General features: G+C 39.5%; 1 protein-coding gene across 13 annotated transcripts; it reads left to right on the top strand.

The window, feature by feature from the left end:
• The first annotated feature begins 70,940 nt into the window (after nucleotides 1–70,940).
• SEMA6D (semaphorin 6D) lies at nucleotides 70,941–285,032 on the top strand. Of its 13 annotated transcripts, XM_061347380.1 has the most exons (21): nucleotides 70,962–71,040; nucleotides 90,048–90,147; nucleotides 154,512–154,592; nucleotides 272,440–272,596; nucleotides 272,962–273,073; nucleotides 273,671–273,731; nucleotides 273,834–273,896; nucleotides 273,982–274,083; nucleotides 274,304–274,394; nucleotides 274,672–274,791; nucleotides 275,236–275,324; nucleotides 276,059–276,276; nucleotides 276,385–276,516; nucleotides 276,713–276,868; nucleotides 276,950–277,123; nucleotides 277,895–278,035; nucleotides 278,137–278,214; nucleotides 279,021–279,112; nucleotides 279,446–279,502; nucleotides 281,313–281,480; nucleotides 283,520–285,032. In XM_061347380.1, exons 4-21 carry the CDS (start codon nucleotides 272,488–272,490, stop codon nucleotides 284,821–284,823), a joined length of 3,267 nt encoding a protein of 1,088 aa, XP_061203364.1. In that variant the 5' UTR covers nucleotides 70,962–71,040; nucleotides 90,048–90,147; nucleotides 154,512–154,592; nucleotides 272,440–272,487; the 3' UTR covers nucleotides 284,824–285,032. The 13 variants fall into 13 exon arrangements, with proteins under 13 accessions (XP_061203369.1, XP_061203363.1, XP_061203371.1 ...); XM_061347385.1 differs by lacking the exon at nucleotides 90,048–90,147 and having other exon boundaries at nucleotides 70,941–71,040; nucleotides 279,051–279,112; XM_061347379.1 differs by lacking the exon at nucleotides 90,048–90,147 and having other exon boundaries at nucleotides 70,941–71,040.
• The last annotated feature ends 3,326 nt before the right edge of the window (nucleotides 285,033–288,358 follow it).

Raw genomic sequence — 288,358 nt, 5'->3', positions numbered from 1 at the left:
AGCTTCAGGAGGGTTAGATGATCTTTCTGTCAATGAAGCACTCTTTGACTGCTTTAATTTATATTAATAAAGTGGTTTGAGGTCCACTGACAAACTTTGTGTAAGAAACCATGTCTCAAAATAATTTGGAATTATTTTTAAACTGTGAAAAGTTTTTAAGGGTAGCATTTTTGACTGGTTGATAATAGCATTATACCCATATCAAATGTTCCCTGCTTCTTGTATTTATGAGTAGAAATTCTGTTTTAGAATAAGATATCCCATTCTGTGCATTTCCACAGGATTACTGCACTTCTCAGGTGGTGAAGTACTCTGGCCTCCAGCTTCACACTACATAACAACACCTGGATAGTACAATAATCAGTCATTCACCATTGCCTGGTGCAGCTTGTTGCTTAAATGTGGAGTATAGATTTAGAAGAATGGGGGAAACAAAAAAAAAAGACTTGCTGGGTCCAAAAACATAATGCAGTTTGCTGGTTGAAATTGATTGAACACACTCAGATGATGGCACTTGAAAGGCAGCAGAAAGAGCCTGGCAGAACAAGGAAAGCAAGCAAAAATGGCAGTCTCTGAACTTGTGCTCTCCTGTAGGTGAGCACAGCGATGCAATGAGCTCTGGGTAACTGTCCTGGGACACTTGGGCACCTCTGAAGTGCTGCAGAGCCCCATGTACTGAACTCTGGAGGTAAAGTGCAAGTCTTGTAACAATCCTGGTTCTTTTTATTACATTTGAAGAAGTGTACATTGTTTTTTTTTCATTTCTTTACATGACATCAAATCCACGTGGGGTCACACATCGCTCTTTGAAACCTGTTTCTCTTTGTGCAGTTTGCTCACATTTTCAGGTTTTTACAATATTGTGGGCTTTAGAGACTCCTGGGTTTTGCAAATGCATACTCCTAGCTGCTGCAAGACAAGAGGGTTGCTCAGAAAGGGTTTGCTTTCACTGAAATTTCAAGTGAACCCAAGTTCGCATTTATTGGTCTGGGTGGACCTTCAAACTATGACAAGGTCTTTGGTTTGGGTTGAAACTAAGCCAGACTTCAATTTTTACTGTGCAGTAACTCTGACCATCAGAAAAAATATGCATAGAGACAAACCTCCCATTGTGAGGCCACACAGACCCCAACCCCCCCCATCCCCAGAAAAGAGAAAAGCTGTATTTGGCAGGAACATGACTTGCCATAATTACTCCTTTCCCCCAGCCCATTTCTGTGGCCATAGCATTTAGGCCTGTTACGAGCTTTGCTCTCTCTGTCTTGACACTGCCCGCTGTTAGTAGCCAGCCTTCAAGGAGGTGGCCACGTTAGTTCAGGCCCAAGCCACAGCCACCTATGAAGTACTTCCAGCAGTTCTGCTACTCTCACCACCAGTGGAGGAACTGTAAGTTTGAAGGAAATGTCACAGACCAACATCCTGTTCATTATTATATAGCTCCAGTCAGGCTCCAGGGAGCACGCACTGATTCATGCCCGTTGGAGGCTGAAAAGGGCTTGGGATGGACATAGAGTTGTGCTGACTTTGGGCATGAATCAAATTTCCCTACCTGTGAGGTCAGGCTTTGCAATTTTGGTACAGGTTTTTTATTCTGCACATTTTATTATTACAGCAGAAGTCTGGGTGTGTAGTTGTATTTTTTGCTGGATCTGGGTATGGGATCCCAAAACCCTGGTAATCAGTGCAACATGGATTTGGGAATGCAGACCATCAGAACTACCAAACATGCCATGGAAGAGAGAATTGCCATTGTATTGTTACATGTATTGCTTTTCTCTTTTTTCTTTTTTTTTTGCAAACTGCCCTTTTTGCTCAGCTATACAGTACTTGATCAAATTAAGGGCAAAAGGTGAAACATTGATCACACATTACCGATCATGCCATCTGCTGATGTTTCCTGAGAGTTCAATTCCAGGTACTAATAAAGCCCACTTGCTATTTGCATGCTTCAAGGATGTGAGAAAAAGATCAGTACATTCATGTTTGGAAAGAATAATGAAATGTTTTATTGTCAGGAAAGCCCGAGTCAGAGAATGCTGCATTTGCTATGCTGGATGCATAATAAATAGCAGGTTAGATATGTTCCAGCTAAAATGTGAAGTGTCAGGTTTTATTAGTGAAAGCCGTAGTGCAACAGGAGTGATGAATACTGACTGTGGACTGTGGGTGCTGCTTTTAGAACAAGTGTGATCCAATCAAGGGATGTGCAGAATTTGTGATCTGGGGAAAAACGCAGATTTAAACCTTGTGATAAAGAAAGGGAAGAACATAAAAAGAGCTCTTAAGTCGGAAATAAAGGATATCATTCACAGCCTGTTGAAATCAGTAGACATTATCTCACCTCAGTAGGCACTGGATTAGGCCTCAAAAGGGTTGAAGCAACATAGTGTTATTCAAGCAAGTTTCCGTTAGTACCAGAGCATGAGAGCTGCGGTGCTCAAAATGAGAGTGCTTTGAAGTGAGCCAAAGTACAAGCACAGCCATGTGATCTTGGTCAGAGTCTCCTTCAGTTCATCTCTGCTTTCTCAGACTTCAGAATACAGCATGCCAGTTTGGACAGGGCCCAGCATGGCTAGAGCACGGAGGTGGTCCTTCCCCACTGTTTATTGGAACTGAGAAGATCCAAAAGGATTCTCAAGTCTTTAAATCTGCATTTTATTAGAAAACAAAAGTGATACATGGCAAAAGGGGAATTCTTTAAATGGAGAAAACTCAGATGTGCTTGGTGAGAAATAGCAAATAGAAGGCTTGCAGGTATACTTACCCTTAGCCAGCTCTGTCCTTGCTGAGGACAAAAGAGTGAACCCTTTCCTTCATCTTTGTTTTTTAGTCTATCAAGTTTCATTTTGTTGGTTCTTACATGTTGGCTCTTACCCTTTCACAGCCTAGCTTAGCCTCTACTCCAGAAGGATCTGCAAAGGCATGTATTCTTAACTGCTCTTCAGTAAGGTTTACTGTCATCCCTTCCTCCAGACAGATCCTCTTGAGCCAGGCTGCAACAGGGAGGAAAAATGTAAGCAGTCTGATCTTTTTCTTCCTGACCAGTCTTTTTAGCAGAATATACTTTGTGCAGTGTCAAACTGTAATTTGTGAACAAACAAATCATAGGCCTCAGACTAAGCTTTCCAGTAGATACATGTGTGAAGCGGATGTTAGGTGACATGTCATATGTGTGACAGGCAATGGAGAAGTAGAATTTTGTGTTTCTCTTTGCCCCTTGACATGACATACCTTATCAGCATAGGCATGTGTGTGAAGAGCTGTTTGTTGGTAGAACCCAGTAGTGTGGTTTTCCTGTATTACGAATTTCCTCAGTATTATGATAGGAAGCATAGAGCCATTCCCAGCTTAGTGATAATCCCCTTCATGGTTTCATTTCTGCATTGCAAGTGCTAATAGATTCCACACCCAGCTGTGTCGTTACTGAGGTGTCATTCAGATGGAAGTGTCTTGCCACAGGTGATAGATGCTGTTGATCCTAATGTCTTTCAAATGTTGAAGCTAAGAAAATGGAATATCTATGAGAAATGAGCTGTGGTGAAATTTCATTTGTTCCAAGCTAGTTTGTTTCCTTTTCAGCTCTGGGTAGGTTTATGATGGTTGCCATGTGTCTTTTATGTATACTGTATGTGCAAGCATATAGGCAGTATTGTTACTGACCTACAGATTATCGCTAAGAGCAATAAAAAAACTAGTTTTTCTTAGATCTGTTAAGTAATATGTAGGCCTGATCTGTCTGCATGAAGTTTCCTGCTGCCAAATGCCATCTCAAAGTAATGTGGGCACCACCATGTACCCTTTCCCTTGGATTTAGCAGAGCAGTCTTAGACTTACTTCTCACTGGTCTCATTTCAAGAACAGTATTTCTGCAACTGGTGCTGAGGTAACAGAAACAGAATTGCTTTCTGATCTCAAGACAGCATTCTTAGAACTGCCATGATGAGACAGCAATCTGAAGACAGATGGTGTCAATGTGTTTGTTGGATCAAAGACCAGGCCAGGTCGTGTAGTAATATTCTAATCCTAATCACAGTCTATGTCACTTTTTGAAGGGCTACAAAGTTATCTATTTTTTACATTGACATCATATAGGGTATGTGTGGCCCACAGCTAAGATACTAGCTATGGTGCACTTACAGAGGTGGTACTGAAAGCTGAGGGTGCACTTTGTTTATGTGAATTTGTAGATTTTCTTCCGGATCAGATAAAAACAAATGAGCAATGATCTAAGGATGTGGCGAGTGAGAAATGAGTATCACTAGGCTGCATCACTTTCTAAGGGAAAGGAAATAATGAACTTAAACTGAAATATATTATTTTTACAACTATCCTGGAGTACGCAGAGGGAGTGCACAGACTTAGACCTGCCAGCACTGTCAGTGCTCTGACAGCTGATATGACTAAAAATGCTCAGCTCCCACCTATGAGAGCATAAGGAAGGGTTCGTAAGTTGCTTAACATAAAACAATTGGCAAATAAATGAAGTACAAGAGCTTTCTTATTTTGAGGTACAGCAGGCACACAAATCACATTATTTTTCTAACATCATTTTACACACACCTCTCTCTCACCACTTTGAAACTCATTTGAGCAGCTCATTCAGTTTGGAAGATGCCCTCTATGGTTGTCTGGGGTGAGATGTCCATCTGATTTACTCAGCTGCATTAGTCAAAAGAATTGGGACAAATGGTTCTTGGCATTTTCAGCAGATATTTGGTTTCTTCTCTGTACCTGATTTTATATATAAATACATATGTATATATTTAAAGGGGAGAGTTTTGGGGTGTTTTTTTTAAGTTTCAGGTCTGAAAGTCTGAGAAGAGAATCCACAGGTTCCTCTCTCTTTAATCATTCAGTGTGCTCATAAATAATTCAGTGAAAAATAGAGATAAATTATTGTTTTACAGATGGGTTCAAGCATGTGTTAAGTATTCAAGGCATTTCAAATGAGTTCTAATACATTTAAATGCAATTTTATCCATGTCTTTCTGGTCTGTACTGCACGCTGTTCTTCATATGGCCTTGTAGGTAAATTAGCAACCATAGGATAAAATCTATATGAAAGGCTGAAATTACTAAATCGTATGCAAATATTATGATTTACATTTCAGTAAGTTTCACAGGTTGCCTCACACATAGAAACTTCCAGTTGTGAGTCTCAATGTATTTTTAGTCCTTGAAAATCCTTTGGTTACAGCTCAGTTTTCTCTAAGTAGCAAAATGAGTGCCATACATTTTAGTTGCCTCTGTAATCTCCTTTCTTGGAGGGCACATCCTTGTCCTATAACTCTGTTTGCCACACTTAGACAGGATGGCTCTGCTGAAAAGCCGTCACTATAAATTGTCATTGACTTCAGCAGAGGGATGATTTTCTATCCCCTTTTCATTTCCATAATGGGATTACAAAGATTTACAGAGTTGCATTGTTCTGAGACCTGATAGCTGGACTAGTATCAGGTCCCTCCATGGATATGCTGTGAGCTTTGTCACAATTTTAATAATTGCCATAGTGCTTTAAATTAGGATAGAGCACTGTATTCCTGTGAAACCACAGAAAACATCTTGAGGATGTAATAAGTTTCAGCCGGTGCCTGCTGATTATTTCTATTCAAATCCTTCCAGATTGGGAAGGAAAATTTGCAGAGGATTGGAGTATCAGCCAGTTTCACACAGCTGGAGGATCTCTGGGCAAGAAATTAACGGTTTGTGCTAACAAGGGTTACTTACATCAATTTATTTTAATTTTTCTTTCGGTAAGGAAAAGTGTAAGTGGTCTACAGAGCCAACTTTAGGCACTTGTTTCTGGACTATTTTGACCTCACTTAATTGAGTATGGGTGAGAACAGAAATGTGTGGAGATAGCTCCACACATTTGTCCAGTGTTTGGTTTGTTCTGCTGCTTCTTTTAGGACTCTGTGTTTTGCTGTGTCTTGCTAACAAAACAAAAGGTGTCTTGCTAACAAAACAAATCTAGCCGCCAGAAAAGCTTGGCATAGGAACTGATGGAATCTGATCCTCTGAGCTGCCTGGGACCCCCAAGAGCAATGCTTTAAGTCACCCTTCTTCCCCTGGAGTCACATCCTGACAACAGGACATGGTATGTGGCTTCAGTGCCTTGCATTGTGCAAGCCTTTTCCCCGTTACTCCCTCTCTACAGCACAGCATAAGGCCCACACCTGTCTGGGGAAAATGAACTTTTTTCTTTCAGTAGCGCTGCTTTGATTGCTGAGCCTCTTTCCAAAACTCTCCTAATCTCTGAGCACTTTAACACTGCCTGGTTTGGGACACAGTGCAGAAATTGTGTGGTTTCAGTAGTAACTTGAATGAGTACAGTCACAGAGATGTGAGGTCTGTCTGACTTAGGGGTGTGAGGGTGATACAATGAGCTTTTAAGGGAAAAGCAGCCAATATAGTGCATATCTGACATACTTGGACTGTCTAGGCCTACTGTGTACTGCCAGCTACATGATAAAATGGTGTATTTAGGATAGAAAACCTACACCTAGAGGGCACCTCTCCACTTACAAGACAGAAAATCAGAACCCAGTGGCTGAGATCACTACAAGTATTATCCCCATTTAGCAGAAAAAGACACTGTTTCCTGTCTATCTGAAAGCAATGTAAAGGCACCCCTTGTCCCACAGCACACACAAACATGTTCCATTTCAAATCAGGGGATGAATTACCTCAGTGAAAAAGAGGAACATAGACATCACCAGCTCAAAGCCAGAAGTCTTACTGAAATGCCTTGTTATTATCTCTAGCCATTGCCACTTGGTCCGAACGTGAATAGAACTGCCAAAAGCAACAGAGGAACTCTATCAGCATCCTACTGGCGCTGTCTCAGGATTTAAGTGCTATTTGTTTTGATTAACACAACATCTTCTGCATTTGTTTCCCTAAATGATTTACTACCAAAGTAATAAGCACAGATAGATGTTCTGGACTCTCTTGTCAAGAGCAAAAAAATCTGTACAGTAGAAGTCCACATTTTAAAGAGGGAATCTGTAGAATAGCTCTACTTCCCAAGTATTGTTTAATGGTAATGAAGGGAGCATAAGATGAGCTATATTGGAAAAGCAATAACGGCCAAGTTGCTGAACATGACATCTAATTTCTGTGTCAATTGATTTACCTGCTACTGATATACTACAGTATTTATGTACCCAGCCCCAAAAATGAAACATTAGGTATGGCAGACTGCTCCTCCTTGCTGAACACCAATGCAGACCCTGGGTTCTTTATTACTTACCTAGCTAATAGGGTAGTCTAAGCAGCATTTTTCCCCCTTAATCTGGAAATACCTATGAACAATTAGGGCTGTCCACAAGCATATGGCAGTAAATTTCCAGAGAAGCTGTGACAAACCCTGTAATGTGTGAGGGGACTGCATTTCAATTTGTGTGTGCATTTCAGGCAGGGTCCTCAAAAGCACTTGTTCTTGGCCTTGCCCTCATTGAGGTTGCTGGAAGTTGTTAGGATACCACTAAAACCAGCTACAAAGCATCTTTCATCCTTGCTCTGTAAATAGCAAGGAACTGCATGGATAGGGGAGTTTTGGTCCTGGGTCACTGATAGAAATATGATTCAGATCCTTCTGAACTGACAACTCATTGCTGTGCAACAGCTCTCCAGCAGGTTTCAGTCTCATTCTGGTATCTAATGGTTAGCAAAAGTTGACAAGAAATCTTGATAAGTTCTACCAGACAGGCTCTCCTCTTGGTCATCACAGAAAAGAAGCAGAGGTTGAAAAGCAGCAAGAAAGCATGAAGCTTAAATCTTTCTCTCTGCGAGGTTATCATGAAGGTGAAGCTAAGGCGTATTACTAGGCAGCATGAGGGCAGCTTGGCTTACTGATGAATCTGCTTTGCAAGTAGACAGTGACATCTGCTTATCACACTGTCCCACTGATATCCCTCCCAGGTACCAGAGTCAATTGCTTTCTAAATGTAAGAAACCTTTTTTCTTTTTTAACTCTCAAATATTCCCACTTCTGTTACAACAGCATTTAAAGTATTTTTTTTTTCTCCAAGTCAAAGCTGTATGCCCACAGCAAAAGAAGATGCAGTTCTGGTTTAAAAGAGTAGCATGTCCAGTTGGAGAACTTTGACCATATCACATAGCACTGTGTGTACTTCTCTACCAACTGCTGTGGTGAGGAGGGGTAACTAAACATCCTCGGACTGTTGCAGCATGTCCAGCCTATTCCCCAAATCCATATCAGGGCATATAGTGATGTTGTTCTGCTTGAAATGAAAATAGTCATGGTTATAGCAAATGCAGTGGTTGGTTTGATATAGACCAAACATTAAGCATTTCAAAATAGCAGTATTTAATTTGTCACCATTAATTTCAAAATCCATGTTCTAAAATGATTCAAGCAGGAGGCTCATGTCTCCTGAAGCCAGGATGCCACTGGACCAAGTTCACTTTAAAACTTCCACAATGGCTTTATAAACCGGCCTGTGAAACAGCTTATTAGCCACTATTACACCAGATCACATCCCTGTCACATGACTGTAAATTTCAGAAACTTACTTTTGGCTAATCAAGAACTTAAGGCTGTAGTAATGAGACCCTCATTACAGAAGCAGGGGTAGATTTTAGCACTGCCTACACTGTTCAGCATCTGGCACTCACTGAGAAATTACAGGCTGTGTGTTTAGAGGTGTAGATGCTGTGCAGTGTTTCATAGCTTACTAAGGATTATATTTTTTTTTTCAGTTCAGGAGAGCAAACAGCTTATACAGGTTTGTTCTGTCAAATTCAAGCTGACATGGTGACTCTATAAAGAATATCCATGTTTCTGATATATTTATGACTGAATGTTTCAAATGCCATGATCAGAAAATGTAAAATAATTCACTTAAAAGACAACACAATTCGGAAGTGTTCCAGCTCTATGCTGGCAGAGGTTACTGGAGATTATGTATGGACATGCACAGCTAGAAGCGCTGCTGTTCTAATGAAAAGATAAGAAAGGGCCTTTAAATAGCCTGCAATACTTGGATGACCTAAAACCAAACAAAAACATTTTGGAAAAACAATGGATTGAAAATATCAAAGTAAAATGTCACTGGGCCTGTGCAGAAGCCAAGACTTGGCACAAGGAACAAAAGGCAGCTTTCAGGGTGGTATTCAACTTTTCTGATGCAGATTTTTTCATTATCTGGTGTAAAAACTGCAGACTTTCTCTGCTGTCCTCATGCATCCTTCATTTCCTTGCCAGGTACCAGGCATCTCACCATGCCTTTACATACATCTTTCTACATCAGTTCTGTGCTGAATTCCTGAATTCCTGCCCCTGTACCTTCATTAGGTATGTTGAGAAACAGCACTAATTTACAATTTTTTTTTTAAGAAGGCTATACTCAAAGCTGATCTGGACAACTTGAAATCATTCAAATTGCCTTTAATTAGGGCTGTATTTTCTATAGAATAGAAATAGTAATAATAAGCAAATAATAAAGATTAAATAATAAATAATTAAATAATGATAAAAATACATACTTAAATAAATAATAAAGATTAAATAATAAAGATTAAAGTTACGCTAATACAACTGTATACTACGATATATTCCTACAGGAATAAGTAGCATTTATATATATATATATATATATATATATATACATAAATGTACCAATAGAGGGAGATATATAGCTCTGGCTATAGGGATGTATTGAGGCAGCACAGCATATGTGCATACATAAGGCTGATATCCACAAAGGCAATTAAATATGGTTGATTTCAATAGAAGCCCAGTGCCTAAACACTGGTAGCATCTAAATCGACGACTATAATTTTTCTCATCTTGTTACAGCACCTGAAAAGTTGTGGACATTACCACAAATGAGAAACAATGAATTTTCTGCTGGTTTCAGGAAGTTGTTACAAAGACAGTTTACTTATCCTTTTGCTATCAACAGCACACATGCTTTGTGCTCTACAGCATGTCATCAAATGCTTCGGTTAATTACTCACTAATTATAACTCTGTTGAATGGCTACACTGTGGCAACCATATAATTATGGAGCATAAAATACTGAGCAGTTGCAAGGCTGAGCATATTGACTGATTACAATAAATCCCCTGCTTATTGTTGATATTTTTCACCTGCTTAACAATTCTAATGTTTGCCTATCATGTGCTCAAACTCAGAGCAATATATGGTGTGTTAGTAGCAGAGTTAACTGAAGTTAAAAGCAGGTAAACTGTATTGAAATGGTAGTGTATGATGACAGATGTATGTTGAAACACAAAACCTGGAGATGGCCCTTCACAGCTGCCAGGGCACAGCATTCCGCTCACACCCACAGTATAACACCCTCACTGAATCAGGGAAAAGGAGAAAAGAGGTCACTAATGTTTTACAAATACAGTGCGGTTAGTCAAAATCTCAGGGCAGCTCAGAGGTGGGGAGGGAGTTCAGCCTGTGTGTGCTTCCAGCCTTCCAATATCACCAGGGGGGAGAAGCCATTGAAAGAGCTGCTGGAAACATTGCCAGTTAATGAGCCCTACAGGGACTCTCCTGGCACATTGGGTCTGGCTGGAACACCAGGTGCCCCCACTTCACCAGTGGGTTACCCATCTCTGGCTGGCAGGAAGCAGATGATGCACAGCTGGCTCAGGTTATACTTCCCAAACAGTTGCTTACATCACAGGAAATGTCAAATAACCATCTTAGGACAGTTGCCCAGGCTGCTTTATGCTTGCTGGTACAAAGAACACATAAGGACCTTCATCTACCCTTTCTATGTTTAAAGAAAAAAAATCCAGCACTAGAACAAGATATTTTTCTCCTGGTGCTTCTCACAAAACATTTTCTTCTGGCCCCTCAAATATTCTTTCAGGATCTGGGAAAGTGTATACTAAGCTGTCACTGCCATTCATATCTTACACTGTAGCCAAGAACAAGATACAAAGCTGTTCAGCAAAACACGCTAATTCATTAAAACTCACTGAAAGCATTTCTTGCTCATGCTGCTACAAGTAGTTCTTACTTTGTTCTCAGAAGGGAATGGCAAAGCAGGAAATGTCTGATCAAAGAGTTTTCAACTTCACATTTAGGAAAGTGAGTCACACCACTTGTGTGGTTCTTCATTCACTGACAATGCCACCTGCTGTATAAATATGCACTCGGAGGAAAGCTCAGCAATTGTCATGTGCAGAATATCTAAGTGGTACATACTCAACTTTTCACTTCCAAGTAAACGTGAAGTTCTTTCTGCAAAGATAAACCTTTCTTGTACTGTACTCCTTCCCTGTGAATAGAGGGTGACTCTCGGAGTGGCCTTGCCTTTTCTCTATACTTAAGAGTTCTGAAAGTTGACAGGAAGCCTATAGTGACTGTGTGAGCTATTAGAGTAAGAGGACTGACCGTACATGTTGAAGCTTCTGTCTTTATTGTTGGTGTTCATTATCAAAAAGAATAAAATATTTTAGCAAGATGCGATAAATTAATGCCATATGGAAGACCGAAACAATTGGTGGGTCTGGATTTGGACTACAGCAGGAAAAGATAATTGCTGGTGTAATTACATACAGCTCCAGACAGTGGTGTGTATGACCCATGGTAATTTTTATGCCTGTACTAAAATGACAGTAATAACCCAGCCACGGAATGTCATGCTGTTTTTCTCTCTGAATCCTCTTAGTACTGTTACAGCTCATAATGCATCTACAGTATGTACATTTTTCTCAGTGTTCACTTTGTTTTGGAAATGTTCCACTCCTCAACCATCATATAAACTTCAGCGTAAGTGATAGCCTGAACCTGGAAGAGTTTCAGGACACCACAAGGGAGGGCATTTACTGCTTCTCAGTGCCCATTGAGAATGATAGGCTGTAGAGTCTTCTGTTTATTCAGTATATTTAAAAAAGCAGCTTACTAAAAAGAGGGCTCTAGAGACAGCCAGACTCTTCACTCTTTCTGCTTTAACCTACCATAGCTCTGGTCCCTCCATTTTTGTCGTTGCTGTTTTTGGTGTGTGTGTGTGTGTGTGTGTGTGTGTGTGTGTGTGTGTCTGAATTCAGTCACATCTTCTGCATTGTTGTAACTGGGCCAAATTCTGACAAACCTGCTATGAATTCTCTGAGATATTTGTACATCTTTCAGCTTTTTTCCTCATTCAAGGCAGTATTTCCCTTGGAATTTCAAAGTGATTTGTCCTTGGGATAATTTTCTTGCCTTAATTTCCTTGATATCTACAGAGTAGCACCAGGGAAAAGTTTGACCCCTTTCTTTTCAGTGTATCTCTTAGAAAAATATGACTCATGGATTTTAAAACTCCTTTAGCTTTGTGAAGATGTGACCTTCAGAACCTTGTCAAGATGAAGCCAGGTTATCAGCTGGGAGCAAGGAAGGACAAACAGGTCTCCCTTTATCATTCTTGTGCCTTCAGTTTTCCATCCTTTTTTGAAAGGCTAATATGAATCTTGTTTCCCCTCCTTCCAAACTTTTTTGGATCCTTAGGAGCTCTTACAAAGTCCTGGGCAGTTTCTCTAGTTTTGGGAGCAGGAATTAATATGCAGAAAAACATTCAGGCTTTGATTTTGTAGAATGAGGTGCAGGGAAATGTGTTTGAGATCATGGGACACAAGGAAAGTTGCTGCGTTGCCACCCTGCACTGACCCATGTGGAGTACTGGAGATAGTGGCTCCATTTAGCATGAGGTCAAGTCACAGTTGTCAAGCACCACATAATACTGTGGGGTCAATCCAGTACTGCTGAAAAAAAATGGGAGCTTTGTAGTTTATTCCCATGTCTTAGCCTCACAACATGCAGAAGCAGTAAGAACATTAGACCAAAACACAGCTTTTGATTCCTATTCCATGAAATGCTGATATCAGTCAAGTGCTGTTATGAGCTCTGAAAAGTTCAGTAGTCTGAACTTTTACTAATTGTACAATTCAAAGAAGGCTGTTCTTGTTAAGAAAGGAGCCAGGGGCATACATGATATAAATCTGCAGTTCCATTGATTTCAGCAGCACCAAACAGGCTTGTAATACATCAAGAACTATGATGGGAAATGACCAATAAATAATGGAAAATGAATCACTTTAACCCCTAAAAAGCCATTTCAGCATGCAAAAATCTCAGTGAAACATATGTGAACCACAGGCACATAGAGTTGAGCGCATGGCTGAGGGTACCCATGACATAGTTTAGACTCTAAATTATCTAGGAGAATGAATTCATAAGTGTTAGAAAGGTGACGGGTAGTTGTGCTGTGGGTGCTGGAATTTCACTAGGGCCCCACTCAGGTCCTTTTCACACTGAAGATGCAGTTCTACGGACTGAGAGGAGCTAGAACAGAGGAATGTGGCTCTTTTCAGGTCACGGAGAAGGCCGATTTTCTTTGTAAAGATTTTTTCCTTTAACTGTACCAAGGATCATTTGCTGATTTAAAAGAACATTTCCCTCTTTGAAAGCGAACAAACAGCAGCTCTGTTTCATCTATATCAAGAGGTACAGCAGTGTGCAAGGGTAGCCAGGTGACAAATAGGCAGCCTGTGCCTGAGCACTCCCATTGTTAAATGTGCACATGGAGCTGAAGCCATGTCAGGAGCTGCAGAAAGCAAATGTTTGTTGCACATGCTCTGTTAGTCCCATTATCAGCTTTGTAATGAACAAGCGAAAAGGAGCTGGTTTGTGACATAGCTACTAACACTAACACACAGTGTCATTCATGAAGGAAATTTAATCTTGTGCTTGCAATTTAATTCAGAATTATCTGTTAATCACTTTTTCCTCCCCAGATACTGCCATTGCACTGCATGCAGCTATACACATCAGGCTCAGCTGGGCACATGGGCACACATAGTGAGCACAGGCAGTGGCCGAACCAAAGGGATGGTGCTGACCTTCCTGCACAAAAGGCTCATTGCTGCCCAGAGTTCTGCTGGCAGTTTCAGTAGCCAGCTTCTGTTATTCTTAACACACTCATCTATCAAACAAGCTGATAATGTTGCAGGGAACCATAGCTCTCCCAGTGCTAGAGCTGTGGTTTAACAAATGTGAATTACCTCATAGCCTTTTGCCCGTCCATCCCTCCCTGGACACTGTACAGCATCCAGCAGGGGATGCACGCATCCAAGCAAGGGCACAAGGTTAGTGAGAGCAGAGGTATCAGCAGAGGTGGTTACTTCAGGGTTCTTCATCTCATAGATAAAGATGGTACTGAAAGAAAAAGCAGTTTTATTACCTTCTGTATCCCAGGCGGCAACATATGGGTTGATTTACCCCTGACCTAACATACACCCAAGCACTGGCACAGGGGCAGACTTGCCTCCAAACTTGCAAAAGCTGTCTGGGGTACGGGGAACCTCACCAGGAGTGAAGTAGGTCCTGTGCAGAAATTCAAAGCCCACCAGCTGCTGAGAGCTGTGTGCAGCCCAGATTTCAGCCTGAAGGGTTTGACCAGCTTTTGCCCACTTGGAAATGGCTAAGGGGGTATAATGTTACAGAGGGTGAATTTTCTTTTATTTCAGCAAGTAACAGAGTTTCTGAGGAATAGAAGTAAAACTGGGGACAAGGTGAGGAATTCTTAAAAGACCCAAAGTCCCACCCCCCACAAAAGGAAAACAACAAAGCAAAACAAACAAAACCCCAAAATGACACCACCACCAAAACCCCACAAAACACCAAAACTTTTCAACTTTCTTCTTTGATTAAATACTTCTTGTGAGAACAAAAATGTATGTTTACAAAAGAATAAGTAGGCTGGCTCAGTTAGATTAAATCAATCATTTTTTTCTTGCCTCAAACCAAGTGGTTTTTGATTTGTCTGGAGTCTTACAATGTATCATAGAAGAAATGGCCTAAAAGGAAATCTTGTTGTTTTAGTTTGATCTGGTCACATTTTTTTCAGCTTTTCCTTTCTTTTTTTTCTGTTTCTTTTTTTGTTCACAAGCTTTCTTCTCCAGTGACTCTTCTCTTTCCTCAGACGCAGTATGTGTTTGTTTTAGGCTTATGTCTGGAGTTGGCACAGAGCGAGCAGAGCTGGTTCTTTGACCTGCATAGAGACTTTTGATGCCAAGGGTATTCTTTAATGAGACTTATGTCTGCCCAGTGACCCATCTGTGCTCTGACTGAGCTGGTACTACAGGGCCTTAGGGCAATGATGGAATAGGCATAGTGTGCTAATCCACATCCTCAGCTACATTTCACCATGTGCATGTCAGAGAAAATACAAAATCAGCTCCTCCCTGCCCTGAAATTCAGACAGCAGAGCTACATTGCAATCACGTAATTCTCATTTTCCTTCCTAACAAAGCAGGAATGGGAGACAAACTTCCCTCTAACCTGTCTGCAGTTTGACACTATTTGCTGATTTATGATAAATGCTTTGGGTTTGCTCATGCCAGGAGGATCTAGGCTGGCTAACACCAAAAGAGACACGAGAGAAATTGATGCCATTCAGTGCAGTTTTCCTTTTGTTCTCTGAATTTGCAAAATTATTTTTCACATTTCTACCAATGAAAACAATCTCAAACTGGTTGAGACACAACTGTGTAAAGAACAGAGCCTTTTGCAATGGGAAAGGGGGGAAAAACGTAATAGATGACTGGGCTGCCTTCTTTCATTTTTTGACCTTTAATTGAAAGATTGAAGATAAGTAGTTCCTAGGAGAAAGCAAAAGGCTGATTCACTTACCCTGTAGCTTTGAGTGAAAATGCTTCCTGGAAGCCTTACTGTATATTATGAATCATCCTCTTGTCATTCCAAGAAGTTCATAGCCAAGTAAAATGTTAGAAATGGATTGATAGCAGAGTGACGGGCAGTAGGACCTAAGTGAGAGGTTAAAGGTCACAAGATAATACATTCAGGCATCCCTCAGGACATTTTTGTAAAGCTGATGTTTCTGACCTCAGGAATCCTTGTCTCACTGTATTAGGATTCACTGCTCTCTTAGAATAATGTCATTTTGAAAAGTTCACTTTCTGCATATGAAGTTTTAAAAATGCAGACTGTCTCAGTTTTCTTTCAAGGAAATCAGATGGAGCTGTCGTTGCTTTATGCTTATGGGATTGTAGAGCATGTGGGCTTGAGTGATGATCAGTGTGCCATTTCAAACCCTGTAACAAATGAGAGTAGCTATGAAACAGGTGTGATCACAGTAAGCACAAAGGAGTCGATTATTAAATCCTTGAGGGTGGTACAGTGTACTATAGGTGGAAGAGAACAAGCTTTTGCATCTTTTGAGGAGACAGAACAGAGGTAAGAAAAGTAACAGTTCCTCTCCTTGTGATGGAGGTCAAGCGTTTTGCAAGAATTTAATTGACCTTGAAAGTATGTCATCCCTTTACCCTTTTTCAGACCCAACCTCCCAAGGTGCTCATTAGAATGTGTAATCCTTACTGTCGACGCAAGTTTGCTATATATTCTCTCTAAAATGCATCTGCTTCTCTTTTTTAAGATGCATTTTTAATCAAGGTTATAACTTAGTGGCTGTTTCTTAAGCTGACTACCAAAATGCTGAGTGCCATGGAACCAGGAACAATGTTCCTATATACAATACTTGTATGGGCTCATGTAAGTGAAGATTGAGGAGTGGTGCATTTTCTATAGTTCACTTTTAACCAAAAGAGAGGACAGGGAATTAACACACCCTTTGTTCTGCTTTTATCATTTCCATCAGAAACATTTGACCATTATACAGCGCTTCCAGATCTCCACATGGGCAGTCACACTAGCCCTAGCTCTCTGCGTAAGAGATGAGGAAGAACTAGTGCGTTGTTACTAGTTTATTCAAAGGGCAAAAATACCCAGATGTTTTAATGCCTTTCTTAAAGGCTTGGTACTTCACACTGGCATAATGCTACCACTTTTGCCATATTCCATTTACATGAGAGCTGAAAGAGACTGTGAGGTGTTTCTTAGATGGAGCAGTAGCATTTAGAATTACTGTAGCTTGGCTCTGAAACGAGCGCTTCACTGGGGTGAATATGGATACTAAAGAGTGAAGGATTCTATGCCTTTTTCTGCTGATATTGTTTATCTGGAGACAGCTTTCTGCAAGACTGGATTACTAGGGCAAGAGTGCATTGATTTACATTCTGAAGGTTATCTTTCCAGTGGAAAAAGGCATGACAGTGTGTGTGTGGTTTTCTAAACTGAAGATTTTGAGGGAAAATATATGCTGAAATAAAACAGGAGTCGAGTAGGAATAGTACTGTGTGGATTTCTAAACAGTGAACTTTAATACTGGAGGAGTGAGGGTTTTCTATTTTGGTTGGCTTTTCGTTGTTCCTACTTGTATGCTTGTATGCATCAGAATAATGTATTCTCACCCTTGCTTTTTGCTTTAACCATTGACTCATTGACTTGTTTGTTGATAAAAGGCAGTCAGCTGAATGAATCCCAGGAGGGGATGACCAGAATTTTGATCATTAATGGCATGGTACCTCAGACCCCTCTACAGGGAATGTCATTTGATTTGATTTATACAGTGAAGAGTTAATATAATATTATCTAAAGTGCTTTTTAGGATTGATTTATATGCTCCTACTTTAACATTAATTGGAAAGTATCTCTTGTTATCTCTCTAAAGGTCAGTTTCTCCTCTGCTTACTCAAATGAGTAATGTAATCACTTGCAGTGCATCTGCTCATGAGAATAAGGAGAGCTGATTTGATGCCATGTTGAATGGGAATAGCTCCAGTAAGTCTGCATGTACATGTTGAACAGTGCTACTTCAGAGCAATATACCTTATCTCTTTCATGTATTAGTGTTGCTTCCTTTCTCATTTTGTTTGGCTATAACACTATAAAGTTCAAATTTGGACCCCAATTTTACTTGTAAAGAGATAATCTTGGTCAGCCTCAAACCCTTCACCAAATGTTCTGCTGCTTGGTCACCATCTGCTTAAAGCTGGACTGGATAAGTAGCTGGTTGGGTTTTTTTTTTTCAGCTCTGGGTACTTCATTTCCTGTGCCAGTTGTTCTGTCACAGTAAGGTAACTTGGAAATGGCATTCTCCATCACTCAGCATTATGCATGTTGTCAAGCCTTGAAATTTCAGCACAATAAAGAAGGAAAATCGAGTTTGAAATTTCAAATATAGATACATAAAGAAGAATGGAAAAATATTGTTTATTAGAACTAGGTCTTTACCTGTATCTGCGCTTTTGAAAATCACTCCTATAATTCTGCCAACCTGTCATTCTTTTGAAGTGAATGATGTCCATATGCTTGCTTCTGTTCAATTATTTTTGACAGTGTGTATTTCTGACACATTAACGAATTGCATGTAGTTACAATTACCTCAAAGATCTGGAATTAACATTTTAATAACATATAATCTGCTTCCATTCATAACTTTTGAGTTTTAAATTATAACACATATAATACTTTAGTGCTGAATCATTTGAGTGTCTCTACAAAATATAGAGATAATTGAAATGAGTATTTAAACTGGGATTATTGAAAGGAGGATTAAATTCAATCTGTGAACAGCTGGAAATGTTATGTGAATAAAAACACAAAAATTCTGACAGATTTAGAGCATAGAGTTTACTGTTAATTGGGAAACAAGAGATCTATTTGCCTTCTAGATTTGAAATGTGTTAGAACTGTAAAGGGGGAAAAGAAGATTTTATTCACAGATGTGGAACTGTCAAATGAATTACATGTAAGGGTTTAGGAAATCTTGTGCTAATGAATAGCATTCCTTGTAGAAAATTAAGGCTAAAAGGTGCCTCAATGCATCTTTAGTCCATCTTCCTCCTTCAGAGCAGGATGTGCAGGATGCTTCTGCCAGTCCTGAAAGATGCTTATCTAACTTCATGTTATGGACTTCCAGTAGAAAGGCCTTTGCAGTCTCCCTAGACAAGCAATTCCCAAACTTTACTGTCTTTCATATTAGGAAAACATCTTCCTTCCTAGAATTGCCCACAAATATATGCCCTGTTCATCTTTATTTTGTTCCTTCCAGAAACTGTTGTCCGGAAACTTGTTGTTCTGGAAACTACAGTCCTTCAAGACTGTAGTATTCCTCAAGCACCCTCTCCCCATCATTTCTGTCCCTGGGCTAGCCTACCCAAATTCCTTGTCATAGGTTATGTTCCCTGCCAGGGTTTCTGGTATAATCCAGGTAGTTGCTGCTGGGTTGTTTTATTTTGGCCGCATGATACAGTCAACTCACACTCATTTTGTAATCTGTTATCCGCCTGTTTACTCTCCTCAGTCTTGCATTTCTGCCTCTGACTGTTCCTGCATGAGCAAGAACAAGTACTAACCTTTGGTCTTAATCATAATAATTTTACTACCTTTTTTTTCCACATCACTGCTTCAGTTAGTCAATTTTGATTTCTGTTCCTGTTCTATGATATACCTGCAAGCCCTCCCTCTTTGGTATCACCTGCGAACTTAGGAAGCATCTGTCCTTGATAAACCCTTGAACAGAAGCAGACCCAGGGTAGAGTTCAGCTTCTTCCTTATGTGGTTGCCTTCTTACCCTGCCATTGAAGGCAATGAGATTTACTTTATTCTTTTTTACACTATTTTTTCTTGCAAAGGCCATGTCAGCCATTACCTTCTTGTCATCTTCCAAGTGATTACAAATAATTTTATTACTTCCCTTTTTTCCCCAAGGATTCAAGGTAATCTATCTATCTATCTGATAAAATTTTCCAGCTACTCTTTCCACCTGTTTTTTAATATTAGGGCTGGATTTATCATTCTAGTAAACTCTGCTCTCTCCAGGTTCCAATAGATAATCACTTCTGAGATTTCTCCAGCTTGTTCTCTGAATACTTTATGATGAAAATCCTCAGGCCTAGACTGTTTGAAATCACCTTAATTACCTAAATATTCTCTAACCTATTCACGCCTCTTTCTCCTCTGAGATCTTACTGTGGTTTTTGGTATTTAAAGCAACTGACTCCTACTCATAGTTGATTTTTCTATTAGTTAAGGTGTAGACCCCTCTGCCAGGTCTGTGAACATGATACACTCGATGCAGTTTTGCTAGAACAGAATTGAAGAGGTTATAAAGATTGTGCAGCAGAAATTTTATATGCCCTATGATAGGTCTCTAAAGAATCTCCAAGTTTCAGAGCAGAAGAGTGTAACCCAGCTCCATTGCAGCTTCAGCTACACATATCTGCCAGGCCATGGACTGGCAGCCTAGACCTCACGCTGGTGCCACTGAGTCTTGGAAGACAGATCTGGTGACAAGACTTCCCTGAAGGTCTGCTCTGCTTTTACAGGCAATGCAGTCCTGGCAATTCTGCTGCCTTTGAGGGACTTTCATGTGCTTCAGTATAAAAGCAGAATTTTAACTTGGTTATGTTGCATTATTGCAGTTTCTTCCTGTAAGACACCTAGTTAGCATGTGATCTGTTTATTAATCATAGAATCATGGCCAGCAGGCACATGGAGGGGCATCCTAGCCAAATCCCTGGGCAGGGGCTAAAATAAAAATGGAAGTGTTTCTGGCAGATGTTTGCCTTATCTGTTCTTAAAAGCTCTGCAACCCTTCTAAGTAGTTCTTTCAATGTATAACTGTCCTAATAGCCAGGAAGTGTTTGCTTGTGTGGTCTGAATAATTCTTGATGCATTGTAAGGCTTTTATTTTCTATCCTGTCCTATCCTAGTGGAAAAGCAGAGAAGTTCATTATCGTTCTCTCTAGCAGTCGTGTATGTACTAGCAAATAGCTGTCTCATGTCCAGGCAAGGTGGTTCTTCAATATTTACACCATTTCCCTTGAAATATATTTTAAACAAGTTGGGAACAGAGAACAGCTTGTTCAGTTTCAGAGCTGGCAGAATGTGAAATCATGAATTGATTCTGTTATTAACCTAATATATGTTTGATCAGCTTTTCTTACTTTTCACTCCCCAATCCCCTGTAATGCCATATTTCATTTTTTATTAAATTTTTATATTGTCACAGTTACAGGTTTAAACAGGATAAAAACAGAACCTATGGAATAATGACACATCAAAGCAAATATTTGATTTTTGTATAGTTTCCAGAAACAGAAAATTATCCCTAGTGTGAGCAGATGCAATTCTTTGGACTTAATGGGGATATGTGGGATTATCATGAGTCTGAACTGGCTTTCACTGCAATATTGGTTATTGTGTATGTGCAGGAGGCACGAAACTCCTGCCAGTAATGTTCAGTAAAAATATAAAGCATATATAAAGGATACATATATATGATTCCATGTTAATGTTGTTAGAAACTAAAACTAAGGTGGTTAGAATAGTAATAGGTACTAAATTTCTGTTTACATAAATAATGCAAGAAACTGTATTCATAAACCAGTTTGTAGGGCATTGGCTTTGCAGGATTTTCCAGACTGTGGGTCAGATAAACTGTTTCATGTTTAACAAGACATATGTGAAAACTTCAAGCTGTGACTGCAACACGCAAGGTCAACCCCTTGTGGAACCAAAAGGAAGAAATATTAGGATAAACAGAGTTATTTATAAATAGATGGAGTGACTTTGGGGAAGGAAGAGAGGAAGAATAATATCAAACAACAAGAATATTATCATCAGAAGCAGTAAAAAATAATTATATTGGGAAACCAGGATTAATATGTCCTTATTAAGGATCAGATATTGATCCTTCACCTTGTAAAGGGTGATACTTGAGTCTAGACGGCTCAGTCAGAGGATCTGAGGACATGTAGAGTGATATTTCCATATGGTTTCATCATCCCCCAGTTACAAAACTGAGCATTCTCAATGGTATCAGTGCCTTGCAGAAGACATCATGACTTTGAGAAAGAAAGAGAAGGGACAGATAACGAAGGAGGTGATGGTGGAATAGGCTACATCAGAATCAAATTTGCAGAGGTGTTGCTTTTCACTTGGCATGAATCATACACTAAGCCCAAATCCACTCTGAGAGCAAGTTCCTTCTCTGAAACAAAAGGCAGAGTGGAGCAATGCACAACTACTATTTGCATTTTCATAATATCCATGCAAATATAGTTTTTATTATATTTGACTTCCTCTAACTGCATGACAATCTGGATATGTGAGTGCACACCCATGTGCAGAGCACCTTCTCAGTTACTGCCTCTGCACAGCATTTGAGGTGGCTTCTAATCAAAATCCATAACTCAGCATCATGCTGTGTGAAATCTCACACTATCCAAGGTCTTGAGGCTTAGCAGTAACGTTGGAATTAAAAATGAAAGGTATAAAAAATTTATTTCTCGTGTATAATTAAAGTGAAACTGGAACTCATGTAAAGACTTTTGTCAAGAGTCAGTGGTTGCTTTTTTACAGGATACACATCTTCATGGAATGACCAGAATATCTGTACCTTCTGTTTCTTCCGCATTCAGAGTTTTCTTACTTTTGTTTTCTCTCTGAGTAATATCAGTCAGACTACACAGCATGAATTGGATGTTGCTCTTAAAATATGGCATCTCAGTCAGATGCAAGAGGTGGTACAAAAGATCTTGGCAATAACTAGCATGTGTAAACTCTGCTGGGCCTGAAGAGCAGCAGAAACTTAAAAGATCCTTTTCGTGATACTACGCATATGAGAGCATTCCCAAACTTGTACGTGGGAGAAAAGCTTTGTGGCAAAAAGGATGTAGCCACTGGCATATTTAAGATGATTGAAACCAATGACCAAATGCTTGTTCAAAGATAGTTATTAATATTTATGCTGAGATTTTCAAAGGAGCCTAAGGGAAATGTGTGCTCCTGACTCATTGAAATTCAGAAGAAGCTGAGTGCCTAACTCCCTTAGCTTCTGCTGAAAATCCCAGCCTTAATCTCTGTGTGACAATCTGATTTTGATGTTTTACAAACCGTACTCCCAGTAATAAGGATATGCTCAGGAAGCTGGAAAAGTGCTCCAAGTGCTTACATTTAGTGCCTTTATTTTGACATAATTGTTTAAAGGACTTTAGATGAAAATTTGTAAAGTGAAGCAATTTCCAGCTGAAAGTCTCATAACACAGTCTGTATTACTGATGTAAACATATGCATTAAACTTTACAATGGAATTTATGAAACTTAATGAGTACAATTTTATTGTGCTGCAATACTATGTTGAAGCTGTTCTTCTTTGATTTTCTTTGCCTACAGCTACAGATAAATTTGACATGCCATATTATTATGTTGTCCTAGTTCACCGTAAGTTGATAATGCTACCTAAAACCAGAGCCTTTATTCAAAATTGCTGGCAGGAGTGATTTTGCATCATGCCTTTTACTCAGAATGATATCCCAAATGCACCCCGTCATTTAAAAAATAAGTTGATAGCATATTTTTTATCATATTTATTGCTAATGTTATTGCAACTGTGAATCTTCAACTAACCAAGACAGCCCAGTCAGCTTATTTCTTCAAAAACTCACTGTAGCATTGTGAACAGGTAACTATAGTTTAACTGCCAAATGACTGTAGCTGTTCAAAGACATCAAGATCTGTGTGACTTTGCAAATTCAGTCCTTGGTTATACTCCTGCAATCCTACTATCATCAAACTAATTTCAGAAGTGTAATCCAAGGAAAAAGTTTCACTCGTATGTCTGTGAGCCTGACTCTGTAATCCTAAACTATTTTATGGTATCCAAGTGTGGAAATAATCTAATATTTCAGCATGTTCCAGCTAACTGCCTTCCCAAAAATGAAGTAACCCACAAAGTCCAGTTCTTTCCGCAGAACTGGAAATTTTGCGTAAGTCCTTACTATTGGAACAGGTGGAGGATTCCTAGCTGCACCAGCAACCTCCACTGCTAGTAGCTCAGCTTCTTCCACATTATTGTTAGTGTAACCTGTTGCCTAAAACCACAGGTCAAGTGTGCTTATAGACTCATAGGAATATACTGTAAAAACTAAAATGGTTGCTAATCAGTGAACTATTGTAGTTAACCTACACTGAATACTGTATTGGAATAGGATAATTTCAGTCTTTCAAATTATAGGAAGTATTTTCATAATATTTCTTTGAGCTGAAAGCTGTATTTTGAACCCCAAGAGGTGCAGGAAAGCAGAAGCGAACTACATACAGTTTAACACTCTGTTAATGTTTAGAGGTGTAAATGGTAAGCTGACCATCTAAATGTAAACACTACATGCTCTGAGAGATGAATCACTTCATCACTCTTCTCATGTGTGCTGAACAATGGGCCCTAACTCAGGCCCACTGACACATGGACTGTTTGCCATGTATACGATAATATTGGTAATACTCAGCAGTATCATGCTTCACTGTCCAATGGAAAAAAGAGGATTCCTTACTTGCTTAAAGAAAGATTTACTGGAACAGACCTTAAAATTAATCTTACTGTGTGGTTGAAGGGCTCAATGCCCTACAGTACGTTCACTGAAGACAGTATGTTACTAGCATGAGCTAAGGGTCCATTTGGCCCAGACTTCACAGGCATCTCAACCAAGGCTTTGTTTTACTGAGAAAGAATGCTGTGTTCTGGGGCTTAGAGCACAATCAGCTGTGGATTTTAATATTCTTATACCTGATTAGGAGTACAGGTAAGAAGCAGAGCTGGTAGAACTTATTTCCATATGAAAATGTAGGAAGAAAATAATTAAACTGATGAGAAATTACAACTTTTTTTGTCCATGCTTCTCCCCCATCCTCTTTGGTTACTTATGAAGCTCTTCTTTTTCAAATTTGGAAGATCAAAAAAGAAGAAAAGATATTTATTCCACTGTTTCATAGTTCTTCCATCTTCGTTTTAAACAACTCTAGAAATGAACCTTTTTCTTCCTACTGTGATTTAAATTTCTCTGCCCGAGGCATGAGAACACAGGATTTCATAGTGACCATGAACGATAACACTGGTTAACTTGGTTTCAGGAGCTTCTTTCAGCTTCTCCTGTTAAAAGAAAATTTCTGGTACTCAGAGATCACATAGTGAAATTCTAGCCCCACCAAAGGCTCCAGGAAACTCAGCTGCATTTATTGATAACAGAGTTTAGCATCTATTTTTATGATAAATATGCCTCAAACCTATATTTGTGCAGGTTTTCTTTATAAACTTTTTGAAATCTAATTATTCAACAAGACATTATCCAAGTTGTAAGGAACCTGTTCAGCATTGCCAATCCTGTTAACATCATTGTGATGAGCACAAGTGCAGTAGGAGTCATCTGACAACAGACAACAGGGTAACCTTTGTCTTTCGAAGCAGTTCACAAAAGTGTAAAACAATCTTTTCATCTTTTTTTTTATGCAAGTGGAATGACACCTTTTGTCTTCAGAAACGTGTAAACTGTCACTGACTGAAACATCAAGCTGAGCCTTGTTATGCCTGTTTATAGGAGACCAATTGTGTACTACTAATCTACAGGCTTTGAAAGTGCTTTACTTGCTAAATCCAGTTGAAGACTGAAAAGTGCTTGATAAATCCTCTGAGTTCTTTAACTTTGAAGAATTCTTTTGCACCCGGGACAAACAGGATTAGTATATGTGGCCTCCCGTAAGGGAGCTCTGGATCTCCCTTTCACTGATAGAGCATCCTTGCCACTTTTCCTCCCGTTGGCACCCCTTGATGAGAAAGGTAAAGAGATCAGTAGGTTTGTAACAACATCTTTTTAGCCTAGCCCTAATAAAATGTCCATTGAGCTCTGTGTGTAACAAGACTGTGTTTCAGAGCTTTCTAATATAGCTGTAAAGCATGTTCTGGGCAACATTTTCTGATAGGAAAATGTGCTGAAGGCAGTGGAATGCTTCCTAATAAATTCCAGAAGCTCTGGATCAGGTCATAAAATTTTATCCTGTTGTTTTTTGTTCTTTCCCTCCTACCCCCCTTCATTTTTCTTTGCTGTTGAGGTTACAGCTCCATCACTGAGTATGTCCTTCTATTAAAAAATACAGAGAAACCAAAGCTTACATGAGCGCTGTAATTAAGGGTTTAGAGATTGATTGGCTCTCATAAGTACTTTAAATGACTTTTAAAATGAAACCTTACAAGCTGCTAAAGGCTAAGCAATCTGTAGTCCCTTTGTAGGTGCTTTTACCTATGTTCACAAATGGCTTTTGCTTTCCATTTACTGAGAGTCCTGGCAATCACCTACCCTTGTATTCAGAGGAGAAGCGGACTCTGCTCTGGCAGCTAGGGAGGTGTGAGCAGGGTTGAAAAGCAAGGCCTTTTACCCACCACTCTTTCCAATGTATATGTCCTTGTGACCCAGTTTGTAAAAGCAATGGAGAGCCATCCTGTATCCTGAACATTGTCTGCAGAGCTGAGAGGGATTTTGCTGCCAGGGAAAATGCCTGGCAGGTTAAAGTGCCTGGAAATTTAGCTCATTCATTTTGGAAGCATTTTAAGTCCATCAAAAAGAATTCTGTCCTAGGACATGGAAATACAAGTGACTGAATTGCACAAAAGCCCTGCTCAGCCCCTTCAATGCCTAAGGAGCTTGGCACCTTTTGAAAGGCAATCTGCCATTTTGGCTGAGCTTCCCCCTGCAGACATTCTGGGACAACATACAAGGTGTTTGTGCACTTGAGTGTCCAAAATGTAGACCTCTGCAGAGCACAGGAGCACACACCTTCAATGCTGAGTTCAAAAGTGATAGCCACTGGTTTAAAAAGCTCTGGTATTAGAATGGCTGCTCCCAGCCTCTATAGGACATTTGAGCAGCTAAGAGCATTGCTCTGGGAAGTGTATTATTCCCTATGCCCTTTTCAGGCTGAGGAAGATTGAAGACCCGTTGTCAAAGAAAACACTACCAGCATCCACACTGCGGGCTCTTTCCAAAGTGGAGGTGCTCTTCACCCTCAACTGTATAGAAAGGTTGCACAAGGATTAGGCCCAGAGAAGCCAGGGGGAAAATGAAGTGGGTATATTTGGGCAAAACACTAACCATGCCAAGAATAGCTCAGCTACCAAAAGTAGCACAGCGATGTTGCTTCTCAGCAGAATAGCTTGATGCAGATGAACCAATGCATGGAAGACTCACAGCTTTTCCTGGTATCCTACTGTATGGAATAGGTAACAGACAAAAGCAGCACATCAGAAACAGTTCTCTGTTCATCATTCCCTATTCCTTTACTTAGGTGTCTTGCACCTCACTTAGTCTCTCTCTCCAGTGTATTCCCTTCATAACCATGGTTAGTGAATCCTGCTGCCAGGGCTGAGTGCATTTGTATGTGGGCCTTACTTTTCTGCTTGCCTGTCTGGTTTTTAGCATACGGTTCCTTGCAAATAACAGCAAATGCTTTGGCTCGCAATGTTTTTCAAATCGTATTTAACACAGAGGAAAAGCATCTTTGACAGCTCTGCAAACTTAATCTTGAGATACAATAGACTGTAGTTTAAAAAGTTAATAGTATGCAGTTTAAAAACTGCATGCTTAGATAGTAACATGACAGGTTTGAAGCAGCTTTAAGCCTCTCTAAAGTAAACAGTGCTAATGTTAAAAATTTGTTATTTCAAGCTCTTTCCCTTTTTCTTTTTTTCTTTTTTTCTTTTTTTTTTTTTGTAAGGAGAAACCCTGCAAAGATGGGAAATGTGCATCATTCCTGTCACTTCGTAGGAAAGCAGCAAAACATACAGAAGAAAAGCCTTTCTCTCTGGCTGATTTCCCAAATGTACTTTGAGTTACCAACCACATTTAAGAAGCTGCTGGAGCTTCTTTGTACAGGGAGAAAGTACTGAAACAGAAAAAGCATTGAGCAGAATATGCAATGACTTTGTCACAATTATGGGCATCAAACACAGGGTTTTCAGACACAATCCTTTATCCTGCAGATGTTTCAGTTCAGTGTGTTGATCAGCACATTCCCCCAGGAAATTGCCTTGCTGATCAAAAGGTGTCTGTGTGTGCTCCCCTTGCACATATCCAGCATAGTCTTTTCAGGATAACTACTAGTTTGAATATACAGGAGCTAGCAAAATTGTAGACAAGCAGTTGAAAAACTCCACTGGTGCACCTTGATTCATTAGAAATGCTGCATCTATAGTAAACAAAAATATTTCCTTCACATGTAACGTTCAGCACTTACGATGTATGTAGGAACTTAACCTTTGCCTCTTTGTTTAATGCTCTCATTTGGGAAACAAGTGCCTTTTGAGATATCAGGAAATGCAAGCTCAGTCATGGTTACATTTAGTTTTCCTTTCAACATGCTATATAAAATCTGCCAGTGCGTGAGAATTTTGTTGGTACTATGGTCAGGAGGCCAAATCCTTTCCTGTTACTATCTTGTTCACTTAGTTGAAGTGATGTCAGAAGAAAACTTAGTTTTACCTCTGCATTGTCTTTCTTGCTAGAATTGTGGTCACTATATAAAGCTGGCTACATGTCACTTGTTTCTGTGCCAGGAAATAGCTTTCCTTCTTCACTCAGGTGAGAGTGAATTTGTGCCTTTTCTTTGTCAGATGCCCACCTTGTGCCATTTTGCATGTGAGTTTTGAAGATACCAGGGACCAGCTGCTTTTTTGAACTTCACTTGACAACTGGAAGGACTTGACAGTGAGATTCCACATTATGGGTGAGCACTCAGAAATGGAGCTTCCGTTATGTCTTGCTGGTGATGAAACTTCAAACCACACTCTGCCTCCCCCACCAGTCTAATGATTAAGGGCTCAACATTTGGATCTGGGTTCAGCCACTTAGGTCTCTGAATATTTACCCAAGACATCAGGTTGTTTGTCAATGCCCAGAAAACTACTGCTATAGGGAAGGTTACTTAGTGGCAGGCAGAATTGCCTATCAGAAGCAGCTCTCTTCTATTTCCTACCCTCCTCCATGTTGGCATCTCAGACTAGGGCCCAATACTATTAAGAAGACTCTATTTCAACAGTGTGTCAGGGCAAACAGATTTATGGCAAGGAGACTCAAGGAGGTACATTGGTTAAACAACCGCCTGTGGACAGGGGAACAGTGTGTCTGTACTTGCCTCTTAAAAGGCAAAGGAAAAAAAGGAAGGATTGGGTTCTTCTCCCCAGTGTCCTCACCTAATTTTCTTCCAACCCAGCTAATCCAAACCAGAGGAAAAAATAAGGAAGCAGAATATTTCTGTGCTTTGCAAAAGGGAAGAACGAAGTGTGATTGTTCAATCTGCTGTTTCATAGAGAAGCAACATGTGGCCATAATTCAAGCAAGTGTTCAGTCATTAGTTCTACAAAGCATTTGCACTTTTATTTAGAAATTGGATTTGGTAAATCTGACATGTTGTACCATGGACCATGAAGAAAGTTCATTAGAGAAATTACAAGGCTAAAGGCCTTTTTAACCTCAGAACAGGCCTTTGGATTTTGTTAATCAGGTACATTTGTCATTTACACTGATGATAAATGTTTGACAAGTAATCAGCTTTGGGAGGAACATGATTTACTGCTGCAATCTGCGTTTGTGCTGTTAATAACAATAATAATGTTTGACACCAGTATAGCCAGTGTAAGCAAAGGATAGAACAGATTTCCCAAGCTCTAGCTGGCTTAATGTGGTTTTCCATGTCCTGCTGAGAAGGGTTTGCCAAGGGCAGGCCTGTTGGGATCAAAAGAACATGGGAAAACAAGAACAGAGGCTTGGTGCAAGTTGCCATTGTGTTTGAGGATGGATTACTGGGTTTGCTGAGATTTCTCTCATTTTATTTCTCTCAGACGGTTTTAATTTAAGACTGATCTTTTCAACATAGTGCTGCAAAAGGATTTAATTTTGTGAAGAGAAATTTGAGTAGAATTCTGAATAAACTGTTGAAAATCTTATCTTCAGCTTTTTCTTGCAGATTAAGCATTTGTTGAGGCAGTGATTGTTTTTTGTTTTGTTTGATTTTTTCCTGTCCCAGGTGTTTGTTTCCCTTCAAAAGTAAAGGAGATGTGTTTTCATTGAAAGAATGAAAGCCTGCAAGCATAAAACATTTGTTTTCATTGTGAAATGCCATCCTCCCCCCAGTAATCCAAGTTTAGTCATTCAAACATCTAGTATTTTCCGGGAAGTGGGAAGGAAGATCCAAGAAAGGAATTTCCAGAGACATGGCATCTGTGTATGTTTACAGAACATCACCCTGCCCTGAATCTGTACACGTTTTCCTCTGTTGCAAAACTGTCTTTTGTCCAGACATATAACTATTTGGAGTGAAAATAATTCTTTCCAGGCCCATTTCTGCATTTCTGGGTAGCTGTTAAGATCTGCTGCAGTTAGGATACAAAGAATCAGCGCAGTTTCCTTTTTGCCTTAGTTATTATGCAAAGGGTCCAGACAAGATTAAGAGCTGTTTGACTGACAGAAGAGCAACTTGGCCATTAAACAGAAGTGAAACACTCACATACATGAGAGCCCTTATCCTCCTGAACAGGAGCAGGTATTCACTAACTTGTGCACTGGTGCAGTGTTTCTTTTTTATGGCTGATTGCATAAATAGTGCAGCTGAGCCCCACGTGGCCCTGCTGGTGCAACGTGATAGGTCTCAGAGGGCAGCAAAGGTTACATGCCACTTTGATGATTTTATTCAGCTTGATTCCTGGCTTTCTGAAGCTGCAATCCAGCCCTTTTCTGAAATCTTCCTGATAGCTGTGTCATCTCAGAGGGCTGTCGCCCACACTCTATTCATATATTACTTCTTTATTGAAGAACTGTTTTCTTTCAGATATTCCTGTTTTGAGTGAAAATACGATTTTTGTAACACACTTGTGTGGGTTTTGTTTTGTGTGAATACAAAGTTTGGACTCTCATTTCATCCTTTCTATTGCAACTTCTGCAATATATTTGATTGATAGATTTTATTGCTATGGTTGCTCCAATTTTATACAGCAGATTTTATGTGTGAGAGTAGTGTCATGCTCTGCCCTCATTCAGCCTGCTTTGTTTATTAGTGTTTATTGTGGAGTTTTTTTCCACTGCTTTCCTTGAAAACAAGCTTTCTACAAAATAAGGAGCTTCCACGAAGTTCTGCACTGCTATCTTATAGAGAGAAGAATCTCATGTGCTGATCGACCAAGAAATTCTGCTATCTGCAGGAGTTCAGAAATCAGAACTGTACAAAAAGCTTCCATCTTATTACATGGTGCTCTTTTTATTTTTTTTTCCCTTAATTTTTATTTGAAGAAAACATTTTGCAGGGCAAGTCACAGTGATTTACTTGCATGCTGCGGGCTGATTTAGGATGCTTATTCGATCACTCTGCTAATGACACTAGAAATACCGTAATGGATGGAACATTCCTGGCCTGCTCTAAATTGGATTAGATGGTTTACTAATGTAATACCAGCAAGGCAAATCAGCCTGTGATGCCATGAGGATTAATCTATAGGGAATATTTGATCTCTAATGCCCAAGTGCTAGTTGAAGTGCAGTCATATCTTTTGATTTAATAAACCATTTTTGTATTTCCCAACAGTATCTCTGTGTTTCAGCAGAATGAGCTAATTGGTAAAATTACCCTTTTTAAATGAAACTTCATAACTTGCTGCTAAATGGAAGAATACCAAGTACTTCAGTCTTAAAAGATTTGACTGTTGTTTATGCAGTTTCTTCTTGGTAGCTTAAATGCTAAGGACCACACAAGGATTTGGTGGTCTCTGTTAAGAGACAAAGCTTACAATCCTGATATGTACTGTAAAGTACTCGTTTGTTACTGAACAAAAGATATATATCCCAGTAAGTCCAGTATATTAGATCAGGTTTTATTCTGGTCATCACATACTTCTTCTAAAAATTAAACCTTGTGTTACACAGACAATTACAAATTACTCAAATTATTAGGAATTAGGTTTAGAAATAAACAATAATTACATAATGCCACTTTTTTGGGTGTCAGTTTTTGGCGCTGTGGTGTTTGTTGAGATGTTCACTGCAGATCTGTCTAACCTTTCACTGGCAGATGGCTTGTGCAGGTAGCAAAGAGAGGCAGGGGAAAGAATAAGAGAACTGCAGAATTACAAAGCCAAAATTTGTTTTTTGTTTAGGTGTGTGCATCTTAGTGCACTTGTACTAATAGATAGCTTTTACTAAAGTGAATGTAAAATGTCTGCATTATGCCCAAGTAACTTTGCTGTTAAAGAACTCATCCTATACCAACTGAAATTTACTGTAGCTTTGTAATTGATTTTGATAGCAGCAGAGCAAATCTTTTGGTGAAATTAATGAATTAATACATATATATGTGTGTTTATACATATATATGTTTCCTGGTATAATTGCCTTAATTCAAATAGATATAATGTACAGAGACCTGAAGTAAAATCTATCCTCTTCACTTTGCCATCTGATTAACTGCTTCTATGGCTAATATTTCAGGCTTCCATATGGATGATGTAAACATTAAACAACACTTACTGCAATATGAAAATACATGTTTTTCCCCACCAAATTTTGCATGCCACACATCCAAGGCAGATATGTCTTTCCCTTTCCTGGAACTGTGACAGATCCTAATTGAATATCCTAACACCTGCGTTTGACACACTTAACTAAATTTTTTATCACAACTGGGATTATAGGATTTCCAGTGATATGTTTTGAACTATGTACCACACAGAAGCATATGTTTCTAACCTTGGCCCTTCACAAAATATTAGACCATAAAATAATTACATGCTAGTATATAGGAACAAAATTTTAGATGCTTGTAAGAGTATAAATAATTTATTGTTACTAATATTTCTGTCATACCAGGTATTTTTCACAGTAAATGAGTAAATCTATTTGAAAATTGTTTTGAGAAATAGTACTATAAAAACAATAGGTTCCTACATTTCTGTCTGAAATCTTTTTCCATGAGGCAGCATAAACAGAAATCAGGATAGGATTTGCTAGTCTGTATCAGTCTGTTTTCCTGGTAATTAAAGTGGATTTTCAGGTATTTGCTTCAAATGATAATCTATCAAATATATCAAAGAATCAGACTATACGTTTAGCTTCCCATCTGTTTTATGTGGCAAAAGATGTTTGATCTTTTGGTTGCTGTTGAAAATTGTTCTTCCAAAGAAATCTCCAAATATTACCATATGAGCTGAATTATATTTGCTTGCTGGAGTTGTCTTATCCTTCATTAGACCAGTTCTCTAGCTGACATTTTTAAAACAGAATGTTTTTCACTGGTAGTGAGTCATCATGAGTTGAATACCTCATGCCTTTAGGTTTCTGTGAAAGTCTTGTCTCACTATAATGTTCTGTATCTCTCTCACTTTGTCTTGGTATGTGGGCCAGAATCTCACTATATGATAGTCTGGGTGTATGAGGAGACATAACGTTAAGGAAACAATTGCAGAAATTAGTTCCTGTGGCTAGGTTGGTCAATCGTTACTTTTTTCCAGCAGGGAGCTTTCTGGCAGATGTGGACAGCTGTTCTTTGAATTACACTACTAGCTATAAAATTGCCAGCAATGGTAAGACACTTGTAGTAATAAATCAAGTCTGGGAGAACCAGCATGCCTTATCTGTTGTGTTTGCGCTACTGACATGAAGGGACACCTTTCCAAACACAATTGCTTGAATTGTGCCTAAGTATTTCTGTGAAAGAACAGAGATTGAGTTTTGCATTTGACCAGAGCTTTGCATTTGTTTGTGCATGAGCACATGCTGTCTGTTCTGTCTTGAGGAAGTACATCTGAGATGTTGATATACTTGGAAATTTTACACTGGAAGATATATACCGTATCTGACATGTGACTGTTGCTGTTATGCTGTAAATTTCAGTAGAGTTAGTCAATTTAGAAGTTGACTACAGTTAGAAATAAAATTATAGAATCGTAGAATCACAGAATAGTTAGGGTTGGAAAGGACCTTAAGATCATCAAGTTCCAATCCCCCTGCCATGGGCAGGGACACCTCCCACTAAACCATATCACCCAAGGCTTTGTCCAACCTGGCCTTGAACACTGCCAGGGATGGAGCATTCACAGCTTCCCTGGGCAACCTATTCCAGTGCCTCACCACCCTAACAGGAAAGAATTTCCTCCTTATATCCAATCTAAACTTCCCCTGTTTAAGATTTAACCCATTACCCCTTGAACCCATTACCCCTTATTAACTAACATTTAGAAAACATGCCAGATGTGATCATGAAATAAAAGTGTATGACTTTTGAATAATGAAGGATAACCTAAGTAATAGAAATGAAGTCACGTTATGCCTTGGAGTATCTAAATATGCTTCTGCCTGCTGGCATTCCTCTGCATAGTGCAAACATTCCTGATACTGTGACAGAGTAGAGGGTACACAGGCTTTGTATCATAACTATGTGGATCCCAGGAGTCTGACTTGTTCTTGATACTTAAAATCTGCTGAAGAAAATTTAGAAATGCAGCTATATAAGTATTTATCCAATGTATGGTGTTTATAAACGTTCCATGAATGTATTTATTCAGCTTGTCATGCAGTGAGTTGCAGATAACAATGATTTCGAATGGAGATGGAAATAAGAGGCAGAAGAAGTGCTAGAGTAGTTCCAAATGTCTCAACAATACTGAGATCCTGTGCAGTCGATTCAGTGACTAGGACACACTGTATCTAATAACTCCAAAAACCTGTTATTTCAAGGGCATGTCTTACAACAGTTTTAACTTTTGATCATCTGGCTTATGTCCAGCTCAAAATGAAAGTTCACTATGATCTGGACAGTGATAGAGACTTCTTACACTTCTGGTAAAAATATATATGTAAAGATGTAGCCATTACACAGCTCTAAGTATGTAAAAGATACTTACTTTGAATTTGGGATTCATTTCCCTGTGTATTATCCAAGAAACTTCAAACATTTTAAAGACTCTGCCATAAATGCATCCCCACTCTTTTCCACAACTGTGGAAAGTTGTGAAAAAACAGGCTTTGAAACCTTTGCTCACCAGTGCACACATATAAGCCGTCTGAAATCTTTTAACTTTTCTCACTGTCGGGCCATATAACTGCTTCCAAAGACACCTGACTTTACTAAAGAAGAGCTATAATAAATTGTTCCTATACACATTTCCAGAAATGTTCTGATGACACTCAGATCCACAGAAAGGTAGAGTCAGTAAAGAGCAACAAACAAGCAGTATTTTACCATTCCTGTAATGCCAGCAAGAAAAGCACACTGCTCCTGAGAACTTTATAGTATATGTTATGAAGCATACCCTGCCTTGTGCAAGACAAGAAAAACTGTAGGATGATGATGATAATGACTTGAAACAGCACAAGAATAATGTTCTGGTTTTGTATTCCACCACTTTGCACTCCTTGACTTTCAGAAGCGACCATTTCATAAAAGTTGTATTTGCTTTCCTTTGATTTACAATTATTGAAATTTTAATAAGGATTGTGCAGCGACACCAGACATCACATATTGTCAGTGAGAAATTATAACTTTATTGCGGCACACACTGACAGCCAACTCATAAAAATGAATGACATTCTATATCATAACATCTCGTAGGCTGTTCAGCATGTTAATAGCTCACTTCATCTTTCTTTAGCATAATGAGGCAGACAGTGTACCAATATTCAACGTGAAAATGAAGATTAAGAAAATTTGAATTGAAGCAAGAAAGTAGCATTTAGCAGAGGTTCAGGCAACATTCAGATAAAAAGTTTCAATTAAAGTACTGTTAGGGAACCTTTTATCACTGGAGCAAGGCTTTGCTACCAAAGACCAACACTTACAAAATGTCATTACAAAATGGCTTTTGAAATACTACTTTTGAAAAGATCTGTAGTCTTTCTCTTACTCCATATAGTACTTTTTTTCTGTAGACTCAATTGTATAAGGTTAGATTGATTTATAGTAAGCTATTTTTTCATAGTAGATCAAACAGAAAAATTGAAGCAATACTTAGGAAAGCGAGTAGGCATTTTTAGGACTTAGATGATACTTTTCTTTATGCTGTTCTACAAACTAAAAATATTTAGTAGCCAACCTACAAACTACTGATATATAAAGTACTGATTACAACATATGAGTGTCTCTGAAAAAGGCATTCATAGATCTACTTCAAGAGATGCAGTTACAGCAACAATATTTATGATACAGAAGTAGTACTTAAAAATATGCTTAAAGAAATGTAAAGCAAAACATAATGGTTGATAATCTGTCGGGTTGTATTAGAGATTTTTTGCTTCTTTCATTAGCAGTTCCCAGTGTATTGACATAAACTTGGATGAAACTGTCCTTTTACTTCCCTAATGTGGGGGTGTTATTAATCAAAAACTCCATAGTCATTGAGAGCCCTGCTTAAAACACCCCTGCAGACTCACTGCAGTCAACTATGAACATATTTCTTCACAGTATGAACCTGAATCAACTAGCTGTAACTACTTACATGAGTAAAATTATCAAGTAAAATTAGGCAGCTGAAGTTGCTGCTTCTGGCTTTAATTTTGCTGGTGATCAATGACAAACACTTGCCTTAGCCTTGTAAAGCTTCTACTTCATCTCTAAATGTGTAAAAATTAGAGAAATGTAAAATCCTGGAAAATTCCTAAAACAAAATATTTGCTGTTTCTTTTAAAAATGCATGCACTTTTGAAAGTTTTACAGATTTGCATTATCTGATGCAGCATCTGAGCTAAATTTAACTTTCTTGATGTGGAAATCTCTGTTGTAGCTGTTGGAAGTGAATGCATCCCATCATCTGGCTAGAGTACAGTAGATGGATATTTGTTCTTGGAACAGGATGGCAGATTTGATCCTTTATCATTCTAGAGGGGTCTTTCAGTGGGTTCCCTATGAGAAAACTGTCAGGTCAGTACAATGTTTCATCCATCGCAGAAGTATCTGTGATCAACCATCTTATTTTGGGATCTCCAGTCACCAGTGGTGAAGGTCATTGGTGTTCCAGGGCACTGAGCCCCACCAGACTGCCTGCCACTGAGAGCCCTCTGCTGCTGGAACTGGCCACGGGTCCAGAACCAAGTGATTGATATTTTATTGTTTTCACATCCCAATTGTAAAAGGGCTGACTTAATCCTCAGGCTTGTTTTTTACCATTATTTCAACCAAAAAGTGATTTCTTCTGAGCATTCCCGTAACATCTGACACCTGCATTGTTGTCAGCTGAGGTACATGAAATAACGGTAACATCCTGGAAGCACTACTAAGGACACATCAATTTTTCAGCCAATTCAATTGAATTTTCTATCCTTGTTCCAAGTACAAAGAAATTAGCGCTGTATGTTCCAGCTATAAAAGACACTCCTAGTGATGTATGCTCTCTGTGGAGACCCGTCTACCCAAATTTAATGGTCCTTCTCTGTTTTTCTGAACTGCTTTGGCTACTGCTTTTTTCAGCCTTTTGATTTTAAACTGTTATTTCTTCAGCATGCTTTTCAGTTCATGCCATTTGGGTTTTCTATCACCAACCAACTATTCATTCTGATTTGTTAGTTAATGGCCTAAGCTGATTAGATTGATTTGATTCTTCACTCATTAAGACTTTTCATTATGGGTGATTTTAAAATTTATGCTGATGCTTTGGAACCTCCACTTACAAAGGTTTAATGATTTGTTGAGTCTCCTCAGTTTATCACATTGTGTTAATTTTCCTTCTTGCAAAATAGACCATACGTTAGATTGGGTATGTTACTTAATCTTCATCACAGTAATATACTATTCTTTATTTTGCATTTGCATTTGTTTCCTCATTGTGGACTAGCTGAAGATTTCTCTCCCTTTCCTTGCTTTTCCTGTTGTATTCACCAGCTGCCTGGAGCTCAATCAATGACTTGCATGAAGACAGTTCTCAGAGCCAGCCAAAGCCCCTTCCCAGATCCTTCTGTCTCCCTTTCGGTTGACCCCTCTATGTCTTCCCCTTCCCTCAGCAGTACAGGATGCTGGCTTGCAACTCCTTTCCCTTCATTCATTTGGTTCCATGTACTGTCAAGCACACAGTGGTCATATTGATATTTATTGCTTTTTTCCCCCATGAAATTAAGAATCACATTTCTGCAAACAAAAAAAGATTAGACTACTTCATTCTCTTTTGCTAGTTTGCCTTAACTACACTGTATCTATTCCTAAGGCTAATCCATCTTCTGCTGAGTATTTCTTTTCACTCAAGGTCAGCTCCTAGCTTGCTAGAATAAACCTGCAATTACTTTTAGAATTAAGAAACCTTAGGTAATCTGACTAAATATAGTGAGTTTTAATCTAAACTATACCATTCCTTTTATTTCACTGACAGCTGAGAAGGTGGTAGTGAAATAGGTTTTGCAGCAGCTTCATATATTTGATTTTATCAGCAAGTCTTAGTTCACAGATCTGATTGCTCATTGGAAAAACTCAGAAGTAGTTCTCTGAAGCTAGTGAGTTTAATTTATCCCTATGTCATAAGTGAGTTCAGCTTAGGATGGGAGGTCTGATGCAGATAAGTACTACTTTAAAGGTTATCTGGCTTTCTCTAGGGTTTAGGAAGTATAGCTGCAGTGAAGAGAAACCGGAATGCAGCCACTGTCTGGCAATATCATGGGCACCAACAGATTTCTTGACGAAGTGCAGAGCCAGCCATATACATCAGCTGATGACATGTAAAGATTGTCTCCCAGGTTGATGGAATCACTTCTCACACCTGCAATATGAATGTGCCATATACTTCAGCCTATGACAGGTAGGGACCATCTCCTTGGTTGATGAAGTCAGCTCTTGCTCTCATAATAAAAATATGGCTTAAAACAGACATTATCTGGGCAAATCTAATACATGGGAGGGCTTCCTGTGCCATGTTACTTCATATGAAGACAATTGCCTTGAATTCATGAGAGTTCAGCAATGTAAATCTGGGCAATCTTGCTAAAATTATATGTACTGTTTTGTTTTGCACCAAGTCATAGAGTTCAAACTTCTCAACTGATACTGTGCAGCCAAATAATTGCTCTACCTGATATCTCTGTTTTCCCATTTATCAAACTTCTTTTTTCAAGATCCAGGTATCTGTGATCTTTTTCTTTTCACTTCATATATGGACTGGTTTATAAAATGTCTTCTGTTATTATTTAGCTAATGCCATTTGTCTGAAGAATTATTACTGCAACTGCTGAATGCCTTTTGTGGTCAAAACACAAGGGTAACATTATTCATGTACATTGTTTGTGGTGTCACTGGCATGCAGAAAATGATGTTTTGCATAATTTTCTGAGGCATGCTTATAGATAGATAGCTTCATATTCATTTAAATCTACTGCATAAAGTCAAGCTGCTGTTGAGTTTCTGGTTTCCCAAAGTACATTCAAGGTAAAAACAGCAGCTTTTTGCACTTGATTTTTTTTTCCCTATTTAATATATCTGTACCTAATACTAAAATTATTTGCGGGTGATACAAGCTTTTTAGTTTCGTCTTACATTTCAGTGTGCAAATATCTTATTTATTGTTTTTATGATATCTTTGCTGAAGAAAATCCTCCCGCTTACATATGTACATATATATATATATATATATGTATGACTTCCCAAGGAAATGCCTGAGTTCTTATACAGTTCCTGTAGTCTATTCACAGTTACTTGCTTTTAGTGCTATACTGTTTCCAGATTGGTTTTTTTGATCCGACTTCTCAGAGGAATAGAGATTGATGAAGAATAGGTAAAATTAAACACTCTTGTTTATTCACAAGGCTTTTTAAGCACAGAGCCTGCTCTCTGCAGCTCAGCTCAACATGCAGAGGCAGAGAGTAAGAGCCAATACTCTACAGAGACTCCTTATGCATCTTGTAAAGAACCAGTGCCCTGAACAAACTTTTGAAAATCCATCTGCAAAACAGTAGAAATTCAGTCACATCCTCAGCAGTATCCTTCTGTAGCATCAGCTTTGAGAATGTACATCACGATGGGGAGGGAGCAGTTGAGCCACCTGGGATCAGGTCTGCTACTGGTAGCTGGATTAGAGAACTTCCGTAGCAATTAATTGTCAAACACTGACATATAGTAGTGAACCTTTTTTTTTTTTTTTTTAATTTTATTTTTGGCAAGAAATAACAAGATGACTTTACTGTGCCAATACCTGGAATAATTGCTAGTGATCCATGTATGAAATGTATTCACCACTAGAGTAGATGGACCTGTGTGTGAAATCTCCAGCACTGGAGCTTCCAGCTACATGCTAGACAAGAATTTGTCAGCAGTACTTTAGGTCTAATCATCTTGCCTTCCAGAAGCAGTTGGATTAATTGACCTCAGAAGGTAATTTCTAGCACCATTTTGTGTATTTCCATGGTTGCGTTCATTAAATTATGGAACTAACTTTCAGGATTAGTAAGGATTGTCTTTACTTTTCCTATCAGTTAGTGATACTGTAGTTTTCAGTTAGGGGAGCACTTCTTCATCCAAAACTTAATGATATCACTTGCTACATAGGTTATAAAATCTGATATTCCACATCCACCTTTTAGCACAGTGAAAGCACCTCCTGTATGAGACAGGCTGAGAAAGTTGGGGCTGTTCAGCCTGGAGAAGAGAAGGCTGCGTGGAGACCTCATAGCAGCCTTCCAGTATATGAAGGAGGCCTATAAAGACGCTGGGGAGGGACTCTACATTAGGGACTGTAGTGATAGGACAAGGGGTAACAGGTTAAAACTTAAACAGGGGAAGTTTAGATTGGATATAAGGAGGAAATTCTTTCCTGTTAGGGTGGTGAGGCACTGGAATGGGTTGCCCAAGGAAGCTGTAAAAGCTCCATCCCTGGCGGTGTTCATGGCCAGGCTGGACAGAGACTTGGGTGACATGGTTTAGTGGGAGGTGTCCCTGCCCATGGCAGAGGGGTTGGAACTGAATGATCTTAAGGTCCTTTCCAACCCTAGCTATTTTATGATTCTATGAAAGATTTTTGAAGCTACATGGCACAGCATATAGGAATATCTCAAATTAGCCAGCCCCTTACATTCTAATTATTCTTAGTGAACTTCCAGCTTATTGCATTCATGGTTGAAGTGTGTATAAAGGCAGTGAATGATTTATACTACTTAGAGTAATAACATTGAAACATTAGCAAGGATAATCTAATACAGCTATTTTACAAACTCTCCTTCCTTGAGTCTGTAACCCTCTTTCCATCCATTCAAAGTGTATTTGGTCTGGCTGAGATGGCGTCAATTTCCCCCCAGCAGCCCTCATAGTTCTGTGCTTTGTATTGGTATCTAGAAGGGATAGTCCATATCATACGACATCTGCTCAGCAATAAAAGCTATGGAGGAATTCATTGTTTACCATGTTTGTCTTCTGGAGCAACTGTTAAGCATATTGAAGCCCTGCTTCCCAGGCAATGGCTGGATGTCATCTACTGATGAGGAGTTGAGAATGAATTCTTCTGTTTTCCTTTGCTTTCACATACAACTTCTACTTTATTAAACTACTTTTATCTTTACCTACAAGGGGAATTTTTCTGTTTTATTTGCTCTCCCCCATCCTGCTGACAAGGAGAGTTACGGAGCAGCTTGGTGGGTACCTGGCATCCAGCCAAGGTCAACCCACCACAGAAGGGTATATTTCTAACTCTTATTTTAGATACTTCAAATTGTGCTGTTATCCTCAAAAGCATTGGATAAAACTTCAACTGTGTGCTTTACCCATTGCCTTGTCTCTTTACTCCTCTGTTCTGTCAAGATCAAAGCTCTTCCTGTTCCCATGTAAAGGATGATTTAAATACAGAGCAAAGAGGATCTTCTCTTTGTTTTGAAGATACGATTTTATGTATTAAAAAAAAAATCACAAAAACATTTGATTGGGCATGTGCTGATCAAATATGTCTGTGCATTTATACAACATCCAACAACAAAAAGGGAGGTGCTGGATAGTTGCATAAAATCAGTAATAGATGTCCAAATGGAATGTATTTCCTGGAAGAACTTGAGGCTAATTTTTCTGATTTTGAAACTGCTGGAATGGAATTGAGACCCTCTCAATGAATGTCCTTGTCTGTCCATGTCTGTTTCCTCATGTGTAAAACAGAAATAATAACATTTCCCTCTCCAATATGGTGTTACAGATCTCAATTAACATGCTTTCATTGCCTCAGCACCAAAATGTTTTGTTCTGTTGGTCTAAATCCAGTATAAAAGCTACACATGGGCAACTGCAGAATTTGACTCGATGGTATTACTAGAGTCCTAATAATCATAACTCCAATCATAGCTAATTCCACTTAGGGATTTAAATTTAGAAAATAGAAATATGAAGCTACTGTTGTCCACAATCTGAGAAGGGACAATAGGAGAAGTGTGAGATTAAACACTTGCTAAATTATCAATTTACAAGTGCAAACTTCATCACGTTGACAAAGCATTAGAGTAGCCTGGAACTATTAAATTATAGACATCAAAATGTTTGCTAGGTAGACAAAAAAAAAAAAAAAAGGCTTTTGTGGGTTACTGCAAGGGGATCAAAATTATCCCAGCCTTTCTAAGACAGACGCAGTGAGCACAGGGAGACAATATACTCATCTTAAGTTTGCAGATAGGAAAGCACAATTACTTTCAATTGGAAGGACATACTCATTATCCAGCTGGAATTATCCTATCTTTAATGTTCATAAGAAAGCAAAATCTAAAAGCTGTATAATTTCTCTTGAAAAATACTGTTTATTGTATCAGAAATGCTCTTCTGACTCTGCTTTTGTTACTTCCACTGTTGTCAACTATCTGATGGTAGATGCTGTCTTTCCATTATGGCTTAAATAATGTTACAGACTCAGTTAAAATAGTTGTGCACAGTAAGCTATTCTGATAATTCTGTTACAGATTTTCTAGAGGTGACATCATATTTTCTAATTTTCTGATACCAAAATATTACCTTGATTTTCTATTTTTTTCTCTCTTCATTTAAAACCTTACAGATCATATGGAACTTGCATTACCCCAGTAATGAAAGTGCTAATCTTTTTCTTTCTTCTTTTTTTAAAGCAAGTTTTCATATGGGATGTTTTCAAAACTTGCTAGACTAGTTCTTTTTATTTATTAAATTCCTACTTGGCATAGCACACAGAATAGCAAAGAAAAGCATCAGCCAGCATTACAGTTCCTCACATGCCAACTTGTCTGTAGCCATAAGTAGGACAAATCATTCAGACCTAACTTACAGTAATAGAATTAGACTGCTAGCCTGTGTGGAGGCTTATCAGCCCCTACAACTGCTGGTTTCTGTCTTTTTCAGTGTATGTCCATTTGCAGACAGTGAATTCAACTATCCCAGCTTTGTCCCTGGTTGATTTTCTGACTGTCTCTGTGCTGCGATACATAGGGGATTCAAACAAGACCAAGTGTTATGACCATTCTGTATATTTCTTGGCACAGTTGAATACATTCATATTTTAGTTTTGCTCCAGTTCAGGTTAATTTTTGGCTGAGGCAGTTCTATTTCAACATCACAGTTGACATTTAGTCCTGATTGGAGAAAAATAAAATGTCTGAGGCCAGGTTTTGTCTGGAGTTTGATTTGATTCCCAGACTCGCTTCTGCTCTAACCACCACACTATTGTGTCCATCCTTCTTTCTCTGAACTAGTAAATATTTCTAAAGTAAAAGATTGGCAGCTGTCCCATGTGCTTGGACTGGATACTTACCTGGATTATTATCCCCGTTCTACGTAATCCAAAGCAGAGGCATAGTCTGGGTCTCATCTGAGTACTCAGCCACTCAGCTATTCACTATGTGGGTCTTTCCTACTTTTTTTTCCAGGACATATATTCCATACCCAACTCCAGAAATCATTCTAGTGAAAATATAACCTAGCAAATATCCTTAGCCAGGTTTAACCTTCAGCCACAACAGTGACTGAGTATTCAGAAACCCCTCTGCCTTTGCAAACTGCTGAGGACAGGCAGCCTCACATGATACCCTTGATAAATCCCTCCAGAAGTGCTTTCCTTAAAATCATTATTTCTGCCCTACCTTGAGCAGGCCTGAGGCTGTGACCTTCTGTTCAGAATCTTTTCTGGAAGAAATCAGAGTCTGAAGAATCTAGGTTTGATTAAAAGATGTAGAGCTGAGTCATTTCAGCGAACTGGTAACACTCAGGCTTAACAGTCATCTCCTTTGGCATCATATCAGCTTTAGTCAAGTTGGTGTGGGGAGAGTGGGAAGAGCCCTTTGGATGAGTTTTTTAGTTCTGTGAACCAGCAGCTGTACTTCTGATATCTTAGATCTCAGTTTTCAGCTTAGTGGAGCTGAAAGTTTTTATTTTTACAGCTTTCCACTCTGCTGAGCTTCTTGCTAAGTCATAAAATCTAAGGTACTGCAATATTTAGTCTATTAATGTGCATATAGAGAGCTTATATCTGCCATATCCCATATAAAGGTGGCTTTGCATGACTCCTACTTTAGCAGACACTTGGGGATCCCGGCAAAACACTCCCCACAAGGGAGTATAAGAAGACTCATCCTTTGGTTAACTGCTTGAAAAGGTGTAGTGCATCTCTTTCTGACATTCAGGCATCTTTAAATGCTGATTATTCCTGACTGTCAGCATGGCCTGTTGTAGCCACAGGTGTTGTCTATAATTGAGAACATCCATCAGACATCTAGGAATTCTAGCACAGTACTATGCCTGATCAAAATTAAAACTGGTAAAAAAAGAAAAAATGTGATGGAAAATGCATTTCCCATTGGAAAATGCAGATTTACCAGAGTATTTCAGAGTAATCTATTTGCTTTATCAATTTTTTTTTTTTACTGGCAGGAGCAAAATTCAGCCTAAAAAAATAGCAAGACATTTAACTTATAGTTTGTGTAATAGAATATAATGAACTTCAAGTAACAACAAACCAATAATGAAATGAAAAGCATCACTGGGATGTACTGTTTTTATTCTAGACAGACATTTAGTAGCTCTGAAGGACTGATATAAGGTTAGCCACAGGAATCACAAGACTTAAGGCCAGAGGCAAAAGCAGGATCCAGGAGTTGGGGGCTGAACAGGCAGGAGGGAGAATGCAAGATGAATGCAAGAACTAATGCATTACTGAATTGCAGCTTGAGCAAAAGGCAAGAACAGTGGTAGATTTGAAAGTTTTGTTCCTGTGTGGTGTCAAGAGGTGGGCACTGTAGGAGGTTCCATGGCAAGAGCCATTATTCTAGCTTCTGCAATCACAACATCCGGCAACAGCATGAGACAGTCCCTGAGTGAACCTGTGTTGATTCATTGCCTGTCACCTACTGCTGACTCCCAGTACATCATCACAGGAGAAGTGTCCCTTCTTAGCAAATGTCCTTGTATTAAAGGCTACTATGATATACATTAAATAAATAGGAGTTAAGAGGCAGAGTTCCTAGACTGGGCTACTCTTGAGCTCTGAAAGGGAAGGGACCAGTTCCTATCCCATTAGTAGCAGAATGCACTGGAAATAAATTTTAAATAATACCACTAATAGCAGCTAAAAGCTAACAAAAAAACAAAACCAGTCATATAAGGTCACCTACACTAATAAACACCATCATTACAGACCCACACATCTGTGAATAGTGAATCTGCTAAAAGCTTTGTTTTGCTGTTCAGAAAAAGTAAGCAACGATGAAAAGAATGGTTCGAAATAACTGCATCTTTACAATTACCTGCAAAAGGGGAAGAGATAATCTCAAGACTATTCATTTTGATGATTTTGCCTCTTTGCTAGATCCAGGTGGTTTAAATAAGGGCAGGAGAGGCTGTGGGACAGGACCTGATTCCTCAGGGACAGTGCAGAGAGGGACTTCTTCAGGGGCTGTGGCAATCCTCTCGTTGAAAAACAACAAACCCGCCATTGCTGCATTTCAGTTTCTGTAAAGCAGAAGACTTTTTTTCAAAGTAGTTGCTGAAACTTTAATCTTGATTTGATTGCGTATGGGTTTCTTTTATTTGTGAATATTCCAACATCCAGCCTTTGATGTTACCTTTGAGCGGAGCGTTATCAGGTCCTGAAAACAGCTTCACAGATGTAGATTTTTTTTTCTCTATTGTATTAGCCTGTTTGAAAATAACCTAATTGACCTGCTCTAATAATAGGTGTGACTTTAAAGTTTGATCCCAGCTTACAAGAGTTTGCATCTCTTGGTTCTGTCTTTTGAACACTTATCAAGAGACATTTTTCAGCTTCTAAAAGGCTTTTAGCTAGTCCACATGTATGGACAGTACCTAATGGACACTATCCATTTATTCACTGGTCTCCACAACTGTGAAATGTGATTCTTTTCTGGTTTACAACATCAAAACATTTTCTATTTTTAAACCAAAATGAAAAATCCATTTGTCTTATTTAGCTTTTTAAATATTTATTTTATGGTATTTCACATTCTTTGTGCTTTTGCCATGAGGCATTTATACATAACATGCTTTAAAATGTGCACATGATTGATTTGATTTTTGAGGCTGGCAACAGGAATCAGGTTTCACTCCTTCTGAAACTGCAGGAAAGTGATGGGATCCTATTAGAGAAAGGGACTCTTACATTTATCTTGCAAAGAAGAAGGAAAGTTATATTGAAAAGAATGACCATGATGAGACTTTAAAAGGAATGGGCTGGATTCTTTTCTGGATCTCTACTTGCTCTGCCAGGTGAGAATCTGACTCAATAATTTTTCTGTTTTCTGTAACTTCAGAGAATCATGAAAATACAAGCCCACAACATTTTATTGTCCCTACATTTTACTCCCTCAATGGAGAAATACAATGATTTATCACTGAGAGGCAGAAATAGATTCTGTATTTGCAATGTCTCCCATTTCCACTCCATAGGCCCGCTTAATCAGACATGTCAGTTCAAAGGATGCAAAACTTCCTCCCGGAGGAAGGCACTGATTGAACTGTTGAAGCCTGATTCTGCAGGTTGCACTCAGGTGCAGTGGTTCCTGCTTACTTAAACAGGCCTATTGATGAGAACTGGAGCTCCACATTCTACAGACACTGGGCTGGATCTAAACATCCTGATTCCATGTTTATGCAGTCAAAATTCTTACATCAGTTAATGGGAATTGTGTGAGAACAAGAATTTAGTAAAAAGTGAGGATGGTGGGATTTGGATCTGTACCAAACGCCTAGGAGAAGGCTGCGCTTCCTGCCCTCTCAGTTAGAAGCTGGGTGTTGTGAAACTGCCAGCAATGCCAAGACAGTTGGCAAGGAGCAAGACAAAAATAATAGAATTAAAGGGGAGAAGAACTTTTTGCAATTATAATTGCATGTACTGGCATTTCTAGTACGTGGCAGAGATCCTGCACATTTTACTCCTGAGTAACAAAGAAGAGAGCTGTGTATGTCACCATGGAAATGTAAATGGAGCTCCTTTGACAAACAGAGAAATGTATGCCATTCCTTTATGCTCAAATGAACTGTTAGTAGTGGGATGCAAGAGAAGAAAGGGACGTCTGTTACAGAAAAGACATGAAAATTCAATTGTAGTACCTTGTTCTCTGTTCTGTTATATTTTTATTAGGAGTTTAAAAAATTGGGGGGGGGGGGGAAAGAGTGATTTTTCTAAGTAATTCATTAACACAGTATTTTTAGCAGGCAGTATAAAATAGCAGTGATCAAACACGTAGCAAAGAACACAGGAAAAAATAGTGCTGTATGCTACACTGCTTCTACCTGGACTGTATATCTGCTCACTTAAAATAAAGAAATGAAAAAAATGGCTATTTATGAATGTAAGGAAATTTACAAAGGAGTGGGCAGTTGTATTCCAACATTACCAAGTTATTTGGAGAGATTGTTTTTGTTTAATTTTTATGGTCAACAGATGTTTGGTAATTTCTGTTCTAATTCTGACTGTGTCATTCCTTTCTTTCTTAGGGCATGAGCATGTGTGGAGTACCAGGCAAAAATGATGAACAGCAATCTGTATTGGGAGCTCAAGAACTCCTAACTTTTCTGATATTCTGAAGATACCTGCTTAGATTTTTGCTATGTGCATTTGGAACAGAGAGCTAAGCAAATAGCATCAAATATTTTCTGGCTTCTATGCTGCTGCTCTAATATATGTTTCTGCTTGATTCCTCCAAATACATCTGAGTTCAACTCCCACAGTGACTGGGTGTCTAGTTCATATGTTTGGGTATTTGAACTAAAAATGTTTTAGGAGATAAGCAAGGGAGATGGAGTTGCCAAGCCAGTTTCTTTAGACTCAAAAACTTAAAGGCAAAGGAAACAGAGAAGGATTTAAATCCAAACACTTTATTTGCCTTTTAACTCCTCTTGGAGTTATGCTTTATGACTGTCATAAGATGAAGTAACTTTAAACTCTATAGCAAGCCAATAAACTTTATAGTATCCTGTTTTCCTCTTAGGAATAAGGCCTTGGATGAGGCTTCTGCAGCTCAGAAAGGAAAAGCTTTAATGGTATCATTGTTCACCTAATTTTGCTTACTTTTATTGCTTTCTAACAGAAACCCAGTACCTTCTTTAACCCATCTTGCTGATTTAAATTCATTCAGAGTAGCAATGATGCTCCACCCAGCTCATGTTTTGAAGATGGAATTTGAATGTACTCCGGGAAGTTTGTCATCAAGGTACAGGGCACTTTTTGTAAGTCACAGAAAAGATTTTTGTGTAAAATTAATTGACAAATTAATGGAAATCTTGAGCAATATGAAAATTTTCTAGGAACAGAAATGGCCAGTAAATTACTAATCACCTCTGAAATAGAACCATAAAGATTGTCTTGTGACTAAATTGGCTTGTTAAAATATTCTCAGGAGTGACCATTACCATATTCTTTATATATTATGAATTAAGTCTCAGTTTTTTAGTTTGGGAGAAATTTATGTTTAAAGAAATTAGGGAAAATGCAGTGCGTTCAAAGATAATAGTTTTCACATTATTTTTATAGACTTTTTTCTCCCCCAGGTAATCTAAGATGATGCTTTTTGTTTCCTCGGTACTAAAATGCAACTGATTTTGAAATGGAAGTGATACCAGGCAGCCACATTTCACAGCAGTCTGGGACAGAAAGTGCACAGCTAACAATGCCGGATCACTTTAGGGAGACAGACTATTGTATGGCCAGAGTGAAAACAGTGCTGGGGAAAGGATCATGGTAGATTGTGTCAGCACTTTTCTCAAGGTATCTGATTTTCCTTTAAAAGTTAGTGCTTCCTTTAAAAGTTGGTACTCCACACCTAGGATAATAGTCCTCTAGGAGAACTTCAAGGTGTTTGGTTCACATGTACCTTATGAAGGGTCTAGTACTACCTTTTCCTCTCTGACCTCAGTGTCTCACAGCCTGGCTTTTGTCATGGTTCCTGCTGAGTAACAGGATTTTCTATAGCATCATGTGCCAAGAGACTGCAGCTTCCTCTTCCCCCACCATATCTATACACTACTTCATACGCCTTATTGTTGTCCTTTGGGCTCATCTTGATGGAGAACTTACATGAGGTTGGCTTGTTTCTTTTTCACACAGTGTTTAACTGTACAGAAACTGTAGTACCATTCTGTCTTCATACTTCAGTAAAAAGGCTTCAGTAGCTTGCCTGTCAGCCAGTGCAAACTTCTGTACTGGCTGGCAAGAACCAGTGGGACATGAGAACTTTATGTTCTGGGAAATGTCTCATGCAACTTTTCCTGGTCTGCTCCATATTCTGTTTTTCAGGGATGATACTGCTGTTTTCTTTCACCATAAGCATATTGTGACATGCTTATGGGGAAGAATAGAAATTCTGGAATGAGACAGAATCAAACTAACAAGTGATTCCTCTCGCAAAATCCAGTAGTAGTTGTGAGGTGGGTTTTGAGCTGCTATCTGATAGCTGAGAGAAGCACTGTGACCATGGCAATTCCTGTGTGAACAGCACTTGGAGTCTCATGACCAGCTGCAATTTCGTGTTGCAGCTTTGTGGGATGAGGATACTGCGGGGGTAGCAAGAGCAGGAAGAGCAAGTAAATTTGGAGAGATTTGCAGGCCTTTATATGGAGCAGTTACAATCAGCTGCTTTTAAAGTACACCCCAGTTATACCGACATTCTAAGGGAGCTGCTTTGCCTTGCATTGTGCATGCCAAAATGAATGCTCTTCATCTCAAGTTCTTTTTTACGACACCTACAGTTCAGCATAAAGCACACTGCAAAATTAATAGCATTCTGAAGTAGTTGTTCTCAACCAAAGGGGTTCAAGCATCCCTGGATGCATATTAACACCTTAAAATCTCTGTGCTGCTTGAAATGTCTCTGTAGCCTAATTTGGGCTACTCAGGTCATAAAACCTCATCTTAACACAAAATTGAATGAATAACTGAAACTGATAGTTTTAATATCACTTTTCCTGTATCTGTTTGTTTTGCAGTATAGTTGAATTTTGCACCCATCTTCCCCCATCTTGTGCTGTTTTGCAATAGGAAGATGAGAGCTGGCAAGCATTTGGGAACAGAGAAACAGGTTGGGGAAGCAGCTCAACAAGAGGGACTTTAAGCAAAAAGTGTGCCTCCTGCGTTAGAATTTGTTATTGCAGGGACATAAAACAGCATTAGGTTTATGGCACTTTCATGCGTTAGTGAGGGACTTGGGAATGAGAGGATTAAAAGACAACAGGCAGAAGGAGAGCTGTAGCTTCTAACTCTTCCCAAAATGGTAATGAAGAGCTGGATACAGAAAAATGAGATTTAAATTCCTCCCTGTGCAGTTTGTAAGATAATACAGTTCATTATATTTAATAATAGATGTCCTTCTGTTGTATAGATTTGTACACAAGGACTGGGTGAGCTGTGTGAATGCACACAGCTTGTAAAGCACACAGCTTGACACTGTCTGCAGGCTGCAAGAGCTGTGCAGGGCTGTGGGTGCTGGCCCAGCAATGGCAGGGAACCTGTGGGAGCAGGTAGGGAACAGTCATGTACAGCACTCTGTTCATTCCTAGCGGTGTACAGTAGAAGTTTCCAGTGCCTTTTGCTGTGGCCTGCTGAAGAAGAGTTTTAGCGCAGTTCCTCTTCCCTTTGGCTCTTTTTTTTTCTTTTTTCTTTTTTTTTACACCAAAGTTTTTCTGCTTTGGCTCACTACTGAGGTCAGATTTGGATGTCTGATTTTCATTTATTTGTACTGAATCTCATAGGTGCCTTCAGTCTTTAGATAGGACTGGTTGTGCAATTTACCACAGAGAGAAATGAAATCTAGGGCTTCTAGCGCACACAGGAACACTTGCAAAACAACAGTTTTAAAGGGGATGTGACAGTGGTTATATGAACTCAGTTCTGCCTAGGGGTCTAAAAAGAACTTCTGTCTGTCTAACGGCCTTGGAGGAGAGACAAGAAAATGAATCCATATGAGCCCAGAATTGCTGTGAGTGCGTGACACACAGATTTGTGATATAATACAGTGAGAGGATAATCAGAATAGAGTAGAACATGGTTTTTGTTTGCCTAGAACAAAGAGGTGTATATAGTATTACTCCTGTTCCAGAAAGATTACTCACATAGAAATAATATGCCAGTGATAGGGCTTAGATTGAAAGTATTTTAGTGATAACAAAGAAAAATTGACCCCCCAGCTGCATGGGAAATAAACTGGTAGTTTGAATATAGTTCCTGGGATCTTGATGCCATACCACAAAAATTAATGGAATTTATACCAGTTGCATTTTAGCTTCCAGATTCACCAGGGGAAGTCACTCACAAACTTAACCACTGCCTGATCCAAAGTAGGGAGCTCTACTGAACCAGCATGGGCATGGTGTGCGGGTCGCTATGGGCAATCTCACACTACAAACTCTGACTGTGAATTTGCTTTCTATATAAAGAAAAATTGAGCTTTCAAGGCTGTCAGTCAGGCACCATTCAAAAGGAAAGACTTAATTTCAGAAAAGGAGAAAGGAACCTGTTCAGAAAAGGCTGGTTTGGAGAGACAAAAAGAGCAGCCAGTTTTGTGTGTTGTCTGCTAAGCAAGAATATAGTAAATGAATCAATGATATTGTTTTCTGTTAACTGGGGGGAAGGCAGCATTATGACATGAGTCTTAGGAAATTTTGTGTTGATTCTTTTTTAAAAACTTAATTCTGATAATGATGGTATTCAAAAGAAATAGCAAGATCATTCCCTATATTTCAAAACACCGTTTTCAGCTAAATCTTCTAGTCATAGTAGGAAAAGGACAGAGGAAATTACAGGAATGGAAGAACTCAAGCTATCTCAAAAACTTTATATAGTATGAATCAAACTATGAAAGCTGTCTGTATCAATTTTGATAACATGGCTCTCGTGGACCTGTGAAATCTCACAGCAGAAAACAGTACCAGGAAACATATGAAAGTCCAGAACTGTTACATCCAGGAGAAAAACTGTACAGTGGATTTCTCTGGGAAGAACTAAAGAAAAATTCTAACATAATCTTTCTAATTTTCTAAAGATTATAGTTTTTGCCATCTTGGGAATCTGGACAGCTGTGCTTGCAAGAGACCTGCTGTGTGTAAAATTCATAATGATAATAGCAATAACAATTATAATAATAATACCAGAATATCAGGTATAGATGTGAACAGATAGTGCTGCTGAAGCTAGACAGAAAAATTATGCTACAATGAATAACATTTTGGCTGATATTTTCTAGAAAGCTTGTGAATCAGATAAAGATTTTACTTTTCAAAAATCATGTAACTTCAAAAATAAAGCACAAGCAATTTTCTCTTTGTTCTGTTCTCTGAATGGGAATTCCCTACATATGTTGTCTGCCCATCAGCAGGATAAGGTGCAGTATGCAGCACACAGCTCATTTCCAGCTCCTTCTTTCTCAATATCAGAAAGGCAATGTTAGGCACTAAGTTTAGAGGTGTAGACACATCTGTGAATGACCACATATTCTACATTCAGAAAGACAGAAAATTCTCTGTGAAGTAGACAGCTCGAGAGCTTTTCACAGAATTATTATGTGAAAAGGCTCCAATTCACTGAATCTTTTTTCCCATATGCTTGAACATCTGGAATACAGAAGAGTTTTCTATATGTGTACATATGTAGCTAGACAAAATGTTATGCTAACTTCTACCTACTATCAATTGGTATCTCATTTGTTCTATTTAAATGCCCAAGGGAAACACTACTGTCAGGAGCTGACAGATACCGAAGATCTACAAAGATCTGTAGAGAAGAGATGAGCAAATGCTTGAAAATAATGAAACGAAAAAGAAAGAGAGATTTAAGAACAAACTTGAACAGTTATAGTGTTCACATGAAGAAAGGTTGAGACATGGCATCGGTAATATCGTGTTAGGCTGGCGAGACACACTAAAACCATTCTGTTCTGATTTACGTATGTGTACATCTGAGATAATTTACGGCAATCATAAAAGAATTCTAGATTTGTATTTTGAGTTGTTAGATCAACGTATGCTGCACCAATCACACTATAAAGTTCTAAACCTTAGCTATTACAAGTTATTAAAAAACAGTATTTCTATAGTGTTATTCACAAATAGATGCTAAAGTGGCTACCTTCTACAGGTTTTTTAACCAGTTTTCCAGTATAAAAAGGCCAGTGTATTCATTCACAGAGAATCATTAATAAGATGAAAAATACAGCACAGTATTCTTTTTTGGTGCCAGAACTGCATAGCAGTGCTCTTCACAAGAGGGTATTTCTATCTGATAAAAGATTCCACAACTAAATTCATTCATAAAATTAAGATTGAACAATTTTCTTGTATCTCTTCTTCTTTCTGGAGGGTCATGACAGCACTAATGAAGGTTAAGTAGACTGAGGAATGACTTGTAGAATATCTGTGAGAGATTTCAGATGCTTGTAGCTTATAGAAAAAGCACTGTAGCACCTACCACAGCATGTGCCATGTCAGGTGAAAAAAATCTTTCTCCAGCTCCCCAGCCATTTCAAACATAGTTACTGTAAATACAATGGGTGAAGAACCTTGTGCAAGAGTTCAAGCTCATTCTTTTCTCTTCTGTTTCACTATATTTGGCTGGTTTTTTTCACTATCCCTTTTTAAAGTACAGTCGTATTGAGCCCTTAATAATTGAAACTGAAGCTATAGGAACATATGAGGCATGCAGTGCCCCAGGTCAGTTGGTTATGCATGAGCAGGACAGCAGGCAAGGAGCCTGCTAGATGCGTGATCCAGGCTCAATCTGCATCCTTTGGTGTTAAGGTCAAAGCAGTGCTAAGACTCTCTTAGGTGACAAAGGAAAAGAAAAAGCTTTGACTTGCCCCTCCATCCACTTGGCCAAAGTGAGGAAGGACATGTTGTGGATTGCAAAAGCATTTCAAAAAATATGGAGTAATCCTGTGAGAATTTATGAGGCTGGGCATGTTATATCTCTACTGTATAGAGAGTACAGTTACCTTAGTAATGAAATGTCTGCAATACCCACAGGAAGGAAAAGAACAGCTTGAGATAGCCATCTCTTTGCAAAGACTTGAGTTAAAGGGTTACACCCAAACTATTAACTTTGCTATTTTTGCTATGGCTGTGAACCTCCAAATTTGCTTTGTCCCACAATGGAAAAGGCCCATGACAGAGATTAACAAAAACTTGACTGCGGCTGAAGGGAATTAATTAATTTATTGCAGAAAAATGGCTATCAAGGAACCAAACTAAAATACATGTTATTTGAAAGTGCATGAAGAAATTAGCCTTGCCTATGTTGCCATCAAGCTGGCAAGGTGTAAGTACACTAGGCAAGCACATATAATGCTGCTAATCTCAGGAACCTGTGATTATATGCTTTATTTCTACTTCTAATGTATATGGTGTTTTGTTGTTTAAATGGATTTTCTGACCAATATACACATCTCTCAAATGGGATAACACCACCAGTGCTTGAATTCAGGTGACGAGAGTGCATATAGTTGTATGTAGGGTATGGCAGTTTCTCAGCAGTTTCTTCCTATGACAAAAGGTGTGACAGCTGAGGTGAATGCAATCTGAAAACTCAGAAAGGAAGCACGTCCAGCTAATTGCATAGCCACAATAGATGTGTCTATTTTATGAGCTCTCTGTAGCGTGTGTTCAGACCCCATCCTGAGTGCCTATCTCCAAGCTCTAAATGGAGGAGGCAGGGTCTGTTCTGTTATACATGAGGTTCTCATTAAATTAAAGACAATGTTTCTTTTGCCCAGAGCAGGAGTATTTCAACCCTAGAAATTGTGGGCCCAAACTTATAAAAGACTGATGTCTATTCTTTTCACTGTTGTAAGGAAAGTCATAGACACTATACCATTATCAATCATTAGATCGATTTCTGAAGGAAGACACACAAAAAAACGGTCAAAAAGGGCAGTCAGCAGATTAAAATCACTGATGCCAAAACAAAATCTTTCAAGGTCAGATGCCAGGCAAAATAGTTACATTGGAAAGCAAAATACTATAGCACTCCTAATAGCTAACAGAGAATTCAAGAGGAATCATATGAAAAATAGGAAAGATGTTTGTAGCAGAAAATAGAAATGTAGCAAAATATGTAAAAATGAAAGCCATGTAGCACTACAACAAGAGTGAGAGTTTTAAACTCAAGTGCAGGCTCGGTGTTAACATATGGCAGTGAGAGCTAGAGCTACCCAAAGTGTAAAATCAGACACCCTAAAAAGTAGAATTATATAAAATATTCTGATTCCAGATAAATATACTTTTAACCAACATGGAGAGACGGGAAATCAAAATCACCAACCACCAGCTTATCCCCATCAGTATGAAGAGTACACTCCATAGATGCAGTGTATACTTCAGATATCAGGACACAGACACTCATCCAGAGCTGCCAAATGCAAAACAACCAGTGTCACGAAGGAGCTGTGCAAGAAAAGCCCTTGTAAAGCCCATTATCAAATAGAATGCATCAGCAATGCAGTCACAGCTCAGTAGCACACTTGGAAATGGCAGCAAATGGCAGAAGTAGAGAAGACTGGTTTCTGACCCATTCACTCACAATGGCAAGGAGTTATTAAGCCAAAAACACAATCATTAAAAGTGACCACAACCTTAGGTCAAAATAGCCCATTTCTTGATTAATTCAAGTTAACAGAATCTTCTACTATAACCTGGAATTCTCTAGCACTTGCAGATAATCAAAGCTATCTAACGGCAACTGCATCATTTGTACAACTATTTTCTACTGAGAACAGAACTTGTCAGAAACCACAAGATGTTTCAGTAGTCTGTGGGAGAGTAGGAAACGGCCATGGGTTCAGTGTATCCCTGTATACTTGCTACGTGTATTGTGAAACGCATTCCTTCTCATGGCTTTGAGAGACCAGCAATTTATGTCAAAAATAGAAAATGTGACCTTCCCTTTTCACTTTTTTGAAAATTGGTGTATTACAAGGACTGTGCTTAGTCCCTGTGTGTTGAGGAAGATAAAATCTTCCTGTCCTCCACTTGAAGAGCTCTGCTGTAGTATGTCTTCCGCAGAGCAGGCAATTGGGGAAGCTGCGGCAAGAGGATGGTGTATAGGGAAGACTTCAGCAGGATGGATGGTATATACCTACTACAGGTTTGGACATCTGGTCTGTGGTTACAAAGCAAATACCTAGGCTGTAATCACAAAAGAAAGCACTTTCTTTGAATTTGAGTGCCTTTGATCTCTGTGGTCCAATGTATTTTCAATTTCTTAATTAGATGTACTTAAAGGTATCAGTACAAGACTCTGTTGCCTTTAGAAGCTATGCTAAGTAATTCTGCTTTGGAAAGATTTATTCTGTGAAGTAAATAAATAAATAAACCTGACAAACACGTTTTTCAAAACTCTGAGGAACTGCACATTGCCTGCTGGCACTTCTGAATTTAGTGTGCTGCATATCAGATTGTTTCTGCTCTCCTCTCTTTGCTTCCCTTTCAAAAGCTTTTTCTATTGCAATTGGTAAAACATCTTGTGGGCCTTGCCTGTCACATTGCTTTCCCTTCACTAATAGCATAAAGAAATAGAGGATTCCTGTATGGGATGATATAGAATAGAATCATAGAATCAACTAGGTTGGAAAAGACCTTGAAGATGATCAAACCTTTACCCCAGGACTGCCAAGTCCACCAGTAAGCCATGACACTAAGGGTGTCATCTACACAGTTTTTTAACACTTACAGGGATGGTGATTCCACCACTGCTCTGGGCAGCCTGTTCCAATGCCTGAACACCCTCTCTGTGAAGAAACTTTTCCTAATATCCAATCTAAACCTCCCCTGGCACAGCCTGAGGCTGTTACCTCTTGTCCTATTGCTTGTTACTTGGGAGAAAAGCCTGACCTCCACCTCAATACAGCCTCCTTTCAGGTAGTTGTGGAGAGTGAAATATAGAGGTTCTTTTGTTGCTGTTGCATATGGCCAGACTTGTGCTGTCAACTGGTTGCCACCTGTTTTCTTCTGAAAATGGAAAAGGAATTTTCCTCTTTCTTGTAAAATACATGAAATGTCTAATTAATTTTGCTCATATCTACTCATTTACATAATAAATCCTTGTAGGACCACATGCTGAAATCTTAGTAAAATTTCACAGTAATCCATTAAGACTTTGTGTGTGTCTAATAGTAATGTTTTCATGTTTGGAAAGGGATGGGGAGGGGGGGATAGTGTCACATTGTGATACTAAATCCAAGAAATCCTGCAAAGTATTCACACTCAGTGACAGCTCTGTTGCATTGCTGTGTATGTTCTCAGATCAAGTCTTTCAGAATGTCTGCTTCTCAACACTTAGGACTTGAATATTTGGTACCATTGTGTTGTTCCTCTTGCAGATGGGTTGGGCAGCATTGCTTCCAGCTGTCTGGCTGGGTTTAAACCATGACATGTTTCTTCTGGGGAATTTGGAGTTTGATTGAATTGTAGAGACCAGGAGTGAGCACTAAGCCCCAGTTTTGCAAACTCAATGAGATCTCTTTTAGAGGCACTGAAGACTTGTTGATAACTTTTGAAATCTGAAGTTTTTTACTCTTCAGTCTCTCACTTTTAATCTCTCAACAATGCACAAAACATGAGTAAACAGATTTGCTGCCTTCTGCTGCATCAGAATGTTACAAACTGGTTTTGCACTGTCTCAATTAATTATTTATCATATTGAGAGCTGTTAGATATTTGTGCCAGAAACACTGTTCTGACTGCTTTTATTCTTTGATCAGGGAAGTATCAAGACAACAGCATTCATATTTTGTTTCCAGTGGGACAGTGAACATAATGGCACTGGTGAGCCATTTAGCCCCAAAAGAATTTAGGACTTAATTATAACTAAATTCAAACATTTCAAACTTTCTGTCCTTTCTAAAATCCTTGGGTTTTCATTTAGATCCATCAGTCAGTACTTCCTTAGGTATGTTCTATCTCTCAGCAGCTTGTCATTTATGATAATAAAATACATGGCTATGAATCTGCCTAAAGGAGGTTTTAAATAATTTGTGTACATTTTTAAATTCAGGTGAACATACAATTCTTAATGTCCTGCATATTTACATGCTAAATAATTGTCATTGACTTCCTTCATTTTTAATTTCAGTGACAAAAGACTTGTTGCCATACATCTGAATAGCAGAATAACAAGGCACAGCAGAAGACAGGAGAATAAAATATCAAGTTGGATATTTTAAAATTAACTGTAATATGTAAAATGTGACATTTAGTTATTCTCTTTAGTCAGTGGCATACTGGGAATATGGGTCTGAGGGATGCCAGCCAGATAGTGCAGCCTTGAGAAAAGCTTTGAATGGGTGCATTTTTTCATGTCCAAGGAAACTGATGTTGGGAGCAGAGAGGACTGGTTCTGTCATCACTTGCCTGGGGCTGATAATGCAGGGAAGTGAGCACCCTCTGGGCGGTGGTCTCTGGTGCAGGTGATTTGCATTTCAAACAGAACTGGAAGTGCTTAGCACCTTGAGAGACCAAACAGTGGCTTATGAACTGGACAAATAGACAGTTTAGTTAATAATTGGTCTCAAACAAATCAAAAAAAGCTGGAAGAAAAGCTGTGTGGCAGTGAAGGCTGAGCACAGCTAGATGGAGTTTAACCATTTATAGGAGCCTCCCTCAGGACTGTGATGGATTTTAGAGGAGACCATTTGTGACCATTAAATTGGCTTCAACAAATCAAAATTATCTGTAGCAAAATTTGATTTTTCATTGAAGATCTTTTTTTTTATCTAAAGCATGCATTTTTTTTTCCAGAGAAGTGGAAAACAAACTGTCAGTTTAGGGCAGAAAGCTGATTTTTTTCCACAGAAAGTAACTGCCTCTTACATTTTTTTTCCCCTGAAACTATTATTTGCCAATTAAAAAGACTGTCAATAATGAAACGTAAACCAGCAATTATGCCTAATTCTCTTGTTCATTCAAATTCTGAGGGGGTGAGCATTGTATTGACTGGGTGTGAGTCTTACACCTCTTCAAAGAACTGCTTTGAAAGAGCAGATAAGATGAATTTGGTTCTTGTTAAGTGACTTGTTTTCAAGTTTTATGCATTCTTGGAGATAAAAGACCTGTGCTATTTAGCTTTTTTCACTATAGTGTCTAATTCTCTGAGTTTTCCAGCCCCCCTACTCTCTGACCCCCATGAGATTCCACATCTCAACATTTATTGCAGTGAATTGATATTATTAGTACTCTAACAATACAGACTAAGAAACAGGGCTTTGTTGTGGCAGCTACTAAGACAGCATATGTATCAGAGCCAGTATGGTATAAACAGACTATCTCTATCTATAGGCAGGGAAACAGGCACATGTGTGAGAGTAGTTCAATCACAGAGATGCTTGGTAGATCATCCTGGCTTCACTCTGGAACAAATCAGTCTTGCTCACTAAGTCACTCCATTTCCCCGCAAGAGAATCAGCACAGACTGTGACTTTAGCAGCCATCTTCTGAATTGCCAAGAAGATTATTAAGTAGGTGCTCTCTGAGTGCAAGTAAATATCCTTTACTATCCCATATTATGTAGCTACCCAGTTCTGGCCAGTTCTGTTTAATAACTTTATCAATGTTCTGGATGAGTGCATCAAGTTCACCCTCAGCAAGTTTGCAGACAACACCAAGTTGGGCAGGAGTGTTGTTCTGCTTGGGAGTCAGAAAGGATTGCCCTCCTGTACTCAGCACTGCTGAGGCTGTACCACAAATGCTGTGTTCAGTTTTGGGTCTCTCACTCCAAGAAAGACAGAGAGGTGCTGGGGTCTGTCCAAAGAAGGGCGAACAACCTTGTGAGGGGTCTAGAGCATATGTCTTGAGGAGTAGCTTAGGGAATTGGGGTTGTTTAGCCTGGAGAAAAGGAGGCTCAGAGGTGACCTTCTCACTCTCTACAACTACCTGAAAGGGGTCTGTAGCAAGGGGAGTGTTGGTCTTTTCTCCCAAGTAACACGTGATAGGACAAGAGGAAATGGCCTCAAGTTGTTCCAGGGGAGGTTTAGACTGGATATCAGGAAAAATTTCTCTATAGAAAGGAACAGGCTGCCCAGGTGGAGTCACTGTCCTTGGAGGTATTTAGAAGACACATAGGTATGGTACTGTGACATCTTTAGTGGTGGACTTGGCAGTGCTACATTAATGGTTGGACTCAGTGATCTTAAAGGTCTTTTCCAACATAAACAATTCTGTGATTCTACCCTAAAGTAATTCCAACAAGGTAACCAGTTAGTTACGTGTTTCTAACTAAGCAGTTGTGTAATTTTAAAGTATTTTTCCCAAGCTGGGAATAAATCGCAAAGATAGATAACATTAGACAATTAACATTTTGACGTGTAGATGTCACCATTAAAAGTGGGCACTTAGGACATATAATAGTGTCACATTTGTGACAACATCTAAGAGATGGGATGCTTAAATGCAATGTGAAGGCTATTAATGCAGAAATGTTTTGAAATTTCCATCAGATCTCCTGTAGTCGATACTGGTGCTTCACATAAAAATTGCTTGCACTGATGATAAGGTAACTAGATTGAGTTCAGATCATTGGAAAACAATCAAATATGAACGATCGTTGCCAGCTGCTGCCATTTTCAAAGTGGAGACACAAACTTAAGCTGAAACAATTCAAAGAAACTTTAAGGGGGTGACCCCTCTAAGTATTGTACGATTCCTGACACTCAGTCAATGTAAACGATACCTGATTTGTAGAGGCAATAACAGAGTTAGTTTCAATACATCCAAATAATCTATCTATATGCAGCACATACAACCTATACTGAAAACCAGCATTATGTATCTAACTTATCCATGATTAAGAATAGCTACACTCATTACAGACTCCCATAAAATATTGTCAGACTATCTGTACTGAGTAATTGCAGTTGCTGTTAAATTTGCTCATGGTCAAGTGTGCACTGCTGCAAATGATGCCCAAGTGAAGTTCAAATTCAATGCAAAAGTGAAGTATAATTTTGGCTTTCTAATACTAAATTGTTATGAATATTGTATACTTTTCTGTTCAGGAAATTTCCATGAGCGCCATGGAACAGGGTGAAAATATACCCAATTCTTTCAGAAAGAAAGGAAACACCTGTTTGGGGACCAATTATGAACTTCATAAAACTATCAGTCCTAATTACTAAATAGCTACAGGATTCTCATTTAAGCAAAATTAACCATACTTGAAAACTAAACTTAGAATGTAAATGATGCAATCATTCATAATTCATTCTGCCACAGTACAAAAAAGCAGAGCCTACTCTAGGCTGTTTTCAAATCTTTTGTGCAAATTTATACAGCGAATACTAGATATTAGAAAGCTATTAAGGAGAAGTAGATATTTTTAAGAGCATTATTTTTTATCCAGCATTTTAAAACCAATCTTAAACTTGAATGCATCTCCTTTTACAGAAAGATTTAGCAGAAAACACAATGTTATAAGCAGTCTGTCTTTAAGGAGAATGATCTACAATTGCTGCTCATCAGAAATATTAGCTGCTCATTAAAGAATCTTGTATTACCATTTGCAACACCTATACTTATTTGTAACTGCTAACTTAAATCTTAAATCTGGCAGTAGATAATATCTACTGCCCATACATTAGTGGAATCAATGATCCAAGGTAATCCAAGGATAATTTCTCAGGCAAGATAACTGAGGGCAAGACCTCAAGATCTCAAATACAGCTACAGCTCTCCTGGGGAAGAAGAGAAGGCCCTCAATATCTTGATTTGCAGGTCTCAGACTATTTGCAGGCTAGAATGACCACACAAATTAGTTGTTCAGGCCGAGGCTGAGGTTTACTGCTGTTACCCTTATCAATGGAAACTCATTATGACAACTGAACATCAATTCGTTACATGTCATCCTTATGTGAAATTGCTTTTGCACTCAAATAAATACCACCCTATGAATGCATAAATACTAACCACACAGAAAGTTGGTTAGGTAATACAATACATTCCAAAGCAGCAATTCTATAGTTTATAGTGTTATTCACTTATCATATGTAAAGTTGAGCTGGAGCTGAGAAGTTTAATGCCTATAGTATTTCTGTGTACCAGTACTAAGTACTGTGTAAGCCACTAGGAATCCTATGAGTAGCTTAGTTTGCAGTAAAATTTGTCAATCTTACAAACTTAATTTGCAGTAAAAAATGTCAATCAAATTTAGTCCTTCTTTATGTTTGCAAATTGCTTGAACAGATTGCGAGATCTTATTTGTTTGCCATCAGTTATTCTTTATCAAATATTATGGTGAGGAAAACTGAGCATACTGATTGATCAAGAATTGTTTGCTGATGCTGTAAATATATATATAAATATAATGTACTCCTGTACATGTAATAATTTCATATGCCATCTGTGTGATCCATCACTTCAGAAAATGTTATTAAATTCCCTGTGCTTTAACCTTTTTTCAACACAAAATATTACATTTCTCCAAAATCACTTTTCACAGACATTCTTAGCAATAAAACTGGGTTTTGTGTGGATCCTACACTCTCTAACCACCTGGAGTCTGTCTGTTTATCTCACAGTGACAGTGTCCAACGCAGTGCTGATCACATCCATGGTGGGCATGGATGGATCAGTAGTCCATATGTATATACCACTCACAATGATGACTAGATACATAGTAGTCCATATGTATATACCACTCACAATGACTAGATGCATAGTATCCTGAAAAATTTCTTAGTCATTAAAGCTTATCTAGGACCTTCTGTTTACTCGTTTTCTCCTGAGTTAAGTCTGCTAATATCAAGTATTGCTTCATCTTTTTATTCACATTGGTAAATCATTAAACAGGGCCTTCTTGTCCCTGTATGAGTACATCTTTGGTTGAAGACAGATGGTAAAGGAAGCTCCAGATTGCAGTAAACTATGGATTCTTGTCCCTCCTGTCATATTGAATACCTATATATCCACCCATGCTTTTAATGAAAGTAAGGTTTGGGAAGAGTTGAACTCCCTGAAGGCTGTGCTGAGATTTTTGATTTAACTCTGATTACTTCAGTGAACACAATGCATTTACATTTTCAGGGCAGAAAAAGCAATGCTTAAATGAAACTTAATCTCATATTTTGAAAATCTGCAAACGATTTGAACCCTGTTACTGGACACTTTAATTTTCATTAAAGAATAATGGCATGAAAAAACAGCAAGCCACAGTATTCCTTCATAACTTGAAAATATAACATTACAGATAATCGAATGTAATTGTCCAGAGGTTCAAGGAAGTGTTTCCACAGACAATAATTTATATAACAAGAAAGAAAACCCTATTGTCCACTTAGAGGGGTTAAAGGTGAGGAAGTGGGAATATAAAGTATGCTATGCAACCAAATTCTTGTCATAATTGCATTTGGTTTTGTGTTTTGTGTGCAAAAGCCACATAAAATCATGTGTTCCAAGACAAGCATTTAAAGTGATCTTCCTGCACGTGTATTAGAAAACATCAAAAACTATCTAAAACTTCAAGCATTCAGCATGTTTAACCGTTTATGAGTTTATTAATATTTTATTTACTATTGCTTTAAAGAGCAGGAAAAATGCCAATTCAGAGACAATAAATGATCTTTGTTCAGCGATTTCACATATAAGCCTCATAAAATTATAAAACATGCTGGTTGCTGTGGTACACATGGTAGAGATGGGAAAGTAACCACACACATTGCATTCTCTTGCATGAAGAATATTGTTCCTTCTGGATCCTTTTGAGTTCATCCAACTTCTTTCTTCTACAGACTTAATTCCCTATCTTTACTCTGTCTTACTCAGTAGCATTCTGTGCATCCAGCAATTGAATCACTCCATTTTTGAACGTGGACAACTTTGTAATGCACTTTTTAAATTATCTGTTGCGTTTACAGCAGTTGAACTGTGACATATTCTGTAAGATTGTGAAAAAATAGTGCTATTTCTGCCAGCAGGAATTGTTTCATGAATACAAAAGCTGTACAGAAAATAGAGCTCAAATTCATGTTGTACCGGGTATTTTTACCACCTCGTATATAGCATACTATACATCATAATTGCTCCCTAATTTTTGTCTTACTCTACAGGATATATACACTTTTGTGAACCATTCATAATAATAATAATAACTAAACCAAATAGTGGTTGTTATTTTGACTGTGAGTGGTCTAAAATGTCAGATAAGTTGAAGAGACTGTGCTGTTTGTGTAGCCTCTGAAACAAATTCTCAGTAAAGGGGGTACAGCTGAAGTTTCTGAAAATTATCAATTCATTTGTGTGACTGGAACACTAAAATCTGATGGTAGTCTAAGAGATATAAAATTGGCAGGAAAAAATCAAAGAGGATGGCATGAAATAGTAAGGACATTTAAATGCATAGACAACTCAGAAGAGAAGAACCTGGGAATATTACAGATAAATGAATTAGCTAGGAACATCCAAAGGCAAAGCTTTGGCAATGTGCACGGATCATCAAATCCAACCAAGGAAGAAATGAACACAGCACAGAACTGAAGAATAAAACTGAGGGTTGTGTGAGTGAATCAGTTTGGGAGAAAAATTCTGGAAGTAACATGCAAACAGTTACAAGAGTTATTACTAAAGTTCCTGATAGTTTTCTATTAAAAAGACAGTTTGCCCAAATTTGAGAATTTCTTTTTTACCTGAAACTTTTAGTGTGTACAAGTAGAAGAATCCAAACATTTCTGTTTCAAAAAGGGAAAATGTGTCACTGGTGGAAAATCTGATCAGGACCAAAAAAAAGAAAATACAGTATGTGAATGAAAATTCATCATCAGATGAGGATACTGGCAGTGAGTTCTGGTAGGGTTGGTGGGGAAGCCTAATTCTTTTCTATAAATGTGTAGATATATGTATAAAATACCTAGCACTAAAATTCATGGATGAGCTGAAGACTGGGAGAACAGCAACAATGAAGACAGGATTAGAACCGCAGAATCACAGAAGGGTTCACATAAAAATAAATAGCCTGCAGAACTTCTTCAAAGAAGTGCTTTGAGACAGTCAGATGCAAAATTACTCATCCTGAGATGCAGAAAGCTGGCTGAAATACATACAAGACCTAATCCTTAGAAGACAACAAACATATATCATTCAGGCCAAAGCGTGCCTTGGAGATACCCAAACAGGCTGCAAACAAGCCAGCTCTCACTGCGTATGCTAGAACTATGGCCAAAGAGTCCTAAACAGTCTTAATTTATCCTGCCAAGAAGTTTGGTAAAAGCTAGCTGGAGTACCTTTTTGAAGCACTGTGGTTTGTGATACTGATGTACTCATGTATTTGTAGATATGACTAGAAGAGATATTTTTTTAATGATGGTTTGGTTGTTTACTAGGCTTTCTTAAAGTTCTATACTTAGTCTTCTCTTCCTCCAGGCAAGAAGATTGACATTGATAATTTTCATCTTCAGAAATCTACTCCAGTTTTCTGCTTCTGCCGAGACTTTGTACAAGGCCTAGAATCTGTACCAGCATTGTGGGTAACTATTGTTTTCTCTGTGCATTTATCCCTTTGCTTTGTACATATAAAGTAGTCCACATGCAGACAGAGAAAAAGCTAACTTTTAGCAATGTAGCCTAAAATATAGTTGCTCCTATTTTCTCTGGTCTGTGTGTATGCTCAGAGTAGGACTGTTGGCCTCCAGTTACAGTGCTAGCACCCAAGTTCTAATTCAGGGCTTCTGTCATCTAACTTGTCCATGTATTGCACCTAACACAGTAGATATCTTTGTTCTGAGCTCTTTGCTGCCACTTCTTTCATGGTTTCTATCAGATAATATTAATGTTTGATGTCTGTATTTAGATCACATGAATCAGCTCATGTCTGTGCTCATTTGAGTTTGCAGTAACAACTGTAGAACAAAACATGTTTGTAGGCTCATTTGCCTTTCAAATATCTCTCAGTTCTTACATGTATCAAATTCTTTTTTTTTTATTTGCCTCTTGAGAGATGCTTTTTCTTAGTGTCTAGTTCAGCAGTGCAGCTGATTTGTCCACTCTAATGGAGTGTTCTCCTTTAAAAATGTGGAGAGAGAATTTTCCAGTGTTCTCTATCTTGTGGAGTTCTGGCAAGAATCTTTTAAACTACCTTCATGTCTAGTCAGGTTTTATTCTAAAACTGGTCATATATCATCATTTACTATTTGGATTATTATGAAGTGGCACTGTCTTTTAAAACAAGACAGAATAGTTAGTTGCCCTTTTACTAGTATTTTATACCCTGAATATGAAATATATTTTGGCTTCCACTTTTGTACCCTTTTTAAATCTGAACTATTATCACAATAACAAGCCATTGTGTGTCATTATCTGCTTGGAAACAATTCTACTATTAATGTCTAGTTGAATTCTGCAATCTGAAGCAGAAGTTTCATGTGTATTCACTGAGCCTGATTCTCTAGGACTCTGAGTTTGGTATAATCACAATAATATGTCATGACAACTTTGCTTAAGGGTATTTTTAAGGGTATATTATGGTAGTTACAAGTAAATAAAATACATTAGGAAAGAATCAGACCTTCCAACTCTCTTTGAAAAACTTTCTTGTATTCCATTTTTTTACAGATATTCTGTCTTCTGCTTACTTTACATACTTGGGTCAATGTTTCAACTTTAAGAGCTACACAGTTCACATTTTTTAAATTAAAGATGAAACTTGCAAGCATTATTCTGTAAAAAAATATAAAAATAAAAATCCATTCTATCAAAGCACATCAAGGTTCACTTATATGTTGCCTATTCTAAGATGGAATTTTGAAAATGTAAATATTTTCCTATTGTGACAAGGGGTGACATTTGAGACACTGAAATGGCCACTGTCACTAGAAGGTTCAAGATCAGTTATTTCCTGATGCCAACAAGGAGAAGTAATGAGGGACCAGATATTTAAATTGCAGACCTATAATTCTGCCATCCTCACTTAAAAGTATGGGGATACTAAAATTCTCTACTTAGAGATAAGATTGCCTGTGGTGCACCTGTTTCCTGGTTAAAGTAGAGGAGGTTTGTATGGCTTTGGGTTACTATGAAGACAAAATGAGTTCTAAAGCCATACAAACCCAAGGTCAGCTAATTTTTTCAGGTAAAAGATCACATCAAGCACAACAATCAATTAATTGCAAAGAAATGTGGGTAGCAGAACAGAGACACAAAGCCTAAACCAGTGTATCTGCAGTAGAGAGAAAGAAAAAAATTTGCTTACAGGTGAAGAGGCATGGGCAAAACCAAGGACTTCATATTCCACTGCAATAACTATCCAAAAAAAAAAAAAAAAAGAAAGGGAAAATGAGCAGCACCTACAGTGTTTAAGAATATTGAGAATTCCAGGGACCAAGAGGATATCTGCCATATGACCTGAACTGTTTCGCAGCCCCTTGATTCAAGTGCTGTGCAGGAAAACAGGCTGCTATATTTGCAATTGAGCTATTAGATCATAAACCAATTCAACTGCAGCTGAATCAAGGGACCAGCTGCAACATGAGCCCCAGAAATATTGATAATATTACAAATGTTACAGTAGAGAAATGTAGCTGAGAGCTGGTGATATTCAGTATATGTACTCTGAGTCTTGTAAGCAAAACCAAGCTGTTAATAAGAAATCTGTGAAACAAGCAACAGTATCTCCTGGAGTCTGTAGCAGCTGACAGGAAGAAATACCGTGCTGAGCAACAGTGTAGCATGAAAAAGAGCAATTTGCTCACCAAGTGCCATCAAAGATACTCCAAACTGAAAGAGGGAGGACAACAGCATCCTGATATGATGGGGATCATCCATTTTTTCCAGCAGCCCTAACAAAACGACTGAAGAAGGAACAGGCATAGCTTCAAAGGAAAGGTGTTACATCTTCTCAAACAAGCACAGTGTGGATCTGCCTCCAGCCAGCAGTGACAACGTTTTTTGGTAAATCAGAGATGGGCATTGGCTCAGAAACACTTCACAGTGAAGAATAACTTTGCTAACATTCAGGAGTGTCTATTTTGTGTTACGTTATCCAGGTTCCTGTCACCTCACAAAGTTTTCTTTGTCCTGTGGTAAGTACCTCTGAAAACGAGTAACTATGGGTGCTTCCAGGAAGCATTACAGTTTACACTGAGCTTAGTATAAGCCAAATGAGGCATTTCCAGTTGCTAAAATCAAAGCCAGATAATAGTTTTATTTTAGAAAATGGAAATGTCAAAGGGAAAGTTATGCAGTGCTATGACATCAAGTTACAGTGACTTCTAAGAAAAGAAAGAACATAAGGCTGAGTGGAGAAAATGTGGTAAGTTTCTCTGCTTTGGACAGCCAATTTCTACGTCCATCCAAATCCTAAAAAAGCTGCCAATAGCAGTATCACCACAAGGCTTAAAAACACCTTAACACTCTGGGCTCAGATCACTTTTCTTTTTAGCGATTTGCATCCACATTCCTGTATCCAGGGTGAGTGTCATCCATGAGGCTGCAAAGCAGCGCTCCTCCAGCTTCTCTTGCTGGATCCCTGGTGAGCTCCATGGGGAAATAAATGCTGATTGAGAAGTATGAGCAGGACTTTAAGTCTCCTGGTTCTCACCTGAGAGAAGGCTGATTTAATTCTCACTCCAGTTTATGTTGTTTGTACATATTGAAATAGTATTGACAGGAAAATAATCTCCTCTTCCCTATTCTTACACCCCAAAATAACTTACAGTTTAGTAGATCAAAAATGAGGATTCAAATTCATTCAGGCAGAGAATGGAACTAGACATGGATCTCCTACATGCTTCAAAATTTACCCAGCCTTTAAGATATTGGAAGAGGAAAGCTTGATGAAAACTGCTCTGGCCCATTTGTGAATCTTATTCTGAAAATACCAAAAAACTATTCAGCAAAGACAAACCAAATCTGTAACTACGTGAGGGAACCAAGTGAAACTGCATCTTTGTTGAATTTAGTGCATGGAAAAGTAATTCACCAAGCATTTATCTAGATTTTTGTTTAAAGGGGACTAAGCATAAATTCTAGACAATTTAATCACTGATATTATAAGGCAGACACATGCTCATAACTTGAAACAGCAATATATTCTCAAGAAGAAGCGAGAGGAGTGTGTTCTATTTTCCAGTAATGAATGTTAATTGAGATCATTTATGGGACAGTAAGGGAAGTGCAAAGAGTATAGTGATTGACAGTAAAAGCCCCATCCAGCCCCAGCACCCACAAAAGCACTGCCACCATGTCAAGCACAGCCCTGCTACTCCTTGCTGGGTCTGGTTCATGACAGCAATGATAAAGACATCAAACGCAATTGCAATATAATGGTCAACAGTGACTCTATTCCCAAAACCAAAGACAGGACAGGGAGCCTTAGTGCTTCAGCTCCTTGTTTGGAGCCACCAAGCAAGATGCCACCAAGAAGAATTAAAGCAGCAACAGCACTGAGGTAAATCCCCCCCCCCCCCCCAAGTACTAACACAGTGACAGACTGGACCAGCACATGTGTTTTCACAGGAGAGAGTGCCCAACAGCGTGAGGGTTGTGGGAAGGTCTGTCCCTCAAGTGGGCTCCAGGCTATGGGTGACACTCAGCAGAACACAGTGGCAGAGGCTGCGTTGCTGGATCTGCTGCACAGGCTGCTGGTGGGCAAGGAGAGAGAGAAGATCTGGGAGGAGATCTCAGTCAGCCCCCCCTGCTTATGGCTGGAAGCCAAGCTGCTGATGCAGGAGCTGAGAAACACGGTTATCGCTTGACAACTTCCAGTGGGGAAAAAATACAGTATGTACTAGCTCCCTCGTCCCGGCACAAGCGTCAGTGTCCTCTGCAGCAATCCCCTTCCTCCTTTGTAGAGGAGCCCATAGCTGGAGAAGGTGTGATTTTATTTCAATAGATTGTACTTGAAGACATGTTGCAAAATTATTTCTCTTGTATGTTTCAGCTTCCATCTATTTCCAAAGGGACTATCTAGATTCTGAACCCAGAACTACCCAAATCATCAATTTAGTGGCTTTTCTTGTTTGTTTGTTCTTCAGTGAAAATGATAGCAGAACAAAGAGGTTCAGACTAGACATTATGTTGCAACTCCCCAAATATGAGATTTTAATAAACAGCAGCAAAACAAAGCAAAACAAAAACAAAAACCACCAAACCAAACCTAAATTTATCTTTAAGTTTCAAATTTAAAGCCAACTTTTTCTAATGTTGGTTGAGAAAGAGTATTCTGAAAAGGCGTCGTTGCAAAATCTGCAAGGACACCAGACCAGACGATTTCTGCTCCGTGCCAACTGAGGCTTTTGTCGATGATCTCGGACCCGTGGGAACGAACCCGGGCTCTGCTCTGACTCTTGCAGGTACAGACGGGAGCAGCGGCGCGCTCGGGAGCCGGGTGAGCAGAAGGAAGCAATCCCCCCCACACACCTAACGGGAAGTTCGCCGGGGTGCGAAGCAGCAAAAGTAAATCGGTTTACTTTTCAGAGAGAAATCTGTGCTTGGCGCCTTTCCCCGCAGCTAAGCGGAGCGGCTCCGTTACGGGTTGCTGAGGAGCAGCGTTTGCGGGGCCGGGCGGGAGGCGTCTCTGGCGGCTGCGGGCTCCAGGCCGACCCGCTCCTCAGGGCGCCCCGTTACCGCCGCTGCCCCCCAGCCGCGGGCGAGCAGCACCGGGACTGCGCTAGCGGGGGGAGCAGGGGACAAAGGCGCGAGGAGGAGGCGAGAGGGGCCCGGCGGGGAGCGGGGATGCGGCAACAGGCCCGAGCGGGGACCAGCGCGAGCAGGTGCGCGGGGCCGGGCGGGGCCGCCGGCGGACAATGGTGCGCGCGGGGCAGGGGCGGGCGCAGGTGCGGGGCGGGGCCGCGGGCGGGGTGTGAGGCGGGGCGGGCCCCGCCGCCAGCCGGGCATCACCGCACCCGCGCCGCGGAGTTGGCCGCGCCGGCAGCCGCGCCCGGAGCCGCTCCCCTGCGGCCTGCGCAGACCCCGTAAGTCCGCCCGTCCTTCGTCCCTCCGTGCGCCGCGGAGCTGGCTCCAGCCGCCCGCTCCCGCGGTGTCATTGCCCGGCGCGCAGCCGGGGCGCCGGGCGGGTCTCGTATCCCGCCCATTGTTCGCGGAGCCCCGGGGCTGGGGGGGGGGGCCGCGGTGGGGCTGAGGTGGGGCGGTCGCGAGCGGCTCCGCGGGCGCTCCCCCGGTGCTCTGGCGGCGGTAAGTGTGTCTCCTCGGGCGCCGGGAGCTCGGTGCCGCTCGGCTGCTGTCGCTGCTAATTCCTCTCCGATGTCCCTACTTTCCGATTATTCTCCCCGCTGGAGGCTCAGCCCTTTCTGCTCAGCGCACTGGCGGAATATTTATTTAATTGTTTTAAATAATGGTATCCCCTCCTCGGTTGTCTCGCAGCAGAAATGGGCATGCTGTGAAAGGTCTCTCTCTGCAGCATTCATGAACCACCTTTGCCAACGAAGGCATGTGCATTCAGAAGAGGGTAAATCGGGGAGGGAGATGGGGCAAATGTGTGCTGACAGCCTGTAGGTGACACAGGATCTTGCGAGCACTCTTTCTTCTTACAAGTCTATGTCCTGGTCACTTTGTTTGCCGCACCTTCCACAGAGGAGTATTTCTTCAGCTGTGGAAAGCAGCAACAATTTAAAATCTTCCCGGTAAAACCTGGTACAGCTGCTAACCCTGAAAGGCTGCTGTGCATCGTGTGGTGCTGGGTGTTAATCTCAGCGGACCCAGCACACCTGACTGCCTCGAATGCTTTTTGTTTGATGGTCCTTGATGGACTTGCTAAGTGCATCAGTCTGCTGAGGCTTAGAGTTTGCTAGCTCCCGGGAGCAATACATTTCGTGAACACCCCTGTCTAATGTGGAGTTTGATTTCAAAGGGAAAATCCATGATACAGAACTGGTGTTGTGATTATGAAAAGTGAAATATAATTTCTTTGAAGAAAGAAGAAATCTTGAAGCAATTCATAAAATGAAATACAAGGTTTTTGCAGGAATAGAATATTTTTGTTATCCATTATCAATTTACCTATTTAATTTCTCTCTGCTATAGTAGCAGTTTGTTTTCATTTTCTGGTTTTATTGCCCTTTCCATAATGATTTTCTATTTATTGAATTCCTTTTCTTTCCTATCACTGTGAATGCTGCCCCTAATCCAATTCTTAACAACATTTGTAACTACAGTTCAGTCTGTGCTCTCATCTTAAGGAAAATAAAAATAGTGTAGGCAGTGTCCTTGCTCCTTTCACAACTTTGAATTTACAGGATTCACGCAGTATTGATCCCTTTATTGTTTGTTGGTGTTCTCTTTCAAATGTTAATGAAACTTGGCCTATTTCTGGCAGGTCTTGATTGAGAACATGAAATAAAAATGCATTGGTTGCCTTTAATGATGATTTTGGCTACTCCCATTGTGTGTTTTCCAATAACAACATGATGCAAGTTGTGTGTACATCTTATCGGGGGGGGGGGCCCCCCCTTCCCCTCCGGTATTTTTAGTCTTCATCAAAATGTTTGGTCATCAGCAAGCCCATTTTTTTTACATAACTCAAATTTGGTTAAATATGGTGCTAAAACACACACAATTACTATGGTTTAATTTTTTTTCCTGCCCTAAGAAAATAAAAGAGGAGTCTTAACTCCTTTTGTGTATAAGGAAAGGTTTAATAGACAGTGGAGAACCAGAGATTTCTTTCTTTTGGAAAAGAACCCTTACCAATGTTTATTGAATTTGCTCATCTGCATAAAGAAAAGAACTCTTGTTTTGTTATCTAGCAGCTGTAGGAAGATTGACAGCTACAAATTGCAAATCTATGAAGGATCTGTCCATGGCACAATTTTTAGTTCATTTAGATCGTTATCTTGCACATCTTGTCATTTGCAAAATTATATAAACAAGATCAGTAAGTTTGTGGGGAAGATACAAATGCAGTGAATATACTGCATAGATTCTGAAGCTGTTTGAGATAATTAGCGGAGCATAGTCTTGCCTCAAATATGACATTAATACAGTTAATTTAAATTTGGATATGAACACAATTGTAAACATTGTGCTCTAGAGAAGAAATACATATTTTGAAACATGCTAGCTCTGTCAGGAGAACATTAAGTGTAATAGTCTTTTTGTTAAGATAAAGAGAGCATCACTGATGTCGTGGTGTGCTTTGCATTTTTAAACAGAACCTAATGAATTACAAACATTCATTACACTACAAGCAATCGCTGAAAATTCTCAGTACCCCAAAAGAGGGAGTTACTTGTATACTCATACTTGCATGTTTTCCCATTATTCTTTCACTGTGAAAAACAGAAATAAAAACCCAAGCTATTGTTCTGAAATGAATTTTCGGTGAGTTCCAAATGGTTTTTTGCTCTGCTTCTATCTTGTAAATTTATGTTTAAATACCTCAGTGTGTTCAGGTTATGGAACTTTTTGGGAAGTGTGGGAAAGCTGCAGGAGGTGCTGGGAGCAGCCTTTGTTGGGTCTTGGAAGTCTTAAGGGCATATAATCTGCTGTGGAAAGTCATGCTTACTGAGTGGCAAAGAAAGAAGGTAGCTGAAGTTTACAAAGGTCAAAAAGAGTGATGTGCTAATTTTAAAGGCCGTCTTGTATAATTATTGCTTATGTTAACATGTCAGGATGTAAAAAAATAAATATTTCTTGGTGTGTGGTTTTATCTAGATTTTTAACAATTAACTTTCTTAAACATGATATTTGTAACACAGTTACTGTTCTTCTAATGCTGTTTTGTTCTCCGTGCCAGTGGAAATGGGCTGTACGAACAGGCCTATGCCAACTTACAACTCTTGAATGCCTCAGTTCATGACTGGTCTTGGCACTGTGCATTGTGCGCTGTTGCTTTCCAGAAACTGATTTCTTTTAAGCATGTGGGTTTCTGGAGCTCAGTTTTGTTTTACCTCCTATCTGTTTCCCATGTGTGCATGGCAGAGGTGATGGTCATGGTCAGCAGACAGGTGATGTGAAGCTCATCCTTCCTGTTTGTGTTGACCACCAGCACTGTAGGTTGGCTTGGGTCAGTATGGAAAAAGCTGGGTAGTTCCTTGCGGTGAGGTGGGTGAATGAGGAGGCTGACGTCCTTTGCTGTTCACCAAGGGTAGGTGCTGAGAGTTTACTACTGAACTCTGCTGCTATTTACAGGTGGTTTAAAGTTATTCTGAATACTGTCTCTTAAGTGTTTATCTTGTGAATTAATTCCTGCTATGGCACTGTATTTTTAAATTAACTCAAACCTAAATGGGTTCAAAATGCAAGAGACCAGTTTTATAAATGGCAGTGTTAATGGCAGATGACAAAATACAGGGGCTGAAGAATACACACCATTTTATCTGTTGGTTACTCGTAATTCCCATACCATACTACAACAACATTGGTTATCCCTGATGCTCCAGGTGATTGTCCTTGAATAAATTGCAGTGGAACTGAAATGGAAATTGCATCAGTGTGCATCTGCAGGAACTCCAGGTCATAAAACAAGTCCTAGGTTTGATCTGAAGTAATCAAGTATTGTTGATTCCCAAGGAAGTGCTTAATGCTCATCTCTTTCTTTCCAGGCAAGAAAGCAGTCAATAAGGATGCCTATTACATGGGGAGTAAAGTTTTAGTGGAGAAAGTCTGTGTCTCAAACTAGGTGGTGGTATGAATGATTTAATTGTGAACTAATGTAAATGGTGTACAGAAAACCAGACAAATCTTCAAAATGTACTTGCAATTCAAAATAAGAGAAAAGAAAGATGCAGTATTTTCAAAGGCTGGTACTTGGTAATGTTTCATGGCTAGAAACAAATATTCTAAAATAGAACTAGGGATTTCTTTTTTTCTGATGGTATAAAACACCTGTTTTTTCCATTGTAAGCTGAAGATCACTTGACTTTATCATGCAATTCAGATGCTTAAGACAAGCTTTCTCTGGTGAGGAAGAGTCATTGTATTTCTTGGTGTATTCTACTCCCGTGGCAGGCCTGCAAACACAGCATGTGCTTGCAATGCTGTTAGCAAAGGAACTGTTCTTTTAGCTCAAGTAGTAAAGATCTCCATTTGGAAGAAAGGTTTTTTTGAGTCCTTTGTTCCAGAGTAGGAGGAGTTCCTACCAGTTTTACAGTAGTATTTTTAAGCAGCTTCAATTATGTATTCTTAACTTTGGTTCACTAATGGGAGCTCACCTTTCAGTCTCTCTGACCTTTTTCAGTGAGGTTAGCTTCTGCTGAATCCACCCTGTCTGTTCTGTTAGGTTGTAATTCCCTTTACAAAGTCAACTTTTGCCTTTCTTTATTCTGTCACTTCTGATTTTGATCATCTTCCCTCAGTTCTCCGAAGTATTTTGTATTCATTAATCCTTACCTTTCCCACTGATATACCACTTCTGTCTCCCTTAGTCTAGCCAAAGAACCCAATTCCTTTTACTCCAACTGCTTCATTTGCTCACTAGCTCGAAGATCTCTTTACACTTACAACTTTTTCTCCCACTTCAAAGCTAGTCATGACAATGTGACAGCACACATTTTCTTTCTCCAGCTGTAGCGTGTATCTGTAAGTCTAGTATTATGTTTCTGAACTTGAATTTTTTTTTATGCCGCTAACACTGTACACGAAGTTGTCCCTGTGAAGGGAGTTCATCTTTGCAAGTAGTTTTACGCTGGAAATTGGTGATCTGTCCATGGTTTTGAAAGCCAGCAGAATCGATGCTTAAGGGCATGCATTGTGTGTGTGAGAGAGATGATCGGCACAATGGTTCTGCTCTGAGACGTACGTGATTGTAATTTTCTTGGTTAAAAAGTTAACTGACAAACTAGGATAGATTCTATTTTTTCCCAGAACAAAAAAGAAGCAGTCTTCTTGAGTCAACGGCCTGTGCCTCTTTCCTTTGCTAGTCTCCCAAGGTTCAGAATTCTCTCTTGAGATCTATTCCCTTCTACAGAGTTACGATTTTTCTACGAACTGTATTAGACGGTTCTTTGTGAGATTACAGAATTCTGCTTCATTGCAGCTGCTCTATAAAGGAGTAGTTTAGCCCTGCACTTTCTTCATGGGTGGTAGCTTCTTGCTAGCCCTTCATGGAAAATATTATTGTAATTCAAATACTAGCCAAATTTACAAAATCTACTTTAAAAATGTTTTAACCTCATTTATTTGTGAGACATGGAAGAGATTGAGTTCTTTCATTTAATGGAAATGCCCAGTACTGAGTCAGGTACAGTCAACCTGAAAATGTCAGATCATAAAGTTCAGCATTTTCAAATTGGGGTTGAAGTGAGGGAGACCCACTTATACTTTGCCATTTCAAGCAAGTATTACTTTTTTCACTTCCCCATAATTGAAAGAACAGGTGAACGGCCCTGTCTAAGGCTGTAAAATTAAAAAGAAAAATCACCTTCAGAAGGAAGGAAACCAAGCATTTCACAAAGCAAAAGATCAAGATGGGACATTTCAGCTATAAATGAGAAAATGCACAAACGCAATTAGCATGAGAATGTGGGTTTACAGTGCAAAGTCTAATGAAGTAATTAGGTTCCTCTGTTTCATACATAGGAAGTGAAAAATCCAAGACATGAACAATCATGAAACCAAGTATCTAAAATTTTCCTGAACTAGAACGTAGGTTTCCTAGACAGTCTCCAATTAGGTCGCACAATTGCATCATGACATTTAAAAGAAAAAATTAATCTTTGAAGTGTCCAGATCGAGAGATCTTTGCATTATCCAATATCCATCCTATTCTGCATGTCCTTTCCCCATTTACTGATTAATGTGACCCAGCTATGAGACCAGAGGTTTTAATAGTAAAATCTATTTTCTTAGTGTGCTTCACAGCTTTCTAATGATTATTTTTTTTTTCAGAGTAGCAGTACCACTGGGGTTTCTGTTGATACCTTGTACCAGATGTAACTATTAAAGCTTCTGCAGGTTGGATCTTGGCTGTCATGCTGGTCACTGAAGAAATAAGGAGCATGCAATTGCTAATATAACTATTAAGGCTGGTTTTGCATTTCTATTGTAGAGACAGGAATAGAATTCAGTTCTCTGGAGCAGCTTACAATTGCATTTATCAGTGAAATCTTCTTTTACTCTTCTGTCTCATTCACTGCAAACCTCTCAGCTTTTACTACTAAAAAAGAGTTGGGGATTGTATATAAACTTTCGTCCTCCCCAGTAAGTTGCTGTCTAAGTCTTCATTACATTTAGACAAGATTAATCAGGCTGAAACTACCAGCAGGCTTGTTACTCCCACATTGTAAATGCACAGCACCACAGTATTTATTTATTTTTTTAAAACACTGCTTTTATGTTGCTCTGTGTGTTAATACCATCCTATGCTGCTAAGATGTAAAGGCATTGTGTCTGCTTCCATGGTCTGTGAGCAATGTTTGAACCTTTGTTTCACCAGGCACCTGAACTAATGAAGTGTTAAGGAAAGTAGCTGGTTCTGCTTGAACTATGTTAATGGAGAACATGATACATACTTTGCCAGATCTACCATTATTTTGTCATTTTCCCTAGCAATCTTGGATCTTACTCAGATCTGGAAGAGTATTCTAATTCAGTCATCTAAACTCATATCCTGATAACTGGACATCTCTTTGCTCTAGTGTCCCACATAAGTCTGACCTGTTTTCTTGTTTCTTTTTTTCCACTGCTTACCTTCATCCCACTTTTGTTTTCCATTCCCAAGCTCCTTCTCCAGACATCTTGCCCTTGCATCAGTGACTTAACAGCCCTATTCCCCTTCCTATACAGGTTTACCGATCTTGACTTTTCTTTGTTCCTCTCATTTTCCCTTACCACACAGTCTCACTTGTCTGCTCTGTAGTTTCCTTACTCCTATTCTATTCTGGTAGTGAGTCAACTATGTTTTCCCATTGAAAAATGACAAAACCTCATTCTTTCTCCAAATTGCTTGAGGTTGTGAGGAGAGAAGCTTTACCTGCTGGTTGCCTTGGTAGCCAAAGCTGTGCTGGCTCCACCAAATAATAAAAAGAAAACTCTGGGGGGAGTTTTGCCAGGTCCCTGCGCATGTAAGGTAAAACATGTTGAACACATGCTGAAGTTCCAGAGAGCACAGCTGTTAAACTCTAAACCCCTACAGAGAATTCCACACACTTATAAAGTAGACAAGCTTCTCTTCTTCCATGTGAAGAATGTCATTAGGACACGGTAGGAATGTTTTGATCAAATGCGAAGTCTTTCCACCAGTGCAGGAAAGCCTTTGGACTTTCTCAGGAAAACATGGGCTTGTTCATGTTAAGGCATTCCCATTTTCTCCTCACAAACTATACATATGGCAAACTATGTAATTCTAATGAAGCATTATTGAAAAACCATAAGAAAACATTTCCCCCTGCCCTGTAAAGTGTAATCATAATGACATTTGTGCAAAACTGCACCTACCCCTACTTGTAACAGCATCCTATATCAGGACATGTTGGGCAGCCTTAGGTAGGCAAACAGCTCCTATCCCACCTTTGACTCTGCACTGGTAGTCTAGAATATTTGTGTGTGTGCAGATCCCAGGCCTGCTGGGATGTGCCTGTGCTTGCACTGTGCAGTACTGTGCTGAAATGAAAGCCAGTTAAGTAGGAAAAACAACGTGAATTAGCGCAAAGCAGAGTGCTTTGCTACGAGGTCTCCTGCATACAGAGTAGTTCAAGAATTCCCACAAAATACCACTGTACACAGTATAGCTGTGAGTGCTTTGGAGGATGGAGCTACACACTGAAAAGCCATTACATCTGTGGGAATACAGCTGGCATGTCTGCAAGTGTATGGGTGGGAGGGAGGAAATACGTGATAAAGTTGGCATTGGAGATTTCAGTAGCAATCCAACTTAAGATGACTGTGTTACTCACAATTGAAAGAGACATATATGTTGATGGATAGATGCAGAGAGTACGAGATCGGTGTCTATGTTGGTATGTATCTGCTTGAAAATAAGATGAAGTGAAGATAAAACGCAGTTAAATCTTAAAGCACTGCAATCTGAGAAGTAACACTGTTCTGTAACCATTTTGCCCTGTAGAAATGTTCACATGTATGGCTCAGCTCATTATCTGTGAGTATGGAGATGGCAATTAATTGCCAAATGGGGATTTACCTTGTTAGGCTATCAACTGCTTAAAGAAAAAAAAAAAGTTCTACAATTTAATTTTATATGTGATGAGGAAATACAGAATTTTCATGGGGCTTTTTGCTTTATTTAAACTGTAAAATTCAAACTCTTCTTACCCATGCATTATTTCAGTGTGCTGTGAGCATCTAGCAGACATACTCGTTGAGAAATTGTCAGGAATGTTGTTACCACTTTGCTTTCTGGCAGACAGTCTATAATCCAGTTTGTCAAATGAATTTTCTTGATTGCCTTGCAGCATATGCAAAGTACTTAAAAATGTCATAATTACCTCTCTGAAGAGTTGGGTTGGGGGAGAAGAGCAAGATACAAAAGAAAACAGGCAAAAATTCAGCTTTTTATTCTTTTGCAAGTATAAAGAAAATGGTACTGTATAAAGGCAGTACAAAAGATGTAACAGAAATGTTGTAATGAGTGCAATCAAGTCATTCAAAATGCTGGGTAGTGATTGTATTGTGGTGGGGTGGGAAACAGATTGCTGTGTAAAACATTTAATATTTGTTTGTTTTAATTCAGCAAGCTAAACGTAAAGTATCAAATCCACCTGACTTTCATCTGAATATAAGGATTTGAAATGTCAGTTCTGCAGGACTTTTAAATGGCGGGTGCTTGCTGTAGTCAGTGGGTGTCCCTCTGCCTCTGAGTCCACTGTTCAAAATTGCAATAAGATCAAAAATCATTTCTTTCACTTCTACTACTCTGATATTTCGTGTGTTTCAGAATGCATGGAACAGCTGTCATTGCTGGCTTTTTACAGAATTTACAACTTACACTGACTTTGTTACCTACACTGAAGCGCGGAGAAATGCTTTTCCTAAATGTTATGATGTTTGCATTATGCATAGGCTTAAGCTATTGTTTCTTCTATGCTAACTTATATTCTTCTTACCAAAATCATGCTCACAATATTTGCATGGAATCTGTGAAGGGCAAAGATACAAACCCTTAGCAAACAGACAGGGTTTCACAGAGAAGTGAGAAAACACTTTGCAAGATTCATGGTATGAATTAAGCTGCTAGTTGATCAGCTTTTGCAGCTATTTTTCCTACCACTTGAGAAAGGCCAGTGTGTGGTACAGTGAATCTGGAGATCTTAGTGGCCGATATTCCTGTATCTCAGCCTCTCGATTTCTAAAATGTCAATAGTGCTTATAAATCAGAAGAGTCTGTTTGGTATTCTGGGCAGTGCGCTTGCGAAGCCAGGCTAGAGGGAGCACCATGATTGTTGCCTTTTCGCTCAAACCCCAAGAATTGTTGGGAGAAAAAGATTCTCTTATGTGGAAAAAGACCTTCTCGGTCTGTTGCCAGGAGGTGTCACTACAGCTCAGGAGTAACTGTATTGTCCCCTGAGACACAAATAGTTTCAAGGTCTCATTTAAGTGATGATGTTACCTGGTGAATTAATGCACTGCCCTTTATATAGGGGCCTTATATATGCCTGAAGAATGAACAATGAAATTGTGCAGTGTACTAATTAATATATAGAAAAGTAAAAAAAAAAAAAATAATGCTAATGTATGCTGAGTGTATTGTCCCTCAGAAATCCCCTTACTGCATTGATACGGAAATATGCATGTGATGAGAGCTGTGTGCATCCTTCCTTTGGGGAATTGGTGCTTACACAGAGCTGACTGATGCAGTCGTTTGTACTCCCTTGGTCCCGTTCACCTCTCAGGGTTGTAGCAAAATCTCGGCAATCACTGATCAAATGTATTACGCTAGAATTAGCATGGCAGGATATCTGTGAAAACCATGAGGGTAAAAGTGTAAATCTGAAGGAGATAGAGCCATGAATTGGTCTGGGAGATATATCCTTAAATGCTACTAATACCGCTCTTCCAAAACAATTTAAATCACTTATTTTAATGCATGAGATTAATGCATGAGAAGCTTTTTATACTCAATCAGTTTTGTACAGCATATTATATGTATTTTATACAGCCTGCTAATGAGCTGAAGACTTGTTAATTATATGTTGCTAATATGTGTGTGGAATGGCATAGCTGCTGAATTATGCACATTATTTTTCTTTACAGCGAAGCCTTCCTCTTAACTGTGTCTGTCCTGGTTGAAAATGTGCACCTCAGGTTGCCACTGCTAACTTACCTCTGTCACTTCGTTGTCATCAATCTCAGGGTTTTGGTGGTATGAAGAGTCAGCCTGAAAGCTGGAAGACTTGGCTAGGCAATAAAAAAAAATATACTGCTTAAAAACAGCTGTTGTGAATTTTATATCCCCTGAAATAAAAGAAAAAGTTTAATAAAGGAGTGTAAAATCTGTAATGGTTCATTTCATTTCCTTCCCTCTGCTGTCTGGTTTGTAATTCATTACAGTTTTCCTATTTAATATTGTCCTCTTGATGTAGAAAAACCAATCACCACCCTCCACACCCCCCCCCCAAACAACAGCCAAACCTGAAGTTATACATGTTATTTGCAGCAAGATGTTCTATTACACGAGATCAGTGTTGTGAGAATCGGAATCTCGGTATAGATAGGTCCTGAATCTATCACCCTTAAAAGAGTATAAAATGTAATGGTAAAGCTGATCAGCTGCTTCTTGCCTTGGAAAATTCCAGAAAGCTATAAAAATTTACAATGCTGGTGATACAAGTTACTTACTAAACAGTGTGCTTTTATGTAAACTTGGTGTCTAGCATAGAATTTAAATCATTACGTGGAAATAAGATTTTCAAAATCTGTGTCTTTTACTATGAATTATTCATGTAAATGAATACTGATATCTAGCTCAGTAAGTGTTGAATGGGGATGATGTTTAATTTACATGTATTGGAGGTCATTTTCATAGATCTAGGGGAAACATGGATGATGAAAGCAAACTGGTATACCTTCGCTTTTATGGAGAGCTCTAACCTCCATTCATATGTACACTGTGAGGTCGCTGTTCAAGTGGCCATGTAGTGCTCTTAGTGTGTGTGTGTGATCTGAACAGTGTGAATGCACCTCCTAAGCCTTCACTGGTGAAAGATATGCAAAAAAAAAGAAGTGAAAACCTGTATGGAAAACTTGCAAAATTATGTCACTTGGGTGTTCAGTCTCTCTGTTACTTCTTAATCTTCCTTTGGTGGTTTCAAGTTTTGTTCTGACATTTAAAGTGGTGATTTTGATTTAGGAGCCTTAAGTGGATGGAGATCAGCTTATGTTAGCAGTTTTCTCAAGTCAGTATCGCTACCCATTTTGCCATTTTGGAAGCTTCAAATGTTCTGGGAATTGCTGCTCGATTACTTGTCCTTTAAAGAACACTTTGATTTCTCATGCTCTGTCCCGTGGGCTATGGGGTCTGCCCCAGGCTGATCAAACATTCCTGTGTTGTTCAGGTGCTGTTGGAAAGCAGAGGTAGTTTAAACAGGGATATCTGTCACCTGGAAAACTGTGAACTTAAACAATGTCATGATTGCAGCAGGCCTGGTAGGCTGAAAGTCTGAATTGCTTTTCAGTGGCAAATTCAGTGTTGATTCTTTCAAAAACAAAACAAACAAAAACCCCAGCAAAAACCAAACACCCACAAACCCACCAAACAAACAAAAGCAAACCAAAAAACCACCCCAACAGAAATCTCTCAGTTTTTAGTTTAGAAAATTTGAGCTTGTTTCTATTCCTGACTGTAATTGTCTTGGTTAAAGGTTTATGGAAAGTAGAAATGGATACGGCAAAGTCATTTTGCTGAACATTTCTGAAACTCTGTGGGGGAGGTAGTAGAAATATTCTACTTGTAATAAAAGGAGCCACAGCTTTATTTTATATCTCATATTTCTGAGTTTGTCAGTCTAGATGAGGGACTTGTATATGGCTAATATAAGCAGAAGAAAGTCATTGGCCCATCTTGATCACAGGCCCTGGTTGCATTAACTGGGCATTCCCACAAAGAAATGAAGTATTTCTAATACCGTCACTTGAAAACCTGATCAGCTGTTGCGTGTGTTCATGCTCAGAGCTGTGTTATTGAACTTCAGACTAAGGGTCTTCCATGTTTTTCTCTAGTCATTGGGTATTTTTTGTGGTTCATAAGCAACTTACATAAAAAGAAAAGAGCCAGTGTGTCAGAGTATGTGCATCTTGGACACAGAGTCATGGCGAGGGAACAGGTCCAAAGAAGAAAAGGAAAATCCTAAATAAGCTTGAAGGCTTATTCTATCTCTGTTGTTGCTCTTTATGCAGAACGCAAGAGGTTTTATTTGTTGTGCTAACATCAGCTTGTTTCAAATAAGCCATGAAATGACTATTAGACAGATTATCAGCCTTAAAGGATTATATGCATCTTTCATCTTAGTTCCTCTGCAATATATACACAATAACAATAATCAGCTTAGTTAAGTTCCAGCAGGTGGTCTAAAGGGAAAAGTGTGTTTTCCCTCCATCTTCAACAGCAGAGCATGTGATTATGTAGACAATAATTAAGGGAAATTGCTTAGAGGCATTTTGAAGTCTTATGTTCTAAGTGACCAGGTTTGGTTTGTTTTTCTGGGTATTCTTTTAGCCTACTGGTTTCATGACATGACACGGACATGAAGAACTTCTGTTTTTCTTATCTGCCTTGCAAAGGGTGGTGATGATCCTAGCTAGCTGATGCCCTTGCAGTCATCCAAGTTTGATTAATATAAAAACAAACTCTTTTTTGTTTTTTTCCTCTTTTCCATACACATCGTTTTTTTCTCTTCCTGCTTTTGAAACATAGTACCTTTGCAAATAGAGACTCGGATCACTTCCTTTCATGGCATGGAAAGTGGCGGTGGAAGTAGAGCTGAGCTGGTGGTTCTTGGTGGCTTTTTCGTATTCTCCCTTGGGTTGGCTTAACTGCATCTTTGTAGTTAAGACTGAGGGTTGGGTCCAAAATAGCTTTAACCACTTGACATTTCCCAGTAACTTGGGATTTGCCCTTCCATAACAGACACCTTCTGTTTTACTCTAGTTGTTAAACGTAAATTAGTTTATTTTTTTGAAATAAATTATTGCCTATTTGTAGTAGTAAATGTATATGCCAAGTTCTTAAAGTGATATCGATACTATACCAAATATTTTTATACCTGGAAATAACTGCAAAACCAAAAAAGGAACATGGAGCTGTACACTTACTTGTTGGGATTCAGGGACTGAATTAATTCTTTTAAGTGTTTCATTGCAGAGCTTAATTAACTGCTTGCCAAACTTTGTAGCTTAAAGTCAATTGTACATAAACCATTTGGAGTACAATTTATTGTACTGTCTTGAAGAAAATTCATGTGGCCAAGACAGTGTTTGAGGTAAGCAATCATTTCTGTTGTCATTTAAAAACATTTTTTTCCTTTCTGCAGAATTCCTTTAGCTGTTTTCTATGACTGGTATAAAACCATGATAGCTTTAATTTTGTCAAAAGATATCGTAGCTACTAAGAACACCCATGGCAAAATACAGTAATTTATGGCTACGGAAGTAAGCATGTGAAAGAGGCACAGTTTTAAGACTTTGAAATAAAGCCATAGAAGCTATGGTTAACTGGAGACTTTCAAAAGCCTTTTTGTGGTTCTGTATTTTTAATAATGTTTTAAGCCTAGCTTAGAAAATGGCATGGAAATCCCTTGACATACAGATCAAAAACTAAGTGCAATGAGGTGCTGTAGTAGTAATTGCTACAATTGACCAGATCAGTGCTGTGGGGCAGAGAACAGGGGAAGGAATTGGAGGGAGAAGGCAGCCTAAAAGGCTGTTGCACAGTCTCTAATGAAGGTGGTCTTTCCTGCGTATGCCTAAAAATTCCTTTTTTACCCCATATGTTCAGAGAAAAGCTTCCTAATTTATTTCCAGTTTGTTTCCACATTATGTGGTTTTGTTTAGGACACCTGAAAGACTATTCAAGTCTGAATATTAAACTCCCCACAAAGTAAGTTTCAAAGTAGGAACCCAGAAAGAATAAATAGTATGTTATAAAAAGCCCCTTCATATGCCTTTGTGTATGGCAACAAGATTATTTACTACAATATCATGAGCTAATTGATTGATTTCATCTGGCTGAGATGAAAGTACGTTTAGGACAGTGCACTTGCAGAGTTTTTGCCATGACCTTGGTTTTGATTCTTCTTTATGGATTGTCCAGATAGAAGTGTCAGTGTGGTGTTATACTGCAGAGAGCACCAATATTTAAGAAATGCAGGAGAAAAAAAAAATCTTTATTTTTTCTCCATTGTGTGCCACAAATAAATTGCAAGCAGAATGAACAAGAGACTGATTCCACTTGAATTGTGGTTGAAGGAGGGCATTTCATCCTTCTGTCTTATGTAAATCCAATTTGATATTTTTGGAAGTGAGATGCTATTTACCCTCATAAAAAATCTGTACCAGCTTTCCTCATTGCAATAGGTTTTGTTTATAATAATGCACAGCATCCTGTATATTTTGCCACAGATTGATCTGATGGGAATGGAGTGGAAACACACATTAGTGAGACAATGTAAAGATTTCACACTTCTGCTGCTTCTGTAGTGCTTGTGTTTGAGATAAATGACAGACTCCAGGACACCAGTTCTCCTTCTCATTTGCACTTTCTCTAGGCTCCAAGGAAAAGATTCAGAAGCCTAGACATCTAATGCCATTTTAGATGCTCTGGGTACCTGAGACATCTGTCAGGGCTAGCAGGTGTGACAGATGACTTAATGCCTTCTTTAGCAGCAGTTGAAAGCCATGGTGGGATGCCCTTAGGCATCTAAAATAGCACTAATGTCTATGTTTAGGTATCTACATTTCTCCTTAACCCTCTGTTGTAAAATGAAATAAATTGGATAAAGATGACTTAATCAATTTTATAGTATATTTGTATGTGTTTAAGAAATTACCTGGGGTAATTTTATAGTGGAAGTAATAAAAATGAGATTTAAGCTGCATTTGCTTTTGTATCAGTTTAAATAGCTTTAAAAATTCCTTGTAGTAAAACCTCTATGCAAATTGCAATTGTACAACAAGTGAGGTGGGGGCTTTGTTTTTTAAATGATCACTTACAAAGCTCTAGATAATAATTCATATTAAACTTGGTATATATTGAGCTACTGAACTTTCTGGTTGTAAGATAACTTGTGTCAATTTGACATCACTAGATTCAGGGAGATTTTCAGTACTTTGGTTATAAAATGACTGTTTCCATCTAATAGGTGCCATTGTGGAGATCAGACTGTAGTTTCTTCAGTGCAGCACTGTAATTGGGCAGAGCCTTTGATCAGGGGTACATGTGGCAGTGAAGCTGTACCACTAGCAGCGGTTTTGCTTTGGTTTTAGAGTGCCTTTGCACATCCAGACTGGTACCTGTGTGTTCCTGTGATCCTTCTGCTTTTATCACAGACAAAAATTCAGGGATTGGGAGAACTGAGGTTCAAATTCTCTTTTGCAGCAGACTAGAAATAAGGAACCTATCTGCACCTCAAAGACTATGCTGTGGATGTGCAGTTAGCGTCTTTTATTTTGAGTCATGGTAGTCAGGTACTGTGAATACTGAACTAAACTCAATAAATTCTAAATAGCAGTGTTCTGGAAGTGGTAGTTACTCATTGAGCTCTATGATCAAAACGAAATTCTGAGCACTCCAGTATTATATTATGTATTTATGTTCTCTGTAGTCAATGTACAGTTAAACAATAAGGCACAACAGGCATTAATCCTTTTGAAATATACTCCTGATGTCAGTGGTATTGTTTGGAATGAGCTGAAGGGTGTGTTGCTTTAACTACTTGAGTGGTACAGTAATCTTTCATGAATTCATTACCCCGGGCATCTCATTACTGTTATGAAATAAATAAATAAAAACCCCAAGGAGCTGCTCCTCAATTTAGAGGGGATTTTAACAGAAATTTAACCTTAATGGTAGCTAGTAAGGAAAATGGTATTTACGTCCTGTGTTCTGAAGATGTTGGCTTCATTCACATCAAGTCTAGCACGTGACATGGTCATAGCTACCAAAACCAGCAAAACTGAAAGTATATACGCAATTGCAGTCAGTAGTCCAAGTAACTTTTCTTATACATGCTATCCATAATTTATTCTAAGTAAAGCCAGAAATAATTTGTGCCTGGAACAGCAGCTGGAGTGGTGAGAACCATACTGCCGTGCAAGGCAGGTTTTTTTCTAAGAAAGATGAAAAACAAATTGCATGAATGACTTCTTTTTTTTTTTTTCTTTTTAATAATGCTTCATGCTTTCCAGTACGGAACATCTAGTTAAACAGAACATTATCACAGAGCACAGGAGGAGCAAACAAAAGTAGGAGCAGAATCCTTGTTTCTTTCTTCCTGTAATATTGCAATCACAGTTAGTACAAGATGCTTTTATTTTAAAACACGCAAGTGTATACATTCATAGGTTTTAACATCTGTTCTTTCTCCATTGTTTTCTTACCAGCTATTCTTAAATGTTTCAGAGAAAACCCAGGGGCTTATTAAAATTTTAGTAAGAAAGCTTTTTTTTTTTTTTTGTTAGGGCACACAAGATGTTACCTCTAAAGAAATATTAGTGAATTATTTCTTTCCTTTGACTGTAACGATTTTATAATTATACTCTGTCATAAAGGAAATCTACACAGGTTTGTTGTTTCTCATCTTTACTGGGTAAAAGCTTATCTTGCTCTGGAATGTGGACAGATGGGTATAACCATCGCAAGCATTAATTGTGATGATTTCTGTGCAAAAATTAGTTTAGCTTTTTTATCTTGATTTTATTTGGGGGGGCGGGGAACCAAACAAAATCCATACACATCCCACCATGTTTTGCTAAGTCTCTGTACAGAGATAAACTGGAGAACAATGACATAGAGTACTTGCATAGCCTGGAAATAGTGACTGCAAATTGACATGGAAAAGGTATGCTGTATTATGTGATTTCACAGTAAGGAGGAGGCAATAATGTATTCACTTATTACACATTCACTTTCTTATGGAGTAATATCTTGCAAGATACGGACTTGGGAAGGGCCTTTTCTGTTAGGACCACTGGGATCTTAATCTTGTCATCTTTATTGTGGGGTATGGTCTGTTTCCTAGAGCTTTTCGGAATATTTCTTTCAATTGGTTATTTGCATGTGAACATAAAATACAGGCAAAGCCTTTGGTTTATTCCATGTAGTGTTGTTTCTGACATTGTGGCTTTTACTGCTAAAAAAATCATTTTTTTTCTTAGGATTGAGTAATCGTGTTTTGAGGTAGGCAAAAGAGGCTGGGGAAGGGGGCCCCTTGTAGAGCTGGCTTGAAAATGTCTGTTACAAGCTATGTGTGATCCTATGAATTCAGTTATTTCTCATCCTACTTTTGTACTCCAGTGCTCCAGCATTTCATAAACGTGATTTGAAAACACCAAAAGCAAAATAACCTGCAGTACTGTGACTCTGCTTAGTGTGAAGAATGCAAGACAGATTTTCTAATAACAAACAAATGTCTAAAAAATTGCAATATTTTCTAATAGATGGCTAATCAAAAATAATTAAAATGGGACAAAATGCATTCCTTACCCCTGTCAGTAAACAATTGACTGAAGTGTAAGGACTTATATGCAATCCTCTCTGTCCAACTAAGCTCCTGGCTGTAAGTTTTTCCTGTAGCAACCTCCTCAAGGTAGTCATGCACTGTGTAAAAACACTGTCTTTACTCAGTTTTGCATTTTTGCTTTCCAGTTTTGTGGTATCTCTTCTTTGCCCTGTGAGAGACGTCTGACTTGGCTTCTGTCTACAATTTATTCTTCTGCATAGCTTTATTTTGTCAAATCTTGCGTGTTTGTCTCTTACAGAAATGAAATATTCCTAGTTTCTGAAGCCTTCTTCCATGCCTCTAATCATTTTCATTGCCCATCCCTGGACCTCCTGAATGTTTTCTAGTGTTGACTCTTGTAATTGCATTATTGTATTTTCAATGTTTATTCTGTTTCTCTATGTACTAATACTTTTTCCCTGCATGTTTGCAGTTCAGATTGAAGCAAAGCAAGATTATGCAGGAGATTGTTCTAGTATATGGCGCAGAACCTCCTTTAAAAATGTGTTTAAAACATAGATGTAGCAAGCTATGTTGCCTTTTAGATCTTCCTTGCTCCCTCTTTCTTCTGACTTGAGTGAGGACCCAAAAGCACTTAACTCCAGTGCAGAAGGAGGGAACTAATTCTTGATTCCAGACTCTTAGACCGTGGTGGTGTCACTGACAAGTCTGTCCAGTGCACTACAGCAGGTAAACTGGTGTACTGCCTAGGAGCTGTCACAAGGAATTCTCTTAATCTGTCTTCTCTGCTTTATGGACTTTATGGAAAACTGGCACATGGAAAGAAAAAAAGAGGGTTTTTTCCTTTGTTCATATCCCTGAACTGAATTAACTGCAGAGGTCATGCCAGGGGAGGGCTGAATAACCTTACTGATAACAGCTACTTGTTAGAGCTTGCTTGTATTGTCCAGCTGTACCCAAAGAAAAGTCTGTATTGTTCCTTCTGGAGTGCCCTGCCTTGTGTTTGAGCTTATTAATTTGCTGTACTGGTTTGCATTGCAACTTACCATGTCTTCTATAGAGGCAGTTCATTATGTCACTCTGCCTCTTTTTTTGCCTTGATAACCACACTGGGTGGAAGGGAAAGACCTAGTAGCACATTTCCTGAAAGTCTGGACAGTAAACCAGGAAACCAGTTAGATCGTTAGCTGGCGATCATTCATGTCTGTGTGCTTTTGCCCCCTGACTCCAGTCACTGGTGGGTTGGGATATTTTTTTAATTTTGTTTTGGTTTTCCTTCATTCTTTCAAGAACAAAAATGTCCTTTGGTGTAGTTTAAGACCTTTCAGATCCTTTCTGAGCTGCCTGTGTAGCAGAATTAATGCTTGTAAAACTTAAAATAGTTAGACTTTCAGGATGACAGAAACCAGGTAAGTGGCAGAATTTTACTACAGACTCTACCTGAGACCTGATTAAAGCCATCCAAATCTGTGGCTGCAGGCACTCTTTGAGAGGGTAAGCAGCAAATCAGCTTTATAGAAACCTTAAGACCCATATTTCAGTAAACCAGAAATGCTTTTTTGTAGCTGTTGTGTGCAAAGTGCATTCCAAATAATTACAAAAAGGCCACTGTAACGTATATACTGACGCATGTCAAATGAATCCTTTAAAGTGGTTGAGCGCTGTGAAAATTGTTCCATCTCAGACATTTATTTCAGGAAGAAAAAACATAAAGGGCTGAAACTTATTGAATGTAATTAGCCATAGCTTGCAGTGCTAGCTACTTGCTTTTCTTCAGCAAGCTCTAATTCATTTACCCCACACCTGATGATACTACAGATGCTGAAGGAATTTATGAGGAACTTGTATATTATTAAGTGCTTGAGTGGGGAGAGGTTTTGAAGCATTTAAAAAAGAGAAACTGTAAGAGGAAAAGAATTTCCTGAGCATTTTTGCAAATACATTGGTAAAAGCATCCTACACAATCCATCCTGTAGTGTTCTGCTGTTGTTTAACTGCACAATGAATAACACCGCATGCTTCCCAAGAGACATGAGAATTTGTGAGAAATCCTTCTTACGGCATGATGCTGCCCATTCTAAAATTGATTTTAAGATGCAAGGTACTATACATTATTCCTGCTGTAAATGTAAAATTACTAACTGTTGGATCTTTATATTTTGGCAGATGTACTGTTATTCAGCAGTTTCTTTATATTATTTGTGTAAATGTGCATAGAACAGGAAAAATCTGAATAATAATTGTGAATAATATGCTAAAGGCTTTCTGAGCCTGTCATTGCAATACTTATTGAAGTAGGAGACGTGCAGAAGTGATTTTAGCCTTTGACTATGAATCTTCCATATTTTAAGTCTGTCTGAACTGTGTTTTGTTTTGCATGTATACATAAAGCAGTCTCATGGAGAAAAGGGTGAAGGCCTTATTTAAAGCACAAAATAATACTCTTCCATATGGCAAGAATGGATCTTAAGGGGAAAAAGGAGCTATGTTTGGAGTAGGGGAATAAATATTCTGTTCTTCTAACTTAGTACACCAAACTGACCTCTCTCATGACTACTTGACTCACTGCAGAAATGGCTTCTGTTGTGCACTGGGTCTATGTAGCACACATGCTCTAGTAACTGAGGGTGAAAATTCAACAATCAGCAGGCAATGCCATGGACCACTTAGAAATGTAATAATTTTTTGATTTGCAGGTGTTGAATATTTTTTCAATCAGACTTGCATACTACTTCTGATTGATCTGCTAAAAAACTAATAAAAAGAATTTGGATCCTAGACTAAAGTATGGAAATTGCAGTCATACACTTTGCATGCAATCAATAGGTGTCTTTCAACATTTGCTGAAAGCAAGTGTGCTGTGTAACACAGTTGTAACTCCTCTGCATAGAGATTGCATTCAGTACAAGCTAGTAAGGAAGCACATTTATAGAGGAAGGGAGCTGAATATAAAGAGGTTACAGGTGTGTTATGAGGTCAGTGGTGATCTGTGCAAGGCACTGCATAGCATCTAGATTACTATGTGCTTCTTGTCCTCCTTTGGGAGGAAATTAGACAGTAAGCACTTAAGTAATACCTGAAGACAGCAGATCAAAGTCATTATTTGCGTAAACAGATACAGTCCCACTGACAGGTCTATTGTGATCTGTAGTTCTGAGGCTTGGTATTACCTTTAAAAGGAGATAACAAAGCCAGATGAGCAGAAACCAGGGTGGCACATAAAATTGATTTTTGACAAGTGAAAAACTGCTCATACTGGAAGAACTTCATGTCCACATTGCTTCTCTCTCTTCAACATCACGTACAGCAATGCTCAACCATCAGCTTTCTTTCAGGTGATAAATCATTTTGAGGTCTCATCTACTTACTGACTTCTGGTGTATGTGGAATAAGATAGCAGAATCTATCCCTGGTAAACCTAATTATATCTCTCTGTGACTATGAGAAATCATCTCTTTGTCTCAGAAAAGATTGCCTGTATCTTAGACAACCCTATAAAACCACAGAAAACCCGTGGTGGGGGAGGAGGGAAGGAAACAAGTTTGCATGCAGGAGCATAATGCTGCCATTTTAAGGAATTTACCGTCCACTTAAGGAAGGAGAGAGGCACTGGCAAGTCTCAATATTTGTGTCTCCTCCTTTTTCTCACAGTAACTCGGAAACATCCAGATACTGTCAGAAATCTATGACCAAATGTGTCCTATTCTAAAGACCAGTTCAGCAAATGTGAACTTCAGGAAACTTTAGATCTTCATTGAAAAAATAGTTCACATGCCATGAATCACTTTGATTGTATTTGCTAAATAAATTCCATTCTATAGGATAGGATAGCATAGATGATAAAAATCAGAGTTGAGATCTTACCTGTAAGGAGAGTGGCAAAATTTACTTCAGTTGGGTCATTTTTCACACTGAATCTCTGGGGTGCTGGAAAGGGAGAAAAATGGTTCCAGGGAAAAAAGCCTATACCCAAAAAGCAGTACTGAATTTGGAGCTGATGGTGATCCAGTCTTAGTGTTACAACAATTGATAGAGTTCTCTGATACTTTTCTTTCCTCTGTTTTCTAGAGAAGCTTTTCCTTTTTTTTCATTTGCCTTTGGCCCCATTAGTGCATTTTATTGATTCTAGACTGGTGGAATTGTGTAACTTACATTGTTGTTTATTGAAAATTTAAGTTAAAATACACCTGCACAGTGTAAAATACAGATTCTTTAATTATTAGAATGGAAATTCTAATAATTCTATATAATTTTATATATATGTATATGTGTTATATTTTTTAATCAAGAGGTAGCTTAATCTTATGCCTCTCTCCTATCAGTTGTCCTCATGCTCCTACTGTCAGTCGTCACATGTGTGATCTTTGGTCTATTATGGAAGGAAATCGTTACATTCAAGGGGCAAAATGAACTGGTTTATATTGTCTAAACATTAGTCAATTTTTCACATTAGGTGCAAATTAAAAGAAGTGTTTTGCTAAGCAGAGCTACTAATAGCAGCTATACTAATAATGAAAGATAATTTAATAGCATGGCTGCACAAGCAGAACAAGCCTTTGAAAATGTCCGAACTTTTGACTGTGACTGAATAAACCCATTAATTCCCTACACATTTCCATTCTCATTCCAGGTAACTGTAATGAAAATATGCAACTCTTTATTATAGAAAGGGAAGAAGTGCTGTATTTAGAATATCACAGTACATATATGGTTGCTTATAAAATGTCATGCAGATTAGGAATAGTGTAATTTTAGATCATAAAAAAGGCATGTATTCTGTGGTGTTTTGCTTACAGAACTCCCCTTACCTATCACGGTTCGGGTGCATCATACTGAAAACCTGTAAATTGGAGTAAATAATTAAAGAAGAAGAAACCCATACCATCTTGATTTCTGATGTGCAGTGGGAAAAGAAATAAAGGTACTCAAGCATTAAAGCTTTTGTTCTACTGTTGATCAAACTACTCTTGCATGTTTTTAAATATGCCAGTGTGATGTTGGAGGAGTCACTCAAATGCATTAATATATAATTGAGAGGTGCTGCTGTGATATGTTGATTTGTCACTTTTCTGAAAAGCCTTTTTAGAGTTCTGTCATTAGGTAGTAGACCAGAAAGAATGGATCTTGCTTAAAAACAAAAGGTCTGATGAACGGCTAAGGCAATGAAAGAGTAGGGGTAGATAAAGAGACCTATAACTAGTTCCTTAATCCTTTGTTGTCTGTTTCTGACCTGCTTTAACTGAACCAAGGTCCTAAATGGTAAAGCATAAGGGCTGTGTTGCTATTCTCTCTCAGTGTAATGTAGGAGGAAAAGTCTAGTACAGCTTTTCCTTATTGTTAAGTCACAGCAACTTTACAAATGAATGGGAATTCTTCCCTTGAGCTCCCTGGCCAGAGAAGTACTGAAATATCTGATAGAAGAATTTGCCTGAATAGTTGGTAGACGTGAATAATTTTGATATGATGGGGAAATAGGGGGAAAGAAAACAGAGAACAAGAAGAATTATTTTAAGGGAAGAAATGAGGTATAGGGGAGCAAATGAGATGTAAGGAAAAGAATTGTACAATGGAGTTAGGGAAGATAAGGCGGTAATGATAGGAGATACACTTTTGCAAGAGCTGTAGGAAGAATTCTACATTGAAACCTGTAAAATGAAGGGAGGCAACAAAAACCAGAAATTGAAAGAGGATGGTCATTTTACCCTCTTAAACTAATAACTTCTCAACCTCTTCCTTTAAAGCCTCCTTTTAATGTCAAGGAAATAAGAGAACACATCAAAAAGACTTGCTGTGAAAGTGACTGAAGGCAATCAGGAAAGTCAGTGTTAAAGCTAACGCTATCTGTGCTAGCTGCTATTGTATTGCTTTTTTACTGGGGTGGCTTCCACTTGTTGTCCTAATCTTTAATACAAAATGTATTGTGCTTCCTGTCAGAAATAGGACATGGTATTGAAATTTATACACCAATTACTTCTCTTATCATTCCCGTTTAGACTTTGCTTCAGGTACTTTTAAATGAGAATTTTTGAAATCTTGAAATTAAACCTCTAGTTATTAGACATGATCCTTCAGACCTTGTGTAGGGAGAACTCCTTTTTATTCCGCATTCGATAGGCACTTCCCTGCATATATAATAGGATGGCCCTGAATGAATTCATATAGGCTTTTGCCTCAGGGAGAACAAGCTTAGGTGGGTGACTCTGAGTATGAACCTTTGCCTGTTGATATTCCTTTTAAACTTTTCCCCAGGGTGTAGTAATGTGTACTAAATAAATGATAAACATCACACCTAACAAAGCACATGCTAGCCATTTGAACTACAGAGGGTGCTTTCCAGGTAGTTGGGAGGTGTGTGTGTGAATTATTTACTGGGGGGAGAGGGGCCTGATGGTGTTATCCTGTCACCAATTTTCCCAAAATAATGGTATTCAGGTACTTGGCAGTGGGGATGTATCATTTCTGGGATATTTAAAAAAATAAACAAAAATCACTGCAATTCACTATTGCACCGTCTGAGCCATCCAGCTAGTGTAATGATCCAAAAATGGGAGGAATTGCTGATTGTCCAAGTACCTGTATTGCTAGTCCTTAAGTAATCTGTCCTGGGAAAACATCGAATAGGTAATGGCAAAAGTGCTAATTTCTTCTCTGATCAAACAGGTATACTAACTGATGAAATACTCAGAACCGATGAAAGATGTTTGCAAAGGCCAGTTTTATTGCTTGCTTCCAGTAAACGTAATATAAATATTCAGGGACATAGCCACATATAGAAAACAACTTTTGTGTAAGAAATAAAGTGGCCTGACTCCAGTTTAAACTGTAAAGAGAATATTATGTGTATGCAGGATGTGGGTGTTCTTATTGTATGGCTGCCAAAGCAGTTAATATAATTTGCTCACTTGCTGCTTTTAGAGCAAAAGAGAAGTTTCAGATGAAACAGTGGTAACTCTGTTGTCCTCATTCTGAAGCTGACCCATTAAACTGAGAGAAAGCCTGTCTGAAGGGTCACTTGGAGAAAGGAAGCACATTGACCAGTTTAGGTTTATGCTACTGGGAGAACCAGTTATGAAGATGGAGCTGAAATGACTTCTGAGTCCAAGAGTATTGATTATTCCACAGTCTCTGCCTTCCATGTTTTATGTTTTGTGCTGTAAATATTTATTATTATTTTGATTGTTATTTCTAACCATAATGAGGTTTTGTAGCATAAGCAACCTCCCTGCTCTGCCAGCCCAGAAAGAGACAGTGAGAGCAAGGGAGTGTCAGGAGAAACCCAGCTTTCCTATGATGTGACACTTTGACTAATACATTGCCATGTTATTCCTGCAGAAGTTTGCTAATTAGTCATTAAACTCAAGCTACCCCTACAATCTTGTCCAAAATGTCACATGAATCACATTCATTCAGAACCAACAGACAAAGTTGATAATTTGTTTTTTCAAGCTGTCTGCATAATGTCGCATTATTTTATGTGGTGCCTTTCAATCTTTGCGCGTAGTATGTGCCCTTTTTAGCAAGTGGCATGAACTAGATTTGGAAACAGTCCTAGGACTTGAGTGCTACAGTAAGAGACCAGCATGTGTCCAGGGTTCCGGTGTATGTATCCTTCGAGTGCTGATATATTTTACAGTCTTCCATAGATCGAGTGCAAGGTCTGTATGGGGAGGTGACTGGGACAATACTCTGGGTGTGCTTAGGTTAGAGAGAGATGGCATACGTCTCACACTGTCTTCTGCTGTACCTTTGAAAAGTGTTGCTAAATTATTTTATATGGTATGGTAAACAAGTACTGCTTAGGAGGAAGGGGGAGCTATGCATGAGCCTTGTGACCTAGCTGCAGAGGGGCTGAGGATGTGTAGAGATTCAGTAGCAGACACATGATGTTTACCCTTAGTAGAACTCTGGTTCAAGTGCTATTTTTAACTGAATTAATAGCCAGTTAAGTTGCTGCAAGCTACAAACATTTGTGGTCTGCCCTAGGGCACAGACATTTGGACAGTGTCCAGGATAACCTTTAGAGAGATGTTAACTATTCTTAATTATTTGTTTGTAACATGGAAATGTAAGACTCACTAGACCCCTGAGAACCAGTGGGCACCTCTGTCTGACTGAGCATGCAGGGGTTCTTGTGGCCAGCCAGGAGGTTCTTCTCCCCACAGACTTGTGACCAAACCTCCTTCAGTTTCAGGGCCATTGTCAGAGAGCAGTGAACTTCCCCAGTCGTCTCAACAAAGTCTCACATTTGGCACAACTTTGTACATTTTTCTTTTTTTTTTCTGTGAGAAATCACATTTTAAATTCTTGTCTCCAAGTGCAAAGTTAAACCGTTCCCTCAAGTGTGCCTTTACAGTGCTTGGCTGGATGACTACATTTTATGGGTTGAGTATGGAATAGCTACTGGATTCTTTTGTTTGTTTGTTGTTTTGTTAAGACAAAACCAAAACGCGTCTCCATCCTCCCACCCCCAAGAAAAAAAACCTCTACAAACCATCCCTCTCAGCTGTCATCGGTTGAGGTTATTCTTAATGAGGGCTCTGTACCACAGAGCAGCAAGCAGGTATTGAATGTATAACCATTTTTTGCTTTCCAAAAATGAAAGTTGTAAAATGTTAAATGGAGTATCAGAGACCCATAGACTTATTTGAGGAGTGGAGAAAATACCTGCAGTGAGAGATTTGATGAACGAAGCCATCACATTTTATCATCAGTTTATTAGGCGATAACTAGATTAAGATGTCTACATTTGTAGGCAGGAAAACAATATACAGAAAGGGTACCTCAGTTCAGTGTAAAAGTTCACATCTGAAAGAGGACTCTTTGTGTGTGTTTGCTGAAGTAGTGGATCTGATTGACTACTGAAACAAGATACTGACAGATGCAGTGAACTTTGTAGCTTGTGATGATGCTGATTTGGAAGCAATGCTTGTGAAAGTTCCCGAACTTTAAAGTGAGTTGGCTGCTGTCAATACTTCTAATTCTTAGGGATGACCCTTTCCCCAAACTTGTAATTGGAAATATAGAAAGGATGTTATAATTAAAAAGAAAATACTAGGCTTTGTATATTACCTAAGATTTGCTTTTTCATGACCTTGTAGATCACAGCATTGTGTTACTCATAATTAAGATCTGGCTTAATCGGAAAGCAGCTATTTTGATTATTAGACTTATAATTGGATTAAATGAAGGTCAGGTTTAAATAGCTAGTGGTCTTCCTGACTTTAAACTCTTGTAAGATGAGTAGTGGTGGTCTCTCTCAAATAAAAAAGAAGTAATGAGAATGTGCAAGTCCTAAAATCTAGGAAGATCTAAGTGGAATGACTGTATAAACTATTTAATGTTCTCTGGCCTTAGTTATCAAGCAGTTGAGAAACATATCGGTAGCAGCCAGGAACTCTTACAGTGAACCAGATGTGACTGAGAGATTGAAACAGATCATCACACGGGCAAAGATGGAAAATTAGGCACTGTTGAGAATACATGGAAGTGATCAGGTTTATATGGGAAATGTTCATGTGAATGTATCTTTCTTTTTATAGATTTTAAGGATTCCTCAGAAGTTAGAGAGTAACATCCTTGTCTTCTCAGTCTTTCATCAAGAGCAAGCAGAATATTAATGTCTTAATTGATTGACAAGTGTTCAGATAGACTTAAAATTCACAGGCAATCTTTCGACAAAAGCATTTCACCTGACTCCATGTTGGTGGTTTACAATCCAGCAATGCAGTTGGTGCAATTAGTTTTGACAACTTGCTTGGGCAGCCAGTCGGTTGCCAGTTATCTGCTTTCTTGGCTTGTGCCTTTTAGCAGTAGCTCATGGGTATGGCTGTGTCAATATTTCACCATTTCATCTCCTGAAATAGCTGTTTGCTGCTGGTGTTTCCATTGTGAATCCCTGGGTGTGGTAATGTTCCTGTCAGGCTGTGGTCTCTTGCACATTGTGTCTTTCATCCAGTGGTAGGGCCATACTGGACAAATGCTCCCTTATCTGCCTTTCACTTCTGGGAAAGCACTGGTCCAGCAATTCTGCTCATGAAAGGAAAACTTTGGCAGCTGAATTATTTTTATTTTAAGAGACCCTCTCTGGTAATAGTATTTCATTAAGAAAATTGAAACTGAAATTTTGTTTTTAAACCTATTTTATTTCATTTCATTTTTGTTTGACCTGTATTCAAGTGAGATACTGACTCTTCATTGGATTTGGCGTAAGAGAAAAAGCTGAGGGCAGTTGTAACTCACATTTTAAGGCAAGTTGGATCCTAAAAACTATTTATGTGAGTGATTGGCTGTTGTGGTAGGCAGGATCTTTACAGAAATTTTGAGATCTGCTATTGCAGAAAAATTGTGCATTTAATGTGTAGTAATATATGATAAAGTCAATATCTCTTATTGCTCTCTGTATGCTAAATTTAGTGTTTGGTAGATAGACATTAGGCTCTATGGTTTGCTCTTTTAGAGTTTCAGCATCACTTTCAGCAAGAACAGGAGTAGGTCCTTTGTGCATCATCATTTCACTATTTATCAAAAGGCTTGAGTAGTCATTTGGGCGTCTGACTTCAGCAGATGGTTATGGAATGCGAAACTTGCAATGCATTTCCAGTATTTCTTTCAAAATCAGAGTCAATTTATCGTTAAGTGACATACTATGCTCTTTACACAATTACTTCTGGGCCTCGACCAACAGCCATTAAGTATGTGGAAAAGCTCCCATTGACTTTAATTACGGCTGGCTAAGTTGCACACTGAAGAAGACTTAATTGCTGTCTGAACTTAAGACGTAAGTGAGAGGTGCTTTATAACTACTAGAGATAATCGGATATTATTAGAATAATTTTATTTGCATGCAAGTAGGAAGTACAGTTGTCTGTATAAGTCATCTTACTATTTTTATTATCTGTATTTACTAATAAATAAAATAAACTCGCATTTAAACTGTTGAATAACTACACCATGGCTGTAGTTTAGTTTAACATGAGGGTGATGCTGTCATAGCACCTGGTCTTAATTTTTAGAGAAGGAACTCCAAGGCATTCTTTTATTTTGTTTTTGACTATGCATTAAATTTTTAAAGGGTACAATGTGTGTAGCTCCAGATACTGCTAAACTTGACCTTTTCATTGCTTGCATTATTGCTTTCAATGACTTTTTTTTATTAGAAATACTAAAGAAGGGCAATAATTTGTAGCACAGTGGAAAAGACTGGTAATTCAGAGTTCTCCAAGTACTCTGAAGGAAGTCTGGGACATACCTTTGGATAGCATAAGGCCTTCCTCAATTAAATTCTGTGAGGAGGAGACTTCTCCCACAGCATATGACAGCTGAACAGACTGTGGGGTCTTATGAGTGTTAAATTCCTGTTAACATTAATCAGAATTACATGTGCACATTCTGAAATTAATAAACTCGCTGATGTTGCCTCAGATAGCTTTGGTTTATTTCCACGTTTTATACTCTTCCAGAAATGTCTCAAACTTCTGCAGACAGTACTCATTTCTCCAAAGTGTGTGTTGACATAGAACTGGATGTGGCCAAGAAAGGAAAAGTAGGTAGTGAATGCAAAGAATAGAGTAAAATCGCCTAAGCAAAAAGCAAGCAAAGTTATTATTGCTGGAGTTTTTAATGACTAAATTCAGAGATGGCATATATCTATCAGGAGGAGAAATTATGCAAAATGGAAGTCCAGGGACAAATTTTTAGATTAGTGGATAAGAAACAGCATGTACTGGATATTGCATTAAACTTTAATGTGACTTGGTTTAGGAAGAGGTTTTGGTTGGTAATAATGGTTAGATTTTGTAATTTGAGTCTTGGTGAGGAAAAATTTTCTGTCTTCTTGGTTGAAAGACTCTGGAGCAGGATAGTTTATCTGTGACTCACTGGAGCAGGTATGGTCACCTCCCCCCCCAGGTGCAGAGGTAACTGTTCAAAGACAAGATGTAGAAGGAGGAGATCCAAAGGTTGAACTGTGAGGCTCCTGTGAACAATTTATTGAATAGAATTAGAGAGCTAGAGAGAGAATTGGGAGAAAACAGGGCCTACGCAGGGAAAGATACTGAACAGTCCATGATCACTGCTTTTAAGCCAGTTCTGAGGGTGAAACAGGAGTCTGGAATGTTGACTGTCACTAAGCTTTTTGCTAGGAATTGTGTTAAACTCCAAGAGCTGCGTGTATTAGAAGACAGATGTGACATTGGGGAAAATGGTATAGGGATGACAGTGAGATTAAGGAGGAGGAGTTAGCAGAGCAAATGGTGGATAAAGTATGAAGAGTGATGGAAAAACTTATGTATTGTTCATAGCAAAGAAGTGGAAAATAGCTATGAAATAAGGAAAATCGGCTTATCTTTTGCATATATTCTGTGAAGACGTCATTAGACGCAAAGAAAAAGAAAGAGAAAAGGTTACAAAAGAAAGAGAAAAGGTTTCAAAACAATAAAGGCAAAAAATAGCATGATGAAGCCTAGGATTACAAGCATAGCATTCTGCTAGGGCAGAGAACTGAAGTATTTTAACTAGGAAGATGTCAGAGCTGAAGGGCAAAAACATTTATAGAAAAAGATGTCAAATTGGTCAGTTCTTTCCTGCCAGGAATGCCCACAGCAACACATAACAGTAAAGAAATGAGATGTTCTGAGTGAACTGGGTCTGTAGGTTGGCAAACCAGGCATTGCTTTTGTAGGGAAGGAAGCGAGAGTGGTGGTTAGGAGTATGGCCTGGAGGAAATCAGACGTTTGCAGAAATAGACCTGAAGAAATGGAGAAAAGTGAATTTTTGGATCAGAAGAGAGGACAGCTTTGTGCGTAAGCTGGAAGCCATTGAGCAGATATGTATGAAAGGGGGGCAACTCAAAAATATTTTGGGTATTAAGCAAGACTTGGTAATTTTGTCAGAGCCCTTCCAATCTGAGGACGTTGTGTGTTAACATACACACACAAAAAGAAATGCAGAATTGGAGCCACTTTTATGGGACAAAAAAGAGTAGTTGTCTGTTACAGTGAAGGTATATTTATTTAGTACCTTTTGGCTATATAAAATTGCTTTTGGACTGTTTTTAGGATTCTTCATAAAACAAAGACTTATTAAATTTACTTGGCAGCTGTGGGGTAAGGTAAAAATGAAATAAGTTGTGCTTGGTTGGTTTTTTGTTGTTGTTGTTGGTTTTGTGTTGATTTTTTTTCTTTTTTCCTTTTAAACAGCCTTTGGCAGTTCTCCAGCATTTATTTTAAGCAGATTAGACTCAAAACCAGCGATTACATTTAACGTCTTTGGAAACTTGTGATCATATTTGGCTATCACAAATTGTATTGGTCACTGTTCTGGAGTCCAGTTTGTGACCTAATTCAATGTAGGGTTACTGAATGAGGTCTGCTGTCGGGGTTAGATGTGGCTGCAGTGGTAATTAAGGCACTAAGAGGTGGCACAGTTTCTCTTTTATTGTGTGCCATGGAGAGCGTGCCATACTGAGGAGTGTTAATGAGACAGGAACTGTGCTGACTGAATTACTGCTGTTGAGCCTTGTGAAGTAAAATAGAGTTCTAAGCAATAGTTAAGTTTTTGAAATGTCACTCTACAGGGATTTTAAAAATGAATGGTGCATTGACAGGACAAAATATTGATCTTTATTGTTTAGGGGGTTTTAATTTTTTTCTTTTTTTAACTTTTTTATTTTACTGTGATATCTCAGGATGTTTTTGTTCAGCCCCAAGGGAGTCTCATCGAATTTCCCTTTTTCTTCCTTTGTCCCATTTCAGGTCATTGCAGATTTTTTTTCTCTACTGAAAGCAGTCAGCAAGACTATAAACCAGGGTTTATGCACAGGGAACGGGCCAGTCCTTTTTTATTTTGTTGGGAAAAATAATTGATTTCCTTTCACTTGTTTCAGCAGTTCCTTAATTCTATTTATCTTTATTTGCTGACAGTAGTTTTCCTCTCTCTGCTCCTGAATGTGATATAGCTGTTTGGTTAAACTTTTCCATGTTGATGACTGTAGTTGCTGGTTTCTGCACCCATTTTGGGGGCAGCATCACTCAGAAATAAGCGTAGGCAGCCTCATCCAGCAATACTTGCCTAAACGGTGTGTGCATATTCCTGTTCATTCTCCTCTCTTTTCATGTCTAAAACCACATCTTCTGGTTCCTTGTCATTTGTAATAACTTCATGTATTATGAATTTGTTTGGACTGTGCTTTATTTTTCTCCTTGAGACTGCTGTCCATTTGTCATAATGTAATACATTAGATAAAATATCGTCTGGCTGCCAGTTCCAGACATTTTTTTTTTTAGAGTAATAGCCAGAGTAGTCACTATAACATCTAAAAGTATTGTGCAACCAATGGAGGTTTTTTTTTCCCAAGCTGTTTTTTAGGTCTAATTAATAATTTCCACCCATTATTTTAATGAAGAGGTTAAGATTTAAAGAGCTTTTGTTCAATTCCTGTGACTGACAAAGCAGTTTTGTATATGCAGTATTTGAAATAATGTTACCATTTCCAGTAGGTATAGTTTCTAATAAATAATATCCTTGATGTTAAAACTGGAAAAATAAATCAAATACTGTACTATAAATATGGACCAGTATTTTCAGAGGAATAAAAGTAGTAGGTAAAGTATGCACTAATGAGGAATTATCTGAAACAAGGTGCTTGGTGGCAATTCTCAGTACTGCTACTCATGTAAAAATATCTTTTTCTGTAAAGTTTTAGATTCCTTATTGGGTTTTGAATGTTGAAATATTGTCCATCCTCAGCAACTTTATTCCAGAGCTATGACTTCTTTTTCTGGCAAACTTTGACTATTTCAGCATAGCTTAGTTTTGGATACTTACGAGATTCTCCTGAAAATTTCAAATTCATTCTCTCCCTTTATTGGAGTCTTAGCTCAGACCTCAGAAGTTACACATTCTTCTGTTCCATTTGTCATCTTTGTTGTTTGGATTTTGGTTCGGTTTTGTGGGTTTTCTTTTCCCCCATTGTATGCTAGATTCTGATTTTTGTACCAAATTTACCCTGTTCTACCTGTGTTTACCAAAGGCTACGTGCTGCTGTAGCTGCCTGCTCTGCAGACCTGACTGCTGTCAGCTTGTTACCTGAATGCTTCCTTTAAATACAAAGCAACCTAGTACCTTCTTTGATGTTAAAAGTGAAACTTCTGGCAAAGTGCATAAATGAAGAAGTCACTGTTAATCTGGAACTACATGAATGCTTTGTGATCATAAACGTAGTATATGGAGTTACTGGTTTTCTTTGGGTTGTTCTGGAGTCACTTTCCAAATGCTCTAAGGGCCGGCTTAAGCGTTACTGTTCGCTGCTTCAATGCAAATGCTCGTCTCGCACTGGTGAGATTAAGCAGGGTCAGTAGTTAGAATCATTGTCAGAATGCAGCAAATCAGACTTTTAGTTTACTGTGGATTTAATTTATATTAAATCTAAGTATTCTTGCCTCATTTCTTCTCATCTACCTTAGCATTCAATTGTCTTTCAGCAGGCTTTAAAATTATTCTGTACTCTCCTCTTTGCCCCTCAGGTCTGCCCATTGTAGCTTGATGTGAATTTTATTATTGTTTTCAAACCCTCTTTAACAAAGTTCCTGTAGATTGTTTTACTCATAGGTATGTTCTCATGTTGCACTTTTCAAGGGGAATCTATTTCTCTTCAAATAGAAATATAGCCTTTGATTTGTTTACAAAAGAGAGGAAAATACACCGAACACTTGAGATGTACTTACAAATGGACAGTTCTAAAGAGATTTTTTGTTAAAGTTGATTTGGTCTGTGCTTAAAAAAATGTTTGTTTGTTGCTTATGTATTAGAAATTCTAAAACATGAGACAGGCAAATTGAAATCCTGTCTGAAAGAAGGAACTAGGGAAAATTGAACTTAACAGAGAATTCTGCATTGCTACATTTAAATAATTTGCATTGAGCCTGTTATGTTCTGTTCATTATGGCCTGAACCTTTAAAGGTTTGTGCCTAGGAGTAAATATTTATTTCAGTAAGGGCTCCCACTGGTAAGAAAAGATTGCTGGATATCACAAGATCTTTGCAGAACTGTGGTGCAGCTCTCTGCTCATAATGTATTATGTGGCCTTTCTTGACATGTGCTAGTTGTTTTGGATTCTTGCGTTTTTAAGGATTAATCTTTTCCAGTTAAAAGTGAGCATCCCTCACCCTGGAGATGATTCATCAAAGGACAAGTTGAAAACTTTGCAACTTGATTTTCTTTACATTTGGCTATTTTGTTCTAAACGCATAAAATGCAAGGAGCAAATGTAAAGACGGGCTAACTGAATAATGGCCTCCAGCTCCTGAAGGAAATAATTCTGGGGGCTATGTTATTAAAACAAGAATGGGATTTTAGGACTGAGTGAACACCTCAGACAGCATATAATTCAGAAAAGGTGCCTGTGAGGGAGGAACAGATGTCATGAAAGGGAGGCAGGAAAAAACCCAACAAGTGCGAGGATGCCACTGAGGAGCTGGGAGAGTGATGAGGTACTTGTTTATACCAAAACATTTGAAAATAGAGCTGTAGTATACCTTAGTAGCATAATGTCTCTATATGTATGCAGCCTTCATACTAAAAATTATGTATGACCTATTAAAAATGAGAGAGCTGATAGAATGCCCAGCGGAAATCTATCTAGAAATTCCGGCAGTGAAGAAACAATCATCTGGAAATTGCCTGATCTAAGGGAGATTAAAGAAAAATGTTTTTTCAAAGGAATCGGGATTTGTTTTTCTCTCCACATAGGCCCATTAGGTACAAAAAGAGGTGAACCTTAGTTCCAATAAAGAGTAATAGTCAAGAAAGCTCACAATGGGCTCTTTCTCCTCATCCATTTATCAGCTGGCTGTAACCAACAGAGAAGTGAGCACACAACCAACACAAAATGTTATCAGCCCAGGACTGTGAGCGTTCAGAAAGACTGGCACATTTATTTAAGAATGGAGAAAAGCACTGTCCTTACAAGCATGCCAGGCACTTCTGGCCTTTAGAGTTTAAAAGGATGAAACTTTGACAGTTGCCTCACATTGTACTTTAAATGCAGAAATCTGAAAGACTGAGTCAGCTGTATCAGTCAATACACTGTTCTGCCAATGCGTTCCTTAAACTGAAGAAGGAATATGTGCAAACAAAAGATTTCTATTCAGCAAATCTCCCCTCCTATAGATGTATTTTTCACTCCTCTGCTTTGGTAGGTTAGGCAGAGGGAGACTGCTGTGTATAGCTGCTATTATGCCAGGTGATTCTGGGCATGTAAAACAGACTTACAGATTCTGTGTCCCTGAGAATAGTTATTGTTAGCTGCTTTGCCTTTCCAGGATCACCTGTAAAGCCATTTCTTAGTTCATGCCTTTAGTGGCATTGGCAACTGTGGGGCTTTAATTGTGTCATTTGTGGATATGAAGCAGCAGCTCAGAGTAACTGAGGGTCTGAAAGATCTGAAATTGATGAGAGTTGAAGAAACCAAATAGTCTTCCCTGGTTTAGTTTAATTTTGAGACCTACTAATTAATGGATGGGGAAAGGAAGTTGGGGAGCAGTGTACGGACAGGGAGAAATCACCTCCTTCCTGGTTACATCTGAACATTTTTGAGGGACAGCAGGCATGGAACCATATGTGGCTGTTCTTAAACAAGTATTTTTCTACATGGAGCAATACTTCAGGGGTATTCAGCATTGAAATTACTGTCTGGATGTGTAAGCCTGGATTTCTAGAGAGGCTCTGCTCTATTTTATACCACATTTAAAATTTGTTATATTTTTATTATATAAATGATAATAAACTAAACTAGAAGTAATGGCAAAAATGAATGGTAAGCAATATAATACGGTAGCAACAGGGAAAGGTAACATTACTTCTGGTATTTACCCTCCTAAGATTTTGATGCTTTAAATGTGCAGCTTTATCATTGCATTAACAATAGTTCTCTTACTTAACTCTAAAAAGACTAGGGAAAAGTTGCCTGTGCATATAAATGCAAATTAGTTTAAATATTAAATGTTCCTTATTGGATATAGCACGTTCTACTGAATTCCAGCCATTCTTTTCCATGGAAACTATCAGATTATACTGGGGGCCAAGGGTGGTGGTAGCATCTGTTTAAGAAACAGCATTTTGTTATTTCACATGATCGATGTAGGTAACTGAAATAAGATGAACTTGAAAAACATGTATGTAAACACATCACTGTTGTATTCCTTTCCCCTCACAAGACTGTGTGTGCCAAACTCGCATCAGTGGATTTTGGATGCTTAAAGTATACAGGGTCAAATCCCCTTTTCAAAGTACAGCTAAATATGAAAGTATCAGTTATATATAGAAAGTTGGGGCTGTTCAGCCTGGAGAAGCCTGCGTGGAGACCTCATAGCAGCCCTCCAGTATCTGAAGGGGGGCTGTAGTGATGCTGAAGATGGACTATTCATTAGAGACTGTAGTGACAGAACAAGGGATAACGGGTTAGAACTTAAACAGAGGAAGTTTAGATTGAATATAAGGAAGAAATTCTTTCCTGTTAGGGTGGTGAGGCACTGGAATGGGTTGCTCAGGGAGGTTGTGAATGCTCCCTCCCTGGGAGTGTTCAAGGCCAGGTTGGAGGAAGCCTTGGGTGACATGGTTTAGTGGAAGGTGTCCCTGCCCATGGCAGGGGGGTTGGAACTTGATCTTATGGTCCTTTCCAACCCTAAGTATTCTATGATTCTGTGGTTAACAACCGTTACACTAATGGGTGCAAAACCATAACAGAAAGCAAATTTTCCTTTAGTCTTTTTTTTTCTAATTATTTTAAATCCCATGACTTGAAATTAAGTTACTAAAATATTGATAATGATGGTCAGCATCTGTCACCTCTTGACCCCTGTAAACAAGACCAGTTTGCAATAGCTTACATTATGGATTAGACGTTAGAAATAGAAATATTTGTCAGACATGAATGGGGTCTTCCACTTTCTGGAAAAGTTCTATGAGCAGAAAATTAAATGTGCATAGACTTTTGGCTGTACATTAAGACCAAGAGGGATTCCAAACAAATTTTGTACTTTTTATAGCAGAGAAAGCCTGGTAGCTGCACAGCCACATAGTACCTAAGTGTAATTCACTGAAACTTGAGTAGGTGAATAGAAAAGGAAGTGAAACAAAAATGTTAATTGAAAAACAATTTCTGTATCTCTACATAGTTTATAGCAACAAATCCAAAGCTGCATGCAATATTTTAATGAGTATATTCTTTTAGAACAAAATAATATATTGCTGTGGTAGTATTTTATCAAAATGCAAGACTTGTGAGAGGAAATAATGGCTTTTATTTAACAGATGAGTAAATAGTGCAGTAAATACCTTCACAAACTGTCATCAAGTGTTACTTAGAAATGTATGGCAGACAATTATTCTTACAGGGTTTTTTTAGCACCCTCCTTTTTCTATTAACATGCATGAACCTAGTAAATTATAAAGAAGTTGAACTATGAGGAAGGGGGAGGAAGCTGAAAATACTGAAATACATTTTCTTTTTTTGCCCTAAGTACTAATGAGAAATCTAATAACTAGTAAAAACCAGGAGACACTGTAGTCATGTAATCAAGCTTTATAAGTCATGAGTAATAATCTCAAACACCTTGATAGAAACCTTTATTATTCTGAGTTCTCCTAGACCTCTCACTCTACCCAGCCTTCAAGATGTTAAGGCATTGCTGACTATTACACTGCACATCTGTGCAGGGCTAGGAGGGGATCGGGAGCACTCTCCCCTGTAGTCTTGTGGCAATTACTTAACCAAAGTTACTCTAGCCACCAGAAGTGAGCATGCAGGGGGTGAGACATGACCAGTGAGGAGTCTTGCATAACAGGAGCTCCTTCACAAGGTGATGTCACCCTGTCAGAGCTGCCTGTAATCTGCAGGGGACACTAGGTGATGTCCTGCCCAGTCAAGCGCTCTGTGGTGGGTGTGTAACAGGTACCCAGGCTGGGATCTGAGTCAGGACTGCATGTGGCATCCAGATCCTAACTTTCCAAACCACCTGTGTTACATGTAACCATAAAAGTAAAACTTGGCCATGGCTGGGGTACAAACATTCTGGTTTGTACCCTCATTTGTGCAGTGAGAGATTCACTGCAACGTGTCCTACGTTAACATTTCCAAGAAAATAACGTTCATAGGTACTGTTGGAATTGGTTCAGGGGCAGAATTGGTTGAGCAGTCAACAGTGAAAGGAGAGCCCTGTGCCTTGAACCATGAGGGATAAAACTAAATGAAAGCGGTCCCTTGGATCCCCAGCATATGAACAGAATTACAGAATCTGCAGAACAATGTTTTTCAATGTAAATATTTTATTTACTTCCAGAGCACAGATTTTGAGGCAGAACTGAATGTAGACAAAAAAAATAATCTTTCTCTGGAAGGAGAGCTGTATTTTAATTACTAAAAAAGGCAGATACATACTGGCATTGTGGAAACTTAAAGGCTACTTTTATAAAACTACCACTAACATGAGTATGTAATCTTCGAAGGCTGCATTTACTCAAATTAAGGAACAAATGATGCACATCCAGAAATTTATTCAGTGAAGTTTTGATTGCTTTGGGATATTTAGCTTTGGCAATAAGAATAAAGTTGATCAGCACAGCCAAAAACAAGAGGTTTTTCTGTTTTATCAGCAGGAGAGCTTTGTTATGGGCAACAGCTTTAAAAATTATCTCAGGAGGTGGGATTAATCTGGGGAAATGAAACTGGTTAAACTGAGCTTTAATGAGGTTCAGGTAAATCAAAGTCAGGAAATGATTTTATTCTTCCAGACTATGTAGCAGTTTTGTTCTTGTAATATGGAACTGGAAAGAAACACAGCTACTTGCATTGTCTAAAAAGGTCTGCTTATATTTTGTGACGTGTTAGTTAACAAAAGTAATCATGCAGAAATAGAGTGTGTTAATGCCAGCCAGATAACTTCTTGTTGTGTACAGCTGTATGGGAAACAAATACAAAGTTAATGTTTGAATTTATCAGATATTTTCCATTAACTCTCTATTTAACAAATGATCAGCTATTGTGTGTAATATCCAGTCTCCAGAAGTCTTAATGATCATGGATACGCACAGTAAGAGATTAGCATAAAATTAGCACTGGTGCAGCTATTAAAGAATCTCAAAAGATTCTGATATCCTGGTACATAAATTGGGCTGCAGAACATATCTGAGATCTGTCAAGCCGCCCCCCCGGCTGAGTTCAAGCAGACATATGTTCCCCTGGGGTGTAGTCCCCATATTCATACCCCCTGTTTATTACTTGTACTAATCTTCAAATTCAACAGAATAATTTACAAAGCTGTAGGGGGCATGCTTCCATCTGAGGCATCTTTTAGGATTAAACCTCAAAAAGGGTGCAAGTTGTTGAGTGAGTCCTAGGCATGGGGCACTGAGTGATTTCATATCCATATTTGCTTTTTCAGCACAATGCTGGGGCAGGGGAAACTGGGAAGTGTCTTGGATGGGGTTGGGTTTGATTTTGGTTGTCTGGATGGGTATTTTTAAACTTTCTGAAGTTTGCATTTCTTGCAAAGGTGTGCAACAGTCACGTTGTATATCATGTCAGGGTATCCGAGTATGTAATGGCTTGATGTTGTCTGGTACTTACTGTAAATCAGTCTTTTTAATGTGAGAAGCAAATCAAGTATTTTGTGGTCATGTTCTGCTTCAGTGATTTCCCTCACCCCTGCTCTTGTCAGAGGGTCACACTGAATTGCAGCTCTTTACCCTATTTCCTCACTGCTGAATGCTTCAATTTTTAAGATATTGGCTCAGGGAGCCAAGCATATTTTTGAAAGAATCTGTTAGCCCTGTAGGGAATACTGTCACCAAATGAAATATTTCCAAGATGAAGCAAACTCTTTAAATAGTTTGAAATTAATTCTGAATCTTTTCAGCACCAGAGTTTGGGATGATGTGTTTTCTTTCATATTCCTCCCCCACCTCTTCAAACTGGCTGGTTTGTCCCTACTGGATACAACTTCCTGCTACTTGCAAAGCAGTAATTATCCTAATTATGCTTCAGCATTTAAAGCCATCTTGTGGAAGATGATTTACAAGAATTGCATAAAAGAGATCTATATACAATGACACACTTGCTTGTTTGGCCCGAAGCGTTTTATGTTTTCCAGCTTAATCGGAATTCTTATGATGAGTGGAGAAGTTCTAATGAGTTTCTGTGTGAGTCTGCACCTGAAGATGCATTCAGAATTGCACTTGGTTAGTTTTTTCTCTCTGAACAGCTGAGGTGGTAAAGCAGTCCTTTATTACTCTGACTTCCTAGGTGTTTATTGTGACCACTTGAGATCGCAGTTGCTGCCAGGGTGTGCAACAGTTTCTACTGGTTGAAAAGTTAAAAATGAGAAAATATTGGGTGGAAGCTAAAAATAGTGTGAAAAGGTTGACTGGTGTGAACCACCACATGAATCTTTTTTCCAAGAGGATAATTTAAAGATAATATAAAAACAGAGAAAGCTCTGAAGGATTTCAACATCTTCTTTCTTGGTTTTGTTCACCTGTGGGAACAGGTGAAGCTTGGACATGGATTCAGAGGTCTGGGTGGTGGGAGGGGAAATGGCTGTGTGATTTCTTTGATGAAGAAACTATGGCACCATTTGGTGGTTCTTTCTATCTGTTTAACTGATACAGTTATCGGAACAGCTGAAAGTGAATGGTGGGGCAAGGTATGGCAGTAATCTGATTTATGCCCATTTGGAGTTTTGTAGTGAATAACCAAAATTAATCTAGACTGTTCTTCATGTGTATCTTCAAGAGGTGGCTACTGACCCACAGACAACATGCACAGCAAACTGATATTCCAAGATAACAGAGTAATGAGAGTCATGATTCAGTAAGCTTGAATCAATCCTGAAAAGCCTACAGAAACATGGTAATATGCCTGATGGTTTAAATTAGAAGCCCATTTTAGAACACTTCAGTTGTAGATAGAATGCTTTCAATGCAAAACGTTTTCTGAGTAATTTTCTAAGCTTCCAAACTATAATTCTTCCCGTATATTTCTGATGTACAGTGTTTACTGTGGTGCAGTACTGAAAGAAAAGGACAGTCTTTAAAAGCTGATTGCTCTTCACTCTTCAGAAGTCTCATGAAAATTTAGAATGCATCCCAATGCTGTTTTACTCATTACATCTCCGTATACACTACTAAGAGTATGATAATTAGCATACAGTAGGTTAATATAAATTTTAAACTGATTATAGAATCATTTAGGAGCTTTGATTCTCATAGCTTTTGCATCTGCCTCTAAAATAGTGATGGGAAAATGATTCAGTATAGAAAATCTGATGGCTTCTTGTGATAAGACTGTTATGCCAGAAGTGGTTTTAAGGAAGACGAAGGTAACACCTCTACCATAACCTCAGCATTTGAAAGTAGAATATGTTATGATGATATGCAACCTTGTTCTATAAAACAGTCAAGTATTTTCTTCAGATGAAACAGGATATGCCAAGCTCTTCTATTGAGAGAAATGCCCTCCTCAAAGGCCTTGCTGTGTGTTACTGCTAGCACTGGGGAATGGCTCATAAGAAAAAAATGAGAGATTGGCTGATGCTTTCTTATAATATAACTTCCACGCATACAGTGACTCAGTTATTTCTCATTACCTTTAAAAGTAAAAGGGCATTGCGTCTGGTTTTTCGCATGCTGCTTATTATCAAATATTAAACCATTCTTACAGGGCATATTTTTGAACAGGTATTTTAAGTGAATTTATAGGAAATACTTCAGCTGCTGACCAAGCAACTGAAAACTTTCACCTACTTTCACCAACTGAAACCTTCAGTATTAGTTCAAATCGCATTCTTCCTGAGTATGACCTTATGTTACTGGGTGGGGATAGTTCAGAAACCATTACGTGGTGAAGCTGTTGCCTTGGCTGAGTTTCTGACAGCTCCATATTCCCGTGCCAGGCAAGGGTGATACTACTGATTCTCTAATCATACTAATACCTCTTAATAAAGTCTGCAAAGTAGTTGAGATGTGAACATACAGATTCCCTTGGTACGGATTTCATACAGACACACACCTTGTATTTTGAGAGGCAAAATGCAAAAGGAAGACTTCTGTCTATAAGAAGACATATGAACACTGAATTGGTTTGGAAAAGGTTTAGGTCTTCTCATTAGCGTGTACTATTTTTCAAGTCAAATATGACCTCAGAAAATTAGCAACCAAATTGCTTTCCAATTCCTTACTCTTTAGCTTGCTTAGATGCTCATGCATATTATTTGCCTACGGTGGGTCAAAGTTTCTTTTATTGTGGAAAAAGTAGGCAACAAGTAATGAATTTTTAGATTATGCATGTGTTTAGGAAAATTAAGACTGAAGAAGATTGCATGGCTTAAAGCTTAGCTAGTGGTCAGCATAATGGAAGGTGAAATGTGGTATTGGCTAATGCAAAGTAATGTACATTAAAATAATTTCAACTGCTTACAGAAATTGCAGGCATATAATTAACTGTAATCACTCAGGAAGAAGGCCTAGGTATCTTTGTGGAAAGATAATATAGATACCCCTTTGAAGCAGAGCACGATGGTCAGGAAAGTTCACAAGGTTGGATAAGCCTAGAGAATAGGATTTTAGAAAATAAATCCAGAAATATCGTAATTCTGTATTTGGAATCAATTGTGTACCACAGTTGAATGTTGTTCTGATCGGCCATTCTAAAAATGCTACTGCAAAGGAGATAAGGATTGGTGGATTGGTATTCACTGCTGTAGGATGGTATTGTAGCAAAAAGCTTAGCAGGATTCAAGAAAGGATTAGACATTTCCTTTTAAAATGAGAACACCCACGTTTACAAAAAAAAAAAAGGATAAAAACATTTGTAAGAAATATACCCTAAAGCTGAAAGACTGAGGAGGCAGCCACTGACTGGAGGTAAATAGAAAACAATTTCTCTTAGGACAGTTTCTCTGTTGTAGGATTTCTCTTGCATTTGCTGGAGCTACTCTAGGAAGTAGCATTGTGGACAAAATATTACTGGTGTTTAGTACAGCACAGGTTGTGTCTAACTCCCTCCCTCCAGCATATGGAAGATGTACATCTGTGACAGTGTTCATTGTGACAAAAAATACATTACCTTTGACTGCCAATATTATATGTTTACATCTAAAAACCAAAGTCAAGCTTGCATTCTTCATTGTAGGGCTTATCAGCACAGTCAAAGGAGCTCATGTTTCCCTGTGGGTTTGGAGGTCTCTTGCTGAGAGTTTCAGTGGTACTAGCACTATAGTTGGGCATAAATTTTAGCAAAGAAAATTCAACAAAAAATAGTGTCAGCGTGAAATCACAGCACCCAGATACTCTGTTTTGGTGCTTAGCCACCAATTTTATTTTTGTTATACTTATTTAATTTTCTTATATTTAAAAAATACGTATTTTTGGTATAGGCAGCAGCAAAAATTAAGAGACAAGTGTATTCTGTATTGATATTTTTTTCTTGGAACTTTTAAAAATATTTATGCATTTGATTTTCTTACTGAACAAATTCTCAAGAGACAAAGTTTTAACACTTCTTTATTGTCCTATTTTTTCCTTACAATCTGACGCTTCATTTTTGAGAAAGACAATTAGTCAGTGTGAGCTTGTTTAATGATGCATGGTTCAGCTGTCTAGAAATATGTCAGAACACAGACCATTACACTTCATATCCCGAGTCTGTCTCTGTCACGATGCTAGGGGAGTTCAAACCCACAAAATTCATTTGAGCTACAAGTTCCATTGGCATAAAGAGCCTTCAGCCCTTCACTGAACGTGCCAACCTTGCTGCAGAGATACCAGACTCAGGGAGAGACGGGAAAGCACAGCTGTGGCTATTCCAAGGTGCTCTATGGCCCCCATAGGAACTTGATGTATTCAAGAAACTTCAGAATTGAGACCCAGGCCAAAAAAACAGCCTGTTTGCCTTTTGTTTCCTCCCAGTTCATTTGACTTAGCAGGCTCCTGCTGTAAGCCAGTGAGCTTGTATTCCCTTACCTGGTGTTTTCCTTCCCTTCTACAAAACCTTTAGCTGCATACAGCACCGAAAGAGGGGAAGAAAGTGGCCTCAGTGAATGGATGTATTTTTGCTTGAGACTGTGTGAAGTCATTAATATCTGGGCCTCAAAGTAGAAAGTGGAGGTACTTTGCTTATACTTTTCCTGCTTTCTTTGTGTGGAAAAACTACTTGTATCAAAGTAGAGAGTCAATCACTTGGTATTGCATATGGAGGGAGGTGACAGCTTAAATAACCTTTTGTAGTGTTTTTGTTTATCGTATTTGTGCCTGTTTGAAGAGACCTCCCACCCCCTTTTTTATTTCTCCTGAATTAGCTTTCCTGGAAACAATAAGCTTCCTGTCAGTCAACTGGCAGGAGGTGGTGTTGCTAAGAGTGCTGATTAAGCAACACATGGAGCCAGAGCCTATAGGAATCGCTCAGGAAAAAACAAAAAAAGAATCAATAAAAACATTTTGCAAAAATACTTTTGGTGGTTTTGAGTTTTAAAATGAACCATGAGGGGAGGACACAATGGATGGCAATGCCTGGAAACATAAGAGAAATGAGATGGGAATGGGGAGAGTTGATTTAATTTTTCTCTCTAAAGGTAAGTTTACTCTTACCTTGTTCAAGTCCTTATGTCTCAAAAGTTGAAAATTCCTGTTTTCCCAAAGCTATTATGGATTCAGATTGCTGCTTTTCTTTTTAATAATATTGTCATCTTTCTGGAAGTCGATCCTCACCCTGATAGCATCATGCCACAGGCTGACACTCTACCAGAAATCAACGTGCAGAACTTTGTAACTTATTTTATTACATGCAAATTTGCAAGCTGTGGGAAAAGAGGCAGCTGCAAACACCACACAGGCACTTCTGTCTTCCAGAAATTTCAGCTCCTAACATCCAATTCCCAGGAACTGCTTCCAAGTACAGAGAATAACACAGAGAATAATTCTTCTGTCTGCCACCAATTTTATGTTAATAACAATTAAAAAAATCCCAAACTGAACAAAGCCAGCCTTTTGCCTTTGTAGAAACTAAAAACTTGTCCATAGTATGGATCTAGATCTGTGTATAATAACACTTTTTTTAATTCCTTAAAACTGACTTTATGCTCGATGTGATATTAAGTAAGGGCAGCTGTATGGAGCTCCACTGGAAAATTGCATCTAAATTATTCAGCACTGTAGCCATGCTTATCTTCTTCCAAAGAGACTGGTAAAATCCTGATCTCGCAAACTACAACTGCTGTGTGCCAGCTACCTTTACCTCCCTACCTTTAAAAACACATGCACATGTATTCATGTTGGCTTCAAATTACAATCCTCAGAAATACACCAACATAAAGCATTTTATCACTCATATTTTGGCTTCATGCCACAGCTGCTCAGACAGTTGAAGTGCTGCTCAATGTTGATACTGGTCTGTAATCAAGAAAGCACTCGAAGGGAGCGCAAACCAAGAATTCCCAGGGTGGGAGGGATCAACGTTGTGTCAGGAGCAGGGACACTGGTCTCTCAGTGTGGCAAAGCCAGTTTGATGTTGAAAGCTTCTCAGGTTAAGGCAAAACAAATGGAGGTATTGAAATTTGCAGCGGGCAAAGGCAAAAACATAGCAACTAAGAGAAAGCCTCTTCCACCACTTCTCTATTCTCAGGGTTTTGATTTCATGACCTGGGCAGCTGGAGCTGATGAGGCTGTAATTTCTTTTCTGCAAGTAACCTAAGAACTTATCATAATCTATGCCACATTTGTATTTCCTTAGCAGTTTAATAGAGTGGGAATAGGACATAAGACTTGCCAGGGTAGGGATGGGAACAGAACTGTTTTCTCTTTAGCATCATGCTGAAGTGGCTTGCTGTAGAAGCAAAACTGTCGGGCTTTTGGGGGCTTCTGGAATGAAGTGTGGTGAGGGCTTTTCCGAAGTTGAAGGGTTTGGAAAATACAAGATTTCTGAAGGTTTTATTTGGACATGGAAAGCTTTCAGTAAGTAGAGCCTTCAGTAGCCAGGAGCATCACTTCTGTGGAACTGTAAGTTCAGCAAACCTGTAACTGAACTGCCAAGAGGCTTGATACTTTCTGCATTGAGAAGTGCAGGGTTTTAGTACACTGATTTGTGAAGCACTGTGTAGCAGAGCTCCAGACAATGCAAATCTGCAGGCCACAAACCCACCTGCTATTCACTCAAGGTGTAAGTGATATTAGTTTGGAAAAATCATCACTGTATTAGTCTTCAAAATGGGGTTAACAATGGAGTATTGCCTGTCTGCAGAATCAGAGGAAACAAGGAGCATCTACCACTGAATAAGTATCTGAGGCTTTCATTTTGTTTCCTTCTTACAAAGCTAATTCCTTTTCCAAGCTTAAATCTGCAATATCAAATAAGTTGCAATTGCCAGGAGTCCAGGCTGTTAAAGTATTAGATAAAATCCTGTAGAATTATTAGAGTGAGCAGGGTTTTTTTTTAAACAAGTTGTATGTAATGACTGCATTATTTACCCTTGCACACAGAGACCTACTCTTTTCACAGATCAATCATTTAGTTTTGTTTCCTTGGGGGAGAAGAATAATGGGTGTTTATTTCTTATGGAAAAGTCAGAACTGTTTCTCAGTCCTTGGATAAAGAAGAGCTGATGCCAGATGCGTGACAGGTTTGGCTTTAAATGGATAAGGACCCGTGGCTTTTTATTGGGAACTGAGGGAGCCCAGAACTAGCCTCGAAACCAGGTCCTGATATTGAGTGATAGATGATTCTGTCTGAAGTGCCTGCAGCTTCTCCTGTGCTTTCCCTGCAACAACAGAGAGAACATTAATTTTCTGAAAGTGTATAGCTGCAAATATGACTTTAATGTAATTCTCAGATGTTTGAGTAAAACCTTAATGTCTTCCAGTAATTCTCTTCTATAATCCTGTATCACTGATGATTACAGACAGTGACAAATGCTGGACGTGTCTGATTGCTGTTTTCTTTGTCTCCTGCCTCCAGTTACCTTGCTGGTTTGGATAATGCAATATTCCTTGTTAGGCTGTTCTAAGTTTATTATCTTTCATATGAAAGCAGTACAGGCACTTGATGGATAGGCATATCCAAAAGTAGATCTAAGGAGCTGCTAACCACCAGGAAAGGATGAACATGGAGCTGGAGGCAGTAACCGCTGCAGCCGAAGGTATAAATGAATGTGTACTTGTGGCTTACGTGTGCGTTTGTTTCTCAGAACCATCACTTTGAAGAAGCTAGCCTTTTTTTAACATTTCTTTCTCCTGCATGTACTTAGTACACAGATACCTTGCTGCTGCTCTTCTGCTGCATCACTAGCCTTCATTGCCTTTATTTACACTTCCCACTACTGAAATCCAGATCATGACCTGTATGCCATTGTAGAGTCTTGATGTCCCCTTGGTATCCAAAGTTGCTTTTGCATTTCTGTTCCTTCCTGTACTTGTGTTTCAACTAACACTTATCTCCCTTTTATTTAGTGTCTGTAACTGGCTAAAGTAAATGTAGAAGAGGGGCATATTTGCAGTGAGGAAGTTTATCTGCTGTGATGGTTCTATTTTATTAGCGTTCCTGATGGAGAAAAATACTCAAAACTTGCTGCATTTGTGGCTTTAAACAGTGCCCCAGATACCAAGAGAATGCTCATGTAGTCACTTATTAGCCTCTATTAGTCCCTACTAGTGTAATTGAGTTTGGGTTTGTAGGGAATTTTGAAGGCTTTCAGGAATGGTAGCTGACATTAAATGACTTAGAACATTAGGAATACAAGCAAGTGCAGCTGACCACTTGCCATTATGAAAACCCTCTGTAAGCAGTACAGCCAGGCATTTGCTGTCGCACATGGGTATATCTCCCTACTCCAGAGAAGGACTGTTCCCTTACTACCCATTAGCAGTGACAAAAGAAGATGCTGTCTTTCCTTTCCAGAATTCCTATGAGTAGTTCCAGTTTTATGGCTTCATATTTTAGGGTGAGGTGGGGATCTTGTCTAGATAACACGGGTTTTTTCCAAGGGTTAACAGTAGAACTGCAGCTGGTTTTGCATTTATCTAAACAGACAGTGTCTTTTTGTTGTTGTTCTTGTGATGTTTGTCTTGCCATTGCTTTTCTTGTACTTTTTTTTTTTGTCTTGAGATTAAAGAAGTCCATCACCTTTCTGTTTACTGCTATCCTAACACTGGTCTTGATATCTCTGAATGCCTTACAGACATTGTTTTCTTGGCATAGGACTGCTCCCAGAAAACTGGAATAATCATGCCATGGTTGAATACAGGTTTCAGTCCCTTAATTTCTGTGAGCTGCCAAACAATAGCCCTTTGCAAATTGAGATGCATAATTTGATTCAAAACATATCTTCTGTAGAATTGACACATAGTGTAAGTGCTGTGGTTGATAACCTTTTGGAAGACAATTTTAGTGACTCTATGGATATGTATATCAATGCTGTCACTGTTCTTCTACTGAATAGCATCGTTTTATGCATGTAGTCCTATTGGTTTTAATTGAATAATCTGATGAATGGGAAGGGAAAGAGCTATCTTCAGGAAGACTAAGATGGCAGTATCAAGAACATGGATTAAGCAATGGTGCTTCAGGGAGGAGCATTAGACCTTAATATTTACGTTATCACCACTGAGATAAGTATCTTAAGCTAAATTCTCAGAGGTTTGCAAAGCGTTTAACCACATGTGCCATTCAGATCAAGGGAGTCACAGAGCTAAAACCCCATGTAATGTTTTGAGTATGTATCTCCTGGGTGTTAATTTCATCATCTAAAATATATAGTGTAATGGATAGTGTCTGCATGAATACAAAGTTTTAAGTCCCTCTAGGGGCTCTGCTTAACAGCACAAACCATGAGAGTGTATCTGAGTTGTTTATGAACAAAAACAGAGTCCCAAGAGTGATACACAGCTATAAATTCACTCCAGTCTGTGCCTATCTATTGTTATTTGTAATAACAGAGAGAGCAGTTTTCCTCTAAAATGACTTCCTTTAAGAGCTTAACTGAGGAGCTTTGCTTGAAAATCAGTTCTGGTAGCTGAGGAGCTTTGCTGGCAAAAAGACTCCATTTTCACTATCAGTATTTGTGTATTTTATCACACATTGGTTTTGTACTTATCATAGTTATTTAGTCAGTTTACGTGATTGTGCCATTTATTTGCAAATAACTTCATGAATTCATTTATTTACTGGACCTTATTTGATAAGAGACACTCTATGAAGTCGATTATATGTTTTGTTAAAATATGCTGTTAATGCTCAAGCTATAATGATGTGCTTAAAAGACCTCTTTACACAACTAAAATGTTTAAAACACCTAATGAACTTTTGGAGGGTTCAGTTGGATCTGGCGCCAAACCCACCTTAGGCTTAGACACAGCAAAGTATAACACATTAGAGAGGAGAAATTAGATTTCTAACCTTGGAATTTTCTACAGCTAATTTCTGACAATAGTTTTATGAGCACAGAATTTTATGTAAGATCTAATTTATGTTTAAATGATCAAATGTTGCTATATATGTCATCCTGAATAGTAGCGGATAGCATCAGAGGTCATGTGTGACCTAAATAGTAGCATATTATTACCTTAACTTGTGTTATATTTAGATACAAAACCAAGATATTTATTCAGTGTGTGACAGCATGCATGAGAGCTGCCTAAATGCATAACACTGGCTGACAGGCATAGCTTTATAAACCATCAGATTGAAAAGTCAGGAAAACAAGGACTCTAGGTAGCAAAGAAATCTTATAACACTCATGAGGACTCTGGTATCTCAAGTCCCCCAGAGAAACAATTTTACACATAGCCTCTGGTTTTGGTTAGTAATAGGCCCTAATCTTTGTCCTTATCCTGCACTGGTTTTGGTTGCTCTCTGGAAGAATTTACTACTTCTTGCATTTTACAGTATTTTGTGGAGATATAGTCCTGATGGTACCAGCATAATTCTTCTGATAAAGCATTTGGATCACGAGCAATTACTCTTGCTCGTTTTGTACCCCTTTTGGTTGGTTTGGCTTTGTTGTTTCTTTTCTTCGCAAGGTTACTGAGCAGTATTTTACACATGCTTGGGGGGGGGGGGGTGAAGACGTCTCTCCCTGAACAGTCAGAATTGGTACGTCAGGAATGGGAAGGACTGGCTCAGAGTTTCACACCTTCGACAAGTATAGCGGGGCAAGGATGCACCCTGAGGTTGCTGGAGCTCAAGAAGTCTGGGTGGTCCAGTGGGACACATTAGGAAATGGGGATTATACTTACTAAAATAAATAAATAAATATATAGAACCACAAGCAAACAACCAAAAAGACAGGAAAAAACAACCAAAACCTAAACAAACCAACCCAAAACCCCCACCAAACCTGCAGCATTTCTTGAGATCATGAACTGGAATCATACTGGGTTTTTCAACAAAGGAACACAGTTGTCAGGTCCTGTTATCAGTGGCTTTAAGAGAGGAGGCTTTAAGTTCATTCTTGGGTCTGCAGCAATAAGAAACTTGTGTGTTTTAGACTAAACATGACTGTGTTTGGACTTCAATTTCATCAATACTTGAGTATTTGGTAAAATGTATCTCTGCAGTAATTCTTGAAACTCATTTCAGTTATGATTCTGTGATGTTACTAGTTATCAAAACTTTCTGTTAACATAAAGCTGCATAGTAGGAACCAACTTGTAAACACTTCTGTTCATGTTTCCTGGCAGTTGGTTTTTGAAAACTAGCTGGAAAGGATTTCATCATCTGTTATTTCTTAAAGAAATGTTATTGCATTGAAATAAGCAAGCGGGCCTAAAACTCAGTCTTTTTTCAGACTTACTTTGTTTAGTTTGGTGGAGAGAGATTTTCCTAAAGAGGCTTCTGAGATAGCACCACAGTTGAGTACATGATGTAGGCAGTAGGTCTTTTAAGTGGTTGACTTTATTGCGCACACAGCAGCCTTCCCTCCACCCCACCCACAAAGAGCAGGCCATAGAAAAAGTGTAAAAACAGTAACTCAAAGGGGCAAGTTGGCAAAATACACGTTGCAGTGAAAATAGATGCTGTGAAGTTTTGTATCTATAGAGACATGCAGGCTGTGCAAAATCAGTAGTAAAGTGAAAAATGTAGCAGAGAATCCTCCTCCACAAATTCCAAGTGCCTGAGCAGTCAGGAGAGGAACTATCCTTTATGTCTTGGCTCTATCTTGCCTGGGATCTTACTTATTAAAAAAGTCAGCTATTCAGAGGATCCAGCTCAGACAGTTCCATCACCAAAGATGCAGTCAGCAAAAACCATTCCAGCTGAAGTCTTCCCATTTTACTTCCATGCTTGTCAGATTGGGCTGCATGGTACTTGGCGTCTTGCCTTTATGAAACCCAGAAGGCAAATAAGTTTCACAAACTTGTAGGAATCACATAATCTTTAAAAGTAATACTCATTTTCAGCAGTGTGCTGTTTCTGCATACTCACAGCTTTAATCCCGTATTACTGTGCTCTTACCTGCTGGCTGTTGCAGAAGAAGCCTTGTCTGGAGGCCATCATAGAATATTTAAATATGTATGTCCTGAGCAGCTCCACCAGCGAAGCAGGGGCTTTAAGGGGGTGGTTCTGTTTTGTATTGTTCAAGAAGGAACACAAAGAAAGCCTGCCAGTGTCTTCATGGTGTGAGGGAGGAAGTGCCTGCTCAGTTCCTGTGAACTCCTGCAAAGTCTGGGAACTGGGCAAAGCAAATAAATTGGATCTTGGTTTTGATGACTGTAAAACTTGCGCTGCCAAAGCTGTTCAATTGATGTGTGACATCGAGTGTTCATCTCTAAACCATTGCATTCAAATTTACTTCTCATAATTTAGGCCATTAGCATAGTGAAAAAGGTTAAGCTGACTATTATGAATAGCAGATCTCAAGAACATGCGTTCCAAAGGCTATTTGAAAGTCTACAAAATGTGGCTTAAAGGAGACAATTCATGAAATATTATTTGGTCTGTTTCCATGGGATTCTTGAAGTATTTCCCACTGATAACTATTCTTTGTGTACAGTTTCTAAGACAGTTTTCACTCTCTTGGAGCTCTTTCACAGTCCTTTGTGCTTCTATTTTTAAATAAGTTTTTTTCTTCCTCTGCACTTTTTTTTTTTCCCTTTTGTTGAAGGAAAACTCCTTTTGAAAACCCGGTAGGAGACAACAGGGAAGAGTTTGCATCTCTCAGCATAAAGTGACTTCTGACCTTAAAAAAACCTGATTACTTTTAATTATGGTTTTTCAACTTTTGCTGGCTATTGTATGATAACCTTTGTTTCGCACAAACCATTTCCTGTTGAGTTGGTTAAGGAAAGCTTCCAATACTATTCACTACAGTGACAGTACAGTGATCGGCATGAAGCAGGAAGGGAGACTGTACAGCAGAGCTAAGAAGTGGCACAGCATTTGCCAATATCCAGTCTTTTGATACATCAGACTTAGAAAAAATAACATTCTGCTTTACTGCTCATTCCTCTCAGATGAGACTAAAATCTTAAAGAAGGCAAAACTTTATGGTTTTCATTTTGTCTTGAACAGAGGTAGTAGTGAACATCATTAATAATATTAATAAATGTAGACTCTAGATGAATATATAAACAAAGTGACAGAAATTGGATTTTTTGAGAAATATATCTAAGTATAGGACCTCATTTCTGCAACAGGAACTCGTTCTGGAAGTAAATAGTCAGTTCTTTCTGTAAGGTTGCAAATGATTGAATAGAAAAGTTATGTTTGAGGGAAAATTATAGGGTTTGTACAGCAGTATATAAATAGCAACTCATAACATTCTGTGATCTCTGTGATATGATTTTTATCTCTACTTACACAATCTTTTTAATGTAAAGAAAATATCTATTGTGTAGATACTCTGCACATAAAATATACCAAAAATTGCACGTCTAATAATTATACTTTTTAAAGATCTCTCTTGCCTGTTTTTCTCAATTTTTACCAAAGGACACAGAAAGATTTACCCCAAATACGTTATTTCCTGCCAAAGTGTTGAATATTAGGACTTAATGTTTACCCAGGAGATGTCTTGTATGGTTGTCATCTGATATAAAGGCAGATAGTAGTTATAGTTAGAAATGGCTGCCTGCCATTCTGTTTAAAAGAAGAAATTGTGTGATTTTTCTAAAGGGCTTAAGATCCACATTGAACCAACCTCTAAGGCTGGCAGCATCAGTATAGAAAAGAGAAACCAAGTAGGTTTATTTAACAGTTTAATCTGCCTAAAATGTGTGTGTCCAATTGTCCATTCCCTTGGAATGAAAATGCTCTGAGAACAGGTTCTGAATTCATTCTGAGTTTATCGTCAAGATTCTGCACATCCCTTAAAACCTATTTAAGCTAAGAAATGGCAGGAATGAAAACAGTTTGATCTGATTAAAGGTGGCAAAGGTTTAGATTTTCCCATGAAGAATAGCAGAGTCTACCCTGATTTGCTAACTATTGTTCTATACTCTCTTCTTCCATGCAGAAATGATCTCAAATGTGCGTAAGAACTGATAAAAAGTAAGTTTGTGATAAGGTAGACCTTTGCAAGGACAAAATCTCAAGGTTTCTGGTATTAATATTTATACAGAATTAAGTCTCTCTTGTAATTTCTATCCATTTTAAGATTTATTGCACTCTTTTTTTCCACTCCTTAGCTCTCCTGGAGCAAAAGGAAAATCATTTTATTTGTCAGTGATCGTTTTCCCACATTGAACAGTATCTCACTCTGTGAAATTGTCATATTGAAATTAGAATCCAGCCTGAAAATTATGCAGTGAGAGCAAGCCTGAAAAAATCTATTTTTATACTTATTCTAATCAGTTAAAGAAGTATGACTTAATCTGTGATCCATTGATCACAGGCAGCCCAGTGAAGCAACAAGTTCACTGTGTGGTTGTGCTTAAAAAATTAACCCCATTTCTGCAAGAAAGCAAACTGTGCTGCACTTGGTTGTCAATGAAGACCATCGTATAAAATGGTCCGAAGATTTTTGTTACACAGACTACAAAACAGTGACTTGAACTATGTCTACTGTCAAAATGTCTAGATATTGCATTATTATTTGAGAATAAGAAGAAAACCCATAAGCTTCAAAAATTGCTCATTCTCACAGACACTGACTAAATGCTGACTGGTTTTTATTCTTTTTGATCCATAAGTTTTGGTTATGGGGCTATATTGGTGTGCTAGTTTGGAGATCTCAGGATGCAGCTGCATTAACATTTTATTTCAGAAGTGTACTTTAAATGTGAATCTGCCAATTGTTCTTCATGTGCTTTGATTTGCTGATAGAGCAGCTGTGAAGTGCAAGTATTTCACATGAAACTAATCAGGAGGAGGCACTGCAGGATTAGATCTTATGTGTTACAGCTTCTCCTGTGGTCCATGGGACCAGACTGGAAAGACTCAAGTGAAACAACCCAAAATATACCACGTGTAGATGTTAGGTTCTTACCAAACTTATAGCTCTGATTTCCATGATTACACTGTGCTTCTCCAATTCTGCTTCCATGACTCCAGGTGCACCATAGATTTGTTCCTTGGTTGTGTTCCTTCTCAGAACATGCAGATTACCAGGAAAGCCACACTGAAAAAAAAGACAAAAGTAATTTAAACACCCACAGACATAAATTCTCATGGTAGTGTATGTGAGTTGAACACATATGGGTTCCTGTTTCTCTGAAACTTAAGGAATAAAAAGCCAGAAAGTAGGCTTTTATCAGAACAAACTTTGGTTTGGTGAAAATTCAACTTAATAAACCATTTTTCTGGATCTTTTTTAGCTATCCATCCAGTTACACATCAAGGCAAATGATACTCAGACACTGTAGTTCCATGCTTATTGCACTATCAACAATAGAAAGGCTGGATCTTGTATAGAGTTTCCTTTAACTATCTGAGTCTTACTGCGAAGACAGCGATTTACATGAATTGTCCCGATTTAGGCAGTTCCCTGGCTTTCATAATGGGGGCATGTTTGGTTGCTTGGTTACCCATTTGAGATGACTGTATTTCAGATAATCATTGACAGAAATGTTACCCAGAAGGTAAGTGAGCAGCATGATGCAGATTTTCAACAGGCCACAAATGTAAAAATAGATCTCTACAAGCAGAAGAGAAATCGTAATAAATAAATGTAATTTACATATTTGCTTACACTCACTGAACACATTTACACACTGTCTTTATATGCTATTTTGTTGTTAGTTTTGCATCCTTAAGATAAAAGAAAGTAGAAATTACAGAAGTGTGTGCTTTAGATCAGCAGGAATGGTGATAATGGATATCCCATAAGATGCTGATAGAAGAAATTGAGAAGGTGAACAGAGAAATCAGACTCTTGTAGCTGATTTCTACAAGAAAATCCATTTATTCTGAAGTCTGCAGCAGCTCAACCAATCTCTGTTTTGCAAGGAAAAGATAATTTGTTTATAAAACATGAGAAGTGCAATCTTGAGTATGTGAACTAAAAGATTCATTAAAATGTTGTTTCTGATGAGAGGTGCCAGCTGTTTGACATGACATGGGGCAGCAGTTTAAGATTAAGCGTGTTTACAAGTGAAGTCATGCTCCATAATGTAGTGACAGGGAGTGTTTAAATGTCTCACATCTGTTTAATTCTTTTGATATTAAAAAAAAAAAAAAAGAAGAAATAAAAGGAAAGGGAAACCCTCCAAGTGTACAAAACACAGCTTCTAATTTTGCTGTTACGATGGAATTTCTACTAGGAGGACTTGAAAAATTGAGAAGAATTATTCCAGGTGATTGTTTTAAACTGCTTCATCTCCATTAAACCACAGAACACCAGTGTGGTGAGTGCTTATGATAGTGTCTCTCTCTCCCTGAAGGTAATTGTATTAGATCAAAAGTGGGATGCATGTTCCTTTGTGCACAGACTTGAACTGTAGCTAATTCAGATGTGTACAGCTTGATTTTTGTCACTACTTGGACAGAGTGGTGTCTTGTTGGCAATGTTTGAATAGTTTATATCCACATTCCATTTTAGGAAGGGATGAAAACAGAAGGGGGTGTAAATTGGAGCTGAATATAGCCAGCACAATTCATCATCTTCAAATATGCCTGAATCTTTGCAACCTACTTCTGTTCTGTTAATCTTTTTTCTTCCTTGTTTAAAAACATGTAATAATCTACTCCTCTTGTTGGCATGTGATACCTTGTTTTCGTTTCACTCTGTACCAAGGGAGGAAGAGATTTCCGTTAAAAACACATCTCTCTAGTCATTAGAAACCCTACTGCCATGCAGCAGCTATTTAGTGTTTTAACTGGAATAGTACTTCTACCTTATGGGTCTTTGTATTGATTTTCCTTGTGGGAAATTTAACCCCATCATTCAAGAGTAAATAGTGGAATCAGCTGTTTATAGAGTGAAAGAACAACTTTTCTGACATTAGGAAGGACAGCATACATTGTGGCTGGCCTCCTGCTAGTTTTATTACAGTCTGGGAGAGTGATGGCTTTTATGTGCAGGTATCAGGGCCAGTAAATAAAATGCCTTTACAATTGCATCTAACATGCACTTTGCATTATTTTATGGCATGCTGTACTGGAGAGTGTTGCCACTGGGGCACATGACAGCCCTGCTCCTGGGAAAAGTTTGGTTTTAACCATGTGTGTATGGACAAAGGTGGGGTGTTCATCTTTACCTTTATTTAGGATGCAAGCTTCTGCTGTGTAATCTTGAATTAGTGCCTGTTACCTTATTATCATTATGTAGCTAATCCAGCGCCACAAGTGAGGATTCCCTCCTCGAAAACGTTCCTCACAGGTAGTCCCCTGTTTACAATGGCAGCAGTAAAACTCTCATTAACCTTAGTGCAAGAAAAGGTGGACTAACATTAAGTCCTTGCTCTCTTCTAACTGTACTGTCTTTGTGAATCAGTGAAGTGGCAAACTTCTGCAGTGACATAATAGTGATAATCTGCTTACCAAAGGAGGAGACACAGAGGATCTGAAATCACATTCTCCATCAAAATTCTAGTCCTGTGGCAAGATTCCTGATCTTTGCAAGTACCTGGAATTTTGAAGGGGGTCCTGAGACTATTCAGCAAATTCGCAGTGGTTATGTTAGAGCTGCACTTTGCTGGCCCTTGCTCTTATTTTGGTGCTGATGTTTTGGAGAATACCTTTATGCAGGCTTCCAAGTTTTAAATATTCTGTCTTTGTACTGCAGCAGAACATCTAACAGACATCATTTGTTTTCCATACCAGTGTGGTAACAAATATATGCCATCATTTTTTAGTAAGGGAATATTAGTGTATTTATATATGTGTGATACTAGATGGAGCAGCTTTGTTGCAGCAACAGCACACTTCACTTTTACTTTAAACTCTTATCTGATTTTAAAGCCTGAATTTACCCATAATTCAAGTCATCATGGAAGAGACTTTACCTAAGATTTGAGTCCTTTGGGCTGTATAAATACAAGATTATAGAACATCTGGCTGCACAGTAGGAATATTTCACTCTGAAGTACAAAAATAAAACTACAAAAGATAAAGAGAAAAACATTCCTGGCAAGGTGTTACCCTTTCTTTATGTTTCTTGTGTCCATCAAGCACTAGCATCTTAGAGATGGAAGGCAAGACGACACGAAAGAAAAATTGAGAGAATTTAAGAGCCACATCATATCATTAATACTTTGGCAGTTTTGAGAGCCATGATTGCAATGAAAAACACTGCTGTTCCAAAGTCTGTGATCAATAGGGAACTTGGCAGGTTCTCAAAGTCGGGCCCTCAGTTCAGATTCACTGAAATGAGCATCCCTCACTGGTACTGGATGACAGTGTACTGAAGAGCAGAAAATAAAAATGATCAAATGTGTTTATGAAATAATCCTGGAAGAATGTATTTGTGAAAGTCCATGAGTAGAACTAGTAGATTTTTAAAAGAAAATTTATAACTTTGGGGTTTTATTAAACAGTCTTCAGAAGTCATTTGTTCACATCTTTGTCTCAGTTAAAAACCCAAAGGGGAGCATATATTGAAACTGAACAAATGTATTTATTCTCTTATTTCTATCTTTTGCTAATGATAAAGGTATCGCATAGATCCGTGATCTGATGCATTTTCATTAACACCTTGTCAATCAAAGAGTAACTTGTCATGACAGTTGTTGGTAGCATAAAATAGTAGCTAATGTCTTTGATATTACTTAATTATTAGTTTTATGGGAATGGAGCAAAGAATGATGCTAATCATTACAAAAATCATTGCTTAATTGCAAGATATAAAGCACTATAAAAATGTGAAATATCTTGAAACTTTTAATTAAAGCCTTGAAATAGCCCTTTGAATGAAATGAGTGGTATTTTTACATTGTGAATGAAAAGCATTTATCAGTAGGTGTGTTACATATACAAAGAGGCAGCTAGATAATATACTTCATAATTAGAAAGGTATTTTACACCTCAGAGTTGCACAAAAATCTGGTCAACAAAGATGAGCTTGCAAATGAGAGGTAATTTAAGACAATATAGCCCCACAGTATCATGTAACAAAGCCATTGAATATGCCACGACTTAAATATAACAAACAAACAAACAAACAAATAAATAAATTCAGCTTAGAAAAACAACCAAAACCCTACAAAAAACACTCCAGACCCCAAGCACCCTCTGCACTCATGTAACTGTGAAGCTGAGCTCCACAACCCAGGCTGAAAACATGCTGGCTTAACACATGAAAGCGATGCAGGGATTAGTTTCCCTGTACATGTTTTCTTGCCTGTTGAGATGACATTCACCACCTTTCGTTGGTACATGTATTTAAACTGCACATTTTGAAGCCTCACTTGCAGACAGGCTGCTACTGGTTATGCTATCTCCCCCAGGTGGTTTTCTGGCTGCTTCTGCTGTCTGTGTAGCAAAAAGAATGAAATGCTGTAACTCAGTCTGATAACTTGTGACAGTATTTTCAGTGTTAAGGTACTGCAGAATTGCAGTATTAGATGGCCATTTGCTCTGAATTTGCTAATACTTCAGAGACTATGATCCATTATGATTCTTGTTTTTAATGCAAATTCTTCTAGAATCAGGTCATCTTAGCATTTGTGCTTGTGCAGTGCTGGCTGGTTTACGGGTTGTGTTCTTTGAATTAAAGAGAGATTGGAAGCTATCAGCAAACATTTATGTGGTGTTTTTCAGTGTCTTCATTTTTAGCAAGTGGGAAGCTGAAGCTGGGGTCTGTCACATTCCTCTCTTGTTTAATGTCCACTGTCTACAGGGAAGGAGGAATGTCTTTCCCAGTTTTGTGTTGACAGACTAATATCTATTAAACATTTTAATTAAATAAGTTGAAGCAGTCCTGTGTTTCTCTCTTACATGGCTGATGACAAGCTTTTGGCTCACAACCACTTCCATTTGACAAAATGAGATCTCCTACTTCGAAGAACAGGAATCTCTGGTAGTTTGATGTTCAGCCCTTCGTGCACTGTTTATTGCCTGCCAGCAACTACTTGAGCATCATTCAGGCTAATATGAAGGTTGCAGAGGACTTCAGCGGAACCATTCTTCTTCTTTCCACAGTGATGCTTCAGTAGTACAAAGTAAGGCTTAAGCAAAACGTCTTCCTCATTTTAGACAAGCCACCATTATTCCTAGAATAGATAGGATCTGTTAGAATTATAAGGCATTATATGTAATTTCCTTCAAATTGTTTGACACCTTTACAATATATGAAATACTTGCTAAGGAAAGACAATAATAATTTGTAATAGATGTAATACCTTCTTAGCAAATTTCCTCGCCACAGATTTTAATTTTCCATGATGTTTCACCCACACTACTTAGACAGCAAAATCTAGAACTGCAGTTGTGATTTGAAATTCTTTTCAACTGGAACTGAAAAGCTAGGGTGTTTTTTTTTTTTATTTATTCAATATTAAAAGATGGCAATTATCTTGAAATGAGGTTCAGACTGAATCTTGCTGATTATTACAGTAATCAGACTGCATTTTAATGCAAGCATAAAAGTTAGCATATCAGAAAACTTCTTTGGATCTTACTTATGTTCCAAAACACTAAATAAGCAACAGAAAAATGTTTTGGGTTCTTGTTGGTCTGTTTTTTCTGTTTGTTTGTTGTTTTTTTCAAGTTGGAGAGTTTCCATTATTAAGCTTTTTCCTGTTAGCAGCAGTAGAGTCTTAAGTTTTTAGCTACTGTAACCGTTGGCCTGGATGTGTGTGTAGGTTATGTATCTCACCAGAAGGGTTTGCGATACATCAGTACAATGATGAGAAAATATTTTGCTGTTTTTTCACTTATTGTCTCTTTAATTATTTTCTATATCCCTGGCAGTGTTCAAGGCCAGGCTGGACAGAGCCTTGGGTGAGATGGTTTAGTGTGAGGTGTCCCTGCCCATGGCAGGGGGGTTGGAACTAGATGATCTTAAAGTCCTTTCCAACCCTAACTATTCTATGATTCTATATTAAATATCATTACAATCTTACCAGTTCTAACTCTAAGGACTTGTCTGCCAGGGAATCTGTAGAATAGGTGAGAACACAACCATTTCCCACCTGAATGCTCTTTTACCTGCTAAGCTATTCTGTATGAAGGGTATTTACTCCAGACAGAGATTGTTGCATGGGATTTTCATGCAAGTTGGTAATTTTCAGTGCACAAAAAAACACTTATTCCACATTAAGTGTTAGCTACTCAATACAGACAAGCTTTGGATTATTTTTAACAATTTCTATTACAACAGATTCCAGAAGTCTAACTGGGATTGGTGTCCAAATGACCTAGATAACTGTGTAAAATAGTAGTAAGCAATGATCTTTACTCATGAAGACATAAAAGGTAAATGAGCCATAAAGACAGATGGGATACAAAGACACCGAATGTCCTGTTCAGAGGTATTCTGGAAGCATGTGAAATAGTAATTTTGGATTCCTGCAGTACAGTCCAGTGCTCCTCTTTGCCCCAGATAGACAACGTAACATTACTTGTGTTGTGTACTCACAGTTTTTTGCAATGGCCTTCTGAAAATATGAGCCTTGTGAAAGCATACTGTCTGCATCTGTCTGTCTCCTTCTGCCCTAGTAACTTCTGAACCAATGGGCCAATTTCAGTGAAATTAAGCAAAGAAGTGGAGCACTTCAGGACAAGTTAGTTCTCAGTTCTTTAGAGAGGTAAAAGGGAGACTCTGTGGCACTTAAATGAAAAGCTGTGGAAGCAATTCCTACTCAAAAGACAGAGAGGTGTTTCGTAACATCTGTGCCTAACTTACGGAAGTGATCAGTCAGCAATTGTATTGTGGTGAAATGGTCCTGGGACAAATTCTCACCATCATGCTAAAGTGCACTGGAATTGGAGATCTTCTTGGAGAGGATCTGTCACATAATTCAGAGAACTATAAATTAGAACTTCTCAGTAAAACTCAGTATTCCTGTATTCGTTTTTTGTATTAATCTAGTTAAGTGAATATTGCAAAGAACTATGTTACTCACTTATAGAAGTAATATTAATGGGGGAAATGTGTGTGACTAAGCAGGTAATAAAAACACGTACTTCAAAGTAGCTTCTTCAAGACAACCATCTAAATTATCATTAAGAGCTCTCCCATTTCTGTTTTAAGTATTTGTCAAGAAAGGCTTTATCATCATATAACTGTGTTCAATTTATTCATTTTTATCCTCTGCTGTTATTTGCAATTAAATTCTAAAAAGAACAGACGTTACTGTTCAAGGGCTGAGTGCTAATCTTGTATTTAAAGGGGCTTTTTTTCCTTGGCAATTGAGTAAGTTCAGCCAGACGTAGGATGCTGTAAAATTTCCACAGCATCTACTCCATGTCATAGTTTTTGTATAACTCTGCTTTTATGGTTTTTAAACCTAGAAATGACATGGTTTACATCAAAGAAATTGCACAATTCAGAGGTATACAGAATGCTAAAAAGAACTTGCTGAGAAGTTGAATATATGTTGCAGCACTGATACCATGCGTTTGCCAAGTGTTGGGGAAAGCTCTCAGTCCCCCGTATTGTTCTTTCTAATGGCTTCTACCAAAACTTTTAGTAGTCATACAGAGCAATTTTGCCAGCCTGGCTGCAATAATGATCACATCATGGTATACGTGTCTTCTACTGGTCGTGTCTGAATTAGTTTATGGATACAGTTACTTTAGCCTTCTCTCATCTTTAGTCTTCTGTAGAGGCACTGTGCTATTATGATGTGGCCATCCATAATTATGTAAGCTGCTGTTTCTAGTTCAGTTGAAGTATCGTCAACACATATCTTGGAGATGCCTAAAAGGGGTAAATAGGATGATTTGATCTTGCCTGCAGCGCTTTACAGCTACAAACTCTTAATCTAACATGGACCTGAGTGGAAAATCTTGAGGCAATTAAGTTGCTGCCAAGAAAGTATTTTTGTGACACCCCCCCCTTTTGTGACATCCCCTGCACCCCCTCCCATTTCTAACCAACTTAGATCCACTATCTTAGAATCATTCTGTGGTATTTGTGTCTGCTTTTTTCTTGAGGCTTTGGCTTTGCAGGGCGTTACTCAGTGACAGGCATTTCTGAATACTGATTGCAGTCTAAACAATCTGGTTAACTTGGGGCATCTGTGAAAAGAGTAGGAATAGATTTTAGGCATCATTTGCAGAGGCAGAGGAGACAGTGGCACTGTCTTTTACTCTCTGCAGAAACGAAAGAAAGAAAGGTCTGATAGCTTAGAAGTGAAGACTAATTTCTCATAACATCTGGACTTCAGCATCTAATTCTGTGACTGTTCACATGCTTTGTGTGGACATGAGTGCCTTTCAGAGAACAGCTGGAGGGAAAAAATAAAAAGCCCCATTCCTCTATTATCTTATCACGAAGTCTCAGCTTGCTTCTAGGCCCTGTCCCAAGTCAGGAAAAAAGGGACTTTAGGATGGGTTTTCTCCATCCAGCATGATTGCCCTGAGCACAAGCCTAAAGAAAATACTGGAAGGAGCCCTGTCTGCACTTCAAGGCTAATCTGGCATCTAGGCTGCAATGGGAGATGGGAAGTTAGCAAGGCTAGCTTGAAAAGTCTCGCTCTGCCTGACATGCAGTGCAAAGACACATCACCATTCCCAGAAATGTGGTTTTATTTCTGTGTCTTTGGACTGAGCCATGCTGGGATGATCCCAGCACAACTGGAACAGTCTGTGGGCTTGCATGAGCTCTTGGAACTGAGGACTGTTAGGCCTGCTGACTGCCTGCAGCACATGTGGAAGTTGATGGCATGTTAACAGCTCAGAGCATTGTGGACCTTCTGCTGTGGTTGGTTAGCCCAGCTTCAGGGCAGAATTGTATTTAGAAGGAATGCAGAAGTATTCATGTTGAAACTCAGCTCATGTCTTTCTTGTTACAAATATTTATTATTACTAATGTTATTAGTAATATTTATTTAGATATTCTTGTTTAAATCATAAGCATAACTAAGTTGTGAGTATAGAAATAAGAGCTGATAAAGGCCTCAGCTGAGCATGTTTAGGTTGCAAGCAAACTTTGTTGTTGTGAGGAGGTCAGAGATGCAGAAATCCTGTTGGTTCAGAAGTGACGCCAGATCCCTAGATAATGTCTGCCCACATAAAATGCGAGATGCATCTGAGCAGGATAACAACAAAGTGCAGCAGAGATAAAGAATTGACAGTGGCTTGAAAGGGCTCTCCAGTATCAATTTCTAAAAGACTAGATAACATTGGCTTCAAGCTAAACACGAAAGATAGCAATCTTTTTTTTTTTAAGAGGTGACCATGTGTTTAACAGCTGATCAATTCAATACAATACAGAGAATTAGTAGGAGGAAATTAAGAAAAGCAGAGAAGCTTTGTTGGCTAATCTATGTTCTTTTTGTGTGCCTTTCCAATTCAGATTGCATTTTATGTTACTCTTTATTTCCAGTTTGTTGCTCTTTGCTGTTACCTTTATTTCAATATCATTAATTCATTTTGATCTTGAGCACAGTTGGTTGCAAACTGCTGTCTCTGTTACAAATTGATTTGTCCTTTAAAAAAAAAAAGGGAGACAGAAATGTCAAGCTTGTTTCACAACGGAAATGTTGAACATAAGAGTTGGCTCCAATACAGTGTCCACCCAGTGGTTCTATGAATAAGTGTTTATAGATTGTACTGAGGTTTCTAGCCAACTCCTAGTGTCTCCTATAATTGCTACTGTAGGAAACAAAAATGTTCATCTGAAAAACAAAACTCTTCATTCGAGCTGGGTAAAGCTATTATTCTACTTTCTGTGTAGTTTGCTACAATAAACTTGTGTTCAAAGAATACAGAAATATGAGATTTCACTCACTGCTGGTTTCTTTCCAACTTCAGTGAGGACTGACAATAACCCCCTGGGTTCCTTGACTTCTTTTAGGGCCTTTCTGGTTTTTGATATTTGGTGGGGTTGAAAGGGGTGGTGAGTTTAAAAATGTCTGGACTTTCTGGTGAAATTCTTGGGTTTACTCGAAAACCTTGTATCATCTCTCAGTGTCTTTGTGCATTCTTTCCACTGTTTCTCCCGTTAATTAAAAAGGTAGAGATTAGTTCAGAGCAAACGAAAAAAAAAATAGATTGTAACTCTATTGGCAAGAGTAAGCATTTGCACAGGTGATGTAGTCAAGAACAGCTATAAAAGGTCTATCTCATAGCCCTTAGAAGAATGTGCAGAAGCACATATTTGTGTCTCATGTACAGGATCGTGCAAGTGATGAATGTTTTCTTTTTGTCATTTGTGTTAAGCAGGTGCACACAAGCTGGTCTGTATTGCTTTAGGTGGTTGATGTTGGTAATTTTCCTTTGACTGTATTAATGTGGGACGTACACTAAAGCTTTCAGCAGCTCAAAGTTATAATTTCTCTAAGTAAAACAGTGACTAAATGGGACAGAGACAAGAGTCATTAAAAACTCTGGAATATGCTCTGTAGAAGCTGGCATTGTTGTACAGCACCACTCTGCTGCTGCTTTCTATGTAAGATGGGTCCTATCTGTACACACAAAATAGCATACAGCAAAAAAGAGGGAAAAAAATAAGGAAAAATTGTATACCACCTGCTGATGTGTGAATTGGATAGCAGTGCAGGAAATGACATGTGTTAAATTACTCTGATGATAGAAGGAAGAAAAGTAAGAAAGTAAATGATTTATTTTAAACCACCGAATTAGAACATTGCATGTGTTCAATCTGAAATGCAAAAGCTGAATTCAATGTAATATTGACCACTGACATTTAAAGTTTGAACAAATGCAATGCTTCTAAAATTTAGAGATGAAGTAATACTCAGACCATACTGCTATAATGTATGCAAAGGATTAAAGATTATACTTTATTAAATTTGAATCACGAGTCTGAAAGCCTTTCAGCCTTAAAGTCCATTTGTGTAGGAGTATGTGAGCATGGATGAGTGTACTTGTACATATGGAATATAATCAGATTTTTCTAAAGCTCCATGGACAATACACTTGTGGTTTCTATATGCCAAGTGTCAGACATAGATCTTTCTGCTATATGTGTTATAAACAAGAAAGGTAAACTTTTCAGTTTACCATTTGGATGTGGTATTCAGCACAAAAACTGGAAGGAGAATTCCAGAAGCTAATATGCTTGTTCATGTAATGTGATTTCCTCTGTTTTATGATCCTTTAATTGAGACATATTGCTGTGTATCCAAAATGTCAAAGTCCCATTTTATGTTAGAAATATTAATTGCAAAACTTGGCAGCTTCTGATATCACATCACTGAAGGAGGCAGTCTTGGTCATGGAAAAACCTCTCTTGAAAGTCTGTCTTGGGGGCGCTGTCGTGGTGGGGCAACACATAACAAAACCACTAGTTTTACTTAGGAAGAATGCATTTAATGTCCAGAAAACCCCAAGTGCTCTTTCAAGAATGAAGGTAGCTTTGGCTTAAAGGCTTCTCTCACTCAGATCTGAAATGAAGACTGGAACTGACAAGAAATTAACAACAAATGTTGTAGCAATGGAAAAAATACAGCAAACCATATGAAGAAGCGTGAAACAGAAAACTGAAATGGAAAGGTAGAAAAGGAGAAAATATATAGTCAGGAGAAATGATATAGTTGATATAACAACAAAAAATGGGTAAATTAGGAACAGATTGCTTCCTGGCTGTAGTTTTGACCTGTACGTAGACAGGGGTGGCAAGATCACCAGCAAAATGACAAAGTAAAGACTAAAGTGTGCATTTACTACTTGTTTTCTGTACTGGGAAGGATGAAGGATATTGCACATTGATTACATTAAGAAAACAAATAGTGTGAAGTCCGTTAGCAAGCAAAGAAAATATTAACCATCATTTAGGTCTAAACATTTTATACAGCATCTGTGAATCTGCTATTTGAATGTTCTATCCAGTTCAAAGGTGCAAATTTTTAAGTGATGCTGATAAATCAAGGAAGGTGCTGAAAAGAAAGATGAGGTGATTATAGTGTTTCCTCTCCATAAGAAAGACTTTATTCTGTGTAGTTACTTTACCCAGAAGGTAAAATCATAACAAGAATCATCAGTTGGAAACTGAAACATAATAAATTCAAATGAGAAATCAAACCGAAGGAGAACAGTGGTGCTGATTAACCTTGAGCAAACCCAAGGGAGTGTGGAGGTTTTCCAGCTCTCAATAGACTGAGGTCAGGACTAGGTGCCTTTTTGGAAGGTCACACACAAGATTTTACTTGTGTGTGATACTGGAACAATGAATGAAACGTAATGACCTGTGGTATACAAGAGGTCCCATTAATGCCTGTGACTTAAAATGTTCAAATTTATTAATCTTGGAGAGATTGATAAATCTTAAGGGAGATCTTGAATGAAGTTAAAACTCTGTATTAGTCCCTGTAAGAGAGTGGGGCAAAGCCAAGACCTCAACCTTCGAGCAGCAAGCCTGGTTGTGCATGCTCTGATGAAGGGAGGCAGTGAGGGGTGAGTGGTGTAGGGGTTGTGGGGTGACAGCCCAGGGGCAATGCATGCTATGGCACTGCAAGGACAAGAAGCAGTTAGTGCTTTGACGTGTGATTTTCAGAAGCCTTTCTCTTAGTGGCTGTCCCAGAGTTGCTCCTGACTGCAGCTCCTGGCATACTGAAAAAGCTGCTTCAGTTGTGGAAAACTTTATAACAAACATCTGCCAGCAACACATCATTTCCTGTGGTTGTCCTAGCCATGAATTTTTTACATTGCTCTGCCTTCCCTCTTGCACATTGCTAATCTCTGATAATGCTTTTTTCTCCACTTACTCGATGGAGTCCAGGCTGACTTATAATGTAAAAAACAGCTTGCACTCTGATCACTGCGCCTTTTTGTCTTTCTCTTTTCCTCTGAACTGTTTGGAAAGCTTAGGTCAAGTTGTTACTCCAGCGCTGGCTAGTTATGCTCAGTATGTGACATCCCTCTACAGCTGTTCTGATTATGCCACATCCTACTTCATTCCTCAGACTGTGTGCAGAGCCAGATTTGCAATAGTCACTTTTTCGTATGTCTTGTTTTATTCGGACAAGCAGATCTGCCCATCTTTTTAGATGGTAAGTACTGACATATCTAGAGCACTAGTAATTGGGCTTTTTACTGCTGTCAGCAGCCAGTATCATCTAACACTGTTGTGCTATGCACCCAGCAATAAGAAAATGAGAAAACCACAGAAATACAGCTGTGTTCCAAGTAACTCTTGTTTACTACTGTGTATAAACACGCAAGGCTTTTCTGTTTAGATATGCTGTGCTCTCCAGTATTCTGGTAGTTTCTACATCAGATTATAGGAAGAGCACTTTGAATTGTGTAAGTAAAACTGATTTTTTACTTCTAGCACATGAAATGATCTAAAGTGAAGTTTATTTCTGACAAATCATTATGTGTATAAATATATTTGTGCAGGCTGCTGGGTTGTTTTTTTTGTTTGTTTTGGTTTGGTTTTTTAACCCCAAATTAAATGTTTTGAGGCATTTTTACAAAAAAAGTTTGGAAAAAGAAAGGAATATTTGACTGGATTCCAGTTCTTCTGCAGAAGTGATAAAGAAGGTACTCTCCACCCCATTGAGCTCAGTGATTCGATGTTTAACCCACAAAGCAGACTGTGAAATTCTATTTACACAGATACTGCAAGCAACTTTGGGGGAATTATATTTTTTTCTTATCCCTCTTCTTGGGAGCTTGTATCTGAGAAGGAAAGATGGATTGACACTGGGAGAATGATATACTGAGGAATGCATAGCCCTCTAAATCTCTGCATTATTGCACTCTTAGCATGAGAAAGTATAAAGGCTGCTTAACAAACAGAAGGAAATGGGAAACAGATAAAGGAGTAAACAATTGAGAAGCAGGTATACCAAAGCAGTAATGATAACAATGCTGTCCTGGGGAGATGAAAAAGCAAACTGTAATTTTGATACCACCACAAAATTATTGAAATAATAGCCCCAGAAACAGTGGTGGGTTTGGTGCTTGGGGTTCTTTTTATGGGTGAGGGGAGTGGTAAGAGGGGGGTGCAAAATATATGAGAAGTTACTGAATCATTCAGAGGTGTCCACTGGCTGTACTGATGGTTTAAAAAAGGTATTACATGTGGAGGTTTTTATTGGAAAGGTGATTGTGGTGTTGCTCCGTACAAAATGTCTGTGTTTCCTTTTGTTAGTGACAGAACACGTAGGTTCCTGCATCACAATACTCAGCTCAGGAGGGGGCCTGTGCATCTTAATTTAATTTTTTTTTTAGTACTGTAATGATCCAGTCTAAGATAGCAATTCATGTTTAGCAATTCTGATTTAATTTACAACTCAGCTAGAATATAATTATTTTCTGATTATACTTTAGATTTTTTGATAAAAGACAGACTAGTTTTGAAGTTTGAAGGAACAGTAAAGACTCAAGTTTGTAAGAGTCTACATTTATTTCTATTTTTGTTTCTATATTTATACTGATTTTTCAGTTTTGTACAGTAGGTGATGGATTTTTCTAAGTTCTTTCTAATCCTAATGTCAGAATTTATTCCAAGCTGCAGACAGTCAAGGGTTAATGGACTTCTTTATTACAAATTTTAAATCTTAATGCCCACACAACAGATTTCTGTTAATTTCATAGAATCACAGAATGGTTTGGGTTGCAAAGGACCTTAAACTCATCCATTCTAACCCCCCGCCCCAGGCAGGGATACCTTCCACTGGACCAGGATTCTCTAACCCCTATCCAACCTGGCCTTGAACATTGCCAGGGGTGGGGCAGCCGCAGCTTCTCTGGGCAACCTGTGCCAGGGCCTTACCAGCCTCACAGGGAAGAACTTCTTCCTAATGTCTAATCTAAATCTCCTCTCTTTCAGTTTAAAGCCATTCCCCTTTGCCCTGTCACTATATGGCCTTGTAAAAAGTCCCTCTCCAGATTTCCTGTAGGCCCCTTTTAGGTATTGGAAAATAAGGTCGCATTGGAGCCTTCTGTTCTCCAGGCTGACCAAGCCAACCTCTCTCAAACCCTCTCCATAGCAGAGGTGCTCCAGCCCTTGGAGCATCTTTGTGTCCTCCTCTGGCCTTGCTCAAGTAGGTCCACATCCCTCTTGTGCTGGTAGCCCCAGAGCTGGAAGCAGTACTGCAGGTGGGGTCACACAAGAGCAGAGGAGGAGAATCACCTCCTTTGACCTGTTGGGCACACTTCTTTTGATGCAGCCCAGCATATGGCTGGTTTCAGGGCTGTGAGCACATGCTGCCAGCTCACATTGAGCTTCTCATCAACCAACACCCCCAAGTCCTTCTCCTCAGGGCTGCTCTCAATTTCTGCTGATGACTGAAAGATTTGCAAATTAGCTAGTAAATATGATTAGAAAAACCACAAAACTATGCATTATAAAGGTCAGTGCATTCATTGGCAGACACTGCGTAGGATTTAGATATTTATTATAAAGCTACTGTATTAGCAAACATAAAAAATAGAGACTTACAAGGCATCAGTTTAGCATCGTGTTTCTACTTCAAGGAGTTGTTATATTCCTGTACCTCTGGTAGTGCATATGTTGTGTGGTTTTTCTCTTGAATACTTGCCAGCAGTATCCCTGAGGGACTCATTCAGCCTTATGGACTTTCTACATCCTACAGGAAATGTGGAAGACCAAGCGTGCCTCCTGTGCATTGGCAACTCTCACCTATCACTTTGTCCAGGCCTTTTACTGCCTGTGTCAGGATTTCAAAAATGCCATTGCTTTACCATGCAACTTCGCTCTCTCAAACACCACTAATTTAATACAGTGAATATATTCAGTTCCTTTCTTTCCCTTTGTAAATCTCATTAGATCTATGATAGCATTATCAAGGCTACAAGCCTTGTCCTTTCAAAATGGCTGCACCAATTCAAAGATGCTGTGTGTATCAGTGCTTTCAGGGAAAACATCTATCCCTGGTGGCTGAATAGCACATTCATCTGATAGGCAGGAGGCATCAGGCCAAACTGTAGAACTCCCCCACTGGTTTCTCAGGAGTCAAAGGTACAAACACAGGCTTATTATCTTATGAAGAGCCAGCATCTGCTCTGGTGTACTGTGGATCAGTATGGCTGAGAGATCTTCATTAGAGGAGGTAAAGAACAGATGGATTTTTCTGAGACAGACCCTTCTGAAGTTCCTCTTCTGGGGCATGATTCTTCCCTTTCCACACTGATCCTGCTGGTGTGTCTCTGTCCCAGATCATTCCTGGGGACTGGTGCATGCTGCTGTGCTAGGAACTGTCACTGCAGCTCCTGCTCTGAAGCAGTAACCACTGCTGGCACAAGCTCTTGAGACAGCATAGACTCTTACAGAGTTAATTCGTCTGTTAATTCCTCTGCAATCACATTCCACATGTTAACCTGCAGAAATGAGAAAACACAAGTCTGGCAGACATGTTCCCTGCTCAAAAACCTGATTTCATGCTGCTTTTCTGGCTTAGTCTTGCCTCTGATGCCAAGATTGCAAGTCCCGGGCTAGCAGGTTTCTGTATTTGCCGATAGAACTGCAGCACGCAGGACAAGAGGCAGTGGTGTTGCTCACTGAGCACTTATTCATCTCTACCTCCCTGACCTGAAAGGTCTTAGGAGGCTGTAAAGCCTCCAATGCTGATGCTGGGTTTTGTGAAGAGGTGCTCCTCACAGTGGACAACATGATACCTTTCCAATCATCTGTTATCGAATATGTGTGTGGATAGATGTTCAAGAGTTAGGGCACAGCTATTTATAGAATCACAGAATCATAGAATAGTTAGGGTTGGAAAGGACCTTAAGATCATCCAGTTCCAACCCCCTGCCATGAGCAGGGACACCTCACACTAAACCATGGTACCCAAGCAGGTGATCCTTGAATATCAGCCAACAGTCTTGGGCTCCCCTGCCCTCTAGGGCGATATCCCATGGAACCTTGCTAAGCAGGTTCCTGAAGAGGCCAATCTGTTCTCTTGAAGTCCGGGGCAGTGAGCTTGCTGCATGCTCTTCTCAGTGTCCTGAGGATCTCTAACTCAGCCATCTCATGATGGTTATTTATGATGAGTTTATGATGATGAGTTATTTATAATAACTTGCAATTTCTGCAAGAGTTATTGGGGTCTTGGGCACATAAAATTCTGCATCTGAAAACAGAAGTAGGTTGACAGGGGCACTGGTCATGTGTTTCACCCTTAAAAAACCATGAACTGAATGACCAGAAAGAATCCTGGGGGTGAGGCTAGGCAAATGTCTGAGTTACCATATCATGTCTGTGGTAAAAGAGTAGCTTGTCACTTTAAAGCTCTTCTATAAGCAGGGAAAGGAGAGTTTTGGGGGTTGATTATTTTATAGCAATAACTATCAGTGTTACCAGAGGCACAGGTTTCCTGGGTCACTGAAGAGGTTTTAATCATAGAGCTGCATTGGGCGCAGGTGGCGAGGGGCTGAGGGTGCCTCTGTGAGGAGAGGGCAGGGCTGCCTGTGCCGGACACAGCCGGATCACGATAGCCACAGCTGGGCCCATCAGGGAAGCGGGTGGCACCTGTGTGGAAACACACTTGGGAGCAGGCACAGCCCCACACGGACAGTGAGGTGTGAGGTGAAGGGTGTGAGGAGCAGCTCTGCAGTGCCCAGGTGAGAGGAGAAGCAGTGGGGGGGAGGTGGTTTTGTCTTTGTTTCTTACATCAGCTCTATTTTAATTAGTAATATGTTAATTTTTCTCAAGTTCTGTTGTGCCTGTGGTGTAACCGCTAAGAGATCTCCCTGTTTTTATGTTAAACCATGAGCTCTTCCATCTTATTTTCTCCTGGGCTCTGCTGAGATGGAGAATGGGAAAGCAGCTGGGTAGGTGGCTGGAGAAAGTCAGCCCGCCATGGCTGTTTTAACATGGGGCTCTAAAATGTCCTGAGTTTGCACCAAAATAAGGCCATGGTTTCTACTGAAACAATAAAGAGTGTTTGGGTTTTACCACTTCATTCAAAGCATCATAAGATGCTTTTACAGTAAACTGTAAAATCCTTGTGCTGTTGAACTGTTCTGGGGTGAGGGATCATGAAGAGAGCTGCTGCCTGGCTCGTGTAGCTGCAGTTTGCCTAGAGGAATGAGTTGGTCATATTGGTTACAGTTCATGTGGGAAATGGCTGTGTTTGGATCTGGGTCTGCTCTGTGAGAGATCAAACCACAGTGTGTCTGGGAATAACACTGCCAGACAGGCATTTAGCAGCAGAGTTAGCTTTTGTCTGGTGTACTTGAAATGGAGTCAGTGACTCCCAGTGATAAAAGCAAAAGCTGTTGCATTTGAAGAGCCACATTTATGTGCACTAACAACATATCTTCTCTGTGGATTGGTGCTGAGGGAGGTCTGCAAGATACACTAATGGTTTCTGCCAGCACTCTCTCCTTCTTGGTCCAACCGAGTTCATTGGTCACTCTTCAGTGCAATGCCCCACTGTAGAAGCTGAGAGGAGACTTTAGTCACAAGGATAAAATTCACCCTTGTGCAACACCCAAGTGGAATTTGAGGCCGTTCTTTACAGAGTTGAAGTGACCCTGGAGGAATAACAGCTTCAAAGGTAATGTCAAACTGATTTTTTCAAACCATGTAGTTGTTACAGGGTAGCAAAGAAGTTAGAAACAGAGGGATGAAAATGGCAAGCTATGGACATTACTTTTACATTAAAAAGGTGGCTAGTAGTGTTGCTGTATACATGAGATACAACTTCCTGATGTCTCAATAACATAATCCCATATTTAATTAACATTTTGAAGAGTATTATTATGTTTGCCACTTCTTAGGGATAGGACAGCTAGTTAGATGAGCAGAACTTCCTCATCTGGGCTCCCATTTCACATCAGTGTTAGAGCTTCTGTGTTGCGGATATTACATATGCAGTTAAATGCATGTGAGGGGGAAATGGCTAGTCTGCATGTACTTCCTGTTGATTTGCATGGAAAAATGGTAAGGACTAGAGAGAAGACTTAGAGAAATTACTTAACTTTACTATTCATGCAAGCATCTCAAATTTCTTAATTTATGTATTCTTGACAGATAAACTTGATTAGAATTTTCAATGTATGACTTTGAATCATATAAACAAGTTGATTTTATAAAGTACATATTTACATATTTTAGTGAAACTAATGTCAGTGGGCAAAAAATATCACCTATACTTGAATACATTACTCTTAAAATAATTTTAATTTTCAAAGACAAGGCGGAATTAGTAGATGCTAGAATTCCTCCTATTTTGGTAATGCTAGCCTTTTCCTTTCCCTCTACTTAAAATGGTGGAATTAGATTACTAATGTCCCTCAAAGGGTACTTAAACTAATCAGGAAGTATCTGAAAGAGCTTCTCTCCTCCCAGAAGGACTTGATAGGTTTGTCCCATCTGCCACGTATTATTTGCAATAGCAGTAAAGGCTTCTAGTATTACTCAATTAGAAAAGCTAATAGAATATATTTATATATGTATTAATGGTCTAAGACTGAGTAAGAGCTGATGCCCTCTGAAACAAGTTCTAAATGTGTCCTTTGGGAAACGTTGCCTGCACAGATCCCTTTTATTTTTTCAATGTATGAGAACAATGCACCAGGCAGTACCACTTCCAGCATTAGGGACATCGTGTGCGTTTGTCAGTAGTGAAGGCCAAATCCTGAGACATAAGCATCCATAGCCTAGAGTTTCCACCAGGTTCATTGAAGGCAGAAGGTTTCATTGCAGCCACATAACCAGATCTGATCTCCTTGTATATAACAAATTGTTGCATTCCTCTTGATATAACAACATGAGATTTAGTAGGTTTCTTTAACAGAAACAAATTGCTAAACCATACCCAGTACAATTTGCTTGTTTCTAATGGTTAACTTAAGGAAAAGGGAGCTACATTCTTAACTTCACCTTCTTTCAGCTTCTAGCAATTAGTTTTTGTTATCCCTTTCTTCATGGTATTAAAGAATCTCTTTATAACAAGTATTCTCTCAGTTATGGCCATTTCTCAATCTTCTTTGCTATAAACTTCACAGAGATCTTGGAATACTGAAGTGCACCTTCTCTCTAGTCCTCAAAACAGTTCTCTGGTTCTCTTTTTCACTTATTGATGAGTTAGGGTTTCTTAACAATGGATTCCTCTTTAAGAGGAAAAATATCTAATTCTTTAAATATAAATTTATTTTTTTTAAATAGGTCATCTCAGACTCCCACAATAGAGACTTACCAGAACTGATTATCATTTATGCTGACTAAAAGAATTTTAAAACTAAGAATAGTTGTTCTCATAGCAGATGTTTCATGATGTTTTCTGAATTCTGTTCTTTTAAAAACATTTTTACATAGCAAAAGAACATAAAGACTGTGAAGTTGAGTACTTAAAAGGTGATAGATGCTGAAACATAGGTTGCCTTATCCTACTTCTCTTCATCTTCTCAAAGTTAAATGAAGTTTTTCAGACTTGTTTTTTTTTGTTATAAGTGCCCTCAAAAAAACCCAAAACGATCTCAAATCTACAGAATCAGCTTTGTAATGAAATTCTAGCTGTTAAAGTATGGATGATTCATGGTTTTTACAAACCACTTGGCTTCCCACACCTCCTTAGTCATTCACTGTAACTTCATAAGACAGAAAAAAGAATTCACAAGGGAAAACAGTTGATGGAGTCCCAGATGAAATACATAATTAGAACACCAGTAACATATATAGCCTGCTGCTCTTTCACCATTTGTCTGCTTCCAAATTGCAATTGGGTAGTAAAGCTATTTTAATTTCTTAAATGTGGTCTCTACCTTGTGGCAATTGATCTGTTCTTTCCCCTTTCAGGTAAGTTTTAGAAAGCTTTGGCTGTGACAGTAGTAGGAGCTCTCACAGAATATCTTAAGTAATGTTATCAATCATTTAGTTAGAACCAATTCTCAGACAACCAGAGTTGCAGAACAGTGACAAGGTTTGCAGTGCAAGATTAAAAACCATGCAAAACTTCAACATATTAGACAGGGATGAATTTTTATTAATTCTAACAATAACTTTTCCAGTAATTTCCATTACAGATAGGAGTTTTGAATAAAGAATTACGAAATTACTAAGAAGTAATGTCTTAAAATTGATCAGTGAAATTATGTATTAAAGGTTTCAGAAAGTATGCTTGTAATTTACTTTTTTAAAATGTATTTATCTGATCAAGAGGCTTTATTTGCCCTTTTAGTGAATATAACAAACAAGCACCTTTTTACAGAGGAAGGCAAAGAAAATCAATTTTTGGCATCAGAAATTGGAAAATGGTGGACCTGTGCAGAATGCTTCCATTTTATGAAGCCCTCCCTGTATATAGGTACTAGACTGCTCCTGTGCAGAATGTCCTGTGATGATGTGTAGTTCAGTCCAAAAACACGATGCTGCTCCCCTTTGTAATTTGCAGTAGCTGACACAATTTTCTTTTGCAGTTTGTCTTACAGCCGTTCAGTGATGGGTGGGTGAAGTATGGCAAAACTTTTTTACTTATTTTTTTATTTTTATTTTTTTAACTCTGACCTTTGTTTCCCAGGCCAGCACGTGATACTGCCTTGAAATTGTCATATACATCTCTGTGTAGCAAATCTCAAGACTTGCATAAGTAATAGTTTTCAGCATTCTTGATGCTACAATGTACAAATATGTTGGAAACTGGTGAAGTAAAAATTGCATTTGGCTGTCCTGTTGTGAATAATGATTTAAAGGACTGAGAATAAATGATTTCAGGGTAACATCTTTATGCTGATTAGAATAACAGGTTGACCTGTTGTATCATACTGTGAAGATACAATACAACTACTGTTACAGCTTTATTAGGAGAAATATCCACTGCTACCTGACCATGCAATTTGTCTGTTTTCTTCCTGCCTTTCCAGCATCTATCTGTTGTCTTTTTGGTTTTTTGTTGGTTTTTTTTTTTTTCATCTGTTCTTTAGAAGGTTAATTTAAGAGTTGATGCCTTTAGTGGTGCTCAGAAGGCACATGTCATGTATGGGACACCCCTAGGAATAACACCTAATGATGATAATCAGCCCCAGAACTTGAAATGATGTGATTGTAAGTGTGAAGCCTGTAGATTCCCCATTCCGCTAAAACCTGTCAGTTATGTTCAGTGTTTAAGTAGAAAATCTGAACTGCAAAAGAGCTTACTGTGAAAGCTGCAGCATGGAAATTAATGCCTGGCTATTAAAATGAGTAGGTGTACAACAGCAAATTATTTTAAGGATATGAAAAGAAATAAAAAACCCAACTGTTTACAAGTGCACTTCAGCAAGACTCTTATTTAGACTCGTGGTACTTTATCAGTGCCATATATACCAAAACATGTGCATGTGACCCATATTATGATTTTGCTGGTGATTATTTTCAGTTACTTTTTTATTGTACATAGCCCTTTATTTAAGCACTTCATAAAAATAGAGGTCTTTGGAAAAAAAAAAAAAAAAAAACCAAAAAAACCAACCCCACAACCAAACCCAAAAAACCCACAACTGGAAAGGTACCAGAAGGAGTAAATAAATTCTTCTGCAAGTTCAGCCTTTAGCGTAATGTGCAACCCCTTGGATTAAAAGCAGTAGGTATCACAGGTCAACTGCACTCACTAATCACTGTCTCAGCAGAAGAGATTGACTTTGTTGCTGGCTGGCTGCAGTACGAATAGTAAATCACTTCATAGACTTTATATTTATTCAGTTCACAGCTTGAGCACTACTGTTTCACCTTTCTTCTGAAAAACAGTAATGCTCTTTGCTTTGTCCAGGAAATAGAAATTGCTCATGGAATCTCCTAACTATTTGTTTTAAGTGGATGAGCAATACAGCTTATGCCCACTGGTTCCTGAAATGAGGCACTGCCATAGAAAGGTGTTTGCAATGGGTATATTGAACATTGAGGGGAAGGGTTTTGGTTGGGGTTTTTTTTATTCTTGTTAGACAGCATCTGACAGATGATTGTGCAGCTTTATGCATTACAGTTTCTGTACTTTGTTACCTGTGAAGACTGCCATAATACAACTTTGCAGGTAGAACTGCAGGCGGGCATCTTGTGAAAGATGATCCTCCTGGGATACTGATTGCATTACCATGCTAAAGAAAATTGCTGTAACAAAAATGTTTAGCCAGATCTCCATAGAAAAGAGTAACATTCTTCATTCAAATGCCTTTTCAAAGGGAATCTTCTGAAATGGAGGAAGTATCTACATATGCCTTTGAAATTACTAAGTATGCATATGGAAGATCAAAAGTGTTTGACACACAGTTTTGCTTTCAAGCTGTAAAGTTTTAATTTTATTAAGAATGAAAGTGTTGTCCTAAATACTTACTGACACCAGTATGCCTCTGTGCCAAAAGTGTTTTTTTTCAGAGCCAGGTTTGAAAAGATAGCTTTAGGGAAAAACTGGCCCTACACCAAAGAACTGCCATGCTGGGGCTCTGGGACAAATGATTTCTGCATGAGGGACATAGAAATTCAGGCATGTTCTTGTTGGTGCAAATACCCTTCTCCATTGACTTCTTTGGTTTGGGATTACATCTTACAAAAGGTAAAGACTGCCTCAAATGTGCACTGCAGACAGCTGTAACACCAGGTTTTGTAGCTGCTAGTACATCCATTTGTAGCAAGTCATCAGATAAAAATAAGTTTAAATGCTTTGCTTTTGTAGCAGGTGTTTCTTACCTAGCTCTTAACCTAATACCTTCTGAAAGATAATTTAAATGTGATTATTATTCCAGCTCACAAAATGGGTTTTGGAAGGTGCTGAATTCTTGTCTGCATACATGTTTCAGATGCTGTTAACAGAGTAACATACTGCTATTAAACAATTAAATGAAAGGTTTATGATAGTTTTTTGTAAATCAATGGCAAGAAAAATGAAGTACAACAGTACAACAAACTATTAATTTAAGACAGAGTTTCCAAAACTGTCATACATACAGTTGCATTTAAATGAGTATGTTCTAGGCATGCAATTAAGTTGCTTGTGGTGCAGCTAATGAAATACAAGGATTGGTTTTCACATACATCCTCCTGAGTATTCAGACTTTAATATATTACTGTGCTTAAGGCAGGGTCTCAAAATATGGGGGAAGGAGGGGGAGTTGTTATTGCCTGTTAGTCTGAAATGTAGGAAAGCATAATGCTATAAATGCAATGGATATTTTGATGCAAAGGTGATAAAAGTTGTTCATTAGCTATTATTTTCAGTGTTAAATTATAGCATATCGCTGTAACAAAATAACCAATTTGCAGCCATTCATAAGTGTTATGTGAAACCCATTATTATTGGGTTTTTCATGCTTTTTAAAATTGGCATACTCTTTGTGAATACTTTCTGAGAAGTTTTCCATTGTAAAGAGGTTTCTCTGCCATGATGACTGGTTGGCCAAGGAGTTGCATTACATTCCTGTATTTGGTAGTCAGAAGGTCTGAAGTCTGCATCCTTTTGTAACAGAGGCTAGGTAGAGCTGACAGCTAAACAAGCAGCATTATTTTGGAAGGGGCTAATTCTTGGAGAACTAGGGACAGATATGTTGTGAAAGAGACTATGAATACTTGAATGGGAAAAAATACAGCTTCAAACAGGTTCAGCTGTACCTGGCCTGGGTTATTAGCTGCTTGATGCTATCAGACAGCATAACAGAGAACTTGAGAATTTTTACACATGCATCTGTAGTAGATGAACCAAATGCTAGAAGCATTTTACGCGACAGTGAATAAATATATATTCCTTTATCTTTTTATAGATATATATAGGTAAACGGTTTTTAAGAATAATGTGGGATGCAAATGCATAGGACGTTTACAGGTATGTTATAATGAATATTTAGACCATGATTTAGATCATTAATAACTCCATCCTAGTAAAAGCATGCCCAGGAGGAAAAGCATCCTTGGAGAACAGAAACAGACCTGCACATTGCTCTCTCCTTGCAATTGCCCTGTCCATTCACCTTGTACAGTTCCCTCTCCTGCTTTAGCAGATCTCTGGCTCAGCACCTCTTACACCCTACTATGGGAAATCCAGTACCTCACTGGTGTGTCTTTTCAGGAGAGTCCCGATGCTCTTGCTTAACGTCTGCCTCTGAAAACCACCCATTTTTCCCTAGAGGGATGATGCCATAGTCAATAAAAAAGCTTCATCTAAAGGGAAATGGGAGACTCACTTTTCCCTGGGTGAGAAGAAAAAGTAATCTATAAAATGTTTCCATGGTAGTGGTTTTCTATCTCTCTTCCAGGCCTTCAGAATATTCCAGTTTAGTAATACCTATTATCTGCATCTACTTCTTCATTTCTTCAACTTATGTGCATTGAAAATGTTCACTTATCCACCTGAGCTCAATGGTGCTTTATACACCATATGTATTCCTTTTAAAGGCTGAACTTATTTTTATATGACTTCAGGTTTTCAATTAACCTTGCTTCCACACATTTCACAGCATTGAGAGCAATTTAGTATTGAACAGAATTCACATCTCCTCACACCTCCTCTCCTCCCCCCATAAGACTTTAAAATGCAGCTTTTCTATGCTGTATGAAACCTTGTGATAGTCTGAGTTACACAACCAGTTCAACACTGGATTTACATTTCTAGGAAATAACCCCAGTGGTAATTTTCCCGTATTAGAGATTAGCAGGTGTTGCCACATTGAGCTGCATTCCTTAGTGAAGCATGGACGTCACTTTTTATTCAAGGTGAATAGGTAAATGTATCTTTTTAATGTATGTGTATACATCTAGAGAAAAAAACATTGTCTTGGAAAATTCTGCAAAATTCTGTGTGTTTACATAGAAATGGGTGAAGAGCAAATTCATGAAAGAGAGCAAAAATGGTGAGAAATCTCTTTCTAAAATGTTGTATTTCCTGCTACTGGTTTTCTTTTGTTGTCACACTTACTTTACACAAACTAATCTAATGGATGTGTAAATTAATAAATCTTTTATGTTAATCCAGTCAGACAACTGTACTGTAATAAGATATAAAATAAAGCATCAGGTTCATAGCTAATTTCAGGGCATTATCATTTCAACCATTTGTTACCCTTTGTCATCTCTAAATTTTTGAAAGTGCTTGTCAGTGTTTTGTCAGGATTAATGCTCCTCTTGCTAAGGCCTCTTGTGCTTGATAATTTCTGAAGCATACTACTTAGCAAGCTAAAGTCATGGGTGCCATCACAGACCCTTGTGATCTGCAGTATAAATTTAATCTTCAGGGAATCGTCAGTTCTATCCTCTCACCTAATTGTTCCCCTCTGAATGCACATTTGGATGTCACTTAGGAATATATTTCTTAAAGATTTTTACCTTAGAATTTTGACTTTTTTTTCCTCATTCTCACTCTGTTAATCTCATCTCTTGACTTTGCCAAAACTGTAAAATTTCATCCAAATCAAGAAAATATCTTCATCCAGAAAAATCCATTCTCAGTGTCTTACAAGGGTTTACTTTCACTAAACTTTCTGGACCATAAGTGCTCCTATTATGCCCAAGGAGTCTTTGCTTCCTGGGACTATATATTTGCCTTATATAAATCAGAACATAGTTTTTTCAGACATTCTATTAGTCATTTGTCTACCAGTGCTTTGAGGGGCTTGGTGCTGCCTCTGCTCAAAATTATATTTGCTGAAATTGTTGTGTATTACCATGCTTCCATGACATTATCTTTTCCTCTTTGTGCTTTTTGGTGAATCTGCCTTATCAAGTCTCCAGTTGGAAGAGTTTACAGGGAGGTCAGGTTTTTACTTCCTTCCTAGTTTGTCCATGAGATCTCTCTCATAAAGCACAGATCAAGCTACTGTGTTAATGAAGCTGATTAGGAACTATGTGGACCTCTGTACTTCAAACCTACCCAACCTAAAATCTAAGTCTTTCTATATAAATATTGAAGTGTTTTTTCAAACTAAAACAATGGTCCATAATCTTTCTGCAGATGCCCCCTCAGTTACTCTCTCATGATGACTATTAACAATCTGTCACCTCATTTGTCACCCAAATTCACTATCTGAGCATTGTCTTCAACCGAGTTTTCTCTTTTTCACCTTGCATCCATCTGGCATGTGAAATCAGACATGTGGTTTTCCCTGGCCATCTATATTGCCTCTTAGATTTCTTGCACTGTAAATCTGTTTTCTCAAATCTCAACAAATATAATCACTCAACTCAAATAACACTGTAAAAAAAAATTGTTTTTCTAGTTTCTTTTGGTGTTGGCCATACTGCTTTCAGACCGTCACACTCATGTGATATGTGGCTCTTCCTTTTCTCTTTTAAGCAGTTTATTGTTCCTCTGCTCTGTCATCTTAGTATAAAAACAGCAGCTTCAACCTCAGTTTCAGTCATGATCTCCATTTGCTTCTCAGCTCTTGTTTTCAAGCCAGCATCTTCATGCTTTGACCCATCAGAACTCTTCAGGCACTTCTGCAAAACTGGCTCTTCAAATCTCTCCACAAAATGTGCCTTTGCCAGGCTGCCTACAGAAAATACTGCTTGTCCTAATGGCTGTTATTTTATTTTTTTTTTCTTTTTGCCTTGCTTCGCACTGACCTGTTGTGTTTTGTCCTCCACCCACTGTATAAATTTTTAAAGGTTTTTTTCTGCTGTGCATTTCAGTAGGGCTAATACTGTGAAGCACAGGTCCATGAGTAGAGCTCAGAGATGCTATGCTAAACATCACTGAAGGGAACAGTAAAGGCCAGGAGGAGTTAAAACTCACGACTGTATCCCTGCAGAATGGGCCTGGCACACTGTTCTAACAGTTAATATTTTTGGCAAAACCACAGATATGGAAACTATGTCCATAGCCAGATGTGCACAGAGAGCTGCCAAAACAGAGAACTATACACTGTAAGTTATACTGTTTTCCCCAATAATGTACACAGAGATGATGGTTCTTACCTTGGAAAAAGTGAAACACTGAATAAACCCTGGGATCTGCAGCTCCGGTTCTGGGGTGATGTAAAGTATTGTAAACTGATGCTTAACCAGCTAAGTCATTCCCTCCAGCACCCTTTTGTTGTAATCTCCCTCCAAAGATATTAAAAATACAGAAACCTTGGCTAGGTTGTAGTTGATCTAATTTATAAAACATTTTCTGGGTATTAAAAGCTAGGGCAATGCACTAGTAGTTTTTAAATTGTGTTAAATATACTGTAAGCTCCCAGAAAGAACCCTTCATTGAAGATTATTGTATGAAGATTTGAAGATTAAAGTGTCTAGATTAAAGATTAATGTGAAGTGCACTGGGAAATTGTTTGATGTATAAGGAGCTATATAGTATATTAATCGTGCACTTTTCAAAACTGCCTGGGGAAATTAGACACCCAGTTTTCTTACATGTCTTTGAAAATCTCACTCTAAGGAATTTCTTGTTACACAGTGAAAATGGTAATGTTTTCACTGGGAGCTTGATGAAAAGAGGAGAGATGTGGAGACCCTCTGTGTTCATATAGGGCTTGATGTTGGCTCCTTGCAGTTTTTTCTTGCTTTGAATTTGCTGTTATTCTATAGAGGCAACCTGCCTTTGAGTGCTATGAGTTCATAAAACTAGTCTGACCCAAGAACACTGCTTCACCTGCCTGTGTATTTGTTGTCATTTGTTGTCAATTTCTTCTTTGCTTTCACTTCAAGCTAGTTTACATGCTCTCCTGAACCCAAGTAACTTGAATAATTTTTAAATTACCCATATGTAAACCTTAATGAAACAAATGTATACATGTACATATTTATATTTACAGTATAATATGCATTAATTAAAAAAAAATCGTTATACACATACTTTGTAAAATAATCCCTTTGCTGGGGTTTTCCTCAGTCACGTTTTTTTTGTACAGAAATTTCAATACTTTAATGAAAGAAACGCTCCACATATGGTAAAAATTACACTTGCTTGTCCCTGAAGTGCTGCAATACAAATAAGCTGTTAAATGCCAACTCTGAATGTTATTTTTCAGATGTTGGGAGATAATCCTGTACTAAAACTATTAGGAGGCAAATTTATTTGAACTTCAAAACCTCTTTGATGTGAAAGGAAAATGAACTGTGTGCTAGTGTGTGCTTCATTAATTTGGGCTTGGCCAATTGTGTGCATTCTCATTTGTTTGGTTTTTTCCATGAGGCATCTTTCTAATGCTGTTTATTAAACCTAATAATGCAATATACTGTTATTTTTCCTGGTAAACTCTGCTGCATTGCTTTCTTAAAAGGACAGTTTTTCTATTGAAAGTACCCTGTGGAAATCAATATTCAGGTTCATAGTCACTCGAAAAGTCAGTGTGCTGGTGTGTTGCATTCAGATCTATTTTAGTGGTGTTATCATTAAACCTGCAGTTGGCATTTATAAAGTAAGGCTTCCATAGGTACTGGGAGAGTGTGATTAAAAATAATCATCTGTCTGATGGATATTTTCCCCTGTATTTTGGCAGGATCACTCATCTGAATTTGTGCCAGACTCCATAGGAACACTGATGCCAGCAATTTGAGGATCTTCACGTTCGGGCTCAGTGGTAAGATCTAAAGTTGCATTAGTAAACCATATTAGAATATTACTGGTTTCTGTTATGTTACACTGAAACTGAATCTATGTGAATAATGAAGTATTTTGCCTTGACCCATGCAAGGATAGAGAATATAAGAACATACATTGACCTGCAAGAGATTGAGCTCAGGACACAATTTCTGAGTAATTTTCATCAGACTGAAGTCAGAAAGGCCATTTCTATTGTCCTCTCTACTAATGTAACTGTTCTTGGAAGGTTTGACACTGTATGTTTGAAGAATGTAACCATTTAGAGAAGGGCTGTGGACAGGCTCTAATCAGAAAGTGAAGTGCACAAAAAGGAAATTCAGTAGTTTCCTCTTGCTGAAAATGAAGCAGTAAGTTGTAAAATTACAAATTATTTTCCCCTCTAATGCTGTCTTTGTTGTAACTAGTCTGATCACTCAAACCTTGAGTCAGATTCTCAAATACTACTGTGGAGACCTTGTAAAGGGCTATAATCTATGGAGACCTTGTAAAGGGCTATAATCTATCTGCATCTTGAAGCTCAGAATTTTTGCTGCAGAGAAAATTTTTCAGATTTTGTAAAAAAAAAAAAAAAAGTGGAGGGAACATCTGAGTCCCACCATACTTTTGTATCAACTGGGAATATGTCTTCTAGAAAAATGCAGTTGGGTAATCTGGATTATCTGTTTAACAGGAATTTACTTTGGTGCGTTAAGTGTTCAGCTTTTGGGGGAAGAAAGATCTAATTTTTAGGTTATAATACTGTCTGTGATGATATTGTGGTCGAAATTATTATCTCCATTATGGCACATACCACATTGCATATTTTGGTACCTGAGGAAGTAGGAGGCCAGGGGAGGCATACCACTGCATGCTATGCTCTTCCACTTAGCATCGCCTAATGGCCACTCTTAGAGGCAGGATATAGACAGCCCTTTGATCTCGCCCTAAAACCATGCTCATGCTGGTTTTAGATCACTGATACATATGTCAAGTGTCACCACTTCCAAGTCCTGCTGATTCCATGGTATGGAAGTATGTACGTTTTTAAATTAGATTACACTACAAAACCTAGAATTCTTCTGACATGGAAACAAAACCTGTATTCCTCTAGAAGTTTATCGTCATTAACCAAGTAGTCCAATAAATTCTCAGCTTCGGTTTAAAGATGTATTGAACAACAGTAAGACTCCTATCTAATCTCATACAAAAATGAGCATTATAATGTGTTATCATGAATCCTTAAAATAGATTACGTTTCATTATTGCTGGACAACTCTTGGAATATGTGCCTAATAAAGGACAGTATCTCCCTCAGAGCATACTGTAGTAGTAATGCTCTTTGTTAGAAATAATACAGCATTCGTATCATGTTACTTGATCACATAACCAAGGTGCAGAACAACAAAGTATCAAGGCAGTTTTGTAAGGAAATAATATGATCCTAATAACACTATTCTAAACCTTTCAAATTGTTGTTTGACACTACTAAATTCTGTATGTGCTCCAAGTTGAAGAGCTGAAAGTCAATGCTGTTCTGCCAGAAGTTATGGAAGATAGTAGTGACTGGTACTGAACTATAAGATTTTTTTCCCCTGGAAACAAAGACACTAATGACCTAGTAAAGGGAAGCAAAAGAGCCTCATTTTTTCTGTCTTAACTAAAGCAAATTAAAATCCTATTACAAGTCATCCAAGACCCAGCTCTGTGGCAAAACACCCATTCACTTCAGCATGAGTTACTCAGGTAATGAACTTTTAATTGTTAATAAATATAAGTGGGTTTGGATAAAATTCTTTAGGATCTAGGAGAAAAAACTGACCAATTATAATTACATATAGAGGGAGAGCGTTCTGTATTCATATTATTGGTAAATATGTAGCATATGCCTTGGAAAGATTAATGACCTTCAGGGCATACAGATGATGAGTCTATTTATTCCACTGTTACAGAGTCAAAAAATAGTTAATTAAAAAAGAAAAAGAAAAATGTGTGTATATGCGCATGTATGGTAAAAGGAGGAAAAAAGTTTTCCTTCTTTCTGCATTTATTTGACCATCCCTTCACACTTCATTTCAGCCTTTATATAGGTTTTGTGTTCATACTTTATTATATTTTCTTGAGGCAAGAAAGGTTTTCAATGAGAACTTGATGAATGTCCATATTAAATTGGATCCCTTTTTTAATTAAGTTCATCTAATTTTAATTTTGCAATTTTACTTCAGTAAACTTGTTTGACTCCAGATGTTGAATGTGCTTTTCCTATTTCTACTCTTGCATAATTGTACCTGTAAAAGAGTTATGACTTAGGCATTTCTGAACAGTTTTGAGTACTTTCAGCATATGTTTCATAGGTGGCTAGTAACATGACCAATTAGCAGCCAAAAACTACGGCTCTGCACCCAGGTTTTCTTTTAATAGGATGTTACTTTTATTAGCTTGAACTTTAAATAAATATTCAGTTTAAAAGCAGCAGCATTATTAAGGCATTTCAGATGATAGGAGTCATATTGTGTTCTATAGGAATTTTAAAAGTAAAGGAGAAGTCTTCATAAGCTTACAGGATGCCATGAGGAAAAATATAACTAAGAATTACTCACTTTGATTAAAAAAAAAACCAAACAGTTTGTAGGTATAGGGGCCCCTTTCTTTCATTACAGCTGTGGTGGTGAATTGTTTGGTACTGTCAGCATGTTACTTGAACTTTGTCAACATGTGAAATACATGCTCAAGTGCTTATTGGTCTTAAGGATATAAAAGTACTTTCACAAATTTTGCTAACATGAGCAATGACTGCAGATTAACTATCACCACATACTTTTCATATTCTGTCATGATATCTGGAGCAGTGTGAATGGCTCTTATTTTAAGAATTACCCGGAATTCACTTCTTAAATCTGGACATATCTAATAATATTGCATGTGACACATATGAGGCATTGTATCATGATGGCTCTGGTTCTCATCAAAGAAACAGATACCCCAGTTGACCTTTCAAATACTAGTGGAAAGAGAATAGTCCAATTATAAACAAAAAGATGGTTGCATTCTTTTCGATAAACATCACTTTCCTTGAGATTTTTTTGCTGACGTAAAGCCTTTTGATATATTAATTTGAAATATTTATCCATGCAGCAAAAAATCCAGTTTTGAACATTTGTCAGTTCAAGGCTCACAGGATGCATATTGCTCTAGGCATGATTGGCAATCTGTCACTTTAGGTTTATTTAGAGGTTTCTTCAGAACAAGTAGAATTAACAGTACCAAACGTCAGTAATGTTAACATGAATCAACTCCTCTGTTTTCTTCTTCTATATTCCTACAAGCCTCCATAATATAACTTGGCACTTACTAAAGAATTCAAAGAGGTGTTACTCCTGTGGTCCATGCTTTAGGAAAGGGAAGAAGTGAACCAGTAGGTCCTGTTTGCATGACAGATGTTAGTCAAGGCAGGCTGTAGAGCAGTGTCTTTAATGACTTTCCATAGGCAGTGGAGGAAGTCAGCTGGGGGAGTTTTCTCAGTCAGTGCATACCCATAAGCCCTGGAAATTTACCTCAGATTGTATCTACTGAAAGATGAACTTCTAGTGAAAAATCTCCGTTCTGTGAAAGTTAGACTTGAGCATCTTTCTTGTGAAGCATCTTTATTTTAGTTCATCTGTGTTTCCTAAAAGAACTTCTCTCCATTCATAAGTAGAAGGTGTGATTTTGCATAATTTTCATTTCCCCTAGAATTCTTAATAATCCTGTCTTGAAGTAACTACAATACATAATGCAAAGCAAGTATACACTTGTGAAGGTTTCAGCAAAGAGGCTCAAGTAGCTGTAGCTATTGAGCTATTTGCTCTATTTCTAGCAAAAGAAAGAAACAATCTTCCACTGGGTGAAATGCTTCTGAGTTTTAAAGGTTTCATGTGGGAGTCTGGATGGGACCCAAAGAAGGAACCACTTTGAAATAACAAAATGACGCAGCTTATGTTGTTGTTAAATTGTAAAGATTTGCTATATATTTGCTGAGATGGTGACTATCCAGGGTTTTTTCAAAGATACTAACTACACAAAGGTATGTTAAACCTCCAAAGTCTTAAGACTGCCTAATGACTGCCTGCCAATACAGCTGAGTCCTGCTGGGTAATGGGGGAATGCCTACCGTGTAAATATAAAGGGGGTTATTTAGGGGACCCAGTGAGCTGTGAATTATTGCCTAGGTTGTCACCAAAAAAAAAAAAAAAAAAGAAAATGAGTTGTGAAGAGGGAAGAACGTGTACTGAGTTCTGAAGAGCTTTGCAAGACTTTTTTTGAGATAGATGGAGAAACTTATATACAGTCTCTGCAAAGAGATATCTGTTTTGTCAGATGGCAGGTGCACCAGCCACCTAGATTACTGTGAAAAAAAACATTAAAGAAACAAAACTGTTATTTTTATGTCTGACAAATGCATGAATCAAAAAAATATATATTTATTCAATAACCGAATTTAAGATCTGTATTGATCCATCTTCTGCAGAAGTCAGTGGGAACATTTCCATTGGCTTTAATGGGAATTGGGCTGGATCAGTGGGGAGTTAAGAGTTAAAAGTTAGATTGACAGGAGAGGTAGTAGGGAATTCCTTCCAAGCCCGCTTGTAGTGTGCATCATTAGCACAAAGCAGTTGAAATTATAAACTTGGAAATACTTTAAAAAAAAAAACCTGTCACTTACTGTGCTGCAGCTCATAATCTGAATTCCAAATGAATAGCCTGAAAACCCATGCTGTGTGTTCTATAAGGTTACGTATTTGCTAACAAACTTTTATAAATTGGAAGAATTTCACCTAAATAATGAAGCTCATCTTTCAGCTCCCCTCAAGCACTTCATCACAGACTGAGGCAAACAGTACCAAGGTAGCAGGATCTAAGCAGCCTCTTGGTTTTATCCCATTAAACTCATAGATGCTCTGTATTTTCTGCTCCATTATATAGTAACAAAAACTTGCTTATTTTCACCTTATCTCTTTAAATGGAATATGTGAGTTTTTAAGTATGGTGTCAGAAAGAGCATAGGAAATGAAAGTAACTTATGTCAGCTGTGTTAATTTTTTACTGCTAGTTGCTTTCAACAAATCTAGCTGGAAATAGTCTTGCTTTTCAAAACTGTTAATGGCTTTTCAAATTAAAGCTCTTTTAAAAATTATACTTTCAGCAGAAGAAATAGAATTTGGTACAAACAAAGATTGAATAAAAAGGGAAGACTAATATCACAGGAAAAGTATTTTTCAAGGGGTTTGCCTCATTTTTTCAGTGAAAAAAGTTTGAGATTTTATTGCTGAAAATGAGCAGCTGAAGTTAACAGGAAAACTAAATGTGGTTTCATCTGCATTTGAAGGTGGAGTAGAATTCTTCAGATCTCTCAGTAACTGTTGGTAAGGACTCTCTCTGCTGAGTTGAGTGATTCTAAATTAAACAATTTGTTTTTCAATATGAATAAGATTTTCTTATCAGTCACCTTACATGTAATCAACTTAAATGCAGTTTTAGGAAGAGATGAACCATGTCAGTGTAATTCCCAAGATGAGAAATGAATACCTGATGAACTTCATTCTTCTAAGATAAAAAATAATGCATTACTTCAGTATTTTTTTTCCTGGTGATTTTGTTAAGTAGCAGTTATGGGGTGGGTTCCTCTTCTATACAGAATATTCCTCATATAACATACGCATATACTTACTCTTCTTGTACCATAATTCCCTTAGCACTGAAATATGGGAAGATTGGGCTTTGAAAAACACAAAAACAGTGGTGGTCAAATGTGAAGTATGGACCCATACCTTGAACTTACTTTTTGTTAGGTTTCACCTGACAAAGGTGAATGTGAAACAATAGTCTGAAAGTAAACCTGGCCTCAGAAAGTAGGGAGATATTTGTGGTAGTAAGACAAACTAAGGTAGTACAGACGATCTGGTGTTAAGCCGAGTTGAATTTCCTTCAAATAGGCTGTGAGATGACAGCACAGAGTCAATGAGAGGTCTTGGAAGGGAATGCAGGCAGTTGTTTGGGTGCCTTCCAGGCAATGTGGGTTAGTCCTTAACGGTAGTGTTAAGAGAAATACAAAAAAATGTTATTTGGGAAAGAGTATAATATAAAGGCAGGTCAGTAAGAAATCTTACATTACATTTTGGTGCTTCATGACTACATGTTATGTATGCAGGAAGAACCTCTTCAAAAACAATCCCCATTTTTCCTAAGGTCTGAGCAAATGGCCCACTGGATTACTGTGTTATGGAGTGATGGTATGTTACTGCACCCCATAAAAATGGAGTAATTCTTCATGAGAATTAATAATACATAGTACAATACACTCCATTTATTTATTTATTTATTTTTCTCTAAATGTTCATAGTTAAAGTGCAAACAATAAATAGTAATTATTTAGAAAATAAATTAAAAAAACAAACAACCAACCGTAAAACCCTCTTGGTCCTCCAGTTGTATCTGCTACATGCTAGTGCAGAATTACTAATGAGAGCATATTTAGGTATAAATAAATCTTTTATCCTCATTATAACTCCACTGTGTTCCTACAGTGAAGTCATCCACTCAGAGCTACTTATGGGTTGAAAGCCTCAATAGCCTCTTTTATTTATAATAAACATTGCATACTAATGTTAACAATGTCATTGTGCGATGTCTCAATAGGGGATTATGACTTCATGTAATGTTAGCTTGATGTCTTGTCTCTCCTGTAATGGAGTCAATTTGCCTTACAAAGGAGATGAAAATCACTTACAAATGAACATTCTATGTACCTGCTATGTTAACCCAATATTAAGGTGGCATAATCAAGCTCAAAGCCAGGAAACAGTGTTCAGTTCTTAATTACCCCTGCCGGGTGTGCAGAAATGCATTTTAAAGTTGGAAATCTGTATTTCCCCCAAAATAATATTTGAAGTGCAAATTACTGCATTTTCAGGTATAATTCCACATACAGGTATAAGGAATATTCCTGAAATGTGCATGACTATAAATAACATAATCATTAAAATGATTTTGTGTCACATAGCTTGTGCAAAGAGAAGATAAAATGTTTTTATATTAATGAGTAAAGAGTAAAGCCATCTTCCATCGTCTACCAGAGACAAATGGCACTTTGGGGAATAGGGTCCTATCTCAAACAGCACTTATACACATGCTTAACCTCAATTACGGCATCAACGGGACTTCAGTGCAATCTTAAACACCAGGGGAAAAAAGGAACTAATGCACTAGCATAAAGACTCATATTTATATAATAATGCAAAATATTAAGTAAACTATAGCACAGTCATTTGTGATATTACGAATATAGATATCTTCTAATATTAACATAATACAGTTGGATGCTTAGCTCCTGATTGCCTTCAAAATAATTTATCTGAATGCTCAAGAGAAGTTCAAGCTAAGATGAAAAGCATACATCCACCTAACAGCTCACAAATACTTCACATAACTGTATAAAGACATGTTCAGAATACGGGATTTTATGGTAACTGAAGGGCAGAATATTACAGCTTTTGTGGAAATACTAGCTCTTATTAGTGCAAGTTTGCAATTTTACGTGAAAAATAACATTAACCAAGAGTTATCCTAAACCAAAACTCAAATAGAAACTGAATTCTATTTAGAGGAATAGGACATCTCTGGTAGGAAACAGTTTCAGAACTGATGCTATCACCCCCGTTTTCACATCTGCATGAAAAAAAAAAAAGAAGTCATCTTGTATAGGCCGGTGCAGGTACTGGAAATGCATGGATACTGCTTATGGAGGAAAAAGAAATGTGTAATACTTGAGAAAGAATTATTCTTCACTTAAACTAAACTCATGTTTATATTTTCATCAGAATATCACTTATCTGCAGTGTAATGCTGCCTAATCTGGGGATCTGCAAGATGCTAATTTTTATCTGTGTTACTCATATTCAAGAGCTATTATTTCACTTAGTAATTTGGACTAAGCTGTTAGCTAGATTGTCTGCTTTTCTGTCAGTGTGAATTTGGAGATACTCCGCCCGTATCAACAGTCCACGTTTTCACTTATGCATCTGTACAGGATTAATTGCCCTCCAGCCTATGTTTTCTAAGTTTAACTGTGTGTTCATAACTTTATTTGGAGTTCCCTTTTATTTTCATTAGAGTACTAATTGGGAATAACTGTAAACTACAAAATTATGTGGATTGTGTTGGAACGAATGAAATGGAGGATGTGTATATGACACCTTCTGGCTGAGAGAGATGATCGGTGCCTGTGTGCACAAAGGAAATTGCTTAGGAATCACCTGATATTTTTGCCTGTAGTCACTGGGATGACATAGATTTGAAATGTGTGTGAAATGAGGGAAGCAATGAACAGATGTAGTTTCAGCTTGTTGTTGACAAGATGGGTGTCAGCAGGTATCATTTCAGGAGCAGTGAGCAGTGCTTTTGGTGCTCAAGTGGTATAGATGTGTTTATCTGTAGAATTTGTTCTCTCTGTAGTGATTGTTCATGTAAAAAACCTAGACTTTGCTCAGTTAACTCCAAACAGGGCTCTGGCTCTGTGCAGGGCCTGCTAGGACTAGTTTGGTGTCTCCAAACTTTACCTCTGACTTAATTTTGTCTTGCTTTACTTCAGTGAGGACTGTTCACCCGCTTACAGTCCAGCATGTTGTATGGGTCTGCAGGATCAGAGCATCTGATCATAGCTCTTTGGGACGCAGTACGGTGCTCAGTGCAGGAGAGGTCAGGCATAACAGTGCCTTGAGCATGACGCAAATAATCAAGAGAAATGTGAGGCTCTAAACTTCAGCCAGTTTTTGAATTATCTTAAATGTATTTATAAAACAGGAAAACCACTATAATGATCTCATTTTCATAACCTAAAAATTCTAAAGGGATTTTCCTTTGAACTTTACAAATATCTCCTGAGAGCATGTAACAGCCCAGCACAAAAGCTGCAGGTTTTGAGGATTAGAAATGAGTGAAAACAGGATTTCTGCTGAGACAATCTTTCTAGTTTAAGGATGCATTTCTAACTGGATTTCCACCTATCGTAACTAACAAGGGCCAAAAGCCTCACATCTGCAAGGGAATTCTCCATTTGTGCAGATTCACTCTGGTCACCTTGGAGGCTGTGGAAGTCAGAGCCTCCATGAAATGGTCTGAAGCATTCAGCAACCAAGTCTTGCTTCTGCTGGAGATGGTTTTATGATCACCTCTCTCCACTGCAGGGCTGTGGTACATGCAGTAGCTGTTCTGCCTGGCAGCAGTGTCAGTGCTGGGCTCAGATTACAGCCTGACTGCACAGTTTCTCTGCAGTGAAAGCCGTGCATTAAAAGAATCCTTGTAAACAGATAATTAACTTCATGTTTAATTATATGTCCAAAAATTGTCTGGAAATTGAAGTTCCAAAAATTAAAAATTAAAAACTAATTCAGATTTTTTAGCTGCTCTCTCCACTCTCGTTACAAAAATCCTCCAAAAAATTGTCTCTTGAATAAATAAGCCTCCACTTACATAAATAAGGGAGCCATATTTAGACCCCAGTTCGACATGCAGGAGAAATTTGGCAAATCTAATGTTTTTCAAATCAATTTGGTATGTGTTATGAGAATAATGTCACTGGAAAGGTTACTTTTCAAATTTTTTTATCTTTAAAAATGTAAAAGAAAAAGAAGAAAGTTGGCTTTGATAAACAGACAGGCAGTGCTTTAAATAGAGCAGTGATAAGGCAGAGAGCTTCTAAATAAATGAGGCATTAACATTTATTTTTTTTTAAACTCCAAATGAAAATTGTGTATTCACCAGAACAGCTTTAAATTTAGTGAAACAGGACAGCAATATATAATATATTTTACCGTTTCAAGCACAGAAGCAGGGGCTTTTGCTGTAATAGAATATGTACTCTGTTCCTGAAAAGCAATAAGAAAAAAAAACATCTGAAATGCTTTCACCTTGACCAAAGAAATTTTATAAGGTAGAATAATTTTGATTCAGAGTTTGATAAAACTGTTGTGTTGGCTGGAATTTTGCCTTTCAACTGTGTTTGATGTGATATTCAGTTCATCTTGCAAAAATATTTTATGTCAAGTATTGTTATTAAACCTTTTATGTTGCAGACATTTTTGTCAACAGACACACAAGGATTAGGTTTTAAGTGGAGTTAATCATTGAACATGGAGAAGGGAAACACTGGGGGAGTACTTCACTTACACAAACAAACCACCACCATGCAAGCTTCAGCCATTTTTTCAATTATTACGCTGTTTTCAGAATAGTTTAGGTAAAATATAAAATGTGGCTCCCCCTCTGATCTCTATTCATGTTTAAGACTTGTAGAACCTATTAGAGACAGTGGATAATTAACATAGAAAAGGCTATGTAGTTGCTGCAGCTGCTGGTGTAGGAAACCTTTTGAAGTCTACTTTAAGCCATTATATCTGAGTACTTCTTTTGGAAGCCTAAGAAATAACACAGAACTTTCTAAGATGATGTTGTTTTTGTTTTCTGACTCTTTCACTTCTTGGTAAATAGCACATATCATTATAATGCAAAGTGGATTAACATTTAATCTAGTCTTCAAAAAAAACCAAACCTTAAAGGCAAAAAGGATGCCATAGAATGAAGTAGCACCCTGCCTTTTTTTCCCTGTACCCTTCAGCATATCCAAAACAGTCACATTTTTAAATAACATTTTTAATTGGTGTTTATGGTTTCATTTTACTATTTGATTTACATTGTAAATTTGGGCATCTCTTAAACATAAAGGTAAATATATACCGCAAAGGTGCGGTTCAGTGTTTGTTATTACTGTGCACTCAGGTGATGTAATCACTGAGTGTAGATAAGACCTGTAATGGGAGCTGCTAATAACTATATATTTGGTAAGTGATCCTTTTCCATACCAGAAAGAAGTAAGGGCATACTTGAACATGGATAGTACACGTAATGTTTAGCAGATATTACTGTAGTATTATTGAAACTTTAGCTTACAGTTCAAAAAAGCAAGATCTACCCTGCATCATGAAAAGCAGTGAGGTATGGTAGCCAACTGTGATTGGGATGTGGGAGAGGAAATCCATGGTACAATCTAAGATAAGAAATAGATCATAGCCTAACGACAGAGCAGCTCTTGCTATCTGATGAAGCTATAGTTCCCAATAAGCTTGTCCTCCTGAGCCATAGAGGATAATGAATCTGCAATTCTAGACTACTTTCCCTTTTTCACAGAGCCCAGGTTCAACTGGGAGGCAGTATGGCATAAAAGGATGGCTGCTATATTCCATTGCTGTCTCTTCAGTTAAATGATTTGTCCTTGTGTTTCTTATTTTCCATAACAATCACTACCGTAACTGTGTCAAGTGGCATCTGACTGTGAAAGTGACACCTACAGTAGGGAGTATGGATTTGAAGCACTCAAACAGGGACAAAAACTTACAATGTGGACCAGTCAGCCTGCTCAGGCCCCGTAGTTTAGCAGGGTCATCTGCAGGCCATCGCCAGTTTGGATTTTGAATAAGTAGGCATTGGTCCTGTTTTCCTCGACATCTCCTGGAGAAGGACCATGGAGGGTTGAAGTGTAAGGTGGAATACCAGGTATTGTTTAGGAACTGTTGGCAAGGTATAACAAAACATGCTGATGTTCATTGCCTTTCTTTTGGAATGCTAATAGCTCCTCAATAAAGCTGGCATGCATTAGGGATGGCTTGGCGGGGCAACACAAAAAGCCCAGTATGGATGCCACAAGTAATCCTTCTTCCCAGATGATGGGAGTATTGCAGTAACTGCTCTAGTCTGGCCTGAAATATTAGGGAAAAGCAATCCTTCCGTCAGAGACGTGTCTGTTGCAAGTAATTAAACCCAGATCCCAGCTGACATTTTCAAATGGAAAGTTTTATTTCAAAATAAAATGTCTTAGCACATGTATTTTTCTGAGGAAACTGATTATTTAGACCCTCCACTAACCTGTTTCTGCTGCAAGGGCAGTGCCAGGTGTGGAAAGGTGGTGTTTACCATGCAGTAGGTGGCTCCAGGAGATGGAGCTAAAGAGCAGCAAGATGAAGGAAGGACTCATCTGCTTGCCCACCTACAGGAGCTGCGGCTTGTGTGAGCCCTGGGGCTTTAGTTTAAAGAGTATTTCTTTTGAGGGAGCTACCCGTGGACTCCTGCATCCGATATTACTTTGTTGTGCACAGAACAACTGTTTGTGTGGCATGTGTTAAAGGAGTAAAACAGTCCCATTTACTGCTCAGTCCCACAAGTATCTGTTTTGGAAACAGTGCAAGGGCAGAAATCAAGGTGATGATGCATAAAATGTCTGGTTGTTTTTTACCCAGGAACATTTTCCTCTAGGTACATGATGTGGTCTTCAAACAATTATTTTAGCCCATCTGGGGAGAACACTGGGGTACAGGGCACAGCATGTGACCAAAGCTCCTTCAGCTGTCACTGCTGTGGAAGGAGTATGGGATGTAAAGCCCTGGTTTCAAATCTGGAGAAGTTTAAGCAATCCAGGAGTGGCTGGGACTCACACCCTTTTGAGCTCACAGAAATCAAGACTTGTGTCCATCACCAAGATCTGTTACTGCTATGTTCATTTTTGCCTGTATCATAACAGTCAGGAGTCCAGCAGATACAGCAGCGATAGGCTAGGATGGATAGGTAAGGAACATTTTTCTGAACAGAAGTGCGAACAGCTGCTCTGTAATGGCTCTGAGTTACCTTGAAACAAGAGCCAGAGAAAATGCAATGTGTCCCTTGCCTATGAAGTCCCTCTGAGGCTTTAACTTTGTACACATAAAAAGGCTTTACTCTCCAAAAACTACTCCTCAGTTAAAAAGAGGAAAGATGCCCTTTGCTACTTTTGCCTAGAGCCCAGTATCCTCCGACATTCTATAGCAGCTGTGGCAATGCTCTGCTTAATGCAAAGAACATCTGGGCTGCCTGCAATTCTGGGAGAGAAGTGTCAGAAGTGTCATAGACATCCTTGAGCAAAGAAGGATCTTCACTTTTATTACACAGAAGTGTCAAAAACAGCATTATTGAACATCAGGCTGCAATTTGGCACACAGAATGTAAGTCTGAATAGAAGTGACAAAACCCCTTCTAGGAAATTGCTAGTTAATGTTAGTTTTTCATAGTTTCAAATTAGCATTTAAAGAAAGAGAACAAATGGTGAGCAGCTAGGTAACCCTGCCAGTGAAAGATCCTAGCATTCTGGTTTTGGTGCTTGTTTCACAACCTCATGGCTGGAGTGACTGGGATTGATTAAATCATTGTCATCATCAGTGAAGTGCCATTGATTCAGCCTTACTCACTTACGAAGCCTGCCTGTGTGATGCAGCTAATTTGGCATTATTGAAAGTTCCAGTTCCAGAAGGTAAGAGAGCTGGACTCAGGACACTAGTTATTATTTTATCCTTCGAACAGGGTCAAGTCTCCTGATCAAATACAATGGCTTTGTGTCAGACTCTCAATTGGTTTTTCATGGTTTGTGTCGGATGAACCCATGCTTTCATATTTTGATTGAATTTTTATGGTGGACAGAAGATAATTATCATCTCTTTATGGGTTGGTTGGGGTTTGTTTGGGGTTGGTTTTTGTTTTTTTTCCTAAAGGGAGGAATTGAGCTCTTGCTCCTTATTCAGGTACAATTCTACTAAGAAAATCTGCAGTGAGGATAGTAAATGTCTTTAGAGAAGGATAGCAGTGAGATACTCAAAATGAGGTATTTAATTTACAAAGGAAAATATGGCACTAGTTAAAACTTTGTGGAGTAGTGCTTAAGGTGATGTTCTTCTCTTACCACATCTCTGTTTCCCACCTTCCTCTCTTTATCCATTTTCTGCTGTTCCTTTCTGGAGCTTGAGTGCTGCTGTCGAAATCTGAGGCTGAACCAAGTCTGAGACCATGGAGTTAAGTAGACTCAAAGGTCACACACAGTCAGAACAGAGTTGCTGCATAAAGACATGCAGACAGGCAGCAAGACTGGGTTGTCAACTCCCGTAATGCCAAGCATTTCAGCTGAAACTCCTCTGAACAGGGTCCAGTTTCCTGATGAAAGCTTGTGCCTTTAGGAAAATGGCCATCAGGGCATTTGCTTCATTCTTTAAGATGGACACTAAAATCCCACACCACCTTCAAGATATGTGGTTTATGTCAGCAGTGCAATATAAATATACATGTGTAAAAACCGTTTGGCATCAAAAAATACCAGTCAAACACTGAAGTGTTTGGAAAAAATTCTTTCTTTGTACTTTACAGAATTCAGGGGGGAAAATTAGGAATTCAGTCAGTCCTTACAAGCTGTATAATTGTTTTGTTGGCCCTTTGCTCACAGTGAAATCAGCAGCATATCTTTTATTTCTTCCCGTGTGTTTGCTGTTAAAAAGCCAGCATATCCTAATAGCTCCCGTTGCTTCCCATTCCAAGTGCAGGTCAAATGCCAGCTTTCTAATGGTGAATGTCATGTATAATTTCTTACAGAAAAAAGTACTTGATAAAATCTCTGCAATAGTTTCTTTTTGCTTTGTTATTCAGATAATGTTTCTGTGTGCGTGTGTTTGTTGGTTGGGTGTTGTGTACGTTGCTTGAATTTTTGGTCTCTTTTTGGAAGCATGCCTTCTATCAGCTATAAAGCAAGCAGGGAGGGAAAAAAGGCACCAAAATGCTGATGTACTGGTAAATAAGTTAAAAGGACAGAAAGACAGCTGTGCTACTCTTGTGGGACAATGGCTTGACACAATTTTTTTGTAATGAATTAATATATCTTTAATTTCTGAGTTATTCAAAAGCGACTTGTAGGGAAGGTTTTTAACAAAGCAGGCAGCATAGAATTGGCATGAGTTTGGTGATACAACATTATTTTATGCTGATGAACGAAACAGTGAATTGATAGTTGGGTTATTAAAAAAGTGTAAGACATAAAAAGCAAATCTTTCTATAAAGTTTGAAAAAAAATTTGGTGTTTGCTCATATGCATAGAAGTAGGAGGTACGTCTATATCACTATACATACCTCTCTTCAAAAACAAAGGTCTAATCTAGGCCAAAGGGAAAGGACAAGCCATAACGCAATAGCTCTGATTGGCTTATGTTTTGTAAGACTTTCAAAAGTTTCATCTTAGCAGCCTTTAAAACAAAACTTGCAATAGACAAATCCCACTGGGCTCCTATTTATAGTATCCTAATTTTCAAAGAAAGCAAATCAGGCAACTGTTTTTAACATGAGTAATATTGCTTCCAGCATTCTGCCTGCAGCCCACACATTGTGGGTTTTGGCATGAACATGGCAATTAAAAAAAATAAACAGCTCTCTTTAATATTATTTTTTTATACATAAGCTATTAGAGTCAGCGCTGACACAGCTGGCAAAGAAACTCAGTGAAAGGTAAACATTCTGCTCCGAATGTAATGGAACATATTGTTGTGTTTGGTTGTAAAATGTAAGCTTCCTGAAAGAATATTTTCAAAGTAAGTTTGGTTTTTCAGGGGGTTTTTTGGTTGCTTTTTTTTGGGGGGTGGTTGGGTTTTTTTGCACAGAATTTCTAGTGTATTGCTCTCTGATTTAGAAGAATAGTAACCTTTTAAAGAAACGACACTTCTGGCACTGGGTATTTCAGTCAACAGCTTATTGAATTTTTAAAAATATTCTTACCGAAAAACAGGAAAGAAAACGAGCTCCGATGTTTTCTCCTTCGGCAGAATGTAATAGTCTGAGCGAGGAAAATCAATTTCTTTTAATAAAATTCTGTCCAAAGTGGGAAGTTCAATAATAAATGTCAAACTATTTAAAAGGAATAAAACTTCCAACTTTATTAGGATTAGTTTATGACTTGCTTCAGCAACAAAAGATTATTTAGTTCCTTCTCCTAATGAAGACAAGTATGTTTACAGTGAGATTATGGAATGATACGAATTTCACTAGAGAATCCACACGAAGGTGTTTCTTTGAGGTAAGGGCCATCAATAAGTAATTATGTGCAGTATATGTCCAGAAGTCCTCAAAGTACTGGTTTGGGTTTGGTGTGGTTTTTTTTAAATCATGGCTTTGTTTGATTGCTTATGATTAAGATGCTGCGCTTCCCACGTCCTGCCCTGTTGGAGGCAAATGCAGAGACAGCCAAGCAGAGCTGGGTGCATGCAGGATCCTGGTGCTCTCTGCAAGGCTTGGGAAGATCTTTAGCAGGAGCTGGGTGGTGCCCATGTGTTTGCAAACCCCACCTCTGCCTCCAAGTATGCTGGTATTCACAGGGTAGCTTTGTGGGGAACATAAACAAACAGATGCAGAAAGCTCTGAGTGTAACCACTGCAGAAACTTGTGGACACATTAGAGCTACAGGCACTCCATATTGAGCGACAGCTCAGCAGTTACTGAAAATCCTGATTGATGTTGGGTGGCCTGACACGGAAGAATCAAGAGATGCTGGTTTGTGCTAGCTGGGCAGCAGAACAGCATTCAGTCCCCAGCCATCTGAGTGTCCACCATAAATGGTGTCCCTCTCAGTTTGCCTGTCACACTTCAGTTACCTTTGAAAGGAATTTTTTGAAAGATCCAACTTCTCCTTTTACCAATTATGAGCACATCTGTTGAATTGGACTTCCAAATTCCAGTTGTTTCTCATCTCAGACTGAATTATAAAAAGGGCAGGTGTGCTGCAAACCAGATATCTGCCCTTTTTTAATGTAGTAAATAGCCCTCTGGGTAAAGAGTTGGACTATATGGTTTTGAGTTTATAAAAGCAACTGAATAGTCCTTTTTAATGTATAATAACATGAGCTGAAGAGAAACATTTAAACTTTACAACAACTTTCAGTAGAGAGGGAAATTATCTGGTGAATCCTATTGCTGATCTTGGAATGTGTTTCACGTGTTAGGTGTAGACTTCATATTACCCTAATGGCAGTTCATAGCAGCTAAACAAGCATTAACTCTGCTGAAGTCAGTGGAGTTGTATCAGTGTGAATCCAGAGGGATTGTTGTCTTCATGTCTTGCCACAAAATAAATTCAAATAATCATGCAGCAAAAGCAGTGTGGCAGAAACGTTCTGAGGTCTGATTTTCCAGTCGTTCTGAGGACAATTGTGAACCAGCACAATTGTGACTGGGACAATTGTGAACTCAACTTGCCCTCTCTGACTAGGACAAATATACTGCAAATGATTTTGATTACATAGAGTTGTGGGTTGTTTTTTTCCAGTGGAAATACCACAATAGAAAGAGGAAGGGAGCTTTTAGGGGGCAGAAGCTAATCCCAAAATCTCTGTCTAACTGGTCTTTTAATAACGTGTGTTTTTTCTGCTCATGGAGATGATCATAAATGGCATCATAAAGTGAAAATAACAAAAGACTAGGAGCGTGATGCATTTCATATGAAAACTCAGTTGCCCTGATCTGATCCTTGTATAAGAGGAGAAGCATTTCCAGATTCAAGAGGTTTCAGTACAGCCTAAAATGTTAGAATATGAGTATTTGGGGTCATCCCATATCAAGTGTTCTATTGATTCCTTAATCTTGATAGGTTTGCCCCACACAACTGTCCCAATGTGCATCTTCTATTTGAGAAGAGTCATATACTCCTTACTGGGGCCAGTCTCTTGCTGTTCTTTACTAAGTTTCAGAGCAAAACCTGAACAGGATGCTTAAATAAAGTAAGCTGTATTGCATCAATCAATTACACCATAGACATACCCTCCAGGATCAGAGCAAATGAAAGTTTCCTGTGCCCCTATGTGCTATTGACAGTACATTTGGTTTAGGCTTCTGGAACCATGGATACATGTTCATCTGCTCTGTGCTAGTGATCTTAGCAGCCTACACAGCTGTACACAGTGAAAGATCACCTCTAGTTGGTGCAGTCCTGATGATCATCACCTGTACCTCTTCCCTAAGACTTTTAGGTGAGCAGGTTGGAGCTCTGTGTGGGGCTGTTGGTGTGCACATGCCCATGATGGACAGCAGGCTCTGCATCTCCAGTCTAGCCCAAAGGCAATAGGAAAGAAAGTACTGTGATATGAAAGTATTTAAGTCTTTTGTGATATACAGCACTATGATTATTACTATGGAGCCTCTATTGGGCCCATGTAAAATGAAGTTGTTGATGTTAAACACAAAAGTGTCCAAGATAATTTTATGTCCTTTCGAAACAGAAGGGGTTGAGGGGGAAGAAAAGAGGGAAAATGCAAGGGATCGATATTTGCTTAATAGAAAAGACAGCATCTGTAGGGAGAAAATTATAATTCTAAGTTTTTTAAAACTCTTGCAAAGAATAGAGGATAAAAATAGTGCTGGAAAAAAGCAATAAAATCTATAAACATTAATTCATAGCATGCTTTTTTTGAAGCATATGACATTTTTTTCCACAAACCCACTAATAGGATTCTAAATATGAGAATAGCAAATTGCTTTTTTCATCTCTGGGATCTATAGCTTCACCTTTATACTTGAATAGAAATATTAACCAAGAGGCAGATACTTCTTTTGTTTATGCTCAGCCTCAGGAATTTTTCAGATGAAATCAATAATTAAAATGTTTATTAGCAATTGTAAGTGTTATAAATGCAACTTTGCTGAACACAGATGTGTATATATCCCAGATAACTGAGATATTTATGTCCAGGTTTTTTTAGCCAAGTAACAGAATTTGGGAGGAGAGACAATGTGTAGTAGATACTGTATTAACTAAGGAGATTCAAACAATCTGGTATCTTTTATTTTTCTTTACATAATAGAAATCAGTAGTTGGTTCTTAAGAAGAAACAGATTCACACAGGCTTTATTTAAAGGGTAATAGCAAGCATGGGGCTTAATGTAAAAGCTCCTAAAAGATCACAGGAGAACTGTATGAACTGATTGCAGGAAGTAGAACTCCTGGTGCAACCAGAATTTCAAACACTCTTCTGAATGAATGGAAGTCTCCAATTAATCAAAAATACTTATAATACCTACCTGAGGTCATATATGTAGTTTTATATATGCATGTGGAGCGAGACGATTTGGATATATATTTGAAAAGAGAAAAAGAGACCTTAGTATTACAATACATATCTTGGTTTCTGATATCCGTACTGTTGTCTATTTCCTATTGTCTGCTATCTCTACTCTTGTCACTGGTGTTTAGGAAAGAGAACTGTTACTTTAGGTAACACATTCATAACGAATTAGCTGAACACTGTCTCTGTGTCACAATAACAAGGTATCAGCACATGAACTGATATTTGAACTGGGTGTCTGAGTGCAAGTTTTGGATAGAAGAGGGCTCGTGTGCTCGTACACAGCACTTTGCTGTGGAGGGGCAAAGGTTAAATAAACCCACACTTCTGTTCTGCTTCTTCCAGGGGTGCCCTGGCCATGACTGGTTTCATTGCTAAGGCAGTGGGTCTTGTTTGTTAAACTCTTGGAATTATAACAATTAATATAGTTAACTAAGTCTGAAGGTTTGGGAAGCTGGGAAGCTTTCTTCAGGTACAAAGCAAACACAGTTCCTTTTCTTTGCTCCCTCTGAGCATACCAAGCTCTGAAGTGGAGCTGCACATCCAGCTGGTGAGGTGCAGGTGAAGGGGTGCCCCTGCTCCAGAGGGCTGCTTGCTGCCCTTTGTGTTCGCCTCAGTCCTTTAGTGAAAGTCAATCAAGCTCTGCAGGATTCTTCCTCCTAGCCACAGATCTAAATTCACAAAGCAAAATAGTTTAAAATGCTATGGTGGCCCCTTGCTCTTCTCCTTACACTAGTGGTGCTAGCTTGGAGTACTGCATTCTCATGTGCATCTCTATTTTTCGCTCCATAGTTTTCTGATAATATACCTTACTTTAATGAACACATGAAATGCTGCTTTTCTCTGAATCTTCCCTCAAAGCAATGTCTGCTATGGTATTACAGGTAGTCACTTACATCCAGGGACAGCAGGGGTTCTGTGCCAGCTGGAATGAAAGCTGGGTGTTTTTGTTAAAAACTTTCAGATGACTTTGGAATCATTAAACTGTGAAATAGCTATTTTGTTAGCTTACATTTTTTCTATAGATAACATTTATTCCTCTTCATTGTTCCCTGTTTTTGCTTCTCGTATCTATTTGTTGCATCTTGCTTCAGATGAATGTGCAAACTCTGAATAAGCCTCATACCTTCTTGCTCATTGACCTAGCACAGTGAAGCCAATGACAACATCCACATCACTGCAAATAATAGTCAGCCTCTTCAAAGGTGGCATAGATAAGAAATACCCTTCTCAGTGTGCACAGTCGCCAGGCATAGGTATGGTTCAAACTGTAGCCCAGCACATTTCTTAGAAATTCTGTTCTGTGGACTTTACTTTAATATGCATTTCTTAAGATAAAGCTATTATCCTATAGGCTAAATTAATGTGTCCACCTTTTAAAATGAAACTAATCATTTGGAATTAAATGCTGTCTTATGTTTATAAGAGTGGAGAAAGTTGACCCTAATAGAAAACTCATGATTATATATCTGGTGTAATAAACACTAATAAATTTCTAAAGACTATCCAGAACTTGCAGTAATGTGCCCTCTATTTTGTTCTCTTTTATGGCTGTGATAATCCAAAGTCCTTACAACCCTGTGAGTGGGCTTCCTCTGAGGTGTGATCAGAACTAGGCCTTTGGTTTGTATTGATGCTAACTTGCCAAAGTTTGACTGATGAGGAGCTCCTTCACGTTTTGCAAAGTACTGGAGGACTGGCAGTACAAGTACAGTCCTGTATTTCTGCAGTCAAAGTCACTGTGTAGTCACTGGCTCCTTGTAGCAAGCAGTGACATGTTGAAGTTTGTATCCTTCAGTTTCTGGTTAGGTTCCTGTAAGCATTTAGAGGGTAAGTTTTAAATTATGTGTGTTTTGTTACAAGCTGAGCATGCCAAATGCACCCTTCTCTGTGCTTTATCCACTGTTGCATTGTTGTAGCACAGCTAAAAATGTTGGTTATTTGGAGATCGATAAAGGATAAGTATCATGGAAGAGCAAGGTGATTATTTGTGTGTTTTTCATTTAATTACCAAGAAGTTTAGCCAGAATGAGCCAAAAGTATTCATACTGCACGGAGGCTCTGAGATTAGTGTCACTTTAAATACTCATTTCCTCTTTTTCATCTCAGCTCTAAACAATGGGCTTGGTGTAGGGAAGGAAAGTGTGAGGCTGGTAGACTCAGCTGTGATTTCAAAATACTGGATCCACTGTATGCAGCCTGGCACACAAGCAAAAGCATTGGAAAAAATAACCAAAAAAAAACCAAAGCCAAAAAAGTAAACAGGCATTCTAGCAAAAAAAATAATAATTCTCAGCTAACAAAAGGAATCCTGTCTCATGAAACTGCAAGATAGGAAGGATATTGAACTCCTGCACCACCAGACTGAAAGAAGATAGGGTTTGGATCTACCATGGCTGTCTGCACTTGATTTGGAAAGTGCAATGCTGTGTGTGAAACAGCCAGTTTGTTGGTGAGCTCTCATGCCAGAGTCTCTCTTGAGACTGCTCAAAAAATAAAACACTCACTTAAATGAGAATAAAAAGATAGGACCCCCAAAAATATGGTCAAATACCTTCAATATGTTATTTTAAGTATATCATAAATACCACAGGAACTCTTTAGAACAAGAAAGGTATCTTACTCCCCAGCCCACCACCTCACTACAAAGCCTGAGCAAAGGAAGATTAGTCCTGAACATTGAAGCCCAGTTAATTCTGAGATACCATGGTAGGGAGCAGCTCATTCCAGCCTAATCTTGTTTAGGTAAGCCCAGAGGGAAGATCTGGACTGCTTCTCATCCAGCAAAACTCAGTTAAGTTTGCAGATTCAGTGCGGGAGGTACTTCTCCTAGAGCACTGGTCAGGACTGGGACTTTTCAGTAGTACAGTAATACAAATACTACATTATGTTAGAAGGCTTTGAAAGAGAAATGTTTGACTGTATTGAGCAAGTGATGATGTTTGATGTACCTCCAAGGTGGCAGTCAGTGGGTGAGCCTTGCAAAACTCAGCTGCTTCTCTCTCAGCAAGTTTCTGCCTTGTAAACAGTGCCTTTGTTTTCTGTCTATGTGGGCTCTGATGACTTAGATTTCCCTTTGAAGTATGAATGAATCCAGTGCTTCAAAACAAAACTCAAAATAGAGCTGGGAAAGCATGGACGGAGAGAAGAAAGAAGGGGAAAGGAAAATGTAGTTTTAAATATCCACATTAATAAAGCTGGTGAAATGATTTGTGTAGTCAAGAGTGATTGTGTACTTGCTGTTTGTGACCATGTGGGGCAGCTGAGGCTTGTGAATAAGTTTAAGATTGCATGAAGCATTTTCTGTTTGCGGGCACCTAGGTGTATGTGAGCAGTGGCAACATAAAACAATAGAAGTTATGACCACTGACTCACTAGAGGCTGATTTACAAGGACTATTTGAAGCGTGCAGTTGTGCAGACAGCGCACAAATGGCAACAGCAAGCTGGCTGTAAGCAGCTCAGAGGCAGAACTTTGTTTATACAAAGTATCTGTCAAATCGCTCAATGCAGCAGCTGATTCAGGTGAAAACAGTAACCTGGTCTTGCTTAAACTGCGAGTGGGCAAATGGGCCCAAGACAAGGCTGCTGTGACCTGTCCTCTGCTGATGGGGAGGGAGGATGCATCTTTAATTGTACCTGTCCATTATATGGCTCTGGATCTCTACAGAGCTTTTAACTGTTTGGTTATTCCATATGGAAGTGGAAAAGAGGGAATATGCCTTCTCTTGCTGTTGCATGTCTGTCTGTGAGAGCACGAGATGAGACTGTTTCCTGGGTTCATAGTCTGGTGAGGCCACACACGGCAGCGTGCAGGACAGGCTGCCCTTCTCCTTTAAGTCTCAGAGTTGTGAAACAGAGCCCAGCTATACCGGCCCTCAGTTTGTCTAATAAAGTTGTGTACTATAAATGGACCAGCCAGTTGGGACTGGAACCACAATCCTCAGGGAACCTCTCAACAAATCTGGTTTGAGTTTCAGGTTGCAATGAAATATGAAACGAGGTGGGTTTCATGTGGTCTCAGGTTCTGCTGAAAACCTTTCAACCAGCTCTAGTCAGTAGCTGTTACTTTTTCAGTTTTCTCCCTCTAATGTGTCTCTGGTTTTCCTAGTTGAATATGCCTCAGATTATGGGCAGTTAGGAGAGGGGGTGAAAATAAAAGATCCTAAATGTGACTTAATGCACTGGGAATTGAGGAAGAGGGGAGGGGAGGTGCCCTTTCCTTGTTGATCTTCCCTTTTGGTCCCCTTTCCTGTGGAGTTTTACCGAAACTTCATTTTCATATGGAGATTTTTTGACGGTTTAGGTCACTGTGATAATAGCACTGTAGATCACCTCCGAACTGGCTGGGGTGAGTGGAAAAGGAGCCTTGCAGACTCTGTTTGGCAACTGGACAGCAGACCTGGAGAAGCAGTCAGATTCCCAGCTGGCCTGTGGCGCTCGCAGCCGGGAAAGCAGTCTGCATGCTGCCTGCCATGGAGCTGGGAGGCGAAGAGGTGTTCGACTTCCCAGCTGGCAAGGGGAGCGCAAGGCCTGGAGAAGTGGGCTGCTTTCCGTTTGGCTTCACAGGTTGAGCGAGAGGCCAAGAAATGAGGTTCAGTTCCCATTAGCCTGTCTGGTTCTTGATTTGCTTCCTTTAGTTAAAAGAGGCAGAGAATACTGATGATGTTTTGCCAGGCATAGGATTGAAGCTGAGTGGCATGGAAGAATAGAGACTTAAATGAGCACAGCTCGCTGTCTCCACTTGCTTTTGTGAGTTCGTGTAACAACCCTGCTGCCAGCAACCTTCCCTACGAAACGGAGGGAAAACCAGGGGTCACTTGGAGGTGATTGTGCAGTTCTGTGTTTGGTACTTAAGGTTGTTTTAAATTATTACAGAACCATTTATATGGGTAGAGACTCACTGTTAGCCCAGGCAATGTATTGATGGCTTAAATATTTAGGAAAAGATTAGCATTTAGTGATTCATTCCCTTGTATATTGGAAAATATACTTAATAGTTTGCCTGTTAAAAGGTTATTTAAATACATCACGGATACTTTATGTGCAGATAATTTGAGTTTCATCTCCCCTAAAAGCATATTTGTAGCGCATTATTTTTTTACTACACAGCAGTTATAAGAAGGACAACAATATATCTTCTGTTAATACGTGGCTAGCTTCATTGTAAAACCTGATTTCTTCCTCCCTGCTCACCTCTCCCCCGCTGCCCCTCCCCCCCCTTTGCCTGTAGTTATTCCTTCGGAATTTGTGGCCTGTTTTTAAAAATCGTTCCTGATTTCTGTGCCAATCTTTGCTGGAGTTTGTAATAACACACTGTAATTTAGGCAGCTCTGTGAAGTCCCATGTGTAAAGTTATCTGTGTAGTGCTTGCCTGATCAGAATCCAAGACAGCCCCATTTTCAGTGAGTGCAAGATATTAACATTTTGAAATTACTTCAGATCCATAATTCAGTAAAAGCCAGTGGAACCTGAACTTCAGGGCTCTCTGCACAGCAGGCAGTAGCACATCTGTTACCTCACTTGTAACGCAGTGCTAATAGCCAAGGCTGTGGCAGCACATACTTCAGCAGAGAAACACCCAAAGCTTTGGAAGGCATGAGCAGCCTGGGCAGAAGTTCGTGCTGATGCAGCTTCCCTCTTAGTGTCCGAGTCGGCCAGTGAGTCTCATCCAGTGCATTCACAGGTGCAGCTTTCAGTACACGTCTGGTCCTGCTGTAGCAACAGCACGAGTTCCTTCAGGGTTTTACTATAGTTTTTTAGCAGGTAACATCCATACATGTACATAGTCAGGGCTATTTATTGAATGCCCTTTACCATAAGCATAGTTTGAACTAGTTTCCCCGTCTCACCACACTGCACCCAAATCCAGGGCTGTGAATGAACAAATCCAGTGCAGTGAATTAGTGGGGCACTCCTAATCTAACAGCACATCTTGGGAACCACATGTGTTATTTAAGAACATTTATTCAAGGTGCAACACAGGGTTCCACAAAGATAACCCAAGCTAGTTCAGGTGCTACAAGCAGTTTGACCAGCTTTCTCTGGCAGTCAGTCCCCCTGGACTCATTTAATTGCATGGTATCATTTTATCTGTGGGTCCCAAGTGTGCTACTGCACCCGCATCTTGGGGAACGAGTCAGTGGTGAGGAGCTGTGAGCTTATCCCTCAAACCCCAGTGTCTTGAAGCACTTTACCAAGGAAAGCTGCTCAACCAGCCAGCATCTTCTGAGCTGTGAAAGGTGTTGCAGAGTGCCTCAAAATGTAACAATATAGGTGGCTAAGCAGAAACAAAAGAAAGAGAATTGACTTATAGCTAACTTATGGATAGAAGACCTAGTAAAGAAGATAAAGCACATTCCGTAGCAGGCACTCAAGCCTTCAATGAACCTCATTAATATACTTTTATTGAAACACGCAACATCCATGTGGTGCATGAGCAGCCTTCCCTTTGAAAGCATTTGTGCTCACCTCCTTTTTTAGGAAGACAGCTACAATGGCATCATTCACCAGGATTTTTTGTATCCCAAGCTGGACTCCCCCATCTGACTGGGGATAATAGGTTTGTATATAATAACTCAACATGTTCTCAGTATACAACTCGCAGCTCACCCACATGAGGAAACGTGTATTTGGCCTGGCTTTACTGTCACAAAATTCCACTTTTCCCATAATCAGTTTTAATCATAGCATTTATAAGTTGGTTCATTTTCCTTTTTTTTTTTAATAACAGTTGATTGCCACATTATGTAGGCAATAACCTACAAACTGGAATTGTTTTACACTCATAAAGGCTTAAAATAGCAAGTCTAATTTGTTTATAAAAAAGTGGTAAGACAAGACAATGCCCCATGCTGAGACTTGCACACCACCTTTCATTCTGTAGGACATCTTTATAGCTGTGTTATAAACCCCCTCATAAATGGGTTTTGTAGTAAAATTGCTGACACAACTTTTAACTATAGAATCTTGAACAGCAGCAATGCAATAAAAGATCAAACTGTAACGCTAGAATATAAAGAAGGAATCATGATATGCAAAAAAGAGCAAAAGGTTTTCAGAAGTAATCAATCCTAAAACAAAGATCGTAGTTATGGATAAAAGAAATAATCTGACAACGTCTTAAACCAGCCTTTGGAACATTTATCATTTGGTTTTTAGACAGGCACTGGGCTGTTGTATATGTTGATCAGATCCAGAAAACTGCTGAAGCTCAGCTCACTCTGGTGGGTTTCTCTTGTCCATTTCTGGCATGAACAGCTGACTGTTCATGAACAATAGTTGGTTTGCACTGCGCTAAGCAATCAGTAAACTGGTGACCCGAGACAAATGTGCTTCTGTAAGAGGTCTTTAGTGAGACAGATCCAGTGTAAGACATTCCTGCAGCAGTGCAAGCTAGTCTCTGTCCATCCATGTTCTTCACAGCAGCTAAAACCGCATCCAAGTCAATAGCAGCTGTCTGTGTTATAAGAGAATACTTCTGGGGTATCATATGCCAAACAAATTTTTACTGTTGCTTCGCATTTGTCAGCTTTCAGGTCTCTTTGAATTAGCGGAGATCATAATGAAAATTATGTGTTTAGCCAAAGAAAAATATATAGCTATTGTGTATTGTAATTGAAACGGCTGGGGGGCCCTTTTGGAAATGGTCTGACTACATCAAGCCACTGTTGTTGTTCAGCTTGGATGTACCTGTGATGTAGTTTACATCATGCAACTGAAAATCAATTTGTTCTCTCACAATTCTATGCTACCTCTCAAATTAAGCCCTATAAAACATTTCAAACAGAACAAAGAAAGCTGGCTGAAATAATATTTCATCTTCTGAAATAAGGATTTGTCAAAGCCAATCACATTACATGTGGCCAAGGAGGACACTGCTCATTTAAAAGGCTATTGAAAATCTGAGAGCTCATAAGTTCAAGTCCATCTGCTGTAGACTTCATGCACTACTAGCTATTACAGTAGTTTGACAATAATCTCAGCATCATCTTTTATTCCAGTCACAAAGGGCTGTCAAAAACCAAATAGTAAGAATTACTATAAACAGCAATGATTCAGTCTCAATGGCAATGGCTTTCTATATTCTAGCAATGTAATCTACCGCTCTACCCTTAAATTGGATATAGCATATGAAGTCCGTCAGCCATGCAAAAAGTGAAAATGTATATTGTCAAGGCCTTTGCTGTCTGCAAAACTGCTGATGAAGAGTCACAAAAGGAGTTTTAAATGCCCTAGAAGAAATTCCAAGTAACATTAAAGTCACAAATAGCAAATTTGACAACCCCCTCTAGACTAAGAAACTGCCTTCAAAAGTTTTATTAGCTTCATGCATCATTGTTATAATTTATTAATGTACAATTTTTAGGTTTTTTCAGACTGCATGGCTGGGGAATGGTAACTGTAACTTCTTTTTCATGATAAACAGCTGTTGAAAGATTTGCCAATATTCCTTCCTCTTATAATTCAAAAATGCATGCATTGCTTTTCATATTTCATTTCCCCCCAAAGCATAATAAGGTCCTATATTTATGAGTTAATCGATGAAACCTGTTTTCTGTTGATGTTACTACATTGTTTAGTTTGCTAATGTGCATATTTGCACCTATCTACTGAAAATCAGGCGTCATGGCTGCATTAGGGCATATACTGGGTGAAAACCACCTTTAAAAAGCTTTGGCTTTTACAGTATTCAGCAATTCTCTGGCAATTCCTATTCATCTTTGATTACAATCTCAGGAGCTTGGAAGAAAGAGTCAAAATTGATAGGCAGTAAAAATACAGAATTTTGAAAAGGTCACCTGCTAGCAGGATTAAAACTTGGATTCCACCTGCTCATTATAAAGAATGTACCAAACATGAAATGGCATTACTTGAATCTGTTCTTCCAGCAGCAGCTGGTTGATAGGACTAGCAAATGCCATATACCATTCTTATGGCAGGCTGTGTGCAGAGAAATTTTTGCCCTGGATGGTTATTGTGTACTCCAACAGCTGATGGATGTGCTGTTCTAGGGGAGGATGGGTTAGACTGTTCAGCCCCTGTAGCTGCTGAAATTTGTAATGCATGTCTGTACCACTTACAAGTATGGTGCCTGTCTTGCTGATTTGCATCTGGGTTTCTCCATGACCCATACAACACCATTTCCAGGGCCCATAGTTGTACAGTATGTGCTTGATCTTTGTTCATCTTCGTGTAGTGTGACAGCCAAAAGACCATGTCATCCTTAATTTAATCATACAATAAAACTCAACACTGGAGGTATCTGCCACATTCCTTCAAAAGGGGAAAGCATTGTTCAGTCAGAGACCTGACTAAAATACTTTGAAAGTTAATTAAATGTAATGATCTTCTTAGTATTTATTATGGTGAATTCTTCATTTGATCTTAAGCAACTCTCAGGATGGAGTCAGGTAAATGGAAAGAGAAAAATCATTAGGGAAAAATCTACAATTTTCACTTAAATTCTACCTAAAGCATTGTAAAGGCTGGATAGTTCAAGTCTCAGATTGTTCCCACTAAGCTCAATGACAAAATTCTTGATTTTATTTCATCTTTTGTATACCAGTTATTACAAACAATATACTTTTTTATAATAGTTATTTGAAATGCTTATCTATTCCTGAAATAGAGTGCTGTAACTGGCAGTAGTTGATCCATGGTATAGTGTGATTTAGCTACTGATACAAAAATGTAACACTTTTCTGCTTCCCTGCATCACTGCACATAACACTTTCTGCTTCCTCTTGTGCCTCCGTGAAGGATGGATTCTTGTATTTTGCAACCCCTTACTAGTATAAGAAAGTTCAGGTGATAGCCTTGAAGATTCTGCATTACGAACTCTGTATACCAGCTCACATTGCCCTTAAATATGGACTGAAATTTATCTGTATCAGAGAAGTGTACACAAGAAGGCTTCAAAAAACAATTGAAGGAGAAATGGAATCACTGCATAAGGAAATATGCAGTAGAAGTGTGTGTGAAATATGAATAGGGTGCCAAATATTTTTCATGATTTATGTGCTTGTTTTTGAATAGCTTACATTTTGTGATATTACAAAAAACAAAAGGTGGCACAACCCCCATTTTTGAGTTTGACACTAAGTTATTGTTCTGTAACAACAGCTAACTAATATTCCAATCCCCAGGCTGTTTCAGCACATATCATTCCAATGATAATGGAGAACAAAGATAGAAGTCATTTTGGCTTCTATTCTGCCATAAGTGAAGCAATTCACAATGTTTCAAATACCTTAGTGATCAGCACAGTAACAGCAACTATCTTAATGTTATTCAGGGACAGATAAATTAGTGGCACAAGCAAATGTTTGCTGTATAGGCATGTAGGTAATGGTACTGGTAAGTTACACTAAGATAAAGTGACATTAAGTTTTGTTTTCATGGCACTGACCCCTGGAATTGCTGTTGCACCCTAAAACTCCATCCGCTACCTGCTCACTCACCCTAGTGCATCAGGTCTACTCATTTGGCATGTACAGCCAAGCTGCTGTTCATGTCCTTTTTACACTGACCCGAATTTGAAGTAATCCCACTGATTTCTCTGGCCCAGCAGTGATTAAAAGTGAATGAATTTTCCAGAAGTTTAGCTTCAGATCAGCGACTTGGCAATGTAATGAAAAATCCTTAAGAAATATATGGATGTTGCATGCATTAACACTGTCAGGAGCCCAGCAAGTTTTGGGTTTACTGACAGATTAAAGTGGCTTAAGTGGGAGAGGAAAGATACCATTTCAGTTTTATCATGGATTCTTAGAGACTGCGTCTTGTGTAGGGACTACCCAAATCGGAACATAGCATGGAGATCATAAGGGGTTTTAATTGTGTCACTATAAAGTATCCTAGTCAGGAATGGGATTCTCCTGACAGCCCGGATATGTAGGAAATTAGTATTTTTATTCCCTTGAGGATATGGGGAAATCATAGAGAAGCCAGTAGAGATGCGCAACTGAGGACAGTCTGGCATTTTGTTTTCCACATGTTCTGTTTATTGCCTTGGACCTCATTGCTTCCTTTCTTTCTAGCATATGTTACCACTTTAGAGGGACAGGAAGCACAGTCTGCTTTGATATGAGCTCCATTCTGTCTTTATTTTAGAAATTGCTACATCACCAGTGGATACAAGGGAAGTGAAGGTCATAATCTGTTCACAGTTGCAAGTTAGGTAAAATGACTGATATTATTCATATAAAAGAAGGTGGCTTTGGCCCTATAATGAAGTAATAAAAATATTGGAGGAAGTGAAAGGGAAATTAGGTATTTAGATGACAATCTGGAATTTTTATCTGTAGAAGTAAGAAAAAAAGAGGTCACATCGGGTTTAGTTTAGTGAAAATAGGATGAGAATCTGAGCTCGACTGACATGAATTCTGTAATCTGTAAAAGTAATTATTCCTTTACTGTTGAAGGGGCATCTGACCCTGCCTCCTTATTTCACCTCCCACCACCTTCCACCCACTTCCCAAGTCAGACAATGCATAGCTCACACCTCCACATAACTGGAGATCTAAAACGTCTCAGGAATACCTCTTATGTATTTCTGAAACCCTTTTGGAAGTGTCTGCCAGTCTTTAGTGCATGTATCCTTCTCTTGTGATAGCAGAACAAATAATTAAGTACATTAATTGGTGTTGTGACAGTGCTTTTATTTCAATATTTTAAAATATAGTAAGTAGTGCTTTAAAGTTCTCCTTTGGTTTGCTCCATTCTTCTTTACCCTCTCACTAAATTAACTTTTGCTGCTTAGTCTTCATTTATTTTCCTCTCATCCACAGTGCTCAACCCCCTTCCTGTCATTCTCACATCTTCATCCAGTTCACTTTGATGGTTGCTGCCTGTGCTATGCTCCAAGTAGTGGGAGGGGTTGTACAGTGTGAGTGTGTACATTTACAGTGTGCTTCTTGGGAAGGCCGGGATGAACTGCATTATCTGTTACAGGCAGAACTGGGCACCTTTTGATGCAAGGTTAGCTGTGTGTCCAGCCTCACAGAGCGTTTGAAAGTAGAGGAAAGATTTATGTTAAGCATGCAGTCTCTCAAAATAATGATAGTTTTAGGGGAGATTAATTTTCTCAGACAATTCTTTCTTCCATTTAGCTTCTCAGTCCTGCCTCATTGAAGTCTAGCCACCCATATGGTAGGAAGATGTCTGGCTGGGCATAGTTGCACACAGCTGGAAATTGGTTCATCTTTTCTCACCTTTTAGAAGTTTCATGCTGATAATGAATAACCTGGGAAGTTCTGGACCAGGTGAGGGCTGTCAGGGTCAAGATGCAGATGCTCAGGAGAAACCCGCATTAAATATGAACAGAGCAAAACTTTTCTATGAATTAAGGTCCACATAAACATCAGGGACTGATTAATGGTGCAAGAAACACAGTAACAGCATCTTTGCACATCTTTGATGCAGAGTACAACCACACAGCTCACAGCATTAGAGCAAAGATCCTGTTCCATGAATCCAGTGTTCAGTAAGAAACCTTAGAGTAGTCCCTCCTCTTAGCTTTCCACATTAAGAATTTTATTTGTTTGGAGTGGGCAGCTGAACCTATATACATCTTTGGGCCTTTTTTTAAGCTTCGTATCAATGCAACAGACAAGATAGAGATTGACCATGCCACAGAGAGGAGGTTTAGAGAGTGACTCACTGTTTTGTTTCTAATTTGGTAATGTATCGTTTTCTCCCCACCTGCACTAGGGTGCCATGGCAAGCAGCTGAAATGATTGCTTGAATGAACAGGCTGATGTCAAATTTGCAGAGCTTATTCATGGAAATCTGCAGTGAAGTCTTGGTCCTAGAGCACAAATCATGCAAGAGAAAATATGATCTCCCTCTTAACTGAATTATTTTTTTAAGAACTAGGATCCAGAAAACAGTATCACCCAGTTATCCATCCGTAGGCCTGTCTTTGGTTACCTCTCATGGTCTCCCCACTGTGTAGGCAAAAAGCTGTGAGCCAGTAAGTGAAGTTTCAAAAGCAGTAAGATTTTAGAGCACTTTGTTCCTTTTCATATGGTCTTATTCTAGGTGAGTGCACATGAGCAATTACCATTCTTTCTCCAGATAATTGACATTAATGGTATTCTTAGGTATAATTATGAAACAGCACTTTGACTGCTTGTACAGTGACTACTGTAGGTACAGGAGTGTCAAGAATCCTCTAATCTGCCTCTAAAGCAATTCTTTCAAGCTAAGCTTTCATGGTCACTGTGCCTGTACATTGTTTGCTTGTCTTCTACCCTGTAAAAGAAAAGGAAGAATCCACTGGATTGTAGTGTTAATCATTCACAGAGTAAAAACTATTTGTTCATCTTAAATGAATGTTGTTCTCATATTGGCTTACACTATACATAACTGACTGTAACTGCTTTACTACATTTCAAACGCCTATTTCAGTAGGTATGAATCACAGAAAGTACTGACAACTTGTTAGAATTGGGCCTATAAACAATGGTTTGGTTTTAACCAGGCATTTGGAGGAGGAGATACAAATAATACAAAGTGAAAACCCTTTATACGACTTTCTCAACTTACCCTGGATAACACCCATGCGAATATCACTTCTTATTATTTCCAGTTGTTTTACACAAAGGCTGTTATATTTAAGGCCAGAATATGTGCAGCATATGTTAAGCTATTTATAGATTTACAATTACCTCATCAGACAGAATCAGGCAGATGGTAAACATTACTACTAGGCATAAGTACATTTAGAATCAGACATTTAAATAAATTCAGATCTGTCTCAAGCTTATTTAAAGGGGTTTATCTCTTAAGCCATTTGAGGTGTCTGGTTCTCCTGTGTATATTTGTATCACATTCAGATATCAGGCTGCATGACCAACAGCCTATAGATAGCTGTAGAAATCAGATTACATTAATTCTTGGGTTTTTTAACCTTGCACAGGCAATTGAACTAGTAAGTGAAATTAATTTGAGAATAAAGAGAATAAAACTTTTAGATTGAAAATGACAATGGCTGACTTCTTTTATGGTGTTGAAAGAGTATACATGCCTCAGAGAACATCAATTGGTCTCTCTTTAAAGCTGAAAGACTTCATATAGAGATTAAAAAACTGACAAAGATACATGCCAGAAGGCCAAATTATAATCTTTCAACTTCAAAACCCCAGGCTATGGTGGCTTTTCACATGAATCTTACAGATGAACAAAAATAAGACTTCAGACTAGATCTGAGAATTGAGTGAACACTTCAGTTGAATGTGATTGAAGTTCCCCTGGACTGGTTAAAAACATCTTTAGGTTCTTCAAAATCGTTATTTTTAGCCAATTTAAAAATATATGTACAGTTAAATGGTGTTGACAAATGAAACCAAGCAGTCAGAAAAGCAGCCTTTGTCATGTGAATTGAGCTGCTTGGGCTTGGGGGTTCTTTTTTTAGCTACCATTTTTTTAACCCATTTTCTGTTTCTCCAAAACTCTTCACCTGATGCACTGTGATACAGACTTCTTAACCTGCTTTTTCGTTGGATGGCAAGGAAAGAATGCAGTGAGCCAGATTCCACCATTTGTTACTACAGTGGTAATCCAAAGCAAGCAATGAAAGTCAAAGCAATTCCTCCAAAACAGCTGCACTGTAGCTGAAAAAAGAATTTGGCCTGAGGTCTCTTCAAGACAGTCTGACCCAGGGACCCAAAAATATAAACCAGAGGAAATAAGAAATAGTGTCTCCAGAAATCCACTCTCTTAAGCATTCCAAATGCTGGCTGCAGCAGAGATGTGTCTTCTGCCTTCACATCCTCCTCTGTGCAGAAGCAAAAACAGTGTGAGCAATGTCCTGGGCCAGTGCGAGCTTGTGGATACCCTTGGGCACAGTGTCTTAGCCCTTCCAGCAAGGTCCAGACATGCAGCAGGAACAAGCTCACAGATGCTTGCCAAAGCATCTTTGGGTTGTCCGAAAGGACTATACCAGTCTGTCCTGGGTTCAGCAGCAGCAGTCATTTTTCTCTTTCTTAGTAGCTCGTGCAGTGCTGTGGTTTTGGCTTTCAGCCTGGGAACAGCGCTGATAACATCGATGTTTCTATTTGCTGGTCAGAATGTTTAGTCTGACCAAGGACTTTCTGAATCTCATGCTCTACCAGGGAGGAAGAGAAGCTGGGAGGAAGTAGAGACAGGACACCTGACCTAAACTAGCTAAAGAGTTATTCCATACTACAGCATGTCATGCCCAGGATGTAGAACTGAGGGCAGTTACCTGGAAGGGCGAGATCACTGCTCGGTTGGGTTGGGTATCGATCAGCACATCGTGAGTGATTGTATTCTCTTCCCTTGTAATTTCCTTTATAATTATTATTATTGGTGGCAGCAGCAGTGGTTTGTGTTACACCTTAGTTACTGGACTGCTCTTATCTTAACCCATGGGAGTTACATTCTTTCGATTCTCCTCCCCATCTCTCCAGGAGCAGGGAGCGGGGGGAGGAAGGGGAGGAGCGAGAGAGAGACTGCATGACTGAGTTTAAGCCACGACACAGTCCCACCCCTGACCAGACCCAACAAGCTGCTGACACCTGCTAGCATCAACTGAGCTAATCTACAAAGTGGCTTGAGCCGCTACCCTGAGCACTGAGTAACAGAGGAGTGTCGTGTGAGCCAGTAGTGCAGCCCACACAGCTCCTCTATACTGCCTGTACTGGGAACAGGGATAAAGGTGTACACAACCTCCACCTCCATGAAACAGTTCATGCAGTTGCATCTGCTATGTCAGTCTGTGCTACCACAGTCAGTCCTCTTTGCTTGCCTCAGATAATATGCTTCATGCTGGTAGCTCACCAATAGAACAGAGATCCACTAGGATATGCCCATGGGCTGGAGGTGTATCCAAATGGACATTCAAATCTCCCAGTCTTTTGAGACACCCTGTGGATTTTTTCAGTGCTTTCCTTCACTGTCTGCTTGAGGGGTAATGCTTGTACATGTCATAGTTTTCTTCCATTATTTCCTGGGACTCCAGTTGCTCTTTGAAAGGTTGCATTGGCATTGCAGAATTATCTGGCACAGGGTAATTCTCCACACCTAGAAGACAAGTAACAGTGATGTATTTGCAACCATTTCCAAAATGATTATGGTAATTTGCCATGGTAATTGCCACAGAACTGCCATGTAATTGTATTCCAGAACATAAGCTTTTCCTGTAAGTCTAAACCTGTAGCTTTTACAGTTGAAAAGTGAATCTTTGAAACACTAAAGGAGATAGTAGAGCTATGGTAATTGTACAGGGATTGGTCTGAGAAGGGTGATGAGGAAGAAGAGCAGGAGTGGGGCCTCTTCTCTGTGATGCAGTGGTCTCTGCCTCTTACTGTGGATACCTGCAGAACATTATCACTAACAATATTATAGAAACATAGAACAGCCCAGGTTGGAAGGAGCTGTGGAAGACCAGCTGGTCCAACCTTTTGTAGCAAAGAGAGCCTAGATAAGATTTTTCTAACAGCCTGTCCAATCACATCCTGAAAACCTTCAGTGACAGGGACTGTCACCATGGCCTGGGGAGGTTGTTCCTATGAATGATTGCTCTCGCTGTAAAAAATGTATTTCTTGTATCAAGATAAAATATATTTGTTTTATATATTGATACAGACTGCATAGGACACAAAGCCATCCAGACACCCTCTGGACTTAAACATTCAATGCCGGATACGTATTACTATCACTCTTTCTGCACATTATGAGATAACAAACAAGATATCTTTATTTGGTCCATGAGTGCATTAAATCCTAGACAGAATTGAGTCTGAATACAAATAATCTTCATACTGCAGCAAGTGATAAATATAAATTGTTTGTCCAGCACTGTCATATCTATCAAACTCTATTGTTCAAATTACAAAGTAGAGTTAGTGTGGAACTCACTAATGTGTTTAGATGTTATGTCTCATGTTGTTAAAAGACTTGCAGGTCTGTCTTTGGATATGTAGAATTGTCTGGAGGCTTTAAACTATTTTATTCCATACAGCATTAACATGCTAAACCTAATCTCTGCTACCAAAGACAAAGAATGTATATAACTCCCTTATTGCAGATGGCCCAATCCTTATATTTTATTGCTGAAATTCACTCTGGTCTTGTATTGCTGTTTTTTGCAACTTCCCCTTCTTTTTCCAATGCCTTTTTAATAACTGAAACCATATCAGGAGCAGCAAAAAAACAAATTGATGAAATTTCTACAGATACAAGGAGAAATAATAAACTTACCTTCAAAAAGTTGCCTGATAGTACAGATAAATCATGGAGAACCAAAAAGCATAGTGTAGTCTCAGTAATTATAAATGGATTAATACTGCATGTAGTCAAACCCTAAATATTTGGGTTTGTGATCACAATAAAATGCAATTACTTCTACTGCAGTTTGTTACTATGGAATCAATAGAATCACTGTACTAATATACAGAAAGCTTTGAGAGATGTAATTTAGAGAGTCATGTTTTGTAGTGGTCAAGATATTTCTGATAAGAATGCTGCTTTTGCTTTGCTAGTGAGGAAGATCTTGCTAAATAACTAAACCATCATTTCTTCTTGTAAATATGAAAAGCTCTAATTTGGAAAAATCTGGTCAGTAATACACAGTGATGCTTTAGTAAGTTGTCAAAATAGTTGCTAAATATAAATTAATCGTTTAGGTCCTTGATGTGTTTAGCCTGTTTCTTATTAGTGGCTTTAATTTGTTTCTAGGTAGTTAACAGCAGGCTGCTTTGATCTGAGATTGCTCTATTTCATTCAGTATCTTTAACTTCTAATGAGTGTAATTTTAGCGATAAAAGTGGTTCTTAAGCCAAAGTGTTGTATCAAAGACTTTATAAGGAAATAAATGGATTTACTGTTTCTGAAGGGAGCTAATCTTAGTTTTTCTTTATGAATCTGGAAAAAGAAAGGAGGGAAGTTACTCTAGCTGTCAGTAAACTGGCAAGGGCCATTTTATCTGAGCTTTTGAATAAGAACTCTGAGGACTAGAGTAAGGAAACTTTCTCTTTATAGATTCAGAAGTTTTCTGAGAAATGCATAAAAACTGTTCATAGAGAAATTGAAGGAAACATTTGTATTTTATCAAGTAATTATAAATAGTGTAGTGCCTGGACGATATTCAATACAATATAGTTTTGAAGCGTCCAAAACCAATAACTGTTTTCAAAGGAGTTCAGCTTGCTTCTAGGTCCTTAAGTGAGTGGAAAGTTTGGAAATCTGGCCAGTAGTGTCACACTGAGAACTTCAAGTGGCTAAATGCTTTGAAAAGACTGTCCTTAATCTTGTGCCAAATGGGAGGTGAGCTCTTTTGATCATTTGGCCCAGGGTTTTGTAGTTAAAAGTTTGCTTGCAAGTCCATTTGGAAAAGTGGCTTTTAATGAATTTCCTAAACTTACTTCCTAAGTTTTCCCTATTACCAAATGCAGTGATGGGAACAGGAATCTTCTCTAATGCTGAGATTTAAAACTAGGGATGTTGAAAAAAAGTTGTGTTTCTTTTCAGTTTTTCTTACAAGATACACACTGGAAACGAGCTGTTCCAGTGGGGGCAGCAGTAAGATGCTGCGGAATCATTTTCTAACAGTGTACATTGCTTTCTGAACTTCAAGGAAAAGTACTTTTTTTTCCCCACAATTATACTGGCTCCATGCAGAGCAGAAAGCATAAATCAGGGGAAGAGTTTGCATATTCCATATGTCAGCTGCAGACATGTGCAAGTACAAAATTCTGGGAAAAGCCAGAAAACAGACCTTTTGCCTCCAGCAAAAGTGTTTGATTCTAAATGAAATTTGGTGAGAAGAGATGAAGGAACAAAAGAGCTATGAGCAATCTCTCCGCACTCTGCCACAGAATCTAGGGAAAGTCCCTAGAGATACAGAAAAATATTGCATATCTTTGTACTATGCACAGTCTTTTGGTTGTTGCTGCTAAAATTGTTGGTGCTATGTTTTTGCTATAAAAGGTCTTGTAGAATAAAAGTGAGTTACTGCTCCCCTAATCACCAAAAGTAACATTGCTTGGTGCTGGCAGAAGAAAGCTGGTACTTACCATACAGGCACCTCACATGTGAATTAGGTTGTATGTCTATGATGCAATGTAGATTACACAACACTAGCTGTGTGTTGAAAAATGTAACATGGCGTACACGTCAATTTGTGTCAAAAAAAACCCTGATGGGATTTCATTTTCAGATGTAACAACTCATTGTGCAGGTGCAAACCAAATGTTTTTAGCAATATGCAAACTTGCACTACTTTTCAAGGCTGAATGGTCACTTCAAGATTAACAACCATTCTGTCTCCTGAATATATTTCTGTTTATCATGATATTTCAGTGATGATACTGGAGCCATCAAGAAAGGGAAATATTCAGCCTGCCGTAAGGAAAGTATGTGACAGGATCATGCCTTGCAACAGAGAGATTTCACAGCTGAGGAAAGTTGAGCACAGTTCCCAGAGGCACAGCTTCCTTTCAGGGACCTGTAGACTACAAGGCTGCTGCTTCTTGTCCCAGGAAGCTGCACATGCAGCAATAAATTCAGCCTTAGGATGGGTGATTCTGTTAATTGGGATTGGCAGGCACAATGGGGCTATGATCACAGGCACATTAAAATGATGCATACTGACCTGGGTGAAAAAACACCACCATCAGGACAACCCTCGAGGGACATTCCTCATTTTTAAGGATATCTGAGAGGACACCAGTAAATGCGTTCCTGTATTTTCATCATGATTACTAAGGAGGCTAATTAGAAATATTAAAGGTAGGGTATTTGATTGCTGCAGATTTAACAGCACCTGCAAGTAAATGTATGAATAGAGGCATGTGTTAGCCTGCCACATGTATACAGTAAACAGTAACCAGAACCTTTACATGTACTATGCATTCACTGAATTTTAGCTGGATAAGGAATTTATGCCTGCATCTTAAATGGTCATCAAGGAAAACATAGAATGGTTTGGGAGCCCATCTTTTGCATATTTTTTTCCGTGAGGAAGCCCAAAGTGTCCTGACAGTTAGAATAGGCTTCCATATGAGAGTTTTTCCAGTGCATTTTTCTTTAGAACTTGAGTTACTGGGTGACACCACAAGCAGATGTACCTGCAGAATTTCTGAAGGGATGGAAATTGCAACACCACAGGCATGACTGAATGGTGGTTCAGGAGAGGGGAGGTGGAAATCTCTGAAGCTGGCCTTGCCTGTGGAAACAGTGTCATCTGAGGCTCAAAGCAAAGTACTATTTGACATTTGAAAATGCACATTTCATTAAACAGAAATGCAAACTCTACTAATACATCTTGCTAAAAAAATTTATGATTCACAGAGATAAAAGCAATAAAATTACAGATAATTTATTTGGAAAGTAAGGTAAAAATAGCTAATTTATCATGATATTTAGGTATGTATCATCAAACTAGTTAGCTGTGGGTCCGCACATGATAGCTATGTTACAGGATTTCTCTACAGGAAGAAGTAATTTTATAAATAGACCAGTGCCATTTCAGCATTATTACTTGACAAGTGCGGAAATTTGCAGAGCACGTGGTAAGTTCTCAAGTGATGGCACGTTCTGCCTCCCTGGGAATGTTCATTACCAGCAGGCCCCTTGCTGCATGCTCAGGCAGTGACTCAATCTCCTGAGCAATATTTGTTCTTACTCTTATTCCACTCTTTACGGGAAAGGACCAGCACTTTTTTAACTTTCACTTGCCCATAAAATTAGTATTAGATGACCATGTCAGCATCCAGGGCTTTGTGAACACCACTCCACGTCTGACTGTTCACACCACATGGTGAGTTGGCCACATGATGAGCCCCAGTGATGAGCTGGTACTTCTAGGGAGCCAGAGACCTCTCACAGCCAAGTGTCATTCTGGGTTTAAAAATGCCTGAAGATGGGTCAGGGTACCAAGGTTGGCGGCCAAGGGTATATAGCATGTGCTTACTCTTAGAGCCATCTCTCAGCAAAGCTGATCCCAGAAGGATCTGGGATCCTTCGACAGGATTCCAGTTGAGCCTAGAGACCTACAGTTCTCTCCACTCCAGCATTACCATAAACAGGGAAGAACCTTGGCTTCTGTAACACAACATTAATGTGCTAATGTTCCTTTTAGGATCGCAGTTCCAGATTGCAATTGCACCACAAAATAAACTAGATTGCATTGTAAATTAATCTCATTCCTAATTTCAAGCACATGAGTAATCCTGGTGATTTTCAGTGCTTTGCAGAACACGGGTCTTAAAGAGGTTTGTTTCTCTGGGAAAGTTTCTGCAGTTTCATCTGTAAAGTTAGCTTGATTCACCGATGTGAGAAGAATGGAGCAGCTGTAACTTATTCCAAGTAAGGATAGCCGTGTATAGTTCACGATCACACTGATCTTGAAACACCAAAGTGATTATGTCAGGGGCTAAAAATCAAGATGTTACAATCTGTCCCCCTCTCAGAGGAGATAATTCAAAGGAGGCTGAGTGGTTTTGCTTCTGCCTTTCTTCAGGCTATGGCCAAGTAAGAAAAATTTCAGCGTAAAAGGTTTCTTGAAGGTGTTTTAGAACGTGCAAAGTGTCAAGGTAGAATGAAAGTGTCATCTCAGCCTTAACTCTCAAGTCTTTATCAAGTTACATCTTGAATTTCTTTTTAATTTCTGCTAACTGCAAAGTGTCAATGTTGGAGCTTTAAATTATAAATAAAATGTTTAGTTTGACATATTTAATAAGATCTCATATCAACAGCCTGTCTGAATTGTTAATAGTTACCATAGCAACATCACAATTTTTCTCTCTATCATTATTTGCAGCCTGTGGTCACATCATTTTAAAAGTTTGGTTTCTGTGATAGCATAGCTTAGCTGCAAATTTATTCATACGATTCTTTTTTTTTAAAGGGCTAACCATTTCTGTCTCTCTGCAGAAGTGTCAAAGTTCCTGGCAGTTAAAGGCAAACTTGCTGTCACTTTTACAGCGTTACACAGGCAGTGGCTAAAATAGTGGGCTGGGATTTAAGCAGGAAACAAACTGAGGCCATGGTTGGTAACTAGTTTGTGCTTAACTTTGATAACCTTGAAAAAGGCCCAAGTCTGAACTGGGTGATCATCAGGTTTAGGCTTCAACATCTGTAGATTTCATTTTTCCATCTATAAATATTTAAAGAAACAAATAACTCTCTGTATGGATGGCAGATTTTTGGTGGGTTTTGTTTGTTTTTTTGTTTTGGACCACCCCCCCCCCCACCCCCCCACTCAGTGTTTTGTGTCTTAAATGGGATATTTTGGAGAAAGAAAAACTATTTTTGTAAGTAGGTACAACACCCACTTCATATGCTGTACCTACATGTTCATGGTTGAGTCATGTGGGCCTCACTTCAACCTCTTCTCTGGGTCCCTCTCTAGGTTCTCCATCTATCAGCTCAAGGTCCAACTACCTAAGATGAGATTTTTTTTTCTCCATGAGGGCTCATGGCAGTTCAGATAAATTTAGATACTCAGGACTACTTCTCACAGGTGATATAAGGGTGGAGATTTTGCAGTAATGAAAAACCACACGGGTTACTAAACTACTTTTGTCTCAGGACAGTTGTTTCATGCCGTCTGAGAGACTTCCAAGTTATTTGACCTTTATGGGATGTGTTGTAGTTAAGATTTCTTCTTCTGTTTTGTTCTTGGTGGGTTTTTTTTTAGGAGTAGGTGAAGGTGGTGGGTTTTTTTGTTTTAAAGCATTTTGGGGGGACGTACTATTGGTAATTATGATGCATTGATTGACTAAGGAAGGGTTCAATAATTCATCAGTGAGATTCACAGATTTTTCTTTGGGCACATGCCACCTGTGAATGGATGGCTGGAACTAAAAGTGAGTATGTGAAGCAAGTAAATGGCACAGTTAGTAAGCTTTGCTTGCTATTTCACCTCAAATGATCCTTTCTTTGGCTCTGTTCCACTCCTTGGGGTTACAGCACACTCAATCCCTTTAGTCCGTAGATTTTTCAAACCCTACATCCCCCCAAATGTGTTAGCACTTACATCTAAGTAATATAGTTCTGTATCCATACTGCTTCTGGTGTGTCCACAAAATCCCTCTGTACAAGTTTACTCTTGCCTTTTATTCTGTGTCCTTTCATCTATGCCTGCCATCTTTCAATAATGATCTCAACATCCATCCACCTCTTATCTACTCCATCCACTTCTCTCCCAAATATTTTTGTGCTTTTAGATAAAATGATGACAACAAAAATACATAAAGTCTTCAACTCGGCCACATGGACAGCCTTATTCTGTTGTTCCCAGATTTTTGTTAGAGCTCTGACTTAGCAACATTTAACCATTTTTATAACTAGCAATGTGCAAAGTCCATAAATAGTTATAAATGCATTATATTTTCTTTGGCTTTTTTCTCTACACATTTCTCTATACAGCAATCTCTTGCTTGTGAGTCTTAAGGTCAGATTAAATCTTCCAATAAGCACCAATTGCCTAAGACACAGAAATAATAATACAAATATAAATACTTTCAAAGTACCTTCTCTGCTATATACATTAGCAAATATTTTTATTTTTTAAAATGCTCCTAGAATCATTTAAAATCAGCTCAAATGTCCTGCATTAAATGTTGTACCTGTTAGCACACCTTGCAGTGAACTTTCATTGCTCAGCTGGTTTTTATTTGCCTCTTACTGACACATTAGATAAAACAAAAACCAGAATGAGTTCCACTTTACCAAGATGATCAGGATTGAAAGGTCAGGTACCGCTTCTTAGAAGGGGTATGGTACTGGAAGGAAAAACCCCAGAATGACCTTGAACTGCATTGCCTGTTGCTCACTGATTCTGTTCCTCCTCTGGCAGAAGTCCATCTCAGTATCATTGCAGTCTACCAGTGGATGCTGCTATGGACACGAGTAGAAAAGAGCCAAGTGTGAGGTAGAGAAAAGCCAAAGACAAAAAAAGGGAAACCCTTAAGTGAAACAAAGAGGAAAAATGTGATGGGTGCCATGGGTACTAATGGAACAGCTCTACAATTTCAGTTTAAGTCCTGCCACAAACAAGGTTTTCTACTGCCCTTCCGAAAGTATTGTAAAAAAACGTAGTCTTTAAATAGCTAAATGTTACATCTGCAAATCATCTGTGGAAATAATCCATCTGTATTTTAAAATGGAGAAGTGTTTCAAGAGCTCAGGCTTTAAACTGTTTTACTCTACAGCTGTATCCTCCTAGTCCTCCAAGAGAACAGCCAAGAATGAAATGGGACAAATGAACTCGCGTTTGGTTTGCAAGTATTTTGTAAAGTGCTGCTCTGAGTATTGACACAGAAGAGTATCTGAGTATTTTAACAGATCTGATCTTCTTTCTGAGTATCTCCATTATTAGATCTGCTTTCCTTTTAAAGTCCTCACATAGGAAATACTTTCCATGTCTATTGAAATCTGTTTCCTTCTGCACCCTCACTCACAAGACCTTTAAGGGATTTGTTGCTTAAATGGCTATGCAGTAATTACTCTTTTTGCTACGATACTGTGATAGATGAGGCTGTGTCTAACTCCCATACAGACTCACCACAGAAAAGTACCATTCATATTCGAGGACATTTTGAAGATTGGTTGCCAAGTGTAAAATCCCACATTGCTCCATGTATCAAGTCTTGTAATTTCATGCCTTAAAATAGTTTTGACCAAAAAATATTTGATGTCGATCAGCTCGCCAGCATCACATGGGAAAGGACTATCAACAGTCTGCTCTGCCCTGCTCCATGTAAAAACAAGAAGATGGGACTAGAGTAGCAGAGACAGTCTTGGCTGCAGACACCAGCTATGCAGAAGCCATAGATAAGGGCTGAGCAATCAGAGAGCTGCCTGGGAGCCATGGTTCCTGTAGCAGTTGGTACTCCCACCCCAGTGGGCCCAGGTGGGGTGTGAGTCAAAGGCAGAGCCTCAGGGCACACTTGAACCACTGCCCTTCCTTGAGAGCTGCTGTGCTGCAGCAGCCCTGCTGTCCTGTGCAGTGTCGCTGCTGAGGTGTGAAGCTTTGCACATGGGGTCACAACAAAGTGCTGTTAAAACCTAATGGGATGGGTTTGTGGGACAGGAGGGCTGCAGGTTGTCTCTTTTTCAGATCTGCCTGCACTGCAGTCATTTCTTTGAGTGATAAAGAGAATTCCCATGTTGCAATTCCAGCTCATCTATATATCCAAACTCCTCCATAGTACCATCGTCCTAGTGCCAGGCAGCATCCAGGGACACGCAAAAGTGAATTTGCAGGCACAGTCATTTAAACACTAACACCTTGCTACTGTCTTGGGCCTTTTTTCTTCCTTTCCCCAGGGGACTAACCCAGTGCAAAGTTAGTGATGGGTCTGAGGAGCTCAAACACAGTATGGAGCAAGATGTGCAGGCATGCTGTAGGGTCTCCTCCATGCAGATGGGGCTGGCAGTTCCCACTGTGCTTTGGTCTGTTCTGGTCTGAAAGTGATTTTTTTGTTTTGTTTTTGTTTGGGAAAAAAAAAAAAAAGAAGTAGGAAATCAGTTTGCAAGTTAAGGTAAATCCAGTTGGCCTGCTATATTATCCATCACTGTGGATAAAGTGGTCGTATATTGATTTACATTGTATTGTCTGGTAGCTCTTCACAATTCAAAACTCTATGGGACTGGGCAGTGGGTATCCTGTTCTTGAGGACATAACTTCTTCTTTAGGCTTTTTTTATCTTGTGTTGTTGATTGCCTTCTGTCACATCCCTTTATGTTACATCAATTCCTGTGCCAATGTGACTGAAGGTCAAAAAAATAATATTACATAGTGGTAAAACAAGGAGGCAAATACACCTGTCTTTGGATGAAATATTGTACCTACTATCAGCTCTGATACTGAACAAGCAATCCCAGTTTAATGCAGATAGTTAGGATTCTGTTATCTGCTAAAAGTGGATAATTTTCTCTAACCTTGAACAACCCATAGAGACTGAATGCAAGTCCTCTCTATCTCTAATTGGTGCACTGCAGATGTGGCCAGTAGTTTTGTACATTTTTTCACCATAAGATAAAGGAAAAACAGTTATTGCATAACAATAACCATTCTGCCCTCTATCTCCAGCTTCCCAGGAAGGGACTGAACACATATGCGGTACAGCCCAGGCAGCATGAAGCAGGCTTAGTGTAAGGGAGAGGAAATCTGTCCTTTTCTGCCAGTGAAAGAACAGGAAATTGGGCAGAATGGTTGTCATAAATGCACGCTGGAAATGGAAAACAGTTTGCAGCGATGCTTCCACCATTAGGCCTCATTCAGGAGCAATCTATAACACAAAAGTCATTTTGGATGATTGCTAAATTATTTTTCTGCTGTATGTATATTAGCCAGAATTTTTAATGTGTGCATGGTGGGTTCTTTGGGGTTGGGTTGCTTTCTTTGTGCTCTTGATTTGTTTTGTTGTTTTCTTTTCTGGGGGAGATGTTTGGTTGCTTCTTGGCTGTGGCCAAGGCTTTGAAATAATGCAAACAAGTCTAATGGGCTTATTCGTGGTACACGTCCCTATAGGGTAGGGCCCATGGGCAGCCCCTAAGCCCAACAACATGTAACACCACAGCTTCAGGAGTCAGACTATTTTTCAAACTTAGTAAAATCCAATTTCAGCCCTTTTTTCCTCTCAGCCAAAACAGACTTCACAGAAAGCTCCCACTCCACATGCAGTCCCTCAGCTTTTATAGGAACCACCTGACCACTTCCCACCTGGACTTGATAATTGGAAAGAGCTGGCTGGCCCCAGGTCCTGGGGCTCTTTATGAGTCAGACCACCCCTGACACACATGCCTTGTTCTCAAAGCAACAGACATTTTTTGGAGGGGAACGGAACTGTTAAATGAAAGATGGCAAACACTGTAAAAAATACCAAGCTCCAAAAACATGTCTGTATTTTTAGAAGTTGTAAGATCTTCACAGATGTTTTTTGAAAAGTAGACGTACACTGCATCTGTGCATACGTATCCATGTAGATACAGGCATGTCCTGGTTCCAGTTTAAACCACAACAAAGCACAACTGCTTGACTACACGTGTCAGGTTTCCCACAAGGAGACATGAGGGGAAAAATACATGGGAATTGTATAATGCTCTTGGTGTTTCAGACACATAGATGTGAACCTGCTCATCTCTTTCAATTTTGTACTGCTCTAATATAATGTCACAAAAGGATTCAGAGAAATGGAGTCCAAATGATGGAACTTTGATGACCTGTCCCACTCATTCCCTCTGCATCAGATGCTTCTTAGCATTGTCTTTCATGGCATCAATATGGATTAGGAATGCTGGTTTTAGATATTAAGAGCACAGTCATCTCCTTTTTCTAACCTAGTGATTTTCCCATTTCAGCCTTAGTGATCTCCTCTTTGTATGGACTTTTATCCGTATGAGAAAAAAATAAAAAAAAAAAAAACCCTCTAATTTCTATATCTAATTTGTAAAATAGAAACAGCCACAGTTGGAAAACTCTCAGAGGGGTTCTGATTCTGGTAATACTCTGCTAAAATACCAGAGAATCCAGTAAAAGGACAGGCTTAACAAGGCCATTTGCTAAGTCTAAGAAAAAAGAACAGGCAACTAAAAGACAGCATCCAAAATTAAGTTAAAATTACTTCCAAAGTGCAAAGAAGACGGGAGGTCAATAATCAACAAAATGACATTTTGGCTCTAAAGAGTCGCTATTGCACATTGCTTCTGTAACACATGAGGAATTATAAGGGCTCTTTTCACTGGGAATGTCATCTTTGCTTCTCTCTCTCCTCTTTTCACCTTGTTTTAAGTGCTTCTCTTCTGCGATTCTTCCATGGAGGAGCCTTGAGTTGTCCCTGATTACTAGCTGATAGAACTTTGCCTCACGTCCTGGCCTCTGAATCCAGAGCACCCTCAAGGTTATGTGTGAAATGAAAAGATTTCTCCTATCCTTCTTCCCCCTTTCCAGTAATCTAATATTGCATAAGGCCTTATGAAGGTATCACAGAGCAGACTTCTTCAGGGTCTCTGTAACATTTGCTAAGAAAAAAACCTAAGAGATCAAGCAGGGAATGTGGCAGAGATCCCCAGTTAACCCATACTGCAACATCTTGGTTCTTTTTGGTGGAAAAGTCAACAATAGCCAGTTGTCACTTGTTCCTTCCCCCAGGCCCCCCCTCAAAGGAAATCAAATGTAAAAGATATATTAGCACTGCCTTAAAGCTGAGGTTCAGACATGCTTTGCAGTATTCTGATTCCCACAGCAACTGTAATTTAACTTCACTGCACATTCTATTGTAAAGCATAGAAATTAACATCACTCTGTATACAGCAGAAGATATTACCATAGCACCCTGTGAAATACTGTGGCAATTTGAGAACAGCATTAGGCTGTGTCTGCTCCAAGCTCTTGAGTGTGTAACTTTAAGTATTAATATAGAAGTTATTCAGGTTTGGGTTACGTTTAAAGTCCACGCTCCCAGGCTAGCAAGATTTTGTACCTGCATGTAACTTGCAGCACATGATTTGTGATTTTTTTGTTTCTTAGGGATTACTCAAGTGCTTAAAATCACATGCCAGCTTAAATTCCAAGCTCCTGAGAGCAAGGCCATTTCTACTTAGGGATTGTTTGAGCAGCTGCTTATATCTTTTGAATCTTTCACTTTTCAAGCAAAAATTTCTCAAACTCAGTGACTCCATTTTTATTATGTTTAAAAATTAATTTTAATAAAACTTAAGGAGAAAAAAAAAAGAAAAAGATTCATTGGTTTTGAGAATGAGGTGAATAAAAGAAGTTCACTTTCCCATAATAAAAATTGCATGTGACTGGTATTGAACAATTCAAACCCCACGGCGTCTGGGTTAGGAAGCTGGAATTTGGCAGGCAGACAGGTGTTTGGGGAAGAGGTGCCTCCCCCCGTCTCAGTAAAAATCTGTTTTGCCTTGCTGAGCACTTGGAAACCATTGCTCAGTCACACTGGGTAGTCCTTGAACAGCAGTGCTCTTTCTGTGCTGATGTTCCAAAAGCAAATGGGCTCCATGGCCAGTGAACGATGAGTCAATTAATGACGTAGGGAAAATATGGTAAATTTATGTACTGGAAGAAGTGGAGATGTCTGTCATTGCATCCACTTTTACTACTTCTTCAGCTCTCTCTTCCACTCTTAATCTACTGTGGCATCAGACCTTATGCTAAGTACAATTTTACACTTCATAACCACTCCTGGAAGGTTGCTACCACTAAAAGTGTATAAAATATCATAGAATGAAAGTTTCATTAGAAGCCACTACTGTACTGCTCTATCAGACTGAACTTAAAAGTACTCTTTTATTTTGCATCAGTAAACTGTGTGGTAATTCAGAAACACAGATATGGTTGTAGGCAGTTTGCAGACCAGTTCATAGTTTTGTACTTGGTACACAAGATATGGAAGACCAGTTTTTTAGAGCAGAGCTTATTACTGCAGCACATGGAGCCAGCTGGTGCTCTGCTGAGAGGACTGCTGGTTTCTGTGTCTTGTATTATCATAGGATATATACTGTAGCCAGAAACACGTCTGCCTGGACTAACTTCGTTTTTGTTCTGGCCTCTTCATCCTTGAAGTATAAGAATATCCTGGGGAATGTGCACACATGGCAGCTAAGAGAGCTGTACATATGACTAACACTTGGTTGTTAGTCAGGCTCTTTCCGGCAGTACTGGTGGTGACTGAGCCATGCGGGGCCAGCAGTCTCACTGATCCTCTGAAGGGTGGAGCAGCCTCCTCAGGCAGCGTGAGGCTCACAGCCATGCTGGGACAACCCCACCACTTCTGTGGCTGTGAGGACACATGGAGAGCTCACCCTCTGCGAAACCCAGTGCCAGCTGTTTCATGGTTAGAACCTCACATAGGCCTAGTTGGGAAGACCAAAGATGAAGGAAGGATCACAAGTGTTTCTACAGATAATTTTGTTACAGTAGATTCAGAATCATAATCCTGAAAGTACAAGGCAAGGGAGTTGTTTGGTCTTGGTAAAGGATGACATAAATCCTTTTGCATTTGCAAAAGCAGCTCCCTCTATAATGATCACCAGCAAACAAATAATTCAAATATTGCTTCATGTATTGTTTATGAATTGATAGCATTTAATATTAAAATAGTAAAGTTTGTGTGAGGGGCCACAAGGATTATCAGGGCACTGGAGCACCTCCCATATAAAGATAGGCTGAGAAAGTTGGGGCTGTTCAGCCTGGAGAAGAGAAGGCTGCGTGGAGACCTCATAGCAACCTTCCAGTATGTGAAGGGGGCCTATAGGGATGCTGGGGAGGGACTCTTCATTAGGGACTGTAGTGACAGGATGAGCGGCAACAGGTTCAAACTTAAACAGGGGAAGTTTAGATTGGATATAAGTAAGATATTCTTTCCTGTTAGGGTGGTGAGGCACTGGAATGGGTTGCCCAAGGAAGCTGTGAATGCTCCATCTTTGGGAGTGTCCAAGGCCAGGTTGGACGAGGCCTTGGGTGGCATGGTTTAGTGTGAGGTGTCCCTGCCCATGGCAGGAGGGTTGGAACTGAATGATCGTAAGGTCCTTTCCAACCCTAACTATTCCATGAAGTGAAAAATTATCAGTTTTCAGTTAGATTTTTCCACAAAAATGAGGAGGAACAGGCAAAGGGTTTCAGCAATATTTTAGTCCCCAGTAAACCTACAGACTCCAGACTTTACAAATAGATGAACAAACAATGCTTCCACAGTGGAATACAGTGTTTTTGGAATTGCAATAGCATATGAATTTAATATCTCTAAGAATAACACATTTTCATTACTGACTGGATATAGAGAATCTAGATTTCTCAGGGCTGAGAACATGGTGTATAAAAGAACAGGCTTGGAAAGGAGGTTTGTAGAGCTACAGGCAGTTTCCTCTGGAGACTCCTCAGTGTTTGCTCCTAACAATAGTGGTAAATACCATATGATTAAATACATGCCAGTTTGAACCCTGTTGAGGCTGATAAAGTTAAATAATTGTTGTGATTTGGGTTGTTCACAGTCTTATCTGCAGCAGGCAATCCCCAGCTTCATATGCCAAACATCTGTTTAAGGAGCCAGGTGCTCTGAGGGCTCCCACTCTTCATTGCTGGGGATGAGCCCAGCACATAAGGAAAAGCTTTCCAAGGAAGCTCTTGTTGTGGCACCCATATAGCAAAGACAGGAGAGCTCCAGATTCCGCTCAGCTTTCCAGAGGACAAAATCAGAAGAGATAATTATAGTCAGGCAAAATAGTTGTGAGTCCAGATGAGAATAGTTTGCAGCTTTAAACTGTTTCTTTTACTAGCTACTCTGCAGTCTCTTGTATCTGTATTGACTGAGAGAAAATTGTTCAATCATGGCATCCTAGATCAGATCAGTAATCCAGTTCTGATGTTTGAGCAAGGAGTTGCCATATCATCTACGGGGAAAAAACAAGTGACACTTATACTTTTATTATGGATTTTTGCACATTTCTGATGTTCAAATTTATTGTTCTCCTCTCCAAACCAGAATCAGGAAATCATGACCAATAACATTGTCCAAAAAGTCATGTCGAGTTAATCTTTCATCCCCTCCATGTTTTGAGGAAAGCTGATGAATCACAGACTTTTGCCCATGTGTGTCAGTTTTGTTACAAGCCAGGGTACTTACAGGCATCTACTGTTGGTTAGTTCTCTGAGTTAGGCATTAAACTCAGATAGCGCCTCTTCATTGTTGGTTTGAGTCTTTTCCTTAGAAGCTTTTTTGACATCACCTGTATTTTGAAGAGATTCCATCTGAAAGATTTCTTGTAGCAGCATTTATACTGTAAGTCAGTGTTTATTTCATGGTGCTCTAAAATTCACTGGTATCTACAGAGTTTTCAATTTTGTGTTTCTTATTAGTGTTGGATATGCAGTGAGTGGGGCAGACTTAGAATCATTAGATTGAGGGAGTCTTCAGTATTCAGACCCCTGAATAAACAGCTGCACTCTTCAGTAGATTATTATAATAATAAATACAGTTTTATGGAACATCTGTGCCCAAAGGCCTCTTCAAAAGCACATTTAAAATGTTAGCATATTGCAATCTTTTCTGCTTCTCATCACGTTGCTTTAGCTGAATTGGGAAAGAACTGCCCACAGAATAGTCCTGCCAAAATGTCACAATAATCAGAGTTTACAGGGAAAATGGTAAGGTAAGAGAATAATGGATAAAATACATATGATTACAGAAAATCCTTGGTTTCCATATAAACACACTTTATCAATGTAAAGTACCCAAAAATAATGCTAATGTAGACTTGAGGCTGTGATTGTAATGCTCCTGCCTTTCTGGGAGCATGACAGCTGGCTGGAGAACAAGAAGGACAAGGGAACTGAGCTTTCCCTTCTACTTGGCATTTCTGAGATTGCATCTTACAGAATGGTTTGGTTTGGAGCATTGCAGCTAGTTTGGGATGCCTGAGGACAGCAGGAGAGCCACTGAGGTAGTCAGGGGCTGGACCATACAACGTATGAGGTTTGTTTAACCTGGAGAAGGCTCAGGAGGATATAATCAGTCTTTCACTACCTAAAGGGGGGGGGGGTTACAGAAAAAATGGAGCGAGGGCCTTCTCAGAAGTGCACAGGGAGGGAGAAGACAAGAAGCTATAAACACAAGTTGCAAAGAGTAAAACTTTAGTTGCATATAAGGAAATAATTTTTCACTGTAAGAGCAGTGCAGCAGGGAGCAGGATGCACAGAGAGGATGCAGGATCTCTGTGCTAGGAAGTTCTTAAAACACAGCTGGACAAATCCTTGAGAAACATGATCCAACTTTGAAGTTAGACTTGCTTTGAACAAGAGTTTATATTAGACGGAGATCTACAGTGGTCACTTCAAACCTCAGTTTTTCTCTTCTGTGGATCAATTTAGTTAAGGTACAAACAGACCCCTTTAGCTGTACACTCTCTGGCATTCCCTAAAGTGACAAGACTCCCCACAAATTGTTCAATGGATGAAGTGTCAAAAATTACAGAGAAGGAAACAGTGTGAACAATCACCATTGCATATATTGTCTTGAATACTTGCATTATCTGGATGCAGCCCAGGGGTTTGTGTAGCCAGCTGAGAGCTGTGTGACTGGAAGATGAAGACTCAGGTATTCCTGTCTTAAAGGAGTACACTTCAAGGTGGGTTCACAGTCAACCAAGATTTGATTTAGTAAAGAGACGCTAGACTTCATTCCATAGTATTCATGTGAAATTGTAGATGTTTATTGATTCCATAGTCTTATGCTAAATGCTATGATACAGATTTAATTAACAGGGAACAGTTAAGAAATCTTGAGGTTTAAGAACTCTAATTCTTTATTCTCTGATGTCCAAGATTTAAATTTAAAAGTACATGATACTCTGTGAGAACTGGTGGCACACCTGTGAGCCTTAACTCTGTTGTAATGATTATTTGGGGTAGTAGATATAACAGAAAGATGTAGGGGGGTACTTCAAACCCATCCGTCATGCCTAACTTTATTCATGTTGCTGTCTCTTCTGCTTCTGTAAATGAAAAACATTATAGTTTTATCATGCTTCAGGTTGCACTTCACACTGCGCTTTTGCAGCTTTCTTTTGTGCATATGAGGATGTAAATATTTAGTTTTCTCTGAGATTTTGCTGCTGATAACTACCTACCAGCTAATTTGTTTGAACCTTGACTTCTTGGTGGAATAGTGCAATCTATCAAAGCTTTTGGGTCATAGCAACATTTACTGACTTTTCATTACTATTTTTGTGCTATACCGATGTTAGTAACATAATCACATCTTATCACTAGAATGCTATCATACTCGAGGCTGAGAATTAAAGAAGAATGCATATAGTGATTTTTAGCAGTCAGTTTTAACTGGCAGTAGGGGATGTTGCCTCCTTTCAAACGTCATGTCCAACTATGAAGTATAGCTTCAAAATATTTTGAATTTGTCATTGCTAAAATAAAGTCTTTCTGATCAGCAGTGAAAGGAGTGCCTGTGTATCATCATGCATATGCCCAAGCTAGTATCAAACTAACCAGATAAGACTTAAACCCAAAAGGGGCTTCAAACCCAGCCAGGGCTTTGTTCCACTGCTAAATATCCCTCTAAGTTGCCATAACACTATTGTTGGAAATGTCTATACCTAAATGATCTCATACATGGTTGGCTACATTAAAACCAGTTGACATGGTTTTTTTAAGGAAAAATAAATATACCATGATAATGCATCTGCATTGCCAACATCTTCATTTGAGTGGGCTTTAATAAAAAGTTTCATGGTTTGTGGAGTCTTTGGGATAAAACAGGTAATTATAATTAAGGTTGCATGGGCCAGCCTTCACCAACTTAGGGATCCCAGATCATTACAGTATACCTTATAATCTTATAGAAATAAATGCATAGGGTTCTAACTCTGATCTGATGACCTTTGACACTGGCTTTGCACTAGGATCGATAGCTGCAGTGGCAGGGGGGTGATGAGTTAGTCTCCAACGTTTTTTCATGGACTGGGGTTATATAGGGCCATTAAATCAATTAGCTAAAGAGACTAATTCACTGAAAACTCCTTTAATTAAGAACATAGCTAGGTGAAACTTGCTTAAAATTTATCGTGTTCACTTAGCTGCTTCATCCACTAAATTCCTAATTATCACAATGCTATATAAGTAAGAGAGATGCAGTAAACACAGCAGAGAAAAATACAAGATATCTAAAACTATTACTGTGTGGAAAGCTTCGGGCTTTTTTGTGTTTGGTTTTGGGGTTGTTTTTCTTAAACACAGCACATTCCATGGGGCAGGCTGGCTTTCAGGGGGCTGTGTTGTACCTTCCACTGCAGGATACAATATTTTCAAACACTCAAATGAAAGCAAACAGGGCTGAGGATCTTCTGTTTCACTTGGAGAATCACCTATAGATATGTAGATAAGTTTTTGCTTAAAAATGAAGGCACGCCTGCTGCCTCATTGAGTACAGCTAGTATAAGCACTGCATTAACTGGCTAATGCACAGCAGAATGCCAAATGGAGTCTAATCAAAGTGGATTCCAATTTATAGAAGAGATGAGCCAGTGACTTGAGGTTGCCCTCATCAAAGAGTGCCGATATTGTCATTAAGTCCTATTTACTCATCTCTGACATTAAATTATAATCTGAACTATGTTGTTTTCTCTGTTTTTGTGAAGAGAATCAGATATTGTTTGGAGGTACTTACACTTTTTAATTGTGCTTCCTTGCTGAAAACTGAGCTTATGAATCTCTGATCATGAAACAAAAAGCAGTGGCTCTAGGAACTAGGAAAGGTTTCTGCTTAAACTGCATAGTTAATACACTACCTTGCAGCTAACACAAGGTGCATGTATGTGTGCACACTATGTACGTACATTAAAGAGCATGAATGAAAGAGAGATGTCTATAAGCAGAGTGCTGGAAAGGACCAGAAATGTGATACCCATCTCAGACTTTATTTTTGTCATGGTGTAGTGTTACCAGTCACCCAAATTTGGCAGTTCATAAATGGTCCCTGTAGCCACAGATACCGAGAGCACAGAATACCTCCTAATGGGTCACGACAGGCTGTCACTTTTCCAGTAGGAAAACTTGATTAATCTCTTTTTACACAGCACATTATGTTTGCATTAGCATGAGCTGTTAGGCAGGCTATGTTGTTATTGCCCTCTTGAGCTATTACCCTATGATATATTTAGTGCATCTTACATGCAAACTTTCATAACTTGAGCTTTACCTTTCCTTGAAAAGGTCATGGGTTCATTTCCCAGTGAGAATGATTTTTCAACTCACCTACGTGAAATACGGTGCTGCCATTTTTTAGCCACACTGCCATGTTCATTTCACCAGAGAGAAAACCATCTTGGAAAAGCACTTAGAAACAAAACTAAGAGCTGACCTTACCCTATTCTGCTTTGTAGGGGCATACCTGGTATTTGTGTAAATGGTCCCTATAGCCACAGCCATTGAGAGCACAGAATGCTCCTAACGGGTCACAACAGGTTGTCAGATTTCCAGTAGGATGCTAATAGATTTTACAGCTTTCAGACTCACAATATGTTCCTCCAGAGCCCAGCATTCTACCTTGTTGAGTTGAACACTTTTCAGCTACACCGTGCTGGTTTTGTGGTTTAGAAGCCAGAAAACAGACAGAGGTGCATTTCAGGATTTTTAAAAAGTATATATTATTTGGACCAAAATTACGTGGTTTTTACAGTCAGCTGCTGTGAAACTAATTATAAGGAGTCTATGTGCATTCAGTTCTGCTTCTTTAAACATGCAAATAGCTTCCTTGTCATTATTACGGTTCAGTGAATGGGAACAGGGGTAAGGAGGGAGTTTAGCTATTGATTTCTGTGGGGCAGGAACTTCACTACAGAGCTCTTGCTTTTCTGACTTGGGTGGATGTAAGACCATGACAGTAATTTTCATCTCTGCGACTTCAGCAATGTTTAAACCTGGACTTCAGGTTCCCTAATTGCATAATGGGGATGGAGAGCTATGCATCCTGCTGAGAAAGGGTTAGGAATGATGGATGATTTTTGTATACATGCCAGTGGTTACTACTCAGGTGAACAAGGTGAACAGGATACTTAATTATTCAATGTGCAATGGCAGATTTGTATTGTCTGACTAGCTGTTTCTTAGTAGTGTGGTGCCAATGCTGTCCCTTGCCATATATAATCAAAAGATGCTGCAAATTAAATACAGTCATCATAGCAGCCACAGTTAATTCAATTTGCATGTTGTTTTCTAAGAATTTCTTCTGGGGATTTTTATTTTCAGCAGCCTTTAACTTTATCATTACTTCCACAAACCTGGCATGGACAGGAACACATGCAGAATTCCTACTGGTCTCTAATAGGGGAGCAGGCAGTGGGAACTGAAGGCCTACCACTGGCTGAGATCCCACTCTGTGGCTCTGCTCCCTCAGCTGACCCCTTGCATTTTTCAAGTATGGGGTTTTCTAGTGTGATTTTTTTTCAAACCAGAATGGGAGTTACTGACCCAGTAATACCCATGTTGGAAATTAATCAACTTTGATTCCTGCTAGAGAGAGAACTGGTACTGCAAAACATCCTGGTCTGCCTGCCTGGAGAAAGCCTTTCATACAAAATGCGTATATTTTAAAAATCTCTTGTAAACTCTGTATTTATGTGTTCTGACACAAAATAGTATAGAAATGTTACAGCATAACCACACTTAAGGACTAGAATTCTTAGTGACCATTTTTTCTGTGTATCAAGCTACAGGAAAATGAAAGCCCTGTGATAAATATACAGTACAGAACAATAGTTAAACCCAAATAATAAGACCATGCGGTCTTTCTTTGATTCCATATTACTAAATGTTCTCAGCTTTGTCTTTTGCATCTGCTTATGTCAGCTCTGAGCTATTGCCTGAAGAAAATCTGATGTGACGTGACACAATGCAATGTTCATGTCACCTGGTAACGCACTCTGAAGGGACCCTGGTTTTTGAATGTGTTATATTTGGAGATTATTAATTGTGATGCTTAGCTGCTGTATTGTTCTGCTGCTAGGCACAGCTGTAACAAAAGCATCCAGAATTTTATGGCCAGTACAGTTCAGCTTTAAATTTATACATTCTATAAATGCCATAATACTATTATTTTAATCTGTAAATCAGGTTTGTCATAGGCTATACATTAAAAATGGCTCCTGTGTCCAATATAATTCCTAGCAGCCCCAGTTCTGGTGGCTAAGTGTTGATTTTAAGAGGACTCTTATGCCCTGAGCTCATCATACTCCTGACTGCCACAAAGCAGCCATGCTACGGAAGATCAAGAGGGAAAAATATTTCTGTTAGTGAAACATTTGTTCTTGGCAGGCATTGAAATTCAGCTCCATTTTCAGTCCTGCCATTCCCCAGAACCAAGGCATCAATTGTCTTTTTTTAAAGCTGAAACAAGTGAGATTGGTGGGACCAGCCCAGGCAGTTCTGTGCTATTTCATGAAACTCCTTGAGTCCTCCCCAAGGAACTGTGAGACTGGGGGCATGCCATGAGCAACCCCATGCTGGCCAGTTGCAACCCAGCTCCACTCTGAAAGATCTCAGCAGAGTGCTAAACTCAGAGAAAGGACCTTTGTTCTAAGGCTAGCAAAAGAACCGCAGCATTGCACTAACATTGGTATGAAGCCTTGAGACTAGAGCTGGCCTGAGTGCCACCAGCAGGCAGTGCAGAGGGCATTGGTCTGAAGAGAGTGGCATTCAGCAGCAAAAGGAAAAACCGCCTTCAGTAATTTCATATAGACATGGGCCAGAGGACGGTCAAAAAACGGCAGCACAGGAGCCATAGGAACTTCCTGTGGCAAAGCTCATAGGCAGAGGTTGAAAATTCACCCTCTGCTTGCAGAGGTAAAGCGAGGAAGAAGAGATCTGGGTACCAAAGGAGGGAAGGAGCTAGGGAACACAGGTTAGCTCAGGTTTTATAAGCTGCCCTTTAAGTCTTGGTGGGTGGCTGCACAGCCACAGCAATCTCTGGGTGAGCATGTTGGGTTTGTGCTCTAGGATGGGACCCATCAGACTCTGACAACAGACCTGCAAGAGAGGAGTCTGGCAGGAAAGAGCAAATGGGAAGGTGCAGTATGAGGATGTGCATTTATTGGTACTTGATTTGTGCTGCCTGTCCTTAGAGAGCGTGACATCCAGGGGCTGCTGATGCACTTCCTCTTGCTTCCTTGTTTCAGCCCATCACTGTCTTGACACTGAGGCCAACCTAAAGAGCAGTAGTCCGAAGTTTCTTGACTTAGATATCATTATATCTGAGAAAGGCAATGGGAAATGTATCCCAGTGTGAGACACCTGCACTGAGGGATCAGTATGGCCAGAGCTGAGCAAGTGACTAGTGTTCTCTTTTGCTATCAGATCTAGGTGATTATAACCACAATTGCAGTTTCTTTCAATTGCTTCCATGAGTATTTTAAGATGCTCCTGAATTAATTTAGCATACTATCTGTTCAGAAGAGAAGGTTACTTATGAAAACAGGCTGGTTTGCGGAGAGCTGGTGTGAATCAACAAACTCACAGGTATGAGCTGATCATACATTTTCAAAACGTTCAGGGACCCATGAAGTTCGGAAAACTTCAGTCTGTGTTTTTCTATTATTGATATTACTCCTTTTTCTGTCTTGTCAAGAAACAGCAGTTTCACCTGGTAAGACCATCAGCTTTCTCTTTGTTTTTTAAGGAAAAAAAAATAATACTTTCTAGATGGTAGTTTTTCAGGTAAGAGTCATGGAAATGGAAAGAGGATATTGGGAAACAAAAATTAGTGTCATTTTCCCTCAATTTCTTGTTGTACATGGCCTTAGTTACTAAGTTCCACTTAGTCTGATTGTTTCCTTCCCTAGAAGGACAAAGAAGGTGCTTTGCAGTTGCTGATGAATTTTGCTCTGGTCACAGTTGAATAGAGCAGGACACCATTCACTGGAGCAGTGAAGCTAATCCAGTTATTCAGTACAAGGGCCCTTCATCACTCAGGCTGAAGAAGATTCCCCAGACCTTGATTCCTCTCCCACACAGACCTGAGTCTGGAGCCAGGTGCTGCTGCTTGTACCCATAAGTGGTTCAGTGAGAAGCGCTGGGCATGAGACCACTTTTCCTTTCTGTAGGTCTTATTAGTTATTTTCCATTCAGGCACTGTTTTCCTGGCTAAAGACAAAAGCACTTATTTCTTCCTATGTAATTTAATCAGTTCTCCAATTTCCATAGAATTTCAGCAGCAATGAATGCAAACAAGTAGCACCTTTGGGGTAGCTGGTACTGGAAAGGAAACAAAACCCCTGTTCCTAATGTAGAACAGATTTTAGATGTTTCAAACTAGAAAAAAAGAAAACCCTGAGTTGCCTCTTTGTAACATGTTGAAAAAGAAAGATCTGTGCCTTTCCAGTAGCCTGCCTTTGCAAAGGTTCTGATCATAAGATGTGGTAGTAATAAAACAGATTGCGCCCTGCTTCTGCACCTAGTTCTCGAGTGCTTTATGATTGTTTGTCTTCTGATGCCAGCATTCCTTCACCTAGAAATCTTTCTCCTCCATCCAGATTTCTGTGCAGGCTGTAAGACATGGTAGACACACTGTTAACTCTATTTACACACTAATCTCTGCCTGAATGTTTGAGTCAGAAACGTGCAGCTCTGTTGTGTGGTGGTTAGTGAAAAATTTTGAATGGCTGCATGTAGTGCTTGGCCAGAGAAGAGAGTGAGACTCCAGAAGTCTCACCCTGATGAGGTCTTTGCCAAAACCCCAAATGTGTGCATGCTGGCTCACAGTGTAAGGAACCTGAGTTGCTCTGCTCTGTAGTCATTATGGACAAATCTTCCCTTTGACTTAAGTGTAATTAACACGAGCAAAGTTTGGCCTCTGAACTGCGGAAACCCATGTGTGGTAGTCTTTCTAAAAAACCTCATATCTGTATTTGTGGATAATTTTGATATTTTAACACTGTATATTTCTGTGCTCCATTACTGGAAGATGTGTCTGACCTTAGCCCTCTAATTGTGCAGTAATTAGCATCTAAATACCATGCAGAACTCCCTGCAAATCAACCAATTGGAATATTAATTCTTAATCTAAATATATCCTAAAAAAATCATACAAGTGCAAATTCAGTCAGTAGAAAACTGTTTTATCTGCATCTAGTATTTCTGCACAAGGAGGGGGTTTGTGTTTTGAGAGTATCTAAAGGCACAGAAAAGTGCCTTTGGAACTGAGCGTGAGACATCTCATGCCCCCAAAGTCTCATGGGTTTAGGCCCAGAGCCCCAAATAGTGTTATTGTGTACGTGTACTCCAAGCAAGAAGATCAAAATGTGCATTAAGTCAGATCTGAGATTCCATTACTATTGACCATAACCATATGCTGTATCACAAGTCTCTTCTTGATTTAGTAGACAACTGTCAGTGGTAGCGATACATTTTATCTAGACAGCTTTGTGACAAGTTATAGTCACAAGTACTACTCTCTCCCAGGATATATACAAGTAATAAATAACTGAAAGTAGGACTCCACATCTCACAGAGCAGAAAAGGTTGGCATGTCCTTCTTACCACCCACCAAAGAGCTAGAGGAGCTCTCACCTGGTAGATGGCCTGGGTCTTTGTTTAGTCTGGATTCAAATAACACCACATCTGGTTTGTTTTATACTGGAAAGGCAAAATTTAATCCTATTAAAATTATTAAAATGATAATTTTATGAGCTGAGAATTTAAATTCTGCATTTTAGTTTTGATTTTGAAAAAGACTGACTTTTCAACTGTTCAGACAAAAGCTATCAAAGATATTGGAAAGGCAAGGACATGGGGGAAAATAATTAACCAAAAAGGTGAGTCAGCCTCAGAACAGACAGTGCCTGAGGGAGTCTTCCTCAATGAAAGCAAGGTTAATTCAAAAATCTACTCTTGAAAATTGAGAGAAAAAGTGACAAATGTTAAACTGTAAATAAGAATGTTCTATTTTGGGCATGTGCTGCTATTTTATCAGGAGATGCACCTAAGATTCATCGCCATTTACACAACACACACACTCCCCCAAAGCTGTGCAAAAACATTGATCTATATGTACACTGTGATTATCAGCAAGGTTTGGGAACTGGTCACTTTAATAACTTGATTGTATTTAATATATGCAAAACTGAAAGCTTTATGTCATCAGTAGCAAAACATGGAATAATATATGAATTAGGAAAAATCCAATAACAAACAGCAGGATGCTTCATGCATACATATCACTGTTGTGGTTATGAGCAAATACAAGACTGTACATGATTAACCACGATTTATTCTTGCTATAAACTCGGCGGACGCATGCAGAAGACATACTATAATTGCATACACATTTCCTCCCAGAGCTTGGAACCAATAAAAATATGGTAATTTTTTATAACTCAAGTCACATTCTTTACCATTTTTAAATAAATAATAGGGGGTTAACATGCTTCCATTGTTTTGCCTTTTCAGTTTTTGAAATAAAACTGATGCATATTGAATTAGAAAAAATATTACCTACAGGGGCACTGATATTGTTGTAGAGAAAGATTTTCTGAATTAAACTTAGCAACATATAGGGGGTTTATTATATGCAGTCCTAGCTATTTTAACACTTTCTGGTTTATCCAGTAGTCAGAGTTTTGACTGAAGTAGGTTTTCTACATCCCATTTTGCCATTTTCAGAAAAGACATTTTCAATTGCACAAAGTGTCTCTGAATAAAGACAAAACAAATATCCAAGCCAAAATCAGCCTCCAGAGCGCAGAAAGTGGATACAAATTTTGACAGTAATTAAAACTACGGAAACATCAATTGTCTCAGTGTTATTTAAAACCAAACATTTCTATACAGTCTCCAAAAGTGTAATAAGAGTATATCTAAATATACAGTTAATTGCATCAAAATAGTGCATCCATCTGTGAGCTTTGTTCTGAGCTTGCTGAGCAAGTTGAAAATACGGAATGTGATCTGCAAACCAAGCAAGTTACTAAGTAGCTGTGGAAAACTTATCTAAAGTTGGTTGGCTGAAGTTTCCCACTGCTGCTCTCACTGCAGCTGTAATGAAGCAATTTCAGGACAGTCTCAACAATTCAACCTCTACAACAGAAGTTATTACATGAACTTGACCCTCTTCCCTCTCCTTTCCCCTTTCTAATTTCCTTTAAGATTTTGTCTGCTTGGTAAGGTAAGCAGCTCTTGAATATTCATTGCCTTGGGCCAGTGCAGATGAGAAACTTTCATCAGCTATCCATGTATTTCTACCGTGACAAAAGGGATCTCTTCACAATGCATTTGGGTTAGACTTCTGGAGTCCACAAGGTTACTTTTCTTGTTTGTGTTTGTGAACTGGGAATACAAACAAATAAAATGGAATGCAGTTTCTGAGTACTCAGATCTTTAGCTGGAGAAAGCCAGTTTTTGTCTTTGGTTTTCCAGTCTGATTAATCCTTTTATGAACCTGAAAGCTGCTAACCTCTGTAGCTGGATCACATGGCAGCGCTCTTTTGTCTGCCCCTCTAAAGCCACAGTGCACCTTCAGGAAAGCCTGTTCTTCAGGGAGGGTTAAAGCAGGTTGCCTCCACAGATCACTGTAATGTTATATTATGGTTTGCGGTGCACTTTAGCCACTCCAGCAGGACTGCCTCATTAGCAAAGTTGTTCAGCTTTCACAGGGTATCAATCAACTGGTTGCTGAAAATGTCTTGATCTCATTTTCTGAGATTAAAATATAAACGAAGGACACTTTGCTCCATTGTTACTAAAGTAAGGCACTACCACCTGGTTTGCCAACGTGATATTACAATCTCTGGAAATGTCGGAGCTCAACAAAGCAGCAAGCAAATACTTACCTTTGAGTATGTGAGTAGGACCATTTATTTCAAGGGAATCAAGTGCTTTAGGTTGAATGTGTGCTGAGGCAATTTCTTCTAATCAGGATTTCACAGACTCACTTTTAAATACAATATGAAACTTTTCAAAATAGACAACAGTGAAGTAACCCATTTGTAACATTAGGGAAATCATTGCTTAAGTAGCTTAAACAAATGTAATATCCCCAATAGCTTGTATCATATGAGGCTCAGTAACAGTGCCTGATAAGATAATGTAATTTTAATTCAGAAATCTTTCACAGTACTTTATAAAGTCAAACTGTTACAAAAAAAGATAATTGCAAGTTATGCACAGAAAAATGAGTGAAAGAAAATGGCTATAATTAGAAATCATTTTTATTCAGAATATATGCTACCCAAATATTTACTTTTAATATCTATTTGAAACAGTGAAATTGTGTTGAGGATTGTTATTGAGTTGATATATGTTTTGAGTAGATTCAAAGTAGGTTTGAGCTGAACTGTAAAACTCACTTCTTCCTTTTCCACTCCCAGTCTGCTATGTTATTTGGAAAATTCTTACTTGTGAAATCAACAAAATAGATTATTTCCCAAAAATCTGGCAGCAGTTTCTGGATTTGCCACTAGCCCCAGGAGGCAGTGCACTGGCTCTGAGGATGTGTGATGCTGCAGGAAATCAGTTTAGTTCTGGACACTCAGTTGCTGTAATGGGGAGTTAACATGCACCTGCACTTTTCCTGGCACAGGTCCTTACTTTGGTGAATCAAAGCTTTGTGGGCCTGCCCCAGCCACTGCTCTGCCCCACACAGGCCTTGAGAGGAGTTGCAGAGGCAGCAGCAAAAGTAGCAGCCTCCTGCAAGGACCACTCTTTCTTCCCACTGTAAAGCATTGCATGGAAAGCACATGCAGTGGAGACAGATGGTGCTTGCTCTCTCTGCAGTGCCATCACTTGGCACTTGCAAAGGAGAATGTGATGGCTGCATGAATGCAAAACGGCGGATTTCAATACGAGAAACTCAAATTCACTCCTCTTAAAAAAGCAGGAGCAAGACCTCTTCCTCACTAAAACACCACTTCAGTTCTGTTGTGATTGCATATATGTGAGCTTAACTAGTGCTCAGGGACAGATTTTACTCATAAAATCATAAATGGATTTCATTAAACCTACGTGGTCTTTAATATATCAGACATAGTTGAGCCTCGGGAGTTAAAAAAAAAAAAAAAAAGAAAAGAAAAGAAAAGCAAGAAAGAAAAGACGATTCCCTTCTCCCCCAAACACAAATCATGGTTATTTCTAAATTAGCTCTGAAAAATAAGCAAAATTAGAAGAACAGCTGCATAAATACAAGGTGAAGTGGCCTGCCTGGGAAACACAAGTTAATACATGTATGTAGATGTGGTTTCACACATTTTTAAACCTAATTAAAGAAGTATATAATCCTCCCTCTTTGGAGCCATTAAGAAAAGCCAAAACAAGAGTCCATGACCACAGAAGGCTGAATATGCAGTGAAGCAGAAGATAATATGGTCTTTAATAGTTTCATTAGATTTGAAAATAAATGTTTCAGCATCCTCTTGTTTTCAAATATGCTTCTTTCCTTTAAGTTACATTGATGGTTGATGTCTTGCAAACCTAAAGCAAAGGCCAAATGCATATAGTTTCCTTTTTCTTTGTCCTTGTTCTTTGAACAAGTTTTTAGAGGCATAGCATGTGTTTCCATACTACACTGGACTTTAAAGAAATTTGAAGAATTATTCCCATATTTAATGCATGGTTTTGAAAGGAGAGCTTTTTCTTATAAACGATGATATTTTATTCCTGCACATGAATATTGGAGCACATACTGGCAGTTGTAATGTGCTGAATAGTCGGTAACTGCTTCGGTTAAAAAACCCTTTCTGTGCTTCTGTAGTGTGGTTATCTGGAAAAACCACGTAGCAGTAAAGCTTTGTGGATTAATGCCTTTGAATCAGCAAAGCTGCTTCAGATTTACAATTCTTTAAGCTGGTGCCATATTTTTTTATTCTATATAATAACAAACATGATTAGCACAGAAGTACAGTGCTCTCTATAACCTGTTTGTAATTGGGCGAATCTGCAGTGTGTATTCTACAGTCCAGCTCACACTGAAGATTGAAGTGTAATTACAGTACAGGCAATCTCATCTCTAGTAATTACAACTGTCACCATCGATCCAGTTAACCAGGATAACTAACTCTGCTGAGCCAGAGTTGACAAAGCTTTCTGCCTAAACCCAGATTGCTGTATAAGAGTTTTCATTGCATTTTTGAGACTTTTTGATTGCCAAAATGTTGGTGCTTGGAAAAGTAGATAACAAATATTGTGGATTATGGATTAGGAAATGGAAAGCAAAATCTGATTTAGCTTCACTCTTAGCATTGAAAATTGTAAACACACCTTGCAAGGCAAACAACAAAAATGCAAAACAAACCCTTACATAAATGAGCTTGATATAGAAAGGGGCAGGACTGCTTCTTGATGTAGAGATCAGGGATGTGTTTTGTCCCCACAAGGATAATAGAGTTAGAGTAGGAGCCATTGCCTGCTGGAGTCTTCAGTGTTCAGTGAGGGGTGCAGAGAGCCCCAAGCCCCTCAGGTCTGTAGCTCTGGGTCTTCTACAGTTCAGCTGCAGGGCTGTGCCAGCATAGCTAGTTTCCAGTTTTTGTATTAGCCTTGCCTTACTTGACAGCGTTGAAGTGTAGGAATGTGCCAGCTCAGCTAGGTAGCAGACCCAAGATCCTTGTGTCCTGCTTCAGCCCTCAGAGATGATGTACATGCAGGTTTGATGCTACAACAACATGGAATTCTTCCAGCCTTGCTGTGCTGTGACTGGGTCTGGTCCAATCCACAGACCGATACTATGTCTCCTCACACAGTTTTCTTACAGATGCTTAGGTACTCATCAAAAGTACACCACAGTCTAAATAGTTTAAAGAGAAAGACAGACCTCAATGTGTAGTTCAGAGTCCTGATGTGTAGGTCTTAAGATTGGATGGAAAATAAAATCTAGTTCTGACCGGGAGAGGAAATATTCAGATGGCCCTTTAAAAGTAAATGAGTATTTTAGAGAAGTTTACTAACAAAGAAGTTATGTCCTCCACTACACTGCAATAGAATTGTTTGTTCCTTTTTTTTGCTGCAACCCAAAACTCCCCCATATGCAGCTTGACTAAGCCACTACTCTAGATTCTGCCGTATTGCAAACTGTTGCCTTGCCACATACTTGGTTGTTTAGATTTAGGACAAGATTGTGAAATTTTATGTAACTAGGTAACACTTCCTTCACAGGTGTCAGTAGTGAGTTGACTGGGACCGTGTGTGGTATAAAGTACTTCTGTGGGTTTAGACTAGATTTTCGATAACAGAAGAGTTTCACGTTCTTTATGTCAGGCTGTGTTCCAGACCCAAGCTGGACTGTTAAAATATGATGTAACTCAGCTGCCTGACTTCTTATAAAAAAGAGACATGAAGATGTGAGTGAGCAATAAGATTTGGTACTTGCTTGTTCCAGAAGACTCTACAGTATTACTATGGTAGGTTAAAGGCTTCTGTGTTACATTTCTATGCCTCTGGCTTTTTAGAAAAAAATACAGGTTTTGAGGGGGTTTTCTGTTTTCAAAATTCTTCCTGGATTCCAAAAGTATGACTTGACAGAAGGTCTTGAACAAAAGAGAAATTTACTGGTTTTCTCACACAGTTTTGTCTAGATCTTACTTAACCTCATCAACACTCCCAAATATGCAAAATGGCCACAATGCCAATGTTAGCAACGAGAATGACAAGTGTAAACTGTGAAGCTGGAAAGTTCCAAATAGTTCACCATCAGGTTTAACACATGTAAGGAAACTTCTTCCTAAAATGTCACCAGGAGAAACCAGAAGGTGGTGGCAGATCTTACTACAATTTGTCTTCACTGCAACCCAGACCATAGTGATAGGAGAGCAAAAATTGACTTAGACATGCAGATGTAATTGATGCCCTAGAGAATTTCTGGGACACACTCGCCATGGAGAAATTCAGCTTTCCATGAACAAAGATATCAATTTATTTAGTATGCTGTAAGAGAAAGAATCCATCCACACAACCAAAATCCACAGCATCTTTCACTTCTCACTAAAGCAATATATAGGTACCTTATGTGCAGTACTTTGCTTTTACTTGTATTTATAGCCCCACTGAAGAAAAAAAGTCTATTGGATGTACTCACCATGGGACCATATATACTCCAGCATCTGAGGAGGATATAAAATTGTCCACCAGATGCAGTGACTGGCTGTGCACTACACATTGCTCTCTGTGTAATGTCAAAAAAAATAAAATATAAGAAACAGAATTGTGAAGCCATGTCCCATCAATAATACAATGTACTGTAAAAGGGCAATAAATTGAGAAGACAGCTTGTTGGTTTGGGCTTGGGCTTTGGTTTTGTTTCTTCAGTGAATGTGTTTGTCCAAGAAAAACCTTGCAGTGAATTAGTGTTGTGCTAGCTGTTTTTAATGTTTTCTAGCTTTTCTCTGTGCAGCAAAACTAACAGCTGGGTTTAATGAGTAGGTGTTTTAGCATCCATTCAAGTCTTGTAAGTTTTCTACATTTGCATATAGAAGACTTCTAATAAGAACACCTTAGAGGTGTGTTTGCTGTCAACTATGAACTGCAGTTTTTCCTTCCCCTGTTCAACCCTTTGCTGTTTTGCTGCAGTATCAACCAGTGAGTCTTCAAGTCTTTGGGGAACACTGATTAATCCTACCAGAGGAGAAAGATGGCAGCTGCTAAAGCAGAGGAGCTAGTTCTGCTGTCATGAAAGTCAATGGTAAAACTCCCATTGACTTAAGCAGAAATTGGGGCATGCTTAGCGTGGTGGAATATCCTCTTCCAAATACAAAGAAAACAGATGCATGAACTTAGTCACTTTCTTAAATGACTGTGTAGAGCACAGTGATAGACTAAGCCAAAAAAAGTGACAAAACAGAGCTTAACCTGTGCTAATGTCATACTTTTAACTACCATCTCAGAGATATCCAGAGCAGCTCAAATCCAACTGTCTTTATGTCCTCTATTTTAGGTTTACCTTTTTTTCCATGGGCTGACCCTGTTCAGTGACACCTTTTCTCACGCTTGAGTGTCTACATATGAACCTGCATCTTACACTTTTTCAGGTATATTGTTCTACATAATGTTAGTGGAGCACAGCTAGCACATAAAGCTGCCTCTGCAATGCCATGCTTCACTGTGCATGTTTTCTGGCTGTACAGCTTAGTATGCAGGCTTTATTAATCTTCAGAATTAGATCTGTAAACATCTTAGCAAATTCGAGGGGGAAGGGAGGGGAGGGGAAATGTGATCCAATACCTCTTTGTTCAGGTTTTCATTAGAGAAAAAAAAATCTATGACTTTTCTTTCTCCCAAAATGCAGATCCATAGCCTCTGTGCAAAAATACTGTCTTTCCCTGTTCTGCACAGCTCATTAGCACTTCCCTCTGTACACTTATTTCTGTTGCCATTTATTTCTTCTGATATCATATTATGCAAATGTAATACACAGCCTTGCTGTATAAATAAGAAGTCTTCCTTTGCACTTATTCCTATTTTTTCAAGCTCTACAAAGCGCATTTCACAAGCACAGTTGCTCTACAATAATTGCACGAATTGGATAACAGATTAAAAATATGTGTGAGAAGAAAATCCCTGAACAGTTAATCTTAAAGGTCACAGACTGGAGTAGTTTAACTTCATAAAATGGGACCCTGTGTCCTGAAGGCTGGCCAGGAGAACCTTGGAACATCTTATGTGAGGACAAGTGAAAATCGTTGCATGTCTAATGGCAGATTTATGGTCAGACAAACTCTAAGGAAGTCTGTGGCTGTCTTTTTGTAATCCTAAACACAGCTGTTTTGTTAATTGGAAAGACCTTTTAATAAAACTGAATGGTGGGTGCCTTTCAACTAACCCAATTCAACAACTACAAAAGCTGAAACCGCAGCGCTTCTTTTCCCAGTAGTGTATGCATTTGGAAATAGTTGTTCGGGTTTATACATTTACCAGGATCTGTCAAGACTAGAGTTGGATTTTTTCTGCTCATGCCTAGCCTGGAAAATATGTATTTAAATGTCAGTCTCAGCTGATGCAAAACATTTTGCCTGACCTGAGACAAAGAACTTTCTTTTGTAAGAGGGTTATTTACCTTTTTTCATCCCCCAAACCAACTGGGTCTGTCAGTTTCAAAATGCAATGTCATTTTGGAACAAAAAGTCAAAATATTTCACCTAGAAAATGTCAATGAATAACATTTATACTTCTCTGATCTTACTCTTTTGGCCAAACTATTTTACAACATGATCTGACTTTCTGAATAGTTTAATTCCCTCTGAAACTGTGTATCTGTAAATTTTATGTACCCTGAAAATATTTTCAACCTCCTCTAGTTAACATGCAGGTACTGCTGAGATTTGCATTAACTTCGGTATCACTCTGCATAGGCACATCTTTAAGTAGTGAGGTCTCAGCAGGGCTGCCCACAGGGGTAGTGCTGAGGGCAAGCCCTAGAGCAGCTTGTCTGCAGCTAGGCGGGATCAGGCCCAGGTCAGGAGCTCTTGCTTTCAGAACACTTGTGCCAGCTTGCTCTGTGACTCTGACCCGTTATCTCCAGCCGAAGTTTTGTTTTCACTCATATCTACGCATATCTAGGGGCTCATCCTGGAAATTCTTGCTCATACCAGAGAATTTCATTGCCAGGAGATTCCCTTTGAAGGCAAAGCAACTGTTTCCAATATGCCCAGAAGTATGTGCAGGCAGGATCAGGCCTACAGTCAATACACAGCCCCTTGTGCAGTCAAACATTGTATTTGTATATGTTAATCTTTTACATTGTTAAGGAAGTCGTGCTAGAAAAGCTCATTTTCCCTGAAGATTGTCAGCCTTAATAAGAACTAAGAAACTAGAACAAAGTCATCGTGAATTCTAATGTATTTGAACATATGGCCCTAGGACCTGTTATTACCATATCAGTCAGATAAAGGAGTGGGAGAGTGGTTGCAACAGCACAGAAGGAAAAATGTTAACACAGCAAAAGGAATCTTTTAATTTTAAAGAAATAGTCTGTGAATTTAGTTTCCAATTCTAAGAAAGTCTTGTGGATAGTACAAACCTCTTACAATTCTTGTTTAAAAATTATTCTTGTCGTTATTGCTGAAGCATTCACTTTCTCTTTAAAGTTGAGGTTTTCCTGTAAATCTGCCTTTAGGTTGAATGAGGGGTTTTGAAATACTGTATTTGCTGGTTGTTCATGGTAGCCCAGGAGGGTAGGTCCTTGAGCAGAGCAAAGTAAATTCAGGTCAGAGTCCATTTCCAAGGCACATCTAAAAACCCAATCAGTTCATTTACTCTCCATTCTTCAGTTCTCAAATGTGTACCAGCATAGGCAAAGGTACAGTTCCCAGGTCTCCAAACAGTAGTCTGCCAGTTGCATATGTGTGTGTGAGAGAGAGGGAAAGGTACGAAACCATTTAATTATATGTATCTGGAGCAAGAACTGGACCTAGGGTTGCTGTGTGCTTAATGCCAGATTTAATCAGGTTTACCTGTAACTCAAGATCATCTAGATACATACAGTGTGACTTTTTGGCTGTTAATTCATTGTAGGCATTACGGTATTTGCAGGGTTTTTTGGTTTTTTGTTTTTTTTTGAGGAAGCAAAAAAGGGTTTCTAAATGAATTTGATAATTTTGTACAATTTGCTGTAGGCATGGATGCCTGGCAGCAGGTTAGTGAGTCAGGATAAGAGGTCTGGTTAAGTTTCACGAATGCAGATGGTGCAGAGCCAGGATGGATGGTAGTGTCTTGTGATGAACTACTACCACCACATTCCAAAGCATATTGCACCATCTGGATCGTGATCATTTGAAAATTTCTTGGTTTATATGTCATTAAAACATTTCTAAATCTTTCCTCGAGTTTTATACCAATCTTTCCACTAACTTTACAGCTGAGCAAATGTAGAAACATTTGGATAATTGCTTTTAATACTTGTATTAGCTTCCATCAGCTTTTTTAAAGAAGGGTTTTTCTTTGACAGTGTTCCAGTGTCTTCTGTCTTTCCTTCCACATATAACAACATCAATGAGTTTGCTAGAATTTGTCCTGTTTAGAGAACCATCACAAAGTCTGTACCGTTTAAGAACCGTCTTTGTCTTTGAAATAAGGACAGGAAAGAGCTGAAGTAGTTCTTGCATAAAAGCTGCTTATCCAACAGCTACAATGGGAGAGGCGATGGTGGAGTCTGGTTCTGGGTTTGCCATGCTTGCTGGAGACTGGTGTCTGGCATCACCCTGGCTTTTCCAGCATAGCCACATCTGTCACTAGAGAGTGCAGCTTCTGCACTGAAATATTCTTGCCCAGTCAGTCCTAGGTTTTGTCACTGGGATTTTGGTTTATGTACTAAGGAATGTGATTTTAGCTTGGGAAGGGAAAATATGAGTTGTTTTCTGCTATTCCAAGGGTCACACTGAATAGCTAAGCACTTTCTTCTGTTAAAATTCAGTCCAGTAGGACTTACAACAGGCTGAAACCTTGCTCTAGGAAAGACCCTTAGGCTACAAGCCTGCCTTCTTGCTTGTGACTCAATTTTGCTGTTAAATCTAAGCGCAGTGGTCATTGGTTTTGTTGAGCTTTTTTTTTTCCTTTGGTGGCTGTTTTTGTAATGTACATTTGTGCCTTTGTAATGTTTTAAGGAAAAACTTCTCATTGCACCACAAAAAAAGGCAAGCAGAAACTTCTGTGGAATGCTGAACATGAACGAGCTTATTATTATTACGTGAACGAGCAATTGTTACCTAGTCAAAAGGAAAGGGATGGAAGCCTGTGCCTCCATGAAAATTTGCTAATACCTCTTGAGACCCGAATATTCCAAAGACCTGATAAATACTCAACACATACAAGTACAGGATTATTCACCGAAATGCTTTGCCAAAAGATTTTGAATTATGAATGAAGCAATGCAAGCTGTAAACTGTTCTCTGACACATCACAAACAGAATGAGAGGCTAAATTTGTGCACTATAAATTCACTATAATTTGTTTACTCAGCTTTAGCCAGTTTATAGGTTGTGCTGGATATTTGCCAGGTCCTGGTACAGCTGAGGCTCAGTAATTCAAGAAGAAGCCCTGTTACCGCTTATGATAAGAGGTACTCAGTACTCCTCATGATGGAAAGGCAAATGAAATGAAAGTAGATCTTGATATACTCGACAGTGAATTTCAATACTGCCTGTGGGCAATTAGGTCAAAACATCATCACTGGATGTGTGCCACCACTAGGCCCTGTAAGCTAGGCTAAGGGATAGTATCATATGTCAAACACTAATGTCCAGGAAAGAAGGATGCTACCCACACAGAAGCCACAGTAGCAAGAGCCTGATAACAAGGAATGGACTGGAATGTTTCCTAGAAGATTATTATGGGGCTACATGACTCAAAAAAACTGTGACCACAAACTGTTGAGAAATTTCTCTTTATGCCCTTGAATCGTGCCTGGTTTCTGCACATGCTGGAGAACAGATTGCTGATGATACAGCAGAGGGCAGCAATGGAAAATGACCCTTTGAGATTCCACACACAGTCTATTTTGCAAACAATAAACAGGCACAGGGTAAATAAAACATAAAAAGACCAGACCAGAACCAACCCTAAATAGATCCTCTAGGAGTAATCCTCAAAAGCTGAACATCAGGCAATGATACAGTTTAAAAAATGTCAAATAGCATCCTTTTCTACTTACTCTCAGTGTTAAGCAAATCTTCTGCTAAAAAAGTGGGGGGTTTAAAGCAGACATCAGGAAAAGGGGTGCCAAAAATCAAATTGCCTCTGAGGCACTTGGAAGCCCAGCAGTTCAGTATCATGCTATTGCATGAAAAATACCATGTGGAAAAGACCATTCACTTTCCATTGTCTAAACAAGAAAGCATACCCGTAGCAATGTGAAACAGAAATTCAGCATTTAGCCTCCTTGCGCAGTAATAATTGAGTAGGGTGTTAACACAGATGACCAGCTGATGCAGCCTCTGTAGCTCTGGTGGTTTTAGTGGCTGTTTGCTGAGGAGCTACCCCTGTGCTGTTGCTGTGTCCTTAAAAATCCATTCTTTCAAATGAGACAACGTCCCTTGGTTAATTAAAAGAAATTCAGTTCATTCTAACAAAGTGATAAGGTTTCAAAGACACTCCTGTGTCTAAAACCCAGAGCTTTAGGGTTAAACAATTTTCTGTGAGTCAGCTAAGAGTAATCTCTTGCTACAATCAGAGCTCTGGGTAATGGCTATATTTCAGACATACATTATGTGCACTTTAAGCAGATAAGTGTTAGAAAACGAAGTTGAAATAGCCTTCTTGTGAACTGTGCTAATACAGAACGGCAGAGATGGTCTAACTGTGAAACTTGAACAAAGGGGGAAAAGAGATCATTGGAAAATCTTCATTCTGAAATGGCAAGTGTGTGTGAGGGACACAGGAAGGCAGAATTATTAGTATGTCCAAGCACTTCATGCCCTGAAGAAGCAAAGAGGGTAATTTGGATCCATTTTCATTTACCAATCATGCCTTTTGCAGTGATAGAGTTTGGCAAGGGTGTTTATGACTTGTTTAACAATTACTAAGCGAGCCTTTCTGTTAAAAAAAAATAATCAAGTTGATTGAAACGGACTCACCTTTCTTTCAGACTTGACCGCTCTTTGATTATAGTAGATGGAATAATGTGTCAAGATTAAAATAGCCCTCAGAGAAGTGTCACTTACAGTATTTAACATTTATTCAATGAACAAGGATTAAGCTGATCTAGAAAACAGTAAGCAAAAAATATCCTGGGTGATTATAAAGATAAGCGTCCCAGAATTTGATTTGAAGAGCTCTGATCTGTCTGCTCTGACATGCAGTGATTTACACTTCCTCCCCAGTTGTTCTTTTGGAGATATTTAGTGTACCTACAAGCAGGCTTTGCTGAAACTGTATTCTAAAGGATACATGTAATGTGATTTGAAATCAATAAGACAATTCCAGTGCTTCATTTTAAAGATGAAACTGTATGAATTTTAAACAAATTCTAAGTAAAACACACTCATGCCACAAATACTGCACAAATTGTCCCCCAATTTTACCTTGATTGGATGGCAACTTGTTAGCATCAGTATTTCCCAACACATTTGTTTCATAACCATATGAATGACAGAGGCAAATGATGCTTGTTAAATATATACATTGATATTTTTTACCTTCTGTTGCTACTTGAGGTAATCTTAAAATACATGCTTCACCTTCAAATGTGACAGCTGTTCCGTTTTTGAGCTTCAACCCATATTAGACTAGTCAGTCTTTGGTGTTATGCAGAAGCTGACTGCATTTCAGGCTGCTGAAACAAAGAGTATTTTGTATTTAGCACACTAAAGTCAGCATATTAAAAAAACAGGCCCAGTATCATTGTTACAATATAAAACGTGAATCATTGATACACTTTTAACTGTCAAATGACGTTTGACAATCATCATATGATAATGAAATGTATAATTAATAATAAAAATGCCAACATCTGTTAGCTTGCTATTACAGACTGATTCTAAGTGTACTACTTGGAATATGTCATCATTAACTGAATTAATATTAAAATCCTTTAAAAACAATTTGTTTTCATTAGTTGCTAATTTAGGTAGGTACAAGGCATACAGAGGAGGTTCTATTTTTTCTCTTTGTCAGTAACTAAATTCCTCAAATGCATTTAAAACTCTTAAATTAATATAAATGCCCTATTAGGAGATGAATCCATCTAGATGAATGCACAGTGTTCAGCCATGACTGACTCGGCCTTTGCCTTAGCTAGGTGTGCCTGCTCAGGGAGATCCCCTCTCAGGAGAGGTACTGGTTTGCCTGGTATCCAGTTCACTCACTTCTTCAGTTGTCCTGCTTTCTTGCTGCCAAAGTAAAACGTATCAGGTGCTCATGTGATTCATAGCTGCAAGATGCAGGCCCTTGAGCTAATTGTATGCAGTTATACCATGTATATTTATAGCCCTGAGACACTTTCTTGCTCATTGAGGCAAAAAGGGTCTAAGGCTCCTCTGGAGGCCAGATCAGCAACAGATGCCTTCAAGGAGTAAAGAAAATGTCCCACTGAGTTTATACATGCATACATACACACATACATATACTTATATGTACGCTTACGTACATATGTGTGTGTATTTAGTACGTTAACACTTGCCAAGAGAAATACTGGACACTTGGGAAGCTGTATGGTGAACAAAGAGAGGCTGTTGTAGAGAAGAAATTGCCATTTCTTCTATCATCTCATCTGCAGGGAAGGTCTTACCTAAGAAGCAAACTGTGAGGGACTGCAGCAAAGAAACCTATAAAGCAAGTCTGCCTATCTTTTAACATGCAAATTGAAGTTATCCTCCAGTAGTCTGAAAACACCCTAGGGATTTGCAGAGGCCATCTGAAAGCTGCTAAGCTTCTCAGTAATGGGGGTGAAAACATCTGGCTATGGAGGAAGATCCCCCAGAAACACTCCTTTCTTCTGGTCACAGCTGAACTGGGAGGCATTTTGTCATTTTTGTGCTTGGAGTCTGTTGGTGTTGTGTGTCCCTATAGTCTTTCTCTGAGAAGTTATTAAGTCTATTGAAAACAACAGAACCAGCAGCCCAGGACATGAATGTACATCATTTTGCTTTATGAAGCTGTTATCTAAGTATTTGTGATACATTATAAGTGTTTTTAAATAATCCCTACATTCTTGCAACAGTGCATGTTGGGAATTTTCATAGGAAAAATGCATACAGCAGAGATTGATTGCATTCATCTTGTCATCATGCAATTAAAGCTGTTCACAAGGACTGTCCAGTTATCCATTTTCTGCCTGGGAAAGTCTTGAGCTGAAATAAGTAAGAAGCCATCCTTTTTCTCTTCATTACATTGTCCACCTACCATTATAAGCAGTTCTGCTTTAGTGAACACAGTAGAAAGCAACTATTGCTGGTTTTGTGGAGTTACAACATACAAATCACAAGTTAGAATTAATGTATTGTAAAAATACACTAATTATAAAAATGAGATAAAAAAGGGAAACCAGCGTTTATGCTGACCACAGAGATAAGACATCTTGCTTCAGTTCACAGTAATGTTAGGGAAATTAAAATCATCAGTGAGGTTTTGTACATAATTTAACAAGAAAAGCAATGCTATATTTCAGTATGATCCATAACAGTTCAGTCTCCTACAGTATCTCCTTTTTTGAAACCTTCTTCCATCTGCACCAGAAAGAGGCTGATACTTTCTAACATGAAACTTTTCAAGCTTACCCGGTTCCATTTGGCATAAATTTGGGGATGCTCCCATATGTCACTGAGCTGGCCAAGCTGAGGGAGCAGTAACCTCCAGGAGATGGAAAGTAATGATGAGTGGTATGGGCTGAGGGCACTCATCCCTTCAGGCAGGAGAACTGAGACCTCTAGGTTTGTAAAATTCCTTCAACTGAATGATCAGTCCAAATGCCTATGACTGAAGTTAGGTGAGATAAATCACATAATTTGTCTTTATTGTTCATTTGAAGAGTGACTGATTTCTCCTATCATCATTGCAAGCTGCACGTATGCAGCCTGGAGAAGTTTAAGACCCAAATAATTTGTAACAGCTTTTCTGAACATTAAAACAAAACCGCAACACTAAAAACAAACAAAAGAAATGGATGCAATAAGCAGGTTGCTCCTAGGCTTTGTTTTCACATGAGCAGCTTCTTTGTTACATGATTTGTATGTGGCAGTAGGATGGAATAATATTTTCAGGGAGGCTGATGCTGTGTTATTAGCAGCAGGCCAGAGGTTTTGGGTTGGTTTCACTCCAGAAATTTTTAGTACTGGATCATGACTCAGTCCTGGATACACAGACTGCCTGATTCAGTGATTATTGAAGCTATTTACTTTAATGAACTTCAGAGTGGATTTTTCATATTAAAATATGGAGAATAATTTTTTTCTTTTTTTCATTTTTTTTTTCCAATCCTGATTTAAAAAAAAAAAAAAACAACACCCCACAATTCTGGGCACACAAACTGTATTGCCTCCAGCGTTTTGTTACAGCCTGCCTGCAAGAAGTTACTGTTTGCTCCAGGCTGCCAGTTGAACTGCTGTGGCAATGCCTCCCTCCTTCCTTTCAGCCAAAGCAAATCCTCACTATGCAAAATGTGCGCACTTGAAAGGTTAGAAGTGGGAGTTGACTGCTGCAGAAGCTCAGCAGGCTGAGCAGAGTAAGCCCTTACCTCCTAAACCAGAAATGGGAGCATGTCCATGTCTAAGGGAACAGACCAGAGACATGCTGAGGACGTGTGATTCTCCCTGTGCCAAACCCAGTTAGTCCCTTTTCCCTTGGCTTCTCTCTCCCATCATTTTATTCAAATTGGTATGCAGCAGTTGATGTGGGATTGCTACAGTTCTGGTATATGTGTGCTGTAAAAAAATGAAGAAACTAAGACTGACATTTTTAAAATACTTTCAGCATATTTGATATAATACCCTTTAAACAGTTTAGCCAATAAAACATGCTCATTTCTACTAGAGATGAGCACCCTTTAGCTGACCACATACTTTATGCAGAGGAGATCAAGTTTTTACTGAACTGTGGAAACTGGTTAAATACAATGTTCTAGAGGGAGAGTGTGCTGGGACTGCACCCAGGTACCACTGAAGTCAGAATCAAAGTATATCTATTTTAATAGGAACAAGTTCTGACCCGTGAGAAATAGAAATAAAGGCAAAGCCAAATCTTTTAGATATTTTTCAAAGAATAAGTATTATAAAACATAACATTTACTGCAAAATAAAAAAGTAATAATATTCCTTCCACAACTGTATTATATTCTATAGCAAGTGGAAAATACTGATGGAAATACGGTATTTCCATTGGCCCATATATCCACTTTATCTCAGACATACAAAAACTGCACATGCCTAATAACCTTTTTTAGTATGAGAGAAACTGTGTATCGTCTGGCTTCTTTCTTGCTGAAGATAATCTAGGCATGCATTTATGCCACTATCATTATTGCTTGTCTATCAAGTGAAATGAAAAATGCAAGCAAAAGGGTTTTTCATTTCTACATTCTATATACAGAACTCTGCTTCCTCTACTCTTTCCCTATTCCATTTATGATTGTTACATTAGATACTATTGTTTAATCAGTGATTGAAATGTAAATAAATCACATTTTCCCTTTGTGCTGTTAATGCTTATAGTGCATCTTTGCAGAGTTTTAGCACTTTAGAAGCTGCAGGAAGTGAAGCCTGGCACTTTGAGGATGTATCATTAGCAGTTTGAGGATACGTCATAAAGCATCCATGAGGTCTGAAGGAGAAAGCCCATCACATGAAAGACTGTAACCAATATATCAGTTTTCATTTGTCGGTGTTTTGCAAACCACCTCAGATCTCTAGACTCCTGCATCCTGGCAGTTCCAGAGCATTTGTATGATTGGTTTATTTTTCTTTTCTACCACCTCATACCATTCTAAGATTTGTTATTCTCTATATATACTCTCATATAACAAAAAACCTCAGTGTTCAGACTGAATGAACCAAAAGCATGCATTTTCTAAGAATTCTGTTTGTCAGAACTTTTCCTAAGGAAACAAACATTTATAGGAGCAGGGCAAAGTGGACAGCCATGGCATTAAGAAATAGGCATTGCCTGTTTATAACATACAAACCATTTGTAGCTCTCTAGCTCTTGCCTGTATGTACAGTGATTCCCAATCAATGTTGTAGAATAAGGCATACCAATGGACTAGCACCTAGAATTAGTGATTTTGAGAAAAACTTCACCCTGCAGATCCTTCCTGTAAGATTTTCAGATCTGGCTTCCATAGAAGCCGGTTTCCAGCATGATTGCAGTTCTGCTAGAAACTATGCAATATTAAAGTAAAGGGACTTCAGAATGGCCTACTCCCACTCTTGGAATGCCCCATCACCCTGTCCCCTTCTCTCCCTCCCAGAGTAGATGTAGCTCATATATTTCTAATGCAGAATATATTCAAATTGAAGACACCAATTTTCTAGGGCTTTTAGGAATTACCTCTGCTCTGAAAGGAGTCAGATCACATGCTTAAGTGGTAAAGGTTCAGCTATTTTGAGAGATGGCACAAAGTCCTACAGAGAGGTGAATGTGAATGCAATCAGGCAAATCAGCAGCGAGACATGCTAGTGCCAGGCAGTTTCTGTCTGACATTACAATGTGTGTTGCCCCTCAGTATATGGGCTCCAGGAATTGAATCTTAACTCATCTGGTAATTGGAAGACCCCCCTCTGATCGAAAACCACAACCCAGTAATAGCTGTGTGGGTAGATGAGACGTTGGACATGCATTAAAGTAAGACTTCCTGGGTGTTTTGATGTTTCATAACAAAAGCAGCAAGTGTAGCAAACCACATCAAACTTGTACAGCTGAACCAATTAAAAACACTCAAGTCCCTAAAGGTAACTGAGGTGAATTATTTCCTCCTGAGCTTTAAGGACCACCACAAGTTGGAGGAAATTGGTCAATCTTCATAAACAGGACACATGCTAAGAATATTTTCTGTACTTCTGAGTTGGCATGGCAGCATGGAGCTGAAAGCAGAGGCAGGACTAAGGAGTAAAGAGTGCCAGTATTCATCATTGTGATTTATTTATTGTTTTGCTAGGCCAATGTATGCCTTTCACATGAAAGCGGTATTAACTGAGGGAAGTATTCATCATTTCCTTTGTTTGACGTAAGATATGAAGCTGGTCTAAAGACTGCTTAAAGGAAATTGTTTTTGAGGATTAGGTAAAAGAAGTCTTGGTTTGGTTTTCATCAAGGCTGCAGTTATGGCCACAAACAGCTGAGCAGAATACCATTTAATTGGGCTGTAACTGACAGTCCATTATATTCCTCTGGCTCCAAACCTGTGTCTTCTGGTACTTGTTCTGATTCAGTCACAAACATCTAGCTTAGGATGGCTATTCAAAGGCTGGATAAAACAGTTAGCATTACTGTATTTTCTGAGTCTAAACTTTGTGATTACAGTTTTCCTAAGAGAGTAGTATTTTCTATGTAAAGTAGACTTTACAATGTATTGGAATTTAACTACAAAGATATACACCTTCATAAGTACAGGCCATTAAAACAATTTACTAGTATGTCAACAAGTACCGATATATACATAAAACCAGAATAATTTGGTTTGTTTTAATGCACTGAGCCAATCCAGCAGTGTGCCATCAAGTGCTATTGAGAATCACTTTGCACTAACAGAATGACATGACTGGAATCACATTCACTGCACATCTTAGCTCTGTTGAATGATCCAGAGTTGAAATGAATGACTGACACTTTGTGAATAAAAGAATAAAGAGACTGTGCCATTCACGCTGCACTGAGGGTGAAAATTTACTTTCATTATGTTGGGTATTAAGATTCACTGTATTAGAGTTCATTAAAGTAGGTGGGAGAATAGGACTCAGTGAATAATTAACAATAAGTCATTTATCAGAGAGGTCTAGTTTTTTCCTTCTGCTTGTAGGTAATCCATAAGCAGATCACATCAGCTTCAGAAGTGTTTGCTAGTCAAACCTATTTTAGAAAAAGGACTTCTCTTTTTTTCCAGTTCTTAGTAGTTTGATTGTAATTTGTCTTTGAGGCTGTAACATACTTGTAAGTCATGTAGCACTAACTAGCTATACTTTCTCATATAGGTACATGGTTACACAATTATCTGTCTTTCTCCTAGTTGGATGCATCTGCCTACTTTTCCAGAGCAAATATCAGCCAAGGACACATGCAAATGTAATTTTTTTTCTTCAGCAAAGTCCATTTACCATGAATGCTGGAGCAAAAAGAATGAACTTCTATACCATACAAACAAAACCAAATCTGGTGTACAAGTAAATCAGTTTGAAATAATGGCAATATTTGCAGAATATTTTTGCATTATTTCACTTAACTAAGTTATATCAAGGGATATTAAAATTTAAAATAAATTAGGTAGACAAGCCAAATAATCAAACCCAGTAAGTCAGACATGCAAGATATGCGACAGACAGCAAATATCTGCATTAGAGTTTGCAATGCTTTGCTACACAGGGCATATTTTGAGTACAGAGACCATGATCATATTTTTCACAACACTTTTTTGTGTTTATGGCTCCAGGGAAGTTATTTTGCTATTAAGTGCAGAGAGATCAGTATGTTACCCAATACAACTGACCATTGTCCTCTGTAATGGCCCAGTGCACAGTGTTCTGCAGGCTTCCTTCTTCAAATGATAGGATCCCTCGTGCCACATATTTAGCTTTCCTCTAGTAGTAAGTGCTGGTATCTGGTATGAGATCAGTGGATTAAAAGCTTTACAGAAGTGCTGAGAATTATTATTATCTTAGTTATCACTATTTTTCAGCAGTGCAGAAAGTCTGGGCCCTAGATTGCAGGGTCAGACAGTGCTGAGTGCCTGACACTATAATAACGAGAGAATTCATTCAAATAGAAATGGTTTTTGCTTCCTACTAGTTCTGATAGCACACAGGTAAAGGAAAGATGTCAGAGGATGCCTGTGGGAAGAGATCCATCTCTAATCAAAAGCCATCCAGAACGTCAACAAAATTAATTTCTCATTCACAGCTGATGCTGTGATGTGAAAAGGTGCATTTACAGTAAAATACAGATACTGAATCCCCTTAGCAAAACACACACCTCATACTTAAAAATACATAAAGCTTTCTTTGAATGCTTTTCCAGAGCTCGTGTTGCCAGTGGTAATGCCTTACCTCTTTTATGTGACAAACATGCCTGCACACCTGGCAAGTAGCACTGTGCTCTCAGGCAGAGCTGGATTGGGTTACAAGGAGGGGGCAGCGCCGGGAAGGTCTCAGGAGGGATGTCTGAATTATTTTTTAAGAAGAAAAGCTTCAAATGGAAAGTGTAACCCAATGCTTTCTCAGTGTGGAGGCATGCTTAAAGAGCAGCGCTATTTGGTTTCTCTCTACTTTAGAGAAATTTAAATCCTTGGTAAATAAATCTTGCTCTTCAAGTACTGAACAAATGAAAGTCGCCTGATGAAAATTTAGAGAGGCTTCTGCTGCACTTTCTGAGAGCAGGAAGGATAGGAAAGGAGCCAAACTTGCTGAAGGAGAGCTAAAGCTCAACCTCTAGCACCAGAGATTGCAAGGAGATAAATTCTGTCCTTGGGTCAAACTCAATGGAGCCAGGATAGGCTGGGTGTAAGCTGAGAGCAGAGCCTCACCTTGCTGGAAGAAGATCACAGCCAAAGTGAATGTGCTTTCCCTCAGAAACAGCTACCTTCAGAATGAGGAGCTTTCTCACTTTGCAGCCTTCATGCATAACAAGCAGGGGCTTAGCAGAAATAGGGAAAACAGAGAAAACAGAAAATTGTTGGGAAATTTTTAAAGCCCCTAATGTGTGTGGAAAAAAATCCTTCCTGTTCTTGTGCAGTTGTGATCTCTAGGCACAGGTGTGAGCACAAACACACTCCCACAGTGGAGGCTGCTGGCATAGGAGAGGAAATAAAACTGCTCATGCTGAGGAAATGCTTCTCTGAAACACTGCTGGCTGGGACACGTTCTCATAATATTTTTGCTAGACCATGATCAGGTTTGTGGTCAGAGTAGTAGCAGGCATGTGGTAGGGCTCATGCAGAGCTGGTCAGGCCTCTTTCAACAAACAGTTTGGTTTAGGGTTTCTTTCTTTTTCCTGGAAAATTTCAGTCAAGCAAAAGCAATCCCAGTCCAGCAATTCAGCTGTGCCTGTTTGCTCTGAGGAGTCATTGGAGCAGAGACTTCAACCTGCATCTGTGACACCTGAGGTGAAGGCCCAAACTTGCTGGACTGTAGAATACATCTCTCATTAAGTTTAATGAGCATTTAATTATTCATACAAATTGGAACAGCTCAGGAGTAACAGAGAAATATGCCTTTTGAGTGATTAGTTCCTAGTAGTTAAACCAGGAATGTCGGATGTAAAAGTTCAGGTTTTGAGTCTGTTCTGGTTTCAACTTTGACTCATTCTGAGCAGAGTTACGACTATGAAGCAGACGATCCTAATCATGAAGCTCACTAGCTAATGCACTGTCAGGCCTTTTCTCTGCTCCTTTAGAAATAAACAAATACAGAAGATGTACCTCCTCCTTATACAGTAGAGGATCATTTGCAATGTCCCAAATAACTGACAGGTAGAAAATCTTTTACACTGCCCTTGTTCTAGGCAGGAGCACAAAAACGCGTTACAGTAAGCACTAGTAAGTGCTTCAGATACAGGGTAGCTAGGACAAATGCAATGGCCCATCTTGTGAAAACCATACTTATACATTGGGGTTAAACTCAGCCTTGTGTAGAAGGCTAATAAAATGGCTTTTATGCTATTTGCTTCATCTTTAAAGCCAAATAGTGGTTTAACTTTTTCACAGCAGGATCTTCTCCCCCAATCCTGTGCCCATTTACCTTCAGTAGCAATTCTCTTCTTCTTTTAATAAGAGATGAAGAGCCTCTTCTCTTATTTTATCTGCTATCACTGCCTAAGATGGAAGTAGTTGAGGATTAAAATCAGGAAAGTAGATGAAGAGGTATGTAATAGTGCTACAAGGCACACACAAGCTAAGCTTATTCTGCATCCTCTTATGGCCCTTAAAGACTGCTGAAAGAAGGCCAAAAGAGGTCCCAGAAGAGTAAGGGGCCTTTAGTGTATTCTTCATGTTTCTCCCACAGATGATTTGGAAGAAATACAGTGTACTTTTGTGTGCCCCCAAAGTAAAATTACAACCAGCTGATAGAACTATCTCAGCAGCAATGAGAGTCAACTCAGAAAGACAGGGTTTGTTGCCAAATAACACAGATTGTTTATAATGAATATAAACAGTTACACTGCTGACCAGATTCCCAGTACACTTCTATCCACAGAATATACAAAACACTACTCTGGCACTGGTCTCCCAAATATCTGCCATATATTGAGCATTTTCAGTGAATGAAATTCAGTGGAAATGCAACAGAGGGAAATCCACACCACACTGTTCCCACTCCCCAGCATTTTTTGTTCCACATACTTATTTTCTTTCATATAATCCTATGTAGACAAAATGTACCTTGATCCACCGTGATCTGTCCCTAATTCTTTGATCCCACATCGATTTTTCTTGTCTTTTCATGTAACAACTTTAACATTGAGCACAAACGAGAAGACAAGGGGAGGGATGGTGTGGGAGCAGATACCATCACACTGCACCTTCCTCGGCCATACTGATAAGTCTTGCCATTTTCCTTCTTACCTCTTTCTCTATCACATCTTGGTGCAGATCATGTCCTGTCTTTCCAGATCTGAGACTATATGTAAGCTGTTGATAGTACAGAAAGAGAGCTTTCCACTGTAATACCCACCTAAGCAGACCAAGCATTTACCTAAAAGCAGGAGTTTAAGAGCTTTCTAGTGCACTGTAAAATTTAAACCCTCCTATGGGACAGTATTAAGGGAACAAAAGTATCCACAGCAAAAAAGAGAAGACTCTTGCAAAACTCCTTTCAAAGGTCTAATGATAGAAATATATTATGTATGATGTTAACACAGGTAATTTGCAAGAAAGCTGCATAAATCATCATTTCAATGGGTCATGAACTTCAAACTGTGCATTCAGCTCAGCATTTTCATTAGAGCAGAATGACCTTATTTCCATACAAAGAGCAGTCATGGTGCTAATTCTAAAGTAACAAATTGTTCTTTTGTTTCAAAACTTATTAGTACTATCACTGACAGATACGGGGCGGGGGGAGGGGAGAAATAGAATAAAAAACGCAACAAGAAAAGCTGGCTTTTCCAATGTTATCCACAGACAGGAAGTTGAAGAATGACAGAGACGATGGCCTACTCACAGCAATTTTCTCTTGGCTCAAAGGAATGTGTTTTGCTGGCAAAAGATAAGTTGCATTAGTTATTACTGGAGTCAAAAGCAAACTCTGCATATACCAGTTTGGAGCGCAACTTCTGTTAGCTGCTTGCAGACTTCAGTACTATAATTGCTAAGTCACACTAGATGCAGACACTGTCAGCCAGTACTAGTCCACCAGTCCTTGTCTGGGAGGTGCTCTGAGACCTCAGTCATCTTCTCACTGTTTCACTGGACTCAGTCCAGCATATCTGTGTCTTCCTTGTACTGGGGAGCCCAGCACTGGACACAACTCCAAACATGTGTCTCGTAAGTAAAATACATCTGTTAACTACTGTGTCCCCATACAGTATTTACATATAACCCTATATTATCTTCCTTATTTTCCGCTTAAAAAGCTGCTTTTATCTCCAGAATTTTTTTCTTGCAAGGAACAAGAATTAGTGTAGCACAATTCTGCAAAAGATAGCTTTGCTTTAGGATTTCCTCAAACCACTCCCACAAACTTTATCATGAGTGTTAGGAAGATATCTGTGGGTGAGTTGTGGATTAAAGCTTCATCTGTCTTTCTAGAAAGCCGTGTTTCTGATGCTGGCCATCATCTTAGTGCTACCCCTCTCCTTGGTCATTTCCACCTGCCATCCCACTGGGGTTGGGCAGTCAGCAACAGGCCCTGACCCTTGCCTCAGCTAAACTCTTAATACTGAAGAGCTTTCCCAGTGTTCAGTTTTATCAAGTGCAGACCCAGTTGTGCACTTACCAAGGCTGATGACACTGACTCTGACTTTATCAAAAACAGTACTGGGCCTGTGATGATGTGATTAGTTTCGAGTGAAAATACAAACTCTCTTGAAAACAATGAACTGTCACACAATATTGAGTGCCAGCCAATCAGCCAAGTTATTTCCTTGGGTTCCCTGCGAAACACTGTATGGCCTTGGGTACAGCAAATATGAAAACTAATGATAAAGTACGATACGTTTCAGTCTGGCCTTGAAAATCTGCAGCTGTGGGTGTCTTACACTAACTGCATCCTGTTTATAAACAGCCAGCACAAAAATGTAATTTTTCTGATTTGAAGCCATTTGCTGTAGCCAAATATGTGTTTCATGATAACAAAATATCTTAGCCAGTTAGGATTCTTTTCTCTGCCCCTGCAAATGAACAGTAATCGGCTCTCCCATTGGTGGCAGTTGCTTGCTTTGTATATGCAGCTACATCTCATTATGAATATGCAGATCTCTCCACTCTTACTAGTTTCTGAAGTCCCCCTGCTCACCCTGCTTGCTGTAGCTGGCATTGGGTGTCAATCCCCCAGTTTATCATTCTCTGCCAAAGACAGTGTTAAAACGTATATAAAGGAAAAAAGATGCCACAAATAAAGCTGACTGCTGAATTTTGTCTCTTAACAATGGATTTTCTATGCAACGAAAGAGTGGTAAGGAAACGCCTCTTACAGGTCAGTGGCTCTTATCTGTAAGGACTGGATCAAACAGTAACTCTGTCCCATACCACTAAGCGTGATTGAGTGTGTTTGCAGCACTGGGCCTGAGTAAGGCACGTTTTCATAAACTAAGTTGGTTCAATGCAAGAGCACAGGCTCTTGCTCTCAGTATAATAGTCTGCTTTCACAGCACTGACTGATGCTATGCCTTCTATGTTGTTCTGGTTTATTTTTAAATAGAAGATCGTATACCAGACTGCATTATGTTCCAAAGTTTAAGTCCCCAAAACTATATTTGTGTTACTAAGAAAAACCTGAATCAACAGTTCCTTGTAGGCTTTATGCAGGCTACATGAGCAGGTTTGTGAAGGGTGTGTACATGCTGATCGTGCAAGGATGTACATCTGAGTGTAACCCCTTTCTCCCTCCCTGCCTCTGCCTCTCCCTCTCCCCAAGCCCCCCTAGCAGCCCCAGAGAAGTGGTTACCCATCCTGCATCCCACTTACGGGGCAGCAACAGTTGGCAGAGGGACAGTGTAAAGCAGCTGGGCGTAGTAATGAGCATCAGCATGCATGAGGGGATGCGTGTGCTCAGCCTGAGCACCTGGTCCTGAACCAGCACTGGTGTTGGTAACTCCTCTGCCTAGGCACAGCCACAGTGGCTGCCTGGGACAGGTTTGGAAGTCCTCTGGCATATCTCATCACAGGACTGGGGACGCTGGTCTCAATCAGGAAAACTGCTCAGATCATTCATAACTGCAGTCTACGTCAGCGGCCCTTAAATGCATGTTTGAGCTTAGCCATCTGTAGATGGAAGGGAATGTGTCCAGGGAATTTAACTAAGCCACAGGACTTTGCACTGAAGCAGCTACTGAACGCTCATGCGCTCTGCTCCATGCACTCCTTGGCAGGACACAGCGTCTTACTAGCAGGTGGTAACAAACAGCTTGAGGAAATTGCTGCATCTGCTTTGTTAAGTGAGCATGTGTCTGAGCCCTGAATCCATCTTTCAATCAAGCTTTTAATAGGAAAATGTAATCCTGAAAATGAGATTTCTGAATGGGGCCCAGCAAGGAATAGATGGGAACGTGAGCATGGTTTAGAGTGAAATCAAAACAAAAAATCTCACAAAGTGCTGTAAAAAAGTCACATGGTGCCAAAAGCAATTGATTATGAAACTGTAAACTGAAGTCTGAAACTGGCCAATCTCCTGTCAAGTTTCACTTCCTAGGTTCAGTCTAGCTTGAACAACCATATCAACAGTAAACCAAAGAAAAGTCATGGGGAGACACAGATCCAGTGTTTACATTGCATCCCTTCCACTGGGCTGTGCCAAGAGAGAGTCTAGAAAAACACAGATCATAAAACACAAATCTTATCCTGCTATTCCCCTTTCAGGATTGATGAGTAATAAAAGCAATTAGCCAGAAATGTTTTTTAAACTTGTCATATACATTATTTGTCAAATATATTCATTAGTCATGTATCTAGTCACAAACTGTGTGAGCTCTGAAAACTACCTCATCATTTTAAGAGAACTTGAAAATCTCATTTCATCCACTGATGAATCACCTACCCACGTTAGTAATAAACTGACACAAGCAAGACAGAGACACTTTTATCCTTCAGATCATAAGAAGTGCATTTCAGGACACTTAACATTTTGCTGAATTTGAGCAAAGGCAAAAAAGACACAAGTATCTGTGTGTGGAGACAGTGGATGCACACACAGAGGTTTAAGGCAGTTCTCTACGTCTGTGAAAGTTCCTACTCTGGTTTTTCTGCAAGGATTCTCCTTGGCATAAAGACCTGTAGAGGCCCATAGGCATAGGGAAAGCTGAATCTCTCCCCTTAAGTGATCCCCAGCCATCCTGCAGCTTCTGAACTGGGAAAAAAGCCATTTAGTCCTTTAGGCAGCCAGAAAAATAAATTATTACAGATCAGACTTTACATTCTTATAAGCAGCAACTTTAAGAGATCAGGTTGCTCTATGCAGACAGCTCACGCAAAGAACCTGTGTCACCTCCTGTAACCCAAATACATTCCTTTAGATGAAGGCTCTCCCTCTACCCACTCACATGGCACTTGGTGAAGGTGAGAAGCTCTCTGCCCTCTCATTCACCTTCCTCTCCCTTGCTGTAGGCTTTGACAACAGCTGAATTTGATAAAAGTGGGAAGAATTTTAAAATCCATATTTATTTAACTGTGTAATTGCAAGAGTGCTTGTCCTGCACAGTTAACTGATAGTGGCTTTCGGACCTGGTGGATATTTCACCTGCCAAACGTTTTTTGCCTTGTACTCTGCTCCCGGCCATTTATTGTCACTTAATTAGGTTGAAATTAAGTAAACACATCTGATCCAATTCTCCAAGGTTATGGGTTCACATCTGTGTGCTGGATTGTAGTAACTGGTTGCTTTGCACTGCCTGGGATGTAAATTGTGTGCTTGGTTTGGTGCCTACACAGCGTGTACTGAACTCCTGCATGCTTCTCAGGGAGCCCCCAAGCCGCAGCCAAACCCAGCTTCACCAGGTACTTCTCCAAAAGAGAAGTTAAATTCTCAGTTCCTTGCAGTCTAAAATAGTCATTCACAATACATCTGAATCACGCTCAGTTCATGATGCTTCTGTTATCCATTATCAGGAAGCTGATGATACTGCTGTGCCTTTTCTTGCCATGTACTCAGTGACATTTGCAGATGAGCTGGCTGGAAATACATCTTGGTGAGGGAGGAACAGTTCACAGAGATGCACTGGTTTTCCAAAACCAGCAACCAGCTGCAAAAGGTTTGAGTCTAGAAAGAATGGAAAGGAAGAAAAAATAAAAAGTTCTTTATTCAAAATGAAACACCCAAAAGCATTGCTTACAGTGCAGAGCTGAGTGGGAACCCACTACTAAGCCTCTGAAGTTGCTGCAAAATGGAAGTATTTCCTGTTGGACCATTTTGTCCATTTCACAGACTGGGAGTGTCAGGTCTTAGATGAAAAACGAACCCAAGTCTTCCCATCTTGACATCAAGGTACACACTCTTTCTTTCTCCAGAGCATTGTTCTGGCTCATGTCTATTAATTCACAAGAAGCCATATCATATATTAATAGACAACTTGGCCTTCAAAATTATTTTGCAGTACATTATTTTATTGCCTCATAAACACAGAGCTCCCTTAAATTATCATCAAAGTACATCACCATAAAATTACTGAAGCAATAGAAGAAAAATCCTACAGCACTACTACACCAAATTCTGCTAAAGTACTATGCTGCTTTCCTCTGAAATTCACTGTACTTGCAGGGATCTAACAGCTTTGCCATGTTCTTTCACTGATACTGGTAGTCCAAAAGAAACAATCGCACTTTCAGCAAAAGATGATTTAATTTCCATGGGGCTGCAGGCTCCAATCTAGTAGGGCCATCTTAACTCTTCTTAGATGCAGCCAGCACTAACTGCTGTTCTTTGCTACTTTGCACCTTAGTAGACATTTATGTCTGAGTAAAATAGCTGTAATTCATATCTGAGTAAAGCAGGGCTCTTGATTTGGAAGCACTTCCCATGGGTGAAAATGACAAGCCCAAGGCAGCAGCAAATCCAGCCCAGGAGATACAGTTAGTCCATTGCTGGGAGAGCGGAAATGAGGCTTTGATTATTGTGATCGGTACTGGGCAGATGTTAGAGGCTGTGTGACACTGCAGGAGAGTAGGGGTTTGCTTTCTCTGAGCCTTGTTTCCCACACTTGGCATGCAACATGCCATGCAGGCAGGGAGCCGTGCACACCCCACCTGTGGGAGCATTCCCAGCGGGCTTCCTGCACCTCACGTTGTGAAGGGGTTTGGGAACCTCCCAGATGTGCAGACACAGATGATGTTATGATATGAGCCCTGCAATTCTCAGTAAATAAACTGTTAGAAAATGGCAGTACCAAATTAAATGTCAGTAAAGCTTTTGTTGTTTCAGTTTTATGCAGGGTTTAAGACAGAATCTGCAATGAACTGATTCCTGTATGTTTGCACCAAAATAAAGAGGGAACCATGACTTATAAATCAGCTTAGCATTAGACCAGTATCTCTTTCAAATTATGACTCACTAACAGAGTTTTACAGAAATTTGATTGCAATTTCACTGCATGGAGGACTGTTTTGCATCTGTTTCACAGATATCCACCTTTTAAATTTTATTTAATTTTTATTGATTTTCCCTGCACTTTCATAAGCAGACATCACACATCTGAGCACACACAAAAATGATTACTTAAGCGATGATTTAAAAATAATGGATGTACATTAGCACATGAATGATTAATTCCTTTTTGTGAGCACAAGCATCCAGGCTATGGCTGAGTAAAATATTGATGGTACAAAGGAAATGAGCTGTTGCTTAATTTAGTTTTGTTCTGGTAATGTGTAACTAATGTTGTTTCCTTCTAGCAGTATGCATTTAGCGACCCTTTTAAATTTTAATACCTAGTGATAGCTAAACTAATAGCTTCATGGGACATGTAAGGGGGGATTTTGAAAAGATGCAGATATAGTTTACATGCATTAATTGGAGACACTCTGTAACACATTAATACAAATAGGTGCTACAGAAGACTCTAGATGAAGTCTCCATACACAGGCTGGCATTTCACTAAGAGGCTGAAAAAAGCTGAGGCTTTTTTTGCACGAGACACATTGAAAGGTGGAGATTTCATTGTCGTATTACTCTCATGAGGCTGTGGCATGTGAATCCCAGTTCATCAAGGCCTGATGCTCTTGTGACGCACTTGAGAGTACGAGGATTTGTGAGACTAGTACAAAATAAGAGCAGGACTGCTCTTACCACCTGAATCTTGGGTGCATGTTTACATTAATGGAGGAAAACCTGAGCACTGAGATTAACCCTGTGTTGGACTCCTACAGCCCGAGACAGAGGTACCTCCTTCTTGGCTTCTCACTGTTCCCACAGCTGTTGAGGTGTTTATGGACATTTCTGCTATGACTACAGCATCCTGAAGTGTTTTCCCACAGACTTGCTGGGAAATGCCACAGTGGGGAGAAAGGCACTGAAAGACAAGAGCTACTCACATGGTCCTGCCCACACATTCATTGCCCAGCAGGGCAGGAAAAGCTCACCCAGCAAAAACTGAAACTTGGTGCACAGTCGAGCAGACCAGTATGGGTTCCAAATGAAATAGAAGTGTTTTAAATTACTGTGTAGATGTGGTTGGGCAGCAACACATGTAAAGACACAGGTTATGGTAGAGCATGGCTATAGGCTTTGACGTTCTCTGGTGGGAATACAACCTTGTTACTCAAGGTTGATATACAGACTGAATCAGTGGCACTGCCTACCCACTGCCCATCTGTTAGAATGGCACTTTGCCCACCAACGTGGTGACATGCCAGGTTTCATTTGAAGTAGGTGCCTTCTAACAATGGGTTTAGAAAGCAGCCTGTTGAAGACAGCAACTGACACTTCTTTCTTTAATAGGCTATTTTTGGAGTGGGAACACTTGCTGCCAGCAAGTGCAAAGGGCCTAAATCGGCTTCTGTTAGTCAGCTGCAAAAAAAAATAAATCTCATTTGCTACAGTAACAGAAGGTTTGGGCTAAAAAGTAAAGCGATTGCTTCCATTTGCACTTGCTGGTCTCACATGGGTATGTTTATGTTTATTGTGGCTACTTAATCCCCTTTACTAAACTGCATGGCAATCTGCAGGTGAGAAAGGAAAAGAAGGAAGAGGAACAGTGTGTTGCTTTTGAGACAAGAAAGGGTGCTTTTTTGTTTCATTTTAAACCGTGATCCTTTGATATTTTCCACTGCTGCAATGGATATTATATGGTAATCCTGCCAGGACATTTTATATGTGAGGAAGAGTTTGAGGGTTGGTTCCCTTGGATGACATTCGACAAATATAGTTCACATTCTTTTCCTTTGGCAACTAAGGGATCTTCCTGCAGTCCCAACAAAAATCAACACGCTTCCTGTCATCAGGTCTTTCTGAAAGGGTTTTGAAGATCCTAGGGAAAACATGGACTTTGACTCAAAGTCCAGGAAGGGGTGTAGATCAGAGAGCAAGTTAACACACGCAGTTGTCTGGTGACGTTCTAGATACAGATACATGCCTGAAATGTGGGCAGAGTGTAAAACCACAGAACTTTAAGAGCAGCCCAGATGGCCAGCAACCCCAGAAACACATGCACACATGCTATCCTGATCCTTCTAGGAAGTATTTTCAATCTAAATTGTCAGCCTGACATCAGTGCCATAACATTACTGATTGGCAGGAATGATACATGATCCACCTTGCAGAGAGCTACTCACTTGGGTCTGTAGTAAAGAGTCATATGGCCTAACATCCCTGTTCTAACATGTCCAGAACTCACCTGGCAGTGTGATGTTACAGGAGTCTGACCTTGACCATGGCTCCAACGTGCTCTCAGAATCACCTGGCTGAGCACTGGACAGACTGTTTTCCTTCCCCTCTACTGTCTTCTGACTGCACTCCCCTCTCCATATCTCTGCCAGGACAAAGCGTTGTCCTGCCTGGCAGAGCACAGCTAAGCCTGTGCTTCCTGCAGCTGGGTCCCCAAACCACATACAGAGAGTGTTTCTGTATGGTCCGGCTACACGAGGAGGTGGAGACCCTTACACCCCTCTCTGGTTTAGTGTTCAGCTCTTGGCCTGATGGACATATATGGCTAATGATGACAGGAGAGAAAGGACTGACTGGGCATTCTCTGCCAGCATGCAGCATACACACAAAAGAAACAACCATTGAGATTCTTCTGAACACAGGAAGTTATTCAGGCAGCCTCTGAAGTACTCAGATAAAATATCCAACTCCAAAACAGCTTTTGATAGGAAAGCTGAGAATAACCTGTAGTTATCTTTGGCTACTGGACAATAGGGCCTTTATTATGAAATTACTTATTTGCTGTAACATGGCTGCTAAAATCCTGGCACCTTGTTATGCAACTAATTAAAAAAGTCAAATCCATAAAAGGAGCTGGAAGACCTTGGTTGGAGCCACAAGTACTGTTTCTTCCACCACTTCCCAGGTAGAGAGCTGCTTTTCATGCCCTCCTGTTACCCAGATAGACACAGGAAAGAGGAGATCTGTAACTAACAGCCACAGCAGCTACAGCTGCATCACTCCAAGCTGCAGAAGGAACAGAGTCCCTGCAGCAGTCTCTGTGTTTTGCCAAGAATGGAGATGTCATGGCTTCCTTTTTTTTTTTTGAGCCACGTCACATGAAAGTGTTGGCATTCCCACCTGAGCCTGTTTTCCCAAGTCAAGCACCATCCAAAGGATTTAGCAATAATTTGATGATCTCTGGTTGCTGCTTTGTTGTATATTTTTGCTATGCTAATTCTTCCACTCTGTGCTGCAAACAGGAGATCTTGTGGGGTAGAATAGGTGGCACTGCTAATTTATACTGCCTTGGATCCAAAGTGATTTCTGCACTTTTGACCCCACACACCCCTCTTCTAGGGCAAGCCTCTGCCCTGACAGCTCCTTTGCATGGCTGTTTCCTGCATGACTTGTCACAGACAATGGAATTTCCCCAGACTCCATGGAGCTTTGCATCACTCAAGATTAGTGGGCTGACGTGCATAGTCATCAAGCAGCTGGCAGACTGTGATCAGTGAAACAATGTGGGGATGAAATGGGCCACCTATCTCATTGTCACCTACTGTCACCTCTAAGGTGAAAATATGTCATCTTGCACCCACTAAAGCAAAGTAGGAAGATGTGTCCCAGGATCAGTAATAATGAGAGTGGCTCTCAGACATGGTGCACCGTTTCAAATGGTTCATGGGGAGGAAGGAGTAGCAGTAACTCCAAAGGATCACAGCCACCCACACTCACTTTCTGTCTCCTTAGTTTTGATAATGTGGTATATAGAGAATAATAATTGTTTGTACTCGCTCACCTTCTGTAAGTGGAATATTTTCTTCTCCACAAACATGCAAAGCACAGAACAGAGAAGAGCAAACCTTTCATGGACGGCTCTGTTACAGCTACTCAGTAGAAAAGATTTTGCAGCCCACAGCTAGCACACAAAAGGAATGCTGAAGTACACCAAAGCTAGAAGTCATTTTTTTAAACAAGCTGTATTATTAGATAAGGCCATAAGTGTTGAAAAACATAATTAAAGGTACCTACCTTTGCCTCAAGAACAAAACATCCTAGGCTGAAGTCATACACTGAGATGTCAAGGGGCATACACTGAACAGAAACTCAAGTTAACATGTCAAAGGCAGCAACTCCTGTCATTACTGATTGTGTGTGGGCTATGAAGTTTCTGTATTTGTCACAGGGGCAAAAGTAAATAGTTTTATCACCTTTCTTCAAACCTAGAATGAGAATCTACCCTCTTGCTAGATTAGGAATGCACTGGAGAAATGTGGTAAGAATCTATTTCAGAGTTCAAGCAGATACAAACTTATATGCAGTTTGTTTACCTTTCTATTCTTAGTGATTACTGGTATTAGCTATTTTCTAAGCACCCTCCCTCCACTAGTCATGAATAATGTCTGTCTGATCCTTTACAACTGTTTTACTGTCACCCAAATGAGGCAGGGTTTTGGCTCCTGAGCCAGTGCTAGGCTGGACAGCTGCTTAGCTGTGACAGCCCAAGGAGCTACCTCAGGCTTGCCCAAGGGAGATTCAGACTGTACTAAATTACATTCTTAGAGTCTTATTTAAGGCCTTAATCCATGGAGTTATATTTGGTGGGCCAGTAAAGGAGCAAGGTTTATGTGTGTCTGTGGATGTGTCTGTGTGAGTCTCTGTGTGCACGCATGCCTAATACCTAGTTTCTGTAATACTAAAACCTGAAGGACTATAAAATGTCATCAGCTGGTACCTGTGGACTCACCTTTGTGTAGGATGTGGCTGTTGGTATATGAAGCCAAGCTGATTCATGTTTGATTTTATGGGCTCTGGAATGAGTAATGTGATATTAATCTATAGATAACTAATCTGCTGGTATTTATAACCAGTGAGCAATTGCCTCACCCCTTAACTGCAGGTTTTGAGATGTGACAGTTACAGTAGATAGTAGCTTTACAGTAGCTCTGAGCTGTTTGGGAACCAGTATGATTGGCTAAATTTCTAAGGGAACATTTGATTTATGTGAAAGAAAATGTCAGTCTTGCCTTTGGTCATTCTTACTGATAGGGAGCAATTTTCCTTCTGGGCTGGGACATAAAACACAAGTCTGAACCCAGTGAAGTAAATAAAAAGGCAAAATTATCATCTGTTCCCATCCTACATTATCTTGTAATTTACACATAAATAACAGTGAAATAAAGAATGTTTTCAGGCCTGCTCCTGTTCTGAAGGTCACTGGGTCTCCATAGGACAAGGGGGACTCGTCACACAGAATCAATTACAGGATTAGGTAATCCCCTAAAATGGGACTGAAAAGTGATTTTGTGTAACAGAAGTTGCTATATATAATATAAATAGATAACATTAAGTGTCTTGTCATTTTGTGATTATAAGCCATGAACACAGATTTGTTCCTAATACATCTTTTCATCTGTCTATGCCTGAAAAAGCACATTTTACAAGTTGTGAGGAAAAGTGTAGGTAAACACTGTGGATGGTGTAGGTGAGCACTGCAGAGCAGCACTATGACAAATGAAATTTTGGAAATTAAAATCGTAGGCTGTGAGGAAGACCACCTATTAATCTTGGAACTATGTCATTAAATCTAATTACAGTATTTTGTTGATATTACCTTAGATGTTTGAAACGAATTCCCTATCAAAAGACAGGGGATGAAATACACCTACCTGAAAAGCTAATCATTGTACAGAAAATGGAATTTTCTTGCTTGTAATGATGCCTGTAGACGTTTAAGGTGCTGAGAGTTAACAATACCTACCACTCTATACTCGGCCTCAGAGGGCAGCATGGCAAAGCCTTCACCTTGGCTTTTCTGTTCCCAGCTCTCTGCCCTGTACAGCTGTCCCTCTCTTGAGGTTTTTTTTACAGGATTATTATTTTGCAAGGACCAGGAATTAATCACATTTTACTGCTGCCATGATCTTTGCAGGAAAGTGCCATGGCCAGAACCGTTGGCCTGAAAGAGTTGGCTTTTCCAAATTAAGCCTGATGGGGAGCTTGCAGGCAGGAAAGACCAGTTTTACAAGACTGTGCCCAGTTATGTTTCTTGCTTGACTCTCTTTTATTAGCTTTGACATAAAGTCATCCAGATTTCACTCTAAGTGCATTTCAAGTAGTAAAATACACAGGACAACACATTACAAATATCGTGTCCATGTCTGCTGATGCAGGGTTGTCTCTGCCAGCCCCACAGCCTCAGCAGAGGAGTTTCTGGCCTTCCATGCCTCAGGTTCATCTGCACAGGATCACACGTGGTCCCTGCTGGCTGACCCACACAGTGCACTGCCAAAGCATAAGGGAAAATATTTGATTTCCTATTATTTTTATTAATTATTGGCACATTACCTCCCCAGGGTGGATGGGGGAACTGGAGAGCCAGCATACTGAATTTCAGTCAGACTTTTGCCTAAGTAAGGATTGAGAGCAGCTATTAGATTTATTACTTCAATATTCAATATATAGTGTTCTGAATGCTCTTCATGGTAAACTGATGTCAGATGATCGTGGGTAGGCATGGAACAGCAGTGTAGACTCATTTCTTACACCAGCTGGAAAGATGAATGACAACAGTGAAAGCATATGCACTGCTGGCCCTATACAGAACCAGGATAAAGCTGCCAAGTTCAGATGCACAGCCCATCACTGTTAGCAGAAAATTATCACTACGCCTTCAAGTAACAGGCATACAACCTGAGATATCTACACGTCCCTCTAAATAAGGAGGCAGATTGGAAAGATATAAAAAAGAGAGAACAATGATGTTAAATGGAAGTTTTGACAGTCAGAAATACTTTTAAACCAACCCTTAATACAGTACCCAAGAAGATGGTAAAAGAAAGTGTTGAAATTGTTTTACATCTTGCTATACTTTACAAAATACTAATCGCTTAAAAGCTCCTCCTATAACTTTCTGACAACTGACAAGGGTGAAAAAGGGGTTTCACATCATTTAGAAAGTATGAGAAAAATATTTTCTTTCCTTTAGGCATTATAAAGAACTAGACTTATGCGCTACTTGAATTGGATGCTATTTACAAGGATAAAATGATGATGTCTTTTCTTAAACTTACCACTCTTTATACAGTACTTGACTTACAACCAATTATTTGCCTGTATCAACACAGCACAGGCTTGTTTTATTAGCAGCTTGCTATTTTTAGCCTATTGGTGTAAATCATGAGTGACAGTGTTCTGAAATGTCTCACTTCTAACTTGCGTTGATACTGACACAAGCTCAGAGAAGGAAAATGGTTGGCTCAGTTTTATTGCTTCGCCAGCCAAACACTGTGATTTTCACCTGTATTTCCCCAGGCAACAAGGTTTAGGGTGATTGAACAGGGATAGGATCTCAATGCACTCCAAGCAGATTAAGGACCCATCTTCTTGAGATCTAAATCATGGGGTATTGGGTGAATAAGCAGCTACAAATAGGGCAGTAACTACAGAAAGGGTTCATGGAGACTGGATGGTAAAGCAAGGAACAGTAGGCATCCATCTCACAGAGGTGAGCATTAGAAAACATGTAACTCTGCACTGTGCTTGCTAACAGTGGAATACCGTAATGAGCTATCCGCTTCAGCTTACATGGCTTTAAGCCTGTTCTGGTGATGGGCTGTGAAGCATTATAGCTTCAGCTTCCTAGTTTCTACAGTTTTGTTCTTAGAAATCCAAAGGAGAGACTTCTTCACCAATCAATAGGGATGAAAAGCCTGTTTTTCTTGGAAATTGTTCTACATTTATTCACATGCTGTACTGCCTGCCCTGCCCCGTGCAATGGCTCCCTGGCTAGTGACAAGGCACAAAGGCACATAAAACCAGAGCAGTATGAAAATAACTTTTCTAGATTGTTAATAGGAAGTAGTATTATCAGGCAGACTAATATTTACCCCTGCAATGGGAGCATTACTCGTTGAATAGCACCTCAAATTGTCCAACTAATTTTATCCGCTTGTAATAAATGAATTGTATTCTCTTTTATTATCAAACATAATTAAGTCAAGGTAAGTCATAACATCTGCACTTTGCAACTTAGATTGAAAGACAGCAAATGTAAAAACTGTGCATGTCTACTTAATCAGAAAATGTACTTCTGATCCTATCAATCACCTACCAGTTTCTCTGTACAGTGCCATGCAGTGGGCAGAGGCCTGTATGCACTGGTGAAATGTGGCGCTTTCTGGAGGAAAAAAAAAGGAGGGAGGAGGGAAATATTAAGCTAAAATATAACTTAGCTATAGTTTAGGCTATAACATCATCATATTCTGGCACTGCTGTGATTTGACCATCCTTCTGTAACTGACATTTGCTGTTTATATTGGAAATGACACAGCTTAAATGAATACGTCCTCAAAATGTAAGTTTCCCATTTCATTCAGAAGCCTTTGTGTCCCTGCCTTACTGTGCTGAGTCACTGATCCAGCTCTGGCTCAAGCAGAGGAAAGCCATCAATACCATTTTCTTCAGCACTTAGCATTTCCTAGGGATGCACCTGTGGAGCAAACTTTCCTGGGTGACAGTGCTCTGACGGTGGTTTCCCAAGTGCGCAAACTGCCCTGGACCATGTGCGCTGGCACTTTCTTACCAAATCACATGCTGAAATAGTGATTTCAAGGAATGCTTCTCCTTGCTGGAATCAGTTCAGCCTTGGTTATAAACCCAATGGAAGCATTCAAGCCGAATGAGATGTCTGGTTTAAACACATATTAGTTTAATATTATCTGTATTTAAATGAAGCAAAAACTCGATTTGTTGTTCTAACAGATGGTGGTTCTTTATATGTAAATCTTGAATATTTTGCTTACATTTTCAAATTCATGAATGAGTTGTTGCTTAAGTCTGTAAAACACTCAGAGGGTGAAAAGACCTTTAGGTAAGAGGAATAATCCATAAAATATACCTAGGAGATGGGTTGTAAGTGCTCTCATTACCGTCCCATACACAGGGACAGTCTCATTGGAGCCAGAGCAGGTCCTCTTGGGCTAACAGTCCATTTTATTGTGCCTCTGTACTTTCAGATTCTGCTGATGTGTTTCTTTTACAAATCAATCATTCTAGGAGTAATTAACATTTAAAAGCCAGATTTATTTTAATTCCATTAGTATTTTTTTGACAAGAAATGTGTTGGCAGAATCCAAAGGTTAAGAGTTACAAAGAAGAACAAGTTTTAGGATAAATGAAAGTTAAGGCCTAAAATAGCCTGACAATAGCCCATTAATCTGCACACTATTGACACAATAGTGGTCTGTTGTGTCAATGAGGATTTAAGAAGCTTTGTGGCACATGTTCCTGATAGTTTATCATATCAATAGAAGCCTGCATATATTTGTGTTTAAAAACCTGTGGCTGTGTAATTCCCTGACTGCGCACATATTTTAGGTGCACATACTTTAAATCCTTACATAAAGTGGTTTCTAGCCATGCAGCACATTTTGAAACTATAATAAACTACCATATTTAAGCATAGACACAAGATATTAGTCTCGGCTATACCAAAATCCGCTGAAATGCTGTACTTCAAACTGAAACCCTTTGCCCCAGAGGAATGTGATCTGATTCTGAACATTGTGTCATCTGCCTAATTGAAGCAGAAGGAAATTTAAACCATATTAATCTCTCATCCTGATATATGGAAGCCTTGAGACAGCTTGTGGCTGCGATGTATAGCGGGGAAGAAAGGTCCCTTCCCACAAGCAGCCCCTCTCTGGGCAGAGGGAAGCGTGCAGCCACAGCCCAAGCAGATGCCACAGGCTGAGTGCTTCCCATGCCCCCGCTGCAGGGATAACCAAGCAGCATTGCCGAGGAATTTCTACATGCCAGTCACAAAACGGATGTATTGAATGAAAAGATGGGTGCCTCTTCTGGGGCTGCAGTTCCTCCGGCTGGCACCGCCACCAGGCATTTAAAAACCCAAGAAGCAAATCCCACATTTTCACTGCACTGGCATGGGCAGCTTGCACCGAGGTACCCGCACCCTCCACAAATCCACACGGCAGCAGGGTTACTCCCAGTGTTTGACTCCCAGAGGAGAGGCCAAGAAGCTGTTCCCGGAACCAAACGAATCCTTCTCTCTGAGGGACTCCTGAGCTTTTTGTCCTCAGGTTGCAATTTGATTCCTAACCAAGCGAGCAGTCTCAAGCGCAGCATCTTCACGCACTCTGCAGATTTTGATGGTTTTCAGATAAGGGCTGTTCCTGAGAAACTACTGTCCTTGCACCTTGAACCAGGCAGCAGCTCCTGGGGTGCAACACAGCCGCGCTGTGTCTGCTGTGAGGAAGCCCATAATGATCTCGCCTTTAGCCTGTCACCACCAGGAAACATCAGAGGGAGACAGCCAAGGGACTGACTTGCCAAAAACGTCCAATTCCCATGGCTGAGGGATTCTGTTGGCACCATCTCTAAAGAGAATTTACTATGGGCCAAACCCTGGCGCCCTTGCTCAGATGAATCAGTTCTCAAGAGGCAATGCTCCCGCGGTGAGTGGCGCTGGTATGGGCTAAGAACCGGCCTGAGCAGCCCAAATTCCTGCTCGGGAGCACTGAATTGCAGGGCAGGAGTGACCTGCCCAGGGAGACAGGCAGTGCAGAGCTGAGGGACTGCATGTGACTGACAAGGGATGGCTCCCCAACAAAAATTCTGCTTGGAATTATTCCCACTTCCCATAAAACAAGCACGGATGATACAGTTTGGCGAGGAATCCTTTTTCTTGCAGGGGCATCCAAAATACTTCGTGGCACTTTAAGCCTTAATTAATTTATCTTTCATGTGAAGATAAATGAATTAGTGACAGCTATTTCCTGGACCTCATTTCTGGGATTAAACCTTTTGTTTCTGGACTATCTGGGGGGATGTTGGGCAGGCACTTAAAAGATGTCATTTCAAGGACACCCCTCACCACCACCACCACATGCGAAGTACTCGGCTGCAAAATTGATTCTTATTAGCCGGCAGAACTGCACTGCTCGCAATGACTTCGTCTTTCCAAGTAGAAAAGAACATTTCTCTATTAAGTAACGAAGGCGGCGCCGGTGACGAACAACCCAAACCGCCCCCCCGTGGCTTCGCCCCAGCGGTGTTACCTCCGCACCCGCGGAAGCGGGGAGGGCGCGGGGTAGGGGACGACTTTACCGCCGTGCTCCGGGAGGGGGAAAACTACGGGGGAAGTTTGCCCGAGCTCCGCGCCCGGTGCTGCCCGTGGCGGGGGAGGGAATGAAGGCGGGGGCCGGAGCGGTGCTGGTGGCCCCCGCCCCGCCGTGGTGCGGCGCAGCACGGGAGCTCCAATCCCTCCCGCGGGCCGCGCTGCGGGTGCGGTGCGAGCCGAGCGGGGGCCGCCGAAAAGTTGGCAGCGGCACGGTGCGGGCGCGGTGTTTGCTCGGAGGCGGAAGGCGGAGCGGGGCCGGGCGCGGCGGGACGGCGAGGGGCGGGCGGGAATAAGCACATTAAAGGGAGAAAAGGGGCGGGGCGGCCGGGAGGCGGGTTTTGCGGGGCGCGTCTCCCCGCGCTGGCTCGGCCCCGAGCGGAGCGCCGGGGATGGGGCTCCCGGCGGGGAACAGCGGGCGGAGGAGGCGGCCCCGCCGGCGGGCGGCGGCAGGTACGCGGGGCCGCGGCGGGTGCGCGGCGGCGCTGCCGAGCGAAGCTGGCGGCCGCGGTGGGAGCCAGCGCTGGCCCGAGAGTGGGGAGCCGAAGCGGAGCTGTTTGGTTTATACCCGAAGAAGCTGCCCCGGGGTACTTGGGGTGAGTTTGGGCTGGCGCTGGGTCGGGGGCTGAGCTGGCTCGGTCCTGGGGGTCGGCGGCGGTGCGGACGCTCAGCGAGGTGTGATTTACGGGCTCCACGGCAGGCGCCGGGCGCTGGGAGGCAGAGGGAGCTGTGTTTCAAGCTCCCCATCAATTATAGATAGAAACAAATACTCGAGTCGGTTCTGAATTACCCCTGTGCAGAGGTAGGGATCGCTCCGCTCCGTCCTCTCGCCTCCCGGTGACAACAATGCTCAGGTGTGGAGAGGGGAAACTTTATTTTAGAGGGGGAGGAGGAGGGCGTTTCAGCACCGCAGAAACAGATACAGCTGCTTTGAGGGAGTAATTAGAAAGGGTTTAAAGCCTTCTTTATTATTTATAAGCGCTGGATGGAAATGAAAGGTCACACAGATATTTCTAGGTGGATATTATGCCTGCGTTTTAAAGAGCTGTGGGGTTTTGTTGTGCTGTAGGTTTTTTTATGATTGTCATTGTGTGTTTCATCTTGCAAGTTGAAAAATGCTATTAAGTATGCTTTAGGTCGATGTATTGAAAATACTGTAGTTCCAGTGGCTATCCCCCTTGTTAGCATTAATACAGCCAGTCTCAAATTAAAGGGGGGGGGGGTGTTGCCAGTCTTTGAGTTGTTTCTTCTGGTCAAGACTGTCTATATCGCAGGCTTCTGTGAGTAATTTGAGCAAAAATCAGCCCTCAGTGTGTAGAGTCGTTTGTATTTATGTGTGTGTGGCTCAGAATACATTTACTTTTGAGCATAGCAGCAGCAATGATGGTTCATAATGCTCACATATGTGGCACTTGCTGTACAGATGGTATTGTAGCTTATCCGTGTACACACATGCTTCACACATAATGTGCAGGAATTACAGCAAACTTCCTCCAAAATACTGTTTGGTGCTCTGTAAACGTGTGGCATTTTTTCCCCTGATTATTTCCTTTGGCAAAAAAAATGTGTCTTTATTGGGATACGTTTGTGTTCTAAGTAGTTAGCCTGTCCTTAATAATGTTTATGAATTCACTTAAATATTATCTGACGGAACAGCTTTCTACTGTCTGAGAAGCTTTTACTGTTGGTCTATTGCTCCCACATACAAATACTTTCACAGAGAATTTTCTGAGGTGCTCTCCTTTCTCCAAGTCCAACAGGAAGCTCATTGTAAAGCTTTGCAATCACTTTTGTGGCAAAAGAGAATAGATGTTTTCCCTGCTTTATTCACACTATGAAATTCTGTGCACCTCTAAAGTCTGCTTAAGTTACTAGTCAGTAAATTAAGCTATATGTAATCATGTTTAATGTAGAAAGTGGCAGGCGTGTTTTGTTATGTTGGCAGATACTGTATAAACATTTACTCTAGCTTAGATAAATACAAATTGCCAGCTGAGTGCTCTGATTTCTATATCATCATGAGCTTCAACACTTTTTATATTAACTAATATAGAGCTCAGTTGTTTTAAAAACAGGAAGAGAAAGTTTGTAGTAGGAATTTATTAGCATTCTGAATTATGAAGCTCAGATTTGTCTTCAAAAGGACAGCCAAAGGAGTATAACCCAGAGGCTCTAAACAGGGTTATTTAACCAGCTTCTCACTTCCATCTGCACTTTTAGTTACAGTGAACAGCTACCTTCCTCATATCCTGCAGTCTGTCACTATCTGCTCTCCTCTATGGTAGAGATGCAACGAAGATAACATCATTTTCTAAACGTGCTTTGTGTGATGCAGGAGTGTGTGCCAGGAATACAGTGATGGCCCTGTCAAAGCTCTACAAACCAGCTGTGTGGCTGTGGGCTCCCCCAGCCTGTCGCGCCCTTTGAGCTGGACCATCCGAACGCTTCTACCTCCCCTGTATGGCTGGTCTGAGCTGATATTAGAGCAGGTACTTTAGCCCTTGGAGCCACTGTAACTTTGATGTAGGTTTATGAAGAACACACATTTAGATAGAATGCTTAATTATATATGCAATTAATTCTGACTAAATTGGTCTTTGATCTAATTGGTCCTGTCATAAGATGTGTGAAGGTAGAGAAACGTCATAGAAGCTCTCACTTCAAAGCGTACGTTAGGCATTTGTAATAACATATCTTCTTGCCTTGTCTTTTTGCAGTTGGTCTCGCACAGATTGCAGCTCTTGATTTCTATGCATTTTAAGTTCTTTTTAAAACATTGCACTTAACACAGGATTTGACATCCTCTGAAGCTGGCGAAGCCCAGTTAGCTAGCCAGAACCCATGCAGAAATGTTGAAGTGGTTCAGTTATGCTTCCTTCTGAAAAGAAAAAGAGAAATATGAAGTCAAGTGGAGATCATATGTGGATACGGTCAGTTTTCATCAAGTGTCATGACAGAAGCTGTTTCAGTTCTAGTCTGTAAGACAGAAGAAACAGTTACATCAACAGCTTCTGTGCATGCATAAGCTTATGTTGAGCTTGTTTACATTGCGGTCTCTGATATTTTTCAAGGAATACAGGGTGTTTGCTTTGCTTCCTGACCAGAGGAGGTGGCAGTAGATTTCATACCTGTGTGTTAAACATATCTGTAATTCCAGTTTGAGAAAATCATATGTCTATCCATTGGATGAAGTAGCAATTTGCTCCACAAGTAATTAAGAAAAGATGGAAGGCATTTTACTCGCATTGGGTATTACAAGCTATTTTCAGTCTTCGCAGCTCTGTATGTAATTAAAACAGTTCAAATGTTGCTTTCGTCAAAACTGCTGTTAGAACAGATGATCTCTTTCCTTACGCATCAGATAAGCTACTGAAGTTACTGTTAAAATCCATCTAAGCCATTTTATTAAGTTGTTCTGTGAATACCTGCCAGCCTCGAGTTCAGGCAAAAGTAGGTTCTGATTTGTTCCCATGTCACAAGGAAGAGGTGTGCAGCGGAAATCGTGTTGCTGCCCTTCCGACGCTGTTTTCCGGAGCTCTGTGTGTTGTCTGCTGTAGCCCCCTTTCTCTTGCCATTGCTCGACAGTAATTACAGTACAGCCAATATCAGAAGTTGATTCAGTTTATTCAAACAGGAAGACTGTTGAATTGTCCTGCTTCCAAAGTCAAATGTTTGTGTTAACCACAGAGATCAAATCTGTAGTGCACATATATAACACATGAGGAGTGTTTATTTCCCCAACTTTTCTATTCCATTCTGCTTTTGTTAACTAACCCAGATTAGCATTTTAACAACCCTGAAGTGAACTTCTGCCATTCTCCCTGCTTGGACAGTGTGTGTAGGCCATCCATCATCCTGTCCCTGGCCACAACAGGCTACTGGCTCCATAACCATTTGGAGCTACACAGAAACCATCCGACTGTGAACAGCACAGCTGGCTACAGCAATTTTTTCTTCCACGCCACTGGCAGCATTGTCTGGCTATGGTAACTAAAGTTAACATCCAGAACGTGAAGTTTCTTTAGTTCTGGCACCCCAGCCCCACTGCAGCTCAGTGGGCACACCTGCAAAATGGCTGCGAGGAGGAGGAGGAGGGAGGCCAGACTCCTTCTATGCAAGGCTCCAGTTTGGAGGCAGCAACCTGTTGTTTGGAGTGGGGTTACATTAACTCCATATGTACTGGAAAGGGAATAAGTTGCTAGTTGAGCCCTGTGCTGTTTCAGCTTTCAGATCCCGGTGTGCTTTGGGAGCCGCCAGCAAAAGAAACAGAACTTGCTGCTTTAACTTAGCCACGCAAACTGACAGGGAGCACAGAAAGAAATGGAGAGTTTCGGCTGTGTATTTCACACATTCTTGTAGAAGCCTTTTTAGTTCCACAACGGAAACCATGTGATTTCACAGGATCTGTGCCCAGACTCTAATACTTGCTACAGATGCTTTCCTTGGTTTGTTTTGCAGATCTATGAATGCAGTAGGAAAGAAGTTGTTGCAGGATTTATTGTTTTAATTCTGATGTGCGCTGTGGATGGCAGGTAGCCAGCAGGTGAACACGCTTGTGCCTCTGTGCTAATTCTATTTATTGAGATTTTTGCATAGTCTAACTAAATTGGCCTGGCATGGCTGTGCGTCATGTGTGAGCCACAGCCTTCTTGCTAGAAGAGAACTCTTGCTTTCAAGAGCAAAGGAGGTCAAGAGGTGTTGCCAGGCAGGGAGGGGCTGGATGGAAGTGGAGGAGCAGAGCAGTGGTGGCAAAGAGGAGGAGCAAGGAGTTCAAGCAAGCAACTGACATTTGTTCTGTCCAGAATGGTTACAAACCTTGTAAATGAAATCAGTCCCTGGACAGCTTTGATTTATATTCTTGCACAGCAGATTGGCCTTGGTCTGCCTGACCTTGGTAACATTACAGAGGTCGTATTTGCGCACAGATACTCTTGCAAAAAGCGTTGTTGTTGCTGTTATTTTTTTAACCGTTGCATGTAAGAGCCGAATTGCAGCCCAGGTTTCTAATTCAATAGGCACTGGAAAGGATGGAACAGAAAGGATGGATCCTGTTTCCCACAGTGGATGGTTTAAGAGAAGAGACAGCAGATGGGTACAGTCAGTCAGTGGCCTCTAGACGCAGGAGTCCGCGTTGGCCTGCATAATCAGCAGCCGTGTTAGCATGCAAGTGCCTAAACATAGCCGAGCTGCGTGTGTTGGGGAAAGGGGCACACATGCTTGTAGGCATCAGAGGCAAAGAAGAGCTTTGAAGAGGGCTTGGGATAAGAATGAGGAGTTAATTGGCAGATGCATGCTGGGGGGCTCTTCAAGTGCACGAGGGACAGCTGGGAAGCAAGCACAGAGGTGCTCGTTTGGAAAGGTAACAAGTGAGCAGTGGAGACCAGCATCACAGACTGGCTGCCCACCAGAGGTGGGAGTGAAACCTCACAAGAGATGAGAGGTAATCAGCCGGTCACTCAGCTCGGCTATTACTGCAATAATAGGCTTTTCTTGATGTGAGCCACATAGTTCATCTCTCTTGTGCCAAATGGTCATGACAGCTGGGTCTCTTGCTTTCCCAAGCAGCAGTAAGGTAAGCAGTAAGCTCACATCTCTGTTGGGTGGGACCTTCCTCAGAGCTTTATTGTGATACAAAACAAAAGGTATTGCCCTCCGATGCTGCTGCCATGCTTCCTAGGGATGTTTATAGCTGCTGGGGGTGGACAGGCAGTGGGGCAGCTACAGCACCAGCAGAAAGTGTTGCTGCTATTTCTGTGTCTGTATCATGACAGATGCACTTTGGGGTCAAAAGAAAATTCTCACGCTTGTATTTCAAGCCCTTGTCTAGATATCCCTCCACTTGGGTACTCCTTTCCCATGCTGTGTGAACACTTGTGTTCTGTCAGGCTGCCGAACCATCCTGGCTTGGGAGACTACAGAGAAGAAAAATGTGTATTTAACTTACAGAAGCCTTAGTGTGTAGTTAAGCCTAGAGTATTAAAATTTTAGATGGTGTCTGAACGTAGCTGCCTGTTAGTGTAATGGTAATTAAACAAAGAAAGGGCTGTAAACAGTCTGCATGTTCCCCCAGTGATGCAGCACACTTGTGTTAAATATCTGTGTCCTGCCTGGTGGGTCAGGGAGCTGCAGGGCCCTCTGGAAGCAACTTGAATCAGCCAAGCTGCAAGGCAGGAGAGGGCTCTTTGGCTTTCCAACAGTTGTCCAAGAGCCAGCATTGGCACCCCTCACAAATATAGCTCTTTTGTGTATTGCCACCTGGAGATGAGTGCTGAAGAGAAGGGTAAGGATAACAGAGGAAAAGCAGTGGTGTGAAAGCAGTGAACAGTGTGTGAACAATGTCCCCAGGTGTCTCATGAAAGGAGTAATAAGGGGAGGGGGGAATCATCTTGCAGAGATGAATGGTTTCTTTCAATTTGCAAACTTCGGCTCTCAGTGATGGTTTCTTTGACCCAGCACGTGTTTGTCAAAGATTGACGGTGAAAAGCAGGTAATGTTTTGCTCAGTAAATTGTATTTTCTTCATAAAATAAATGCTGTGTGGATATTTTTAGCATTATGTAGGTTTTTCTTCCTTAATGATAACTTCAGACAAAAATAATCAAATCCCATGCTTTGGGGATTAATTTGATTCCCTGCAAGGATATAGATAGGTTTGTTTTTTTTTCTACTTGTGTACCACTGTGCAGGTTTTACTGCAAGTGGATTATGGCTTTTCCTCCCCTTAAAGCATCAGGGTTTCATCCTTGCCAAAGATATAACAAGCACTGCTCATGAGTGAACAGTGGTCTTACATGGCAAACTGTGCCAACATAAAGCTAAATGTATCTGGTGCAGCTGTAGAGGAAAAATAGACCTGCAGACATACACAGTGTGGGGATCTGATATGATTATTTAATCACATTCTTACACTGGCCCAGTACTACTGGTGATAACACGAGGGTTTAGGAAACTGTGCAATTGTACTGTGGTTCTCGGGAGGCTGGTATGGAGGAGAGAATGGGACAAGCTGTAATGTAAAGCTGTACATCTTGTTCCCTGATTTGCCACAGATTTCCTTGTGACCTTGATTCAAGCACTTGCAGTCCATGTGTTACTGAGTTGAACTATTTTTTTACTTCTAAACATCTGATCCATGGCTTTTCTGTGGCTCGCTGGTTGAAATGCCAAAAGTATGGTGATGCACATGCTGCCCTGCCTTGCAGGGTGAATGTTATCAGGAGACGATGTAGGGAAGGGAGAGCTGATGTCTGACTGGTGGCTGGATGCTGGTCCACACAACTTTCTGGAATACGCAGACCAGTGTGGGCTCTGCAGGTTGCATTTGGCCTGTGGAAAGTGGGCAGATCTGTGGTGCAGCACGGGGACATGCCGAAGCTTGGGACCCAGAGCAGGATAGCCGGGATTTCACATTGCACCAATACTTCTTCCAACCCCAAAGTGGTAACAACATGGGTATAATTTACCTAACTGCATTTGCATCAGTTCAGTAACTTCAGCAGACTGAAGGATAAGGAATCAGCTGGATCAAATCCTTCACTAATACATCTGATGTTTAACTAAATTAAAGTTTCCACCACTACCCCAGTGCATGAAGCCAGCTGCTCCCAGAAGACCCTCAGGAGGGGCACCTCTCTCAAGGCATACATCTGCCCCTCCAACTGTCCCCAGGGTCTTGCAGCATGAGCACCAATGTTCTCTGTCCCCTGTGAGTATGCATATACATACATTTACAAATACACACTTGGAGACTACAAAGGCAGCAAATGTAATAATGTGATCCAACTGTTCAGTGCTAGGCTAGAAAGAAGTGTTTTTCTGCCATTATGTGAAAATTTAGCGTGACTGGAACAGAGTCTGCATTTGATTAGGCAATTTAAGAAATGTTAGAGACTTCATACTGTAGGGCAGTGCTGCAAAACAATTGCTCGGAACATGTTCTAAAATTGGTTTGCCTTCACCAGATTTCCATGTGTTTCTGCACGACATTGCAAATAAAAATATGAGCAGTCACGTGGCAAGCGACTACACTTCGGTATTATGGTAAATAAAAGCAGCAGTTTAAACAATTATTCCAAATCCTGAGTAGCCTTTGAGATGAAAGAACACAAAACTCTCCCTCTATTTACTTTTCAGCCTGGGAAAAACATTTCATAACACATCCTTTCACTGGCATAGTTAATCTTTAATGCTTAACAAGATAATAGTAATTGTTAACTTTGAGCTCAGGCTTCCTCCAGGTTTTCATGCCTGCATTTTGTACATGTAATTGATTGTGCCCAGGAAAGTGGCAGAGCACATGCTTTGCATATACAAGTAGGTGACTGGGTGGCCGGCTAGCAGATTTGTCTATGCAGAAAAACCAAGACTAGTTAAAAACGTGTTGTTTCACAGTCTCTATAAGCAGTATTCTTGTGGGCAAGGCTGGCTGACTGTTCCACTTCCGAGAATGGCATACTGATAACACTAGCACAGTGCTTAAGATGCTCTGATGTGTTCCTTGCCAGTTGATAGTCTTCCTCTGTCTCTCCCTTCGCATTTTCCAGCAGCCATTTACTTTCTCTTTGAAGTGAAAACAGGGGCAATGTGGCAGCCTTTACCCTAGCAGCAGCACTCAAGCCAGCAAGCCCCATGCTACAGCAAGGCACTGCGCTGAGATGCTGGAGGGGTGTTTATAGCAGGGGAGAGCAGTGGGTGGGGAAAAAAGGGTGCTTTCTGGAGTGAGGTTGACAGCAGTGTTGTCTAGGGCACAGCCTGTTGAATAGCAGATGTGCCCTCTCCACAGTACAGATACCTTTTTATTCCTTAAACTGTCCTGCTTGTTGGTGTCTATTCTTTCCCACCCCCCAAGCCTCCCTTCATTTCAAAACATCCCATTCACTTCATCCTGTAGGCAAACCCTGACCTCCTGGGCTTCAGCCAGGTCTAAAATGGGCAGTGCTTATCTCAGGGATCAGGGTTGGAACACTGCTCAAGGCAAAGGGTGCTTTCTCCACTGATAGAAGAGAGCAGGGCCCGCAGACAGGAGACCCAGGGGGGCTGCCACAGCTCACCATGGCTGTGGCGTCAGTTGGACTTGTGCAAGTTGTGTCTAAGACCTTTATTATGTCCTCGCCTGCAAATTCTGGTTTATACCTGCCCCAGAGCTGCCTTATCAGATGATGCCTAATCATGCTGAAATGAGTGGCAGTTTTGCTATGTAAATCATGGACTGCAGGATTGCAGGAAGAATACTTAGTTACTTCACTTATGGCACTCACCCATCTTTGTAGCTAACCCTCCTTGAGGGAGGAGAAGGTAATACTTTGGTCTAGGTTTTAGGCTTTCATTTGGCTGTTTCCTAACCTACATCTAAGCATTTATGTACTACTGCACATAATTAGATCTCTGCCGTCATGGCTTAAGAGTTCTCTCTAGTTTTCAGGATAAAAGTATTTTGGACTTAAAACCACTGTTGAAAGAAAGACCCCTCTGGCACAGCTGTGAGCTGAAGCATGCAGGAGTTCACCCTGATGAGGTACATCTGCTCAACCCAGCAGGGTGGCATGGCTTTCCTTGCATTGGGTCAGGGCAGGACCTCATGTTGCCTGTGGCCAGGAATTAGCAAAGGGTCAGTGCTGGGAGTATAGAATAAAGCCTGCACCAGTCCTTGGACACTTCCACAAATAAAGTTAGCATTTTCTAGGGCAGTCTCAGCTGGGCATGAGCGGTTTGAATTAATAAAATGCAGGCTTGCTAAAATGGTGAATCCAGAGCACTGCTTACATTAAACTTCCTTGCACCGATAGCTCAACCCTGGCAAACTTTCAAGGGGAGCATGTGCTGCAGGGGCTTTGTAAAACAGAACAGATTTGACCAGGGATGTGGCTGAAATTAAAGGTTGGCTTCAGCTGGAGGACTTCTGTATCTCCCTGGTAAGAGAAGGTAGTTAACATTGACTTTCAAAAGTTAACTTAAAATAAACATAATTGAAGCAATCACAGTTTGCTCAGCATTTTATTTCCTTTCCTGCTGAAACTACCTTGTGCTCAAGTAAATTTTTGATCACAGTAGAATTTAGCCTTCAAAGTGCATCTAATCAGCCACTAAACACTTGCATCATTAAAAATCACCCTATCCATTTTGCAGGCGTTCTGTCAGCTTGTTCTAGAGCAAGAGGGGTGCACTTTCTGTAATGCTGAAAGGCTGCAAACAACTGAAATGTAGCTAGCAGTGCCATAAGCCAATTAAGATGAAATCTGTGATATTCAGTGGTAGGGTTTCATCACTTTAATATTAAACTATCTTTTTTGCTTAGGCATAGATCAAGAGGTGTTAATGCGGAATCCTTAGAAGAAGTCAAGTATTATCTTAAAATAACAGACCTGTTATTTGCACTTTCATGCTCAATTAATATCATGGCTCCAAATATCCTATGTGTTTTCTTCAGAGCAGCAGATTTTAAAGTTGCTTCAGAAAAAAAGGACGGCTGTGTACCTCTTAGAATCATAGAATCATAGAATAGTTAGGGTTGGAAAGGACCTTAAGATCATCCAGTTCCAACCCCCCTGCCATGGCCAGGGACACCTCACACTAAACCATCTCTCCCAAGGCTTCGTACCTCTTGGTACATAAATTTGAGTGTACCTTTATAGGACAGAAACAGTTCTTACAACATCATTTTGTATGAATAAATAGGTAGTTTCTAAAAGGGACTGCAAGAATTAAGTATGTGTCTTTTGTTATAACCACAAATATTTTCCTGTGTTATTTGGTAATTAGCTGAAGCAATCTGTCACCAACCTCCACAATATGGATTTATCACATCACAGACAATCGCTGAGATTTGAATGTACAGTAAACTTTTATGTCAGGCATTGCCTTCAGGAACTTCACTGAAGTCAGCCTTCATTAGAAGGAACACATTTGTGCTGGAATGCCATTTGAAAAAATAAAAACTAAAACGAAAATCACACTTGCATTGATGCTGGCTGCTGTACCCTTGTTTTGGGAGGGCTTACCACACTAAAGCTATTGCATCATTGGAAAACCTATGTATAGATATGACCTAAAATGGGAATCTCATCCCCTGCCTCTCATATGATAGATTTTTAAGGCAAGTGTTGCATTCTATGTGGAATACTTTCTGTCTTGTAAGCAAATTACCCATTATACCCATTTCACACAGTGAGACATACTAAAAAGGACCAAGACAAAAAAAAATAGAGGTAGCACAAAGAATTGTTTACTCCCTCTCTAGAGTTCATGCCACCAGACCCTGTGCCTTGCTGGTCCTGTATTCTGACTTGGGCTATAAGAAAATGCCACTTTTTCGGGTTTTGATTACCAAAACACACTTTGACCTGGTTCCCCCAGTGTTTGGCTCTACTGTAGAGTTATGTTACTTCGTGCACAGCAGGGGTAAAGTGCTATTGTGAGTGAATATTGTTGTGCATACATGGTTGCCAGTGCATGCATTTCTACAACAGGCCTAGGGCACCACTGAAGGTACCACCTTCGTATGTTTTCTTTGAAATGTTTTGTCTTCTGAGAAGACTGACTTGCTTGATGATCCAAAATTCAGCAATGGCCTACTTTTCTGTGCTGTACACTAGGGAAGTACAGCTCCTGCACCAGCACCTTACTGACAAGCTGGATTAGAAATTGAACTTCTCCCACCTGGTAGTAGTTACCATCAACGAGTAAATTCACGTGTGAATCCTTAGCCTTCTAAAGCAGAGTCACTGCCAACAGCCTTTTAACTTCATGAAACCCAGAATTTGAACCATATCCTTTTCAGCTAGTGTTTTTCAGCCTGCTGATAGTTGACCAGAAGTGATTTGTACATCAAAAGATAACTGCTGAGGCTATAGTAAACAGTATTTTTAACCCTTTTTACACTAGTCCTTTTTATCCCGCAAAAAAGGGGGCTGGAGCTGGTACTAAAACACAAGTAAGTTCCCATTTGGAAACTAACATAACTTTGGTTGCAAGTGAAATCTGTGACTTGCTCTAGCCCAGCCAAAAGATCTTTTGTTGTTTGAGTGGTCTTCTGGTTAAAGAGCTTCGAAGCACTAATTTGGCCAACTGCTCAGTGCCCTGAAGCCACTGCCCAGGGATGCACTGTGACCTTCACTGGGGGTTATCTCAAAGGCAGAGATGAGTGGAAGTTGTTGAGTGTTGCACAGGATCTGCTTTGCTCTGTCAGAAAGAGGATCTGAAGTCTCAGCTGTAGGTCCTGAGAAACTTCAGCATTTGTGAACAAGCAGCAGGAAAGGATGTTTTTAGTTTTTATTATTAGAGTGGTTTCATGCTCAAATTTTCAGGAGGTACCATCTCAGAAATGTACTGGTTGGTGCATTTGCACTAATTGGTGCCCTCAGGGAGCCATTTGCATGCAGGAAGGAGCAGAGGACAACAGGGATTTCCTCATCTGTCAAAGTCCAGTCACTTGGGATTGTGGGAAACCACATCACGTAAATTGACTAAGCTCAGCATATTATTAATCAATTCTGCCCGTCCCCCCTCAACGTTATTGTTAACATAAACCTCCAAGCACGGAGGAGACCCTTGATCTCACCTAACAGCCTGATTTTTGTCTTACGTTTGATGGAGATGGAAGGCAGTGTAGTCTTGTCATGTTACAGGCCTGCTTTTCAGCTTTTATTGTTGCAGCCATTTTCTCTTTTGCCTCACCAAGCTATCCACAAGTGAATTAACTTTGAGGATGTATCTTTTGTTCTGACCTATCTTGAACTTTAGCCTGGATTTACCATTCCACACTCCTGCCTGCCCTTAGCCTCTTGAGGAGCATTTGTGTTCAGGAGAGTTTTAAGATTATTTATTTATTTATTTATTTTAGTGACTAGAAGATACAAGAAGAATAGACTTGAAGCTATTTTATGTGTTGTTTCTCTCCAGCTGGCTGCATGCCCTTTCCCTTCCCCCCTCCTCTTTTACATGGCAGTGCACGGAAAGATGATTGATGGAGTGTCACCAGTGCGTTGTCAAAGGCTGGAGTAGATTAATGGGCAAGAAACAACAGCCTGTTCCCCTTCATGTGTGATTGTTTGAAGCCGGGCTCATATTTTAGCAGAAATGATGTCCTGCTTCTCTGGATTCCCCCAATCAGGAATTGAAGGATAGGATTTGTATCTGAGATTGAAAGGTGCCAGCCACAAAGAACCAGTTTATTACTTGGGACAACTGCCTGCCTTCCACTTGACCAACAGCACTCGCCCTGAAGCCTGTTCAGTCAGGCTGCTGCCCTCTTTATGGATGTGGATTTGTTCCAGCAGTTAACATTTATACCTCTGTTTCTTTGTACTTGCAGGCACAACTAGCTATGGCATAGACCAAATGGCCAGAAGATCTGTGGTCTGTTACTAGCTTCTCCACTTGGGCGACACTGGCCAATTTGCCTGTGCTCTAAGGAAGGAGCACGTATGACCCACGTATGCAGCTCAGAACCTTTGAAAAGGCTTTTTGGTGGTGGGCCTTGGTTACAAGTTCAGCTTTGATGTGTGCCTCAGTTCCCTGGCTGCAAAGCAGGGAGAGCAGTAGGGTAATTTCCAGACCTTACACTCCCCATGATTTGTTTTCTAGCTGAAGTGCTAGGAATGCAATTTATAAGAGAAATTAATCAAAGACCGGTTTGAATCCTGGCTGGGGAGAAATAATCAGACGCAGAGTATGATTGTTTTCTGGCTTTTCTTGAAGGTAGACACTGCCAGCATTTCATAATCTGCTATTCTGGTCCAAGCAGATACTTCAGCATTGTTATTTGTAGTCCCCAGTAGTGGCCTCCATTAGAAGGTTTGAATGTGGCAAGAATTATCTTTCACACAAGCCTATCTGTGCCTCCCAGAAGCATACACCTGGCTGTCATAAACCCCTGTTCCAGGGGCTAGATGGAAACCCATTTTCTGATTATCCAGGGAACAACTGTTCTTCCAAGTTCATTCTTTTTTCAATGGTTCTCAAGCCCGTGTCCAGCCAGCTAAAAGGTGCATTTAAATGCCTCTCAAAGCAGGTGCATTTTCTTTTCTTAATGTAGCTGGAAATCAGAGCTACTGTTCATTTTCTAGTACGATTGTAACAAGCAAAATAATAATGAATGTACTCCTTACCTGCCTGGTAAGAAGTGATTACCTGTGGTTTGCTGATCCAGCCTGGCGCTCTGTCTGCATTTCTTGTGTCATGACAAACGTCTTTGCTTCATGCAGATGCAGACATTTTCTTTGATAGAGACTTGTGACAGGTGCTGTGTAGTTAAAAGAGATTGCTGAACATAACTGCTCCCGCCTTTATGTCCTCAGAGTTCATCTCTGGAGCATATTCAGAGGTTTGAGGGGGTTCTGAGTGAGCTTGTTTCTGCTCTGGGTGCAGTCTCTAGGGAGATGCATCCTGTGGTTTTACATGTATATAACTATGTCTTGTTTTAGGCAGTGTGGTACACCCCTGCAATCTGACTCTAATTGAGAGAACTGATATTGTGTGTGTTTACCTGGCATTTCAGTCCCTTCTTTTTGGGTTTGTGACAGTTTGGGTTTAGGTCACAATTGTTCTGGCCAATATGCAGCAATTTGTCTTTTTATTCTCTGCAGCCGTTTCCTCACTGTAGGAGACAGTGTCTGCCTTTGTAAGGCAGGTTACATATAAGTTTCTATTTGTTGCCCTGGTGAATTCTTCCTAGATAGGATACTGGAAGGAAAGAGGAAGAAAAAAACTCCCAAATACATGCCCATGCTTGATACTGGCAGAACTTGTACGGTTTGGAGGCTGGGCGCGTTTTGCAGCCAGGCCAAGGGTCTCTGAGTCACGATGTGTGGGCCATGAACAGCCTCATCTTCTATGCTAACTAAGGCCTACATGGCTGGGAGAGCTTCTTGCTCTTTGGGCAATTTGTATTCATTTGTTCTCCAAGAAAACGAGGCTTCGGGGAGGACTTTCACTAAGCACCTTACAGATGTTGCTGTGCACTGCTTCAACGTACGGTTTATGTGCCTCCCCTGTCTGTTCTTTCAGTGGGACGGCAGTGGGTTGGCTATTTGGAGTCTGCTTTCCTTGGGAAAAAGGAAAAAGATTGTGTAACCGTTAATGATTTGTTATTGTGTCTGGGAGCCATTGTGCTGCAGGACTTTGTTCTAATGGTGCTTGCAGCAGAAAGAACAAATTTGACTAACTTTATTAATTCCAGTTTGGTTTAAGTTTGCTCATTAGTAATTTAACGCAGGATGCTTCAGCTGAAGAGGCCATGTCAGGATAAGGAAGAGCAGAGGGAAAGTGCCAGGAATCATTAGTGTTTATTAACCACTGCCCTCATCAGTCTTGACTAAGAGCACAGCCCATTCGTTCTGGACTGGTGGGCTGAGATACAGAAATATCAGTAACAGTGGAAAATGCTTCTTTTCAGGTCAGTCTGTAATGGACAGGCATTCAGACAACACCCCCATTGCCAGGGGTTATCAGCCTTTTAAGCTGGTCTCCTCACAGACCAGCCTGAACTGAGAGAGCTCAGCAGCCTTGTGGAAGGAAGAAGCCCTGTGCCTAGCTGAATATCAATTAACAAATGCAGTATTTTCATCCCCAGTAAACACAACTGAAAGGTCAAGTGTTGTTATGAAGGGGTTTTTTAAATTGCTTTTCAGATTATTAAATAACTAGTACTTATGTGCTTTGCTGGATCATGCCTGACACTTGTCCTGGCAACACGTACATCTTGCAGCCAGTCTTGAAACCTTCAAATGGAAAGGCATCTTTTTTTCTGTTTAGACAGAGTTTAATAACCGATTTCAGCAACTGCAAGGCGTTGAGCTGGTGACTCAAAGCTCTGACCTGTGAATCGGGGCTGAATGAATGCTTCCAAAAGGTTGGAGGAGGGAACAGTACTACATTTGCCAGGTTTCTAATGAGAAATATGACCCCTGCCCAGACCAGTTGTGGTCATTAAGGATTGCATTTCACTTTGAGATGTGTTTTCTTACATCCTACCCAAATTGCAACTTGAGTACATTCTTACAACTTACATTCTGCTCACTAAAATATCCCTGTGGTTTAATTGGAGAAGTTATGTTTCCCTTCCCCTCTAAAAAGCTTTGTTGTATAATGTTGCAGTGCTATCATAACATGTGCTGTATGATCTATAGAAGTGAAAGTCTCAGAAGTTGCTAGCTTTTTACAGTAGCAAATAGAGTAAAAGTGGCATCTTGGGAACCCAGTTCAGCCCCACTGGAGGCTCTTGCCACCCTTGCAAAGCACTGCAAGCACTGTCACACTGCAGAGGCAGCAGTTCTGCATTTACTTTACATATGTGTAAATCACTGCACAAGTCAAAGCATGGAATGTCTGGTCCTAGACAAGAGGTCTCTCTCACCATGAGCATGTTAGGGTTAGTATTATGATGGCACTGCTTGGAAAGAAGTAATAATTCTAAAACATGGCATGGATGTTGAGACAGATTGTGTGTGTCATGACGTTTTGTGGATAAGATTTAGGTATTTTATGGGGAAAGGGGTTTATTGGATGACATTCAGTGATAGAGGGGATGGAAAGAGATTGCAGTTTAATTAAAACTCTAATCCCAAGTTTGACAATTTTTCTTGCCAGGTCAGCAGCCTGCATGTTCTATTGGTGATTCCTGTGAATTAAATGGGCTGACAGTTGTCAGCTTCTTTGGAAATGCGTGTAAATCCAGCTAAAAATTAGCAAACATCAATATGTTTCAGAGCAGCTTTGAGTAGGCTGTGTCACGCAGTAGTTTTCCATCAGTGTACGTAGAGGAGCCTTTCGTAAGCACCAATTTAGTCCACTGCTGCCAGTGCTTAAATACAAAAGAAAAACCTTCTTCTGCAGTAGGAAGTCACATTTACTGTCCTGTGCTGCTGAAATCCATTGCCATATTCCTGTTTTGCAGGTAGTTAAACGGTGTTGCCCCAAAGGTAGTACTCAACTTCCACCAGCCATGAGGCTTCCTCTGCTTTGTGCCTCCATGATGCTGATGAGTCTGTCCCAGTGCCGGGCTGTCAGCTTCCCTGAAGATGAGGACCCTATTAATGTTGTTGACTACCACTGTAAGTACCCTGCAAATGGTGCTAGCCACTGTGGAAAAAGTTTTAATGTTTGGGTTTTTTTTACGTGGGAAGTTAAAAAAAAAAAGAAGTCTGCTTCCTTTGAAATTGCAGTGTGTTTACGGGCTTGTATCTTTAATAGAACACTTAATCATTTTCTTTAAAAAGCAATCAGAAATACAGCAATAACTTCAGGAAAAAGAACATTTGCTGACATTAGCCATCTTTTTCTCATTTATATTCAAGACATTACTCAAGGAATTTAGTTTAAACCCTTCTACACCTAGTATATACAGCTAATCAATGCCATATATTGATTCTTTAGCTCTATAATCCTGAGTGATGGTGTAGCCCATTTTTACTTGCAGATTCAAGGCAATATCCAGTATTTAGAGGACGCCCTTCAGGCAATGAATCTCAGCACAGGCTGGACTTCCAACTGATGTTGAAAATTCGAGACACACTTTATATCGCTGGCAGGTAATTTTCCTTCACTCAGTTCATTAGATGAAAATTCTTTTCTCTTCTGGTTTTGCATTTATGTGTAAAATTCATTTAGAAAAATCTGCAGAATAAGATAAATATTAGAATTGGGGAAGGACTTCCCAGAGAAATACTTCGTATCTACGGCCAGGGCGTGAAAATTGGATTTGAAGGCTGCAGTTACTGTAGTTATGCTAAAACCAATCATCAAATACTCTCTTCCCTCTTTCGTATTACTGCCCTGATGAAAACCTCTCCTGATCATTTTAAACTTGAACTGACACATTCAGATGTAGGAAGTGAGGATACAACACTTGAATATTTACAGTCTGGGTTAGTCTTCAACAGAATGGAAAGACAGAGGTGGATGACTGGACACTCAGGTGCTATCTAAGGACCACACCAATAAAAAAATCAAAGCCACCCCATGTTGCCCGTGACCAACCTTCTCCAATTGGTATTAAACACAGAAAATCCCTAAGCATTTTGTAAAGTTTCTGTTCTAACAAAACACTCTAAAAATAGAGGTAGTATGTAAAAAAAATAAGGCCAGTGAATTAAATAATTTACATGTGTCTTTCTACTTGCAAACAGGGACCAAGTTTACACTGTAAACTTAAATGAAGTTCCAAAATTGGAAGTTACCCCAAGCAAGGTGAGTAGATGCAGGAGCTGGCAAGGGAGAGGTATTTCTTTTGGATTTACTTTTTTTTTGTGGAAAGGAAGTCGAATGTTCTTTTCTGGTTTTCTTCAACAGAAATTAACATGGAGGTCCAGGCAGCAGGACCGAGAGAACTGTGCTATGAAAGGCAAACACAAAGTAAGCTTAGCATATAATATTATAGAAAAACAACACTAATATGTATTGTGAAGTCTGCAATTAATACATCTTACTCTCTTTTCAGGATGAATGCCATAACTTCATTAAAGTCTTTGTTCCAAGAAATGATGAGATGGTGTTTGTCTGTGGAACAAATGCATTTAACCCTATGTGCAGATACTATCGGGTAAGAATATTGAAATTGTCATTAATCCATTAGTGGGTTTGCTGGCACTAATCATGCTATAGCAAACACATCCAGTGTGATTGGAGAGTGCTTCAAGGTGAAATAAAAACAGACAGAAGCCAATGTGCTGAATTAAGTGTTGTGAAAAGACAATGTTATGCTATTGTGCCAGTGTACAAAATAGAAATGACACTATCACCCATTTATTTTTCTTCTCTAGCTGAATACCTTGGAGTATGATGGGGAGGAAATTAGTGGTTTGGCAAGATGCCCATTTGATGCCAGACAAACCAATGTCGCCCTTTTTGCTGGTAAGAACTCTTGCTTGTAATGAGCCTAAATGATTAATGGCACCGAAGGAGCCAGAGAGCTTTTAAAGAGAGCACAGGAAAGCTAAAGGTGTCATGGTGCCCCTGTTCTTAAATTTTTTAAAGGGCCTCCAAAGGATTAGAAGCTGACCTGCTAATAAATAGGTTGCAGCAATTTGGGGAAGAGCCGCAGTAAAGAAATGGGGAAAAATACAGGCTGGTCAGAATTCTGCAGATTATGGAAGGCCTCTTAATACCAGGTTCTCAACTTCTATTTTAGATGGAAAATTGTATTCGGCAACAGTAGCAGATTTCCTGGCAAGTGATGCTGTTATTTATCGCAGCATGGGGGATGGATCTGCCCTAAGAACAATAAAGTATGATTCCAAATGGATAAAAGGTAATTTGGGGGAGTATTTTCCCATACACATGGCAAATGCCATTTCGGTGGCGCAGAGGGTCAGTGTGCTTTACACATATGTCACGACGACAGCATAATGCAGCTTTCAGTAGAGTGTGATTACAATAAAAAAGCAGTTTAATACAAATGAAGCCAAATTCTTCTTAAATGCATCAATGGATGAATCTGCAGTAACAAAATACCTCAACTGAAATGCAATTTCGGTGAGCCCTTTTTACAGTCCATTAGCTAACATTAAAGATTTCAAGTCCATTTAAGCTCTAGCGCACCCATGTTTGTATATCCTGAAGTGTCTGGAAGGCTGGAACTCATGTTAGCTGGTATGGAGCTGTGAAGAAGCTGCCAAGTCACATAGCATAGTCGGTGTTATATGCCCATTGAGAATTTCCTTGGAGTAACTTGCCTCCTTGCTCTTTCTTACAGAACCGCACTTCCTCCATGCCATCGAATACGGGAACTATGTTTATTTCTTCTTCCGAGAAATTGCTGTAGAGCACAATAATTTAGGCAAGGTGGGTATCGTCACAGCGAGCTGTCAGGTAGCCATGAGTCATAGCAGGATCAGCCATTCTAAAGCAGCAGCAGTAACAAGCACAGTTTACAATACAAAGTAGGGACTAGTACAAAGTCCACACAGTTTTCCCATCATTATAATTGGGGGGGGGGGGCGGGGAAACAGAAAGAACAATGTGTTCTTCAACCAAAAAGTTGTCTCTGTTCTCTCTGCCTCAGTGGTAGGCAAGATCATGACAGGTATCTTCTAGTGTTGCTGTTAACACTTGTTGCAAGTCATGGAAAATTCAAGGAGATTTTTTCTCATGCTTATTAAAGAAACAAAAGAAAACAATGCAAAAGAAGACTTTCAAAGATGTTGTCCTAATGTCCCTGCATACTGAATAATTCAGTCATGCCAGTACAGAGTATAATACCTATGCCTCACCATGGAAAGATATTCTATAATAAATTATTAAATCCTTTACACATGGTTAATCAAAGTCTTTAAGTCTCACACACAGTATGATTTTGAAGGGGAAAAAAAGGTGGGTACAAGCTGCAGAGCTGCATTTGCTTGGTGATACATTAAGATGCCTGTGCGCTATGAGCTAAACATCCTTTCTGTGCAGATAAATGGCAGCTTCTTGTTAACAAAATTATCTTTGGTTTATTAACAGCTCAGCAACAAGCACTGTTTTCCTTGCTTCTCTCAAGCCTTTCTCTGTTTTCCTTTTTTGTTTTCCCTTGACAGGCTGTGTATTCCCGTGTGGCTCGAATATGCAAAAATGACATGGGGGGGTCCCAGAGAGTCCTGGAGAAACACTGGACATCCTTCCTGAAAGCTCGGCTCAACTGCTCGGTTCCCGGGGATTCATTTTTCTACTTTGATGTTCTGCAGTCTATCACAGACATAATAGAAATCAATGGAGTCCCCACGGTTGTTGGTGTATTCACCACACAGCTTAACAGGTGAGCGGTGAGCAACCTGACATCAAAGGTAGCTCTCTGGTTCTCTCTTACCCTGAGATTGGTGCCATTGTAGTCTGAGCCTTTGCAACTGTTTGTCTGATTTTGCAGCATCCCTGGTTCAGCCGTGTGTGCTTTCAGCATGGATGACATCGAGAAAGTCTTCAAAGGGAGATTTAAAGAACAAAAGACTCCTGACTCTGTTTGGACAGCTGTACCTGAAGACAAAGTACCAAAGCCAAGGTAAAAGGTTCTTAGTCATGAGGATGTAATACTGTTCTTGTAAAGAGCTACCTTAAATCAGGTGCACTCTTCAGTGTCTTGTCAGATGAGAACCAAAGTAGAGCTTAACACTTCAGCCATAAGGATGCTCATTAGCAGGCTGCCTTCTCTCATTAACCAAAATACCAAGAGGAAAACAATGTTGTTCTCCTTTCAGACCTGGCTGCTGTGCAAAACATGGCCTAGCAGAGGCTTACAAAACCTCCATTGATTTCCCAGATGAAACCCTCTCCTTCATCAAATCTCATCCTTTGATGGATTCAGCTGTTCCCTCGATCATTGAGGAGCCCTGGTTTACCAAAACACGTGTCAGGTATAAACACTGTTCAAAAGTAACATGTGAAAAGGAAAACAAAAAACATTCCATTAATGATGTGCCGTTTGCTCTTGATAGATACAGATTGACAGCAATTGCTGTAGACCATGCTGCTGGACCCTACCAGAACTACACAGTCATATTTGTTGGCTCTGAAGCAGGAGTAGTACTTAAAATCTTGGCAAAGACCAGGCCTTTCTCTTTAAATGACAGTGTATTGCTGGAAGAGATTGAAGCCTATAATCATGCAAAGTAAGTATTACCAGGACACCGAAGCTCTTCATCTAGTCCTTGGTACCTAGCTAAAAGAAATTATGGTAAACAAAAACCAACTCCCCATTGCCAACATCGCCACTTGTTTGTCATTCCACTGTGTTCCTCATGTTGAATAACCTGAAAATAGTTGGTCACTTGCCATCTTGCATGGGTTGAAAGAGCAACCTAATTCCACTCAAGTGACGTCACTGATACAGTCTAATTCTCCTGTAAATAGGTACACTTTTTCCTGAATATGAAACGTCAGAACTACCTGCTGCAGTGAAAAGAAATGATGTGAGCTTATCTTGAGGGTTTCTCAAGGGTGACCAACAATGTATAAACTACATCTAATCATTGTAAACTTGTTCTGATGCAAAGAACTTAGGAATGGAAGCATTCCAATTAGACTCTACAGGTGTCCAGTGCAAGATTCCTGTTCTGCTCTGTTGAGATATTTATGCCAACTGAGAGAACAAAGAGAATGGATTAGGATTTTTTTTCCTATGTAGTTCAGCAAACGTGTCACCTAGCTGTAAATAGGAGCCAGAAGCTGCCATTTGATAACCCACAGGTTTGTTTAAAAATCACTCAGCAAAGACTAACAAGTTACATTTATATGTGTGTGTGTATATATATATATATATATATATATATAAAGTCTCTTGAGTATCTGCACAGACAGTAAATAAAATGTTTACAGTGTAAGTGCCACACAAAGAACTACAGTTACTAAAATAATGGCCTCCCATTATTTTTGCTGGGCAGGTGTAATGCTGAGAGCGAGGAGGACAGAAGAGTCATTGCCCTTCAGTTGGATAGAGACCACCATGCTCTGTTCGTGGCGTTCTCCAGCTGCGTCATTAGAATTCCTCTGAGCCGGTGTGAGCGTCATGGGTCATGTAAAAAGTACGGCCCCGTTCCCAAACTCCCCCTTAAAGGAAGGGCACCAACATCTCTTGGGAAGGAAGTAAAAAATGCATGATTTTTTGGGGTTTTTCTTTTGCAAGGGCATGTATTGCTTCACGAGACCCGTACTGTGGCTGGTTAGACCATGAGGCATGTGGAAGAGTGACACCAGGCATGCCGTAAGTACTGCTTTCCACATTAGCTCAGCACCTCCATACGCTTTATAGACCACACAAGCTCTTATCCTATGGCTGTTCCCTTGCACTCACTTAATAAATCTGTATTTTTTTAAAGATGTTTTTTCAGTGTATGGTATATGTAGGATAACAGAATGCTAAAGTCTGACCCAATTCTGCAATCTCTAGGTGAAAACTTGCTTTCAGGGTGAGGTTTACATGTGTGAGGGAGGACAAGCAGACCTGTAGGAAGAGTGTTGGAAGCAGGAAGGCAAGAAATTGCTGCCTGCAAACCTGAGCAGCTCAGGGAGCACAATACACAGTCTCCCCTCCCAGGCGTGCTCACAGCCAGGGCACAGTCAATTGCAAGTATGAAAGCACAGGATTCACAGTGGGAAGAGAGTAAGATTTGCCTCCACGATGGAGCTTGGGTGATATATATGCATGCCAAAGGCATTTTGCACAAATCAAGTCTGTAATATACAGTGCATTAGCAGCTGTACTTAAAAAGAGGCCTTTGTAGCAAGCCAGTGCAAACTTTTAACTAGTATAATTGGATGGTTGTATCTAAAACCGAGCATGCCCAATATAGAAATTGCTGAAGAAGGGGAATTTTTTCCCCATTATTTTCTTATTTATTTCCTGGCATAAGCACATATAGAGTTTTAAAGCCTGGTTATAACTAACTTGTGCATTTTGTAAAACACTTCTTTGGGCCATACACTGGCTCTTGTTCTTGTTTCCATTTGCTGCTTCCAGAAAAAGAAAAAAATCACGCTTTGTTTCCCTACTGATACTGTTAATTGCAGGTTCTCTTTGTTTGTTTCATACAACCACAGCACCGGAGGATATGTACAAGATGTCGAATACGGCAACACAGCCCAGCTTGGGGACTGCCACGGTAAGGCACAGTCATTGCTGCTCCTCTGCGATGTCTCGACAGTAGTCTGTGGCCACACCTCACTGTGGATGTTAAATTTATGATGAGCTTTTCAGTAAGATGATGAACATATCACTGTGATTGTTCACAAAGCTGAGCCTTTTGGTCCTGGGTGGCAGAGTTTTGTCTTTCCTTCGCCAGTTTACAGCTATTTGGGGTCTGCAGCAAAGTACTGAAGAATTTCTTTTTGTAAGCAGTAATATTTTAGTTCTTATTTTCCATTACTCAGGTTTGAGATCTTTTGCTTTCTTTTTGTTACTTTTTACTGATTACTTGTTCCTTTAATTCTTTTAGAAATTTTGCCTACTACAGCTACACCAGATTACAAAATATTTGGCGACCCAACATCTGGTTAGTTTTTTTTAATTTTTTTGAATTAATGACCTTTACTTTCCTTCAGTTCAGCATTTTCAGCCCTTTTTTCCTTCCTTTTGCACAGTTGGCAATCCTCCATTTTTGTGCTTTTACTCATGTTCCCACTGATGGTAAAGATAGTCAGACTCTTCTCACTCAGCACTTCACCCTGTGTAGCTGCATGTTAACAGCTCATTATTTATTGGGACATCTTTTATTAAAGAGCTTGATTAACATAGATGACATCTTCACTGCTCGAAAGTCCACTAAGCTTTACTCTTTATCCCCAGCCATGCATTTGTGAATGCCCCTATTGGTCATCTCTAGTAGATGAATGGCAGAACTTCATCATCTTCCTCCTTGCCTCTCCTTTCCTCTTTGCCGTTGTTCCCAGCAAGCTTTTTGCACAAATACGCATTTCCTACAATGTGTATTTCTATATTTTTGAGATGTTTTAAGTAGCTTATGCTAATGGAAAAATTTAACATCACAAACTGTGTAGCTGAATGAGGACTTGAGTAGACAAAGGTGGCTTACAAAAAAATGTATGCATTATTGTCAGATGGACTTTCACATCTTTTCCTCCTTCAGTGGTTTTCAAATGGTGTTTTCACTGTCAGCCCCTGATGTGAAGGGAGGCAGGACCCAGTACTTCTCCACTGAACTCAAAAAAGCAGAACCTGTGTTGACTTCAACAGGAGCAAGACTGAGCTCTTATTTTCCAGTCTTTGCTCCTTGGAACTTGGGTCTCTGCTTTTAAACCAGGTGCACGTTTCTGACTGACAAATATGAAAACAATGTGTTTGTACATTAAATTGGTAAGAGTGCAGCAAGAACAAGAACGCCGTTTTATATTTTGGTTTGTGATATTTGCACTTCTGTAACTTCATAAGAAGTAATGCTTGAGACAAATATTTTCCAGATATATTTACCCATACTGTAAGTTAGGGACTCACTTAGGAAAGCAAAATAAACCAAAACTGTTGCATGGAAATGCTGCCCTGCTTGCACAAGTGTTTATCAGCTGAATTTTCAAAGTGATATTTTAGGACACAGATACAACTGAGCATTGTTTCAAGTAAGTAAGTGTGCTTTTGAAGTACATTTCTCAGTCAGATCTCGAGCCATAGGCATTCATGCCTAAACCTGCTGGGACAATGAACACAAAGTAGTTGAGTGTGCAAAGCAGACTTTGGATTGTAACCCCAGTTTGATGTGTTTCCTCCTCACGTGCATTTTCAAGTAGGCCGTGGTGATTCTGTTCCGCAAATGTACTACAGAGGAGCTAGAATCTATGCAACATTGTTCCTTAGGAACCATTACAAAACAGGGGTTAAAACATTCCTTTCATCCCCACCTGTAGAAACGGCTTATTCAGCAGTTCCTGGTATAACCTAATAGCGCTACTGGAGCTGATCTGGTTTCTCAGGAGTAACCTGTCAGGAGCGTGGATCTTTCCAAGTAACTTTTTTTTTCTGATGTTTAGAAGGCAGCCAAGTGCATTGTCTCCAGCGAGGAACATGGCAATTAAATAGAATAAGTTGTGCTTTTCACCTGCACCAGTTGCTTACTTTAACTTTTGCACTGCTTTCGTGTTTGACTTCTGGCTTTTTTTGGCTAGCAGCTGTTGATGTTTTAATGTATTTTTTTTGTGTTGAAGCAATTGATTTTGATCAGCCCTCTGTACCTCTGCAGAGTGTAGGGGGTCACGTTTTGCTCTGACTTGTAACTCCCTTTACATACTGTCTCCAGCTATAGCTTAGATGTGCCATGAAACACGTTAATAAAAATCTGTTTGCCACCACAGACATGAAGTTCTCCTCAGCTTCCATTACCACAATGGCAAGTATCCCAGTTATATCACCCAAAGTGATTGGTTCCTGGAAACCTAAAGTGACTGGCTCTCGGAAATTTGTAGTTCAAGATGACCCAAACACTTCTGATTATTCTGATCCATTATCAGGTGTCCCAAAGGGTAAGGCCTTACCAGGGAATACATTGCAGCTGAACGGAAACCTGATAGTCTCAGCATTGTCTAAGGCTAAAATGTAATAGCCATGATTGTTAGTCTATACTTTACACCCATTTCCTGTGAATATGCAGACAGTGCAATCATGTTTTTCTTACCTACTTACCTCGTGTACAAAGCGCTGCTTAGATCTTATAATGGGAAATACAGATAATAAGCTCAGCCTTTTATTCCTGGGGTGCTCCAAAGCTCCCATTAAAATCAGTAGGAGTTCTGGATGCATTAAAAAAAATTACATTCAAGACTTTCTCTGCAGCTCTGATGGTTGTTTTCAGACCAGTCCTGTTTGGATAAGACTATTGGTGCTCATGAATGGTTGCTTACAAGAGCTTAAGGGAGGGTTGGTTCTTTGGTTGGTTTGGAGTGGCAGAACAGAAAACAAAAGCACAGGTCCATGGGAGATCCATGCATTAAATGGGGTGCATCCCAAACTCTGCCTGCCTGCACCACCTTTCTGAAGAACATGGGCCAGATCTGAGTAAGCCTGTGCTGAAATTTTAAGCTGTGGCTATGAGCATCCTTTTACAGATGATCTCAGTACATAGTGAGACACACACAGGTTTTAACCTGAACATAAGAAGAAGCATATTCTGCTTATAACTCATCTTTCTGCAGGCATTCTTTCAGCTAAGTGAACCTTTGATTAGGCTCTTTCAGCAACAGGGGGTTTAATTCAGCAGGACTACTGCAGTCAACCAAAGAATCAAGAAGCTTCCACTCCAATAACAAAAACTTAACCCAAGTCTTCATCAGTACACAGCATAGCCAGGTGACAGACATGTTTGCACAATTCTGTATTTACTGCAAATCTCACCAGCCAAAACCCATTTGTGTTTTATTACCATTCACCAAAACATATCAGGTTTCCTGTCAGCCATTCTGGCAGTGCATTTGTCATTTTAATTTGTTGCAGTTATTTTCCATTTTGCTTTAAGTTTTTGTTATCATTTGCTCTCCTGTCATAGCTAATAGTGAACTTTATTCATGTTTTCTTTCTTCTGCACTGTGCCATTAAAACCTATAACCCTGAACATGAACAATGTTCAAAGGCCTTGCCTGTAACAAAAGTGAAGCTGTTCCTTCCTCTTGCTCTTTCATTTTAACATGCCTTGGGATAGTTAGCAGAATTACTTCCATTAAAAACTAACATTGTCTTAGTTGCAAGATGTCTGTGGTTGCTTTAAAAAATCTCAGAAAACAAAGGGAGCTTGTTAATACACAAATAAAAAACTAATCTAGTATTCAAGTTTTTGGTCTAAGCTAAAAGTTTTCTAAATTTTAACATTCTCTAATAATTTAACCTTGCAATTTGGGGGTTTTTAATGTTATACAAATATTTATGTTCATTATTGACTAAAAAGAAAAATTAGTGCTCTAATAATCTGGAACTTCCACAGTTGCACATTTATGTAATGCAAGGTGTGCCACTCCAAGACTAGCAAACTCTGGCCGGGTTAGTTCACAAGTTCTACACTGTAGTAGATTAACATGGTTATCACTATGCAATATATACATGATAGAGTTTTACACAACATTTACATAATCCTATCTCTCTTGCTACTGATTTATGAGTTGAGCAGAAACTTGAGCAAGAAATCCATCCACAAGTTACTGTTTTCTGGCCCAGTAGCACCTTCCAACCTCAATTTTCCAGATGAAATCATTAATGTTAATAGCATACAGGCCCCTATTTGTGAGCCTTAAAGAAAATTTGGGGACAGGCTAAACAGAAACTCATACAAGGAGAGAAGTTTGGACAAGAATTTCGTATTATAAAAGAAAATGGTCAGTCTTTGTTTAGACTGGTCAATGCTCACACATTTTTATTTAGAAAAGTATTTGCATTCAGCAGAGCAGGATCCAGCTGAGTTACACAGAGCACTTACAAACACTTCATAGACACAGCCCTGAGGGAGGCTACATCCTTCTCAATGTATCCCTATGAACTGCGTGTAGATTTATGATATACTGCGTGTCTTTTGCAGGTGTAAGGTGGGAAGTACAATCAGGAGAGTCCAACCAAATGGTGCATATGAATGTCCTTATCACTTGTGTCTTTGCTGCTTTTGTCCTGGGAGCCTTTATTGCGGGAGTGGCCGTTTACTGTTACCGGGATATATTTGTGCGGAAATCCAGAAAAATACACAAAGATGCAGAATCTGCTCAGTCCTGTACTGACTCCAGTGGGAGCTTTGCTAAACTGAATGGGCTCTTTGATAGTCCTGTTAAGGAGTATCAACAAAACATTGATTCCCCTAAACTTTACACAAACCTGTTGACTAGCAGGAAGGAGTTGCCACCAAACGGTGATACAAAGGCCATGATGATGGACCACAGAGGCCAGCCTCCGGAATTAGCTGCGCTTCCAACTCCTGAATCTACCCCAGTTCTTCAACAAAAGACTCTGCAGGCTATGAAGAGTCAGTCGGACAAAGCACTTGGTAACCTCAATGCTTCACGAAAGGAAACGCCGCTAAAAAGCCCTCAGTTTTTTCCTTCCAGTCCTCCACCGCACTCTCCTCTAAGTCACGGACATATCCCTAGTGCTATTGTTCTTCCCAATGCTACCCATGATTACAATACATCTTTCTCAAATTCTAATGCACACAAGGCAGACAAAAAGATGCAGCATATTGATCACCCACTTACAAAACCATCCAGCAAAAGAGACCACAGGAGATCTGTTGATTCCAGGAACACCCTGAATGATTTTCTGAAACACTTAAATGAAACTACTGGTAATCCTAAAGCAATTATGGGAGATATTCAAGTGGCCCACCAGACTTTAATGTTGGATCCAATGGGAAATATGTCCGAGATCCCACCTAAGGTTCCCAACAGGGAGGCATCTTTATACTCTCCTCCATCAACTCTTCCACGAAACAGCCCCACAAAACGAGTGGATGTTCCCACCACTCCTGGAGTACCAATGACCTCCTTGGAAAGGCAGAGAGGTTATCACAAAAATTCTTCACAGAGGCATTCAATATCTGCCCTTCCTAAAAACTTAAACTCACCTAATGGTGTTTTGTTATCCAGACAGCCTAGTATTAATCGTGGGGGGTACATACCTCCCACAGCAGGCACAAAGATGGACTACATGCAAGGGACGCCTGTCAGCGTTCACCTCCAGCCTTCCTTGTCCAGGCAAAGCAGTTACACGAGCAACGGCACCCTTCCTCGTACAGGCATAAAGAGGACATCCTCCTTAAAACCCGATGTGCCACCAAAACCCTCATTCGTTCCCCAAACAACTTCAGTCAGACCACTGAACAAGTACAGTTACTAGGACATGTCTGTGCTAAAAATGAGTGTGGCGTTGACCTGTACAGGTTGTGAGATGATGTTGTGGTAGACACAGGAGACAGAGACTTGCTTGTTATTACAGAGAACAAAGTGGCCAAAGAAACTGTCTTTACTTCAGCAACATTTGTGTCTTGCCACATGTAGCTATAGCAAGACTCCGCGTACTTGCTAAGAGCAAACACAAAAAACAAAGGAAAGTGCTGGTCATTACATTTCTTTTGTTTGGAGCTAAGGAGACATGTAGCACAATGGGGTGGGGGCTACTTTACTGTTCTGAATAGCTAAAAAAGTTACTGGGAAAAAATCAGTAAGCAAATACTTGAAAAATGGGTTCCATTTTAGACTGCCATTAAGCGTGGTCCTTCCCATTAAATGTGAACGTTTTACTATGTATGCATTCACCTTGCCTCTTGCACAAATGTCAGAAAACGGTAATATCTCAACGACTATCTGGGTTAACAATCAATTTCCTGGAATTCAGTCTCTGGCCCAACTGTAGCATTATTATTTTTTTCTCTCCATGTGTGTGGCATTTTGTTTGTGCCACAGATAAAGCTGTGCGTGTGTGTGGATGTGCGTGTGTACTGTACACACTAGGATGTACTTAGATTCCCATTGCATCTTTTATGCTATGGAATTGTTTACATTGAGCATGACTGAACAAACAGATGACTCTGCCTTCTGCAGCCCGTTGGGTTCCGTTTGGAGACAGCTAAGGACGAACTGCGCATCTCTGCCAACCTTCTGAACACTACCGCCTCGATGAGCTAGTCACCCAGTGAAAGAGCGCAGATTGTTTAATTCTTCATAACTCTGTTATGCTGCTATTGATTCAGAGCTGTGCATTTCAAATCTAGTGGTTTGGGCTGGAGCGGAGGAGTCGTGCTGTGTTTCCACAGTGCCTCCGTCCAGTACCTGGCCACTGTGAACCTGTGACCCTGTACTTCTCATTGAGGGCAGCTAATAATCAATCCACTCAGCAAAGGCCTGTGTAGCTAGAGAAGGTTATGTTTTTGTTGCATTTAATAATGCCCTACACGCTGATAGACTCTTGTCAATAAAAAAGAAGAAACATTAATTGGCCTGGCAGAAGCAGTCTGTGAAAACTCAACAGTAGTGCAATCAATTCGTTTTTGTTGTGTAATGTAAGGTTGTTTTTTTTTTTCCAAAGTCATGCAGGTAATGACAATATTCTGTAAATATTATGTGTGAGTTTACCTGAATCTGTGCATTTTGTGCCTTATTCATGCAAATGATAAAAGTACTAAAAAAATAAATGAATCTGTCCAGTGTTCTCACTATAGCACATATCTCCCGAGTGCCAGTTGTAAAACCTCTCAACAGCACCCCAAAAAAAAAAAGAAAGATAAAAAGCAAGAATAATTAATGGTAACGAAAGGCAGCCTACAGTCCAAGAAGACAGCAGCATTAAATCACCTTACCATGATAAACATTCTACTCCAGCTCTCTGAAGGATCAAACACATATAATGTGAAATCAAATGAGGTTTCTAGGGTAATGGAACACCTGCTAAAGTTGTGTAAGCTATTTAGTAGGTTTTGCAGTATCCACTTGCAGCTGATGTTCAACACAGATGGCTATTTTAGCTTGCAAACTACACACTACCACATTGTTTATTGAACATAACTATAGAAATAACCACGGCAGAATTCATGAATTCATGAATTAGCAGGACAAATAACTGCAATGGGTTTCAGAGACGGTGGAGATTTATATTATGTGTTCAAGGGGGAGGAAAGGTTAGCCACTGAAGAGAGGATCTCTGTTACAGAACAAAGAATAGAGGATAGAAGTAGTCATTTTTTTCTTGTAAGGCTGTAAGGGACATTTATTTCCCGAGACCTCTGGATCCAAAAATCAACGATCTCTCTTCCTAAACACTTCTGTCCTGCAACTAAAACACTACAGATTAATAACTATTAAAAATGTACTTGGTTGTCAAAAGACACAAACTGATCTGAATTCACTTTACAAATATTAATACAGACTTGTGTGAAACCGAACAATAAATGTATGTGAACCCTGATAACCTCCTGTAACATTGTGCTGCCTTGTAGATGGTAATGTGAGTTCTCTCAGTATTTATGTTGAAATTTCTAACATTCAACCTAGTCCTTATTCTGTTAATTTAATAATAAAAGATGCTTTATCCATTTGTGCAAAGGTAAACGCAGATTGTATCTTTTTTAATGGTACGGCATAAAAAAAGTAACCCTTAAATGAAGCTGCTCTATACTATAGAGTACTTTAACATGTATAGATATCTTGTAAACTTGTATTGTGGATGTGTAAATAATACGTTCTTTGGGTTTTTAACACCGCATGTAAAGTCAAAATAAAATATTCCAATGTACTCAGTGTCCGATTTCATTATTAGTGAAGCTGGTTTTGTTGGGATGACAATGGAGAAGCTCTACCTGCCTTTGGTAGCTGTGTGACTGGGGCACAGGAACATCCTCTCATAGGCCTCTCCAGGCACTTGCAGAGGTGGGCAGCGATGCGCACAGTGGTACTGCCTTTTCCCTGCAACCACGTGCTGCCATGTGTGGCCTCGAGGAACTGTCTGTAGGTGACTTTCGGCCTCCTGCATTAAGTATAAAATGTCAAAGTAACCGGCATGCAGTCAGGGTGTAGCATAGCATCAGGGGTGCCAAATAATACACTGAGCAGAGCACATGCCTGGTAGGACACCTCTATTGGAGCTTGAGCCAGGTGTCAGATGGGTTCCGGTCCCTGCAAACCTTTCTTGTTAAGGTTAGAAAAATACCAATTTTGTGCAAATACAGTACAGTTTGGATAGAGGATCATGTGCTCCTTCTAACATATAGGCTACAAAAAGAGATAATTCCTCGCCAAATTAATTGCAGACCCTGAGCATTCCTAAACACTTAACTAATGCTTGATAACTGAAATTCACGTTTCAGGCAGACAATAAACCCCAACAGAAATACACATGCCATAGACTGAGCATGTGCCAACATCACACGTAATTTTAAAATAATCAGGGCAATTTAGGCTCAAAACAAATATAATGTATTCTTTTAATTAAAAGTTGATTTTAGATAATGGATAAAAATGATTTATTATGAGATGATGCTGTCAAGATAGTAATAATTTGAAATTACAGTGCATGTTTTAACAATATAATGGCATCCAGTTGTAGCTTACAAAAAATATGCATATATAGCTTTTAAAGGGAAAAGAAACATAGAGCTAAAAAAAACCCCACCACCAAACCCCAGACCTATAATGTGTATTTTTTCTAGTGCAAAAACAAGTTTCAATTTATTTTTATTGGGGCGGGGGGGGGGGGGGAAAGAAGAGTACTATTAATGTCTTTAAATATCAACCTTACATATGCTTCTGTGTATGAACTGAAGAGCTATTGCTGTCATATGCTGCAAACCTGTGCTGCTTTTCCACATCAAAATTAGCCATGCCTGTGCCATGAAAGTGTCAGCCATAAAGCTATCAGGGTTCCCCCTGGGAAGGGGCAG

This window comes from Neopsephotus bourkii, unplaced genomic scaffold (genome assembly GCF_033783945.1).
Source record: "Neopsephotus bourkii isolate Nb327-2 ecotype Australia unplaced genomic scaffold, CSIRO-AGI_Nbou_v1 NB_318, whole genome shotgun sequence".
In the NCBI taxonomy this organism is placed as follows: domain Eukaryota; kingdom Metazoa; phylum Chordata; class Aves; order Psittaciformes; family Psittacidae; genus Neopsephotus; species Neopsephotus bourkii.
The sequence above is the reverse complement of the archived record's forward strand: the minus strand, read 5'-3'. Positions and strand labels throughout refer to the sequence as shown.

Excerpts from the sequence above, each read along its gene's own strand:
- SEMA6D (XM_061347379.1), top strand. The coding sequence starts at position 272,488 with ATGAGGCTTCCTCTGCTTTGTGCCTCCATGATGCTGATGAGTCTGTCC. Across the intron at positions 273,074-273,670 it reads ACACTTTATATCGCTGGCAG|GGACCAAGTTTACACTGTAA; the intron begins GTAATTTTCCTT and ends ACTTGCAAACAG. Across the intron at positions 275,325-276,058 it reads AGCACAATAATTTAGGCAAG|GCTGTGTATTCCCGTGTGGC; the intron begins GTGGGTATCGTC and ends TTCCCTTGACAG.